This window comes from Symphalangus syndactylus, chromosome 10 (assembly GCF_028878055.3).
Source record: "Symphalangus syndactylus isolate Jambi chromosome 10, NHGRI_mSymSyn1-v2.1_pri, whole genome shotgun sequence".
NCBI classification, from domain to species: Eukaryota; Metazoa; Chordata; class Mammalia; order Primates; family Hylobatidae; genus Symphalangus; species Symphalangus syndactylus.
Genome location: NC_072432.2, coordinates 26,865,992 through 27,119,609, shown reverse-complemented (window position 1 = coordinate 27,119,609; position 253,618 = coordinate 26,865,992). Strand labels below are relative to the sequence as shown.

At 40.8% G+C, this 253,618-nt stretch overlaps 2 protein-coding genes, 2 non-coding genes and 1 pseudogene across 18 annotated transcripts; 4 read left to right on the top strand and 1 right to left on the bottom strand.

Annotated features, from left to right (window-relative positions):
- Positions 1-13,316: 13,316 nt before the first annotated feature.
- MLLT10 (MLLT10 histone lysine methyltransferase DOT1L cofactor) lies at positions 13,317-230,954 on the bottom strand. 14 transcript variants are annotated; one of them, XM_055296724.2, is made up of 25 exons: positions 230,560-230,954; positions 230,274-230,433; positions 226,171-226,250; positions 178,483-178,537; positions 169,407-169,516; positions 146,933-147,036; positions 144,150-144,243; positions 141,861-141,956; positions 107,718-107,813; positions 87,867-88,122; positions 84,664-85,233; positions 75,837-75,881; positions 74,961-74,993; positions 68,687-68,734; positions 66,297-66,350; positions 43,176-43,354; positions 30,780-30,897; positions 29,211-29,283; positions 26,113-26,267; positions 23,815-24,003; positions 23,311-23,399; positions 22,820-23,181; positions 21,698-21,794; positions 16,703-16,785; positions 13,317-14,994 (listed from the first exon to the last, which is right to left on the bottom strand). In XM_055296724.2, the coding sequence occupies exons 2-24, from the start codon at positions 230,431-230,433 to the stop codon at positions 16,705-16,707; spliced, it is 3,144 nt and encodes a 1,047-aa protein (XP_055152699.1). In that variant the 5' UTR covers positions 230,560-230,954; the 3' UTR covers positions 13,317-14,994; positions 16,703-16,704. The 14 variants fall into 14 exon arrangements, with proteins under 14 accessions (XP_055152699.1, XP_055152691.1, XP_055152692.1 ...); XM_055296716.2 differs by having other exon boundaries at positions 16,703-16,909; positions 230,560-230,947; XM_055296717.2 differs by having other exon boundaries at positions 16,703-16,909; positions 230,586-230,947.
- Positions 97,076-97,182, top strand: LOC129492361 (U6 spliceosomal RNA). The gene has a single exon (XR_008660823.1). It is a non-coding gene; the product is annotated as a U6 spliceosomal RNA (small nuclear RNA).
- LOC129491913 (heterogeneous nuclear ribonucleoprotein R-like) lies at positions 132,827-134,521 on the top strand (annotated as a pseudogene).
- On the top strand, positions 200,480-200,586 carry LOC129492363 (U6 spliceosomal RNA). The gene has a single exon (XR_008660825.1). It is a non-coding gene; the product is annotated as a U6 spliceosomal RNA (small nuclear RNA).
- A 10,305-nt stretch (positions 230,955-241,259) lies between the features above and the next one.
- Positions 241,260-250,058, top strand: SKIDA1 (SKI/DACH domain containing 1). Of its 2 annotated transcripts, XM_063610198.1 has the most exons (3): positions 241,260-241,356; positions 245,832-246,175; positions 247,067-250,058. In XM_063610198.1, exon 3 carries the CDS (start codon positions 247,180-247,182, stop codon positions 249,901-249,903), a length of 2,724 nt encoding a protein of 907 aa, XP_063466268.1. In that variant the 5' UTR covers positions 241,260-241,356; positions 245,832-246,175; positions 247,067-247,179; the 3' UTR covers positions 249,904-250,058. The 2 variants fall into 2 exon arrangements, with proteins under 2 accessions (XP_063466268.1, XP_055152707.2); XM_055296732.2 differs by lacking the exons at positions 241,260-241,356; positions 245,832-246,175 and adding an exon at positions 246,568-246,596 and having other exon boundaries at positions 247,070-250,058.
- Positions 250,059-253,618: the final 3,560 nt, after the last annotated feature.

Sequence of the window (253,618 nt, the reverse complement as noted above, 5' to 3'; positions counted from 1 at the left end):
GGCGTGAGCCACCGCGCCCGGCCTCAAAGTTTACTTTCTTAGGGAATAAACAGATAGTGCTTTCTAATGATCAGGTAAAAATATGTGGTTTTGATGGAACATGTGAACAAACTAATGTGTAAGAATTCAAATTTAATGTTTCTCTAAAACCACGACCAAAGAACACAGCAGTTCGTGTCTTTATTGGGGGTTGAGTAGCAAGATCAATTGCTTGGGGAGGAAGAAAACCAGGTTGGTATCCAGCTGGCTGGCTAAGAACAATGTGAGATTATCTTAATTAGTTAAATATATTTAGGGAAAAAAAACAGTCTAGGTGAAGGAGGACGTAAGGTAATACACTCTAAGTTTGAGCTGCTTGATAGAAATGTGTTCCCACCTGATAGAATTTCCAGAGAACATGCAGGACCGTTTTCAGGAAATTATGAAATTGGGACCGCTTTTTCATACCTAAGTTAAAAATCACTATTTTATACTATTACTTTCTGTCGAAGTCTTTCTTGCTATGTTTGAACTGTCACTGTCAGCTGAGTGCTCCTTTTAAATCTTCTGTCATTTGCTCAGGGCGTGGAAATAGTGTGATGAACGCAGCTTGCCTAAACTTGAAAATCATGAAGATAACCAGAACACAGTTAAGGGACGTGATTTGATAAAATACCTTAAAGATGTCATATTCTCTAAGGAGTAAAGTGAGGGTACAGTTTCCTGGAGGAAAGTTTGGGTGGCAGAGGTCCCCACTCTGCGGTGCAAGCTTCTTTGTATACAGAGGACGTAGAACCAGGTAAGTCCCCAGCCCTTTCCCTGACAGGAGGTGACAGAGGCTGCCTCAGGTCTCAGGCCGAGCAGACGTTGTAGGGAACTTACACCTCAGACCCAGCTCCCTCATCCCAAAAATAGCAGCGGTAAAGTGAAAAAACAGCACATTGCAGGCTGAGATCCCTCTTCCAAACTTTTTGAGACAAGTTTCAGATTTTGCATATTTTTTTTCTGATTTTGGAATATTTACATATACATAATAAGTTGGCTCAGGGATGGGACCCAAAGCTAAACACCACATTCTTTGTTGTTTGTTTGTTTTTGGAGACACAGTCTCGCGCTGTCGCCCAGGCTGGAGTGCAGTGGTACAATCTCGGTATACCGCAACCTCCACCTCCCAGGTTCATGCGATTCTCCTGCCTCGGTCTCCTGAGTAGCTGGAATTACAGGCACGTGCCACCACACCCAGCTAATTTTTGTATTTTTAGTAGAGATGGGGTTTTGTCATGTTACCCAGGCTGGTCTCGAACTCCTGATCTCAAGTGATCCTCCCGCCTTGGCCTCCCAAAGTGCTGGGATTACAGACGTCCATTATGTTTGACATACACTTTATGCACACAACCTGAAGGTAATTTTATGCAATATTTTTAATAATTTTGTGCAAGAAACAGTTTATTTGCCGAACCATCAGAAAGCAGAGGCATCAGGTGTGAAATTTTCCACTAGTGGCATCACATTGGCACTCCAAAAATTTGGATCTTGAGAGCATTTCAGATCTTGGATTTGGGGTTAGGGATGCTCAGCCTGTACCAGCCACCGTCTGCACAGTCTGGTTTGCACAGAACTGCCTGAGTCAGGGAGCAGCAGCTTCCATCAGCCTCAGCCAGCAGGGACAGGGAAGTGGTGCCTGTCTGGCCAGGTGGGGACAGGGGACAGGCACAGTCATCTGGCTCCAGTGGTGCTCACTGTCTTCCTGTAACAACCCAAAGCCAGGCTAGTCACGGGAATCTGAGTCTTCGCCAGAACTCTGTCGTCCAGCTGGGGGGCCGTGAGGTGACTGCTGTGCAGTCACAGTGGCTACATGTGAGTAACACATCTGAGAAGGAAGCCGGTTCCTGGAGAGGGACAGGGAGAGGGGAGGATCGTCCTGGCCATATGCCAGGCTGGGGGCCCCTCTGGTCTCTGAGCCCAGCCTCAGGCCTGTTACACAACCCAGGACACTCTGTGAGCGTTCTGCCATTAAATCATCCTTTTCACTTACAGCACCCTGAATTGGGTTCCTCTCACACACCCCAGAGCCCAATTATAAGTTTCCTGGGCTTTCTGTGGGAGAGGCCCATGGGGGGTGTCCAGAGGTGCTTTAGGAAATTGAGTTGCTGGAACCCCTCAACTCACCCTGTCCTCATCTTCTCCAGCTGCCTTGAGAGAGTGAGGTGGTAGTTTGGTTTTCTGCTGCCTGTCTGCCTGCCAGGAAAGGCCTCCTGCCCATGGTATCCCCTCTGGGGGCCAAGGAGTCAGTTGAAGTAGGATGGGATGGGGGGTTTTGCGTGGGAGGCCGGGGCCAGAGGCTGGGCAGGACTCGTGCGGGCTCCCAGCTCTCAGAGCACAGCCCTGTACACAGACAGATGACAGCTGCCACCCCAGGTCACAGCAGGAGAGTGAGGATCAAGAGGGAATGTGCTGAATGCGTGTGGGGACATGGCACATGCACCAGCCACACGACAGCCCCACTGTGCCCCTTCTCCTCTCCCACTCCCAGACCCGCGTCTTCCCAAGCCACCCCACCCTACCCACTGAGGAGGCCTCCCCATGCCGCGCCCAGCCGCCACAGGTAGCCTGTGCTTGCTTTTCTGTTCTTGCCGTCTTGCTCATGAGAACCAACCCAACCCCTCTCTCCCTTTCGTCTTCAGTTGACACTTTTTTTTTTTTCAAGAGACAGTCTCCCTTGGTTGCCCAGGCTGGAGAGCAGTGGCACAATCATGTCTCACTGCAGCCTCAAACTAACAGGCTCAAGCAATCCTCCTGCCTCAGCCTCCCAAGTAGCTGGGACCACAGGCATGCACCACCAACACCTGGCTAATTTTTTCTGTTTTTTTGTAGAGATGGGTCTGGCTCTGTGGCCCCAGCTGGTTTTCCCTTTTTGAGGGAAGAAAAGAAGTTGTCTCTGGGACATGAATGCTGTGTGTGCTATTTTTTCCTTGTTAAATGAGACCTGAGAAAACGTGAACCTGGAATGTCCCAGGTGGGAGGGCAAACCCCAGTAAACCCTGGGCCCAGGGCCTCGGGCTGCTCACCGGCCCGCCACGTCCTCCGTGGGCCTGGAGCCTCTCCAGGGGGATCGCCTTTAGGGCCTGCGGTGTGTCCTTGTGAACATCATCAGCTGGGCATAACTTAGTCTCCTGAGGGTGAAGCTGATCTTGGGAACAGCCCAGGGCTGCCCTGAGAGTGGTCACCGAGCAGCCCTGAGGTGCAGTGGGTCGCAGTGCTGCCTCCAGGCCTCTACTTCTGGGGACCCCACGGCTCCAGCTCCTCGGCAGCCCCCCCAGTCCTCGCCCCCATGGCCATGTCCATTTGCTCGTGTTGCGGGGAGTGAGACCTGGCTAGAGGTGGGGGCCGCTGGCTCTCCCACTGTCCGCGAAGCTGGGTGACATCAGGTGTGTTGTTTTACTACTTTGCCTCAGTTCCTCATCTGGGAAAATACAGAATAATGGCAGCTGCCGCTTAGGTTGTTAGGATGATAAAGTGAGATAATCTGTGTGAAGTCTTTCTAACGCAGTGCCTGGCTTGGCAGAAACAATGTTATTTCTGACAGCCTGGCTTCCTGTCACCATCATCTCTGCGTGGCGATGGCCACAGCAGCGCTGATGGGCCAGAGTCAAGCTCCTTCCATCTCCTGCCCGTGGGGGCGGGAATCCCAGCCTAGGGGCCTGGGTCACTCCGTGCACTCCCGGGGACCCTGCAAAGGGCTTGCAAAATCATTCTATATTGGATGTGTACTTTTCTGGGGAGAGGGTCCACATCTTTCACTGGGTGCCCCAAGGGCCTCTCACCCAAAAAGGCTCACAGCCTGTACGGTGACGTTTCTCCTAACACGGCCCCAGGAGGGCCCATGTGGTGCACAGGAGAACCTTAGACTAGGCCTCAGGCAGAAAGGGCTGAAGGTCCCAGCTCTGCTACTGATGACCTGGGGCCTGGGCAAGTGATATTAGCCCCTCTCTGGGGCTCATTTCCTGTCCACAGAATGCAGGTGCTAATATCTGAGGGGCAGCGAGCTGCTCTCGGAAAGCATTTCACACTTGGGGCCCCTCTCGGCTCTGCCCCCATCTTGTGCTCCTCCCCTTGCCACTAAGTGGGGATGTTTCTTCCCTAGGGCTGACCTCAGCCTGGTCTTCTCTTCTTCCTCAGGTGTGGTTTAAGGAAAGGGCAGAGTTTGGATCGGAAGACCCACATCTGAATCGTAGGTGAAGACCATGGGGAAGGATCAGGGACCAAGGCCATGGAGAGGGCTGTGGTTCTGAGGGCTGCAGGAGGGCACGGGAGGGGCTGGGGGAGGAGTGGAGGGAGGGAGGCTATCTGCAGCCCCTACCCCACTCAGCCCTGGAGAGCACAGAGCAGCAGGGTACTCCCAGGCATGACACCAGGCGAGGGGGTGCTGCCCTCATCCTCCTGGATACCCGAGTCTCTTATCCTTTAGTGGTTTAAATTCTCTCTCCCCACTGGGGCAGAAATCTCAGTACTACTATTTTTTTTTTTTTTTTTTTTTTTTTTTTTTTGAGATGGAGTCTCGCTCCGTCACCTAGGCTGGAGTGCAGTGGCGCGATCTCGGCTCACTGCAAGCTCCACCTCCTGGGTTCACGCCATTCTCCTGCCTCAGCCTCTCCTAGTAGCTGGGACTACAGGCGCCCGCCACCACGCCCGGCTAATTTTTTGTATTTTTAGTAGAGACGGGGTTTCACCGTGGTCTCGATCTCCTGACCTCGTGATCCGCCCGCCTCGGCCTCCCAAAGTGCTGGGATTACAAGCGTGAGCCACCGCACCTGGCTAATTTTTTGTATTTTTAGTAGAGACGGGGTTTCACCGTGGTCTCGATCTCCTGACCTCGTGATCCGCCCGCCTCGGCCTCCCAAAGTGCTGGGATTACAAGCGTGAGCCACCGCGCCCGGCCTCAGTGCTACTATTTCTTCAAACTGTTTATAGCGCCAGTTTTCGAAGCACACTCACCTGTTGTCTTATTTATCCCTAATGGGGGTTCTGCCGCCCGCCCCACAGGGGGTCAGGAATGTTTGGGATGTGCAGCCAAGCCACGTTCTTCCCCAGGTGTGCAAGAGCTCCCCGTGCACGGCCTTAGAATGCCTTATTAGGAAAAGTTGGGGTGGGAAGTGTCAGGCCTCTGAGCCCAAGCCAAGCCATCACATCCCCTTTGACTTGCACGTATACGCCCAGGTGGCCTGAAGTAACTGAAGAATCAAAAAGAAGTGAAAATACCCTGCCCCGCCTTAACTGATGACATTCCACCACAAAAGAAGTGAAAATGGCCGGTCCTTGTCTTAAGTGATGACATTATCTTGTGAAAGTCCTTTTCCTGGCTCATCCTGGCTCAAAAAGCTCCCCTACTGAGCACCTTGTGACCCCCACTCCTGCCACCCAGAGAACAAATCCCCTTTGACTGTAATTTTCCTTTACCTACCCAAATCCTATAAAACGGCCCCACCCTTATCTCCCTTCGCTGACTCTCTTTTCTGACTCAGCCCGCCTGCACCCAGGTGATTAAAAGCTTTATTGCTCACACAAAGCCTGTTTAGTGGGCTTTTCACACGGACGTGCATGAAAGTAAGGAGGTTTTTCATCAGTGGACCAGCTTACTTAGATTTTCACCAAATCATCCGATTCATCTGCAGAATTTGCTTTGGGAACTGCCTGGGAGTTTGTCTTCAATTGGTCCACACGTGCTTGGCAAACACCCTGAGTGTTGCAGACTGTGGGTTTAGTCTTCCACTGGAGTATTCTCAAATTCCCTTCGCAGTTTTAGAATAAGACCTTAATAAGCTTTCCACTGTCAATGTTTTCAGACACTTTAAAAAATGCCTCTTGCTGCAGGGCTTCTTCTTGATATATGCCAGTCACACTCCCCCAAACTTCTCTCAAAGTAGAGAATGAAAGCTCTATCAAATATTTCATCCCAACTTAATTTTCTAGGGTATTTGTTGTTGTTCATTTTGGCAGTTAGGCTTGTTCCTAAAGTTTAAATGGCACGGTTTAAATCATGTTCTGTGCATACAGGGAGGCCATGTGTTCCCTCTGGCCCAGGACACCCAGCCTGGGCGCTACATGATGCGGCCTTCCTGTCTTACGGAGCATTGCTAACAGGTGGTCAATCCCAAATGCCTGCAGATTTTCAGAGGGGCGCTGAACTCCCCAGAGAGGAAGGATAGCACAGAGATTTCCATTGTCTTGCTTTGATTTAGAAAGCCCCAGGGTAGAGATGAGTCCTGGTCTCGCCCCAGCCCTAGTGAAGACCCACCTGCCTCAGAGAATGGCTGAGCCCCAGAGACACCTGAGTCAGGGCCCAGCCTCACAGGATCTTCTGCAACTAAGTGCACCACCACCTGTGCTGCAGGCCTGCCGCCCCCAGCCACGAACCAGCACCTGGGCTCAGGCCTTTTAAGACCAGGAGTTGGCTCTGGAGGCTGCGGAGAGGCGAGACTTTGGCGTGGGGCTTGCGTGACTGCAACTGGACAAGGTTAGTCGTTTGGTAAAAACAGATGTTGGTGTTTTCTAAAACAAGTCCGACTTCCAAATATTGGGCTGAAACACGAATGGTGTTTCTCTCTGGTCTGGGGACTCCGTTTGTAACCTCACTCCGGAGTTTGAGACGTGGGGTGGGAGCCAGGCCAGGGTCGCTTACAGTTGGGGCCTCTTGCCCTCACAGCCTTGTCAGGAATGGCCCCAAACCAAGAGTGTTCTCGGGTCAGTATCTCCTGGATTATTACGTGAGTTTACTGCAATAAGCCTCATCTGTGGGTCATATGTTTAAAAAGTATACCGTTTACAAAATGAAATTGACAGATTTTGGGGGCAACATTAGGGTTGCTGTATGATTTACTGTGGCGTAAGTCATAAAGGAAAGTGAGCCATCTCGGTCATGTTTGCTTTTGTTATTACTCAAAAAGAAATATCTTGTAAAATGTAAGATAAAATGTCTCATTGCTTATACTGTCGTTTTGGTTCCAATCTTGGTTTCACAAAGTTAGATATCACTGCAGTTAAACAGTAGATGTCTTGACATATTTGACCACAACTATTTTCCCTTTTTAAGAGGCTTGGCTTAAAAAAAATCACTATTGGAAATTTGTTCTTTGGCTATGTCTTTCCTCTTCTGTTAAAAACTAGAATTTTAAAATTAGATGCGGGCCAGGTGCACTGGCTCACACCTGTAATCCCAGTAATCCCAGCGCTTTGGGAGGCCGAGGCAGGATTGTTTGAGAGCAGCCTGGGCAACATGAGACCCTGTCTCTACAAAAAAAAAAAAAAAAACTTAGCCAGACGCGGTGGCACATGCCTGTAGTCCCAGCTACTCAGGAGACTGGGGTGGGAGGATCACTTGAGCCCAGGAGTTTGAGGTTGCACAGAGCTATGATTGCACCACTGCCATCTAGCCTGGGTGACAGAATGAGACCCTGTCTTGGGGGAAGGGCGGGGAAATAATGGGTCCTGGGTAGAGAATCCCCGCATGAAGTTGCTGATGTCCAGGTGATTCTACTGGCCAGCCAGGAAGAACCACTGCATGAGGCTAAGAGCTTGCAAAGCAAATGGGACCCTGTTTTGTTCAGCAATTCAATGTACGCGGGCAACTTAGCTGCAGAGAGCACCTGACCTTGCCTGCTCTGGAGGAGCCCTGGGGAACCAGCAAGGTGGCGGTGCTACCAAGATGGAATCCCCTAATTCATCCATCTGCTTGTTACGGGAGCCAAGTGAGAAACCCCAGATGCAGTCATGAGAGTTTAAGGAAAACAAACCTGATTAGCACAAATTGAATTTCATGCTTTAATTTTAAACTTTGGAAGGTACTACCAAAATGAAGATGCTGTTGAGTTTGCTGCAAACCTTGAGGTAACTTCTTTTTTCACTGGTTGCAATGGACTGAATGTCTGTCTACCCTCAGCAAGGTCATGTGTCGAAACCCCAACCTCGAAGGAGATGGGATCAGAAGGTGGGGCCTTTGGAGGTAATTAGGTCAGGAGGGTGGAGCCCCCATTAATGGGAGGCCAGAGAGCAAAGTTGCCCCCTTCCGTGTGAGTCGGCCTTCTGCCTCTGGAACAGAGCCTCACTGACTGGGAGAAATACATTTGTTATTTGTTGTATATAAGCCACCCAGGCTACAGCATTTTTTAAAAAATTATTTCATTGAGACAGGGTCCTGGTCTTACCCAGGCTGGAGTGCAGTGGAGTGATCATAGCTGTAGCCTCAAACTCCTGACCTCCAGTGAGCCTCCTGCCTTGGACTCCCAAAGTCCTGGGATTACAGACGTGAGCCTCCACACCCAGCCAGATTATGGCACTTTGTTAAAGCAAGCTGAACTGACACTGTTTTGATACAACCTCATTTTACAATCAAGTATTTAAGGGCACACGTTGGGAGCCTTAGACACTGCCTCCTACCTTTTAGCCCCTTGTCATCTGACTTCCCGCCACCAAAGCTGCTCCTGTTTATGTCGCCAAATACCTAAGTACCATGTCCAAAAGGTGATTTCAGGCTTGACCTTACCCCTTTAATCCTGAAGGTGGTATATGACATCTTCCAGCTTTCTACAGCCTCACAGTCTGGAGTGAAATGGATGTAAATCAAACCAAGAGTTCCCCTGGCGGCTCCTCAGATTCCTCTCCAGATGTTTCATCTTTTGCTTTGTTAGTCTTGGTGTCCCCAAAGTCTGCAGTCTTCTTCCTTGTCTTCACCCTTCTCCTACCCCAGTGACTTCAACTGCCCCCCTCTGTAGGGATCTGGTGAGGGTCAACTTTCTGGTTCCAGAGCCCTTTGCTCTAAACCCCAGCAGAATCCTCCACTCTGTTCAGGGAGCTATGGTGCTTCCCTGATGTCCAAAAGAGCCAGAGCAGAGGTATGGCAACCTGCCTGTGTGGTCTCCTCTCCAGTAAGCTGGAGGGTACAAGACCCACCCAGGGAGTTGAGAAAGCAGCTCGCCTGGAGCTAGGGCCTTAGAAAAGGTGAATTCCTTTTCCCTGAAAGCCTCCAGGGGGTTGAAGCATCCCTAGCTTTTTGGGGGGTATTCCAACTTGTCTGTCTGCTCCAGTCCTCTCACATAATCTCACCTGAATTCTCCAAACCAGTTCAATTCACAAGTCCACCGAGGGGTCTCTGGTTTCTTCCCTAGTTCCTTTCCAGTCTGCACCCAGGCTAAGGCTCGCACACCCCTACACCCCTTGGAAAGACTATGAATGAATGCAGAGCCAGGGACAGCTCAAACTCCAGCCATAGCCATGTCCAGGCCTTTATGATTCTAGTTACCAGTGATGCCTGGGAAAGGCACAGGGATGTCAGGGACATGGCATGTTCAGGAACAGCATGGCTGGGTTTCGCTGGGGTGCACAGCAAGGGGTGGAATTGTGCTGGGAGCCAGTGCTGGATGGATGGGCCAAGCCCACACCCCGAGAGGCCTCAATCTTGAAGAGGCATCCTAGCCTCCACCACTCCTTAGGAACTCTTGAGTCGGGAGCGGCTCTAAGAGCATCATGGGGTGCTGCCACTTTACCTGCCTCAGATCATTCTTGTTCTTAATTGCACCAATTCACATTTTGGCAGCTATGTGACTCTGTACCTTCCTAAGCCTCAACTTCCTAATTTGCAAAATGGGGGAGACAAAACAGCCCTCAGAGTTGTGTGAAGCGGAGGTGAGGCAAGGCAGGTGAAGGGCTTGACAGGATGCCTGGCTCAGCACCCTCGGGAACACCCTCTGCCAACTGCCCACACTCGAAGGACATGGCTCTCCCATTGAAAGTAGACAAGGGTGGTGGCCACATTGGTGGCTCACCTGGAGGGTGGGGCGCTGGAGTTCTCACCAACCAAAGGCCTAGCTCTGGTCGTACCTGAAGTAAACCAGATGTACCAAGAGTTGTGAACAAAACCTGAACATTCAACCTCATGGAATTTGGGAGTTTGCAGCAAAAAGTAGGCCAGAGAAGAGGCAGTGAGCTCATCTAGAACATTTGGACCCAGATCTAGAAATAACACACTTGTCTCCTGATATCCACCTTCTCCCTTCTCCCATCTGCCTTTCCCCTGAATTTGCCCACTCTGCACCTTGCTAGCCAATCCCCCCACCCCGCCTTTTTTTTTTTTGAGATGGAGTTTCGTTCTTGTTTCCCAGGCTGGAGTGCAATGGCACAATCTCAGCTCACCACAACCTTCACTTCCCGGGTTCAAGTGATTCTCCTGCCTCAGCCTCCCGAGTAGCTGGGATTACAGGCATGCGCCACCACACCTAATTTTGTATTTTTAGTAGAGATGGGGTTTCTCCATGTTGGTCAGACCTCGAACTCCCGACCTCAGGTGATCCACCTGCCTCGGCCTCCCAAAGTGCTGGAATTACAGATGTGAGTAATCATGCCCGACCAGTTGCTAGCCCCCTTTTTTTAAGAGATGAGGTCTCACTCTGTCACCCTGGCTGGAGTGTGGTGACATGATCACTGCCGCCATGACCTCTTGGGCTTACATGATCCTCCCACCTAGGCCTCCTGAATAGCTCGGACTACAGGTGTATACCCCATGCCTGGCTAACTTTGTTTTGTAGAGAGGGCACCTCACTGCACTATCCATGCTGCTTGCTGCCTTAATGCGCATTTACAATCTTCCTTTTGTGGTCACAGAACTACAGAAACCACACTCCAGCACAGCACTAATCATCTCTTTCTTGCAAACCCACAGCCCTCTTCCAGCCTCATTTCCTGTGCCCACCTGATCCCTTGTGACTAGCATAGTCCTCGCCAACCCTGGCCTTTATGCTGCCCCTACTCCCCCAATCCCCCCGAGATCCCCTTCCCCTAAAAGACAAGGGAACAACATTGACAGAGCTCCTGCTGTGACAACGATGCCAGTGGGAAACTGCCCATCTGGCCCCAAAAATGATTAGTTTAATAAACACAAAATTTGATTTCTAAGATCTTTCCTGTCACTTTTTATTTAAGTGACAAAAGCAGGCCATAACTTTGCATATTCAACCAGGTAGGAAAAGAGAAAATATTAAAATTATAGATGTATGATTTTATAAAAAGTGAAAGGCCAGGCACGGTGGGTCACATCTGTAATCCCAGCACTTTGGGAGGCCGAGGCAGGTGGATCACCTGAGGTCAGGAGGCAAGACCAGCCTGGCAACACGGTGAAACCCCATCTCTACTAAAAATACAAAAATTACCCAGGCGTGGTGGTGTGCGCCTGTAATCCCAGCTACTCAGGCGGCTGAGGCAGGAGAATTGCTTAAACCTGGAAAGCCGAGGTTGCCGTGAGCTGAGATTGCGCCATTGCACTCTAGCCTGTGTGGCAGTGAGACTCAGTCTCCAAAAAAAAAAAAAAAAAGTGACAGGCCTTTTGTTCTGGTTTCAAATTTCTTAAAAAGTGGTCATGATAATTTTTATTACTTAAATAGGTCAATGCTAACACCTAAAAGTGTCACCAGTGCCCTGAGGTGGATATGGATCACAAACTTGGAAAATAGGCACTTTGTCTAGTTCACAACCATGTGACTGTAGACCTCCAGACCTTGATGCAGCCAGGGATCTGAGGCTGAGACACGTTGGAGACAGCTGGAAGGGACATTTGTTGCCCCTATTCGTTTACCACGCTGGGGAATCTGTCCCTTAAAGACCTGCCAAACTTGAACTCTGACCTAAGTCACAGTCAAAAGAAACTTACATTTTCACATAAATCTTTACTGAATTGCAAAAATTAGTAAGTGGTGTGAAAAAGACATTTCCTTTGTTGCAAATAACAGATTGGGGAATGGAAAAACAATTGACATGAATTTTAACAAAGTAAAAATTATTTTAAAAATGACTTCCAAATTATAAAAGTTCACCCCATTTCATTTTGAAAGGCCTAGTTTATATGAAAAGATGGTATCATTGATGTTTTATTTTCAATAAGTAAAACTAAGATGAACAGTATTTGTCTCACTGAGATTTCTACTCAGAAGGACATGACCCAGACAGCCAGGCACATTGGGTCCTGAGTGTAGTACCAGCTACTCAGGAGGCTGAGGCAGGAGGATTGCTTGAGCCCAGGAGTTGGAGGCTGCAGTGAGCCATGATCTTGCCACCGCACTCCAGCCTGGGCGACAGAGTGAGACTATCTCTTTTAAAACCTAAGTACATACTTATGAAAGCAAAATTACATTTCATTGTAAGGTGGTACCTCCCTTGCAATTCCAAGGACCTCTCCTGCCTATTAGGAGGATTATGGGATCATCTTTCCCTTCTGCTTGGTAGACAGCATAAGACAACAACTTGGCTTTTCTGTCTTGGCCCAGTGCTTGATCTTGACCCACAACATGGACTGCACATCCATAGGCCTAATGCACACAAGTGCAGACGGCAACCAGCCAGTGTAGACCTTTTTCAAGGATCAGGGCCACTAGCAGGGCAGCAGCTCTTCAGTGCCCTTCCCAGAGCACAAGGCGCACATGTGAACCAGCAGCTGCCAGGGCCCTGCAGTGCAGCAACCCAGGATGACGAGGTCGATGTCCTGGAGCCTCCAGGAAGCCAGACAGCTACAGAAGCGGACACTTAAAAACACACAGCTAAGGCAAAGGACACATGTTAAGAAATTAAACTCGCAGGAGTTGATGGATGAGTCACCTGTCATTCTAGAGGGAAGGTAATGCTTCACCTTGGGAAAAGAGACAACTTTCTAGAATCGTAATTATTTTTCATGTGCATAAAAAAAAATTTCTCCAGGAACCCAAAACTCACTCCTTAATAAAGTTTATAGCCTAGGACCAGTTTTGCTTGTTCATATGCCTCTTAATTACCAGGAGCACTTGACACAGATCAGCATGTTCTGATTCAATTAAGTGTGGGATAAAGTCTGAGCATTTATATTTTTGAAAAGCACCACAGGTGATTCTGATGCTTACCAAGACCCCCAAGACCACTAAATAGATTAGATTGGGCTTCTCTTTCATGGAATGCCTCTAGTTAAAGCTAACTTTATAAATAAGAGGAATTGAATCTCTACCAAGTGTGAGTACTGCTTTATCAACGGGCTCTAATTATCTCATCTAAAAGGACTTTGTTTTCCTTTTATCTCCACCGAGGCTATTTCCCTCTTCTCTCTCCGTCTCATCTGAGGATGATCCAAGATCTCTGAGCCCGAGGTGGGTTTGTACTACACACTGCTTTACAGAATGCTTTGCACATCGTATAGCATTTGCTCATGAGAGTTTCCATTAACTCCGGGGCAATATACCAGTATTCCAAACACAAAGCACAGGCCAAGACTCCGAGGAAGCAACATGGGTGCACCCCCTCCATCCTCTCCAAACGAGAATGGCACAGAGTTATAAACATTATTAAATTTTATTAACAAAACTTCTTTGTACATTTTAATACATGTGGAATTTTACATCTAGGTAAAATAACAACACATTCAAAATTTACCATTTATACAAACTGTTACAGAATAACAACCAGTGGGTTAAATAAGTAAAATAAACCACACTGATTTTTTAAATTATCTACAAAAGATTTGACTTTAAAATTCCCCTGAACATATAAAAATAAATTAATTTTACTTTTCAATTAAATCTACCAATTAGAAATATTACAAATCAAAATATCAATGTTATCTTATGAATTTTTCACAATACAAAACAGATTCACAAAACTATTTACAGAAATGAGGTAAGAACTGTGCAATGTTTAACCAAGAAACATATTGCAGAATTAACATGTTCTTCCAGCTAAGTACACAGTGGAGGTCTAATTACAGCTGGGTCTTTTCCACTAATAATTCACACACCGAAGAACAGTTTGATGATTACATCCCCAGTGGTGGATCACTCTGTGGTACTGTCACATCAAAAGCGTGGCTCCCCAAAGTGGAAGGGCTGTCATACAGGTTTCACCTGTTTCAGGAACCCTAGTGGTGAGCTTTTAATGGTCAGTAATGGGAAGTGGTTTAAATAAAACAAATCTCTATTCTTACCAAATCCACTCCTTTTCTTGTGACTCATTAGTGGATAAATACCCAGGTAATAGTTTTTGCCTGAGCTATCTACAGTTCTGAATAAAGGCGGAAGCATGGGAAGGCTGCGGGTGATGGGATGATTCCTGCTGCTCGGAGGACTGACTGTCCCACCCTGCTGTCTACAGCCCTTGCAGCACAATGGAGGCACTTGATCAAGGGCAAACCCCACCAGCACTTTCCACAGTGGCCCCTTTCTGAAAGAAGTATTTCACTTTGAATTGATCTGGTTCCCCCAGCAGCCTCAGAACTCACTTAACTCAAGATTTCTTTAAAATATGAGTAGGTCTTAACACTAAAGAAAGCAATTCTCAAAAGAAAATTACCTTTAGCAGATGCAGACATTACCATCCTAACTTCATTACCAAAATTGGCCAAATCCCATTAGAAAGGAAATTTTTTTTAACAAAGATGGTCAAGTCCCAGGTGATGTGCTATATATTTGTAATATTGAATCAATGGAACTGCAGGAGAAGAAATTAGTTCCTTGGAATTTGACTTAGAGCAAGCATACTGTAACCCAAACAAAAGAGCATATTTCAACTTGTACAATAAAATCAAGTAGTTTGTAAATGGAACAAGTATTTAGTTTTGCTATTTGTATCTCCAATTTATAAACAAAACTAGTTGTGTACCAACTATATTAAATTCTTGAGTTGATAAACACATTGCATGTAAATTATGTCACTTTAAAAAGTTATTAAATTTTCTTTCCATGTTCAAAAAACTGGGGTAAGGGGTAGGGGCATGGGAATTCCATTTCAGTGCAACAAAGCAACAAGAAAACTAATCAAAGCCTTACAAGAATGTCCTTGCAGCAATTAATCCTTTGTTGTGCATTGAGTTTCTTGTTGCATTTCTTCATAGCTGTAGTAAAAGGACTGCAAAGGCAGCCAGATGAAGTGCTAGAACAGCAGGACAGGCAATTTCTAGACGTTTCTCAGATGTCAACTTTTCTCTTGAGCTACAGGCCCAGTTTTATCACTAAGTCTCTGCAGTTAAAAGAGCAGATGCGTTAGCTACATCAACTTTTGATAATATCCTCCGCATTTGAAACTGTGACTGAGATAAAATGTGGTACAGAAAGTTATTCCCTCTTTTCCTGCAAGTTGGCAAGGCTACTTGCAACGTAATACATAGACATGAATTTACTAGTAAATACTTTAAAAACATTAAATTCAGTATAAAAAGACCAAAGAGGTGGGCCCATCTGAGGGACAGAACTTCCGAAGAATGAATGCAGAATTCATCTTCCAAAATCAACTTTTCCACAGAAGTAACATGGTACTGTAGAGAATGAAATTTTTATGGGCTAAGAAAGTCATGGCCTGTGATTCCACATTTGCTATTTGTCCTTGGACTTTCTTTGCATTTCCTTTTACTAATCTATAAGTAATAATAGGCTGTAACTCCATTTTTTTTTTTTTAAAGACTGAAATCACAAATGTCACTGTATCTAGCAAGGACACCTGGCACATAGCAGGGTACTCAGCAAACAGCACCTCCCAGCACTGTGTTCTCTATTATGAGCACTCTATTAGCTCATTAAATTACTGTGATTTTCCATTAAATACATTTCATATTGTATAACCTAGGAAAAGTTTGTAATTAGTGCATTTCTTAACACAAGAAAAAAACTTGTGAAACACAGGGAAAAATACTACCAAAGAACTCAATACAGAATCACTGAAAATTGCCCGTGTCAGCACAACACTGGAGAGGTGACGTGGTATGTGATGACAGGAAGTAGGGGAGACAAGAGGGCAAACAGAAAGCATTGAAGAGTTCATGAAAAACAATCCTCTATTTTGAATAATTCTCGTTACTAAGTACAAACTAAAGTTTCTGAAGACTAAAAGCACAGTGAACAAAACTTTCAAAGTAACAGGAAACAGCAAACACTGCAACTTTGAACACTCATTTGCCAAGTCTCCCACCTCAGTCCCTCCCTTCTTCCTTTTCCTGATGTCCAGTCTCCATTCTACATCCCCATAGCCTTCCTCTAACACGTTTCTGCCCTGAACTGGAATTTAGGGGAAACATTTATACTCCAGTAAAGTAGACCTCACTGAAGGGGAGAATTAATAGAAACGGCCTTAAAATGGGTTCTACTGTATGTGTAGAATACTGTTCCTGCATCCATTTTTAATTTAACTTTCACATTGAAAGGGTAAGATGCCATCATCACTTACATGAAATTAATAACTAAAAATCTGAATTCCATTACAGATGTGACTGATTTACTTTCTCTAAAGTAATCTGGTAGAATAATTGGATTGTGTGCCCTAAAATGTATAAATCTCGATAATAAATATACTTAATGTGTAAAAAGCACTTTGGAGTAAAATAAAAATATTTCCAAGTTATATAGACTGGTTCTATAAACAAAGCTTCTCAGAAAGCACCAACTACTGTCTTTTGGTTTGATTGTCCCATATGACTTGCTAACTAAAATATACTGCCATCTTGAAAATTGCTGAATTACAAAACAGCCTTCAAACCTAATGTGCAAATTCAAACTGATATAAATTAGGGGATGTATAAATTGGCTTAGATCCTTTGCCTATAATATCCATCTGCTAAAAGCAACTGGTTTTAAGAAGAAATGATCAGGGGAACAAAATGGCTGGAAAATGATCATCTCTGATTAATCAATACAGTTCTTGTTTCATTAAGATGTAGTAAGGAAAATATACTTACTGCTACTTTCTGACTTGCATTATCTCCATGGATGGTGAGAAATGGGTTGGTGGTAGCTGTGTGAAGTGGGGGTGCCTGTGTACCTGCAAGAAGGTTGTTTATGGGTATTTGTGTTGGTCCAGGGATCTGCAGCTGCTGAAGTTCAGGTTGGTGGTGCTGCTGGTGGTGATGTTGCATTAACTGATACAAAAAGGCTTGATGTTGTTCCTTAGGCAAAAACGTGAGAGAAAATGAGTTCCCAAGCACGGAATTCAGCAGTCAGATGAGCTGCCTTATGTTTTCTTTCCTTTAATATTAGATATTTGCTAAGAAAGAAAACAAGCATCTCATCTAGAAAAATATGCTGCACTAGATAATAACCATCTACTATAAAATGTCAGTATCTTCAGTGAACAGCTTATTTTTAAAACAGGACACACATAGGAGACCTCTATTAGGTTATCTGTGATGATCAATCAGGGAATGCAGCAGCTTAGAGAAATCAAGGTGGACATTTGAATGCATCATGCGTGGTCAAACCCTTTCCAAACTTAAAACAACTTTAAAGTTCCCGTTTCTGCCTGTCATTAGGGTGTTTTCTTGATACAGTTACCACTCTACAGCAAGCATATACTCCATGCAGCATATATTTATAGATTTCCTGAGTGCTTACTAGGTGCCAGGCACTGCTTTTGGTGCTTGAAACACATTGAGCAGGGAAAGGCAAATAAATGAAAACGTTAGAATGTGATTACTGCTCTGCATCAAGGGAGACAGAACTGTGTATGAGAAAGTCTGGAGGGAGTAGGGTTTAATGGTCAGGTTGTAATTTTAAGCAGATTAGCCAGGGCAGTTTTCATTGCGAAGTTAACATCTGGATGAAGATTTGGAGGAGATGAGGGAATTAGCTGGGTGGATATGGGGGCGGGTGAGGATTTCCAGGCAGTGCCAAGGGCCTCCAGAGGAGCAGGTCCAGCAGGATCCAGTAGCAGCAAGGACCCAGGAAGGGTGGAGGGAGCCAGGAGGAAGTGAGGAGAACACAGAGCTTGCAGTGGCAAGGCATGGCCACTCTGGCTTGTATTCATAGTAAAACGGGAAGGTTTTGAGAAGTGGCACAGTCTGATTTCAGGATGGAGTCAATGTGGGGTGTCAGAGTGAGGATGGAGCTGCCATCAGCTAAGGTGAGGAAAATGATGGGTGGGGCGGGGTTGTGCAGGAAGATCAGCTGTTCGGTTTTGGACATGTTATGTTTGAAATGTCTTTTAAGATATGCCAGTGGAGCTACTGAGTGAGCAGCTGGACCACAGGAGCTTGAAGCTCCAGAGGTCTGGCTGGAGATTTAAGTATCAGCACAGAAATGCTATTTACAGACAGTGACGGGAGATCACTGAATTCCACCTTGGGCACTCTGAAGAGGCTGAAGAGGAGGACCCAGGAAAGGCTGCTAGAAAGGAATGACCAGTTAGGTAATAAGACACCAAGATGATGTGGTATCCTGGAAGCTAAGGGGAGGAAATGTTTCGAGGAGGAGGAAAAGTGATCAACTCTGTCAAATGCTGTTGCCAGGTGACGTAAGATGAAGAATGAGAACGGACCACTGGATTTAGCAACATGCAGGTCATCTGGGGGAAGCAGGGTCAAGCAAGAGTGTCGGGCGGAAGCTGTGCGGAGGCTTCCAACAAATCCTCACCTACATCAAGTTTGATCCCTGTAAAGGAACAAACTTTAGCCCACAACACTGGTGGATGAAGGAAAAAGTACAGTCCTTTAGTCTTCATGGTCTCCAAGCAATAATTTGTGCTGAAAATTCCTTAACCATGTTCTGGAAATGAGACAGCTACACGTGCTATTATTAGAGTAAAATCTTGATTAATAGGAAGATACCCAAATAAATGGAGTTTTAGTGCTCTTATTAAGATGAGGCAACAGGTAAGAAAAAACAAGATCCCATCTTGGTATCAGCATTTAAGATTTTTTTTTTTTGAGACTGAGTCTCGCTCTAGTCATTCAGGCTGGAGTACAGTGGTGTGCTCTCGGCTCACTGCAACCTCCACCTCCCGGGTTCAAGTGATTCTCCTGCCTCAGCCTCCTGAGTAGCTGAGATTATAGGCACGCACCACCACACCCGGCTAATTTTTGCATTTTTAGTAGAGACAGGGTTTCACCATGTTGGTCAGGATGGTCCCGAACTCCTGACCTCGTGATCCGCCTGCCTCAGCCTCCCAAAGTGCTGGGATTACAGGCATGAGCCACTGCGCCCGGCCAGCATTTAAGAATTTATATACACTTATATGCAGTTTGCCTTTAACACCACTCTAAAAACAGACTGAAAATGATCCAGAATCAAAAGTATTTTTAATATATTTTTTACTAGAGCAAAAAAGTACATAAATATATTTAGAAAGAAATTACAAAGGCTGACATCCTGTGTTAATTAAGCAATGCATTCTCCAAGCAGCCCAACTAAATGAAGAGTGCTAGGGAAACGGGTCTGGAGGAAGCCCCACGACTGTCTACAGGGCCAGGCCTGCCCTGCACCTGCGCCACAACCCCACTTGGGTCTCGGTCCATACGTTCTCCCCTTCTACAAGTTCTCTATTTCCCATCTCCCCTCTTATCTGACCATTAACCCCCATCTCCTTCCCTCTGCTGATCACTTCTAATTAAGAAAATCAGAAGCATTGAAAGTGGGATTGCTTCAACCCTCCACATAAAACCCACCTCCAGTTGCTCTGCCTGCCTCGCTGGGGCAGTGAAATAACTGTTCTCATCTCCTCCTCTGCTAGCACCTTTCTTCTCTCCTGTCCCAGAAATGCCCCATCAACATACACACATGCTGTCACACTGAAAATGAGTCGAAACTGCCCCGTGTACCTACCACATCCGTCTCCTGCTTCCCCTTCCTCTGCTTTCCAAAGTGACATGTCTTGAGGTGCCCATATGCTATCTTTACTTCTTCTCCCTCCCATTTCCTTTTGAACCATTTAATGAGGTTTTTACTTTTATCACACCCAAACTGTAAAAAGCCTCTAGACAACCTTTAAGAAACAGTCCCTGTCATCCAGGCTGGAATGCAGTGGCATGATTATGGCTCATTGCAGCCTCAACCTCCTGGGCTCCAGTGATCCTCCCACCTCAGCCTCCCAATTAACTGTAATCACAGGCATGCACCAGCACGCCCGGTTGGTCAATTCTTTCTTACCCTACCACAGAAGCATTTTACACAGTTGACTCCCTTTCCGGAAACATTTCCTTCACCTTGCCCCTAAGATGCCACACTGTCCTTCTCTTGGCTCACTGGCCACGGTTTCTCAATAGCCTTTCTTTACTGGCTTATTCTCCTTTTCTAGGGTGTCCAGGACTCAGTCTTCATGCTCTAGGAGTCCACATCAAATCTGATGGCTCTCATCACCTGTGCAGCACTAACCCCAGATTTCTATCTCTAACTGCATCTCTGCATGGGACTCCAGACACCTACTGTGCAACTGCCTTATCTCCATTTGACTTGTACATCTAAAGGGATTTCAAGCTGAGTGTGTCCATGACACCTATTTTTCTCTCCAAAACTAGTTGGGTTCTGTTCTCCTACATCTCAGTAAAAGTCACTATCCAACCATTCAGAATTCTTCTTTCTCTCGTATGTCCAGCAAACAAGTCTTGTTGGTTCTGTCTTCAAAACATCTTGGCTGGGCACAGTGGCTCACACCTGTAATTCCAGCACTTTGGAAGGCTAAGGGCAGATCACTTGAGGTCAGGAGTTCAAGACCAGCCTGGGCAACATGGTGAAACCCTGTCTCTACAAAAAATACAAAATTAGCCAGGCATGGTGGGACGTGCCTGTAGTCCCAGCTACTCGGGAGGCTGAGGCAGGAGAATCACTTGAGCCCAGGAGATGGAGGCTGCAGGGAGCCCAGATTGTGCCACTGCACTCCAGCCTGGGGGACAGAGCAAAACTCCCTCTCAAAAATATACATATATATACATCATAATTCCAGGCAGTTTTCAATACGTAGCCCATACTATTTTAACACCTACGTCTCCTGCCTGGGTCACTCCCTGTTTCCTCTATCTTCACTCCCCCACACCCTACAACACACACACAGACTATTCTCCATATAGCAGTAAAACTAATCCTTTAAAATGTAAATCATTATTTCACTATTCTGTTCAAAACCTTCCAATTCTTAATCCTGAAAAAAATGGAGAATGAAATGAGATAAACAAAACTGAGATTATTAGCACTGGGTAAGAGAATGAGGAGTACATAGTTCTTCAGGGTGCTCTCTGCTCTACTTTTGGTACACTTGAAATTTTCCGTAATAGATTTTTTAAAAACTCGCCAGTGGCTTTCCATCATACTTCAGATAAAATCCAAATTTCTTGCCACAGCCAAGAAAGGCTGTATGCGATCATCTAAGACCACCCCCTTGGCTCTGACCTCTCCCACCCTCTGACCACACGGCTGCTGACTCCTCTTCCAAACACAAGCAGGTCCAGGCCTTTGAAGCAGCTGCCCCTTTACCTCCAACGTGCTTTCTCTCTGTGTTCCCTCAAGTCGCAAAGACACACTCCCTGAGCTCTCACATCGGTCTGTGCTCAAAAGTCACCCCTTGCAGAGGCGGGGCCATCCTATCTAAAATGGTCCTCGGTTCCCTACGCCCTTCCCCACTTATTCCACTTCTTTGTTCTTCTCAGCATTTATCACAACCAAAAAGCGTGCATTGTGTCCCTCTATCTCCCGTATCAAAATGAAGCTCCGGGAAAACACACACCACATCTCAGCACTGTGTTACCAGAGCCTATGACGGCACCATGCCATGTGCCCTGTCACTTTTAAGTTCAGGAGTGAATGTAACATTACTGCAGGTATCACACTCTGTACCACATGGCAAGAAAAACTTTTTGGATTATGCATTCAATAATGTTATTTCACAAAGGAGAAATCTGTACCCACACTGAATATTATAGCTTAGAACACATGCTCCTAATAAGATATTATCAAAAGAAAGAACTTACTGGTGTGAGCTGTTGAGAATTTAACAACTGCTGAAACTGCTGTTGATGAATAAGTATTTGTCTTTGCTGGTCAGAAAGTAATCCTAGTCCTGAGGCACTGAAAAATGATTACAATTCTTACTTTTTACTACACACCTCTAATGCATTTTTAGAAGTTTAAAAATGAAAGACAACTTTTCAATTTGATGTTTAATAACTTAAGTACAATTTTGAATCCAAACACTCTGAAAACAATTATGTACAAATTATTTCTATATATATGTTTATATATATGCATGTGTACAGCTAAGCAGGAATTCACATTGTCAAGAAATGTTTTTATTATAAAACAAATAGGCCCTAACTTATTTTATGGAATAGAAATTTACATGTGTTTCGAACAAGCATATGTAATAATTTATCTTTAATTATTCAAGGATAATATAACTCACACTAAGTAAACACATATTTGAAACAAAGAATCCAAACATACTACTGATTTGACCTATCCTTTTCTAATGGTCCCAATGGTAAAACAACACCAATGAAGAGAGTTAGAGGAAATAGCTTTCTAGTACCCACTGCAAATCCATTTAAAAGTATTTATTCCCCCAAAAGTATGTTTAATAACAACATAGCTTTAGTCCCCAAGTTTTGAACAAACATTCAAAGGCAGTTCCAGTACAATGAAACCAGTGAGTCTCACTTCCTGGGAATTCAGATAAATAAATGACCTTTATCCTATATCAAAATCTTTGATTAGAACATTAAAAATATTACATAAATTTTAAGAAACTAATATTCATGTTATCTCCACTATGGTATTATCTTTCTTCAGAATTTGATACAGTATTCAAAGAAATAAGAAAAACTAGTATTTAAAAATAGACAATCACAGATTAAGACTAATTTTCAGCACAGAACATATTTAATGCTGTTACTAAAAGTAACTTAATTTCATTTTAATCTAAATTACTTAAGTTTCAAAAATAAATGTACCCTGTGTATAGTATACTTAAAATTTTTGGCAGACTTCTCAAGGTATATCTACAAAGGAACACATTGACAGCCCCAATCTAAGGCACAGACAACAACTGGTACTCTGTTTCACTAAAAATCCCAAAACATACTTAAGTTTCTTACCTGTTAGTCAGTGTAGCTGGCATTGGATGTGTTGCATTAGGTGGTACGGTTGTGTGAGTGAGAGGGGTAGGGTTCTGGGACATGGTGACAGGAGTCTGCATAACCCCATTTAAAGCTCCTACAATGCCATTAATTGCCAGTTGGTTACCTGGCAAAGCTCCAATTATTCCACCCACTGCAGACACGGCAGGAATGGTGGAAGTTACAGGCTGCATTCCACTAGCTAGTGCCCCCACTGTCACGCCATTGACCTGCTGAACTCCACTCACTCCTGAGCCTTGTTGAGCCGGACTCTGCCCAGCAGGAGGTGGGGTAGAAAGAGCTGATGAGCTGCTGGTACTTTGTCCACTAGAGGTTAAGTCCTAGCATAAGAAAGAAAAGAAACTAAAGAACACAGCAAAACTGTTTAAAATAATTTTAAACCATTTAACATAATATACTATTATTCACAAGTAAATCAACACAGATGAAAATAACCATACAAAAATTACCTGATTTAATACAGGAAGAGAATTATCAGGTAAAAAGCTGTTTCCTATATGAGGGCTCTTACTGCTGTTCAAGGAATCAGTAGTAGGAGCTAGAATAATAAAAGACAAAAAGAAACCTATTTACCCTATTAAATTACATTATGTGTAAGATTAAAGGCTTATTTAAAAGCTTATGCTGAAGCCCATATCAAAACTACTTAAATATCTAGTCTTGCTATTCCTAAGACTGATTTAAATAAGAAAAAAATCTATATCGAATACCATCGCTTTAAATCAATAATGAGATCATTAGACATTTAAGTAAATTTTGCCATTATATTATGGACTAAGAAAGTTAGAGTAAATTCAAGTTGATCACTTAACAGGATTCTTTATGCCCTTCAAAAACGACCTATAGTTCCTTTTCTACATCTTCATATAACTGGTGACCAATTATTACTCATAATACAAATAAAACTGAAAGCCTATTTTCCTTAGATACAAAATAAATATTTTCACACTTACCAGTCTGTGCTGAAAATGTGTGTATTTGATGAGACGGACTAGGATTTGCTGTTATTGTTGGAAAAGGCACTGAAAGCTGTGCATTCAATAACTGAAGCCGTTCCTTTTTGGCAGTCAAGTTTTTAATTTGTTCCTCTAATCTTCGGTTTTCAACTTGAAGTTGGTGTAATGACTTCAGCATTCCTAAAACTAGCACACATTTGGATAGCTTTTAATAACGACAAGTACACACATAAGACTAAATATTTCACACAGTGCCGGTAACCTCAGAAATAAGTTAAAATAGAACAGTAGAAATTCTGTAAAGTGTTTCTAAATGATTGTTTTGTTCCTAAATTTGTTTGTGGATATAAATTTCCTATCTATGTTGGTATTTTTATAAGCACAAAGGCAAAGTGTTCCTGGATGTACCTTCTGGAAACTTTGTTGCCACATACCAAAAAACACACACCAGCTTCAGGTGTTTTTCCATTCTCAAAGAAAAGTGATGACATTTTATTTTCATCAAAACAAAAGCCTATTAAAAATTCAAGTGCCTGTCACTATTTTTCATTGAAGTCATATATAGAATGGTTAAGGATCGCACCAATACCCTTTATCAAAATAATGAGCACATGTTTTGTTTGTTCGGTTTAGGGCCTGGCAGGAAGCCCCTAATCCCAGCTGGTCAGCATGTTGCTCTGCAGGTCACCCAGCAGGGAGCGCTATGTGTGTGCCAAGCCACCTCTCCAGTCCTGGAGAAAGGCGCATCCCCTGTAAACAGGCTGACTTTCAGTCTGGCCCCATCACCTCAAGTACTTCAATTCCTTCCACAACTTGGACCTCCCAACTAACAACACAGAGTGTTGCTGTTAAGATTTTTGAAGTGTCCGTCACATACTAAAAAGTTGTATTTGTTTAACATGACCTCAGCGCCTTTAGAAGACACAATTCCTCTGGTACAGACACATCTGGCCATTTCCCAAGGATTTAACTTTTATCCCTCCCCTCCAAGATCCCACAAAGAAACCTTAGTGGGCCCAAATGAGATGCAATAAGACTAAGCTAAACCTATCCTCCAGCTATCGTGTTTAAAGGATTAGCCTGGCATGAATTTCCTCACAATTAATGAGCATTTTTTGTCAGGGTACCACTCATAAAATACCAATTTATGGCACTTAGCTAGCCAACAATAAGCAAAATGTTTCAATAAAATGAAGCAGCAAAAGTTCATACTCCAAAATGATGAAAACCACCTATTTTTTCCCTAAAATTAAGACAAGGCCACATCTCCAGCTGACCACCACCTATTTTAACTCTGCATTTTACACCCACGGCCCTAATACTTAAAATGGTGAAGATACTGAAATATAGATATATAGTACATGCTCTATAATCCAACAGATCATAAGCATAATATATACTAATTATAGATTTAATTCAATAATTATTATTCTTCCTCCAAATTATAAAATGAAGAAGCAAGCCGGCCATACTTGACTATTTGTATTTTTTAAAGTAAGCTTTCCAGAGGTGAGCAAGTTTTCTTCAAACAATTGGGGTAAGAGAAGACAGTGCTCATGTATTTTAGTAAACTGATAAGAACAAAGTACAGTGGAGACACAAAGTACCAATATGTATAATCATGGTAAGCAACGAGACAATGCTATCTATGAGCCAGGCAGTGGTCCTTACATTTTTCATGTCATTTAATCCTCACAATAACCCTCTGATATGGGTGCATTATTACTCCCAATTGTAAAAATAGGAGACTAAAGAACTTTAAAAAACATGCCCAAGATCATACTTTGAGATGGAGTCTTTCTCTGTCCCCTAGGCTGGAGTGCAGTGGTGCGATCTCGGCTCACTGCAGGCTCCGTCTCCCGGGTTCACGCCATTCTCCTGCCTCAGCCTCCCGAGTAGCTGGGACTACAGGTACCCGCCAACACGCCCAGCTAATTTTTTGTATTTTTAGTAGAGACGGGGTTTCACCGTGTTAGCCAGGATGGTCTTGATCTCCTGACCTCGTGATCTGCCCGCCTCGGCCTCCCAAAGTGCTGAGATTACAGGCTTGAGCCACTGCGCCCAGCCTAAGATCATACTATTAATAACAGGTAAAGACAGGATTCAAGTCCAAGCAGTAACTATAGAATCTCTTCTGTTAAACCACTTCACCTTATACTTTCTCTCACTGTATTATATAAAATGTATATCATAATCCCATTACTACTCTGGATGAAAAGTGACTTCTGCATCCATCTGCCTGTTTGTCCATCTGCCCATCTGTCTTGATTCACATATAAGAAAATGAATACTTACTGTCACTAGGAGTACCCTGTTCTAATAAAAATTGCTGTCCTTCACTCCACTGCCTCTCCAAAAGCTGTTCTATGCTGGCTGCTACTGGAGGCAGATTTTCCAAACTGCTGTTGCCTGGTTGATCATAGCGAATCTGTAAGCTGCTTACAGGGGATCTGTTGAAAACAATTCTCAAGTTAAAAAGAAGGGGAATGCTTTTAAGAGAGTACAGTTTCTTACCTTAAGCTGACCCCTTTTCTCCTGTATGAGTTTTATAACACTAGGCTGCCTATGCCAGAAGTATCAGGTTCCTGGATTTAGAAAACCATAATCTACCCTAAAATTGAGTAATTATCATTCTTCCTCCCAATATTACAGAATCAAGGAAATAGCTAGCCATCATAGATAATTAAAAACCACTAGAAAATATAAACACACCACCAACAATCTCTGAAATAGGCTGTAAAATAACTTGGTATGGCATTATAAGACAAAAGGGGGAAAGACAAAATTAGACTTAAAAAAATAATTTCCCAGAAAAGGGTTCCACCACTGTGCTTTGATATATTTGCCATCATAATAACCCTGAACAATTATAATACTGTGAAAGGTATTTGAATTTACAACCAACTAAAATCTCAAATGTCACTAAAAAGAAATTTAACAGTCTTAAAGCAGCCTTTTGTTATAAATTAAAAATTACTCATTTTCAAGTATTTTCACAATTAAGAAATAATAAGACCAAAGCAATTTTTTTTTTTCCATTTTTGGGGATAGGGTCTCACTTTGTCAGCCATGCTAGAGTGCTGTGGTGCACTACAGTCTTGACCTCCTGGGTCATGGGTTCAAGCGATCCTCCCACCTCAAGCCTCCTGAGCAGCTGGGACCACAAGAGCACACACTACCACGCACAGCTTTTTTTTTGGGCAGGGGGCGGCAGTGGGGGAGGTTGGGCAGGGGAGACGGAGTTTCACCATGTTGCCCAGCTTAGTCTCCAACTCCTTGGCTGAAGTGTTCCTCCCGCCTAGGCCTCTCAAACTGCTGGGATTATAGGCATGAGCCACTGTGCCCAGCCCCCAAAGCAATTTTAGATCCTTTTACATGAATATTTCTAAAATGTCTTAGATCTATACTTCAAATGATAACCCTTCTAAAACAAACAGTACTTGTATGAAAATGAACATGTAATGCTCTCTCCACTTTTTGGTTTAAATTAGTAAGTGTGGCCATTTCTGGTCTCCAGCTACCATTCTAATATAATACATTTAAAGAGCTTTAGAATTTCCAATGCTTTTGTATATATCTCTTATGATCTCCACAACAACCTAGTGAGAAGTCAAAACTTGGTTTATTGGCTCCATTTTCAAATGAGGAAACAGGATGGAGTTTTAGTGACTTGTCCAAAGACACACTGCTGGTGAGGTGACAAGAGCTGGGCTACACAACTCAGGTCTTCTAACAACCCACTAGTGTTCTTGACACTGCCTTAATATGCGTCTCTACAAAATTTTCACAAGATGTTAAATGGGGTTTTTATTTCATATGTAAACATTATGGGCTACATACAATTGGCCGTCCCTCTGCAAATAGTACATTATGCCAGGATAATTTAGGCTGTTACATCTCAGGCTGATTTCTAAAGAGTAATATAAAGTTGGAAATAATATGCTAAAAATAATTTAGTACCGTTTGTTAAGTCCCATTTAATGAAAAGGAAAAACTATATTAAGCAAAATAGCATTTTTTAAATAATTCTTGGTAGCTTATAATATTTTAAGTTTAAAAGGGCGACAGAGAAATGCTTCTTCCACTAAACACTGAGCAAACATTCATTAACTTTCTTCTTTGAAAAGAAAAACAACATAGAATTAATCACAGCATAAAATCACAGACTAGTCAGATCATGCTATCATGTGTTCTTCAGATTCCTGGTTTCCAAAGAATAGATATTTGATTTTCTGCAGAGTTCAATCAGGGAAAACAATACTACTTCTAGTTCACCCAGGAATTATATAGGAGAAAAGGCATCACTAGATGTACCATTAGAAAATAAAATTAGTGGTTACTGAACTAATCTTTAGGATAAAGAAGATGTTCCTTAACAGGCATTCCCCAAATATATCAGCAATACTGTTATTCATGATCTGTCATGACATGAAAAAGTTCATTTTGAAAAAAAAAAAAAAAATTGTAGACATGGAGTCTTGGCATGTTGCCCAGGCTGGTCTTGAACTCCTGGCCTCAAGCAATCCTCCAAACTTGGCCTCCCAAAGTGCTGGGATTATAGACATGAGCCACCACGCCTGACCAAAGTTTTCATTTTTAATCACATTTCTCCCATTCTTGGAAGAAAGACCCTAGAATGGGCTTTTCTCTTACTCTCCATTGTCACCCAGTCTAACACCATGCTTGAGGGAGGGTTCCTAAATTAGAGAACATGGAGAAAACAGAAGGCACAAAAGGGAAATAAAATTAATAAAGAGATAGCCATCACCAAAGTTCCATTCTCCCCTACAAACAGACACAGTATCTCATACCACATTCTCCCCATTTAGAACAGAAGGAATATGCAGTTTGATAACCCCAAGTATATTAATTATATTTTAATAAATGGTACCTGAATACTGTCATAAAATAATTTCAAAAAACTTGTAATACATTTGCTATAACTGATTCAAACAATTTAAGAACTAGCAGGAGTTTAGTGATCTACCACAGGACTTTACTGAATTAGGAACCAGAGACTAAGGGATTAAGTGCTACACCGAACAAAGCTAAAACTGGAACCCAAAGTTGAAAGTCTTGGGTCTACAACTTTAAGAGATCTTAAAACTATTTTATGATCAAAAAGAATTACTCAAATCAGTATACAGGTAATAAATATAAGAGAGTTCGAACTGACTGGAAACCAAGGGAAAGGGATTTGTTTTACTTAGAAATCTAATGGTGTTTAAATTAATATTTAAATTAATTTAGAATCATCTTTCTTGTCTAGACATGCTTCTTATCTGTAGAATGCTTTTATAGCCTCACAAATGTACACTCTACTGATATGAGATAAGAAAGTTTCCAAATCTCAGTTTCCTTTGCCTATACTTTGCAGTGTAAATAGCGCTTACCGTGGCGAGAGACTTCCTCGGGGTGAGCTTCCTCTGCCAACTAGGTTGCGGCTATTGTCTCCAAGATCTTGATCTGTAGTGTAAATATTTCAGAGCTGATAAAGTGACTCTCGCTAGATAAGAGGTTTTAAACTCTTGCCCTGATTTTTCCTAAAACGTACATTAAACCTTTACCACTATCTTTGCAGTTCCCATGAAAGTAGAAGATCTAGCATGTTGCTAGTTTAGAATTGCTGAACTGTGGCATGTAAGGCGTTGTCCCTACACGTTTTTGTGGGTGTAGAAGGCCATGGATTATGTTCTGTTCTTTCATTCCTTTCAATTTTACAGCACAGAAGCGTGGTTTGCATTTGCTGTACCCTCCCCTCAGCCACTTTTAATTTCTACGGTTAAAGTAATGAATCACAGCTGTGGACAGCTAATCTGTATGCTTATCACAGCAAATCCGTATGCTTTGTATTTTTTAACACTTTGCATCCCAAGACAAGCCATAAAACACATTTACATAGAGCTGCACACCAAGACTAAAATTATGGTGTTAGATACTAGAGCCTTACACCAAGAATAAAATTACATAAAACACTAAATTTCCAAATTGACAAAAACAAGTAGGAATATAGAATCCTGAATTTTAAAGAAAAAAATTAACTTTTCAAAATATTCCTTAGGTAATATCAAATATCTCTGCTTGGAAAGTAACTTGTAACTCCCCTGCAGTTAGTTCCTTATAAAAATCACCTTATCTGGCCTCTTTCAAGGTTGTCCTCCCCTTATTCTGAGTCAGGTAACCTCTGACCCTTAAAGGGTAAAGACAGACTGATCCATTCTTGGTGAACTGCTAAATCCATTCCCTTCCCCCAAACAGGCATGACTACTTGGACATGTCAACCAATCCTTAAGGATGGAATGAAACAAAGCAAATCCAGTGGCTCATTAAGACAGTACAAGAGACAAATGCGACAAAACGTCAACTGGTGAACATTCACAGGATTACTAAACACTGCAGAAATTCTCTAACAGGATTTTTTTAACCAAGTTTGTGTAATACAATTTCATGAATTATGCAAATAAAGGTTTAGGCTATTCACAGAAAAGCCCAGTGTTATGTTACTTTCATTGCATAGAACTGAGAACTGAACACATCAATCACAAAAGTCACAGGAGACACTGCTGCATTCCTGCTTGCTGATGGCTCTGCTGAAACATTTCCATTTCAGACAGTTAAAAAAAAAAAAAAAAAAAAAAAACACATCGCTATTTTGCAGCACAGCATACTATTTACTTCCAACTGTGATTCTTTTTTTATTGTAAATTGACAATTTGTAATTATATAAATTTGGAGTACAAACTGATGTTATGATATATGAATGTAATGTGGAATAATAAAATCAAGCTAGTTAACATATCCAGCACCTGAAATATTTAACATTTTCCAACTGTGAATACTTTTTTAAAGTACAATCCTCTATTAACCACATCCCTGCATGTTTTCAAATAAAATGAACCAAAAGGGGAAAAAAATTAAAGTGAGAGTAGGGTTTTAGAGTTTAATAATTCTTGAAAACTTACCTGTTTGATTGTTTTCAGACTGAGCTATAAGAGCTGCCATTGATGAATTTGGATTTAATCTATTGCCATACATATGAGATGGTGCCTGACTGAGAGAAGATCCAGATAGAGTATTTGCCTAAATGGAAAAAATTACAATGATAAATGAATTATATTTGAAAATAAAGTTTTCCCTTCTAATAAATCTAGTAATTATATTCTCCAACCTAAGAATATAAGCAAAATTTGGGACCTTCTGAAAAGCAAATTTCATTCTTACTTGTTTTGCCATTCCAACATGTCAATTTTTTAAAAGTTACATAACTAGGCCAGGCGGGGTGGCTCACGCCTGTAATCCCAGCACTTTGGGAGGCTGAGGCGGGTGGATCACGAGGTCAGGAGATCTAGACCATCCTGGCTAACATGGTGAAACCCCGTCTCTACTAAAAATACAAAAAATTAGCCGTGCGTGGTGGCGGGCGCCTGTAGTCCCAGCTACTCTGGAGGCTGAGGTGAACCAGGGAGGTGGAGCTTGCAGTGAGCCGAGATCGTGCCACTGCACTCCCTGGGCGACAGAGCGAGACTCTGTCTCAAAAAAAGAAAAAAAAAAAGTTCAGTAACTACAATTTTTCTTTTTTTTTTTTTTTTTGAGAAAGAGTTTCACTCTTACCCAGGCTGGAGTGCAATGGCACGTTCTCGGCTCACTGCAACCTCCGCCTCTAGGGTTCAAGCAATTCTCCTGCCTCAGACTTCCCAGTGGCTGGGATTACAAGAGGCGCCCACCAGCACGCCCAGCTAAATTTTTTGTATTTTTAGTACAGATGGGGTTTCACCATGTTGGCCAGACTAGTCGCAAACTCCTGACCTCAGGTGATCTGCCCGCCTCGGCCTCCCAAAGAGCTGGGATTACAGGCGGGAGCCACCGCGCCTGGCCATAGCTACAAATTTTTAAAAAGGAAGGACTGGCACGTTCAAAGTTAACTATTCCTGCTTTTAATTTTCAACGTATCTAGCTAATACCAAACCCCAGTGGCACTGTAGCCATGTGGACATAAGGCTAATTAATCTTATTAAGCCATCTGTAACATAAAAGCAGGAAGACAACAGGTATCTAACCAAATGCTTCAATCTCTCGTATCACAAGCTGGCTAAGGAGGTCAAAAGTCCAACTTTTACTTCTAGTATTTTAACTACACGGAGCTGTATTCCCATTGCTTAACTCTGTCATTAGTAAAACCTGCACACTATTTTGTTACTTCCTATTTTGATAGACTTGGAAGCCTGCTGCTTTTTCTGTTTTGTTTTGTTTTTATTTCAAAAGAAAGCAAACAGGCATCCCAAGTATGTTTTCTATACAATGCAGGACTCAACGAATCACAGCTTTGCCCTGACCCCATATAAGGCACTGTCTTTTTGGCAGCAAGCCAGCTCTACTAACTGAAGAGCTCGTCCAAAGTTTGTAATTCATTCATGTTGCTAACCACAATTCTGAAGGCCTCACTGGGACCTGTGCCAAACAAGCGAAAATGAACCCTTAAACAGATGAAGCTAAGGAGGCTGGCCAAAGTATTGCGTAATCCACTGTAATAAAAATGCTTTCTTTGATGTGCATGCTCTCTCCCACTTTCCAAGAATGTTATGACCTTAAAATGTGACGTTTTGGAGGCAAATCTCTTGTATACAAAATGCTGTTACTCACAGAAGACTGTCAGTGGCCTGAAATAATTTTCAGATTTAACAGAACAAATGTTAAAGTAGAATTTTGTTCTTCTTTTTCATGAATGAATCAAACTGAAGCTTTTACAAACTAAAAATCATTGCAGTTATTTCAGAACAAAACTCTTGAAAATATCAGCAAAGAACTAAAGCACTTCTATCGTAAAGAAGCTGAGTAACAAGAACAAAAGATGGGGGACATTTGGATATGTATAACTGCACGCAAGAGACTAAGACAACACAGTAGTTATAAGCAAAATAACACAGAGAAGAAGCTGTATTTCTGGACAGACTCACATCATGACATTGCATCTTGGCCTTTAGCCCACTTACAAAGCATGAAAATGTGCATTTACAGTTCACAGAAACAGTTTCTGGGATGTACCATCCTTGCTTTCTATTATCTCAAAGCGTGTATTTTATAGTTCACACTTTAATGTGTAAATTAAATCTGTCAATTTCTGGGTTTTGTTTTTCCCCTTACTAAAAATATGCAGACAAAGTAAGTTGGTACTCTTCAGTCCTGTTTAACAATCAACTGTCCCTCAGGAAAAGGTAAGTTATAACTTCAACATGATGATCGTGCTGTTCACTTACCATGTATTTAGTAGTAGAGGGCACATAAAACACACAATTCATAAATAGAGATACAGTTAAGATTGTTTTATCTCTCCAGAAGTCAATTCTTTGGGAATCTTAGCTCTTAATAGAACAATATAGAATAAGAAAAATACAAGCAATTCAACAGAAAAAACAGATATTACCAGTCCCATCTGTTGACGTCTCAGATCCTAATACTTAAAAATAGCTTTTGTAGAGCCAATTTACTCTTACTGTAGATACAATTCTAAAAAAGATCCACTATACATTTAATAGATTAGAAATGGAAAATTAATTAGGAGGAGGAAGAAGAAGTCTTATCTCGAGACAGTTTGTTGGCAGCAAGAAGTAACAGCTGACCACAGGACAGGACAGAGAAAAATATGACCAATAGAGAAAACACAGTACAGAATGCGGATGCGGTGGTCCTCAAAGAAGACACTGAGGATAGCATTCTCATTTTAGTGTATTATTAACTTTATAAAGGGTACCCCTAGATGCCTTAGCACTTCCAAAGCAAGGAAAACACTCTCAGCCTTTTGACTCTTGTTCGTGCAGTCATCTATGTTACATATCAATATATCACTTGGAATACCTTTTTGCTTTCAATTATCAGTCTCATCAGTTGCCTTAGGTAAGAATCCAAAGATCCAACTCTTACTGGAACTAGAAATATACTCTTTTTTACGAAGGGTTCCTTCTGCCAAGGGCTTTATATTAATATTTATCCTTATTAGCTTCAAATTTCAGAGGGGTGGCATTTTCTTGATCAGGTCTCTGAATTATCTTAGTTTCCCTATCAGATCTATATATATACTGAAGATCAAAATAGAAAGGAGTATGGCACAACGACTAATTTGCATAATGACGATCATCAGAAAAAAAGATAAAGTATCTTTAGCATATGCTAAAGAAGGAAAGTATTTTTAAAAGATGGCTGGCAAAAGTTAATACAATAAATGAAAGTATTATTGGAAATGACCAATTTCCCAAACGGGTTAGCTAAAATTAATCTGGTAGTTGTTTTTCTAGTAAAGACATTTATCTAAACAAGAGACTTTCAAAAGAGAAATTAAAAGTTATTAATTTTACCAGATAGAGTCATTTTGGTGTATAAAAACATCTACTACATTCCATATTAATTTCTGCTGGGAAACTGAAATCATGAACATCATCATTTTAAGGTTGGTAAGACGAGATACCAAAGACTACGCAAACAACTGTCACTGCTTAGCCTACATTTCTTAACTGATGTTTGGAACAATTAATACTGGGACCCTTGATGAGTCTTTCGGAAAGACTTGGTACCTCCAAGCCAAGAAACCCCCACCTTTTAGAGGAAAGATCCCACAGCTTATTAGCACTGAAGATGTGGAAGAGCTGGGAAGAGGAAGACGGCTTACTGAAGAGAGCACACACACAGTGTCTGGCGTTTCAGAGACTCAAAAACCTTTGCTGCCATTAATAAGCAAAAGCATTAAGATTCAGGGGAAAGGAAAGAAGTCCGTGTTAACCCAAAGAAATAAGGGTTATGAAGCATAAAGGCCATGAAAGCTTTTACATTTAAAAAAAAAAAAAACTGGAATCAGAAATAAAGGAAACATTAACATACACATACTTCTCTACAGCATACTTTGGAAATGGATTTTGAAAAGTGCATTGAAAGCAAATTACTAATATACTAGAAGACTGTTTCAGAAGATCTGGTATAAAGACTAGAAATTCTTTTTGGAAAAGAAGTACCTATTATATGACATTTCAATCCTAACCTGCCCAGGTAAGGAGAACGGCTATTGTGAATAGATATTCTCCTTGGATCTGTTGGTACTGTAAGAATATAAGTTAACACTAGGGGAGGCTGAGTGAAGGATATCCATGATATATCTAACTCTCTGTACTGTCCTTGTAACTTTTCTACATATCTAAAATTATTTCAAATTAAGAAAATTGCCATTTAAAACTTAAAGAGGAATCTTTCAAATATATGTATATATAATTATGTAAGGATAACATAAGAATATATAGGATTATATACATATATGGATGTATACATCCTTCATATAATATCTTAAAGAGGAATCCTTCCCCTTTCCCAAGACCAATAACTGATAAAAATCACTTCTGCTCAAGATGTTATCTAACATTTATTGTAACACTCTAGTAAAAACCTCATTAAGAGAAGTGTAATTATTTTACAAGATAGACTGAAAGACCAGTAGATTAAGAATAAATTGAATAATTATTGAAGTAAGCTTAAGTCACTTTTAAACAATATATGTTCAGGTGTCTGAGTTAAAGAATATGCTTAGCAAATTTAGAATAACTTAATATATTAAACATCTACAAGTCTCTACCAAGGCAGTATTCAAACTCAAAACAAATAAAAGAAACTTAGTATTTCCTAAGTAGACTGGCATACCATATTAAAGTATTAAGATAAAAATATATTTCAGCTTATAATTTCTCCTGTTATTAAGAGTTTACCTCTGATATTTTCAAATGTCTGCCTATGACCACAGAGATGTTTTAAAAGAGCTTGCTTATAAAGTATTAACTGTCAAATTCCTAGGAACTTGGCTCATTCTAAAGGAGTCGACTGCATGGGGGAAAAGGTTCAAGTTTCCTCAATTATCTGAATGTGAAACTTAAAAGTGGACACTGTTTTGGTAGATTTTTTTCCTGCCTAATGTTGATAAGGGCAGAATAATAAGAATAATTAGGTTCGAAAGACTAATACCTATGAAAATATTTCACCTTTGGAAAGCACTGTATTAATAGCAATGTATCATCTAGAGAGAGATCTGAAACTTCATACTTCAATCATACAGGAACAGGTTATATATAGCAAGCATTTTTTTTAAATGCACAATTAACCTGTCAATAAACATTAAAGTCAAGTGATTCAAAAAAGCTCTAAAGTAGCTGCTTCAAGCTTTTCAACCCTGACACATGACTTAAAAATGCAATCTTCCAAAAATATTCAGGCTCACTAAATTATTTACTTTTTAAATTCCTAATTCATATATACTTTCAGAAGGAAAAACATTTTATTATCACCATATATATCATAAGTCAAGCTATCTCACTTTGGGTAAATTATTAAACCTCTCCGTCCTCAATTTCCATCTGGAAAATGAGGATAACAACACTATCTACCTCAGAAGAACACTGTGAGAATTGAGTTAATATATGCAAAGGGCTTAAAAAATGCTTGACACATAGTAAGCGCTCACATTTTAGCTTAACTTTAAAAATTATTTTCACAAGCTATTGTGGTTTCTATTTTTCCATTAAAATCATTAGAAAATACAACTTACCAATTATATTCTGAACTGTGGCTATATTTCAAAGATTAAAACTATTTCCCTAAGAAAAATTAGATAGCATAAATGCCTCATTATGCAGTGATGTTTTAAACTATGTATTTGATAATATAGCAACGCTGCACATAGAATGTAAGGACTTGAATGTTTCTAGATCCAATTTATATTATTGTTTGAATTTGGGAACACAATATATTTGATTAGAAAAGTTTCCAGCAAAAACATGAATGAACATTAGACATGGATTAGGGAACAACTGAAAGTTTCACATATTCTCCAGCTCAATTCATACTTTATATTTACTAAGAACATATTCTGATAGCAGACCCATTTCTGTGTCAGCTACCACCAGTAAGGCTTCAATACTCAGCATGTGATGAGAGGTGAAACCAAGTGTGAACAACTTTCAGGTCCCATGAGTAGGCTGACTGTTGAAGCTGTCAGGTTCAATTGCATCATTCCACATTATTCAATGCTCCAAACTGCTCCCTAATTGTTAGGAGCTTAACGTATTCAAAACCATTGTTTAGGCTAAAGCCAAAATGCCCCACAATTGAGTTTCCATAAAGTAGCAGGAGGGAATGAAGTGTAGTTAAACCATCACTGAACACTCATGATCGGACAACAGGACTGTGTAGATTAACCAACCAGTTCTAAGTAGGTTTCTTAACTGGTTAATATCTTATCAATATAGCTCTTACCTTTCCAGGGAAAAATTACTTTAGGACAAAGGCAGCTATTGAAATAATTTCGGAACTGGAAAAGACCTTAATCCACAGCTGAATATATATACTGGCTAAAATTCATTTATCTATGTTAGCATGAATTATATGAGTTTTAACAGAAATTGTTAACACTATTTCCAATACAGGAAGTGTTCCTGTACAATTTCTTTTCTCACTGGTAATTAGGCTGAAGAGTAACAGTTGAAGTCAATAACCATGAATTCTGAAGTATTTTATGGTCTGCATTTGAACCTCATAAAGTATCTGTACAGCAGGTAGAACAGGTACTTAAAGTATTCCCATTTTACATATGGAAACATTGAGGCTCACAAAAATTAAAAGACCTGCCCAAGGTTATACGAGTGAGTAGCAAAACTCCTGGAATCCAGGACTTTTGCTGACTCAAATTTCTGCTCTTTTGCATTGCATCACACAAATGAACACAGTAAAATTACTAACAACGTTTTCCAAGGAGATACCTCTTAGCATAAGAAGTAAGTAATTGGGAAATTCATTTTAACAGTAAAAATTAGTAATAAGAGAGCAGGCTAAGGAATCAGGCTGTCTTAATTCCAGACTTACAGATATGTGACTGTGACTGAACCTTTTCATCATCTGGTAACGAGATGTTACCAAGGTTATAAAAACTGATTTTGCTCAGAAAGGTAATTTCCTTAAAATTATAAGTTATTATATTATTGAAATCAGAAGAAATTTACATTCTGACTAATTAAGTATAAACACAAATATCACCCCAGAAGTCAGTTAAATCTGCCTGAGAAACTAAACCATTTTCTCAAGCAGAATTAAAGTGTCCTTATTAGACATCATCTGAAAAGATATCGGAGACTACATCTTAGACAATTTCCCCTACATAAACACACACGTACATAATATTGGAAAACAAAATATTCGAAGCTAATTGAGATGAAAGTGTCACAGAAATCTGCAAAACTCTAGTCACTAAATTGTATCTTTAAAATAGCGAAATATGCCCAGGAAAGGTGGTTCACGCCTGCAATCCCAGCACTTTGGGAGGCCAAGGTGGGTGGATCACGAGGTCAGGAGTTCGAGACCAGCCTGGCCAACATGGTGAAACCCCGTCTCTACCAAAAACACAAAAATTAGCCAGGTGTGGTGGTGCGCGTGTATAGTCCCAGGTACTCAGGAGGCTGAGGCAGGAGAATCACTTGAACCTGGCAGGGGCAGAGTTTGCAGTGAGCCGAGATCGTGCCATTGCACTCTAGCCTCGGCAACAGAGTGAGACTCCGTCTCAAACAAACAAACAAACAAACAAACAACAACAACAAAAACACAAAATATCTGCATTTACTAAATATCACATAAATAAACCTCGGAAGTTTATTTTACTTTAAATGTTGTTTCACTCTACATCGTTTTGTTTAACAGTAACATGGGATAGACAAGAAGCCATGATTATCACATGAAGATTGTATTTCAAACACAAAACTCAGAAAGTAGGATGTAATGGAATGCAATTATGTTTCATTGCATTCAGTCTTAAGTTCTTCTACTAAAGAAATCATCCTTCAAACAAAAAAAAGCACCTGCATTCTCCCAAAGACAGAATGACTGCAGAACTAGGAAACAGCAGGATTTGAAAGGCAAAATGAAAAATTAATGACACTCCTACAGAAACTAATTTATACCTCCACCCCTGATCCAACAAGGGCAGAGCACATGATCAACTGTCACATGGACAGGAGTCCGCTCTTCCCGCAATGTTAAGAAACTACTCTATTACTGATATACTAGTATGTAGTAAAGCAGGCTTCCTATCAATTATTTGTGAAAGAACCATTACTCTAAAAACTAGTCTGTTGAAAGGGGAAAAAAAAAAAAGGGTTTAACACATAAGAATATAAAACAGAGGCCAGGTGCAGTGGCCCACACCTGTTAATCCCAGCACTTTGGGAGGCCGAGGTGGGCGGATCACCTGAAGTCAGGAGTTCAAGACCAGCCTGACCAACACGGTGAAACTCCATCTCTATCAAAAATACAAAAATTAGCCAGACGTGGTGGCGGGCGCCTGTAGTTCCAGCTATTCGGGAGGCTGAGACAGGAGAATTGCTGGAAGCCGGGAGGCAGAGGTTGCAGTGAGCCAAGATCACACCACTGCACTCCAGCCTGGGTGACAGGGCAAGACTCTGTCTCAAAAAAAAAAGAAGAAGAAGAAGAATATAAATCAAACAGTTTTTTTAAGGTTTTTTCCCCAAAATGCGTGCTGCTATCAGACTCCCCTCCTCACCCCCCACCCGCCAATTTTACAAGTATCTCCTTTTCCCAGCGCAAATCAAGTTTCAAGTTATTCTAAGTTTTTAACTTCTACTAGCCCTTCCCAATCTTATCTTCTTGACCACTTTCCGGGGAAGAATTTTTTTTTTTTTTTTTTGAGACGGAGTTTCACTCTTGTTGCCCAGGCTGGAGCGCAATGGTGTGATCTCAGCTCACCACAACCTCAGCCTCCCAGGTTCAAGCAATTCTCCTGCCTCAGCCTCCCAAGTAGCTGGGATTACAGGCACACACCACCACGCCCGGCTTATTTTGTATTTTTAGTAGAGATGGGGTTTCTCCATGTTGAGGCTGGTCTCGAACTCCTGACCTCAGGTGATCCACCCGCCTCGGCCTCCCAAAGTGCTGGGATTACAGGTGTGAGCCACTGCACCTGGCCCAGGGAACAATTCTTAAGATACCAAATAAGCCAATGTAGAGGTCTATTTACTTAAAATGTATATCACAAAAAGCAAAAATGACCTCTGGATTTTATCCTGCTGGCACCAATCCAATCAATAAAAACTACTACTTTCATTAAGGGTGTGGGGGCAAAAACTGTTATTCAAGTTTAATATTTCCATCATCTATCACTATTATTAAAGTTTTTGCTTGCAAGTGTGATGGTTTTCTTAACAGTTGTGGCAAGACTTCTCGAATAACTTTTTTTTTTTGGGGGGGGGGGGGCGGGGAGACAGAGTCTGGCTCTGTTAGCCCAAGCTGGAGTGCAGTGGCACGATCTCGGCTCACTACAGCCTCCACTTCCCACGTTCAAGCAATTCTCCTGCCTCAGCCTCCCGAGTAGCTGGAACTACAGGCGTGAACCACCATACCCGGCTAATTTTTGAATTTTTTAGTAGAGACAGGGTTTCGCCATGTTGGCCAGGCTGGTCTCGAACTCCTGACCTCAGGCGATCCACCCACCGTGGCCTCCTCAAGTGCTGGGATTACAGGCATGAGCCACCGCACCCAGCTTAGAATTACATTTTAAATATTGATAATTTTTATTCACCCATTTATCTTATTGCATTGCTCTCAAATCAACTACTTAGAGCAACCCTAAATAAAACACTAGGATGTGACTATCTAAACACAATTAATGTAAGACTTGAAAACAAACAGGGTCTATATGAGAGTGAAACAGGAATAAACTGTCATTTTGAAAAAAAATGATTCAATTGCTAAGTGCATCCCCAATTTTAAGAGTCCTATCAATTCTATTTAAATATTTCTGTATCCTTTCCTTTACACATTGCCTACAAAATTTCACATTTTTCACATTCAACACCATTACTATTGTCTCAGGCAGCTAAATTGAAGTAGTTCAGCACTCAGTTCAACTGAGAGGTCAACGTGCCTCAGTTGCCTGGAGACTGATGGTTGCTACAGCAGCACCAGATAAGCCAGGCTAAATAAGCTTCAGCTTGAAGACAGAAAGCATTTACTGCTGAACAGAAATATAGATGCAGGTATCTCAGTACACAGCATGTAAATCTAACTGGATGATCACATTTGTAAGAGACCCATCTTTCTGAAACATGGAGAGGGGATAAATAGTAAAGATTTTAATTGAACTGAATCCTGGGTTACTTACAACTATGATTTCTTTGTTCTTTAGTTGAGTCACATGTTAAGTGGAATTCTCCCTCTAGCTATAAACTTCTCTTCTCTACCACTTCCCTAATGCCAACCCCCTGGCTCACAAACATAATGAATGAGAAGAAATGAGGATTTCTGCTTAATTCAGCTGGGAATTAACCAGAGGGTAATTAAACAGACTTTTATAAAGACAGAAAAGAGAAATGCACATTGAAAATGTTCATGTGAGACTTTGTCCAAGGATATAAAACTATCAACAGCATATGGTTACACTTAATTAAAAGAGATAAAACCATTTATAGGAGCCATTCTTTCATTTATCCTTTCACCCTCTCTAACTCCAAACCCCTGTTATGGCTACCTCACTTTTAGTGACATGAACTATAGAAAACCTCTGCTAAAGTAGTCAAACTCCTCTAACTCAAGTTGGGAGGTTCACCAAATAGTTCATTTTCATCTTCAAAGACGATACTACTAATCATACTATCTGGGGTTGATTCTAATACGTAATTTTAATAGCAACTGCTTTCACAGTGCCATTCACACAAATGCATCAAAATAACCTAATGTTGTGCTTGCCGGAAAAGCGTGTATATATCCTAACAACACACGCAATGGAAATTATGCATGCATCCATAAAGCTTAAGCTGACAGGAACTTATAAACAACTATTTTAACTAGTTGTTCATTATTAGACATTTGTCCCTGTGACCATTTTCTTGACCATTAAAAGACTACTAGAGCTTTGGAGAAATGAAAATAAAATTATACATAATTCCAAATAAATAAAAAAATATACTTTGGAAATCTTAAATGATTATCTTTGGGGAAGGGGGGTGTAATGCAGGGGGATTGGGTACAGCTCTCCCCCTGCACTGTCCTCTTTATAAAACAGGATTATAATTTCTCTTATTTGACTCTTACTTTTAAAACATCTTGGCTGGGCATGGTGGCTCACGCCTGTAATCCTAACACTTTGGGAGGCCAAGGCAGGTGGATTACCTGAGGTCAGGGGTTGAAGACCAGCCTGGCCAACACGGTGAAACCTTGCCTCTACTCAAAATACAAAAATTACCTAGGCATGGTGGTGTGTGCCTGTAATCTCAGCTAGTTGGGAGGCTGAGGCAGGAGAATCGCTTGAACCCAGGAGGCGGAGGTGCAGTGAGCCGAGATCACGCCACTGCACTCCAGCCTTGGTGACAGGGTGAGACTCCGTCTCAAAAAAAAAAAAAACAAAAAAAAAAACAAAAAAAATCCTATAGACTAGGTCACCTATCAAACTACAAATCTAAAGTCAGATAAAAGGGGTTCACAAAGGGAAAAACCTAGATATTCATCATTATTTACAAACACTGTTCTCTCCTACTAGGAGGAAAAATGTGTAGTGCTTGAAGCGATCATTTAGTCTTTTAACCTACATTCTCCTACACTGGTTTTTTTTAAAACTTTAAAAAGATTTCATGTATTATTTGTATAATTTTAAAAATTATAAAAGGAATTTTAAAAATCACAAGAGTCCGAAACTGGCTCATATTTTATGGGTCCTACTTTTTTTTTAGACAATTTTTTTTTTTTTTTTTTTTTTTTTTGAGACGGAGTCTCGCTCTGTCACCCAGGCTGGAGTGCAGTGGCGCAATCTCGGCTCACTGCAAGCTCCACCTCCCGGGTTCACGCCATTCTCCTGCCTCAGCCTCTCCGAGTAGCTGGGACTACAGGCGCCCACCACCACGCCCGGCTAATTTTTTGTATTTTTAGTAGAGACGGGGTTTCACCGCGGTCTCAATCTCCTGACCTCGTGATCCGCCCGCCTCGGCCTCCCAAAGTGCTGGGATTACAAGCGTGAGCCACCGCGCCCAGCCTTATGGGTCCTACTTTTTTAAAGAAAGAATAAAAGCTCCCCTGAAAGTATATTTTATATCATTCAGACAAAATTTAAAACCCAGAAATTAAAAAGAATTAGTTGGTGCCCATACACTCATCCATCCTCTCTCATGAATACCATGTAAAAATACCTATCATTTTCACTAATACATTAATACAAATTGAGATATTTCATAAATTCCTATAGAAGGCCCTATTTCATTTGTTTATCCTCTAACGAAACTCACTTTAAAAATGAGAAACCCACCTACTACCTGTCACATGATAGTATAACAACTTACCTGAGTTGTAGCAACAGCAGGGGCTGCAGATGATACAGCTGAGGGAGAGAGTGCTCCTACTTGTTGCAAATGCCCAGAAGACTGCTGAGGTAAGTGAGAGCTGGAGACAGGAGTACTAGATCCCGAGCCAGATACTACATTTGGAAATGATACTGCTACATCATTGCTGTTATAAATACCTGCAAAAAAACAAATTTTATTTAAATATAACTTAGCAGTCAAATCTGTCACAGACACACATAATCAGTAAACTTGCATTTCCTCCTGGATCCCTCCTCCAATTATAAATCTTATTGTTGGTGTTTAAAAAATATTGTGCTAGTAACTAAACAAATAAACACTGACTTCTCACGAAGCGGTTGTCTAAAAGAACCTACACCATTTTTATTTAGCAAAAAGGCTTTTGTTAAAAGCAGGGGATAGCAGAAAGAGCTTTGTAAAAAATATGTCATGGATTTTAGGAGTTTCTAAGAGCAAGAAAACATTTCTTAAATAGAGGAATGAAGCAATTAGAGTTCCATAAAAATCACCTAATGGGCCTTCCAAAAGGCAAATGCTAAGGCCCCAGAAATCATCACTGAGAAAGTCTGAAGTAGGAAGAGACCTTGTTCTAGAAAGCCAACAAGGTAGAAATTAAAATGGAACAGGCCCAACTTGAAATTCAGAGACCAATAGAGGAGCTGATGACATTGGTGGGAGACAGGTGTGGGAATAAAGAATGTTGGTAGATTCTAGAGACATTCCAGAGATAACAAAGACAGGACTTTGTGACTGACTGTATGGGGCAGCTGCAGGGGTAGGAGAGGAGGAAGGATTAAGACATGATGAACTGGGCTATGAGGTGGCAGCTCCATTGACTCCAGAGAACACAGGAGGTGAAAATCATGGGAGACTTGATGAAAAAACACTTTGAGAGGCATCATGGGGATAAAGGCCAGAAATAAGGTGGGAAATGGAAGCTAGTCATTCTAGAAAAGAGGATGGGAGGGTGGGAAGATGAGCATAAGTTAACAGGAAACAAGTTAATTTTTTAAAAGTGCTTATTTTTTAAAAAAAGAAAATCATGCTCAGCATAGAGAAGGAGAGGCTTTCAGGATAAAGAAATGGGAATAATAATAAACCAGCTGTTCTCAACCAGGGGTGACTTTGCCCCACAAGGGACATTTCACAGTACCTGGAGACATTTTTAGTTATCAAGCCTGGAGGGTGCTACTGGCATCCAATGGGTATAGGCCAGGGATGCTACTAGACATCTTACAATGCACAGGACAGCCTCCACAAGAAGTAACTGGCCCATAGTGTTAATAGTGTGGAGGCCGAGAAAACCTGCTATAAACCAGAGCTCTTGAGAGGGCAAGAGGGGAAAAAGAGCCTGAAACCCAGGTACAGAAACAGGAGGAAAGAATGAACCTAAGTGGGCTGCAGAAAAGAAAAAAAAAAAAAAAAAAAAATTAGCAACTGTAGCCCTAGAGGGCAACAATAATCAGTAATTTGTATCAACAATACAATTTACTTTGTTCCAAAAAAACATCAACATAGCCTGGACAACAAAGGGAGATACTGTCTCTACAAAAAATAAAAATTAGCCAGGCATGGTGGCACACGCCTGTAGTCCCAGCTACCTTGGGGACTGAGGTGTGAGAATCACTTGAGCCTGGAAGTTCAAGGTTGTAGTGAGCCATGCCATGATTGCATCACTGCACTCCAGCCTTGGCAATAGGGCAAGACTCTGTCTTTAAAAATAAATAAATAAAATAAATAAATAAATAAATAAATAAATAAATAAATAAAGTTACTGACTTATATAATAAATTAAAGCACCTACAATCTTATTCAAACGGGGAAAACAAAACAACTGGGACATTTTAAAAAGCCTTACAGCTATAATTAAGGCGTCGGGATCTTTTTTATATCTACAATTTCTCCAGAAAAATGATATATTCATTTAGCCAATGCATTCATTCTGCAAACATCACTGAACTCATTATTTGCCAGGCATTATTCTAAGCCCTGGAGATAAAAAGCCATTCAAGATAGGTAGTCTTTGCCTTCAAGAAGTTGCGTAGAAAAAAAGGCATCACAAACAGTTGTGAAAAGCACTATGACAGAGACATCCTCAGGGGGCTAGGAGCACAGAAAAAGAGGTTATCTAATTTAGACCTGGAGTGAGAAAAGTGGTGAGCCAAAAAACTTACTGGAAGAGATGATGTTGCTTTTCAAGCTAATTTCTTTCCTATCTTTTGTTTGTTTGTTTTCTGAGACACAGTCTCTGTCACCTATGCTGGAGTGCAGTGGTGCAATCATAGCTCACTGCAGCCTTGACCTCCTGGGCCAAGCGACCCTCCTGCCTCAGCCTCCCAAGTAGCTGGGACCACAGGCAAATGCCACCACACTTGGCTTTTTTTTTTTTTTTTTTTGCATTGGTTGTGGGGATGGTGGGTTAAGAGATGGGGTCTCACTATGCTGACAGTCTGATTTCAAACTCCTGAGCTCAAGTGGTCCTCCCACCTCAACCTCCCAAAGTGCTGGCATTACACGCATGAGCCACCATGCCCAGCCTCAAGCTAGTTTCTTTTCTGAGGTGAAGTCTCGCTCTGTTGCCCAGGCTGGAGTGCATTGTGCAATCTCGGCTCACTGTAACCTCTACCCGCAGGTTCAAGTGATTCTCCTGCCTCCTGCCTCGGCCTCCCTAGTAGCTGCGATTACAGGCACGTGCCATCACGCTCACCTAATTTTTGTATTTTTACTAGAGATGGGGTTTCACCCTGTCAGCCAGGCTGGTCTCAAACTCCTGACCTCAGGTGATCTGCCCGTCTCGGCCTCCCAAAGTGCTGGGATTACAGGTTTGAGCCACCACACCTGGCCTCTCAAGTTAACTTCTAAAGGTGCTGCAGAACAGAGGTGAAGGACGGTTTGAGGAAGAGACATGCAGTAGAGAGCAGGATAAATTCTAAGGACTTGGTGACTAATTAGACCTGAAAATTCTATTAGACCAATAGAACCCGGTGACTAATTAGACCTGAAAAATAAAAATAAGGGTAGAGTCAGCAATGACTCTTAAGCATCAGTAAGTGCATGTAGTGATACCATTCACTGAAACAGGAACAGCAACTGAAAGCAGTGTTTGGTTACTGTATGCAAGTAACTGTGCTAGCATAAGAACTCAATGAGATAAATATTACTCCCATTTCACATATGAGCAAACAGTAGTTTAAAGAAATAAAGTAACTTTTTTGGTGAGCTAGTAGGTGGTGAAATAATGATTCTAACTCACAGGTGTCCTATAAATGAAATCACTTCCTAATATACATTAAAGGTTCAGGGTCATGGTCTTTGAGATGCCTGTGGGACACAGAACTCCTATATATAGAACACAATGGGATAAGCCTAAAACCCAGCAGAAAATTCAGATCTGAAGACATAAATCTAGGAGTGAGAAGCATGGTAAGTTACAGTAAGTAAACTTGCAAACTAAAAATACTTACTATTGGTCTGCACTATGGGTGAAATTTTAACCAGTTGCTCATAATTATTATAGAAATAAGAAATTTCCCATTAAGAACTCTAGATGTCTAATATCTCTTGAAAAACTGAAGATTTGCCAACACTGGATACTATATTATAAAAGAGCAACAATCTGACCAGAGCTCTGAACAGGGCATAGAGACTTTAATCCATCAGCATCTCCATCATCCCTTACCATGTCACTCATTTATGTTACCTATGTGGCCCCATAAGTATTTTATTTACAACTCTTGGTATCAACACAATGGTCAAGGCCAAGGAACAAAAATGGGATCACCCAGGGAAAGTTCTCAGCATGATCAAGAGAAGAGAACCAAAGACAGAACCCTAAATAACATTACCATTTAAAGGGTAAACAAACAAAAATAGATCACAAAGGGCAAACTTAGAAAACTAAGATACAGAATCTTATAAACTGCTCTAAGAATTTCAAAGGAATGGCCTGGTGCAAGTGGCTCATGCTTGTAATCCCAATACTTTGGGAGGCCAGGGTGGGCAGATCTCTTTGAGCCCAGGACCAGCCTGGGCAACATGGTGAAATCCTATCTCTACCAAAAATACAAAATTAGCTGGGTGTGGTGTCAAGCACGGTGGTGTGTGCCTGTAGTCCCAGCTACTTGGGAGGCTGAGGTGGGAGAATTGCTTGAGCCTGGGAGGTTGAGATAGAGCCGAGATTGTGCCACTGCACTCCAGCGTCAGTGACAGAACAAGACTGTCTCCAAAACAGACAAAGAAAAAGAAAGGAAAGAAAGAAAAAGAAACAAGTTTGGCAAAGAGGGACAGAAAAGAGACAGCATGTTAATGAAGTGATTATTTATAAACCTTATATTCCAAATAATACATAGCAGAGAAAAAGATATGCATTTTTAAAGGTTGCTACTCCACAGATAATTCAACAAATATTGAGTTTCTACTGAATTCAGTGTTTTCAGAGTATCTTAGAAAATAAAATACTGCAGCCAGATGCGGTGGCTCACATCTGTAATCCCAGCAACTTTGGGAGGCCGAGGCAGGTGGATCACCTGAGGTCAGGAGTTTGAGACCAGCCTGGCCAACATGGCGAAACCTATCTCTACTAAAAATACAAAACTTAGCCAGGCATGGCGATGCATGCCTGTAGTCCCAGTTACTCGAGAGGCTGAGGCAGGAGAATCACTTGAGAGGCGGAGGTTGCAATAAGCCAAGATCACACCACTGCACTCCAGCCTGGGCGACAGAGCAAGACTCCATCTCAAAAAAAGGAAAAAAAAAAAAAAAAGGAGAAGATAAAATGCTGATTATCTAGTTATTTTGGGGGTGAAAAGTGTACTACACAGGGAGTCTCCAACTTCTAAAATTAGAAAACAAAAGTTAGCTGGAGGCAGCATGCTGAAATTGAAACAGCAGAGGCTTTTGACTTAGACAAAACTGAGTTCAAATGCTGGATCTGTCACCTACATGACCCTTAAACTACTTAACCCTTCTGAACCTCCATATTATTCTTATCTATAAAACAAAGATAATGGCTACCTTAAAGACTTTTTGTGAGATTTTGAGAATATCCATATAAAAAAGCTCTAGCAACACCTACCACAGAGTAAGTTTCAATAAATGGTAGCTATAGCCATTTTGGTGTTAATGCTTTCATTAAAAATGTATCTGTAAGTCAGGAAAGTACACTGTTGTAACTACCAGGTCCTCTAATGTCTCTACTACACTTTGAAAGTTGCAATTACCATCACAACATGCAGTAAAACATCTTGGAAGAATAATACTGAGAAGCAAAATCGTGGTGATTAAGGACCTTCAATCTCAAAACTTAAATTGTTTTTATATTACACCAACGTATACTTACATAGGAAATTACGCAGCTAAATGTGCAATCCAGTAATCACACTTTGAAACAATATCTGGTACTCACTTTACTGGTTAAAAAAAAAAAAAAAGAGCAAAATGTTCCTTTCCTATCAAGGCAGGAAAGCTTAAAATTCTAAATCTTCTTTGAAAATGAAAATAATATATTCCCTTCAACTTCCTTGCTCCTCAGGTAGGACTGGTACAACGTCCACCTGAAATTCTTCTGTATCTGCTTTCTATTTAACTTCACTCTATTTTCATCTTATTTAAGTCATATGCTGTTTTTAACTAAAATCAAGGTGACATTCATTGAATTAAACAGAGCTAAATGTTACAATGCATGAGCTCTAGGAAAATACACTGAAATTCATCTGTTCAGGATAGGGAGGAGAAACAAAGCTGCAGAACGATATAGAGGGTGGCAACGACATACTGATTCCTTCCTTTCCTTTTCTTCCCTTACTTCCTTCCTTTCATCAAACAAATATTCAGTAGGTATGAGGAATGAGGCTAGGAGCTGGGATAATGTAGGGAGCAAGACAGACAAGATTTTAGCTCTCTGGGAATTTACAATTTAAGGAGCAAGGCAAACATTAAAACAAATACATGAATATAAATTCCAACACATACTATAACAGAAGAGAAAAAGGTACCACAAGAGTGAAATATTAGGAAGCAAGAAAGATCTGTCTAAAAAAATATTTAAGACAAGGCTTAAAGGTTAGGTAGGTGTTAGCTAGGCAAAGAGTAAGACAAAAAACTTGTCCAAAAGACCCAGAAATACCGAAAGAAGAAAAAGCAGGTAATACAGCTAAAGCCTTGTGGAGAGGCTGGTAAAAGACAAAGTTGAAGAGAGGGGAAGGAACAGATCATAAGGCCTTGTGAGCCTTGTAGAGGTGTTCTGAATTTTTGCTAAGATCAATAGGAAGACACCAAAGGCAAATAGTATGACTCACTTTTTAAAAAGATCATCCCTCTGACTCCTATGTAGCAAAGGGACTGACAGGCATGAGTGGAAACAAAGATTTTTTTTTAGGAGGCTATTTCACAATTTGGATTAAAAATTATGTCCCTCCAGACAAAGACGGTAGTAGTACTGAACATGCACAAGGACTTGCAGTGCATCTAGAAATTAGAATCATCTAAACTTGATGACAAATTAGATTTGGTAGCAGGGTAGAAGATGAATGAGTCATGGGTTTCTGGCTAGTGATTAAAAGTGCCCTTACTGAGATGGTAAAAACTGGAACATGAGAAATGGAAGTTTTCTTAAATGCCAGCCTAGGACCACATGTTGAGGCTCTCCAACATTTCAAGGATGGGTCCTAGAAGGAGTTCATACAGAAAATTGACACCAGTAAGATAAGAAGAAAACCATGACTGTGGTGTCACTGAAGCAAAGAAAGAGAGAGAGCCTGACGAAAGAGATGGCATTGACTTCTCAAATGCTGCATTTTCAGCCCACTAGATGTGAAAAGATGGAGACAAACAGTGATCTCAGGAGAAGAATACAGTATGAGTAGAAGCCAAAAGAACATTGTTTAGACTTAAGTTTTTATTAGTAAGCCAATGCAATTACACAAGATTGGTAAATAAGACAGAAGTATACCTGTCTAATGACAGAAATAATAATGCTCACCAACCTGAGTTCCTATTTCCCACTTTCAAACTGCCTAAGAGGTCAAATAAGTACCCATCCAGTGGCGTATTCAGGAAAAAGACTGTGAATGGAAGAGTCTTGAGAAATATTTAACCAAGTAAGTAATTAAGCCTGTAAGTTATCCCTAACCCACATCCCGAGAGACTGAATTACTTATTCTTTCCTAGAGGTTAATAATGGTGTGAAAATAGTTAAAAGTCCAAATCCTCCTCCCTCTTGCAAATAACTTAACCTCACACAACCTCATATACCTCATCTATAAAGTGAGGGTGGTACCAACAATTTCACAGGGCTGGGGCAAGGATTAGCTTACATATGCAAAGCATATACTAATACTGTCCTCAGGCCCCCTAATGGTATGTGCAGGCACCAGTCATGGTAGACAGTATACTGTCTACCACATAGTAAACATCTGACAAACAGTGCCCATTATTATTATTACGAATTCATCATTATGAATTAAATAGGACTGAGAGAGGGGTTTCAAGATGGGTGACTAGAGGCATTTTGTATTTGTCTCTTCCACTAAGAACCAAAATAGTTAGCAGGTAACTACAATTTGTACAGATTGTCCAAGAAAAAACACTGGAATTCAACAAAAAACCATCAAGCAATACCTAAAACAAGGAAGGAAAGGGAAGCAAGGCAGCCTGCCTGGCCAGGAGCCGAGAGGCTCCCTAATGCAGGGAAAGAACAGGTTAGAGACCCTCAGCTGTCAACGTTCCCACATGGACTTCTGCAATCCTAGGCATGGGAGAGCTCCTAGATCCTTGCAGGCTCTGAAATAAACATAGGGAACTGCGAGGAGATTGTGTTGACAGCACAGCCACAGGGAGGATGCTTATGCTGTATCCCATACATGTTCTAAGACCTAAGCAGCAACAGCAAAGCACCATCTTAAGAGTCTTGTCCCCAACAGACTACACACTGTCCTAGGGCCCAGCAGTGCTAGGACTGAGGCCAAGAGATACACCAGCTACTGATCCCAGGGTGGAGGCGTGAATGAGCGAAGTGTGGGCTATTGCACACAGGGCTGAGATGTGGGGAACCACTGCTACGGCTGATGCATGAGTGTTCCCCATCTGCTGGCCTACACTTGCCTCCACTAACATAGCCCTGGGCTCTCCAGTAACAGGGCAACGGTGTGACCAATGCTGCCCCGACTACCTGAACATTCTGCTGGTGACTTAGGGATCACCCTGCCCCTGCCTACCATGACTGGTGCCTGCAACCAAGCCCACCAACCCAGCTTTGCCCCACCTTCAGCCCATGCCAGAGCACACAAGTCTGGAGTACAGGGGACTGCCCAGCACAATCCAACATCATTAGCACCTGAACACTTGTCCTGAGGATCTGGGGTTAGGCCTACCCACCCTGCTGCTACTGCCACAGCTGGCACCTATCTGCATGTACCATCTGTAGGCCTGGAGACTGGCCTGCCCAGCCCACTGTAGCCACCACCAATACAAGTGCACTCTTTCTGGGATCCAGAGGGTTGTCCCACCACTGCCACCGTCCACACACACCACACTGGCTGGCCGCGGACCCGAGAACCGTCCAACCTACAGAGCCAACTGCTACCACTACTGGCATCTGAGGAAGTATGGGCCTCCACCTCGAGGCACAAGAATCAGCCTACCCAGACCCACTAACACCAGTACCAGCATATGCCACCCTGGGCCCAAGGTGAGGCATACTTGGTCCACGACTGAGGTGCAAAGGCTGGTCTACTTGGCATCCTAGTTCCCAGCAAAACTTCACCACTGCCTCCACTAATAATTGCACCCTAAACCACTGAGAAAAATCATAGACACCGCTGATACTGTTTAAGCCAAATCAATCATCCAGAGATTACATGACTGCACACATCCAGAATCAAAACTACAGTGCCTACCCAAGCAACACCATAGATATATCTTTAATAAAATGTTCAAAAAAATTGGGAGAAGCTATTATCACATCAGATGCAAAGATATCAACATACACAGGAAACATTAAAAAGCCAAACAAAGAAAAAAAAAGGCGAGAGAGAGACACCTCCAAAGGGCACACAATAATTCCGTAGCAACAGATACCATTAAAAACAGTTTTTAAAAATATTGGAAAAATAAAAATAATTCAAAATTTTAATGCTAAAGAAGCTATGTGAGATACAAAATAATTCTGAAAATACAAAGAAATCAGAATGGTTATTCAGGACATGAATAATATGAATAATAAATTATTTTTATTCTGTAATTATTCAATAATAATTATATATATATATATATATATAGAGAGAGAGAGAGAGAGAGCGCGAGAGAGAGTGAGAGAGAGAGGGAATTTAAAAAGAACAAAACAGAGGCTGGGCGCAGTGGCTCATGCCTGTAATCCCAGCACTTTGGGAGGCCAAGGCAGGCAGATCACTTGAGTACAGGACTACAACACCAGCCTAGCCAACATGGCAAAACCTCATCTCTACAAAAATACAAAAGTCAGCCAGGTGTGGTGGTACATGCCTGTAATCACAGCTACTTAGGAGGCTGAAGTAGGAGAATCGCTTGAACCTACGGGGCAGAGGCTGCAGTAAGCTGAGGTCACTTTAGCCTGGGTGACAGAGCAACACTCCATCAAAAAAAAAAAAAAAAAAAAAAAAAAAACAATCGAAATCCAAAATGTATTCAGAAGTTTCAACAATAGACTAGATCAAGCAGAAGAAATTCATAAATTGAAGCCAGTCTTTTGAAATAACCCAGTCAAAATACAGTGACCAATATTCCAGTAACATAGAAAACCAACTCAACAAAATACTATATTAAAACTTCCCAGGTCTGGGCCGGGCGCAATGGCTCACACCTGTAATCCCAGCACTTTGGGAGGCCGAGGCAGGTGGATCACGAACTCAGAAGTTCGAGACCAGCCTGATCAACATAGTGAAACCCTGTCTCTATTAAAAACACAAAAATTAGCCGGGTGGTAGTGGTGTGCACCTGTAATCCCAGCTACTCGGAAGGCTGAGGCAGAAGACTTGCTTGAGCCTGGCAGGCTGAGGTTGCAGTGAGCAGAGATGGCGCCACTGCACTCCAGCCTGGGCGACAGAGAGAGACTCTGTCTCAAAAAAAAGAACTTCCCAGGTCTAGCAAGAGATATAATAGACATCCATATATAGGAGGCTCTAAGATCCCTAAAAACAATTCAAAAAGGTCTTCTCTACAGCACATTTTACTCAGGTTGTCTAAAGACAAAGACAAAGAATTCTAAAAACAAGAGAAAGGCATCCAGTCACCTATAAAAGAACCCCCCAACAGACGAACAGATTTCTCAGCAGAAATCTTACAGTCAACATAGAAGGGGATGATATATTCAAAAGTGCTGAAAGAAAAAAAAAAAAAAACGTTCAGCCAAGGATATTATATCCAGCAAAATTATCCTTCATAAATGAAGGAAAATTTAATAAAGTCTTCTCCAGACAAGCAAATCTGAGGAAATTCATCACCATTAGACCACCCTACACGAAATGCTCAAGGGAGTTCTAAACCTGGAAGCAAAAGGATGACATTTGCCACCATGAAAACATACAAAAGTACAAAACTCACTGTAGTAAAAGCAAATGCACAAAGGAAGAAGAAAGAGAAAGGACTCATACCACCCCTACAGAAAACCACAAAACCACAATGACAAAAAGAAAGGAAAAGAAAGAATATACAAAACAACTAGAAAACAATAGGACAAAAACAAAACCTCACATATCAATAATAACCTTAAATGTAATGGATTAAATCCTCCACTTACAAGATATCAACAAGGTGAATGAATTAAAAAACAAGATCCAACTACTTACTGCCCACAAGAAACATACTTCACCTGTAAGGATGCATACAGATGGAAAGTAAAGGTATGAAAAAAAATATTTTATGCAAAGGGAAACCAAAGGAAGTAAGCAGGAGTAGCTATACTTACATCAGATAAAAGAGACTTTAGGAAAAAAAAAACTGGAAAAAAGATTAGGTCATTATATAATGACAAAGGGATAAATCCAGCAAGAGGATATAACAATTCTAAATATATATGCACCAAACTGGAAAATTCAGATTCAGAAAGCAAATAGTACTAAACCTAAAGAGAGGGATAAACTCCAATATAATAATACTGAGAGACTTCAACACCCCACTCTCAACATTAAATAGATCACTGGCACAGAAAATCAAAAAACAAACACTGGACTCCAACTAGACTTTAGACCAAATGGACCTAACAGACATTTACAAAACATTTTATCCAACAACTGCTCTCATCAGCACATGGAACATTCTCCAGGACAGACCATATGTCAGGACACAAAACAAATCTTTAAAAATCAAAATCATATCAAGTATCTTCTCAATTTACAATGGAATAAAATTAAAAATCAACACAAAGAAGAACTTAGGAAACTATACAAATACATAAAAAGTAAATAACATGGCCAGGCACAGTGGCTCACGCCTGTAATCCCAGCACTTTCGGTAGCTGAGGTGGGCAGATCACAAGGTCAAGAGATCGAGACCATCCTGGCCAACATAGTGAAACCCCGTCTCTACTAAAAATACAAAAATTAGCTGGGCACGGTGGTGGGCGCCTGTAGTCCTAGCTACTCGGGAGGCTGAGGCAGGAGAATCACTTGAACCCGGGAAGTGGAGGTTGCCGTGAGCTGAGATCACGCCACTGCACTACAACCTGGCAACAGAGTGAGAAATTGTCTCAAAAAAAAGAAAAGAGAGAAGAGACAAGACAAGACGAGACGAGACGAGAGACGAGACGAGACGAGACGAGACGAGACGAGAAGAGACATAACATGACCAGGCGTGGTGGCTCACGCCTGTAACCCCAGCACTTTGGGAGGCTCAGGCTGTGGACTGCCTGAGGTCAGGAGTTTGAGACCAGCCTGGCTAACATGGTGAAACCCATCTCTTCTAAAAATACACAAAAAATTAGCCAAGCGTGGTGGTACATGCCTATAGTCCCAGCTACTCAGGAGGCTGAGGCAGGAGAATTGCTGGAACCTAGGAGGCAGAGGTTGCAGTGAGAAGAGTTTGCATTACTGCACTCCAGTCTGCGTGACACAGCAAGACTCCATCTTCAAAAAAAAAAAAAAATATATATATATATATATATATATGTACATACACATATATATTTTTAATAACACAATCCACCACTGTGCCAATGAAGAAATTAAGATGGAAATAAAAAAATTTCTTGAAACAAGTGAAAATGGAAACACAACATGCCAAAACCTATGTGATACAGCAAAAACAGCACTAAAAAGTTTATAGCAGTAAACGTCTACATCAAAAAAGTAGAAAGACTGCAAATAAACAATCTAATGATGCACCTCAAGGATCTAGAAAAGCAAGAACAAATCAAACCCAAAATTAGCAGAAGAAAAGATATAATGAAGATTAGACAAAAACAGAGACCCCTTCTCCCTCTCAAAAAAAAAATCAATGAAATGAAAAATTGGTTCTTCAAAAAGGTAAACAAAACTGATGAACTGCTAGCTAGAACAGACAAAAAAAAGAGATAAGAACCAAATCAGCAAAACCAAGATTGAAAAAGGAGACATTACAACTGATACCACAGAAATACAAAAGACAGCAGAGAATAGTATGAATGCTAACAAATTGGAAAATCTAGAGAAAAAGGATGAATTCCAAAAAACATACAACCTACCCAGAATGAATCAGGAAGAAACAGAAACCCTGAACAGACCAACAGTGAGTAATGAGACTGAATCAGTAATAAAATGTCTCCCAACCAAAGAAAAGCCTAGGACTGGATAGATTCAATGCTGAATTCTACCAAATGTATAAAAAGGAACTAATACCAATCCTCCTCAAACTATTCCAAAAATCCAAGAAGAGAATTCTCCTTAACTCATTCTACAAGGCCCTGACCAGACAAGGATACAACAACATCAAAAAAGGAAACTACAAGCCAATATCCCTAAGAAACATCAATGCAAAAATCCCCAACAAAATCCTAGCAAATCGAATTCAACAAAACATCGAAAGGTAATACACCATGACGAAGTGGGATTTACACTTGGAATGCAAGGATGGTTTAACATAATAGGTATCACATCAATAGAATAAAGGACAAAACCCATATGATCATCTCAGCTGCAGAAAAAGCATTTGATAAAATTCAACATCGCTTCATATTAAAAACTCTCAAACTAAGCACAGAAGGACCATTCTGCAAAATAATAAAGACCATATATGACAAACTCACAGCTAACATTATACTGAACAGGAAAAAGCTAAAAACTTTTCCTCTAAGACCTAAAACAAAACAAGAACGCCCACCTTCACAACTCTTATTCAACATAATATTGACAATTCTAACCAGAGCAATCTGGCAACAGAAATAACAGGCATCCGAGTTGACTTCTATATGGAAGTAAAATTCGCTACTTTGCAGATTACATGATCTTATATGCAGAAAAACCTAAATACTCCACCAAAAGACTGTAAGAACTGATAAATTCAGTAAATTTGGAGGATACAAAATCAACAAATAAAAACCAGTATTGTTTCTATATATCAATAATGAAATAGCCAAAAAAGAAATCAAGGCAGCAGTCCTGTTTACAATAGTGTTTAAAAAAAAAAAAAAAAGAATATATTTAACCAAGTAGGTGAAAGATCTCTACAGGAAAATTACAAAACACTGATAAAAGAAATTGAAAAGGACACAAACAGATTTAAAGACATCCCATGCTCACAAATTGGAAGAATTAGTATCATTAAAATGACCACACTGCCAAAAGCAATCTACAGATGCAATGCAGTCCTTATCAAAATAATATCATTTTTCATAGAAATAGAAAAAACAATTCTAACATTTGTATGGAGCCAAGAAAGAATCAGAATAGCTGAAGTAATCCTGAGCAAAAGAACAAAGCTGGAGTCATCACACTACCTCACTTCAAAATATATTACAAAGCTACAGTAACCAAAACAGCATGGTATTGGTACAAAAACAGATACCAATGAAACAGAAGAGAGAATCCAGCAATGAATCCACTTTTTTTTTCTTTTACAGCCAACTGATTTTTGACAAAGGTACCAAGTACGTACACTGAGGAAAGGATATCCTCTTCAAAAAATGGTGCTGGGAAAACTGGATATCTGTATGCAAAAGAATAGAACTGTACCCCATTTCTAACCATACACAAAAGTCAACCCAAGATGGATTACAGACTTAAACATAAGACCTGAAAGTATAGAAACACTCAAAGAAAACATAAGGAAAACACTTCAGGACATTGGCCTAGGCAAAGATTTTATGGCTAAAACATCGAAATCACAAATAGACAAAATGGGACTACATTAAACTAAAAATCTTCTGCACAGCAAAAGACATAATCAACAGAGGAGGCAGACAAACTGTTGAATAGGAGAAAATATCTGCAAAGTATTCACCTGACAACAGACTAACATCCAGAATACACAAGGAACTCAAACAGCTCAACAACAAAAAAAAGAAAAAAAGAAAAAAAGAAAAAAGATACCATTAACAAGTGGGCAAAGGACACGAATAGATATTTCTCAAAAGATAACATACAAATGCTGGGCACGGTGGCTCACACCCGTAATCCCAGCACTTTGGGAGGCCAAGGCGGGTGGATCACTGAGGTCAGGAGTTTGAGACCTGCCTGGCCAACATGGCAAAACCCTGTATCTACTAAAAATACAAAAATTAGCCAGGCATGGTGGCATGTGCCTGTAATCCCAGCTACTAGGGGGGCTGAGACAGGAGGATTGCTTGAACCTGGGAAGCGGAGGTTGCAGTGAGCCAAGATTGTGCCACTGCACTCCAGCCTGGGCAAAAGAGCAAGACTCCATCTCAAAAAACAAACAAACAAAAAAACATACAAATGGACAATATATACATGAAAAAATGCTCAACATCACTAATCATCAGGGGAATGCAAATCAAAACCACAATGAGATATCCTATTACTCCAGTTAGAATGGCTATGATTAGAAAGACAAAAACGGCAGATGTTGCTGAGGATGTGGAGAAAAATAAACTCTTATACACTGTTGGTAGGAATGTAAAATTAGTACAACCACTATATAAAATAGTATGTACATTTATCTAAAAAACTAAAAATACAACTTCCACATCATCTAGCAATCCCAATATCAGGTATTTAAACCAAAGTAAAAGAAATGAGCATATCAAAGGGTTACCTGCACTCACATGTTTATCATAGCATTTATTCACAAAAGCAAAGATACGGAATCAACCTCAGTGTATTTCAATAGACAAAATGGATAAAGAAAGTGTAGTACATATACACAATGGAATACTATTTGGCCATAAGAAAGAATGAAATCATGTCATTTCTAACAACATGGATGGAACTGGAGATCATTATGTTAAGTGAAATAAGCCAGGCACAGAAAGACAAATACCACATGTGCCCAACTCATATGTAAGACCTGAAAAACTTGATGTCATGGAGACAGAGAATAGGATAACAGATACCAGAGGGTGGGAAGAGTGTGAGGGTAGGAGGGAGAAATGAAGAAAGGTTGTTGAATGGGTACAAACATACAGTTAGATAGAATAAATAAGTTTTAATATTCGACAGAAGGTTAGGGTGACTATTGGTAGCAACAATACATTGAATATTTCAATGAAGCTAGAAGAGAAGACTTGAAATGTTGCCAACACACAGAAATGATAAACATTCAAGGTGATGGATACCCCACATACTCTGACTTGGTCAGTATACATTCTACGCATCTAACAAACACTCAAACGTCCCCCATAAATAGGTAAATTATTATGTAGCAATAAAAGAAAATGTAAATAAGCAAATATCTTTAAAATGAACAGGATAATATATACAGTAACAGAAACACTTCTGTTGTTAATCAGTCTTCCCTTTCCCTTTGGCAACTAATGAATAAATACAACAGTCTTTATTTTTGGCTTTCCCTTTCCAGACTGTAGAATATATCTCTATAGAATTAATCCATTCATTACTCAGAAATGGTAAAATACAATTTAAGTTAGACCTTTCTTTCCTGAGACTCAGCAATCTCAGTGGAATACTGATGTTCCTAAATCTTTCTAGGCAAGTGTTAACTATTTCGTGGGTTGCTCTATTTCTGCTTTATTAAAGATGAACATTTTTACTCATTATGTATTGCTTCTTTTGACATGATCTATAAAATTGAACACAATCATTTTTAAAATTTGAAATACATGAGAAAGTAGGAAAAAATCATCAACAAACTTTTTTTGGTTTTTGTTTGTTTTCAGATGGAGTCTCGCTCTTGTTGCCCAGGCTAGAGTGCAACAGCACAATCTCGGCTCACTGCAAGCTCCACCTCCCACGTTCAAGCGATTCTCCTGCCTCAGCCTCCTGGGTAGCTGGGATTACAGGCGCCTTCCACCATGCCTGGCTAATTTTTGTATTTTTAGTAGAGACAGGTTTCGCCATTTTGGCCAGGCTGGTCTTGAACTCCTGACCTTAGGTGATCTGCCCGCCTCAGCCTCTCAAAGTCCTGGGATTATAGGCATGAGCCACCATGCCCGGCCTATTTCTCTCTTTTAATTCCCTAAATTAACTATACACACCTAATAAATTCTCCCTCTTTTTTTTTTTTTTTTTTTTTTGCTTAAATTGGACAGAATTCACTTCTGTGGATTATGTAACAATCAACTCTAACTGATGGTATAATAAGTAAAGAAATAAGATGCTCAAAGATGAAGCTAGGGAGTCAACTCGTGTAGTCTTACAGGCTATAAAGGACTTTTAAATTTCAACCTAACGGAAAGCCATTAAAGCATTTTTAACCAGAAGAGTGCCATGATTAGAATTATGTTTTTATAATCACTTTGGCTACAGTGTGGACGACGCCCTGAAAGACAACAGAGTGGAGTCAGGGAGATGACTTAAGTAGCTATTGTAATATTTTAGACAAAATATTTTAAGTACCAAATTCTGGCCAGAATTATGGAGTGAGAAAAGCAGCAGCTCAAGGAATTTCAATACTAAATTTGGATAAAGGGAAGCCACCAGAAAACTAAAAAGAAATTGTCAAAGAGTTGGACACCCATGCTAAGCGTAATGTTACAAAAGCAAAAAAATTTAAAATAACATTAAAATAGAAGATGTTTCCAACAGAAGTTCCCAGACAAAGACAAATCTGCATAAAGGTCATCTAAGATGAAGACTAAAAATACCCACTGACTTGGCAATGTGAGAGCCATTCCTGACCTGACTGGAGTAGTTGTAGAGGCCACTAAGAAGTGGTTTGAAAAATCAATCAATAGGAGAATTTCTGTTTCTAGCAATAAGGCAGACCAGACAACCTAAAGCCCTTTCTAATTAAAATTACCTAAAAATGAGGGCACATGTTCTCAGGATCTCCTGAGGGCTGTGTCATAGGGAAAAAAATATTACCTAAAAACAAATACCCGAGTCCACAAGAAAAGGAAATGTCTAGTGGTGAAGAACAAAAAGGAAACTTGAAGGCTTAAAGCTCAAAAAAACAAATAAATAATCAAAAAAATAAATAAATACTCAAAAAATAAGCAATAAAACTTAAAGGCCAAACAGGCTGCCTTGGCAGAGTCAGCCTGTCTCAATAATGTATGAACTTTGGTTTTAATGCCCAAAAGGAAAAGAGATGAGACCTCAGGCCTCTAATGGATGGATGGAAGGATGAAACTGAGATCCTGTTTATATGACTGAGACTGTCAAAAAGCTACACTTTCAGTGCAAGGGTGGACCACTTTAAAAAAAAAAAAAAACCCACACACACAAATCACCCAAAAACCACATCATAGGGAGAAAATAATAACACTTGTCCAGTTTGGTCTATGCTCTGCATAGGAGGTAAAAAGTCTGCCATATGAATTTATAGCCACATAGTCTTGTGTTCAAATAGACTTTGGTTTGATAAATCTCAACATTACATTAACATAAGAAGGGACAGGGTGGTGAAGCAAACACAAAACTTTTCTGAAGGGATATATCCTTAACCCACGATAAAACATTAAGTTCACAATCCAAAATAACGAAACATGGAAGGAACCAATCCCCATGATGACAAATTAGAAGATACAGACATTCAGACTGCCCTCCAAGACACTTCGAAAATAGAAAGGCAAATAAATATTATAAGATAAATATTTTAAATGATTAAGAACCTAAGAGGATGCATTTTTTAAATGTGAGGAAAGAACACTCTTTATAAAAAATAGGAACACAGAATATCTTGCAGTGGTAGGCAGAATTCTAAAGACAGGTTGGTGTTTGCTATCCCCTGGATATTCAATGAAACGCTAATCTAGGTACTGCTATGCAGACTGAATTAAGGCTATTGGTTAGCTGACTTGGAAACAAATTATCCTGGGTTATCTAGAAGGGTCCAATGTAATCACATGAGCCTTTGAAAGCAGAAGAGGGGCTGGGTGCAGTGGCTCACTTGAGGTCAGGAGTTCGAGACCAGCCTGGCCAACAGGGCAAAACGCCTATGATGACACATGCCTGTAATCCCAGCTACTTGGGAGGCTGAAGCACGAGAATCGCTTGAACCCGCAAGGCAGAGGTTGCAGTGAGCCGAGATCAGACCACTGCACTCCAGCCTTGGACGACAGAGGAAGACTCTGTCTCCAAACAAAAAAAAAAAAAGGAAGGTAGAAAGTCAGTGAAAGATGTGGCAGAAGAGAAAGTGAGAGATGCGGCAGAAGGGGAAGTCAGACAGATTCTAAGCGTGAGACGGATTCAACTCATCACTGCTGGCTTGAAGACACAGGGACATGTGCAAGGTCTTTATAAAAGCCTCTAAGAGCTAAGGGTTTCTTCGGAAGCCTCCTGGTAAGAGCCCAGCTGGCCAGCACCTGGATTTCAGCCTTGCAAGACACTAAGCAGAGAACCCAGCCAACCCAAACTTCTACTGGTAAAAATATGATAAATGAAAGCTAATGAACGTGTGTGGTTTTAAGCTGCTAACTTTCTGATAATTTGTTATGTCAGCAATGGAAAACTAATGTACTTACAGTGCCAGAAAGTAAGGAAGCATTCAAAGAATAACAGGGATATGTCAAATGAACAGAGAGCCAGCTCAAAGGGGCTCCCACTGGCTAACCTGAACAATTTTCAGCATCACAATAAATCATGAATAATAAATTATAGGCCATAGGAATCCTTGAACACATACTGATATAAACTGAAAATCTGACGAGGAATGGAATATTACATATAGCGTCACAATTTATTCCATGAAATAATTACTAATTGTAAAGGGGGAAAGAAAACCTTGACATTGGGAAAGCCTGATTATGTGCCATTGATAGTATGCACTGCAAAGATCATTTCTATAAAATTCCTGCCTCCCAAAACATAATCTGAATTTAGTAATGAAAAATAAAATCCAAAACAACTACCCTGTGATCTCCAAAAACATTGACAACTGTCAAAACTTGAATGGCAGTGTTAATTTTCTGTTCTTAATAGCTGTGATATTGTAGGAGAATGTCCTTGTTTGTAAGAAATACCTAAGTATTCAGTGCTGATGGGATACTGCACGCAACTTACTCTCAAATGGCTCAGAAAAACAAAGTTCTCTTAACTATACTTGCAATTTTTCCATGAGTTTGAGATTGCTTCAAAATAAAAATATTTTCAGATGTGGGAAAAGAACTACGCAGTTCTTTTTTAAAAAAGAAAGAAACAGAAAACCAAACTATGTCCATTTTAAAAGAGACTTCAAAGAATTCAAACTTGAAAACAACATGTTCACTAAAATTCTTCACTCAATAGTCTAATAAAACAATAAATTAAACAGAGCTAAAGAGATAGTTAGTGAACAAAAACAAAAATCTAAACAAATTACTCAGATTTTTATATCTTAGAGAGACTTAAAAAATGGAAATTACAAAAACTTAAAGAACATTAAGGGCAGTATTCAAATCCAAATATGCCTAACAAAACTTCCAGAAGAAAGAATGGAGAGAATGGTAAGATGCTGTATTTTGAAATATAATGGCTAAGACTGTGTAGGGAATCGGTGAAATGCATGAATTCTCTCAATCAGGAAGCACAATAAGTGCAAAGAAGACTTAAGTCATACACAGACACATCACAAAAATCAACAAATGATCTTAAACGAGGATGTGCTTGTAGAACAGTTTCAAGGGTAGGTGTACAAACAGGAATAAGTAAATGGTTTTTTTGTGTGTGTGGAGGGATTGTTTTCAAGAGGAAAGATACTAAGAGCACGACTGATGAAAACATAAGAGATGGTGAAAAAAAGACGGTGAGGAAACTAAAATAAGGGTTTTTTTTTCCCCCTGGGAAAGACATCTAATATCTTGAGTACAGGGAAAGCAAAGGAAGAGTATGAGGAGTTAAATATATATATATTAAACAGTCATAGCAAAAAGTAAGTTTCCTAGAGAAGTATATTAACATTGCAAAGCAATTTAAATGTCAGCTGCAATTGTTATGAATCAATGAATGATATGAATTTTTACATGGTGTGATCTTTTCTCTATAAACACTAAGCTCAAATAAAGTATAAAAATATGAGTCATCAGGTTAATGAAGGAGAGTACTTCAACTAAGAGATGAGACACACTCAAATGAGTACAATCATAAGCCTAAACAAGAAGCATCATGAAACATACATACTACACAGTGATTTTTTTTTTGTTTCTTTAAAAAGATTAAAGATTTAGTGGGGGAAAAAGTATCAACTAAAATGAAGAACAATCTTATCAGATATGGTGGTTATCAACATAATTTGCCATTCTTCATGAATATTTTTGTTTTAAATAAAAACATAAAAGAATGGCCACATTCATTTTTAGAAAACAGAGACAAGAAAACACAATACTCTTGAACCATTGATTTTAATATAACCATTATGGCCAGGTGTGGCGGCTCATGCCTGTAATCCCAGCACTTTGGGAGGCCGAGGCAGGAGGATCACTTGAGCTCAGTAGTTGGAGACCAGCCTGGGCAACATACTAAGATCTCATCTCTACTAAAAAAGAAAAAAAAAAAAATTACTGGGTGTAATGGTGTGTGCCTGTATTCCCAGCTACTCAAGAGGCTAAGGCAGGAGGATTGCTTGAGCCCAAGAAATTGAGACTGCAGTGAGCTATGATGGCACAACTGCACTCCAGCCTGGACTAAGCAAGATTCTGTCTCAAAAATATTGAAAGATGTGGCAGAACAATAGGCCAGGTGTGGTGGTTCGTGCCTGTAATCCCAGCAATTTGGGAGGCTGAGGCGGGAGGATTACGTGAGGCCAGGGATTTGAAACCAGTCTGGGCAACAAAGCAAGACACTGATTGATTAAATAATAATAATAATAATAATAATAATAATATAATCATTGTGATAATTTTATCAATCCCCAGTACTTGCAACTTTTTGCTATGATAAATATCTCTGTATGTCTAGTCTTTTCATATTTTGTATATTTCCTTAGAATGGAAGTCACTTCTATTATTAACTCTTTTTATTTTTTATTTTTCAAAGACAGGGTCTCATCTGTCACCCAGGCTGGAGTGCAGTAGCGTGATCTCAGGTCACTGCAGCCTCCGCCTCCCAAGTTCAAGCGACTCTCATGCCTCAGCCTCACAAGTACCTGGGATTACAGACGTGTACCACCCCACCTGGCTCTTTTTTTTTTTTTTTTTTTTTTTTTTTTTTGTAGATATGAGGTTTCACCATGATGGCCAGGATGGTCTTGAACTCCTGACCTCAAGTGATCTGCCTGCCTCAGCCTCCCAAAGTGCTGGGATTATAGGTGTGAGCCACTGTGCCCAGTCTATTAAGTCCCTGGCACAACAGTCTTGGTACTTTCCTTCTTTCTAGGAAGTTTTCTTCATCTGATTTACCCATTTATTATTCTGTTTCTTGGCTGTAACCATTGCGTTATTACCCCTTTACTGTGTTCTTTGCTTTGACTATTATAAAATATAGCTGAATATACAAAATTTCTTTCTTTTTAAATTTTGTTTCAAATTACTACTATCTTCCCTCATGTCTTATGTTTATTATGCCAATTTGTTTTCTCTCTATAGTTCCATAAAAGACCTAATCTGGGTGGAAAAATCAGATTTTCTATTATTGGCCACATGAAATAAAGTTTTCTGGTTTCCTAAGCCAAAGCTATAGCTTTCAAATACACCTTTGAAATAAAAATATTAGTTGCTCCTAATGCATCCATGATGGAAAAAAGTATGAGAAGCAAAATTCCAAATACCGGCCGGGTGTGGTGGCTTACACCTGTAATCCCAGCACTTTAGGAGGCCAGGGAAGGTGGATCACCTGAGGTCAGGAGTTCGAGACCAGCCTGACCAACATGGTGAAACCCAGTCTCTACTAAAAATACAAAAATTAGCCAGGAATGGTGGCACACACCTGTAATCCTAGCTACTTGGGAGGCTGAGGCAGGAGAATCGCCTGAATCTGTGAGGCAGACGTTGCAGTGAGCCAAGATCATGCCATTGTACTCCAGCCTGGGAAACAAGAGTGAAACTCTGTCTCAGGAAAAAAAAAAAAAAAATCCAAATACCTAGCTGTTATTACATAAATATACTATTCTGTTAGGAATGGGCACATACATATATCCAGAGATATATATCCATATATATATATATATATATATATATATATATATATATATACACACACACAAAGAGATCCTGAAATAAAATGACCCTCTGAGTGTGAAACAAGTATATCAGCCATCTATAGAAACAGCCCACCAAGAACAGGGTCTACAACTCCAGGTTTAATGAAGGTGATTGGGACATAGTTTCTGCAAATGCAGGACCAGAAGTTAATGTGAAAGGAAGCTGCAAAGTAGTCAAATATATTATACAGAGAGAAAAAAAGTATTATCAAGATGATGATAATATTTAAACATAATCGAACTGCCTTTATTCTGATGTCCGATTCACTAAGCAAGCACTTTCCAATTATAATTTGTTTTCCCAAGAAGATTACCATAAGGAAGAATAAGATAAACAACATTTGGCATTCTTGGCAGTTACTATTTTTAAATCATAGATGATTAAATGACATTCTTCCCTACCTTCATTTCTGAGATTCTGGCTTGAGTAAGCCCATTTGATGAACTCTAGGTATACTGACAAAAGTAAAAAAGAGGATATTAGAATAATCTGTGCAAGAGATGATAAGGACCTGAATCAACACGAAAGAAGAGTTTTGAAAACAATAAAGAAAAATTAAATATAAAAGTCATGTCTAGAAAGCCTCAAATTAGTAAATTAGAAAAAATGTTCAGAAGGCAGCACTTGGTGATTTATGTAATAGTAAGGAATAGGCAGAGAAAATGACAGACAGGCAGGCACAAACAGTAACTCCAGGATAGAGGTATTTCGGACAAAAAATACAAGAGGAGAGGAGAGAGATCACTTCTCAGGTGACATTGAGAATTTAAAATAAAATAACTCGCTCAGATGCATAACCATTGCATATTTAAGTATTATTTAATACTCTTATTTAATCATTAAAGCCCTATTCTGAAGTACACTAAAAAGAAAACGCTTTTGTAAACACATTCAAGTTACTATACACACCTGAAAGAATCAGTTCTTTTGGGGGGAAATCTATTTTTAAAATTTCTAATAATTTAAAAATTCATTAATTCAAATTATGAAGGTTTTAGAAAACTAATTTGGTTTGGTGGGGGGTTTTCTGACAGTGAATGTTTCCACAGTGATTCTCTGTCTTCCTTCAAACTTAATTTTTCTACATGTTCGCTTGATCTCTTCCCATCTGCTCCAGATTCTTGATCTATGAAATATCACTCCTTGAATCTTAATCCTTAATCTCCTTTCTACCTATTAAGACTTCACTATTTAAAAATAAACCTGATTCAACCTCTTTCTCTGTCTTCTCTATCCACATTTCTCAGCCTATACCAGTCTCAGAGTTTCAGTTACTACCCCCTAAGTGGCCTAGTTTCAATTCTCTTTGGTGCCCAAGCTCTATTTAATTCTGTGCTAAACATCTCTATCTAAATATTGTGTTAGTAAATGAATACCCATCCTTTCCAGCTACTGTCATTACCAGTTCTTCTTGGGTAATACACATCTCATCAGTTTGACTTCCAGCATCCTCATTCAGGCCATCAATAAATTTAGTTAGATTGTAACAAAAAACTATTGGGTTACACTGTTTCAGCATTAGCTCTTTTCCATCTTTTTACATGCTACCCACCAGTTGAAACTTCCTAAAGTACAGGTTTGATTATCTTTTTTCCAACTCAACACCAACTGCTTTCAACTCCTTGGACTAACAGCTAATGCTGTTATTTTTCATATCAAATATCAGTATCTTGGAGGTAAAACATGCCAAGAAAAAAAAACACATATATATATATATATATATAAATGTGTGTGTGTGTATATATATATATATATATATATAAAACACACACGCTGTATACATATTACTTAACACAGCCTGTGTATTCTCATTCTATGCCATTGCTCATGCTAACTGTACATACCTCAGACTAAGAATCTAGCTCTGATCCCTGTATCTCCAAATAACAAAATTTTACATATTCTTTAAGCATCAGGTCAAATGTTACATTATCTGGACAGCTTATTCCTTCAGCTGAAAGCAATTTTCCCTGGCCTTGAACTCCTACTGACCATTAAAGAAGTTATAAGTACATCGCTTGAAATTATTACATATATATATATTTCTTTTCCTTTTAGAGTGTATGTTCTCAAAGGGAGGACTCATATGTCACATTATTTATCTTTTGCAGTATACTTATTTCCCCAAAGCAACTAACCAGGACCTTACATATAGACATAAAGAAAGAACCTAATATATTCTTGTCAAATGATAAAAAGCTAAGACAGTCTCAAGAAGAAAAGTGCCATATTGAAGATATTCACAGCCTATAAAATTAGCTTTATCAGCATGTTAAAAATGAGGTTTTTAGGGGAGGGAAATGAGTGGATGCATACTTCAAGTGGTTAAGAGTAGTGGATTTCACTCTGTAGTTCAGAATACACATGCTCTTTCTGAACTGATCCAGAGTATTTGAGATATATGTTAAAGAATCAGAATTATCATGATTATAAAACATGAAATATGGTCTCATATTCTTCCTGATCTCAGTAAGAGAAGGGACACAGGTGTAGAAAGTGGTCTTTACAAAATCAGACCTAGGAGCCTAGGCCCTTATAAGTAAACAGTTTCAGGAATTCTAAGATCTACCCACCAAGTCTTAAGCAATATGACAAATCCAAATAAGTACAACAATAAGAACATATAGTTCATCCCACCTACCATCCAAGATTATAGATAATTCCTTTCAGGCATCATTTTTCTTAATGAGTACATATTGCCAATATTGGTTTGTATGGGAAGGTTTCCAAGCTACAAAAGGATTAATTTAACACTATTATGTTTAGAACCATGCTGGAGTTTGGTACATACCTATGAATTTAAGTTCTTGCTTTGTTAGTGTAGAACTGTCATCTCTGTCTAAAGAAAAGACACACTTTAATTTCAGATTTTTAATCACTACTTCCTAAAAACGACCATGATAGATAAGTTGAGAAACTGAAGATATTATGATGGGGTGCAGTGTGGGGGTGGATCATCAGGGTTAAAATCCCCATGAAACCTATGTAAATTTAAAAAATTGCAATGCTCCAAATAAAGAGAGTACTAATGGCATTACCAGTTAATTTAAAAGTAATTATTATACAACTCATTCCCATTTGTACTGCTTCCCTCACTCAGTTGGAACTTTTCAGGTTCCACCCCTCTTGCAGTTTCAATGAAACAGTGTAGATTCATTTTGCATTGTAAAAGTTAACATGGATACTGGAAACTACTTTTTCTCCCCAGTGGTGGACTCACCAGTCAAATGTGAAAATTACTTTTTCTCCCCAGTGGGGGACTCACCAGCCAAATGTGTTTATCCCTTAAGAGTCTTTGAAGCCTATCTTCAAGGAACCAGGAGCAACAAAGTAGCCTAGATACTTTGAAATGGAAAAAGTCTTATCTATAAGTACATGTCTTATACTACCTTATTGTCAAGGCTGTGTTAAATTAGTCAAATTCTTTCCTACACAGGCATAATCACAGCCCTGCCCATAAGACTCCATACAATTTCATCATGTGTTCTGTCTCCCACAAACTCATTGTGGCTCCTTACCATTTCTCTGATTCAAGACAGCAATTCTAAGGTCTAGGTTTACTACCCGTCAGGTGCCTTTCTCTAGAATTTCATTTCAATCCCCTAAACCAATGTACTTTGCAGCTCTTTACTATGCCCAAAGCCTAGTTCCCTTCCCCTTTTTTAACCTAATTATCCCTTACCAAGTGATTCACAGTTTGTGTGTATTGAAACAAACTTAGTAGCACTTGTTGTATCCTAGGATGTAACAATTTACTATATAAGCATAAAGAACACACTAACTCATAAGAAGAAAAAAGGTCTGTTGTGATTAAAAGGAAATTAGAATGAGCTAGATTCTTAATCTCCATACTGCTCACAGTGACAACTCATCCCCCATCAGTAATATCTCATTACACATAGTGAATCTCAAATGATACTGGCTTTGGAACAATTACACGCGCCTGAGTATTACTCATCCCACTTCATGGAATCCTATCCACTTAATGCTTCCCTGAAATAAAAAAGGGACATATATGAAGGACAAAAATTCAGTTTCTTATAAACTAGTCTGACAAGCCTAAGTAGAACCCTGTTCTTGAGGGAGAATGTTCACCTCTAAAATCAACTGGCATTTATAAGTATACTCATCCTACAGCACCTATATGAATAACTGGTTAACATTACTTCCTCCAACAAACCCTCTTTGTTTAGTGAGCGCAGTTGTCTCAAACCAGAAGCATCATAATTAAAGGGAATTTAAAAGTGCAGTAAGTGGGACGTGGAACTCAATTAGCAATATACTGCTGTGAAAACTGACCTAAGTTAGCTCTTCAGTAGTTATTTGTTTATTTATTTATTTATTCATTTTTGAGGCAGTCTTGTTCTGTCACCTAGGCTGGAATGCAGTGGCGCGATCTCACCTCACTGCAACCTCCGCCTCCTGAGTTCAAGCGATTCTCCCTGCCTCAGCCTCCCAAGTAGCAGGGATTACAGACATGCACCATCACGCCCGGCTAATTTTTGTATTTTGAGTAGACAAGGGGTTTCGTTATGTTGACCAGGCTGGTCTCAAACTCCTAAGCTCAAGTGATCTGCCACCTCGGCCTCCCAAAGTGCTGGGATTGCAGGCATGAGCCACCATGCATGGCCCCAAAGAAATATTATATATTTACAGTCATAGATACTGAGTTTAAAGCGTATGTCTTGATTTGTTCTTTCTCAGAGAGGATCTTAGGACTTAATGAAGGTGGTTCTTTTGGGTATGTGAAATAACTTCATAAACTTTTGAAATTGGTGTTTTCAGGTAAGGAATTAAGGATAATATTGAAACAAAGCAAAGTACTTTAGGAAAACACCTTACCAATTTCAAAAACCACTTTAGGTCCACCAGGATAAACTGCTCATGATCAGAGAAATTAAAGAAATTTAAAAATTGAAGAAATAATATTAAAATTATTGTCCCAACAAAGGAAAAAGGAAACAGAAAAGTTAGGAAAGATATATTATGTAAAGGTCTCAGGAAATTTCAGAAACTTTTAAGGCAGTTTGGAAAGGGAAAGTAGTCATTTAAATATCTTAAAGAATACTATATGGAGAATTAACTTTAAATCGATGCCCATAAAAGAAAGTGCCTTGTATTTCATGTTTGGTTTTGTGGTGGTGCCCTGGAATGAAGCAGCCTAAGAGATTTCATGATCTTAATAAATTGTAAGTTTAATTTCTCTATTTCACTTAATAGAAGTATTTTAAATGCTTGTAAAAATGATGTAACAAGTAGTATGTATTAAAAGATTATACTTTAGTTTTATAGTCCAGTTGAAAACTAGCATATCCTCCTCCTAGTTTTCATCTTCCTGTCTCAGGGATGGTTTTGCTCTAGTATTTTCTAGGTTCTTTAATAATTTATTTTAGAAGTTGGCTTTTATTAATCTTATTTTGTCAGTATTTAGCTCATCATCTAATAGGCTCGCCATAATTGTTGAATGAATGAAAACTGTTAATTGCTACATTGTCCTAGAATAAGTTCCATATATATTCTTGGGAATATGTTCATTTTCTTTGGGAATTAAACTTTGTATTAGACTGTCTTGTCTCTTTCAGGATAGTAACTTGGTTCTTTGCTAAAGTAATAGAGTGTTTCATACATTTGTTTTGCCCTTTCTCACTTTTAATATTATTTTGAAATGCTGGTTTAAAGTAGCCAAAGAGGCTGGGCACGGTGGCTCACACCTGTAATCCCAGCACTTTAGGAGGCTGAGGTGGATCACTTGCGGATCACTTGAGGCTAGGAGTTTGAGACCAGCCTGGCCAACGTGGCGAAACCCTGTCTCTATTAAAAATACAAAAATTAGCCAGGCATGGTAGTGGGTGCCTGTAATCCCAGCTACTCGGGAGGCTGAGGCAGGAGAATCGCTTGAACTCAGGAGGTGGAGGTTGCAGTGAGCCGAGATCGCACCATTGCACTCCAGCCTGTGCAACAGAGTGAGACTCCATCTCAAAAATAATAATATTTCCTTGGTCATTACACTTGTATTAATTTTCCCAGAATAAGTTTTGTGAAGTAATAAATTTTAGTTTTATAAAGTTCTATTCAAAACATTTTGAAATGAATCAGTTGCTGAAATAAATGATGAAAATAATCCAGAGTTTCAACTGTCTAATGAAAGGTTTTTTTTCACAAAGTTTCACAAATGTGAGATAAATATGACTTAGATATATTTCACAGAAACAAAAAAAAGTGTCTAGAGAAAGAGTAGAAATCAATTGGAGGAAGTACTAGAACATCACATACGAGAAACCAGAAGTATTAAAAAAGAGAGAAAGGGTTAATTCTATCAAAGAGTCTGAAAAAAAACTTTGCAGGAAGTAAATAAAACTACACTTAATTTTAATGACTACTTTTACTAGATAAAGTTGGAAGTCCACACCAAACAAGGACTACGTCAGAGATGTTGCACATAATAGTATAACATCAGGAAACTACAAGTAGCTTCTATTGATGCAACGTAAAGTTGGGGAGAAGGGATGAGACTGGAGAATCAGATTAGAACGAGATGAAGAAAAACTCCACATGCCATGTGAAGGAGTATAAATGTTATCCCATAAGTCCCAGAAAATTCTCTAAGTAAGACAGTTTGACATGGTCTGATTTGCACTTTAGACAGACCATCAATTCTAGTAGCATCTAGAAAAGGGACTGGATAATGGAATGAAGGTTAGGAGTTTGCTGAACAGTTCAGATGACAATGTAGGACATAACCAAATGGGGCAGTGGAAATACAAAAGAAAAGGAAGTTAAACTGATCAATAATAGAAAAAAGCTTTTTAAAAAAATGATGACTAGGAAAATGAGAGGGCAGAGTTGAAGTTAACTTCCTAGCCTAAGTCTGGTTGAGGTGGCTGAGTATCACACGGAAATGAAGCTTATTAGGTTTTTGGAAATATAAGTCTGCAACTCAGGAGAAAAGTCTAAATTGGAGGCATCGATTTGGGAAGCTAATAAGCACAGGTGATAGGTGATACTTGAAGCTATAGGTATGCAGATTTTCCAAGCGAGTACGTAACAGAGTCAAGGAGAAAATAGTGTGAGAAAAACAATCAAGGACTAATCAAAGAAATCATAAAAGACTGATATAATCTCAGAAAGTAATGTATTAGCCAGGCATGGTGGCACATGCCTGTAGTCCTATCTGCTCAGGAGACTGAGGTGGAAGGATCACTTGAGCCCAGGAGTTGAAGGTTGCAAAGACCTATGATCGTGCCACCGCACACCAGCCTGGGTAAGAAAGCAAGATCTTGCTTCTAAAAAAATAAAGTTAGAAAAAAAACTAAAAGTATATAGTTGTAAAGGACTATGTTCATAAAGATAAAAGATTCCAATCAATAATCCAACCATCCATCTTAAGTAACTAAAAAGAGTATGGCTGGGCATCGTGGCTCATGCCTGTAATCCCAGCACTTTGGGAGTCCACCTGGGAGAACCCAGGAGGCGGAGGTTGCAGTGAGCCAATATCATGCCATTGCACTCCAACCTGGGCAACAAGAGCGAAACTCCGTCTCAAAAAAAAAAAAAAAACAAAAAAAACAAAAAAACCCCAAACACAAAAAATTTCAAAAGAAAAAGACAAAGAAAAGCTAACTGTTGGGGGCGGGGGAGGGGGAGAGAAAATCCTGTACAAGAGACTCTCCCTCAATCACCCACAGGGTAAACATAATTCACTAGGTGTCAATCCTACACTCGTACTTGCAATGAAAAATATAAATCCATTACATTGCTCCCATGATGTCTACTTTCTTTTAATCCCAAGTTTATTTTCTAAAGATGTTCAGGATTAAAGAATTAAAGAACAATTCTAAATTTATTTATGCAAACTGAAGATGATGTTAAACATCTTCAGCTTTTACACTTCTCTACCAAAGAAGAGTAACAAGTTTATTTTATTTTCAAGGATGCTGCCAATCCCTTTTCCCTGTAGATACCTAGTGTTGAGGGACTCCTTGTTATCAAGAGTATTCATTATCTAAGCTTCTGCAGGCCCAGGTTGCGTAGGGAGACAAGAATTACGAATCAATCTACTAATTAATAAAAAGTAACTTATAAGGTAAGCCTCCCACCCCAACAACCCCCACCCTCAAGGCAACAAGAGTGTCTATGCCTGCTCATTATGCCATTAGTCTCTTGTTGGCTGTCGACACTGTAAACATCTGACAATAAAATCCAAACGCAACACAAATCGACTGCAAATTAAACTACATTAGCAAAATATGCAAGATTTCATGAAGTTAATGAAAATGTATTGAAAAACTGCTTGGAATCAAGCAGTCTTGAACAAATGAGTCTTGAACATAAACAGTCTCGAACAAATGAGATCTGTTAATAACTGAAAAAGAAAATCAACAAAGTTGACACTAGCCTCAAAATGAGAATTTTTTAACATCAAAGGATTATGGAAGGTTCTTTGGGGAAACTGAAGAAACCTTCAGTTTCTACAAACATTTTTTGAAAGAATAATCTTCATTATAATTACATTACAAATATAGTATTTGCCTTATATGCTGATTTCAGAACCCAATGCAGCAAAAGATACAACTCCACTGTAAAAAACCTGGTCCCAAACCAGATGTAATTTAAAAAGACTATCTTCCATTTATTCACTATGTGGAATACAGTGGTAAAATAATTAAAGTATTCTATATATTAATAAACCCAAACCCTAAAAAATAAAATTCATATTCCAAGCAAATTCTTCACGTAGGTACCAATAATTACCTGCACTGGCAAGAGAGATCTCAAAAGAACAGAAAAACCATTTGTAAAAATAAAAAGACATTCAGAAACTTAAAACACTATTATCATTTTGCCTTAAAAAGAAACAATAAAAGCCAAACTGATGAACCATATTGACCTATCATCCTCTTATTGGCAATCTACAAAAATTTTTCACTAAGGTGCTGAACAACTGCCTCACTGCAGCACTGGATTTCATCTAATCAATAGAACATGCTAGCTTTCAATCGAGATTCTCTACAAAAGGCAACCTTTGTGATAAACGAACCACTAGAGAAGATTCTAATAAAACTTACCATTGTGTATTGCATTCAGCAACTCTGAGAACGCTTTTAAGTAAGGAAAAAAGGACTTCAGGTTAAGATCATTCTCAAACACACAAAAGAAATACATAGCCATACACTGAATTAGTATAATAAAATTTCAGTAAGTCTATCATGTATCATTGTTTGAATCATCAAAGCTGCAAGCTTGGCTCCATTTTTACATGGTATAAATTTTTAAATATTGTATTCCACCTGCCAACATATTACCAACGAAATTGAGATATGTTAGATATATTGTCATAATGACAATAATTTCCTTAGTAATAAATATGTATTTCAAATCACTTTTTAAAAGACATTTATGTCAACGTAATGTCTTGCTAAAAGTGAGTCACTGTAGGATGCAATTCTATATAGGTAAATCTGCCTTAGGGCACACTTAACAATATTTATTATAAAGAAAAACCTCATTATATCATCTAACCCTATCAAATATTCTCATTTCCTAGACTTCAGTATAAGAAAGCCCCAACACATGTAGAAGACTAATCAAAAAAACCACCTAGTGCAAATATACAAATACTGAAAAATTATATTAAGAATAGAAAACAAAATGTTAAAAAAAAAACACTATTTCAAGAAGGAGGTGAAGTCACAATTCTGCAATAAAAGCACCATATTAAAAGACCAACAATAATTAAAATTTGTACACAACTTGACTGTAATATGGATCCATAACAAGACAAAGCAGTGTATTATCTTTGTAGGAGAAAAATATCTGTTCAATTAAGAAAAACTTGCATTTTGGAAAATTAAAATTTAGAGGTTCCAAGGTGGCATAACATACTAGAAAGAGCACTAGAGGAGACAAAAGGCCCGGGTTATCAACCCAGTTTGACAACTTACTAGTTGTTGGGCAAGCTCCATCATGCCGATACTGCATGGAAATTTCTGTTGAGAGGAAAGAAAAAGGAAATCAATGAAGAAATTGCCAGTGACTCAAGGGTAAAAAAAGAAATAGGCCAGAAAAATGGAGGGAAATTCACCTAAAAAAAAGTGTAGTTAAGTAGGCCACCTAGAACTTCAAAAACAAAAATTATAAACTAATAATTGGGACGTGAGGGGGAGAACCAAATGTGATAGAATTCTCACAAATCTTAATGGGAGTGTGTGGAATATATCTGTGTTTTTACAAAGAGTGAGGAAAAGACATAAGGGCTTACAAATGAATCTGTATAACAAGTGTCTGAGGATAAAAGGCTTCATTAATGGGAGAAAGTACGATTAGCAACATGATACACTAATATGCTTTAGATCTTTTTTTTTTTTTTTTGAGACAAAGTCTCACTCTGTCGCCCAGGATGGAGTGCAGTGGCACAATCTCGGCTCACTGGCTTCAAGTGATCCTCCCACCTCAGCCTCCCAAATAGCTGGGACCACAGGCACACGCCACCACGCCCAGCTAATTTTTGTATTTTTAGTAGAGACAGGGTTTCACCATGTTGGCCAGGTTGGTCTGGAGCTCCTGACCTCAAGTGATCTGCCTTGACCTCCCAAAGTGCTGGGATTACAGACGTGAGCCACCACTCTAGGTCTAGGTCATTCATTAGATGGGAAGAGTTTACCAAAAACATTTGAATACTATTTTCACATGGAAATCACAATTTAAGTATGACAATTTAGTTGATATTGGACCATAAACACATTATGACTTATATAGCAGCATAAAACTCATTAAGTTATACTCAGCTCACTATCTTGAACCATTCATTTTTGAGAAAGATGGCTGGGTGTGGTGGCTCACGCCTGTAATCCCAGCACTTTGAGAGGCCAAGGCGGGCACTTGAGATCATGAGTTTGAGACCAGCCTGCCCAATATGGCGAAACCCCATCTCTACTAAAAATACAAAAATTAGCCGGGCACAGTGGCGCGTGCCTGTAGTCCGAGCTACTTGCAAGGCTGAGGCACAAGAATCGCTTGAACAAACAGAGGTTTCAGTGAGCCGAGACTGCGCCACTGCACTACAGCCTGGGTGACAGAGCAAGACTTGGTCTCAAAAAAAAAAAAAAAAGAAAAGAAAAGAGAAAGATAACAAATGAATAAGACATTATTACCCTTACTCTTTTATTCCACCCAAACGAGAAGAACAAGCAGAGGGTGCAGAAAACAAGGAATAAAACAGTAATAAAAGCAAAATCTGCTCAGAATATGAGAAATTAATTTCTATATGGCTTTCTGAGGGAAAAATAATTGATAAAACTAGGACCAAGGCTGTGACTCAAAGGACCTGGGTTTGCTAATCCTGGAAACAACTGATATTCCCTTATGACTAACACTGTTGGCAAAAATTTTTTAAAGGAGGGATAACTGGGAATTCCTTGGATATTATTTAACCATAAACACAGCCCCAAAATCCAAAACTTTTTGAGTGCTCCCATGACTCTCATGCTCATTGGTGCATTTTGGATTTCAGATTTTCAGATTAGGGATGCTCACCTGGCAAGTATATATAATGCAAGTATTCCAAAATCTCCCAAAAATCTGAAATTCTAAACACTACGGTCTCAAGAATTTTTAATAAAGGTTACTCGACCTGTACTTTGAAAGGACACAGTATGCCCCAAGAAAGGAAGTGAATGCTAAACCATCAACCTCTTGCAATTTGAGTTCTTTATGCCTCGTGTTCCATTACTGGAACCTAAGCTTGTGGGAGTTATTTATATCCTACTGCTCAAGGTCATCACCAAGGTCTGATTTTTCACACAAAAAAAGCTGCAACCTCCAGCATAAATGGGTTAATGAATATCAGACTTTTCTTAGAGAAAATAACAAGATGGTTTTAGTGAAGAAAAAGATGTTCTCAACTTTCACTTTAGTAAATCATAAATTTTTGTAATGTGGTGAAGATAAATAGCAAAGAGGAAAGGACAGATTGTCAACTCTTCCAAAACTGTTTTTGATGTTTCAAAAGATCTCGTGCCTAACTGTTCAGAACCCAAAAAAATGTACGTAGAAAAGAGTTCAGTCAAAAAACGAACAAAACCTATAAGCCCCAAACTTAAAACTCTTAGAAATCACTTTTAGAAACACACTAATTTTCCATTTTGTACAAGTCACTGTAAAACAGGCCATTTATCAGGACACACTTCCACCTATAATACAAATTTTAGAATCTAAACTCTGAATTAAACATTTTATAGGTGTTTTCTAGGCTTCTACTCTAATTTGATCTACAGTTCTCAGAAAAAAATGTACTCTGCTACAATTTGAACATCTCATGAGAGAATTTTGATTACTATTAAATGTGATGCTTTTAGCCAATAATTTCAAGAGGGAATCACATTAGAACCTGACTCTACTCCTGCTTTAAATCCTAGTTGTAAAGGAGAAATAACAACATCAATAGGAGCTGTCCTATTTCACAAGGCTGTTCCAAGGATCAAACAAGAGAGTAAAGAGTTCCTAAGAAACTTAAATGTACTCAAATAAGAGATTATATTAGCATTGCTAAGCTGAATGAGACAGCATTTTTTTTCTTTTCCATTAATGAAATTCTTTAATAATGGTAACTAGCCAGAATAGTTATTTTAAGAAAAAGATCATTAGCTTATCAGTTTGATTTCTTCAGTCTGGCATTAATCTCTCAATGAACCCATCCTACCCTATAAACATTACCTTCACAGTGCCACAAACACAAGCTTCCTGTTCCTATTACGCTTTTCCCTCAAACAGACCTTTACTTTCTTTTCAGGTAATGTTGGCCTTCGTCTTCTGTCTACTTCAAAGTACAATTCAACGTCTCCATGATCCTTTCCAACTTAATAATACTTTTCATCATAAACTGGCAAAATAACTACTACATGAAAAGCTTTAAAAATAGCCGGGCCCAGTGGCTCACACCTGTAATCCCAGCATTTTGCCAGGCTGAGGCAGGTGGATCATGAGGTCAAGAGATGGAGACCATCCTGGCCAACATGGTGAAACCCTGTCTCTATTAAAAATACAAAAATTAGCTTCCTTCCTTCCTTCCTTCCTTCCTTCCTTCCTCCCTCCCTCCCTCCCTTGCTTCCTTCCTTCCTTCCGTTTTTGTTGAGATGGTCTCCCTCTGTTGCCCAGGCTGGGGTGCAGCGGCATCATCTCGGCTCACTGGAACCTCCCTGCCTCGGGCTCCCGTGATTCTCCTGCCTCGGCCTGCCGAGTGCCTGGGATTGCTGGCGCATACCACCACGCCTGGCTGGTTTTTGTATTTTTGGTGGAGACGGGGTTTCGCCGTGTTGGCCAGGCTGGTCTCCAACTCCCGACCTCGAGTGATCTGCCCGCCTCGGCCTCCCGAAGTGCTGGGATTACAGACGGAGTCTCGCTCACTCAATGCTCAATGTTGCCCAGGCTGGAGTGCAGTGGTGTGATCTCGGCTCGCTACAACCTCCACCTCCTAGCCGCCCGCTTTGGTTTCCCAAAGTGCTAAGATTACAGCCTCTGCCCGGCCGCCACCCCGTCTGGGAAGTGAGGAGCGCCTCTGCCTGGCCGCCCATCGTCTGGGATGTAAGGAGCGCCTCTGCCTGGCCGCCCCGTCTGGGAAGTGAGGAGCGCCTCTGCCCGGCCGCCCCGTCTCGGAAGTGAGGAGCGCCTCTGCCCGGCCACCCATTGTCTGGGAAGTGAGGAGCGCCTCTGCCTGGCCGCCCCGTCTGGCATGTGAGGAGGGCCTCTGCCCGGCCGCCACCCCGTCTAGGAAGTGAGGAGCGCCTCTGCCCGGCCGCCCCGTCTGGGATGTGAGGAGCGCCTCTGCCCGGCCGCCCCGTCTGGGATGTGAGGAGCACCTCTGCCCGGACACCCTGTCTGGGAAGTGAGGAGCGCCTCTGCCCGGCCGCCCCGTCTGGGAAGTGAGGAGCATCTCTGTCCGGCCACCCATTGTCTGGGATGTGAGGAGCGCCTCTGCCCGGCCGCCACCCCATCTAGGAAGTGAGGAGCACCTCTGCCTGGCTGCCCTGTCTGGGAAGTGAGGAGCACCTCTGCCCGGCCTCCCCGTCTGCGATGTGAGGAGCGCCTCTGCCCGGCTGCTGTGCAACATTCCAAGTGTGAAGTGACAGCCTTCGTGGTAGAATGAATGAAGACACTGGCACTGATTATATAACACCTTGGCAGCTATCTCAAGTCCTTGATGGTGGAGGTATTGGAATTATAGAAGAAAGCAAACACACAAATTTGACTAAAGGCGATTTTGTGACTTCTTTCTATTGGCCCTGGAAAACCAAGGTTATTCTGGATGGAAATAGCCTTGAAAAGGTGATATATATATGAACGTATCTGATTTTTTTCCCCGTATAATTCTTACTTTGTGCATTTGATATTCAGTTGTGTTTGTAATCACGGAAAAATAAAAGCATATATAAAAAGAAAAAAAAATACAAAAATTAACTGAGCGTGGTGGCGCGCACCTGTAGTCCCAGCTACTAGGGAGGCTGAGGCAGGGGAACTGCTTGAACTCAGGAGGCAGAGATGGCAGTGAGCCGAGATCGGGCCACTACACTGTAGCCTGGTCAATAGAGCAAGACCAACTCGAAAAGAAAGAGAAAGAGAAAGAGAAGGAAAAGAAAAGAGAAAAGAAAAGAAAAGAGAAAAGAAAAGCTTTACAAATAAAGTAATTTGTCTTACAGCTTAGCTATAAACACTCAGAGGGCAAGTACAAAATCATACAGGATACTTCTAACCACATGACATACACTCATGAGACAACTAATGGTATTCATTCATTTTTTAAAATGATGTTTAACATTTACTATGTCCAAAGCACTGTGCTGGAAGTGGGGATACAGTGGTGTATGTCAGAAACAGCCCCTAGCCTCAGGAGTTAGTATTATAGTGAATGTTATAGTTTAACCAACAGGTGCTTACAAAGGTCATCTTCGACATTACTAAATTATCAACCTGTCATTCAAGAAAGTCAATCTTTTAAAAACAGCATCATGAAAAACAACTTGTGATGATGTAATACATAATACAGTTGTCTTCTATGTCTGTGGGATTCCACATCTGGGGATTCAACCACCCTTGTATAGAAAATATTTGGAGGAAAAAATTGAGTCTGTACTGAATGTGTACAGACTTTTTTTCCTGTCATGATTCCCTAAGCAATATAGTATAACAACTATTTGCATAGCATTTACATGATACTAGGTATTATAAGAAATCTAGAAATGAATGATTTAAGTACACAGGAAGATGTGCATAGGTTATATGAAAATACTATGACATTTTATAACAGGAACTTGAGCATCTTGGACTTTGGTATTTATTTGCAGGAGGTCCTGGAACCAATTCCCCGTGGATGCCAAAGGATGACTGTATACACTTTCTCCTTCCTACTTATTTATTATATGGGGGGAAGCTTCTTGTTGCCACAATTACTAAATGATTTCTCAATTTCAAATTAGTCTGAAGGAAAAATTAACTTTTCATACCAATAAGAAACACTATTGCTGAAAGTTAAATTATTGGTTCAAATTTGTTCAGGGATCTCTTTGCTTAAAGTATGATTGAGATTACACTAGTGTGGTATTAGAACCTCATCAGCAAACATCTGTTGAACTGTCTAATTAAATGGCCCTGGACCCAGGGAAAATGCATTATCTCCATCTCTTAAAACCTAAGAGAATTCTGTCTCAGTTTCTTGTCCTATATAATAACACTTAATGCTTATTAACTGCTTAACACAGTGTGTGGCACATACTAAGTGTTCATCAACAGTTAGCAATTCTTAACTTATTATGACTAAAGCAGCGCATGAAGCCAAGCCTCTTCTAGATAAGGATACTCTTTTTACTATTATCAATAAATGTTCTGCACTAAGTCCTAAAATGTTTATTAACATATATAAAACTAAAGAATATATCTCAAATAGTTTTCAATAATCTTTTTTTTTTTTTTTTTTTTTTTTTTTGAGACGGAGTCTCACTGTCTCCCAGGCTGGAGTGCAGTGGCCCGATCTCAGCTCACTGCAACTTCTGCCTCCCGGGTTTAAGCGATTCTCCTGCCTCAGCCTCTCTAGTAGCTGGGACTACAGGTGCGTGCCACCACGCCCAGCTAATTTTTGTATTTTTAGTAGATACCGGGTTTCACCATGTTGGCCAGGACTGTCTCAATCTCTTGACCTCAAGTGACCCGCCCACCTCGGCCTCCCAAAGTACTGGGATTACAGGCGTGAGTCACCATGCCCAGCCCCAGAGTAATCTTTTTTTTTTTTTTTTTTTTTTTTTTTTTTTTTTGAGACGGAGTCTCACTCTGTCACCCAGGCTGGAGTGCAGTGGCGTGATCTCGGCTCACTGAGAGCTCCGCCTCTCAGGTTCACGCCATTCTCCTGCCTCAGCCTCTCCAAGTAGCTGGGACTACAGGCACCCGCCACCATGCTCGGCTACCTTTTTGTATTTTTAGTAGAGACGGGGTTTCACCGTGGTCTCCATCTCCCGACCTCGTGATCCGCCCGCCTCAGCCTCCCAAAGTGCTGGGATTACAAGCGTGAGCCACTGTGCCCGGCTGCCCCAGAGTAATTTTTAAACACAACGTTTTAAAAATTTCTTGGCAGATAAATTTCTTAGGTCATTTATTTTTGTGAACTAATATTTACAAGAATTTCCCTCTAACTTACTATGTTTACCTAATGGTAAGGTAAGCGATACGAATCCTTTTTTTCTGCCATAGGAGCACCACAAACACTGCCCTCTGAAAGCAATCATCCTATGAGAAACACTATTCCTCACACCTAACATCTCCCCAAATCTGTAACAGATAGGAAAATATTTTCAGGGATGTAAATCAGTATCTTAATTTTATTAATTTGAAGATGTGTTTCAAATAAGCATTCCAATGTAATTTCTGAAATTTAGAAATTCCCAGACTATGCTTCCTAACTACAGAAAATCAGTGAAGAGGTCTCCCCACAAAAGCAAATCTAGGCTTTATTTTCTTGGTAAGGTACTCATGTGATTGATTACTACGCCTCTTGCCAAAAATGAAGAGAAATTCAATTTTTGATTAAATTTGTCTAAACGTACTTTTTGTGACAAGGGGGCTTACTGCTAAGCCCTTCTAGTTTCAAAGGAAACATATAAATAAAAGCATACATTCAAATATGCAATATATTTAAACCTTTTCTATGAACTTCTTTCTAACTACAATTTATATACATACTTTCCCCCTCTAAAATAGTGAGCCTCAACCAGAGGTAGTTTTGGTCCCCTGGACACATTTAACACATTAAACAATGTTTGGACACATTTTTTATTCCCACTGTGGGAAGGGAGCGTGTGATGATGCTCTTGGCCTGTAGGGGGCAGGGACTGGGGATTCTGATAAATATCCTGCAATACATTAACATGAAGACTTGTCCCATCCAAATTGTCAATAACGCTAACATTGATAAATCCTGCTCTAGAATCTCTACAAGCATTAAGCTTCTAGAGATTCCACTCATTTCTGAATACAAAGAAACTCCTGGCTATGTGATCTTGGGTACCTTATTTTACCTTTCAAAGCCTCAGTGTTACCAGCTGTAAAATGAGGACATCTCATAACTGTTGTTAAATGAGAAAATAAATATTAACAGAACTGGCACATAACAAATCACAGTTATTGTTACTATTTCTCACATCTGACCTTTACATATGATATTCTCTCTCTTGGACTGGTGTTTTTTATGTTTGTTTACTGAAGTTACTGCTGTGTATTCACAACTATTAAAACAATCTGAAATTTTGTATTTATAAAATAAACATGAACAATCTTCGTTAAATTGTATCATTTTTCCATACCATTTCCTACCTACCCTTGCCACCAACTAATAGAACAAATATAATCCATAATAATTTATCTTAGCTAAATTCTTGTTATTTCAACAATCAGAAATCTAAAACTAGAAGAAAGGTTTCAACATATATTGAAAACCATTTATCTTAAATTCAAGATGCAATTTAAAAGATAAATGCTAACATTTCAGTTAACATCAACTGTTAAGGGTCTGTCTAAAAACATGCAATTTGAAGAAATTTTTAAAAATTGAAAATAACATTCATAATACAAATTGCAAGTTACAGAAACATCCCAATGGTGTGAATAACAATGTATATCAACTCACTTGTCTTATAATAAAAAGAACGGTAAAATCATGAAGTATATTTGAAAACAAAATTAAATCATTTCAGGTATCTCCTGAAATAAAATGTGACTGCTAGATTCTATAAATTAAAATCATTTATCACTGATATAAAAATGTCTCAGGATAGGGTAATTCAAGTAATATCTGTGTGAGGAGTCGTTTAGAAAATGATGACTAAAATTGAAGTTTAGAGAAAGGGAGCTCAAAACAAAACAAAAACCAAAGGGTAAAAACTCTCACACCCTAAATGTAAATTCTGCATTTTTTTTTTTAAAAAAATACTGTGCAGGTGAAACAAAAACAGGAAATAAATTCTAAGTGTTTTGTAAGTAATGACCAATAGATTGTTTAGCCTACATTTAATTAAGTAAAATCAAATTAGTGCCAAACATCTTTCCCAAAAACCAAATCATCTAAGACTTTAAGATATTTTTGTATTTTCCATTTGAAAATTTAAAAACTGAGAAATTTCACTTTGTCATTTATTAATTCCAAGCATTATCGTAACAACAGTTGAAAACGTTTTGAGACAGAAGAAGGGAGGTGGTGGGAGTGAAGGAGAAAAATAATAGGCAAATCCCTACCTGAACCAACTGGAGATGAGCCAACACTGAGGCTCTGTAAACTTCCATTCCTGAGCAATGTAGGAGATTTCTGCAGACTAGAGCTTGTTATGCTTCCTGCAGCTGATGCTACAGATGATGTTGGTGAAGCAGAAGAAACTGAGAGATGAGAAACATTCTCTTGATTTTTGTTTCCTTTGGGTCTACCAGGCCCATGCTTACTTTGTTTATTTCCTTTCCTTTTCTTTTCCTTTACAGTTTCTTCTTCTATGCCAGAAGTTTGAGCCCGCTTATATCCTGCTGTAGGAAGGCTGGAATTACCCAAATCTCCAGGTGAATTTTCAAAGCTTTTAGGCTGTGAAGTAACAGCTGAGGTTGAAGGGAGGCCAATTAAGGTACTAAAACTATTTACCCCCCCTTCCTGGCTTCCAGACTCTCCTTTATGTACATCTTTGGTTGTTGATGACTGTTGGGAGTGAGAGTAACTGTCATTACGCAGATCTGAGTCTGTAAAGCTCAGGAAATCCTGGGGAGACTGCACTGAACTTCCAGAAGATGATTTTACACTGCCTGGAGTTCCTGAAAAACTGCCTGTAGTTAAAAAAAAAAAAAAAAAAAAAGGGTTGGGGGGGGTGGGGACAGAAAAATTGGATGCTAAAGTTCCCATAAGCAGCAGACATGACATAATCATTAAAGAGTTAAAAAAATTAACTACAACACTTAGGACATCAGTATATTAAGACTTGTCAAATTTATCCCCAAAATTACCTTTAAAAATATGTGTCATTTTACAGATGGTATTAAATGTTTACTGTGGAATTGCAAGCTATTACTTAAATAATTATTAAGATATAAGATGTGCTTTATTTCACCTACCTTTTGCCACAGCAACATTCTGCAATTCTCCCCCAAACACCTCATGTATGCCTGAGGAAGGACTAAAGAACAGTAGTCTCCTTTCCACAGTCATGCAAGACCTAACAAGACTATAATCTGACTCTAAATGTCTAGGGGAGCTTCTTTTTTGAATATTGAAGGTATGATTGAAAATGTTCCCAATATACAATAAGAACTTAAGATGTTTCCTAGGTTATGACTACTAAGTTTTAACTTTAGGACATACCAGTGATTGTTATAGTTCAGCTGAATCTACCACAATAGAAAATGGATTTGACAAAATAATGATCATATGGAATCTAATCTATACCTCACATTCTCCCAATCCAATTTTCATGGAACTTCATAAAGAAATTAGCCACCACTGCTTATTCTTTCTTTAAAGAACATCAGTACCCCACCATACCATTCTAAGATATAAGAACCTTAGGCTGGGCGCAGTGGCTCATGCCTGTAATCCCAGCACTTTGGGAGGCCGAAGCGGGAGGATCATGAGAGGTCAGGAGTTCGAGACCAGCCTGACCAACATGGTGAAACCCCGACTCTACTAAAAATACAAAAACAAGCCAGGCGTGGTGGCGCATGCCTCTAATCCCAGCTACTCAGGAGGCTGAACCCGTCTCTACAAAAAACTTAAAAATGAGCTGGGCATGGTGACGCACGCTTGTGGTCCCATCTACTTGGCAGACAAAGGTGGAGGCAAAAGCTAATTGAGGGTCTGAAGCGGGAAGAATGCTTGAGCCCAGGAGGTCAACCTTGCAGTGAGCCATGATCACACGACTGCCCTCCAGCCTGGGCAACAAAGCAAGGCCCTGTCTCAAAACACACACACACACACACACACACACACACACACACACACACACTGAAAACCTAGAAAACAGGTTAGTGTGTTAAACTTCAAACTTTATAACAAATGCATTATTAATCAACAACTTATTTACTGAGACCTATCTAAATCCCCTAAAAATTTTCCAGTATTTGTTTATCTACTAAAAAATGTAAACCTTGATTGTATTTATTTATTTAGTGGGTTTTATTGTTTGCTTTTGGTTTTTTGTTTGTTTTTTGAGGCAGGGTCTTGTTCTGTTGCCTAGGCTGGAGTGCAGTGGCACAATCACAGCTCACTGTAGCTTCAACCACCCCGGGTCAAGCAATCCTCGCACTTTAGCCTCCTGAGGAGCTGGGGCCACAGGCAGACATCACCAAGCCTGGCTAATTTTGTTTGCCTGTCCAAGGAGACAGGGTCTCACTCTGTCACCCAGGCTGGAATGCAGTAGTGCAATCTCCGCTCACTGCAGCCTCAGCCTCCTCGGCTCAAGCAATCCTCCCACCTCGGCCTCTGAAGTAGCTGGGACTATAGGCATGTGCCACCATGCCTGGCTAATTTTGTATTTTTTAGAGAGACAGGGTTTTGCCATGTTGCCTAGGCTGGTCTCCAACTCCTAAGCTCAGAGGGTCCACCTGACTGAGCCTCATAAAATACTGGGATTACAGGCATGAGCCACTGTGCCCAGTTCACACCCAGGTAATTTTTAAATTTTTTGTAGAGGTGGGGTCTTACCACGTTGCCCAAGCTGGCCTCAAGAGTTCTGCCCGCCTCAGCATCACAAACTGCTAGGATTATAGATGTGAGCCACGATGCCTGGCCAACCTTCATTGTTTTTAATGTTTAGGAAATATAAATAAAAAACATTTATGGAAAAGACGCCAGGAACAGTGTCTCACACCTGTAATCCTAGCACTTTGGGAGGCCAAGGCATGAGGATCACCTGAGGTCAGCAGTTCGAGACCAGCCTGGCCAACATGGTGAAATCCCATCTCTACTAAAATACAAAAACTGGCCAGGCATGGTGGCATGCACCTGTAATCCCAGCTACTGAAGAGGCCGAGGCACAAGAATCACTTGAACCTGAGAGGCGGAGGTTGCAGTGAGCCGAGATCGCGCCACTGCACTCCAGCCCAGGCAACAGAGCGAGATTCTGTCTCAAACAAAAAGAAGGACTATTCTACAGAACTCAAAGCAAAGCTCCGACTTTTATTACTTTTCTCCCCAATTTTAAGCATTATTCCATATCTAGTTAAACATTAAAATTACAATTCAATTCTGGAAGCACAAATCATATTATAAAAGGAAAGAAAAAGTACCTATTAAAAAAATTTAATAGGAAACACTATCTTTAAAGTAATCTTACTACAGCAACTAATCATATAATAATCTAGAACATCCATTAGTTATAAGTTCAAAAAAAAACAATTCTTTTACAAAGCATAACTATTATTAACCATCTTAAAGACAAGTATTTTAACTAAAACATCACTAATACCTTGAGGAAAAGGGCTAGCTGCTGACACAGTTGTTCCTGGATTTCTTCCACCACCAGGCTTTCTTCCCCTTTGACCTGAGCTGTGAGCTGAAGATTTCTTCCCTTTGCCCTCTGACCCTCTAGTCTCTGAAACATCTTTTCCACTAGAGGTGTGTGCAGAGACTTCCTGGAAATTTGCATTTGTAAATCGTGCAGTAGTATCTTCCAAGCGCTTCAATGATCCAGATATAGAGTTGTTGCTAGTGCTTGTGTAAGTCTAACATTTTGATTCAAAAAGGGAAGGAAAAAGAGTTGATTACATTTTAGTTACAGAAAACAATGGGTGCCACATTAATAAGAAGAGCTTGCAGAATAAACACAAAGTTTCTGTTCTAAAAATAAGTCAGTTCACCTAAGAAAATCATCCAAAAACAATTTAAGTCTATTATAATTACTTTAAAAAAAAAAGAAAACAAAAGAAAAAGCATAGATAATTTAAAGATGGCTGTTTCAGGATCAAATCGCAACAACTTGTAAAAGTATGTATTAGTTATATTTATGAACTGACACACAGTAATACTGAAGATACTCATTTGTCAAGCAACATTATTTTTTTTTTTAACAATGTCTACACTTCCTAGACATGAAATTAAAATAAGCTTTAGTGTTCAACACAGGAAGGTGACAATAAGGGAACTAAGGTGCTACAAATCCATTAGAGGACCATATCCATGAGTTTATAAGGCTAGTGGAGGACAGAGCAAAACTTTTTAAGGAATTCAGGTGAGGGCCCCTTTGCAAAAAAAAGAAAGATTTGAAACAGAAATCATTTTTCCAATTGTTATGTTGAGGAAAAAGTTATATATCGCAAAGGTAAGATTTTATAACTATCCCTAAAAGTGGTTCTCAATCATTCCCTTGATCTGCATTTGTTAAGGAAAAAAGATGAAGATTTGTATAGTTTCCAGTTTTAGCAATCATTTTTAAGACAAGGTATACCCAAATAATGGCGAATAAAATAACTGCATGAAAGTGTATTATACCAGATGCACATTTATCACCATGTTTTGAAATCAAAGGTTTATAAAGTCCATAAGGGCAAAGGTTTTGATGTTGCCATTAAGTTCACTAAAGTATCTGAGGCATGCACAGCATAAAGTTCACTAAGTGCTTGCTACATAATCAGCACTAAATTTTTGTTGGATAAGTGAATACTTTTTTATTCTATCTATCTAAAATCTCTGCCATAAAAATGAAAAAAATCTGAAAATATGCAAAAGTGAATTTTCCCACATACAGCCACCACTCAACACAAACAATCAGATGAATACGAAAAACGAGAACATGACAATAAAATCAAGCTTCAAAATGGCTGGCATTTTTAGCAAAAACAATTTCAAAAAGAGGAATAAGAGAAGAAATTAAGTGTTTGGAAAACCAAATCTTGCTGCTTTTCTGTCACCCTGTTGCCATCCCCAGCCCCCATCATCTCAGTGCCAATAACAGACATTCATCATTAAATAGAAGAAATATTTCATAAAAACAAAGTACTCCACTATTCTAACAAACTATAATCCACAAACAAGAACAAACGTTTCAAAGTAAGTTTAAAAGGAAAAAAAAAAAACCCATTTTACAAACCAATTACATTTAAGCTGATAAAACTTCATGGCTTACTTTAGAAATATGAACCTTTTCCATGCTGGGCAGGTCAATTTGGAAACCACCCCACCTCATTTTTCAAATACTTTTTCCAATTACTTGAGTTGATCCTGAGGTTCTCCATTCCTCTCACATCTGATCCTTGCATGACCTAGTGAAGTTTAAAAGTCATCTAAGAAAACACAGTGGTGTTCTTCACTCGTATTTTTGCTCATGTATCAAATAAAGAATGGAGAGAAAATTGGGTAGAGTACTACAAATGGAAATACACTATTCACTTCCACATGACAATCTACATTAGAGATGGTCATTTTTCCCACTTATTTAACAGAACATCCTTGCTCAAACCCTCAAGTATAAATCTGTCCAGAAAAACCCATGAAAACATGACATTTGGAAGAAACAGTATTACAGAGCAATAAACAATCAAATTTCAGTGACAAAAAATCATATTAAAACTGTAACGGAACATTTTTTAAATGTCCAAACCTACGTTTCAGAACATAATCAGACTTAATGTGAAAAAAATGAATTTTAGCTTTAGATGTTAACAATTTTTAAATTATACATAATGACACCAACTAAGGCAATGCAGTGTTCATTCAAAGAGAAACCTCTATTTTAATTCCACGTTTAAAAGTGATTTTAAAAGTACTTGTTCCATAATGTGCTGTTGGGACAATATGGCACTAGGGAATTCCATTATAAATATACAACGATCAACTCAAAATCGAAGAAAAGACAGGTAAAAGGAGACCAGAGGGAGGTGGGAGATGGCTGAAAGACACACTATGAGTAAGCCCAAGACTAAATTCACAAAATCTTGTTTCCTCACTTTTGTATTCTAAATGTCTATCATAGTATGAACATCTCACTGCTCTGAGTGTAATTCTTGTATATAATAATACTTATTTTTAATGCAAATTGGACCACAAAATGCAAACTACTTCATTTGGTGCTCTACTGAAAAATATAAGTTCTTTTTTTGTTGTTGTTCTTTTCTATATTTGGCTGTATTGAGAGTCTCTGAAGTGCTGCATAAATACTTTGTTCTACATTGTGATTTACAGGCAACTTAATCTTTTAAAAGGCTAATTCAGAATACACGTCATTTTTATTTCATGGCTAACTATTAGTCCTAAGATAAGCTGCAACACCAATATACCTACACAATAGCATTAAGTGGGAACAAAAATTATTTACTTCAAATAAAAATGTAAAACTAGATCCAAAATTAAACAATGACTCTATAACATTGGTGACGAGAAGTGCTACGCCTTCAACCATTAGAAAACATAATGTGCTGGTTAGAATTTTAAAATAAAATTATGTACTATTCAAGTGTCCCATAAAAACCACAAACTTCGTACCAAGCCAACCTTGAGACTACAACATGTAAACTACCCAACATAAATCACCAAAAGAATGAGTACATTAAAAAAATAAAATAACAGTGAGCTGTAGAACAAACTTAAGTAGCCTAATTTACATGCTACTAGAATACTCAAAAAGAATGGGAGGATCAAAACAAACGAACAAAAAATCCCCACAAAACTGAAGAAATAATAGTAGGAAAAATTATAAAATTCATGGAAAAAACCCACAGTTTAAGAACCTCAAGTAACCCCAAGAAAAATAAATATGAAGAAAAGTAAATGAACTCAGTTCATTATCAAATTGCTTATCATTAAAAACCAATGATAAAGAGGAAATGTTACAAGAAACCAGGCTTTTCTTTTTTCTTAAGGATGTCTTACATGCCAAAAACAAAGATTAAGAATGAAAGCAAAATCTTCCCTGAAAACATTCAATCTAGAAAACAGGAGAGTACTAAAAGAAAAAATTGTCAACTTAGAATTGAACAGGCAGCTATTATAAAATATCTTTCTAAAACAAATACAAAATTAAGGCTTTTTTTGGATATAAAAGCTGAAAGAACTAATCACTAGCAGACCAACACTACAATAAAATACTAAAAGAACTATTTCAGGCAAATAATAAATGAAATGTGAATATACCAAAAAGAAAGAAGAGCATTAGAAATGTTCATTGCTAATGGTAAATATAGTACAGAGAGATGATGATGATGTGAAATTTCTCATCACACCACTCAAAATAGTGTGCAAATTATAATATATTTACTTCTGGAATTCTCCATTCAATATTTTTCAGACCTCAGTTGACTGAAGATAACTGAAACTGTGAAAAGAGATAAGGAAGGAGTAACAGACAAACAGTAAAAATGGTAAATAATAAAGACTTATTCATTATTTTACTTTTTTTTTTTTCGAGACAGAGTCTCACTCTGTCGCCAGGCTGGAGTGCAGTGGTATGATCTCAGCTCACTGCAACCTCCACCTCCCGGGTTCCAATGATTCTCCTGCCTCAGCCTTCCCAGTAGGTGGGACTATAGGCGCCTGCGACCATGCCCAGCTAATTTTTGTATTTTTAGTAGAGAGGGGTTTCACCAAGTTGAGCAGGATGGTCTTGATTTCTTGACCTCGTGATCCACCCACTTTGGCCTCCCAAAGTGCTTGGGAGTACAGGCATGAGCCACAGCGCCTGGCCTATTTTAAACTCTTTACAAGACAGATGATGTACAGCAAAAGCAGTAACAATAAACTGTGTTTTATAATATATATAAAAAAAAAGTGGTAAAAATAGCACAAAACCAAAAGGGTAGAAGTATACAGCTACAAGGTTCTTATACTATATGTAAACTAGTATACTATTGCTTGAAGGTAAACTCTGATAGGCTAACAATGCTATACTGTAGTCTCTAAATCAAACAATGCAATATAATAAAAAATTATTGCAAATCAGGAAAAACTGAATCATAAAAAAAGTTCAATCAAACATACAGCAGAGAGAGAGAGACAGAAGGGAAGAGAAATGATGGGCAAAAAGAAAAGGATTAGCAAATGTTAGATTAAAATACAACTACACAGAGGCCAGGTGCAGTGGCTCACACTGTAATCCCAGAACTTTTGTAGGCCAAGGCAGGCAGATCAACTAAGGTCAGGAGTTCGCGACCAGCCTGGCCAACATGGTAAAACCCCATCTCTACCAAAAAATATAAAACTTAGCCACATGTGGTGGTGTGCACCTGTAGTCTCAGCTAGTCAGGAGACTGAAGTGGGAGAATCGCTTGAACCCAGGAGGCGGAGGTTGCCATGAGCAGAGATCAAGCTACTGCACTCCAGCCTGGGAGACAGAGCGAGACCCTGTCTCAATAATAACAGTATTATAACAAAACACCACCACTCAGAGAATCATATTATATGTAAATTCTCTAAACACCCCAATTAAAAAGCAAAGATTGCAACAATGAATGAATAAACTCAAACCATGACTATACGCTGCCTTAAAGAAACCTATTTTGGCTGGACGCAGTGGCTCACACCTGTAATCCCAGCTGTTTGGGAGGCGGAGGAGGGCAGATCACCTGAGGTAAGGAGCTGGAGATCAGCCTGACCAACATGCAGAAACCCTGTATCTACTAAAAATACAAAATTAGCCGGGTGCGGTGGCACATACCTGTAATCCCAGCTATTCGGGAGGCTGAGGCAGGAGAATCGCTTAAAACCAGGCGGCGGAGGTTGTGGTGAGCCAAATCGTGCCATTGCACTCCAGCCTGGGCAACGAGAGTGAAACCCCCCCTTAAAAACAAACAAGCAAACAAAAAAGAAGCCTATTTTAGGTTAAATTAACTTCAGGCCAGGCACAGTGGCTCGCGCCTGTAATCCCAGCACTTTAAGAGGCCGAGACAGGCGGATCACTTGAGGCCAAGAGTTCAGGACCAGCCTGGCCAACATGGTGAAACCCCGTGTCTACTAAGAATAAAAAACTAGCCAGGCGTGGTGACGCACACCTGCAATCCCAGCTACTTGGAAGTCTGAGGCAGGAGAATCACTTGCACCCGGGAGGCAGAGGTTGCAATGAGCTGAGATCATGCTACTGCACTCCAGCCTGGGTGACAGAGAGAGATTCTATCTCAAAAAGAAAAAAGAAAAAAGAAAAGAAACCTATTTTAAATATAAAGGCACAAAGAAAGTATAAGCATGGGGAAAGAAACATCAAGCTAAAGCTAATCAATAGAAAGCTAAATTCACCATATTAATATCAGCCAGTAGATTTCACAACAAAGAATATTAACAAAATACAGTGGCTTACTCATCAAGAAGATACAAAAATCCTAATTGTTTCTGCACCTAATACCCATCACTCACAATAACTGACAGAACAAACAGGCAAAAAATGAGTAAGGATATAGACAACTTAATATAAATCAACTTGACCTAATGGACATTTACAGAAAAACTCCACACAACTGCAAACGAATACACATTCATTCTTTCAAAATACACATAGAGCCGGGCGCGGTGGCTCACGCCTGTAATCCCAGCACTTTGGGAGGCCGAGGCGGGCGGATCACAAGGTCAGGAGATCGAGACCATCCTGGCTAACACGGTGAAACCCCGTCTCTACTAAAAATACAAAAAATTAGCCGGGCGAGGTGGCAGGCGCCTGTAGTCCCAGCTACACGGGAGGCTGAGGCAGGAGAATGGCGTGAACCCCGGGGGGCGGAGCCTGCAGTGAGCCGAGATCGCGCCACTGCACTCCAGCCTGGGTGAAAGAACGAGACTCCGTCTCAAAAAAAAAAAAAAAAAAAAAAAATACACATAGAGCCGGGCGCAATGGCTCACGCCTGTAATCCCAGCACTTTGGGAGGCTGAGGGGGCAGGTCACAAGGTCAAGAGATTGAGACCATCCTGACCAACATGGTGAAACCCTGTCTCTGCTAAAAATACAAAAATTAGCCGGGTAAGTCCCAGCTACTCGGGAAGCTGAAAGAGGAGAATCGCTTGAACCTGGGAGGCGGAGGCTGCAGTGAGCTGAGATCGCGCCACTGCACTCCAGCCTGGGGACAGAGGGAGACTCTATCTCCCAAAAAAAAAAAAAAAAAAACAACAACAAACAAAAAAACCACAGACACAGAATATTTAACAAGATAATCCATGTTCTGCATACCTTAAAAGGAATGGTAATACAAAAATACTAAATTAGAAATCAGTAACAAAGTGAATATCTAAATATTTCTCAACTAAATAACACATTTTTAAGTAACTCATAGGTCAAGGAAGAAAAGGAAAACTACACAAAGCATTTTTTAAACTAAGTAAAAATGAAAACACAACATATCAAAATTCATAAAGCCCTACTTAAGAGGGAAGTTTATATCATTAAATGCCTATATACTAGGAATTCTGGTTTCTCGTTGAGCATATAAGGAGCAGAGAGATGTCTTTGCTCTGCCCTAAAATACAAAGCTCAACAAACTGAAAATCACCAACTCTTATATCAGTGAATTGAGAGGTCACAGGGCAAACTGCTAAACAAAAAATTGGGGCTCATGCCTGTGATTCCAGCACTTTGGGAGGCAGAGGCGGGCGGATCACAAGGTCAGGAGATCGAGACTATCCGGGCTAACAAGGTGAAACCCCGTCTCTACTAAAAAAGATTAAAAAATTACCCAGGCCTGGTGGCAGGCGCCTGTAGTCCCAGCTACTCAGGAGGCTGAGGCAGGAAAATGGTGTGAACCCGGAAGGTGGAGCTTGCGGTGAGCTGAGATCACACCACTGCACTCCAGCCTGGGTGACAGAGCGAGACTCCGTCTCAAAAAACAAAAACAAACAAACAAAAAAAATTAGCTGGGTGTGGTGGCACATGCCTGTAATCCCAACTACTTGGGAGGCTGAGGCAGGAGAATTACTTGAACCCGGGAAGCAGAGGTTGCAGTGAGCCTAGATCACGCCACTGCACTCCAGCCTGGGCAAAAGGAGTGAAACTCCGTCTCAAAAAAAAAAAAAAAAAAAAAGAGCACATGTATACATATGTAACAAACCTGCATGTTGTGCACATGTACCCTAGAACTTAAAGTATAATTTTAAAAAAAAAAAGGAAAGACAAATCATGCACAGAGAGACTTACAACTTACCTAAGCAAATCCAGCAGCTGAATAGTTCAGGGAAAGAAAACCTAAACTATTTTAGTTGATAAACTGCTGGAGGCACAGTGCGGACAAGCCTGAGAAAGAAAACCTCCGGGGAGACCTGGTCTTGGGGGACCCTCAGGCTTTTGTGAATTTTACCTCTAGGACCTCTAGCAGGTCCACAGAGTGAATACCGGAGAAAGAGTCCCCCAGAGATCCCTCCAATAAAGGGGGAAAAGGAACCATTTTGAAATAACCAGAGCTTTCTTTTTCCTAACAAGGCCTGCTATTTAACCAGGTTCTAACCTGTGGAGGTTTTTGTCAGAGCCTAACTAACCTAGGGAAGGGAAATGTACAAGCTTAGGCAACTCTAACCATCATCCTGTCCCACTTGAGGGAGAAAAAAATAACTATGAAGCCTCTATGCAGTTCACATTCCAGGGTAGAGGTTCACCTAAAGACTGAAACCTAATTATAGAAGTATAAGATGCCTCCTGTTCCCCACAATTCACTAGTACGTTAACTAAAGGCCTATTTATAGTGCAGTTCCCTTTACCAGGACATAATGTTCAACTTGAAACAACAACACAAAGAGCAAAAAATACAGTTTAAATAAAGTGAAAAACCATCAGAAACTAAGTCAGACAAGGCAGGAATGTTGGAATTATGAGACCAATAATTTTTAAAATCTATAATATGATAAGCAATTTAATGGAAAAGGTAGACAACATGCAAGAACATATGCATAATGAAAGCAAATCAGAAATGCCAAAGAGATCAAAAACAAACAGAAATGAAGAATGTCTTTGATGGAATCATCAGCAGGGTGGGACACAACTCAAGAAAAATATCAATAAGCTTGAGGATATGATAATAAAAACTTCCAAAATTGAAAAGGAAAGAGAAAAAAGACTGGAAAACAAAAGCAAACAAAATATCCATGAATACTGGGATATATACAAAATACATGACATAGTTAAAATGGGAATACGAGGAAGAGAAGAAAAGAGAAGCAGTCTTTGAAATCATAACATCCAAAAACTTCCCCTCGAATAAATGGCAGCAGCCAAACCAGCTATTAAAGAAACTTAGAGGACACCAAGCAAGATGATGCAAAAAAGGAGGGGGTATGGGAAGTACACCTCCATGCTCCAAGATTAAAATCCACGAAGGAAGCCAGAGGAAAACACCTTACCCACACAGGCACTAAGTGTAAGAACGATATTTGAATTTGCCCCAGAAAACATGCAATCAAGCAGACAGTGAAATAAAACAAAGTGTGATAAGAGGGTGAAAAAAAAAAAAAAGACAAGAAAATGCAATCATATAAAATATTCAATAAAAACCACAAAAGCTGTGAATGACAAAAACAGTAACAAAAATTTTAAAATGAAAAATAGTAATAAATATGGTAGATATTAACCCAATTATATCAATAATCACCTTAAATGGCAATGGTCTAAATACCCCAATTAAAAAATAAAGATTGTCACAGATCCAAAACCAAGCAGCAACTATATGTTGTCTACAGGAAACCTACTTTAAATATAAAGACATGTAGAGTTTAAAGGAAATCATGCTCGCTTTGGCAGCACACATACAAAAATTAGAATGATACAGAGAAGATTAGTAGGGCCCCTGTGCAAGGGTGACACGCAAATTCACGAAGTGTTCCATATAAAAATAAATAAATAAAAAGGAAATGAGAAAGATATACCATGCTAATGCTAATTTTTAAAAAGCAGAAATACTATATTAATTATGAACAGAACAGACTCAGAGCAAAGAAAGTTATCAGGACCAAAGAGAGTAATAAAATAAGATAAAGGTGTTAACACTTCAAAAAGACGTAACAATCCTTACTGTGTATGTGACTAACAAAAGAAGTTAAAATATATGAAGCAAAAACTGATAGAAATTGATACTGCAGCCAGAAATTAACAGATACACTAGTGAGAAAATCAGTTAAGGACACAGTTAAGCTTAACAGCACTATCAATCAACTGTATATAATTGACATCTGTAGACTACTTCGTCCAACAACAGCAGATGACACATTCTTCTATTCTCCAGCTTACATGGAACATTAACTGTGGACCACATTCTAGACCATAAAACACACCTTAACAAATTTTAAAGAATAGAAATCAAACAGTGCCTTGCTCTCTCAGACCACAATGAAATTAAACCAGAAATCAATACCAGAAAGGTGGCCATAAATCCAAAAATACATGGAGATTAAACAAGACACTTCTAAACAACATATAAGTAAAAGAAGAAATATAGAGAAATTTAAAAATATTTGGAACTAAATGAAAATAAAACTTATAAAAATTTGTCAGATGCTGGGAAAGCAGCATTTAAAGAGGAATTTATTGCACTGAATGTATATATTAGAAAAGAAGAAAGACAGAAGAACAATAATCTTTTTTTTTTTATTATTTTTTATTTTTTTTTTTTTGAGACAGAGTTTTGCTCTTGTCACCCAGGCTAGAGTGCAATGGCGCTATCTTGGCTCACTGCAACCTCCACCTCCCAGGTTCAAGTAATTCCCTGCCTCAGCCTCCTGAGTAGCTGGGATTACAGGCGTCCAGCACCACACCCAGCTAATTTTTGTATTTTTAGTAGATACGGGGCTTCACCATGTTGGCCAGGCTGGTCTTGAACTCCTGACCTCAGGGGATCCACCACACCAGGCTGTGTTTTTTTTTTTTTTTTTAGATGGAGTCTTGCTCTGTCACCCGAGCTGGAGTGCAGTGGTGAAATCTCGGGTCACTGCAACCTTCGCCTCTTGGGTTCAAGTGCTTCTCCTGCCTCAGCCTCCCGAGTAGCTGGGACTACAGGCCTGCCCCAACACGCACAGCTAATTTTTGTGTTTTTAGTAGAGAAAGAGTTTCTCCATGTTGGCCAGGCTGGTCTGGAACCCCTGACCTCAAGTGATCCATCTGCCTCAGCCTCCTAAAGTGCTGGGATACAGGCGTGAGCCACGGCGCCTGGCCTTAATCTTCAAAATAGTAGAAAAAGAAGAGCCAATTAAGCCCAATGTAAGCAAAGAAATAAAAATTAAAGTGGCCAAGCATGGTGGCTCACACCTGTAATCCCAGCACTTTGGTGGGTTAAGGGGGGGGCAAATGGCTTAAGCCCAGGAGTTCAAGACCAGCCTAGGCAACGTGCGAAACTTATCTCTACAAAAAATTACAAGAAAAAATTAGATGGGCATGGTGGTGTGTACCCCTAGTCTCAGCTGATCAGGAGGCTGAGGTGGCAGTATGCTTGAGCCTGGGAGGTCAAGGCTGCAATAAGCCACTGCACTCCAGCCCGGGCAACAGAGCAAAACTGCCTCAAAAAAATTTTAGGCAAGGTGGCAGGATACAAAATAAACATAGAAATTTCAACAGGATTTTTATACATTAGCAAGGATCAGCACTGTGGTAAGCTCCAAAGAAATGTATAAATGGTTTGTTCAAACCTATTGAGGTCTAACATCGATGGGCTGAAGAAGAAGAACAAAAAGAGCAAGACTAAGGCCAGGCATTGTGGCTCACCTGTAATCCCAGCACTTTGGGAGGCCAAGACGGGTGGATCACCTGAGCTCAGGAGTTCGAGACCAGCCTGGCCAACATGGTTAAACCTTATCTCTACTAAAAATACAAAAATTAGCCAGTCATGGTGATGGTGGCCTATAATTCCAGCTACTCGGGAGGGTGAGGCAGGAGAATCCCTTGAACCCAAGAGGCAAAGACTGCAGTGAGCCAAGATCACACCACTGCACTCCAACCCTGCCAAGGCAAGACTCTGTCTCAAAAAAAAAAGAGCAAGAGTAAGAAAAGCAAAGTAGCCCAGTGAAGGGCACCAACTTTCCTGCTTTCACCAACGAACCACTGAATTGCTATTTTTCCTTTGGTTTTTACGTTTTGCCTCAAATCTAGGTTTCTGTTTCTCTACAGTAACTTTTTTTATGGTCATTCTGGAAAGAAGGGCTGCAATGTTCACACATTAGTTGTGATAAGAAGCCAGTTTATTTTAGATTTGGCTAACCAGTCTGGGTTGCATGACTATATACTCCTGAATTAATAGTTTTAAAAGCCTGTAAAAGAAAACACAAATTCATAAACTAAATTTCATAAAGAAAGTCTGCTCTTCAAAAGATTAAAAGAATGAAAATATAAGCCACAGAGTGAGATAAATATCTGCAAATATGTATCTGATAAAGAACCTGCATCCAGAATACATACTCTCACAAAAGTCAGTAACAAGAAAACAAGCCAATAAAAAAAAGCAGGTGGTGGGGAGATCTTAATAAACACTTCACCAAAAATAACAAATAACAAATATGCACATAAAAAGATATCAGCTAAGCGCGGTGGCTCATGCCTGTAATCCCAGCACTTTGGGAGGCCGAGGAGGGCAGATCACGAGGTCCGGAGATTGAGACCATCCTGGCTAACACGGTGAAACCTCATCTCTACTAAAAAATTTTAAAAAAAATTAGCAGGGTGTGGTGGCGGGCGCCTGTAGTCCCAGCTACTCGGGAGGCTGAGGCAGGAGAATGCATTAACCCAAGAGGCAGAGGTTGCAGTGAGCCAAGATTGCACCACTGCCCTTCAGCCTGGGAGACAGAGCGAGACTCCGTCACACATACAAAAAAAGCATATACCTACCATGGTGAGTCATACCTACCATGGTGAGTCACACCTACCATGTGGCCCAACCATTCCACTCCTTGGTATTCATGCAAGAGAAATAAAAACATGTATCTTATAAGATTTATACAATATTTATAGTAGCTTTATTTGTAACAGCCCAAAACTGAAAACAACCTGAATGTCCATCAATGGTTGAATGGATAAGCAAATTATAGTATATCCATACATAGAATTGTAGTTAGCCAAAAAATGAACTATTAAAACATACAACAAGAAAAAATCTTCAAATAATTATGCTGAAAGATGCCAGACAGAAAAAGCATACATACTATATGTTTCCATTTTTTAACATTACAGAAAATTCAAACTAATTTAAAGTGACAAAAAGCAGATCAGTAGTTGCTTGGGGAGGGATGTGAAGACAGGGAGAAGGAGATTAAAAAGTCACAAGGAAACTCTTGCCTGTGATTGTGGTGGTAGTTTCACTAATGTGTACATATGTCAAAATGTTATCAATGTTTCTATTTTAAATATGTGCAATGTATCAGGCATATTAATGATATATTAGACTTTTGAATACCTTATGGTCCTAAGATTGTGTGTATGTGTGTGTATTTCATTCAAAATTAAATTTACTTTTTAAAAAAGCTTAACTTTTAAATATAATTGTGTTGTGTTGTAAAAATACAAGGAAAGAACAAAGAGATAAAGTGACTTAATAAAAAAGATTAAATCTCCACTTGGATTTCATTATAACTTCAAAGTTCTAAAGATTTCTTTAAAGGATGATCCTTAAAGAAACACTAAAATTTTTAAATTACACATAAAAATCAACTTATTTTACCAAAAATTTTCTCCTGAAAGTCTTAAAAAACCAGCACAAAATTTAACAGCTAATTGAAAAGATTTACTTAAAATTAGGTTCTCCTTTATCCTCTTTTAAAAATGTTGCAAAGAGAAAGAGACAAAAATCTGATCACGTTATCTCTGGTGCACGAAAACCTTCCTTAAAACAAACAAAAACTGTACTTTAAAAGCTAAATTACCTCAAAACTCAAACAACTAAAAATTGTGAGCTATTTATAATGACGCTGAGAAATAACTAAGTCTTCTAATAATAATGAAAGGTAATGTGTTAAAGATTGCTTTTAACAAGGTCTGAGGTTCAATTTTGTCAATTTAAAAAGAGAACTGTGGCTTATAAGCATCTAGGAATTTCTTTACCAAAATAACATTGACAGCAAGCAAATCTCTATCAGGTCAAGAACGAAGACTTTCTCCCCTTTTCTTTTTCTTTTTTTTTTTTTTTTTTTTTTTGAGACAGTCTCGCTCTGTCACCCGGTCTGGAGTGCAGTCGTACCATCTTGGCTCACTGCAACCTCAGCCTCTGCGGTTCAAGCAATTCTCCTGCCTCAGCCTCTTGAGTAGCTGGGATTATAGGCACATGCCACCATGCCCAGCTAATTTTTTGTATTTTTAGTAGAGACAGGGTTTCATCATGTTGACCAGGCTAGTCTTAAACTCCTGGCCTCAAGTGATCCACCCACCTCAGCCTCCCAAAGTGCTGGAATTATAGGCGTGAGCTACCCCACCTGGCATCTCCCTCTTTTTTCCTTGGCAATATCCTCTTCTACCATGAGAAGAACAAAACTAGTTTGAAGTGCTCAGAAAGACTATAAATTTGGGAAATCAGGGGAGTAACCACACTTTCCTAAAAACATAAGCTGTCTCTACTTGTTTTGTCGTATTAAAGGACTCCCTACATCAAGTTCCTGCAGACACAGAATCCTATGTGTTCCACCTAATCATCTTTTACCTAAGAAGCGAAATCCTCCAATCATAGAAACAAAGAGCTATGGTTTCTGGAAAAGACACTTACACTTTTACTCCCTCTGATAACAATCTTAGTGAACAATGCTTATGTATCACCAGTGGTCCACTACTATCGTTACCAAAGATTTGTGTGAAAATATTACACTAGTAAAAATATTTAAAAGGTGATAGTAATAACACATTAATAACATAATATTGAAGTAGATACTTGTTACTAATTTCTAGCTTTAAAACATTTATACACAAAAGGGTTAAAGGTTAGTCACAGAAAAAGTGCACTAAAAAATATAAGGCAGTATAATCTAAGTTAATAAAGAAAAAAATGAAATGTAATTTTTTACTAAGGAGTAAGAGATGGTAAACTAAGGTTAAAAATGTACAAACACTACATGATACAGACATTTAAAAATTACAGTAGTGAATTAAAGTTCCCTTGACTTTCAATTTAAGTGTGCTCTACCATCATCAACCACGGAGTCTACGCATTGTGTACATGTGTTAAATATTACATGTACCTCCAAAATATGTACAACTACGATATATCAATAATTTTTAAAAACCCATATAGTCTAGAAAGAACTCTAAAGTTCTGGGTAAAACAGCCTTTCTTTCCCTGACCTATCCTTATCTTTCCATCAAGAGGAGAGTGTGGTGAACCAACGTAAAATGACACCGTTCCCCAGAAAGGAACCTATGACTGAAGTCTTCCACCAGCCATCAGGATCAAGAAGGAGCCCATACTACCTCTCTACCCAACCTCTTCAAACACTCAAGGCCTCATCTTATCTGCCTGAAGTCTACCAGGGTCAATCTGATAACGACTTTCTCCCTGTTTTTATGTCAGTCATCAAAAGACTCCTGGTCCATCCTCACCTGCCTCATCCCTACACAGTTGTGAACCTCCCCTATTATGTCCACACCTGCCACCCCTCCTTCAACAGCCGAAAGCCTTCCACTGTGCTCTGAGAACAAGGTGCAATGTATCCCATCCTTTTCTCTGAATATCTCCTCTGATTCTTGTTCCAACAAAAACTTAGATCGACCCTGAAACCCACTGTTTACTCTGTAGCTATCTCAATGTTACTTTGCTCCCACAGCTCTTGTATCACTGGGTATGGAGATGAGGTAGGTTTCCTCATTCTTCAATGTTAATTCTACAACTCTCTAAAACCTTCCAGCAAAAAAATCTCAAGTCACCAGACATTAGCAACCATTCGGTCTCATCATTAGGGTAGGATACAGCAAACTACAGGCCCTCTAGTCATCCACCTGTTTTTGTATAGCTCAACAGCTAAGAATGATTTTAAGATGTTTAAATGGCTTTTTAAAAAAATCAAAAGAAGACTATTTCATAACACGTGAAAACTATATGAAATTTAAGTTCTAGTGTCCATAAAGTTTTGCTGGAACACTGCCACATCCGCTTGTTTACAAATTGTCTATGGCTACTCTGTTCTACAGCAGCAAAGGTCTGAGTATTAAAAAGAGCCAGTATGGCCTACAAAACCTAAAATACTTAGTATTCAGCCCCTGACAGAAAAAGTTTGCCAACCACTGCCTTAGGACCTACATTACTGTCAGTCTTCAACACTACTGTTATTTTACTTCTTAGAGAATTCAATATACATCTAGACAATCTTTTATAACCTCCAGTCTCTCCGTTCCTTGACAGCCTCTCTTCCAATGATCTTGTCTTCTGCCCTACATCAGCCCCTTATGCCCTCATTACATCCTAGATTCTGATATGATTAAATAATCTCAAACCCTCAATAATCTCCATTTCATATATCCTACTCTTAAATATCACTTCATATTTCTAATTCACTGTTTACTACTCCAACAATCTTTGAGGTCTTACTGAGTTGCCCAGGCTGGTCTCAAACTCCTGGGCTCAAGCAATCCTCCTGCCTCAGCCTCCCAAAGTACTGAAATTACAGGCATGAGCCACCATGTGCAGCCTTCAACAATCCTTTAATTTCACCAGAAACCATTAACCAGTATATACTATCCCTCATCTATTGTCCTCATTTCCCTACCCACTGGGTTTAAATATAATGATTCATCATTATAACCCCCCTGGCATTTACTCTCACTCATTTGCTATATTCAGATGGTAAACCCTACTCTGTGCCCAAATCCACAGAGATGGACAAGAATAGAGAAAAACAAAAAGCTGTGTAAATCTGCCTCACCTTTAGTCTTGACCATGAACCTCACGTGGAACATTGTGACTACCCAGAAATCATAGTAAACATCGTGGTAATTTTCTTTTGCATTATTATAGTTAACTATCTCATGCCTTTTTTTCTTCGCTCAAATCTCTAATATTCCTCAAATCATCACAACTAAAAGCATTGCTTCTTACTTTACCGAAAAACCTCTGGATTTATCACAAGATATTTTCCCCCAAATCCCATCCCTTCGCATATTCTAGGGGACATCACTGTAGCAATATTCCTGTATTTCTATCATTTCATTATTCCTCCTCTCTACTGAATCATTCCTATTAGTGTACCTAACATCCCATTATTTATCTTATTTTAAAAATACCCTTCATTATCTCCACTTCCCTAACCTATTCTTCTGTTCCTCTTCATAGCAAAGCTCTTGATTTGCACACACTGCTGACTTTTCTCCCCCATTCTCTCTATAAAGCATTCCAATCAGGCTTTTGCCTCAATCGGTATTTAAAACTGTTCAAGGTCGGCCGGGCGCGGTGGCTCACGCTTGTAATCCCAGCACTTTGGGAGGCCGAGGCAGGTGGATCACGAGGTCAGGAGATCGAGACCATCCTGGCTAACACGGTGAAACCCCGTCTCTACTAAAAATACAAAAAATTAGCCGGGCGTGGTGGCGGGCGCCTGTAGTCCCAGCTACTCGGGAGGCTGAGGCAGGAGAATGGCGAAAACCCAGGAGGCGGAGCTTGCAGTGAGCCGAGATCGTGCCACTGCAGTCCAGCCTGGGCGACAGAGCGAGACTCCGTCTCAAAAAAAAAAAAAAAAAAAAAAAAAAAAAAACAAACCTGTTCAAGGTCAGTAATGACCTCCAAATGACTAAAAGGGCTAGTCCTTAATATATGACACAGTTCACTTATCCCCACCTTTCTTTAACTTGGCTTCCAGCATACCACATCCTGTTAGTTTTCTTCCAAACTCTAGCCTCTTCTCAGTCTCCTTTGTTGGTTGTACCTCCTCTTCCAGACCTTTCGACACAGGAGGTCCTGGGCCTCCTAAGGCCTATTTCTCTATCTGCACTCACTTCTCCCTTAGTGGTATCATTCACAGTCTTGTGGGCTTCAAAGAACTCCATATGCATATAATTCCTACATTTAATATCCAAAGTTGAGACCTCTTTTCTGAATACCAGACTAGGTATCCAACTGGCTAGTCAGCATATCTACTTGGATGTCTAATATTAATAGATATATCTCAACCCCAACATATCTGTGGTAGGCAGGGTAGCACCCCTCAACCAAGATGTCCACATTCTAATCCCTGAAACCTGTGAATATGTTATATTACATGGCAAAAGGGGCTTTGCAGATGTAATTAAACTTAAGGATTTTAAAATAGGGACGTTATCTTGGACTTTTCAGGTAGACCCAATCTAATCACATGAGCTTAAAAAGAGAACTTTCTCCAACTAAAAGCAAAAGAGATGCAAAAAAAAAAAAAATTCCAAGTGTAAGAGGAATTCAACATGCCATTGCTACCTATGAGATGGAGGGGATCATGTGACAATGGCACAAGGAAACAAAAAGAGGCTCTAGAAGCCAAGGGCTGACCCCCACCTGACAGGCAGCAAAGAAATGGGCACCTCAGTCCTACAATCAATCACAAGGAACCAAATTTTGCCAATAACCTGACCAAGCATATAAGCAGATTCATTCTGCCAATAACCTGACCAACAGTAGAAACAGATTCTTTCAGATAAGAACCCAGACCATGGAACACCTTGATTTTGGCCTTGAGAGACCCTAATTAGAGGAAACAGCTGAGTCCACCCAGACTTCTGGCCTACAGAACGACGACTAGTAAACTTATGTTGTTTTAAATTGGCATATTGTAGTAATTTCATCTGCAATAGAAAACTAAAACCACATCCCAAACTGAATTCCTTTCTTTCACCTCAACCTGCTATGCCCACAGTCTTTCCCCTCTTTGTTAACAGTGACTCTATACCTTCTAGTGATCTGACCCAAAATCTTTGGAATCATCCATGGATCCTCTCTTTCTCATATGCCTCTAACTTATCTGTAAGAAAGTCAGGTGGGCTTTGTACGTATTCAGAATCTGATGACCTATCACTATCTCTATTGTTACCACCATCTCTCTCTGGATGACTGCATACCTTGCTAATGGCCTCCCTGCTTCCATTCTGACTTTCCACAGCCTGTCCAAAACAAAGCAGCCAGAGGAGGTCCTTTCAAAACCTACGTCAGACCACGTTACATCTCAATTCAGAAACCTCCAATAGTTCACTTTTCGATCAAACTAAACACAAAGTCCTTAAACAGGTTTATACAGCTTTGCATAATGGGCCCCTCACCCTAGACTCATCTCCTACTGCATTTCCCGACTTACTTATTCTGTCCCAGTCTCCCTCTGTTTTCATATTAACCACAAGATAATAATCCCAATAATAATATTTACTAATTCTCACTATGAACCAAATACTGTTCTAATTGCTTTACATGTATTCTGTCATTCAATTTCACTAATAATTTCCCCCACTTTAGAAATGATATAATTGAGTTAACCAAGGTTAATTAACCTAAACACTCAATCAGTAAGTGGCGAGGCTAGAATTCAAAATCTCAGGTGAATGAAGTCCACCCACAGCCAAAATTCTCTGTCTCAATGATGGTTCCCACTTGTTATCCTTACTTAACAACAGGCTTTGGAGACAAGCACAGAATAAACAGTAGAATAAGGTAAGAAATGAGAATTCAGGCCAGGAGAGGTGGCTCTCGCCTGTAATCCCAGCACTTTGGGAGGGTGAGGTGGGCGGATCACAAGGTCAGGATATCGAGACCATCCTGGCTAACACAGTGAAACCCCGTCTCTACTAAAGATACAAAAAATTGTCCAGGCGCAGTGGCATGTGCCTGTAGTCCCAGCTACTCGGGAGTCTGAGGCAGGAGAATCACTTGAACCAGGTAAGTGGAGGTTGCAGTGAGCTGAGATTGTGCCACGGCACTACAGCCTGGGTAACAGAGCAAGACTCCGTCTCAAAAAAAGAAAAAAGAAAAGAAAAGAAATGAGAATTCTAGGTGGGGCGCACACCTATAATACCAGCACTTTGGGAGTGCCGAGGCAGGCGGATCATCTGAGGTCAGGAGTTTGAGATGAGCCTGCCCAACATGGCAAAATCCCGTCTCTACTAAAAATACAAAAAATCAGCCAGGCATGGTGGCAGGCGCCTGTAATCCCAGCTACTCGGGAGACTGAGGCAGGAGAATCAGTTGAACCCGGGAGGCGGAGGTTGCAGTGAGCCGAGATCACGCCACTGCACTCCAGCCTGGGCAATAAGAGCGAAACTCCCTCTCAAAAAAAAAAAAAGAAAAGAACAAAAAAGAACAAAAGAAAAGGAAAAAAAAAGAAAGAAATGAGAATTCTAAGTGCCTGATATGTGGTTGAAAAGCTGGGAAAAGTTAGGGAATGAAAACAGTTTTTAGAGGTGAAAATCAGCATAATAACTACTTATTACATAAAACAAAATATGATACTTAAAACTTACTTTTTCTGTAGTAACAGTCAAGGATGGAACCAATGCAGGTGATGGTTCTGGCTGCTTCTTGTGTTTTTGTTTGTGTTTGTCCTTCTCTTTATATTTCTAAAAACGAATATAAGTAAAATCCAATTTAAATTTGAACTATAACCCCATATATGCAATAGAGATTTTTTTATAACTAGTAATTTAAAATATTAACAAATACTTCTGTCAAAAATCACTTCCTCTGATCATCGTGTTGTTTCATAAACAAGTAATACTAGTGTGAGTTTCTTTTTAAGTAAGTTCAGTTTTTTTATTCTTGATAAGTCTAAAGTAATACTAATAAATAACTGAAGTCTGTAATTATTTGCTACATTTACATTCAGCAAAATACACACTTTTTCTCCTTAAAAACACCAAATACGGCCGGGCATAGTGGCTCACACCTGTAATCCCAGCACTTTGGGAAGCTGAAGCGGGCGGAACACAAGGCCAAGAGTTTGAGATCAGCCTGACCAACACGGTGAAACCCCATCTCTACTAAAAATACAAAAATTAGCCGGGCATGGTGGTGCACGCCTGTAATCCCAGCTACTCAGGATGCTGAGGCAGGAGAATTGCTTGAACCCAGGAGGCGGAGGTTGTGGTGAGCCAAGATCGTGCCACTGCACCCGAGCCTGGGCAACAGTGTGAGACTCCGTCTCAACAACAACAACAAAAGAAACAAAAAACACCACCAAATACTTTTGTGAACATTTTGAAATAGTACTTTAAAGTATACATAGCACTTCACATCTGAACAGTACCAGATTTTCCTCTACCATGCATGAGAATTTCTCCAGAAACTAGAGGCACAGAAACTCCAGCAAAAAATTATTTCCTGGGTTTACTCAAAAAAATAGATGAATTAGTCATCTCTAACAAAAAAATTTAGATAAAGTTAGGGTGTGCTATAAAGTGCTAAAACTGATGAGCTAAATATAAAAAGGAATTCAATAAAATAAAAAATTAATTACATATTGGAAGTCCAACTTAATGTCAGATAATTTTAACCAAAATGTTCTGTTGTTTGAATCACTACATTACGAAACAGTATTGGGTGTGAAATTTACTATTTAAGGAGTTTGTTGAATTGGTTTATTTCTCATGAAGCTTAAATCAGACCATCGAGGGCCCTTAATCTTTTCAAGTCATGAAAGACTGGTATCACTGTCATCCTAAAAAGGTTTACATACAAGCAGAACACAATGCATACAAATTAAAGATAGATGTTTTACTCTAATACCCCCAAAATACTGCAATTTTTTTTTGCTTTTAATTCCTGATCTAAGTACGTTAAGATATTTTCAGGCTGCATTGTTAGTACTTTAGCAACAGTAAAGGTAAATTAACACAATAATACTCTTCTTTTTGAAACAGGGCCTCGCTCTGTCACTCAAGCTGGAGTGCAGTGGTACGATCACAGCTCACTACAGCCTCAACCTCCTAGGCTCAAGCAATCCTCTCACCTCAGCCTCCCAAGTAGTCAGGACTATAGGCACATGCCACCACACAAGGCTTTATTTAATATGTATTTTTTTTATTTTTGAGAGTGCAGTGGTGTGATTTCGGCTCGCTGCAGCCTCAGCCTCCCAAGTAGCTGGGACTACAGGCACATGCCACCAAGGCCTGGCTACAGGCTAATTTTTTATTTTACTTTTTGTAGAGACAGGGGTCTCACTATGTTGCCCAGAGTGTTCTCGAACTCCTGGCACAAGCTATCTTCCCACCCAATAATGCTTCTAATTCAGGCTTTTTAGGAAACATTTTTACCCTAAAGTTATTTTGATTGTGGCAGATAATGACTCCCCAAAGAATCATGCCATATTCTCTACAATGGCTTATCACTGCTCTTCTCATCCTAAGACATCCTCTTCTCCACTCCCTTGAACCTGGGTTAATCTTATGACTTGCGTTACTCAACAGGATGTGGCAGAAGTGATGGTGTATAAGCTCAGGAACCTGGAGGTTTAAAAAGTCTTCATGGCTTCCACCTCTGCCACCTCAGTTATCAGCCACCATGTAAAAAATCATTCCACACTCTCCTCATAGAGAGGACAAATGGAGAATGACATCACATGGTGAATTGAGGTACTCTAGCCTATAGCCAGCAGCGCCTGGGGCCAGACATGTGAATAAGACCAACACTGACCACCTAGCTAGCCACCAGCTTAATGAATCCTTATGAGTAAATCCAGCTGATACCACATGGAAGAAAGATAAATCAACCCTGCTGAGCCCACTAGTTAATAAGCCACTAAAAGTCGTGGAGTGGTTTAAAGCAACAGTGTAACTGAAACCAGACTAGAATACACAATTGGATCATGGGAGCTAAAGAAAGCACAAACTAAAAATAACAATACAGGCCAGGCACAGCGGCTCACACCTGTAATCCCGGCACTTTGGGAAGCCAAGACAGGAGGATCACTTAAGCCAAGGAGTTCAAGACCAGCCTGGGAAACATAGGAGACCCCGTCTCTACAAAAAAATAAAAAATTAGCCAGGTGTGGTGGCGTAAACCTGTGGTCCCAGCTACTAGGAGGGCCAAGGCGGGAGGACTGCTTGAGCCTGGAAGGTTGAGGCTGCAGTGAACTGTGATCATACCACTGCACTCCAACCTGGGTGACAGAGTGAGACCCCATTTGTTTAAAAAAACAAAAGTAACAATATTAGGATTTTTGTATGTTAATACATTGATATGGTTTGGCTGTGTCTTCACCCAAATCTCATCTTGAATTGTAGATCCCATAATCCCCAAGTGTCATGGGAGGGACCTGGTAATAATTGAATCACAGCGGTGGGTTTTTCCTGTGCTGTTCTCATGATAGTGAATAAATCTCATAAGAGCTGATGGTTTTATAAAGGGTAGTTCCCTGCACATTGTCTCCTGCCTGCCGCCACATAAGACTTGCCTTTACTCCTCCTTCGCCTTCTGCCATAATTGTGAGGCCTCCCTAGCCATGTGCAACTGTGAGACCATTAAACCTCTTTTTCTATAAAATTACCCAGTCTCGCATATTTCTTCATAGCAGTATGAAAATGGGCAACTACACACACCAAAATAACAAATTTATACATTCTAGTCTAAGAAATTCAAATGATCCTGGTCTTTAAGTGTTATATCAATGTTTTTCTCCCTATAAAGATAATTAAGACCTTTCTATCCTCCTTTACTCTATATATTCTACTTCCCATTCTGGGCTTTGTTCTTCAAGGTTATAAGAGCTGAGATAATTTAATAGTGAACGATCCTGAATAACAAAAAAGTAAACAAACAAACCCTAACAACTTGCAAAACAAATGAGAGTAAAAGGTAAAAAATACACATGTGCCTGTGCGAAAATATACAATATAGAGACGTAAAAAAATCATACAAAGCAAATCATGGAACAATAAAGAACTCTGGTCTTCTGTGATACATCAAGAAATGTATCCTGCAATGAGCATTGCAAGTGTTCATTGGAACACACTGTGCATGGCTTATATCCATATGAACAGCCCATCAAATGCGAATCAAAGAAGTCTAATGACTGTCACTAAAAAGATATGTTGATTTAAACAGATTAACAAAGGGAAAACCCAGGAAAAGAGTCAATTATACATGAAAATTTAGTGTATGATAAACAGGAGGTTCCAAACCAGAAGGCAAAGACTAAAATTACTTAATAATGGTATTAGAACTGGTTAATAATTTAGGGGAAAATATCTTAGACAAAATAAAACAAAATCCCGATGGGTTAAAGGGTTAAGTAAAAATTAAAATAACATCAAAGGCAGCTAGAAAGTATTTTTAAAGTATTTGACTTTAAGGAAGGAAAGACTTTTCTAACTCCCCCCAAAAAATAAAAAAAAAAAACAGAAAGGGAAAACATAGACTTAGCTATACAAATTAAAAAACAAAAACCAAACTAGGAAAACGGTAAAATTAAAAATTCTGTATTTTAATTCTCTTTAAATTTTTTAATAAATAAGAAAATACATATGTCATTGGACACGACTGGGCAATTCCAAAAAAAAAAAAAGCCAGTAAACAGCAACAGAAACATGCAACTCAAGTATTAAAACAACTAAAGGTAGTATTTTTCTCCTATATAGTGACCAAAGTTGTTGGGTTTTGTTTTTAATGACAAGATCTAATACTGCCTAGGGAAATGAGCACTTGCATACATTACTAGAGAAAATGTGAACATATAAAGAACACTTATTTTTGTTCTTAAAGAGACTGGGTCTTGCTATTTTCCCCAGGCTGGCCTTGAAGTCCTGGGCTCAAAGGATCCTTCTGCCTTAGCCTCCCAAATATCTGGGACTATTGGCACACACTACTGAGCCAAGCTGACAATTTTTAAAACAAGAGTTAGAAACTATAAAAATACTCATACCATGTGACCTAGTAATTTCACATCTAGCAAGGTGTACAAAGATTTAAATACAGTTTATCATACTTCTATTTCCAAAGCGGGGAAAATGAAAACAACTTGTCTAACAACAGAGGTGTGCTTGAAAAAAATGATTATGCAAGCATATAATGGCCATTAAAATAAGTCACAGATGGCCAGGTGCAGTGGCTCATGCCTGTAATCCCAGCACTTTGGGAGGCCAAGGTGGGCAGATCACGAGGTCAGGAGATCGAGACCATCCTGGCTAAAAAGGTGAAACCCCGTCTCTACTAAAAATACAAAAGATTAGCCGGGCGTGGTGGTGGGCGCCTGTCGTCCCAGCTACTCAGGAGGCTGAGGCAGGAGAATGGCATCAACTCGGGAGGCGGAGCTTGCAGTGAGCCCAGATCACGCCACTGCACTCCAGCCTGGGAGACAGAGTGAGACTCCATTTCAAAAAAAAAAAAAAAAAAAAAAGGAATAGTCAGAGATTTCGGAAAACTGTTTATAGATGAGCTTTGTCTGTAGTTCACAGATTACATATGTACTCTTCAAAACTGTGAATTCCCCTTGGCCTGAAGATATGAACTTACAAGTATTATCTTCACTGCTTGTTAGGTCAAGACAGCCAACGTCACTCTCAGTTGAATCAGTATGTATAATTAGCAATACAAAATCAGAACTGTAAAAGTTTGTATTTTATAAATACACATGATATCTCAATCCTTAAAATAGCCCTGTGAGAAAAATTCTATTTTTTTTTTACAGAAAGGTATGGCTTAAACAAGCACAAGGTAGACTCTTATCTACCCCCGCCAAAAAACATAACCAAAACCTAAAAAAAAAAGTTCTCAAAATTTAAAAAAGTAGGTAAGGTACCCACGATGAAAATCAAGAGCGAGGGGAAAAAAAGAAAGGACAGAAACAAAAGGGAGAGAAAAGTTTATAATAATAAGATTACCAAATAGTTTCACGGAAATCAATGCCGCAGCATTTGCTCTCTGTAATGAACCTAAATGTTAAACTGAGTTTAGTTCCAGAATGAACTGCTTTCCCCGTAAAGAAGCTAAAGACAGTTATACAGGAGAGGGGTTTTTTGGTTTTTGTTTTCTTTTTTGGGACAGAGTCTCACTCTGTTGCCAGGCTGTAGTGCAGTGGTGTGATCTCAACTTACTGCAACCTCCGCCTCCCAGGTTCAAGCAATTATCACGCCTACAGCCATCCACGCAGCTGGGATTACAGGTCTGTACCACCATGCCTGGCTAACTTTTGTATTTTTAGTAGAGACGGGATTTCATCATGTTGGCCAGGCTGGTCTCAAACTCCTGACCTCAAGTGATCTGCCTGCCTCGGCCTCCCAAAAGTGCTGGGATTACAGGCGTGAGCCACCACATCCAGCCTATGCAGGAGTTTTTAACTGAAGTTTAGGGCAAGACAAACAACCGAGACAGGTCCAATGTTTCAGTTTTCAAACTAGAACAGGTATAGGACTATTTAAAGGAGAAGTGAAGATATAATACTTCTAAGTTCATATCTTAAGGCCAAGAGGAATTCAGAGTTTTGAAGAGTACGTATGTAATCTGTGAACCATAGACAGAAATGTCTGGGGCAAATTAGAAAGTGAATTCTACAAAGAATGCAATACTGAGCTTGAAGTTACCTCTCAGGAAAACTCTAAACTATTAAAAAGATTTGCTAACATATAAGAATTTCATTATCACTAATCATCAAGACAAATTCATCAGAAAGCCCAATACTAGAAATTAATATTTAGCCATAACATAAGAAAAAGAACATGAGTTATTTTAATATGACTCAATTCTTTACACTGAAATAGAATAAATTTCTAGTAAGAGTGCCTATATTCAAATAACACAAAATACCATTACAAATATAAAACAAACCAATTTTAAGTAAACATGGATCTTAAAATGCTTAAGAGAAATCTGAAATCACATCACAGATTTTCCCAATGTAGAAAACAAATGAACAGAAACCAGTAAAAAACAACCAACCAAATGATCCCCAAAAGCAACCAAAATGGGAAGCAGGGGCAGATATTCATGCATTAAACAAAAACTGTCAAGGAGTAAACTAGATTTTATTATAGTAGAAATTGCCCTAGACTGAGCTATAGGATTCAGCTCTTAATCCTACCCCTTAATTCCCAAAAATTCTGAGAATATAACCGAAAGTCCCAAATCTGAAGAGAGGTGATTTTATGTGTTCCTACCTACTAAACTACTTTTTCTGCCTAAAGAGTAGTACTAGCTTCAGGGAAGAAACAGGAAAAACTGAAAGCGAGAGGAAGAAAAGTGAAGAGGTGCTAACTGGAAGTAAAGAATCAAGGCTAAGAACTAATTACATAAAATCCTAGGGGGCCCGGTGCAGTGGCTCTCCCCTGTAATTCTAGTGCTTTGGGAGGCCTAGGTGAGAGAATCACTTGAGGCCAGGAGTTGGACATCAGCCTAGGCAACATAATGAGAACCCATCTCCACAAAAAGCAAAAAAATGAGTTGGGTGTGGTGGTGCAAATTTGTAGTCTTAGCTACTGGGAGGTTGAGGCGGGCGACCCAGGAGGTGGAGGCTGCAGTGAGCCATCATCATGCCACTGCACTCCAGCTTGGGGGACAGAGTCAGACCGTGTCTTAAAAAGTTACAATTAAAATAAAAAATAAAATAGAATCCTAGGGTATTCCCCATAAGACTAAAATACACCCAAACACTTGAGATATAAAACCTGGTGCAAGACATTTAATAATGTACTGTGTTAAAAAGGAGAGCCCAGCCTGGAGTTCTACCAAAAAGTGCATACTGCCCTGAGCCAAGCTCTTATACTGCGCCCCTCCTCCCAAGCTTTTATACTGCACCCCTCCCATTCCCACAGTCTTCAGAAAAATGCAAAATACATAGCCCTTAAACCATCGTCTCAAAAACGAGAAAATCTTCAAAAAATTACGTAAATTATAATGGAATAAGTGTCAAAAGGGAGCCTCCCAAGCATAAAAAACATTTTAAAAATTATATGGCAAAGAAACTACAGGCAAAAAATAATAGAGTCTAATGTGCATCAGATAGCCAAAAATCACAACCTAGAAGCATATACAACTGAGTATGACAATATTTCTCAAAACTGTCCCCATGCCAAATAAAAAATATAACATGAGTTCAAACAGAGCTCAAGAATGAGATGATAAAATAGGAAAAGGTAAGAAGGGAGATAACCAAAGTAATAAATTTAAGGCTAACCAAAGTAATAAATTTAAGACTAAAACAGTATCATTACAGAATTAGTAAACAAAATAGAAACAGCAAGGAAAATATGCATTGCCAAAAATTGTTAAAGTGTTAAAAGAAGGGCTTGAAATAATCACAGTAATGCAAATTTTAAAAAAGATATTAAAGCAGGCAGACAACATCTGATAGGTATAAAAAACAGAGATAATCAAACATAAGATAACGTGTATCCCTGAAGCAGAGAATTCAATGAATGGGGAACAGAAGGTATATTCAAACATAAAATTCCACAAAATGAAAATGGAAAAAAAAATTCTGAACAATTCTGTTACAGACTGACTGTGTAGCACCAAGACTTACTATAGTTAAACTTAGCAGAATACAGGGAGAGGGAGGTGTCGTTAGTTATCTCCACAGCAATATTGCAGGACCATTACGTTTTTAGGAGAAATAAAGTGTGACCCAACAATATTATATACAGCCAAGATACAGTTCAAAAATTAAGGCAAAAGGAAATGTTTTCCATTATGAAAGAAATCAGAGAACACAAGTCCTAAGGACTTATTCTTTAAAAAATTTAATAATAAAATTCAGCCAATTTAAGAGGAACAATGAACTTACTGGAGAAGCTGTGGTAAAAAGACTAATAGTGAGCAGCTAACGAATTTAAATACAAAACAAATACCTACACAACTATGAGGATTATGTTTACATAAGAGAATGTCGCTACCTGAAAAAATAGAAATGTCTTCAAAAACAACCCTGGCAGGGCGCGGTGGCTCACACCTGTAACCCCAGTACTTTGCAAGGCCAAGGTGGGCAGATTACTTGAGGTCAGGAGTTCAAGACCAGCCTGGCCAACATGGTAAAATCCCGTCTCTACTAAAAATACCAAAATTAGCTGGGCATGGTGCCGTGTGCCAGTAGTCCCAGCTAAATGAGAAGCTGAGGCAGGAGAATCGCTTGAACTGGAGAGGCAGAGGTTGCAGTGAGCCGAGATCGTACCACTGCACTCCAGCCTGGGTGACAGAGTGAGATTCTGTCTCAAAAAAATAAAAAATAAATAAATAAAAATAAAAACAAACAACCTGGATAGCAGGAAAAGCAAAATGACTATAGGGATACTACCAGCCTTCACTGTAGGAGCTCAATATAAAATCTGACACATGTAATTAAAACAAAACATAGCTGGGCGCGGTGGCTCACGCTTGTAATCCCAGCACTTTGGGAGGCCGAGGCGGGCGGATCACAAGGTCAGGAGATCGAGACCACAGTGAAACCCCGTCTCTACTAAAAATACAAAAAATTAGCCGGGCGTGGTGGCGGGCGCCTGTAGTCCCAGCTACTCGGAGAGGCTGAGGCAGGAGAATGGCGTGAACCTGGGAGGCGGAGCTTGCAGTGAGCCGAGATTGCGCCACTGCACTCCAGCCTGGGTGACAGAGCAAGACTCCATCTCCAAAAAAAAAAAAAAAAAAAAAAACATAAATCTGCCAAATAGTGATTAGACATAAACATCTTTCTTGCTGACAAAGTGCTGATTTCTTAAGAAAATTCATGATCACCTTCTCATGTCCTCACAAAAGTGTATCTATTCCCCAGCCCAGAGGTGAAGATGGATGAGTCCAAGGTAATTAAGAGAAATCGACTCTCTTTAGCCACTGACTGCTTTAGGCCTGGAATAGGTTTCAATCAGGACAATAAAATAGAAGTTAAATTTTTCTTTCTTTTTTTTTTTTTTTTTTTTTTTTTGAGACAGAGTCTTGCTCTGTTGGCCAGCCTGGAGTGCAGTGGCTCAATCTTGGCTCACTGCAACCTCCATCTCCCCGGCTCAAGCAATTCTCCTGCCTCATCCTCCCAAGTAGCTGGGATTACTGGCATGTGCCACCACACCCAGCTAATTTTTGTATTTTTAGTAGAGATGGGGTTTCATCATGTTGGCCAGGCTGGTCTTAAACTCCTGACCACAGGTAATCTGCCCGCCTTGGCCTCCCGAAGTGCTGGGATTACAGGCGTGAGCCACCGCACCCAGCTACTTCTCCGTTTTTTTGTTTTTGTTTGTTTAAACGGTGTTTCGCTCTTGTTGCCCAGGCTGGAGTGCAATGGCACGATTTCGGCTCACTGCAACCCTCCGCCTCCGGGTTCAAGACATTTTCCTGCCTCAGCCTCCAGAGTAGCGGGGATTACAGGCGTCTGCCACCACGCCCGGCTAATTTTTTATATTTTTCGTAGAGACTGGGTTTCACCATGTTGGCTAGGCTGGTCTCAAACTCCTGGCCTCAAGTGATCTGCCCGCCTCAGCCTCCCAAAGTGCTGGGATTACAGGCGTGAGCCACTGCACCAGGCCAGAAGTTGAAATTTTCTAACTGTTCTCCTCATTCTTTGAGGTATTCCCTTCCTGCCTTTAGATGCTCAAGTGTTAGACCATGATCCTCAGAACAACTGCAGTGTCCTGGCAACCATGACTGCAAAAGCCAAAAAAATCACAAAAAAGTCAATGCTCTGCCACAGCTGAATTGGCTACTGTTAAATTAGCCAATCTTAGAAAAGCCTAGCATCTGAACTTACATGAAGTAATAAATTTCCAATTGCTTCAGCCACTCTGATTTGAGTATTTCATCACTTAGAGCTAAAAGCACCCCAACTAGAAAGACAGTCTTACCTCTTCAATGTCTTGTTTGCTTTTGTAATTTCTATTATTAAACTTAAAGGCATCTTTGAGGAAATAATATTTCTTGTGGTAAGGGGGGGAAAAAGTTTTTTTGGTCTCATTCTGTCACCCAGGCTGGAGTGCAGTGGTATGATCATAGCTCACTGCAGCCTCAAACTCCAGGCTCAAGGCATCCTCCAACCTCAGCCTCCAGAGTAGCTGTGACTATAGGCACGCACCACAAATTCAGCTATGTTTTCTTGCTGTTGTTTTTGTACAGACAGGGTCTTTCTTTTCCCTCTAGATAGTCAAGTAAATCTGCCTTTGCTGTTTAAAACATCAGTAGGTTTCACTCAATTTAATAATTTTTCTCTATCCTTTTTATGTATGTATCTATGTCTCTATCTATCTATGCATAGAAAAAATCTGTGATATTTACTTAGTAGTAAGTGATGGCTATTTCTCAATGGTGAGATATGGAGTGGGATTTTGTTTTTTAACTTTCATTTTTTAAATGCTCTGTCTTCTGTCATTCTCTGTAATTACATACAAATTAACAAGAATGGGCTAAAATGAGGTAGAGACAGTTTATTCGCCAAACTCATTTCTTTTTATTTGGCATGTAACTAGACATTTCCCAGCATCCTTTGCAGTTACATGTGGCCAGTGCGCTGGGTTCCAATCAGTGTAGTCTGAATGAAAATGATGTGTGTCACCTCTAGGCCTGGTCCTTAATAGCCCCAAATTTCTAGTATCCACACTAGTTCCTTTGACATGGATAACAAAAATAAGCATTAAAGCCATAGAGGCAGTATTTTAAAGAAGGCAGTCACAAGATGGAAGAAACCTAAGCCCCTGATTCACAACTTGGAAGAATTTGTCTGTCAATCAAGGACACCTCTTTTGGACTTAGCTGTGAATCAAAAACATTGTGTAAAGCCAATCATAATTTGAGAATTATTCATGCGTCAGGAAACCATGCTACACGAGTCTCTCCTATTTGTGCATGCCTTTTGAGTTAGGCAATGGCAGCCCATTATTCTGGACTATCTTTTCAAGGTTGCTTATATAGTGAATAGCCTCAGGAGAGAGAAAGCAAAGGTCAGCTATCCTTACTGTCTATTACAAAAGATTCAGGTGCCCTAAGCTCAGGGCTCCTCTCCTGTAATGCAACACACACCATGAACAGATTTTATCTGGCCTTCTTTGCAGTGCCCTATGGGAACTGTGCTTGGGAAATGGCCAAAAATTACTGATACTCTGGTTACAGCTATTGCTCTAAGTAACAAGTTGTCTATCTCTTGACCCAGAAGTTGCATCTCTTAATTAGCTACTTTACAAGTAAGGTCAAATGATAGACTTCTGTGGTATTATGAGATATATATATATATATATATATATATATATACACACACACACACACATATATATATACATATATATGTGTGTGTATATATATATATACATATATATACACACACGTGTGTGTGTGTGTGTGTGTGTGTGTGTATACATACATATATTGGTTTTGTCCACAGTCCCTGGGTCACAACTCTCATAGTCCTTGCCATTTTTTAAGTAACCAAAAAAACAGGCGTATCGTTTGTTAAAGTATTTGGCCTTTTGTCCTTGGTTCCTGATGCAGCTTCAGAACAGCGTCAGAGTAACAACGGTGAAATGACAATCCTTTGTTATAATGGGGTGCTTTAGGCCTCAGAAAACAGAATCTCTCTCTTTCGGACCTTTCCTGCCCTCCTTTTTCTCCCCAAGACAGGCCATGAAAACTAAAAATAAGCTCTAAACTTCCCCTACTTTTCTATCACGGAGCTGGACATAAAGAAATTCTCTGACCTACCTTGTCTGATTGTGGGTCATAAAACCCCCATTTCAGAAGGGGTTCTGCCCCAATACCCAGAAGAAAATAATGCTGCACAGAGAGGCCAAGAAGCGTGTGAACATACAGGCCTGCCTGGGTTTCCCTACCCAGTCTATTAGTGTTAGATCATACCTTTGTCCAATCACATTTCTACACAGGTGTCCATGCTTCAATCACGCCTATCCAGTGAACTCTGTATAACAAAGGCCCAAGAGGATGGGGAAGCTCTGCCTCCCTACCCAGTGACATACCTCACACTATTCATCTCTTCACCTGTATACTCTGTAATATCCTTCATAATAAACCAATAAACATAAGTAAGGGTTTCCCTGAGTTCTGTGAGCCACTCTAGCAAATTAATCCAACCCAAGGAGGGGGCTGTGGGAACCCCAAGTCATAGTCATTTGAACAGAAGCACCTGGGGCTTAGAATCAGCAACAAAAGTGAGGCTCAGTCCTGAGGGACTGAGTTCCCAACCTGTGTAATCTCATGCCATCTCCAGGTGGATAGTGTCCAAACGCAGATGATGTCTGCTGCAAAACTGACAGCTTGCTTGGTGGGGAGAAATCCCCATACATTTATGGGTCACAGAAACATTCTGTATTGTGAGATTACAGCAGGAGAAACTGTTTGTTTTTTCTACTCCACCTCTTTCATAGTTCTTGACAGTTTGGTGATGAGAGAATATGATGCTGTTAGGGGTATGGCTATTCAGAAGAGGAAAATTAAAGGCCTCACAGGCCAATTAATGGGATCTGAGGAAAGTCGAAAAATGAAAAATTGTATGGTCAACTAGGCAGTTAATGGGTCTTCATTTTATTGCCTGAATAATGAAGAGAAACAGAAGAGGTGGATGTAAGCTAAGCACCAGAAACTATGTTTAAACAGACCTGCCCAAGGATGCTCTGCTGGCAGCTAACCTACTCTGGTTAGGCGGAGAGGACTTCCTCACCAATCTGGCAGTCAGCTTCATTTCTACCCCACTGTAACAATTAGGTGACCTCAGTGCTTTAAGAAGAAAAATAATTAGAGATGGGGATGTGCACTCCCTATCCCCAAGAGGCCTCAATGGCCACATGCAGTCATCCAAGTATGCTAAGGAATTTGAGGAGAGGAGAAGACACAATTTATTTTTTTAAATAGAGATGGGGTCTCACGTTCCTGGGCTCAAGCAGTCCTCCCACCTCAGCCTCTAAAAATGTTGGGATTACAGGCATAAGCCACCGTGCCCAGCCAGAAAACACAAGTTTTTAAGACTCTGTTGGATACAGGCACCCAGATCACTATCCTACCTGGACCCATGAAAGGAAAAGATCCCAGGATTCAGTGGGCAGGATTCTCAGGGGGTAAGGAAGCTAACGTGACTTTGTAGGTGGGGTCTTTGGGGAATTAAACTGTACGTTCATTACTGCCTGGACATCTGAAGGTATAAGAGGAAATTATATGTTATATCAGAAGTCAGCAAATTATGACACCTAAGCTAAGAGTAATGTTGCATCTTTAAAATATTCCTTAGCGCCCCCACCCCCCCAAAAAAGAAGAATATATGATAGAAACTAAATGGGGTCCACAAAGCCCAAAAATATTTACTGTCTGGTCCTTTAAAGGAAAAGTTTGCCATCTTTATCCACCCGTAAGTGCAAAAGGTATTCTCCCAACCAAGAAGAGCAGCATGTAGAAATGCTAATGAGACATATAAATCACTCTCCAAACCATGTCTCTTTCCTGGATGGTCCAACAGAACAGCATAGAATTCCAGAAGGACAAAGGGAAGCCACAGCTTCAATAAAGGACTCAAAGGTACCAGGGGTAGGAAGAGATGCAATACCTCAACACAAAAGCCCTGCAAGGCCAGTGAAAAAAGGCTAGTAAGAGCTGGAAGCTAAGAGTGAATTAGCAACAAGTGAGTTTAGTTATTGCTCTTACAGCCCCAGCTGTTACAGAATAAATCTACTCACAGACTGATGGTACTTGGTAGGTTGTTCTGGACATTTCTAATGCCTCTTTGCCATAACACTCATACCCAAGGATCAAGATCAGTTTACATCCATGTGTCAAAGCCTCCAATATGTCTGAAGTGCTTTCCCAGAGGGGTGACCTAAACTCCCTTGCCACTTGCCACAAACAGGTATGTCAGGACTCAGTACCTCTATCCTGTGATTTCCAAAGCTCTCACTGTTGGCTGGTAAATTAGAAGCCTCAGTCTCAAAAGCTCTGTAATGTTATCTCCTCTGTCAGCACAGTTGGTGGAAAAACTCCAATAAATTTCAAAGACCTGCTCAACAGGTTTCTGCAAACTATAGGAACAGATTCACAACGCCAAATTCCTCTGGCAGTCAAGGATGGTGGGGTCTCTTCAGACTCCCACCATCGAAAAGCAGGCTGAACACCTTACTGAACTCTTCAAATAACAGGGGCTCTATGACACTCACTTCAACGTTCTGCTTATCCTTTAAATGTCAGCTATCCTGTAAATATGCATCCTATGAGAGTAGCCCAAAACCAACACACTGTATTGGAAGCTAGGTAGCAAGCTGAAGCACATTCTCTACCTTTGGAACCCCACAGGCCTCATTATGTTTTTAAGCTACATGTTTCTATGAATTATGATTTTGCCAACTGAATCCTCTGGCAAAAAAGCCTCCATCCACAGGCACTCACTGGAGATTTGGACTTGATGCCCCAATGACATGGCTATTAAGTGCACCCCTTTTTGAAAAGGAGCTATTAGCTTGCTACAGAGTTCTTATTGAAACTGAACGCCACACCCACGAAGGCCTTATGAGGAAGGAAGAAAAAAGTAACGATGGCTTTCCATGACTTCAGAAAACATCTCTAACTCCATTAGTATCTGCTGATTCCATTTCCTATTACTAATTGCCTATAAATGTATACACAACTACCATACTATAGTCAATGCAACAAGAATTAGTTAAGTACTCACAAGCTGTCAACAACACTACCTTTCTTCTATTACCTCACACCTGACACTCAGAGTTAAAAAAAAAAAAAAGCTACTAAAAATACAAAAATTAGCCAACGTGGTGGCACACGCCTGTAGTCCCAGCTACTTGGGAGGCTGAGGCAGGAGAATGGCTTAAACCCCAGAGGCAGAGGTTGCAGTGAGCTGAGATCGCACCATTGCACTCCAGCTTGGGCAACAAGAGTGAAACTCCATCTCAAAAAAAAAAAAAAAAAGAAAAGAAAAGAAATCATATTAGGCATTGTAAAAGAACATTAAAACATAAAAAAAAGATCAGTTTTGAGACATGATACAGTCTAACAATAAGACATATACATATACATATACATATACATATACATATACATATATAAAGACAATATAAAAGTGAAATGAAAATATAAGAAAATCATGGGCCGGTCGCAGTGGCTCAACCCTGTAATCACAACACTGGTAGGCCAAGGTGGGAGGAGGATAGCTTGAGGCAGAGGCTGCAGCGAGCCAACATCATGCCACTGCACTCCAGCCTGGGCAATAGAGTGAAACTCTGTCTCAAAAAAACAAACAAGCAAAGCAAATAGATAATAAAACCAAAAACTCATGGAATAACACAACAAAACCAAGTGTAAAAGCATCACCATCAACCCCAAAATACAAGGAGGTAAGGAAAAGAGTTACAAGGCCCACATGGTAACAGCATTCATGAGGAAGAAGGAACTGACAAGAAAAGCACTAAATATTTAGTCAACAGTACTTACTGGAAAGCACTGAGGGCCAATTTGAAAAAGACAGCTGAAACCAGGAAGAGTTCTGCACTGGCCAATAAAAGGTAAGCGCATGGGGTACACAGTAAGGACTGGTATGACCTCTCAAATTGCTGAAAGGTCCACTCTAGGACAGAGACACAGTCCAAGTAGATATGCTACCTCCACTAAAAGAAACTAGTGTTAGAAAATGAGCTGATTCAAGGTCTGGGGCAGAAAAGAACACAAGATAAGCCTACAGCATCTGTTTTACTAGAAATTAAGGAAATGCTTATAAACTGTTGAAAAATTTCAAAAGGGCACAGACGCCAAGTTGAAGGACTCCCATTGGCCAAATGTGAGACAATCTGAGCATTAAGATGAATAATAACAGGAATTACATAACACAGTGAACTTAAAAAAATAAACCTGAATCTACTTGATACTGGAGAGATTAGTGAATGGACAGATGTTTGGATGGACAGATGAAGATCTTCATAATCAAAGCATGCCAAGCAAGAAGTAAATATGGAAGCACTGATAGAAACAGAAAATCATCACATTATTACCACCATAGTTACAATAGATTCAGGCAAAGATCGTCAATGGATATATTAAACACACTCCATGAAAGACTACTGGGGAACAGAAATTTCAAAGCCTCGAGTAATATCTCACAGGGAAACGAAAGCTTCACAGTAGATCTGGTAAACAACACCTTAACCAAGTGATCAAACTTAGTATCACAGATGATGGGATAAACTAATATCATATGTCGCTTGATACAATGCACTGAGAACAAGACATCATCTACGTGGTATTTCCATCAAATATGCTTAACATGAATCTTTTCAGGAGGAAACAAATCAGACAAATCCTAGTTGAGCAACACTGCAAAGCAACTAGTCTGAACTCAAGAAAATGTCAATCTCATGAAAGGTAGAAAATCCTGGTAACTATTTTATTTTTCGAGACTGAGTCTCGCTGTGTCACCCAGGCTGGGTGTGATCTCGGCTCACTGAAACCTCTGCCTCCTGGGTTCAAGTGATTCTCCTGCCTGAGCCTCCCCAGTAGCTGGGATTACAGGCACGAGCCACGTCACCCGGCTAATTTTTGTATTTTTAGGAGTGATGGGGTTTCACCATATTGGCCAGGCTGGTCTTGAACTCCTGACCTCAAGTGATCCACCCACCTTGGCTTCCCAAAGTGCTGGTACTATTTTAGATTAAAGAAGACTAAAGAGACAACAACTAAATGCAACGTTTGATACTTGACTCCTGCATCAATTTCTTCTTAAACTGGCTATCAATTAGGACATTACTCGAACAACGAGATGCTGGGTTATGGATTATATGTTTGTTAATAGTATTATATTAATGTTAAATTTCCTAAGATAATTACATTGTGGCAATATAGAATCAACTTCTTAGGTGATACATTCCTAACTGTGTAGAGAGGAAGCGTCACAATGTGAAAAACTAATTCTCAAATGAATCCATAATAATTTTTTTGAGACAGGGTCTCTGACATCCAGGCTGGAGTGCAGTGGCACAATCTCAGCTTTTGCGGCCTCGACTTCCTGGGCTCAAGCAATCCTCCCACCTCAGCCTCCTAAGTCGCTGGGACTACTACAAGTGCATGCCACCATACCCAGCTAATTTTTATATTTTTTGTAGAGGTGGCTTCTCGCCATGTTGCCCAGGCTGGTCTCCAACGCTTAGACCCGCCTTGGCCTCCAAAAGAGCTGGGATTACATGCATGAGCCACTATGCCTGGCCTAAAAATCTCCTAACCAAAACTGGGAGTATACTATGTATCTTTCACTTATATTAAAAACATCTTTGCACTTCATTAGTCTTCTAAATCATGATTCTAAATCGTAAGTGTTACAATAATAATGTTGGTTAATACTAAGATGCTCCTGCGTTTTCTGTCTAAACAACCAAGTTTTCAGTTAATATGTGCCAGGACATTTTACATGTACTAACTAATTTAGTTTTAACAACTCTATGAGGTAAGCACTAAAATCAACTTGATGCAGATGAAGAAACTGAGACACAACATAATGCCCCATTTTACAGATGTGCCATAATTTATTCATCTGTTACGGACAATTTACATGATTTCTAAATGTGAGCTACTATAGTGATGAACAATCATATACACATCTTTTAACTGTATGTGCAACACCTGAAAGAGTTAAAAGGAACTCTAAGTTCTTTGACATGCCATGTTTAATAGATCCTGAGATTTATTTATTTAAATAAATCTCTAAAATCAGGTTATGTATTATAATACTGCTGTGTCATAGTTTACTTGGCATGATTTTTTTCTTAGTGGCACATAAAATGAAGGTGCATCCTTCAATCAGTAGATTACATTATATACTGCAGTTAAATGGCTTTTCAGATAAGTCAGACCTATCTACTATTAACACTCTCACTGCTTATAGCTACATTTCTGAAAAAATACAAAAGAGAAGCCACAGAAAGGAGCAGAAAAGTTTTAAAAAATAAACTGGATTCTACTGGTGTTATGCTCCCAAATACAAAACTTTAAACAAACTGTTCAATATTGATTGTGACTCTCCAGATTTTTAAATTCTGTTTCCCCAAGAATTGAGCATGGTGTCTTGAATTCAGCAGACGCTTTGTAAACATTTATCAAATCTAATTAAACCTTCATGTCCCTATTCTTCATCTATAAAAATGGAAATGAAAACTAGGTCATCTGCCCCAGGTGATAAATACATTAATAAATATTTATATTATTAATGGAAAACAATTGGCTATCATTACTTCAGCTCCATAATGCTATAATTAGATAGCTGGGATACAATTCTAAACACCTACATGAATTGGACATGAGTCTTCGCATTACATGCAATCTCAACCTTATAAGTTGCAAAAAATAACTCTACTAAATGAAGTTAATCCTCAGCCAGTTCAGTTAGCCGTAACATTCTATTTCATGGACATGCCATTTAATTCATGCACACTGTATTACTGTTTGTCTTCAACATCTGAATTCAAGCTAAATTTCAAAAAGGCTATTCACATCTACTTTCACTTTTTATCTTCTTTTAACAAGTTATTTATTTAAGCAAGCAGGTCTTCAAAATTTATTCTCCCAAATACTACTCAGTTAAATAATAACTTCCTGGAACAGAACAGAGGATTGATAAGGCATATTCTGTATTAGCATTCTTTTGAGAACATTTGAAAACTTCATTTGTACTAAAACCAAAAAAAAAAACAAAAAACAAAAAACAAAAACAAAACCCTTGAAGTTGTAATACAGATTTATCTAACTTTCAAAGGGGATATGATTATTACCTCTGATATCGTTTGGCTCTGTGTCCTCACCTAAATCTCATGTTGAACTGTAATCTGCAAGTGTTTGGGGAGGGACCTGATGGTGGGGTGACTGAATCACGGGGGCAGACTTCCCCCTTGCTGTTCTCCTGACAGAGTTCTCACCAGATCTGGTTGTTTGAAAGTATTATGTAGCACTTTCAAACTTTCCCTCTTCATTTTCTCTCTCCTGCTCCACCATGGTAAAGATGTATTTCCTCTTCGTCTTCTGACATGATTGTAAGTTTCCTGAGGCCTCCCAGCCATGCTTCCTGTACAGCCTGCAGAACTGTGGGTCAATTAAACCTCTTTTCTTCCTAAATTACTCATTCTCGTTTATAGCAGTGTGAGAATGGACTAATACAGCCTCCAAGTAAAGGCAGAAAGATGTATTCAAAAACAAAAAATCCACGGACTTTGTAGTCAGACATAGTTCATTTTAAATCCCAGCTCTATCATTTATTAATAGGTATCTCTTTATCTCTTCTTTTTGTCTGCCCATTACTTTTCTTTTTTTTTTTTTTGAGACGGAGTCTTCCTCTGTCGCCCAGGCTGGAGTGCAGTGGCCGATCTCGGCTCACTGCAAGCTCCGCCTCCCGAGTTCACACCATTCTCCTGCCTCGGCCTCCCGAGTAGCTGGGACTACAGGCGCCTGCCACCATGCCTGGCTAGTTTTTTTTTTGTATTTTTAGTAGAGATGGGGTTTCACCATGTTAGCCAGGATGGTCTTGATCTCCTGACCTTGTGATCCGCCTGCCCCGGCCTCCCAAAGTGCTGGGATTACAGGCTCGAGCCACCGCGCCCAGCCTACTTTTCTTTAGGTAACTCTTTCCTACTACATGTGATCTTGATAAGATCTTCAACCACAGAATCCCGACATCCCTGGACCACAAGAGTGGGTGTGCTAGCGAGTTAAGGCCAACTGTATGAACAACTCGCACAGTCCTCAAATATTCTCAATTTCAGTGGCTTTCATTCAGACTCTCCTTCAGTATGCCTAAAACCACATCTTCGTGTCAAAAACTACAGTCTAAGATCTTACTGTACTTGTAAAGTGACAAGTTAGTCCACCACAGTTTCATGGATGCTGGCAGAAGATGACACAAGACTCCTACATTGGACACAGAGGACTTTAATACTCATGGCAATACCAAAAGCCAGACTGTTAGCATTTGCCTAAGTTCCCCATTCTGACAGGGTGACCCGGGGCAAGATGACATTTATACACACAAGTGGACTGAATTACAGGAGAAATTTGAATGACAGTGCCTCCGTTTTCCAAGGCTGTTTGCTTGCTATATAAACAACCTTGAAAAGAACAAAGGCAGTCAGGGCTGCCACTCACAAGATGTGTATAAATGTGAGAACCATGGAGAATTGTCTTCCAACACCTGGAAGCTGCCATCACCCAACATATCCCAATGAAATATTAAACCACAATGATCTACTCTTTCTTCATAACCTTGCAGTTAATTCACACTCTTACTATACTTATTCTTGAACCTTACTGAGCCCTCTAGGCCCATGCTCCAACATCTCCTACAACTCTATGTTCCAGCCCTTCCCTAGTTCCACTACATTTATTATCCCACCTCAATCTCATGATCCATTATTTTAAACACTTTTGAAAATAACATACTTGGCCTCCTTATTTGTATACCCAATCTGCCTAGCATAATATCTCTGATAGGATTCTACCCACATCTACTTTCTTTGCTCTACTACCCAGGTGACCTAGTTATTAACCTACATGCTTCTCTTCTTTCTTCCCCACCAAAGCAGAAGAAGACATAGTATTATTTTTCCTGCCTCCACCTTTTGTCTTCAAATCCGAGATTCTTTTTTAATTTTTTGTTTTAAGAGATGAGGTGTCACTCTGTTGTCCAGGCTAGAATGCAATGGCATGATCATAGCTCACTGCAGCCTTTAACTCCTGGTCTCAAGAGATACTCCCACATCAGCACTCCAGCAGCTGGGATTATACACACAAGCCCAGCAAATCTGAGATTCTTAACAGCTAAGTACTCTCACTATCTGTACTTCCTCACACCCACTTTATCTACCAATAAATATATTGAAACTCTACATTGAAACTCCTCTTCAACGACTTCCTTGGTGCTAAATTCAAAGGACATAACATTTATCCTTCTACTACTCAACCTACTCTTTTATTTCCTCTGTAGACTCCACCCTTCCCCACAATTGAGAATGATACAATTAGAAAATTACCTTTTGTCAACTATTATTTATTTCAGGCTAGACTCATCAGTGAATGCTAAAACTTGTGGGTGAAAATTTAATAAGAAACAGGATATGCGCCTAAATCTCAGGGTGTGGTAGACGGCCTCCACGCCCCCAATGATCTTTGTACCTATGCAGTGCCTACCCATACTGAACAGGCTTACCTATGCATCCAATAGAGAGTAAAAATAACAATATGCCATCAAAGTGGTTAAAATGGCAAATGTTATGTTATATATTCTTACCTCAAAAACACCTTAAAAACAAATAAAACAAATAAAAAGACAAATAAATTAAAAAAACAAATTAAAAGACATTCAGTCAGAAAAAGAAAATGATACTGTGTGACGTCCCAGGCCAGGCCATAAAAAACACGGCAGCTTTTGCCTTGCTGTTAGATCAGTTCGTATGGGAAAAGCTAGGTGCCATGTCACGTGGCACTCAAAAGGCCCTAAGAAAAAATTCATGCGGCAAAAAAACAGGCAGCCACCAAACTGTCAACCATGTGAGTAAGTCATCTTAGAGAATGTCCTCCAGCTGGGTGTGGTAGCTCCTGTAATCCCAGCACTTTGGGAGGCCAAGGTGGGCAATCACCTGAGGTCACGAGTTCAAGACCAGCCTGGGCAACATGATGAAACCCCGTCTCCACTAAAAATACAAAACTTAGCCGGACGTGGTGGCATGCACCTGTAGTCCCAGCTAATGGGGAGGCTGAGGCAATCGCCTGAACTTGTGAACTTGGGAGCAGAGGTTACAGTGAGCCAAGATCATGTCACCGCACTCCAGCCTGGGAGACAGAGCAAGACTCTGTGTCAAAAAAAAAAAAAAAAAAAAAAGGCAGGGCACAGTGGCTCATGCCTGTAATCCCAGCACTTTGGGAGGCCAAGGCAGGCACATCGCCTGAGGTCAAGAGTTCAAAACCAGCCTGACCAACATGGCAAAACCCCATCTCCACTAAAAATACAAAAATTAGCTGGGCGTCGTGGCGAAAGCCTGTAATCCCAGCTACTCGGGAGGCTGAGGTGGGAGAACTGCTAGAACCTGGGAGGTAGAGACTGTAGTGAGTCTGAGCCAAGATTGCAACCCTGTACTCCAGCCTGGGCGACAGAGCTAGACTCCGTCTCAAAAAAAAAAAAAAGAGCATCCTTCAGCTTTAGTCTGGCCTTTAAATGACTATAATCAAAGCCAACAACAAGAAGGCAATCTGATAATAGACTCTGGGGTAGAAACACCCATTAAATCCAAATTCCTGACCCATTGAAGCTGTGAGACTATGTTTATTGCAGTTTTAAGCCAGTATATTTTAGGGTAAATTGCTATACTACAATAGTTAACTAACACAGATTTACAGATTACTCCTGGGTATCTGTTACCAGGAGAGGGATGTTTCCATACAATAAAACCTGAAAATGCAGGCGCTGCTTGGAATCAGGTAGTAGGCAGAAGCTGACAGGACTTGTTAGGAGAATATCAGCGAAAGCTTGATGAGCAATGAAGAGATTGTCACTAGAAACCTCATGGCCCTTAGCAGGCTGCTACTAACGACTTAAACCAAAGTGAGAAAAAGGTAACTGAAAATTGGAAGAAGCTGAATACTTCATAATTAGTAACTGAAAGTTTAGGCACAACATTGCCTGTGGCAACATGAAAAATAGAAAATGTATTTAATGAGTTACATAATTTAACAAGGAGATTTCTAGGTATTCTGTGGAAGATGGAGTCTAATTCTTTTTTTTTGAGACAGAGTCTCGCTCTGTCACCAAGGCTGGGATGCAGTCTAATTCTTTCTTACTGTTTATAGTAAAAAGCAGGAGTACAGAAATAAGCCAATGAAAAGACTACTGACAAGAAAAAAAAAAAAAGAGCCAAGACTTGCCGGTTTCAAAAATTTCCAGTCTCTCCAGATGGCAAACAATGCTAAAATCAAAGAATGGCTCCCAGAGAAAGATAAAATCTAGGTCACTGTTAGAAAACAGCTGTATGAAGATTAAAAAAAGAGTATGGCTATAAACCCCTTTGTTAAGACCTAAGAAAGACAGAAGGCAATACCTCAGATAACCTGAAATAGGACTTCAAGAGATGTCAAGGTCACAAAAGACAATGAATGAGGACATATTCCAAACTAGGAAATACTGAATAGACATGACAGCTAACTGCAACTTGTGATCTTGGATTGGATCCTGGACATGGAAGAGAAAAAGGTTTCCCCCTTTGGTGTAGATGACATCAGGGGCTGCAATTTGAATATGATCTGTAGATTAGATAATAATCTGTAACAATATTAATTTATTGATTTTGATCACTGTACTGTAATTGTTTAGGAAATTCCCCTTTTAATTAAAACTATACACTATAGTACTTGGGCTAAAGAGGCACTGTATTTGTAATTTACCCTGCAATGCTTCAGAAAGATTCTACAGAGTGTAGAGGAGAAAGAGAGTGAGAGAGATAGCAAAGGAGGGTAGAGGGAAGGACATGGTAACATTAATATGGTAAAATGTTAACATTTTTGGAATCAGTGAGTAGTACAGCATTATTATTTGTAGTATTTTTGCAAGTTTGAAATTATTGAAAAAAACAAAAGTTAAAAAAAAAATTAATCCTACTGGCTGCCTGGCTCAATGCCCAAAGATGAAGTCTAAAATTCTGCTTATAAATTCTTCATAAACTGGCCTCTTCTTAGCTAGTCTCATCTTACCATACTCTTCAGTCTCACCCAACATACCCTCACATTCTAAACTGATGTTCCTGAAAAGACCTTTCCTCTCTTAACTCTTCACATACAGAGATGCTGAAAGGTTCAGCTTGAATGCAAAATTCCAAAAGGAAAGTACACAAAAAGGGCAGAGGTACCAGGTAACTCTCAATGCTAGAAAACTTTTACAAAGACACAGAGAAGTCATTCCAATGATTTGACTGAGAGTTTTATTCCTTTGAGGGCCACAGAAGAAAGTAGTCTAGCTCTCTCCAAAGAGATGAGTAATCCAGGCCAGGCGCGGTGGCTCACGCTTGTAATCCCAGCACTTTGGGAGGCCGAGGCGGGCGGATCACAAGGTCAGGAGATCGAGACTACAGTGAAACCCCGTCTCTACTAAAAATACAAAAAAAATTAGCCGGGCGTGGTGGCGGGCGCCTGTAGTCCCAGTTACTCGGAGGCTGAGGCAGGAGAATGGCGTGAACCCGGGAGGCGGAGCTTACAGCGAGCCGAGATTGCGCCACTGCACTCCAGCCTGGGCGACAGAGCGAGACTCCGTCTCAAAAAAAAAAAAAAAAGAGAGAGATGAGTAATCCTATTCTATGGTTTAAGTGGGGTGTGTTCCTGCCAAAACTCATATTGAAATTTGCCAATGTGACAGTATTGAGAGCTGATGGGGCCATTAAAAGGCGTTTGGGTTACGGGACAACCCTCATAAATGTATTAATGCAGCTTTCGTGAGGCTGGGTTGATTCTTGCAGGAATAGATTAGAAGGCTGCCTCTCATGTTTGGTCTCCCGTTCTGCACACGTACCTGCTTCCCCTTCAGCTTCTTTGCCACGTAAACATTAAGAATCATAGACTTGGGGGGTGGCACGCGCATGCGATTTCTAGTCATTTTCAAAGTGCCTTTTACTGGTTCTCACGGGCCCAGCTGCCAGCCCCTGCTCTGCCCTGGATAGCTTGTATCAATCTTGATGAAAGAGCAATTGATGCTCTCAGGGAATTTAATGAAGAAGGAGCTCTGCCTGTACTACAGCAGTTCAAGGAAAGTGACTTATCACATGTTCAGAACAAAAGTGTATTTTTATGTGGAGTTATGAAGATCTACAGGCAGAGAGAGAAACAGGGGAGCTAGGTGTAAGAGTCCACAAAGGGACCTGATGAAGCGAAGATCAAGGCCTTGATTGACAGAACTGGTTATACTCTGAATGAAACCACAGGACGGAGGAAGTATGGTGGGCCTCCACCAAACGGTGTGTACTCTGGTGTGCAACCTGGAATTGGAACAGACGTGTTTGTAGGTAAAATACCAAGAGATATACATGAGGATGAGTTGGTGCCCCTTTTTGAGAAGGCTAGTCCCATTTGGGATCTATGTCTTATGATAGATCCACTGTCTGGTCAGAATAGCGGGTAGGCATTTACCACTTTCTGTGGAAAGGAAGCTGCACAGGAAGCTGTGAAACTGTGACAGCTACGAAATTCGCCCTGGTAAACAACACGGAGTGCACATTTCTGTGGCAAACAACAGACTTTTTGTTGGATCCATTCTGAAGACTAAAGAAAACATTCTGGAAGATTTCAGTAAAGTCACAGAGGGTTTGGTGGACATTATTCTCTATCATCAACCTGATGACAAAAAGAAGAAATGGGGGTTCTGCTTCCTTGAATATGAGGATCACAAGTCAGCAGCACAAGCCAGACGCTGGAAAAGTAAAAGTATGGGGAAATGTAGTTACAGCTGAATGGGCTGACCCTGTGAAGAAACAGATCCAGAAGTCATGGCTAAGGTAAAAGCATTCTTTGTGAGAAACTTGGGCACAGACGAAATATTGGAAAAGTCATTTTCTGAATTTGGAGAACTCCAAAGAGTAAGTAAGTTGAAAGATTATGCATTTGTTCATTCTGAAGACAGAAGAGCAGCTGTTAAGGCTATGGATGAAATGAATGGCAAAGAAATAGAAGGCGAAGAACTTGAAATAGTCTTAGCCAAGCCACCAGACAAGGAAAGAGCGCCAAGCTGCTAGACAGGCCTCCAGAAGCACTGCATATGAAGATTATCACTACACCCTCCTCCTCGCATGCCACTTCCGATTAGAGATTGGGGGAGAGGTGGATAGGGCTACCCTCCAGATTACTATGGCATGAAGATTACTACGGTTATGATTACCACAACTATCATGGAGGTTATGAAGATTCCCTACCATGGCTATGATGATGGCTAATGCAGTAAGAGGAAGAGGAGGAAGGGCAGGGCAGGGGGCTCCACCACCACCAAGGGGGAGGGGAGCATCACCTCCAAGAGGTAGAGCTGGCTATTCACAAAAGAGGGCACCTTTGGGACCACCAAGAGGCTGTAGGGGTGGCAGAGGGGGTCCTGCACAACAGCAGACAGGCTGTGGCCATGGTTCCCATGGATCTCAGGGCAATCAGGGGACAATGTAGGAGGCAAGAGAAGGCAGATGCTTACAACCAACCTGATTCCAAGCATCGTCAGACCAACAACCAACACAACTGGGTCTCTCAACCCATCGCTCAGCAGCCACTTCAGCAAGGTGGTGACTATTCTGGTAACTATGGTTACAATAATGACAACCAGGAATTTTATCAGGATACTTATGGGCAACAGTGTAAGCAGACACTGTAAGGGCTTGAAAATGATAATACGACTGGCTCTAGATCTACATTCTTCAAAAAAAATTTTGCTTAACTGTTTCATCTTTAAGTAGCAATTTGCTGCCATTTGTATTGGGCTGAAGAAATCACTATTGTGTATATACTCAGGCCTTTTTATTTTTCCTCTTTTCATAAATGCTCTTGGACATTATTGGGCTTACAGAGTTCCCTTATTCTGGGAGTTATAATGTTTTTATCATTTCAGGCTTCATTTTAGCTTCAAAACAAGCTGAGCACACTGTTAAGTCATGATTTGGCAAAACCTGTGGTTTTGAAGAGTTTCAATTTTTTGGATCTGGGACAGATTGCATAGGAGTATGGAGTATGCTGTAAATAAAAATACAAGCTAGTGCTATGTCTTAGTAGTTTTAAGAAATTAAAGCAAACACACTGAAGTTTTCTTGTACTGAAAATAACCCATGATTGTATGTTTTGCATTTTTAGAAGTAGGTTAACTGTGTTTTTAAATTGTTATAACTTCACACCATTTTGAAATCTGCCCTACAAAATTTGTTTGGCTTAAACGTCAAAAGCCATGACAATTTGTTCTTTGATGTGATTGTATTTCCAATTTCTTGTTCATGTAAGATTTCAATAACACTAAAAAAATCTATTCAAAAAAAAAAAGAACCACAGATTAAAAGTCAACATAACTCCATTTTCTTCTAACCACTATAAGTTACTGCAAATCATTGACCTTCGAACAAGTCATTTAAACTCTCCATGAAAACACAGCTTCACAATTCTTAGAGGGCTTTTTAAAAGTTTTCAGATTGAGTGGGGCAGAAGTGAGGTTGGTGCTTTTAAAACTTTCTAACAAGTATAAAAAGAATTAGAAAAAAATGAATAGAGTCCTTTGACAGAAATGACTTCCTTATTAAAGATTATTCCTTGTGATTTTGACTAGTCAAATCAACTGTTCATTCTATGTATCACTTGTGTTATTGAAGGAAAATAAAATTCTATTTTACAGTTGTGACATATATAATAAGTGTGTGTTTGTGTGTGTGTGTCTTTGTGTGTATATTTGATCTCTGCCCCCAGTTTCTGCCACAGAACTTCTAAAAATCCTTTGACGTTCTGAGTGATGGGGTGATAAGAGCATTTTTTGTTATAGTATTTGGTCTTATTCTCAGATTCCTGGCACAGAGCTTGTAAAACTCTTTGAATTCCCCTACTGCTTATAATAAGCCCCTTTCAACCATACTTGAGTTTACACTAATAAGGTAAATCTTGGAGGATAGATGCTGATCAGCAGAGGAACCAACCATGTGATCAGAGATTTGGAACTTTAAGTCCTACCCCGGTACCTCTGTGGAGGGGTGAAGGGCTGGAGGTTGAATTCAATCACCAATGACCAACAATTTAATAAATTGTGCCTACATAATGGGAAACCTCCACAAAAAATCTTAACAATGAAGTTCTAAGAGCTTCCTGATCAGTGAACACAACCAGATGCTGTGTGGGTGGAGCACCTGGAGAGAGCATGGAAGCTCTACCTACCTCCCCATAACTTGTCCTGTGTGTCTCTTCCATCCAGCTGTTCCTGAGCTGTATCCTTCACCATACATAAGTAATAATAAATAGTGTTCTGGAGTTATGTCAGCTATTGTAGCAAATTATCTAATCTAAGGAGAAGGTTGTGTGGAACCCCCAATTTATAATCAGTTGGTCAAAAGTCCAGGTGACAATCTGGGACTTGCAACTGGCCTCTGAAGTGGGGGCAGTCTCGTGGGACCCAGTATCTATGGGATCTGCACTAACTCTGGGTAATATCAGAACTGAATTGTAGGACACCCACTTGGTGTCCACAGAGAATTGGGTGATTAATTGGTGTAGAAAAAAACCCACACGTTTGTTGTCAAAAGTGAAATTATAGAACAACAGCATGCTTTCCTTTTACTAATCAACATTAACTAACATTAACAAGCATAACAAATATTAGAAGGCATTCTACTAAAATAATAATTCACAATTTGAACTCTTAGTGACTGAATTTAATCCTGATAGGCACGGCTTTAATTAATTTCAAATATATGCTCTGGTTCCTTTTCAAATATATATCAAATTTTCAATTTTTGCAGAACCTATCCTTTAATCAGCCTGGGTGGTGGCTAACGCCTGTAATCCCAGCACTTTGGGAGGCCAAGGCAGGATTGCTTCTACGCAGGCATTAGAGACCAGCCTAGGCAACATAGAGAGACCTCGTCTCTACAAATTAAAAAAAAAAAAAAAAAAAGAAAGGCCGGCATGGTGGCATACGCTTGTAGTCCCAGCTACTCAGGAGGTTGAGGGAGGAGGATCCCTTGAGCCCCGAAGATCAAGGCTGCAGTGAGCTATGGTGGTGCCACTGCACCTCAGCCTGCGTAACAGAGCAATACTTCATCTCAAAAAAAAAAAAAGGAAAAACAAAAGAAACAAGAAAAAACAAACTATCGCTTATTCGAAGCCATATTTCACCATTAACTTTTCTCCTTGCTCGCACTATAGTTAGTACCTAACCAGTGCTAATACAGCTTGAATCACACAGAACTTCTCTGAAAAGCAAAGGCTATATATGTTTAAATTTTTCCTATAACCATATGAAGTTGTAAGCTAAAAGTTATTTCATTTTTAAATAATTTGGATACCACAGGATTTAATATTAAATATAAAATAACAATATCACTTATTTATACTTCAATAAATAGTATTTTTAAATACACAAAGAGAAACAGATGCCAGGATCAATGCAGTGGACCAGGCCTGAGCCACGACAGAAGAGGGACCCACATTCATGGGAAATGAAACTGGTCTTCTCTTTCGCCCCACGGGCCCCTCGTCTCTCCTTTACGCTCAGGGGCACTGCATGGGAGGCAGGGGTGTGGAATTCCACTAGACCTCCCTGCCCCTGACATCTCCCTTGTGGCGCCAGTGGGATTGGGGGCGGCGAAGCGGGGGGGCCAGGGGTTGGTTAAACACAACAGGCACACCCTCGCTCACCTCCTTTTAAAAAATTAAATTCTTGGCTGGGAGCGGTGGCTCACGCCTGTAATCCCAGCACTTTGGGAGGCCGAGGAGGGCGGATCATGAGGTCAGGAGATCCAGACCATCCTGGCTAACACGGTGAAACCCCGTCTCTACTAAAAATACAAAAAAATTAGCTGGGCGTGGTGGCGGGCACCTATAATCCCAGCTACTCCGGAGGCTGAGGCACGAGAATGGCGTGAACCTGGAAGGCAGAGTTTGTAGTAAGCCTAGATCGCGCCACTGCACTCCAGCCTGGGCAACAGAGCAAGACTCCGTCTCAAAAAAAAAAAAGGGGGGGGGGTGGGGCGGATCACAAGGTCAGGAGATTGAGACCATCCTGGCTAACACGGTGAAACCCCATCTCTACTTAAAAAAAAAAAAAATACAAAACATTAGCCGGGCGTGGTGGCGGGCGCCTGTAGTCCCGGCTACTCGGAAGGCTGAGACAGGAGAATGAACCCGGAAGGCGGAGCTTGCAGTAAGCCAAGATTACGCCACTGCACTCCAGCCTAGGCAACAGAGCAAGACTCCGTCTCAGAAAAAAAAAAAAAAAAAAAAATTTTTGGCAGGGTATGGTGGCTCATGCCTGTAATCTCAGCACTTTAGGAGGCCAAGGCGGGTGGATCACCTGAGGTCAGGAGTTCGAGACCAGCCTGGCCAAACCCAGTCCCTGCTAAAAATACAGAATATTAGCCAGGCGTGGTGGCAGGTGCCTGTAATCCCAGCTACTCGGGAGGCTGAGGCAGAAGAATCGCTTGAACCTGGGAGACGGAGGTTGCAGGGAGCCAAGATCGAGCCATTGCACTCCAGCCTGGGCGACAAGAGCAAGACTCCGTCTCAGTAAACAAACGAACAAACAATTTTAAAATTGTAAATTTAAAAAAAAAAGAAAAATAGGTGCCAGAACGAAGCCAGATAAAAGAATTCAGAGAGGAAGTGGTTCAATGTGTATCTTATGAACAGTATCACCAAAATTTAGGTGATAATATACAATACAGATGCTCCTCACCTTACAATGCAGCTACTCCCAATAACCCCATCATAAGCTGAAAACATCCTGTTAAAAATGTGCTTTCAACTTACAATATTTTCAACTTACAAAAAGTTTATCCTGACATAACTACATGGTAAATCGAGAAGCACAATAAATGCATACTGTTTTCATACCAGTGTAAAGTCTAAAAACCGTAATTCAAACCATTTCAAGTTGGGAACTGCCTGTTTTAAAAATACTAATGTCTGACTTGATTATGAGTGTTCCTTTCAATGCAACACTAAAAACATGCTAGGCATATTTTCAAGACAACTCTACTGAACATAAAAATCTTAAAAGAGGGGCCAGGCACAATGGCTCACACCTGTAATCCCCACACTTTGGGAGGCTGAGGCAGGTGGATCACGAGGTCAGGAGTTCGAGACCAGCCTGACCAACATGGTGAAACCCCGTCTCTACTAAAAATACAAAAATTAGCTGGGCGTGGTGGTGTGCACCTGTAATCCCAGCTACTCGGGAGGCTGAGGCAGGAGAATCGCTTGCACCCGGGAGGCAGAGGTTGCAGTGAGACGAGACTGCACCACTGCACCACTGCACTCCAGCCTAGGCAACAGAGTGCCAGCCTAGGCGACACTCCAGCCTAAGAGACAAAAAAAAAAGAAAGAAAAAGAAAAAAACTTAGAGGTAAGGAGGGAAGGAGAAAAAGTCTGTAACACTCAATCTTTTAACTATAGTATCACTTATAATCATCCCATATTTTTAAAGTCCTTTCCCAAATATTCCCAAGCCAAGCAAGCATGTCTAATAATAAACTTATATATAGTATGTTTCCTTCATTTAGTGTGCTTACTTTGTAGATGACCAGTAAATCTCAGTTATTAAAAACAAAATGTAAAAATAGATTCAAGCTTGACAGCAAAAAAATCAAGTTATATTAAACTTATATATGCCAAAAGTAAAATCCAAATAGTATTTACATACTTCTAAATATTAAAGCTAAACAAATTTGACTAAATCAGTGTTTTTTAATCTAGCATCCACTCAACCACCACAAAAAATTCTTAAAATACAAAATTTAATTCACTCCCAGAGCAATAAAAGATTTATACGTGTAGTCATCAGCACTATATTCATTCAACACCATACCATATTTAATAACTGTCCTTCAAATAACATGATAGGGCATATCTTAAAATAAATACAATCACATAGTAAGCGCTTTTTAAACAAGATAATATGCATGAAATGGGAGAACAGAAGACCATTAATAGTGAGGCTTCCCTCTTGACAATTTATAATGAGCCCTGCCTAAGAATCCTTAGTTGATGACTTAAAAAGCTTAAATAAACTTTCATGGTGCTTATTATTAAAACTGCTAATTAAACCAACCCTGCTATTTTTTTATCAGCAATCTAATCAACAATAAACAAGACAGGCTCCTACTACCGTCACTTTATAACAAAACCACCTCAAAAAGAAATCAAGATATATATGTTTACTTGTTGCCTGAGATCTAAAAAAAGTGTGTGTGTGTGTGTGTGTATGTCAACAGGCACAGTGGCTCACGCCTGTAATCCCAGCACTTTGGGAGGCCGAATCACATGAGGCCAGGAGTTGGAGACCAGCCTGGACAACATAGTGAAACCCTGTCTCTACTAAAAATACAAATAAATTAGCCAGGCATGGTGGCATGTGCCTGTAATCCCAGCTACTAGGAAGGCTGAGGCACGACAATCACTTGAACCCGGGAGGCAGAGGTTGCAATAATGCGAGATCACGCCACTGCACTCTAGCCTAGGCGACAGAGTTACTAGGGAGGTTGAGGCACGAGAATCGTTCGAACCCAGGAGGCAGAGGTTGCAGTAACCTGAGATCACACCACTGCACTCCAGCCTGGGCAACAGAGTGGGACTCTGTCTCTAAATAAATAAATAAATGCCAAACAACAGCCCTAAAAGTTATAATTATTTCACTCATGATAGAGAATTTACTCTCAAAACTACTTAAGTTTTTAAAATGTTTACCTTGAAAAAACACACACAAACTCAAACCAAAAAAAATTTTTTTTTCTTTTGAGACAGAGTCTCGCTCCATCGCCCAGGCTGGAATGCAGTGGCACGATCTTGGCTCACTGCAATCTCTGCCTCCTGGGTTCAAGCGATTCTCCTGTCTCGACCTCCCAAGTAGCTGGGATTACAAACCACAACCACCACGCCCGAATAATTCTTTTTTTCGTATTTTTAGTAGAGACACAGTTTCACCATGTTGGCCAGGCTGGCCTCAAACTCCTCCACCTCCCTTGGCCTCCCAAAGTGCTGGGCTTACAGGCTTGAGCCACCACACCCAGCCCAAAATGTTTTTAAACAATTATTTGTTGGCATTTACCAAATCATATTTACAAATATGAAAATGATATGGGATCTAAATTTTAAATACAGTCTGCAGAAACATTTCCAAAACTAGCATATGCCAACTTTATAAGAAAAATATTCTTTTCCATTTGACAATGTCCTTTTTATCTTCACTTCCTTAAACACAATTCATAATAGATTCTTTTTTAAGAGACAGGGGTCTTACTCTGTCACCCAAGCTGGTGTGCACTGGCACAATCCCAGCACACTACAGCCTCCCACCACCATGCTCAGCTAATGGCAATATGTTCTTAAAGAACATATTAAAGAACAAATTAAGTACAAATGATTTTCCAGTATTATTTTTTAGTTTATTAAAAAGTATTTCCTATAAAGCAAGTAAAAATGTAAGCAGGAAAACAGGCAAGTCAGAAAAAGACAGATTAGTATTTAGGCAAGCTTTTAGTGTTTTAATTAAAAGACAAAATATTCTCAAACAAAAGATATGACATTTAGCCACTAGAAAAAATTAATTAACCATTAGCACCACTGAAAAAGAAAAAATAGCCAAGAATATATAGAACTTCAAAATTGTTCTATTATAAAGGAAAAAAGCTGATAATTACTTACAGGCGAAGTAATTAGTTAATAATATATAGCAACAAACTATTATTGCTGAAGTCACCTAAAGATTTCACAAGATGACCACAGTAACACATGCAAGAAATCTCTCTCATGCTTTCAGTAAAGTTGTAATCTAAATTTTCAGTTGCAACGGGTAAAACCATATTCACAAATATGGCATTAAACCTATCATTTCATTAAATACTCTTTATTAGCCAAAATGTTTCTATATTTCAATGTCTCCATTTAACTATCAAGAATGTAATTTTATCTAAAAAGGCAAAAAAAAAAATTCTATTAAGTAGATGTGCTACAAATATAGCAACAACAAATCCACTTACTTTTTTCTCTTTCTCATGATGTTTATCCTGAGAGTGAGAGGAAGAATCACTTAAACTTTGATCATATGACCTATTAGATCCCCGTTTGCTCTTTTTCTAAAAAAGAAAATATATATACATATATGTATATGTATATAAAACTTTTTAAACGAATCTTTTTGTTAGGCTTAAACCAATTCAACTATAAAGTATTTTTAATGTCTACTGAAATTTTTAAAAGTCTATTTCAATCTATATAATCCAGTTTAGACACCATTCATATATTATCCATTACATTATAAAAGAAAATCTAAACATTAATGCCATATTTTTGTAAATTAATTAAAATGTGTGAAAACAGATCATCTATTTTCAAATAAGCTACTATATATTTTCAACATCAGCTTAAAAATAAAAAGTTTCAACAAAACGAGAAAATGCCGTATTAAAAAAGGGTGCCAAGACTAGAAGAATAGAAAGGTAAATATTTGAAGTGTTACTTTATGCCACTAGGAAAAGCAGGAAGACTTTTAATCTTATACCATCAGTATTAAGGTATACAGTTTTCTAAAAATTTATCTCTGCAGTTCAATTAATAATTCCTGCACATTGTATTTGATAGAGCAAATAAAGAAAAAAATTAAAAAATTAAAGGAAATGTCAGTATTAGACTCATGCACTTTTCAAAGCATTACTAAAAAGCATCACAAATTTCTGTTTAAAACACTTGTACCATTGCATAATTAAGTATGAAGGTGAGAGTTATCTGAGGTGTTTACAAGTTGGTGGTACCACATCTAATTGGTGTAAACTAGATAAAAATGACTATAAAGAAGTTCAAATTCCATGCAAATGTAAAGATTATACAATCTTATTAAATTATTAAACAGACATTTTTCCCAACTATCAAATAGGATAACATCATGTCTATAATTAGCAATAAGCATATTCTATTTGCACAAACTTCAAAATCCATTTTTTTATTTATATCATCTCTCATTTAGAAAATTAGTATTTCAATATGCTTATTACACCTAGGAAGAAAAATTTTCAATTTTATAATCTCAAAATTTTTGTTAGTCATTAAAATAAAGCATTCAGCATCAAAGGATATACAGATACACACTCTTAAGTAATTCATATACAAGAACCAAAATATTAGAGGCCTAAACTGCTCATTTCATAAGACAGAGGCCCCTTGTAGTATTTATTTTCAAAAGAAATAGCCCCATTCACAAGGGAAATATAATAATTTAAAAATTAGAAACTAAAAGAAAAATAAAGAAGCCTTAAACCTTCAGTGTATTAATATCTACCATTAAAAAGAATGAGAAATAGATACTCGGGACATCAGACATACTGACCCTTCAAAGGAACATGCATACAAATATGTAACACCCAATCAAATGTTACTAACTCAATCACCATGATCCTGCGTGACAGCAAATAGTGACCAAATCTAAAGAATTCCCAAACTTGTATTTAAGTATATTTTTCTGAAGGTTTTTAAGCAAGTTACAAAACAGCCTTACTTCAGTTTTATTATTTCCCAGTAAATAAAAATGAAAATAAATAAATAAATGGGTAATAGTAATTAAGCAGAAAATGAGAAACAAAGTGATAATCACAAAATGTCTAATTGGCACCAAAAATCCAATTAACTAAAGATGTTATAAACAGTTTTCCTACTGATTTTTTTCACTAAACGTATACCAACATTCACTATCAATATTTATATATAATATATATATATTTATTTTATATATATATATTTTTTGAGACAGAGTCTCACTCTTGTTGCCCAGGCTGGAGTGCAATGGCAGGATCTCGGCTCACTGCAACCTCCGCCTCCCGGGTTCAAGCAATTCTCCTGCCTCAGCGTCCCAAGCAGCTGGGATTACAGGCATGCAACAGCACACCCCACTAATTTTGTATTTTTAGTAGAGACGAGGTTTCTGCATGCTGGTCAGGCTGGTCTCCAATTCCCAACTTCAGGTGATCCACCCGCCTCGGCCTCCCAAAGTGCTGGGATTACAGGTGTGAGCCACAACACCCAGCCTAATATTAATATATATTCTAAATGAGAGTACTTTAGAATATTCACTTTTATAAATACACCGAAGCAAGCAAAATCTTTTAAAATTACTATTAATAGATCTTTTTACCTCCAATAAAGAACATGCTAAACACAATCTCAAGCCAAAAACTCAAGGAAAAAGGAACTATTATATGCTTTTTTTTTAATAAAAGTGTCATTCTATTGTCAAAACTAATCATAGTCATTTCATTAAATCCAAGACAAATTCTTACCAGCTTACTAAAATGGTATTTACAGTAGCCACAGTATTGGACATTATCGGCACCATTACCTTCTTCTTCACAAAGCAGTCCGGCAAACTGAGCGCTGAAAATAAAGCCAAGTATATTTATTGATATACTAAAATCAGAGTACCTGTATATATAAGCAAATAAAATTTACTTCCAATCATTCATGCTGAGAAAATACATCTCCTAAGAAAAAAATGAGAAAATAAAAAGCTTTATTCTAGCTGTGACCAAGTATATTTTACCCCAACCTGCAACTGATCTTTTTTAAAGTTACGTTTATGGCTTAAAACAAACTCTTCATACATCTCTATCAGGATGAAGACGTATACATGTTTTATGTCTCCAAATAGACATTAAGTTCCTAAGATACATTCTCTTCCCCCTCAATCCCACCCCATCGGTTAACACTTCGTTTTACTTTTTCAATCTGTCACAGGTACAAATGGAAAGGCCATGCCTCTAAAGGGCCAAAGTGATGGTATTTAGCCCATGGATGCAGATTACATAACCTTACAAGGAAAACATGCATTCACTCAAGGCTAAATTTGCAACTCTAAGTGCTTTAAGTCACAGCACAATAAGCGAGATAAACATAAATTGTGCTTTTCAGTCAAAAGCAATGGAAGAAATGAAAATGAAACCTGGCCGGGCGCAGTGGCTCACGCCTGTAATCCCAGCACTTTGGGAGGCCAAGGTGGGCGGATCACAAGGTCAGGAGATCGAGACCATGGTGAAACCCCATCTCTACTAAAAATACAAAAAATTAGCCGGGCGCGGTGGTGGGCGCCTGTAGTCCCAGCTACTCGGAGAGGCTGAGGCAGGAGAATGGCGTGAACCCAGGAGGCGGAGCTTGCAGTGAACCGAGATTGCGCCACTGCACTCCAGCCTGGGCGACAGAGCGAGACTCCGTCTCAAAAAAAAAAAAGAAAATGAAACCTAATGTTACAATATTCTTTTTTTTTTTTTTTTGAGACAGGGTTTCGTTCTGTCACCCAGGCTGGAATGCAGTGGTACGATGAAAGCTCACTGCAGCCTTAACCTCCTGGGCTCAGGCAATCCTCCCACCTCAGCCTCCCAAATGGCTGGGACTACAGGAGTACACCATCACACCTGGCTAATTTTGTTTTTATTTTTAGTAGAGATGAGGTGTCTTGCTATGTTGCCCAGGCTGCTCTTTAACTCAAGCAATCCTCCCACCTTGGCCTCCTAAAGTGCTGGGATTACAGGCACAGCCACTGCACCCAGCTAATATTCGTTTTTTTGTTTTTTGTTTTTTTTTGAGATGGAGTCTCATTCTGTCACCCAGGCCAGAGTACAGTGGCATGATCTCAGCTCACTGCAACCTCGGCCTCCCAGGCTCAAGCAATTCTCCCATCTCAGCCTCCCGAGTAGGTGGGATTACAGGCATGCTTCACCATGCCCGGCTAATTTTTTTGTATTTTTAGTAGAGATGGGGTTTCACCATCTTGCCCAGGGTGGCTCTGAACTCCTGAGCTCAGGCAATCTGCCCACCTCTGTCTCCCAAAGTGTTGGGATTACAGGCGTAAGCCACCGTGCCTGGCATATTCATTTTTAAAAACACAAAACGCTGAAGTTTCTAATCACCATCTTTTCAATTTGACCTTTCACACTTTTAACATTCCAAAATTGTATTAATATACAGATCTCATACCCCAAAAACTACTTTCATCTTTGGGAAATTTGGTACAGTCATTACAAGAATTTATAAAAGTCAAAACCGTTTTCCATTTCACAATAGTAGTATAAAACAGATTTCATATAACCAAACACTAAAAACTCAGGAAATGAGCATGTACGCACACTGGCAGTGAGGCATAGACTGATACTTAAAATTAGTGCACAGATTATTCCCAAACTCTTTATTTGGAACTGTTACCTATTATGTAATATATAATATATATTATATAAATATAAAATATATTGTTGTAAATAATTTTTGCCCTCGAAATTTTGTGCTGAAAGAATATCTGTTTTTTTTTGGTTTTTTTTTGTTTTGTTTTGTTTTTTGAGATGGAGTCTTGGTTTGTCGCCAGGCTGGAGTGCAATGGCGCAATCTCGGTTTACTGCAAACTCCACTCCCCAGGTTCAATCAATTCTCTTGCCTCAGCTTCCCGAGTAGCTGGGATTACAGGCACGCGCCACCACACCTGGCTAATTTTTGTATTTTTGGTAGAGACACGGTTTTGCCATGTTGGCCAGGCTGGTCTGGACCTCCTGACCTCAGGTGATCCACCCGCCTCGGCCTCCCAAAGTGCTGTGATTACAGGTGTGGGCCACTGCACCTGGCATGAAAGAGTATCTTAAATAAATTTTTGAGAAGTCGCCACTGTAATATTGAAAATGACAGTGGTTACACTACTTCTCACTTGAGACACAGAAGGTAAGTACTATCATTCACTGAATCCTCGTATGCAGACACTGCACTAAGCTTACCTAGATTAGCTCATTTAATCATAATAACAAATTGAAGGATAGGTAATCAATACCAAAATTTTAAACAAGATGAAACTGAAGCTTACAGAGAATAAGACATCAGAACAAGAGTCCACTTATTGCAAAATCACTCTGGTAAATACATTCAGTTATTAGAATTATCTTTATCACAAATAAGTAAATGTGAACATAGAAACTGTACCAATAAAGTTTACCATAATTAATGTTTGAGTATCTAAGTCTTTAACTTATGATTGTTACGCAAGGTATTTGCCAAGTTCAGTTCAGTGCAACAATGGAAACATCCTTACCATGTTACATGGAAAGCCTGTCGACATCCATGTTTATTACATGTCATGCAAGCCCCAGTGGCTGCTTTGCTTTCTCTTCCTTGTTCATCACAAATGTAGCAAGTCTTGAGGTTAACGAAAAAAAAGACAAAAATCATACATGTTCTTAACATGAATCAGTATTTTACAATTATCTTCAGAAATGAAGATCAGGTATACTAACTAACCTATCTTAACTCAAAATATGAATTCATTTTGGACAATAATCTGATTTTTGCATATAATACAAACTGAAAAATATAAACAAAGACATACAAATAGTCCTACTAAAAAAATTTACAAAGGCATTATCTTCATCAGTCTCACAAACTTTGCAAGACAGGAAGACTCTTCCCAGGCACTGAGGCTGGCGGGCCAGGACACAATCTACCACACCTCTTCTTCCCAACCCCTTGTCATCAAAACTGATTGCTGTAACAAGGGCGTAAAAACAATGTTTATCTTTCCCCTCTGCAGGAAGTAATCATATCTAAGAGGGTTGGAAACAGGGTATTGGCACCTAAGAGACAAATAACAGCCCTACATGAATTAGCAAAGTTTAGGTCATTCATTTCCACTGTCTGTGAGGAATCCTATACAGGTAGGCTGTCATTCAGCCCCACCAAGCTGACACATGCGGGCTACAGAAGAAGATACTTTAGCTAAGTAGGTCAGAAATGCCCAAGAGATACAAAGCCAATGAACACCCTGAGAAACTTTGACTGACATCTTCCATTTTCCACGTGCAAGTAACTAATAGGCAATATTAACTTTTCACAGCTCAAAATCATGGCTGGTCATGTGACAGAAGACTGAATTGCAAAAACGACAATCTGTAAGTATCGGTGTATAATGAATAAAATCAGCAGACTGCAAGTTGAGGATACAAAAAGTTATGTCTAACTACATATAATCAGGTGATACATGTCGAAAAAGAAACTAATTTCTAAATAGTAATAAAGCATAAGCTAGCCCAACTTCAATACAACCACATGGTTTTATTCACTCTGCACTGTGGTGCCAAATAACACCATGCAACAATATTTACAAGGACACAGAAAAAAAAAAAAAACTAATTATCTAACGAGGTACATGATTTCAACTCCTCTATTGAAACCCTAGGATTCTCTGGGCGTGGTGGCTCACACCTGTAATCCCAGCACTTTGGGAGGCTGAGGCGGGTGGATCACCTGAGGTCAGGAGTTCAAGACCAGCCTGGCCCACATGGTGAAACCCTGTCTCTACTAAAATTACAAAAAACAAACAAACAAACAAACAAACATAGCCCAGCATGGTGGCGGATGCCTGTAATCCCAGCTACTCAGGAGGCTGAGGCAGGAGAGTCACTTGAACCAGGGAGGTGGAAGTTACAGTGAGCCGAGATCAGGCCATTGCACTCCAGCCTGGGCAACAAGAGAGAAACTCCATCTCAAAAAAAAAAAAGAAAGAAAAGAAAAAAAAGAAAGAAAAACTAGGATTCAGACTCAACTGAATTACAAACATCATTTTATACCTCTAAAAAGTAAAATCCCAAATAACAACAAAACCTATCTAGACACACTGAATAAAAGTATTCGTAAGTACCAGTTACAATGGGAGAATTTAGCATGCATTTTTGCCTACAAATGATCAAAAAAATTTAAAAATAGAGCACATTAAAACAATAACATTCTATATGGCAAAATTTGGGGAAAATATGCAAAAGAGGCCTCAAATACCTCAGTAACTTCCAAAGAGCTGACAGTGAATAGAAATCATTACTTAACCATCCCATAAAACTTAAAAATATGATAATTTCTATTTATAAAAAAAAAAAAAAAAAAGAAGGGGGGTGAAACATCCAGAATCGGAGATCTTCTCCCCAGAGAAGTAACCATTTCACAGGTGAAAAACCATCAAGTAGTCTCTGGAATTGTTCTGTCGACATACAGAAAAAAATTTACCCAAGTAAATCTACTAAATCTCAATAATGACACTAAGAGTCTATAGCATTTAAGTCACAACTTGCTCCCAGCATCCCCACCCAAACAGCTCCCTATGACAGATGGTCCACTCTGGATGGTGTGGCCAAGAAGATGAGGGCTCCCTCCAACTCAGCTTCTAGTCTAGGACTATAGTTTTACCCTATGACGGCCAGGCTGCCAGTGTCTCTGATCCAACTGAGACCTGGTAGCTCCTATTCATAGATCCCCATCCTCACAAAAAGCCAAGAATGCTAGGGCCCTATCATCCCTGCCCCAGATTTTAGTAGAGTGGAAAGTTCCATATTATGAGAAACAAACTGGAAAAACAAGAAGCTATCATACCCTTCCCTTCTCTCAATACCCTGTTATAGAGCAAGAGTGTCTCTTCAGAAGAAGGCTACTCGTCCCATCCCCAGTTCCAGAGCAGTAGGGCAGAGGGTGTACACTTAAGAGGACTGTAAGAACCAAAGAATTCAGCAGTTCTGCCTGAGGACAGACTTTGTTTTTTAACAGAATGAGAGTTCACGCTTAAGGCTGCTGTCAAAAATAATGGAGAATTCACAATTTGTGTGTGTGTGTGTGTGTGTGTGTGTGTGAGTGAGAGAGAGAAAACATCACACTGTACTCTGCAAACATATACAATTATGATTTGTCAAACAAAAACAAGTAAGAAAAAAAAGAAAACTAATAAAGAGTACCTGAATTCTATTTTCCAGTGTACTCACTACAATTTAAGTAAAGTCAGAGGGAAAAAACAAAACAATGGAGACTTGTTAGCAATTGGACAAGAATGATAGTTACAAGGAGAAACAAGTACAACAACTGAACAGCCAGAAGATTAACAGAGTGAACTAGAGAAAGACAGCAAGAAGGGCCCTCCTGCGATCACACTCATCCCTGGGGTTCTAGAATGCTGTGCACATGAACTAGGCTGCACCCAATGGGGAGAAATTGTATCAGGATTTGTGACGAACCTAAAAGCATTCCCTAAGCCAAATACAAATGCATCAATCAATAAAGCTCAGGGGGCTACAGTACAACCTCTGATCAAAAACTGGTTGAAAAATTAGTTACTCTGACCCACGGGCAATTCCTCAAAAGTCAAACTTCAAAGTAAAATCACATTCATACCTAATGGTCAAAAGACTGTGCATAAGCTCAAGTGTACACCCTCTAAGAAATGACTGGAAAATAACCTCTGATATCCTTGGAAAATAGTCTCTAAGCAACAAACACCTCCAAAAGGAAAGGGTGAAAATGTAACTGGCTAAGAGGTTAAGTACAATAAGTGGTTTATGTGGCCCCAAGGTGTGGCAATCCTAGGAGGTCAAGCTAAAAAAATGGGGAACTGGTGGACGGAAGGTGGGTCCTACATTTGTTCGAGCAGCGACATCTGAGGTTGTATACTATTGGAAAAATAGACTTCAGAAAATCAGTCTGGCAAAGTGATTAAACAAATAAAGGACCAAACAAACAACAGTAAGACACACAGGGAAAAGAAACAATCACTATCCGGAGGGGCTATATTACCTAAAATAGGTATTCAGCTAAAAAATTAAAAAATAAAGAACACACACAAGAAAAAGTAGTAGTAAGAAAAACTGCCTTTGAGAGTGCCCAGATGTTGGACTTAGGAGACAAAGATCTCAAACAAATGGAAAATCTGGAGTTTAAATTTTATTTAAAAGACTCAAAAGCTGATTTAATTGGGAGAAGAAAAAAATTAGCAAACTTAAGAAGAGATCAACAGAGATTATATAACCTAATGGACAGTTTTTTTCTTAGATTATACAACCTAAAGAACAGCCTGAAAAAAATGTGGGATACCAATAAATGCACATACGTATCAATAAGCAGAAGGAGAAGAGAAAGGGAGATAGAAACTACATTTGCAAATCTAGTGCTGAAAACTTCTAAAATTTGATTTTAAAAAAATTATACATCAAAAATCTCAATAAACCCAAAATAAGATGAAAACAAAGAGATTCACACTAAAAATGATGAAAGTGGCTAGGAGTGGTAACTCACATCTGTAATCCCAACACTTTGAGAGGCTGAGGCAGGAGGATTGCTTGAGCCCAGGAGTTCAACACCAGCCTGGGCAACATAGCAAAACCTCACCTCTACTTAAAAAAGAAAAAAAAAAAAAAATTAGCCAGGCGTGATGGTGCAAGCCTGTAGTCCCAGCTACTGAGGAAGCTGAGGTAAGAGGATGGCTTGAGCCCAGGAGATCAATAACTGCACTGAGCCTTTATTGTGCCACTGCACTCCAGCACAGGCAACTGAGCAAGACCCTGTCTAAAAAAAAAAAAAATAATAATAAGCCAAAAATAAACAGAAAACTCTTTTTTTTTTTTTTTTTTTTTTTTTTTTTTTTTTTTGAGATGGAGTCTCGCTCTGTTGCCCAGGCTGGAGTGCAGTGGCACAATCTCGGCTCACTGCAAGCTCCGCCTCCTGGGTTCACGCCATTCTCCTGCCTCAGCCTCTCCGAGTAGCTGGGACTACAGGCGCCCACCACCACACCCGGCTAATTTTTTTTTTTTTTGTATGTTTAGTAGAGACGGGGTTTCACTGTGGTCTTGATCTCCTGACCTCGTGATCTGCCCGCCTTGGCACTCTTAAAACATAATGAGAAAAATGACCTGCTACATGTAAGATAAATACAATAAAATTAACACCTGAGATCCAATCAGGAACTATGGAGGCCAGAAGGCAATGGAGTAAGATATTCAAAATACCAAAAAAAGAAGAAAAAAAAAACCTGTAAATCAAGAATCCTATAACTAGCAAAACTGTCTTTCAAAAATAAAGGCAAAATATAAACATTTTAAAATAAAAATTTAGAGATTTTCTTGCTCCAGATGTGACAAAAAAGAAATACTAAATGAAATTATTTTAGCTAAAATCAAGTGACACCAAACAGTAACTGCAATCTACATGAAAAACAAACAGCTCTGATAGAGACCATGTAGGAAGCAAGACAGTGTGATTTGGTCTTTCTTCTTCATTCTTCTCTTATCTATTTAATTTAAATAGCTGAATTATACAATGTCTACAAATTGTATTGCCAAGACTGTAACATATACAAATGTGACAATAATACAATGAAACAGGATTGGGACAAAGCTATAATGAAGAATTAACACCTAGGCAGGGGTGGCTCACGCCTATAATCCGAGCACTTTGGGAGGACAAGGTGGGCGGATCACTTGCGGTCAGGAGTTCGAGACCAGCCTGACTAACATGGAGAAACCCTGCCTCTATTAAAAATACACAATTAGCTGGGTGTGGCGACGCATGCCTGTAAGTAATCCCAGCTACTCAGGAGGCAGAAGCGTGAAAATTGCTTGAACCCAGGAGGCGGAGGTTGTGGTGAGCCGAGATCGTGCCATTCCACTCCAGCCTGGGCAACGAGAGCAAAACTCCATCTCAAAAAAAAAAAAAAAAAAAAAAAACCATAGATCACATAATAAGTTTAACAACATATTGTTGAGTTTTGAACATTTATAATGTTTATTATAACAATAGCAAAAGGGGGAAGAGGGCAATGGAGCTTTACAGGAGAAAATTGCTTTCTGCAAGTCTTTATCTTTTTGCTGGTAAGAAGTCCTGCCTCAGTGTTGATGGCTTCTGACTCACTGAGGTGGTGGTTGTGGCACTTTCACTATCTTTCAAGTAGAGACAAGGTCTTGCTATGTTGCCCTGGGTGTTCTCAAACTCCTGGCTTCAAGCAATCCTACTGTCTCGGAAAGGGCTGGGATTAAAGGTGTGAACTACCACACCCAGCCATTTTTTAAAATAACAATAAAGTTGGCTCTATCAATTGACTCCTCCTTTCATAAAACATTGCTCTGTAGCATGCGCTGCTGTTTGACAGCATTTTACCTACAGTAAAACTTCCTTCAAAATTGGGGCCTATTCTCTCAAACCTTGCTGCCACTTTATCAACTAAGTATAGGGCATATTCTACATCCTTTGTTGTCATTTCAACAATGTTTACACCATCTTCACAGGAAATAGATTCTATCTCAAGAAAGCACCTTCTTTGTTCATCTATGAGAAGATATTCATTCAAGTTTGACCATGAGATTGCAACATCTTCAGGCTCCACTTCTAATTCTAGCTCTCTTGCTACCACCACATCTGCAGCCTCCATCAAAGTCTTGAATCTCTCAGTCATCCATGAAGGACAGAATCAACTTCTTTCAAACTGTGGTTCACGTTGATATTTTGACCTCCTCCCACAAAACACAAATGTTCTTAATGGTACCTAGAATGGAGAATTCTTTCCAGAAAGTTTTCAATGTACTTTGCCCAGATCCGTCAGAGGAATCACCCTCTATATAGCAGCCATAGCCTTTCGAAATGTGTTTCTTAAATCAGACTTCTACGTCAGATTGACTCCTGGATCCACAGACTGCAGGATGGATGTTGTTAGCAGGCATGAAAAGAACATTTTCTTGTACATCTTCATCAGAGCTCTTAGGTGACTAGGTACATTGTCAAAGGGTTACTAATTGGCCTACATTCGATATTGTTGTGTCTTAGGGAAAAGGGAGGCCTGAGGAGAGTAGAGATGAGGGAACAGCCAGCTGGTACAGCAGTCAGAACACATACAACATTTATTAACTTCACCTCACAGTAACATCAAAGGTCACTGATCATACATAACCGTAACATATAATAATGAAAATGTGTGAAATATTATGAGAATTAACAAAAAGGGACAAAGAGTCACTAAGTGAGCACATGCTGTTGGAAAAATGAAACCGATAGACTTGCTTACTCCAGGGTTGCCGCAAACCTTCAATTTGGTAAAAAAGAAAAAAACCATGCAATTCCTGTGAAGTACAATAAAAAGAAGCCCAATAAAATGAGATATGCTTAAGAAAAAAAAAGATATGCTTATACATCTTACTAAAATTAAGTACAGTCTAGCAAGTTAAGATAAAGATAGCCCTACAACCACCACTAAGAAAATAACCCAAGAAAAATCGTTTTAAAAATCATAAAGGCTAGGCCAGTGAGCCAAACACCTGTAGTTCCCAGCACTTTGGGAGACTAAAGCAGGAGGATAGCTTGAACCCAGGAGTTTGACACCAGCCTGGGCAACATACCCAGTGACTATAAACAATAAAAAACTTAGGCATGATGGCATATGGCTGTAGTCCCTGCTGCTTGCGAGGCTGAGCAGGGAGGATCACTTGAACCCAGGAGGTTGATGTTGCAGTGACCGTGACAGTGCCACTGCACTCCAAACAGGGTGACAGAGCAAGACCCTATCTCAAAAAAATGCATAAAATAAAATAAAAATGAAAAATAAAAGAAATGAAAATGGTACACTAGAAAGTATCTATAGATGGTATCCAACTTAAAATCATTCTACTTACAGTTTTTCAACTTTACCACCATGATGCAAACGCGATACACATTAGTACAATATTCTCTTGTGATGCTGGGCAGCGGCAGCAAGCCACAACTTCCAGTCAGCCACGCCATCATGAGACTAAACAACCAATGCTTGCTTGTCCAGTGAACCGTGTAGACAGATGATTTTTCCCAACTATAGGCTATGTAAGTGTTCTGAGCATGTTTAAGGTAGGCTAGGCTAAGCCAAGATGTTAGATAAGTAAGGTATACTTCTTTTTTTTTTTTTATAGTGATGGGGTCTATGTTGCCTAGGCTGCAGTGAAGTGGCTGTTCACAGATGCAATAATCACACACTAAAGCCTCAAACTCCTGGGCTCAAATAATACTCCTGCCTTATCAGAATGTAAGCTCATCATAACTCAAGAAGCATCTGTACTTAAGATTAAAAAAGTAGAAATAAAAAAAAAAACAAAAAACAGGAACTAAGTAGTCATAAGAAAAAAAAAATGGGCAGGCTGCCAATCCAGGACCAAGGGGTAAGGCCATGTCAATGGGTCTACAGAACAGAATATCAAGGCACAAAGCACTATTTTCAAGTCTCAGAACTGAATGGAATTTGTCCTGCAGACTTACAAATCTGCTTTAAACCCCTTTTTTCCTTCCAGTTTATCTCTTTTGGAATGGGAATGCTTCTCCACCTGTCCAACCAATGCATCTCAGAAACAGATAACTTGTTTTCTATGTATCACAGCTTTAGAAATTGAAGTTATTATTATTATTTTTTTTTAGACAGAGTCTCACTCTTGCCACCCAGGCTAGAGTGCAATGGCACAATCTCGGCTCACTGCAACCTCTGCCTCCCAGCTTCAAGCGACTCTCCTGCCTCAGCCTCCCGAGTAGCTGGGACTACAGGTGTGTGCCACCACACCTGGCTAATTTTTGCATTTTTTGTAGAGACAGGGTTTCACTGTGTTAGCCAGGCTGGTCTTGAACTCCAGCCCGCCCAAAGTCCTGAGATTACAGGCGTGAGCCACCAGAGATGCCCAGCAGAGAGAGAAATTTTGCTTCAGGATTAACCAGTCTTAATCCATCGCCAATTCCGATGATTCAGAAGATGAGATTTGGGACTTTCTGAGTTTATTATATTCAGGTAAGATGTGAGACTTACTTACAGAGTTTACATCAAAATGGATTAACACTTTTGCGGGCTATTGGGATACAGCGCATCTATTTTGTATGTGGAAAGAACATAAATTTTGGGGGGTCCAGAAGGCAGACTGCTATGGGTTGAACTGTGGTCCCCAAGAAATGTATGTGAAGTCCTTAATCTCCAGTATCTTAGAGAGTAACCTTATTTGGAAAAAGGATCATTGCAAATGTAATTAGGAGAAGGTCACATGATGGAGTAGGGCAGGCCCCTAATCCAATATGACTGACCTCCTAATAAGAAGATAGCCATATGGAGACAGAGACAAAGGAAGAATGGAATGTGAAGATAGAAGCAGAGATTAGGGTGATTAAAAAAAAAACCAACAACAAAAACTGTCAACCATTGACAGCCATCACTAGAAGCTAGGAAGCATGAACAGATTTCCCTTAAGAGTTCTCAAAAGGATCCACCCAGCTGATATCTTGATTTCAGACTTGTAGCCTCTTTAATTGTAAGAAGAAATTTCTGCTGCTTCAAGTCACCCAGTTTGTGGTATTTTGTTACAGCAGCCCTACTACAGGGGGTGTATGAAAAATTGGCTATGAGCTGGTCATATGTTAGAATTGGGTGATGAATGTACCCAGGGTGTTTGTTACATTATTGCTTACTGTTTTACATATTTGACAATTTCAGAAATAAATTCTTAATAAAAGAATGTTATAATAAGTAGATTAAGTATTGAAGCTTTAAAAGCAGAAGCAAACAAGTTAGAAAACATTTGAATAAAATTGGAAATAAGCCCCAAAGCTGTTCTTTATATCAGGCATAAAAGAAATTGATCAAGGCTAGCCCAGTGGCTCACATCTGTAATCCCAGCACTTTCAGAGGCCAAGGTGGGCAAATCACCTGATATCAGGAATTCCAGACCAGCCTGGCCAACATGATGAAACCCCGCCTCTACTAAAAATACAAAAAAAAGTTAGCTGAGCACGGTGGTGGACACCTATAATCCCAGCTACTCGGGAGGCTGAGACAGGAGAATGGCTTGAACTCGGGAGGAGGAGGTTGCAGTGAGCCAAGATCGCACCACTGCACTCCAGCCTGGGAAAAAGAGTTAGATTCCATCTCAAAAAAAAAAAGAAAAAAATTTTTTTGGTTAAGAGTTTAGATAGGCCAGGCGCAGTGGCTGACGCCTCTAATCCCAGCACTTTGGGAGGCCGAGGCGGGTGGATCACAAGGTCAGGAGATTGAGACCATCCTGGCTAACACGGTGAAAGTCGTCTCTACTAAAAATACAAAAAAAATTAGCCGGGCGTGGTGGAGGGCACCTGTAGTCCCAGTTACCAGAGAGGCTGAGGCAGGCGAATGGCGTGAACCCCGGGAGGTGGAGCTTGCAGTGAGCCGAGATCACGCCACTGCACTCCAGCCTGGGCAACAGAGCAAGACTTCGTCTCAAAAAAAAAAAAAAAAAGAGAGTTTAGATAAAGGAAAAAACTCCATTTAAATGTTTATGTGAAGAAAACCATAATGGATTACATGGCACAACAACAGATTTGAAAAATTAAAACCAGTTTGTAAACATTAACCATCACAGTTACTTATATTCCCTTAAAAATGATCTATATGCCCCTAGTGTCACATAAGATACATTAATCTAGGAGTCTACTTCACTCAGACTTTTTGCAACTAGCATGCATTCCTTTGTTTCTTCATCACTGTGGGGAACAGGTGGTACATACAAAAGATTATTGACATAACCCTATAAAAAGATTATCACATGGTGTGTTATCTGGGAATTTAAATGGTCACGATTCCAGGATACGTCAATGCTATCAACTTTCAAAAAAAAAATAAATCTGACCTATAATGGGGGGGGCCAGCTGGGGGTAGGGGAGAAAGAGGCAAACTGTGTATCCTGGAACTTTGTAGCTGGAAAAAAAAATTACCAGCAGCAGCAGTCTGATCAAAACTGCAACTTGTTGCCCACCTGGACAACCCATCTCTCTTTTCTAGAAATTAGCATCTATGCTCAATTTCTAATGATGGAATGGTGCCTAGGTACTCATGTTTGTCTAGGTGAAAATAGCTTCTAAATCCAGGTGCTTATACCAGAATTGCTCTCCTGGAAATTTAGGACTGAGACATTGAGTCAGTTACCTGTAGGGTAACCTGTAGAATCACAGATTTCTCAAATTTGACCTGTCTTATTTTGATAAGATGTTGCCCGGCAATGTAACCTTCCCTGAAGTATCAGTTTTTGTAAAATCTCCCAATAAATTTCTTATCAGATTATATTAAATACCTATCATCTAGAGTACTCCAGAAGCCAAATAATTAAAAAAAAAAAAAAACAACGGAGATAGAGCCAGGCATAGTGGCTGACTGTAATCCCAGCATTTTGGGAGGCTGAGGTGGAAGGATAACTTGAGGCCAGGAGTTCACGACCAGCCTGGGCTATATAGCAAGACGCTGTCTCTCTACCAATTCTACCAATATTTTTTTAAAAAACTAGATGTAGTGGTGGCACCTGTACTCCTAGTTACTCAGGAGACTGAGGTGGGAGGACTGATTGCTTGAGGCCCGCTTGAGTGGACATAACTGTCCACTGCACTCCACCCTGGGGTGACGGAGTAAGACTCTGTCTCTAAATAAATAAATATTACAAAAAGAAAAGTACTGAGATAGGCAATGTTGGTGAGTGAGATTACAGATTTTAATCTCATGAACGACTTTAAGTTAGCTACTATACACTGCCATTTCCAAAAGTTTAGATTGGAATGCTTGCTGCCTTTGGTAGCCAAGAGAAAAGAAATAACAATGAGAGATACTATAGTGCCATTCTTCCACAGTCCTTATCAAATAAATAGGCCTTTGAGTCTTGGAACTGTTGAGAGTAAGAATGCAAATAATGTATCAAGTTGACAAGCACAAAAGACACGAAGAGGCCAGGCATGGTGGCTCACGTTTGTAATTCCAATACTTTGGGAGGCCAAGGCAGGGGGTTGTTTGAATCCAAAAGTTCAAGACCAGCCTAGGCAACATAGTGAGATCCCATCTCTACAGAAAATAAAACAAAGTAGCCAGAAATGATGGTGCATGCCTGTAGTCCCAGTTACTCAGGAGGCTGAGGTGGGACGATTGCTTGAGGCTGGGAAGTAGAAGCTACAGTGAGCTGTAATTGCACCACTGCACTCCAGGCTGGGCAACAGTGAGGCCATTTTGGAAAAAAAAGAAGAGGGGAGGGAGAAGGGAGGAAAGACTACAAGAAACAAATATAATGAATAATAGTTTACTATTCCTGAGAAAAAGAGAATACCAAGTGTAAGAGAATGTGTAACTAGGGTTGGGGAGAGGGGGCTGGAGAGAGAGAGAACACACAAAGACAACAGAGAGAAGTCAAATAGAAAATTTCAAAATGAGAATCAGCTGATATATCAAAAAGAGCAAAAGAATTTTTTTACAGATAGAACTGCAAGATTTTGCTTTTCAAAATGATTCAATTCTCCAGAAAAGAAAAATTAATTTAAGCACTCATCTAAGTAACTAGTATAAAGTGCCAAGCAAAAATAAACATTTATTAAATATAGACAAATGCAAATATATTCAATGCTTTCATACAAATATGACTATTAGGGGCCTTATTATAATCTCATTAATACATGCCAGTGAACAATTTGTAGACACAAGACTTGTTTTACAAACAGGGTAATATGTTCCATGAACATAAGCCAGGAAATTAAAACTTAGTGTCTATCTCTTCATTCTAAGAAATGTTTCAATTAACTCAGTGTGTGTGTGTGTGTGTGTGTGTGTGTGTGTTCTATCTCAGGTGGTGGTGATGCACCTAGCACTTATATTCTTGAAATGGAAAACCCATTCTGATATTTCTTCCTCCCTCTTCTCTGTCACATTAAACTGATCACCAGGCTGGTCAGCTGAAGCTCTTACATATTACTGAATGTCTCTGTCCCATTGTTCCTACTATTTCAGATCCTCATTAGTACCTCTGGGACACTGTCGAGTCTAAATAGATTTTAGGTCTCTTGTCTCTTCTATCTTCCATCTCCCAATCCTCCTTCCCCCGATCCATTAGAATGACAGGCCTAAGCATATCCTTTCTGAACATAAAAACCCTTCAACAGGGATAAACTTTAGGCTCCTTAACATGATGCATGAGGTGCTTGAACATCTGACCCTTGACAGTCTCTCTCAGCATTCTGCCTAGCACATTCAGGATCTTAATAACACTACCCTTCCCCCTGCCACCATCCCAAATCCCTCCCACTGCTCACCACTGTCCTTGTTATTTCCCACTTCAAAGCTTCTGCTCCTTCAATCTGTAAAATTAACAGCCACTCGTGTGCTCCTTCCTTTCTCCTCTCTTCACAGCCAGCACCTGGAGTTTTCTTACTCTTAGGAAAAACTGCCACCTTTTCTAAGATACCTCCCTCCCTCTTTCCTCAGTCCTGTTAAAGGTTAGGTGGACATTAGCTGTTCCTCGAAAATCCTTGCACATATTACTGTTCAGCAATCACTGATTTATGCACATCTATCCACCATACAGACCTGGCACATACAAGAGGACATGCCATAAATGAGGACAAGATGAATGAGCAGATAGATGAAATGTTCAACTTCCCTATTTACCTGAAACCTCATTTTTGGGAGTCCTAAAACCCATAAAGAATATTTAGTGCTTTCGAAAATATCTTTTACTTGGCCAGGCGCAGTGGCTCACACCTGTAATCCCAGCACTCTCGGAGGCTAAGGCCACTGGATCACTTGAGGTCAGGAGTTCGAGCCCAGCCCGGCCAACATGGCAAAACCCCGTCTCTACTAAAAACACGAAAATTAGCCGGGCATGGTGGTCCATGCCTATAATCCCAGCTACTCAGGAGGCTGGGGCATGACGAGAATCGCTTAAACCTGGGAGACAGAGAGGGTGCACTGGGCCAAGTTCACAACACTGCACTCCAACCTGAGTGATGGAGTGAGAATCTGCCTCAAAAAAAAAAAAAAATAGCTGGGTGTGGTAGTGTATGCCCGTAATCCCAGCTACTTGAGGGGCTATGAGAGGAGAACTGCTTGAACCTGGGAGGCAGAGGTTGCAGTAAGCCGAGATCTCAGCACTGCACTCCAGCCTGGGCGACAGAACAAGACTCCATCTCAAAAAAAAAAAAAAAGTCCTGGCCAGCGCGGTGGCTCACACCTGTAATCCCAGCACTTTGGGAGGCCGAGGTGGGCAGATCACGAGGTCAGGAGATTGAGACCATCCTGGCCTGTAGTCCCAGCTACTTGGGAGGTTGAGGCAGGAGAATGGCTTGAACTCGGGAGGTGGAGGTTGCAGTGAGCCGAGACCGTGCCACTTGCACTCCAGCCTGGGCCACAGAGCAAGACTCTGTCTCAAAAAAAAAAAAAAAAAAAAAAAATTTTACACAGACATTAAATATACTGATAAAAACTTAACTGCTATCCACTACTATTACTTTTGGAAAAAAATAAGGGGGAGACAGGTTAGCAATTTCTAAGACTTCCATTAGGTTTACTCTTACAATTAGATGACATCATGTTTTTTGATGTTTTTGTTTGTTTCTTTGGCCTATGATCATCCTTCCTATACTTATAAACACTCTTTACTTCAGGGCCATCCAATAAAGAAGGACAATTAAAAATATATATATATATACAAATATACATGATATACTCATCATCTGCTAACTACTCTCTATGGAAACTGCAGCTTTCTAAAATGAATGCTTCCTTGACTCTGAAGAATACAAGCTTCTACCCCCAAAAAGTTCACAAATCTCTTTGTTGCCACAATCTTCACATTTCTGAAAACTTATTAAAAGGTAATTTTAACAAAATATGTCAGTGAAATCATGAGTTAATGCATGTAACAGAAGAAAATATTAGCAGTCAAAATATAAAAATAGGATCCAATGGTTTAAATTTTACAAAAACTGGCCACTGGCCAGGCGTGCTAGCTTACGACTGTAATCCCAGCACTTTGAGAGGCTGAGGTAGGAGGATTCCTTGAGACCAAGAGTTAGAGACCACCCTGGGCAACATAGGGAGATCCTGTCTCTATAAAAAATCAATAGACCAGGCACACTGGCTCACACCTGTAATCTCAGAACTTTGGGAGGCAGCCAAGGTGGGCGGATCACTTGAGGCCAGGAGTTCAAGCCCAGCCTGACCAATGTGGCGAAAACCTGCCTCTACTAAAAATACAAAAAAATTAGCTGGGAGTGGTGATGCATGCCTGTAATCTCAGCTACTTGGGAGGCTGAGGCACGAGAATTGCTTAAACCCAGGAGGTAGAGGTTGCAGTGAGCCAAGAGTGAACCACTGCACTCCAGCCTGGGTGACAGAGCAAGACTCTGTCTCAAAAAATAAAACAATAAAAAAAAAATAAATAAATAAATAAAAGGAAGTTAAGCTATGAGAACACAAAGGGATCAGAATGATACACAATGAAATTTGGGGACTTGGGGGAAAGGATGGGAATGGGGTGAGAGATAGAAGACTACACATTGGGCACAGTGTAAACTGCTTGGGTGATGGGTACACCAAAATCTCAGAGATCACCACTAAAGAACTTAGTCATGTAACCAAATACCATGTGTTCCCCAAAAACCTATTAAAATAAATAAATATTTTTAAAACTGGCCATTATTGGCCGGGCGTGGTGGCTCACGCCTGTAATCCTAGCACTTTGGGAGGCCGAGGCAGGCGGATCATGAGGTCAGGAGATCGAGACCATCCTGGCTAACACAGTGAAACCCCGTCTCTACTAAAAATACAAAAAATTAGCTGGGCGAGGTGGCGGGCACCTGTAGTCCCAGCTACTCGGGAGGCTGAGGCAGGAGAATGGCGTGAACCCTGGGGGGTGGAGTTTGCAGTGAGTCAAGATCGTGCCACTGCACTCCAGCCTGGGCAACAGAGCGAGACTCTGTCTAAAAAAAAAAAAAAAAACTGGCCATTATATATTTAACAACATGTAAAAAACTTAGCAGGTCAATGCAGTGAATTCTGCTATTTAGATACACAATAAAGATATTCTAGCAAATTTTTTTCCTAGTACTCACAAAATTTCATTTTTTTTCTAAATTCCACAATGTTCTAGCCACATAGGATTATTTTTCATTCTCTGAACATGCCTACCACTTCTTCCCTTTGCACCTGCTATCCTAAGGTTACGTCGCTTTCTCTGCCTGAAATTTTTATTCGATCCTTTTCTGCACAGGTCAAATGTCTAATTATTCTGCAAAGCCCCAGAAGCTCTTTGTACGCCTTACTCAATTCCTGAGACAAGAATAATCCCTCCTTTCATTATTTACCCATAATACTCCATTCAGCCTTATTATTATGTAATACATATTTTAATTTTCATACATGTATTTACTTGTCTTCCTACTTGAGGAGGGGAACCCCCTATTTTATTTATCCTTGAATTCCTGGTATCTAACACAATGCTTGATACAAAGTAGGTCCACAGTAAATGCCCAGTAAATAAATGTTCCCAAACTTATCCTTTATGAGCTACCATCCAGTAAGGACTGATGTCTTCCAAACCATTTTCCAATCATTCCTGTCATTGCAGAATTGCATGCCCCATTATTAGGCATAAAGAATATATATGAACAAAATCTTATTATTAACTTTTATTTTTTTCAGACAGGGTCTCACTTTGTTACCTAGGCTGGAGTACAGTCACACAATCATAGTTCACTAAAGCCTTGATCTCCCAGGCTCAAGTGATCCTCCCACTTCAGCCTCTCGAGTAGTGGGGAGGGACTACAGGCAAGCACCACCATGCCCGGCTAATTGTTTTTCTTGTTTGCAGAGGTGGGGTCTCAGAATGTTACCCAGGCTGGTCTGGTACTCCTAGGCTCAAGCATTCCTCCCACTTCAACCTCCCAAAGTACTGAAATTATAAGTGTGAGCCACCACACCCGGTCCATTAACTTTTTTTCTTTTTTGTTTTTTTGCTTACTGTTCTTTTTTGAGACAGGGTCTTGCTCTGTTGCCCAGGCAGGGGTACAGGGGCACAATCACGGTTCACTGCAGCCTCGACCTCCTGGGCTCAAGGGATCCTCCCACAGCAGCCTCTTGAGTAGATGAGACTACAGACGCGTGTGCCTCCCCACACCTGGCTAAATTTTTTCTTTTTTGTAGAGATGGGGTCTCACTTGTTGTCCAGGCTGGTCTCAAACTTCTGGGCTCAAGCGATACTCCTGCCTGGGTGTCCCAAAGTGCTAGGACTACAGGCATGACTGAGCCTATTCTAACAGTAAGTAGAACAAAACAAATCATCATCAACAAAAATCCAACAAACATAAAGTGATCGCATATATGAAAAGCAATAAAAAGGAAAGAAATAGAAGAAAAAAAGTAAACTTGATAAACAGATACACCATGTTTCTGGAAGGAAAGATTCAATATTGTAAAAATATATTCATCCCTAAAACAGTATTTCACTGTAACTCTAATATAGTCTAAATTGTGCTTTTATTAGTCCTAATGTTCATCTAGAAAAATAAATACATGATAATATTTGTCTTACCATGTACTAAAATGTATATAAAGCCACAATAATTTAAAATAGTGTGTGTGGTGCCAGGATAAATAGACATACCAACGGAACACATAAAAAGTCCAGAAACATATTCAAGTATTCAAGAATTTAGTAATGATTCAAATAATATTTCAAATCACAATGGAAAACATAGATTATTCAGCAATAGTGTTGAAAAAGTTGACTAACCAGGTGGGAAGGGAAAGTTGGGCACATATCTTACCATATTCTAAAATTAATTCTAGGCTAATAAAATGTTTATATCTAAATAATTCCTTCTTTGGTAGACCTTCGCTCCTTTTCTACTTCAACATTTTAGTCTTAAAGCCATGAGATGGGGCTGGGCTCATATGGTGGCTCATGCCTGTAATCCTAGCACCTTGGGAGGCCAGAGCAGGCAGATCACTTGAGCTCAGGAGTTCAAGATCAGCCTGGGCAACATGATGAAACCTCAACTCTACAAAAAAATACAAAAAACTTGGCCAGGTGTGATAGGTGCGCCTGTAGTCCCACATACTTAGAGGGCTAAAGTGGAAGGACTGCTTGAGCCCAAGAGGTCGAGGCTGCAGTGAGCCAAAACTGCACCACTGCACTCCAGCCTGGGTGACAAAGTGAGACCCTGCCTCAAAAAAAAAAAAAAAAAAAAAAGCCATGAGGTGGGTTCAACCATAGTAATTATCCATGCTGGGGAGGAGGGGGCAGTCCAACACAAGTATAAGAGCCTGAGTAAGGCTGGCTCCCCTAAGAGGTTGGGGATAGGGGTGGGGACAATCTCAGAGCAAGGCGAAAAGATCAACCAAAGTGGAAGTAGTGAATTGAAGTTGAATATCAAATCCCAAGAGGGGTGAAAAGGACTGGCATGCAGGAAAGCAGCAGCAACCCTGAACTGGGTTAGAATAGCATCTGCGTTAGGTAGAACAGCAACAGAAGGTATGTCAAAACACTAGAGATGATCAAATAAGTAAACTATTAAAAATATTGAGTCAGGTGTCTGTCTGAGAATCATAAATACAGGGGAAAAAATTAAAATGAACCCTGTTGTGTTGGGTTAGATTTGGAGAAGTTACCATGAGCATATGGAGTTCAGTATACAGAGATGGATGCAGTAATAGAGATTTGTGTGTGTATGTATATTCACATAAAGAATCAAAAGTATTGTGACCTCACAGCTTGTTCTTTTTGTTTTTTGAAACGGAGTCTCATTCTGTCGCCCAGGTTGGAGTGCAGTGGCACAATCTCGGCTCACTGCAACCTCCGCTTCCCAGGTTCAAGCAATTCTCCTGTCTCAGCCTCCCCAGTAGCTGGGATTACAGGCGTCCACCACCATGGCCAGCTAATTTTTTCTTTTTTTTGAGACAGAGTCTCACTCTGTTGCCCAGGCTGAGGTGCAGTGGCGTGATCTCGGCTCACTGCAACCTCCGCTTCCCAAGTTCAAGCAATTCTCCTGCCTCAGCCTCCTGAGTAGTGGGATTACAGGCGCCCGCTACTACACCAGGCTAATTTTTGTATTTTTTAGTAGAGACGGGGTTTTGCCATCTTGGTCAGGCTGGTCTTGAACTCCTGACCTCGTGATCCACCTGCCTGGGTCTCTCAAAATGCTGGGATTAGAGGCATGAGTCAGCAGGCCCAGCCAATTTTTTTTTTTTTTTGAGACAGAATCTCACTCCGTTATCCAGGCTGGAGTGAAGTGGTGTGATCTTGGCTCACTGCACCCTCTCTGTCTCCAGGACTCAAGTGATTCTCGTCATGCCTCGGCCTCCCAAGCAGCTGGGATTACAGACGTGCACTACCATGCTCAGCTAATTTTTGTATTTTTAGTACAGACGGGTTTCATTGGCTAGGCTGGTTTCTAACTCCGGACCTCAAGTCATCCCGCTGGCTTCGGCCTCCCAAAGTGCTAGGATTACAGGCATGAGCCATCACGCCTGGCCCACAGTTTTCTACATAGATATAGAAACAATAGATGTGAATTTATAGAAATATGTATCTCCATAGGAATACACACACACACAAACACACATTTCCTAGCCATGCTGACTGAGAGTAGCAATAACCCACACCTAGCACCCACTTTGGCTTCTAAATATTATTCTCACCTAAAAGAAATCAAGGTTCCTCAGAGAAATGGTGATTTCAGAACCACAGCAGGAATAATATAAGATGAGCCTAGATTATACTTGTTGTGTCAGAAGTAGAGAAATGCTTCTCTGAAATGATAGGTCAAAAGGCACAGAAGCCAGCTTAAAGAGGTCCCACCAGGCAAACGTGAGGCAGTATGAACATCAAAATAAATGACATTAGTGGAATATGACCCATTAAAATAAAATAGCATAAGTCCATACTAATACAAATAATCAGGAAGTAAAGAAAGCTTCACCTTACAGTGGAATGTCAACTGATGAATGTAAAACAAAAGGGTGAAATTAGAAAACCACTACTTGCCGTCAATCCTAGTCATAAATTAGGTCAAGAAACATCAATGAATGCTAAAATTAGTGAGGAAAAGGCACAAGGAACAAGATGTTTATATATGAAGTACTTCCCCCATAAAATCTATACTGACTATAAAGAGAAAAAAGATAAACCTCACAGTGGAGAAAACTGACAGACACACCTTAACCAAGTGATCAAGGAAAAACTGAAATTATGTACCACCTGATAAGATGCAAAGAACACAGAATCACATATGTGATACTCCTGCTAAAAACATAACTGTATTTAATCATGATGAAACATCAGGCAAATCCAAATAGGCGGTCATTCTACAAAATAACTGGCCTGTAATATTCAGAAGTATCAAAGTTATGAAACTCAGGGAAAGACTGAGTTACTATTTGAGATTTAAAAAGACCAAAGAGGCCCGGGTGGGGTGGCTCACGCCTGTAATCCCAACACTTTCAGAGGCTGAGGCAGGCAGATCACTTGAGGCCAGGAGTTCGAGAGCAGTCTGGCCAACACGGCAAGGGCCTGTCTTTACTAAAAGCACAAAAAAATTAGCTGGATGTGGTGGTGCACACCTGTAATCCCAGCTACTCGGGAGGCTGAGGCACAAGAATCACTTGAACCCAGGAGGTGGAGGCTGCAGTGAGCCGAGACTGCGCTACTGCGCTCCAGCCTGGGTGACAGAGTGAGATTCTGTACAAAAATAAAAAAATAAATAAAAAGACCAAAGAGTCAAAATGCAGTTTGTGATTCTTTTGCTATAAAGAATATGCCTAGGCCAGGCGCGGTGGCTCACGCTTGTAATCCCAGCACTTTGGGAGGCCGAGGCGGGCGGTCACGAGGTCAGAAGATCGAGACCACGGTGAAATCCCGTCTCTACTAAAAATACAAAAAAATTAGCCGGGCGTGGTGGCGGGCGCCTGTAGTCCCAGCTACTCGGAGAGGCTGAGGCAGGAGAATGGTGTCAACCCGGGAGGCGGAGCTTGCAGTGAGCCAAGATTGCGCCACTGCACTCCAGCCTGGGCGACAGAGCGAGACTCTGTCTCAAAAAGAAAAAAAAAAAAAAAAAGAATATGCCTATAAAAATATGAATGGGTTCCAAAGATCAGAGAGTAATAATGTATCGCTGTTAATTTCCTTATTTTTATGGCATATTGTATATTCCCAAGAGAATATCCTTCTTTATGGGAAACTCTGAAGTATTCAGGGGTGACAGCATATTATATTGGTAAGTTACTCTCAAATGGTTTAGGGAAGGAAGAGTTCTTTTGTACTATTCCTGCAACCTGTTTGTAAGTTTTAATGCTTTTAAAATTAAAAAGAAAAACAAGGTTTTTAAAAATGAACTTCCAAAGCACTAAAAAAAAAAAAAAAGTGCATTAATACAAAGATTTTCTTTGCACCGCATCAAAGGCAGAAACAATAATGAGCATTTGAGTAAATTACCTCAAAAATGTAAACTTCTGCATTAGAAAAAATTAACCTGCTAGAATCCCAACAACAAAAGCTATGAAGACGTAAAAAAATTAAAAACCAAATGTTAAATTATGGGAAAAAACACACACAGTAAATATATAAGACAAAATAATATGATCTCTAATATAAAACACTTTGTAAAAAAAATTATAATATTAAAATAAACAGATATGGAAGGTCAATTAACATACATGAATAATCTTCAAAAAAAAAACACTTTAAAATAATTAACCTTACCAGTACTCAAAGAAACTCAAACGTTTTAATATACTTTTTTACTAGAAAGAATAGCAAAGTTTTTTTAAGGGTAACACAGTGTACCTAACATAATATAGGGTTATGAGCAATCTCACATATAGCTAATACAGTGTAACTTCCAGAGGACAATTTCACACAATGTATTTATTGAAGCTTCCAAAATGTTCACACACTTTTACACAGATGCTAGCAGTGTATACTAAATGCCAGACACAAAACTGGGCCCCCCTTCAACCACAAAGGGTTGCTTAATTCAATTTACAGTTTGTTGAATCTCATGATATTTTGTATTACAGACTAAGTATCTATTAAAAATACAGCAGAAACACAATTTATTGACTCACAAAAGATGCTGTGTAAGTTTCAAAAGCAAACAAAAAATATAAGCAAAAATGATCAACTTTTTTGTAAGCATACACTATAAGCAAAAATACACAGAAAAAAACCTGGATGAGCCTGAAGAAGATTATGAATGATTTTTGTCTTATATTTATTTACTTGTCTGTATTCTCAAGTTTTTAAAATAAATATTAATTACAAAATAAAAAGTTTTTTTACACAAAAACATTTAAAATCTTAAAGCTGGCTGCAATTTCTTCCACGGATGGAATGTGTACCTTCAATTAAATAATCAAACTATATTTAAAGGTACATTGGGTAATGGTAAAACCTAAAATGCACAGGAGAATAAAACAATAATATATATGTACTAAACGAAGAAAAATATACAGGAAAAAAGCAAACTTTTTTTTTAAGGCCAACGATAAAAACCATATCTTGGGGTACAAATAACTTTGGGAGGAGGAGACAAGTAACATTCTAATATAGGACTGTTCTTCAAAAAAGAATGTATGATACACTGTAATGAATATTATGCAAAACAATAATTCAAATTTAACAGACTCTTGATACTTGAAAGAGCAAAAGAGGTCAGTAATTCATAAAGCACCAATCTGTAAGGATTAAAATATCCTGTAAATCGTAGAATACTAAATACCTAGGTTACTATAAAAGGTAACACAGTTTTGCTTGCTTTGTACTCCTGTGACCTTAGTAATATATTAATAACATTTTAGTAACTGTAGTTTGGTGTAGTAATTTTTTTTCCAAATCTCGCTGAATCTGATGGAGACCTGGGATTTTAAAAACACAAAAACTTCCTTTCTACTTCCCAGTAGTGATATTCAAACAGTAATAAAATAATATCCACTGTACCTTATTATAACGATCATGTGGAACCGACTGTAAAACAATTGGTTCCATTGTGGAAACATTGGCAAATTGTACCTCTGGAATATACAGGGCACAAACCACATGGGCCCAACCTAAAAATAAATAAACAAATGTCATCTTTTCAGTTTTATCAAAAGCAAATTAACATCATTAACTTCCTTAACAGATCCCTTAAATGTCTATTGAAACAAATGCACAACAAAGACATTAACAAATTCTCATTGCTGTCTTACTTCCATTGCTTGAGAATACTCAAACCACTACTAAAAAAAGCATTCTTAATCATTTCCCCAGTTATGATGTACAGTAACATAAATAAAGGGAAACATTTATAAATTCAGATGTTGGCACTAACACTTCTTATACAGGCAGACTAAATACTCAGATCAACACTACTTCTGAGAACCACTATAAAAGGAGTTTTTGAAAGTTTAATACTTATGATAAAATTTAATTATCTTAATCATTTTAAATGTCAACATGAAATTCTCTTAGTGTCAATATTTTTAATATTAGTAATAACAATCATTTCACTATTTTAATTTGAAATGTGTTAAATTTCACATTAAATTTTTTTTTTTTTTGAGATGGAGTTTCGCTCTTGTTGCCCAGGCTGGAGTGCAATGGCGCGATCTCGGCTCACCGCAACCTCCGCCTCCCAGGTTCAAGCAATTCTCCTGCCTCAGCCTCCCGACTGAAGGTATTAAAGAGCTGATATGATAGTGAGGAACTTCTGGGCTAAAACTGGAAAAAAATGAAAGTCCTAGGTACAGTTTTTGGCTACTTTTGCCCAGGAAACATTTGCCTATTTCAGAGAGAGCCGTGGTGAGGATGAAGGGTCCTTTTTTTTTTTGAGACAGAGTTTCGCTCTTGTTGCCCAGGCTGGAGAGCAATGGCACGATCTCGGCTCACCGCAACCTTCGCCTCCTGGGTTCAAGCAATTCTCTTGTCTCAGCCTCCCAAGTAGCTGGGATTACAGGCATGCACCACCACACCCGGCTAATTTTGTATTTTTAGTAGGGGTGGGGTTTCTCCATGTTGGTCAGGCTGGTCTTGAACTCCCAACCTCAGGTGATCCACCCACCTCAGCCTCCCCAAGTGATGGGATTACAGGCATGAGCACTGCGCCGAGCCTGAAGGGTACTTTTGACAAACTCAGAGGCCTAACAGTACAGGGATGTACATTCACAAACAACCAACAGAAAAAGGGAACAAGTAAACCCCTCTCCTTTCAGATGCAACAGTGAAGGGCAAACCAGGGGTAACAATACACAAAAAGTACATAGACCCTCAAAGAGACTACACCAGGCCTCTGACCATCTCAAACGGAAATTTGACGAAGGTAATCCTAAATTACAACCCCCAAGGCACTAAGCAGATGCAAATATACATCTATCCTCTCTAAAAGAAAATAGTATCATCTTGGCTACAAGTAATTTCTCCCCCTTTTTTTTTTTTTTTTTTTTTTTTAAAGACAAAGCCTTTGTCTGTCGCCCAGGCTGGACTGCACTGGCATGATTTCAGCTCACTGCAACTTCCTCCTTCCAGTTCAAGCAATTCTCCTGCCTCAGCTTCCCAAGTAGCTGGGATTACAGGTGCCCAACACCACACGGGGCTAATTTTTGTATTTTTAGTAGAGACGGTGTTTCACTATGTTGACCAGGCTGGTCTTGAACTCCTGACCTCAAGTGATCCGCCAGTCTCAGCCTCCCAAAGTGGTTGGAATACAGACATGAGCCACCACACCCAGCCTAAAATTTCCTCATTACACAAAATTTCCAGCACAATAAGTACCAAACACATGACAGACAAGACAATATGAATGAAAATAAGGAGAAACAAGAAAATCAAAACAGATCAGCATTTTGGAGTTATCAGATAAAGATTTTAAAATAAGTATGCTTACTATGATCAAGTACACACAAGACAAAATTCTAAATTGATGCAAATAACTGAAAACTATAATAATAAATCAAAATTCCAGAAGTAAAGAGGATATTTAGAAATCAGCCAGGCACAGTGGCTCACACCTGTAAGCCCAACACTTTGGAAGGCTGAGGCAGATCGCTTGAGATCAGGAGTTCAAGACCACCCTAGGCAACAAAGTGAGACCCCATCTCTACAAAAAAAAAACAATGAGTCAGGTGCGGCAGCATGCACCTATAGTCCCAGCTACTCAGGAGGTTGAGGTGGGAGGATTGCTTAAGCCCAAGAGTTGGAGGTTGCTGTGAACTATAATTGTGCCACTGCAATCCAGCCTGGGTGACAGAGACCCTATCTCAAGAAAAAAAAAAAAAATCAATGGGTGGGATTAACAATGGTTTAGACATGGATGAAAAGAGAATTAGTAGGAACAAAACAGGTCAGAAGAAATCCAGAATGTTAGCACAAAAGTAAGAAATACAAAAAATGGAATAAGACACATAGGCAGGCAGGTCTAACACACATATAATCAGAGTCTCAGAGAAATATGAGAGAGAAAATGGCACGAAAGCATTATCTGAATTGATAATACCTAAAAATTTTCCACAACAGAAGACCCAAAGCCACTGACTGAAGAACCACTATAAATCAGAGTAAATAAAGATATACACCAAGGAACAATAAAACTACAGAAAACTAAGGGAAAGAAATGAAAATCTTAAAGACAAAAGGCAAGTTATCAAACAAAAAACTGGATAACTAAATAAAGCCAGAAAACATTTTTTAAAAGATTTCCATTAAAGGGAACACCAAACAATTTTCCTTGAGTAATAGGAAAATGATTCCAGAAGGAAGCTCAGAACTGAAGAAAAATATAAAGAGTGATAAACATGTAGGTACATTCAATATATAATGAACATATAAAACAATAATGCCTTCACACTCATTTACAATACAAATGACCACTTACATTAAATATTAAAACACTGGTAGGGTTTGTGAATGTATGTAGCTTTCCTATAAAACTATAACAAAGACTGGAAAATGAACAGGTAAAAGAAGTCTATACGGTTTCATTCCACATTTCGTGTTAAGTGGTACACACAGGCCAGGTGCAGTGGCTCACGCCTGTAATCCCAACACTTTGGATAGCCAAGGCAGGCAGATCACTTGAGGTCAGGAGTTTCAGACCAGCCTGGCCAAAATAGTGAAACCATGTATCTACTAAAAATACAAAAATTAGCTGAGTGTTGTGGTGTGTGCCTGTAGTCCCAGCTACTCAGGAGGCTGAGGCAAGAGGACTGCTTGAACCTGGGAGGTGGAGGTTGTAGTGAGCCGAGATAGTGGCACTGCAGTCCAGCCTGGGCAACACAGCGAGACTCCATTTCAAAAAGAAAAAAAAAAGTGGTACACTCAGTAGCATGAATTTACTGATAAGAAAATTATAATCCCTACAGCAACCACTATATAGATAAATACAAATACTTGTGTATATATATAGGAAGAGATATGGCCAAAAAGGCAATTTAAAGCAATTTAATATAATTAAATTTAAATACAATACTAACTAGTTGCATTGTTAAACTGATTAAAATACAGCACTAAAAAATAATCACAAAAAGAACAGAAGAGAAATAAGAAATAAGAGGGAAAATCAATGTTACGAACAAACAACAGAAGACTTCTACTTCTGTCCAAGATAGACTAAGATAGTCAAGAGAAAGTCACAAGGGAAACTGGAAAATGTCTTGAATGGAATGGCAACAAATACAAAATTTATCAAAACTTGAGACATAGGCTGGGGGCAGTGGTTCATGCCTGTTAATCGCTTGAACTCAGGAATTCGAGACCAGCCTGGGCAACATGGTGAAACCCTGTCTCTACAACAAATACAAAAACATTAGCCGGATAAGGTGGCGTGCACCTGTAGTCCCAGCTACTCAGGGACTAAGGTAGGAGGATCGCTTGAACCCAGGAGGTCAAGGCTTCAGTGAGCCAAGATCACACCACTGCCCTCCAGCCTGGGTGACAAACTGAGACCCTGTCTCAAAACAACAACAGCAAAAAACAAAAAACAACAGAAACAAAAAAACACAACTTGTGGGATTCAATAAAAGCAATAGAGAGGAACTTACAGCATATACATTTTCATTAGAAAAGAATATCTAAAATAAAAGATCTAAGGTTCCACCTTTATAAGTTAGAAAACAAGAGGAAAATATAACACATAGTAAGTACTAGGAAGGAAATAATAAAGAACAGAAGTTTAACAAAATAGAAAACAGGGAGATGGCATAAAAAATTAACAAAGCCCAAAACTTTCTTTAAAAAAGTCAATAAAACTGAACAATTCTATTTGGACTGGTCAAAAAAATAAAAATAAAAACAAAGAAAAAAACAGAACACAAATCACCAACATCAGGAATAACAATGGGGTAATTACTACCATTGCTAGCAAAACTAACAAAATAATAATAAAATACTATTGGCGGCCGGGTGTGGTGGCTCGCGCCTGTAATCCCAGCACTCTGGGAGGCCAAGGTGGGTGGATCACCTGAGGTCAGGAGTTCAAGACCAGACTGGCCAACATGGTGAGATCCCGTCTCTACTAAAAATACAAAAATTAGCTGGGCATGGTGGTGCCTGCCTGTAAACCCAGCTACATGGGGAGCTGAGGCAGAGAATCACTTGAACCTGGGAGGTGAAGTCTGCAGTGAGCCGAGATCATGCCAATGCATTCCAGCTTGGGTGACAGAGCAAGACTCCATCTCAAAAAAAAAAAAAAAAAAAAAAAATACTATCGGCAATGTTAGTCCAACAATTTCAGCAACTTATACAAAGTAGTTAAATTTCTTGGAAAAACAGAGCTCACCAAAATTGACTTAAGTGTATAAAAATAGGTCAGGCCCAAGGGCTCAAGCCTGTAACCCCAACACTTTGAGAGGATGAGGCAGGAGGATAGCTTGAGCCCAGATGTTCGAGACCACCCTCGGCAACAAAGCGAGATCGCCTGTCTCTACAAAAAATACAAAAAGAAAAAAATACTGGCCAGGCATGGTGTGCCTGTGGTCCCACCTATTCAGGAGGCTGAGGCAGAAGGATCACTTGAATCCAGGAATTTGAAGCTACAGTGAGCTATGACTGCATCACTGCACTGTAGCCTGGGCAACAAAGTGATACACTGTTAAAAAAGAAAGAGAGAGAGAGAGAGAGAGAGAGAGAGAGAAAGGGGAAGGGAAAGGGAAAGGGAAGGGGAAGGGAAAGGGAAAGAGGGGAAAGGAATGTCCCTATAATTTTGTCAAAAAAAGAATTATCAAAAATTTTCCCAGAAAAGTTTCAGTTTCTCACGAAGTTCTATATAGAATTCAAAGAAAAATAACACCAAATTTACACAAACTGTTTCATTTTAAGTGACTAGCACAATCCTCAACAAACACCTGACAAAATCACTATAATTATTAAAGAAACAGAGAATGAAAGTACATGACAAAAATAAAATATATGTCAGGAGATGGACAAGTGAATTTACAGTATCCTAAGAGTTTCAGAGGATTCAGAAAGAGGAAAAAAAGCACATAGTAATGTTAAGTTTTTTAAGCTAATAGAGAGGGTAGAATGGAATGAGTGAAACAAACCAGAATAGGAAATATTTAATAAGATGGAAGGTTTACACCAGGTGCAGTGGCTCATTCCTGTAATTCCAACACTCTCAAAGCTGAGGCAGGAAAATCACTTGAGCCCAGGACTACAAAGCTACAGTGAGCTAGGATCCTGCTACTTGCACTTCAGCCTGAACAACAGAATGAAAACCTGTCACTTAAAAAAAAAAAAACAAAACTTTGGAATAGTGAAGACCTTTCTAACTAATAACTCAAAATACAGATGTCATGAAAGATTAATAAATTGAACAAAATTAAAATCAAAAACTCATGCATGGTAAAAAAATTTTTTTAAAAGCACACAATATAAACAAAGACTAACCAGATGGGCAAAAATTAGTCCAACTCATATCAAGGCAGCATAATAATATATAAGGGGCTCCTTATGAAGACTCCAATAAATCAAACTAAAAAGATCAACAATTGTGGCTGGGCATGGTGGTTCACACCCGTAGTCCCACCACTTTGGGAGACCAAGGTGGGTGGATCCCATCTCTACTAAAAATAGAAAAATCAGCTGGGCATGGTGGCGTGCGCCTATAATCCCCGCTATTCGGGTGAGTGAGGCAGAAGAGTCCCTTAAACGGGGGAGGCAGAGGCTGCGGTGAGCCAAGATCAAGCCACTGCACTCCAGCCTTCATGACAGAGGCAGACCCTGTCTCAAACAAAAAAGAAAAAGATCAACAACCAAGTCAAAAAACAGACCACAGAAGAGAAAAAACAAATTGCTCTTCAAACTATAAAAAGATGTGAACTTCACTAATATTAAGAGAAATGCAAAACTACTGCTTGGATATACAAACTTTTACCTGTTAGATTACCAAAGGTATGAAGAACAGCTTTTTTATTCATATATTGGAAAAACTGGGAACATATATTGGTAAAACTACAGGGCAAATAATTTGGAAGTATTCATCAAAATTAACTGCAAAACTCCTTTGACTCAATGTTTCCACCTATGGAAATTAATAATCCTATAGATATACTTGTATACAAGCAAAATGACATATATACAAGAGTTAGTCATCAAAGCAGAAGATGAGAAAGTGCATCAAGAACTGATTGATTAGATATTAGATAACATGGTTAAAAAGAAAAAAAAGCTCTATACTGATAACAAGATAAATTGTTCATGCCAGGTGCAGTGACTCACACCTGTAATCTCAGAACTTTGGAAGGCCGAGGCAGTAGGATCATTTGAGGTCAGGAGTTCAACACCAGCCTGGCCAACATCGTGAAACCCCATCTCTACTAAAAATATAAAAATTAGCCGGGCGTGGTGGCACATACCTGTAATCCCAGCAACTTGGGAGGCTGAGGCAGGAGAATCGCTTGAGCCCAGAAGGTGGAGGTTGCAGTGAGCTGAGACTGCACCACTGCACTCCAGCCTGGGCAAATGAATGAAGCTTCAAAAAAAAGAAAATCGAAGAAAAAAGAAAAGCAGTCTCAAAAAAAAAACAGATAAATTGTTCAGTGAAATGAATTAAGATGCAGAAGACTATATAATATTAACCCATTTGTATAAAGATGGAGGGAGTAAATAAGTCTTTGTCTATTCACATTTGAATATGCAAAAGAAACCTAGAAAGATATGCAAGAAAGTAATTACTACATAGTAGCAGGAAAGCTACTGATAAACTGGGCAGATGGGGAAGAGGAATAACAGTAAGAGTTTTCAACCTATTTTTAAATTCTGTACAATCTGACTGTAAAACATAGTCTGAAGATTAAACTGTAAAATATATATAGCTAGCCAAAATCATTCTACTTTTCCCTTTTATTTACTCACACCATTACTCTAGCCTATGCCAAAACTACTTTAGAGGTGGCTACCCAAAATGGAGAAGAGTACAGTAATAGCAGCTTAACCTTTTTTTAGCTGCCTCATCATACATGCCATGGTCTAATAAACTCATGTCTACACATTTCAGAATAGTACTGAGCTGTAGAAAAATATGATTTCTCTGACAAAGATAACTGAAAGTGGAGAAGAAAATGAGTAATATACAAGGGTTCACAGGAAAGCATACCAAAATATGATACAGAAGTCAGCTTTTTTTGTTGTTGTTGTTGTTGTTAAGACAGGGTCTCACTTTCACCCATCCCAGGGACTGAAGTACAGTGGTGTGACCATGGCTCATTGCAGCCTTGACCTCCCAGACTCAAGCTATCCTCCTGCTCAGCTTCCCAAGTAGCTGGAACTGCAGGCATGTGCCACCATGTGTAACTAAGTCTTTTTATTTTTATTTTTTATATTTACTTTTGCAGAGACCAAGGTCTCCCTATGTTGCCCAGGATGGTCTCAGACTCCTATGGTCCAGTGAGCCTCCTACCTTGGCCTCTCAAAGAGCTGGGATTACAGGTGTCAGGCAGCATACCCAGCCTAAAAGTCAACATTTCTTTATATTCAAGCAACAAGATCCTCAGAGTTAAATAAAATTAACATTCACAGGCCGGGCGCAGTGACTCAACGCTTGTAATCCCAGCACTTTGGGAGGCCGAGGAGGGCGGATCAGGAGGTCAGGAGATCGAGACCATCCTGGCCAACACGGTGAAACCCCGTCTCTACTAAAAATACAAAAAATTAGCCGGGCATGGTGGCGGGCGCCTGTAGTCCCAGCTACTCGGAGAGGCTGAGGCAGGAGAATGGCGTGAACCCGGGAGGCGGAGCTTGCAGTGAGCCGAGATTGCACCACTGCACTCCAGCCTGGGCGACAGAGCGAGACTCCGTCTCAAAAAAAACAAACAAAAAAAACATTCACTAGAAACATCATCTGTCTAGAGATACACAAAACAGAAAAAAAGAATTTAAAACAACAGATTTTAGGTCTAACAACAACAACAAAAAAATGTGGCTCATTTTTCAAAAAAAATTCCTAATATAAGAAACTATATCCATTTAAAAAAATACTTTTTTTTTTTTTGGAGACAGTCTCCTTCTGTCATGCAGGCTAATGGGCAATGGTACAATCTCAGCTCACTGCAATCTCCATCCCCCAAGTTCAAGCGATTCTCCTGCCTCAGCCTCCCAAGTAGCTGGGACTACAGGCAGGCCCCACCACGCCCAGCTAATTTTTCTATTTTTAGTAGAAACCGGGTTTCACTATGTTGGCCAGGCTGGTCTCGAACTCCTGACCTCAGGTGATCCACCTCCCTTGGCCTCCCAAAGTGCTGGAATTACAGGTTGTGAGCCACCTCGCCCAGCCAAAAACATAAGAATTTAAATTATAAGTATGTATTTAATAGATCATACTGCATAAAATAGCCAATGCTTAAGTTTGTCCGCAAAGTAGAAAAATCGTGGGTCAATACAATAAGGATTCATAAATTATAGCCACTACTGTTAAAAATGAGTAGAAAACGCTGTTTAATTTGATGAAATAAAATAAACTACCAAATATTTGAAAATACTCCACTGTCCCAGTTTTCAGTAATTTTTTTTTTTTTTTTTTTTTTCAAGAAATCTCTGCACTTACCCCCATTATCTGTTCTTTTTAAAGCTCCATCCTTATGGGGACAAAGTTCACATCTCTATAAAAAAAAAAAGAAATAGGTAATGATGAAATATTTCAGATAATCAAAAATGTAGTATCTTCCCTGCAACTTCAAAACTACTGAAAATGTGAGAGCAGCATTTGTCCTAGTTGCCCCCCAAGAATATTTCAGAACATTCTTCACAAACAGTTGTTCTCGATGACATGTGATCTTCTTCAGAGGACAAGTAATTTTTTTAAAGTACATTTTAACTTCTAAACTCCTGCCATGGGCCAGGCGCGGTGGCTCATGCCTGTAATCTTAGAACTTTGGGAGGCTGAGGCGGGCGGATTACCTGAGGTCGGGAGCTCGAGAACAGCCTGACCAACATGCAGAAACCCCGTCTCTACTAAAAATAAAAAATTAGCCAGGCATGGCAGCGCATGCCTGTAATCCCAGGTACTGGGGAGGCTGAGGCAGGAGAACTGCTTGAATCCAGGAGGTGGAGGTTGCGGTGAGCCAAGATCGCGCCATTGCACTCCAGTCTGGGCAACAAGAACGAAATTCCAACTAAAAGAAACACAACAAAACAAAACAAAACTCCTGCCACAATTTTTTAAATCTTACATTAATAAAAACACAAAGATGCTGGGATTATTTACCTGGGGAGCGGGAAAAAAACCAAAAGGTCCTCTCAACACAGGAATGGGGCAAGGCTTTTAACATTTGCCCGTTACCTGTTTACTTCCTGTCTTATGGTCAGCTAGGATGACCGCCATCAAGTACTGACGTCTGGTTTCTCTTAAAGAGCCAAACTCTAGAATTTAGAATTTTAAGTGGCAAGAAATGATCTCATGCATGCTGATTTCCCTTCTGAAAGGAATTAGGCTAATCAGCTATTATTATTCCAACACAATAGTACTCAAAATTTATTGTGGATCCGTCTCCTTCCCGTGCTCAGAATTTAAAACCAAAAATAAATGTAGAGCCAGTACTACCACTTCTTATGAAACACAGTCAGTTTCAATGGCATTGTCTTACTATGAAGAACATGTTCCTGAAAGTCTCACTTGAGTATTATTTATATCCCACTTTGTTTCCAAAAGAGGTTTTGCAGCATACAATATAGTAATATAGGCCGGGCACAGTGGATCACACCTGTAATCCCAGCACTTAGGGAGGCTGAGGTAGGCAGATCGCTTAAGCCCAGGGGTTCGAGACCAGCCTGGGCAACACGGCAAAATCCCACCTCTACAAAAAACAAAAACAAAAAAAACACAAAAATTAGCTGGGTGTGATGGTGGCACACCTGTAGTACCAGCTACTCAGCAGGCTGAGGCGGGCAGATCAATTGAGCCCAGAAGGTCAAGGCTGCAGTGAGCCATGACTGCACCACTGCACTCCAGCCTGGGTTACAGAGTGGACCCTATCTCAAAAAAACAAAAATAAAAAAAAATGTGTGTGTGTGTGTGTATACATACATATGTGCGTATATATACACACACATTATATATACACACACACACAGACTCTATATATACACACACTATATATACACACCCTACATATAAATATATATATACTTACATACATACATAAATTACAACAAAAAATTGGAGAAGAATATTAAGTTGAAATAGTATTAAAAGTACAGAAAGCATAAGCCATAAAAGCCTACTGAGGCCGGGTGCAGTGCCTCACACATATAATCGCAGCACTTTCAGAGGCCAAAACAGAAGGACCACTTGAGGTCAGGAGTTCGAGACCAGCCTAAGCAAAAAGTGAGACCTCATCTCTACAAAAAATAATTTTTAAAACAATAGAGCCTATTGGCTGTGCGCGGTGGCTCACGCCTATAATCCCAGGACTGTGGGAGGCCAAGGCGGGTGGATCACGAGGTCAGCAGATCGAGACCATCCTGGCTAACATGGTGAAATCCCGTCTCTACTAAAAATACAAAAAATTAGCTGGGCGTGGTGGCAGGCACCTGTAACCCCAGCTACTTGGGAGGCTGAGGCAGGAGAATGGCATGAACCCGGGAGGTGGAGCTTGCAGTGAGCCGAGATCACACCACTGCACTCCAGCCTGGGCGACAGAATGAGACTCAGTCTCAAAAAAAAAAAAATTGAGCCTATTGATAGTTTGGATATTTGTGCCTCCAAATCTCGTGTAAAAATGTAATCCCAGTGTTGAAGGTGGAGCCTAGCAAAAGGTGTTTGGGTAATGGGGGCAGATCCCTGGTGAATGTCTTGGTGTTTTCCCTGTGGTAACGAGTGAGTTTCTTGCTGTTGTTAGTTCACATGAGATCTGATTGGTAAAAAGAGCCTGCCATCTTGCTCCCTTCTCTCACCATGTGACACTCCCGGTCCCCATTTCTACTCCCCCATGAGTAAAAGTTTCCTCAGCCCAAAGATGTTGGTGGTATGCTTGTACAGCCTACAGAACCGTGAACCAAATAAACCTCTTTTCTTTATATTAATAATCTACCCAGTTTCAGGTATTCCTTTAACCTAAAACAGACTAATACCGCTGTATTTCTTGCCTTTCAGTATTTCACTCTCCTGATTTTCCTATTACCTCTTTGGCAGCACCTTTCTGATCACCCTATCAAACCTTTAAATGGTGAAGTACCTCAGGGCTCTGGCCTAAGATGTCATCTTATTTCACGTGAAACACTAGACAATCTTATTCATTGTCCAAATTTCCATTACCAACTAAATTATAAAAATATAACAGTGACTCCCAAATTTTATCTATTTGTATCTGTCCTCAGGTTCAGGTATAAAACCCTGTATGCTACATAAACACTTTATTTTATTTTATTTTAAGATGGAGTCTCACTCTGTTGCCCAGGCTGGAGTGCAGTGGCTGGATCTCGGCTCACTGCAACCTCCAGCTCCAGAGTTCAAGCAATTCTCCTGCCTCAGCCTCCCAAGGAGCTGGGATTACAGGCGTGTGCCACCACGTCCAGCTAACTTTTTCTATTTTTAGTAGAAATATGGGGTTTCATCATGTTGCCCAGGTTGGTCTCAAACTCCTGGCCTCAAGTGATCCACTCACCTCAGCCTCCTAAAGTGCTAGGATTATAGTGAGCCACCACAACCAGCCTACATAGACACTTGAAACGCTCCACAATTTATGACAAAACCTGCTCTTCCTGCTCTTTCCATATATTAGTAATGATATTTTCAATGACACATTGCTCATGCAAGACACCTAGAATACATCATCTTTGACCACTTCATACCTCACTCCCTAATCTCACTTTTAATCCATAACTGTATTGTGCCCTTCCTCTTCCTAAATACTGGTGAGATCTGCCTCTCTCTCTCCATCTCCACTATTACCCTACTTAAAGCAACCATCACTTTTCATCAGGACCACTTCAGTCACCTCCTAAATGCAGTAGTCCCCCAGTTATCCATGGAAGAAACATTCTAAGAACCCCAGCGGATGTCTGAAATGACAAATGGTACTGAGCACTTGATTCTGTTTTTTGCTACACATACACACCTATAAAAAAGTTTAATTTATAAATTAGGCAGAGTAACAGATTAACAACAACAATAAAATAGAACAGGCCGGGTGTAGTGGCTCACACCTACAATCCCAGGATTTTGGGAGGCTGAGGCAGGCAGATCACCTGAGGTCAGGAGTTCAAGACCAGCCTGGCCAACATGGTGAAACCCCATCTCTACTAAAAACACAAAAAAATTAGCTGAATATGGTGGCACATGCCTGCAGTCCGAGCTAAGCAGGAGGCTAAGGCACAAAAATCGATTGAACCTAGGAGATTGCAGTGAGCCAAGATCGTGCCACTGCACTCCAGCCTGGGAAACAGAGACAGAGACTCCACCTCAAAAAATTTTTAAAAATTAAAAAAAAAAAAAAATTATAACAATCTACTATAAGAAAAGCTGTATGAATGTGGTCTCTCTCAAAATACAGTCTGCATAACAACAACAACATACACAAGGGTGGTCCCATGAGATTAAATGGAACTAAAAAATTCCTATTGCCTAGTGACATAATGATGTAATAGCCATAGTAACATGACAGAGCAATTTTTAAAATAAATTTAGTGTACATTAAGTGTACAATGTTTAAAAGTCTACAGTAGTTGTAGCAGTCCATTCTCTCACTGCTATAAAGAACTACCCAAGACTGGGCAATTTATAAAGAAAAGAGGCTTAATTGACTCACAGCTCCACATGGCTGAGGAAGCCTCAGGAAACTTTCAATCATCATGGGAGGGGAAGCAAGCACGTCTTACATGGCAGCAAGCAAGAGAAAGAGAATGTGTACATAGGAAAAAACTGCCACTTTCAAAACCATGAGATCACAAGAGAATTCACTCACTATCATGAGAACAGGATGGGGGAAACTGTCCCCATTATCCAGTCACCTCCCCCCTTCAACACATAGGGATTATAACTCGAGATGAAATTTGGGTGGGGATACACAGCCAAACCCTAACAGTAGTGTACAAAAATGTCCCAGGCTTTCACATTCACTCACCACTTACTCACTGACTCACCCAGAGCAACTTCTAGTCCTGTAAGCTTCATTCATGGTAAAGCCCTATACAAGTGCATTTTTTTTTTAATCTTTCATACCATTATTTTAGCTGTACTTTTTCCATGTTTAAAAACACAAATACGGCCAGGCACGGTGACTCACACCTGTAATCCCAGCACTTTGGGAGGCCAAGGCAGGCAATCACCAGGTCAGGAGATCGAGACCATCCTGGCTAACACGGTGAAACCCCGTCTCTACTAAAAGTACAAAAAAAATTAGCCAGGTGTGATAGCGGGCGCCTGTAGTCCCAGCTACTAGGGAGGCTGAGGCAGGAGGACAGTGTGAACCCGGGAAAGGGAGCTCGCAGTAAGTCGAGATTGTGCCACTGCACTCCAGCCTGAGCTACAGAACGAGACTCCGTCTCAAAAAAAAAAAAAATAATTAACTGAACATCAAAAGAAAACACACAAAATAGGCTGCACACAGTGTCTCACACCTGTAATTCTAGCACTTTGGGAAGCCAAGGCAGGCAGATCATGAGGTCAGGAGTTCGAGACCAGTCTGGCCAACATAGTGAAACTTCGTCCCTACTAAAAAAAAAAACAAAAAAAATCAGCCAGGCGTGGCAGTGTGCACTTGTAATCCCAGCTACTCAGGAGGCTGAGGCAGGAGAATTGCGTGAACCCAGGAGGGAGAGGTTTCAGTGAGCCAAGCTCGCGCCATTGCATTCCAGGCCAGGCGACAGTGCAAGACTCTGTCTCAAAAACAAGAAAAGAAAATACACAAAATAGGACGGGTGCAGTGGCTCACGCCTGTAATCCCAGCACTTTGGGAGGCCGAGGTGGGCGGATCACGAGGTCAGGAGATCGAGACCATCCTGGCTAACACGGTGAAACCCCGTCTTTACTAAAAATACAAAAAAAATTAGCCAGGCATGGTGGCGGGCGCCTATAGTCCCCACTACTCAGGAGGCTGAGGCAGGAGAATGGCGTGAACCCGGGAGACAGAGGTTGCAGTGAGCCAAGATCATGCCACAGCACTCCAGCCTGGGTGACAGAGCAAGACTCCATCTCAAAAAAAAAAAAAAATACACAAAATATATTAATAGGACTGTGATAAGGATGGTAAGATTATCAGTGATTTCTTTCCTCTATTCCGAACTATACCATTTCCGTTATATTGTAACGTTTTATGGAAAAATGTCACTAAATGCTAATTAAATCTGCCCACTGAAACCTATAATAAATAAAACAGGATGTATCAGCAACCACAACAAAAAAGAACTATAAACCGAGCATGGTAGCACCAGTCTGCAGTCCCAAATACTCAGAAGGCTAAGGCAGGAGGATCACTTGTGCCTGGGAGTTTGAGGCTGCAGTAATATAATAGCACCACTGCACTCCAGCCTGGGCAAAAGAGCAAGACTCGATCTCAAATTAAAAAAAAAAAAAAAAAAAAGAATTTTTTAAATACTAAAAATACAACATGTGAAGTAAAAATTTCACTAGGCAAGCTACACAACAACAAATCTGAGATGACAGAAGAGTCAGTGAACTTGAAGCTACATCAATAGATAGAATCTAATCTGAGGCCGGGCATGGTGGCTCACACCTGTAATCCCAGCACTTTGGGAGGCCGAGGTGGGTGGGTCACCTGAGTTCAGGAGTTCGAGACCAGCCTGACCAACATGGAGAAACCCCGTCTCTACTAAAAAATAGAAAATTAGCCAGGTGTGGTGGCGCACGCTTGTAGTCCCAGCTACTCAGGAGGCTGAGGCAGGAGAATCACTTGAACCCAGGAAGTGGAGGTTGCGTTGAGCTGAGATCACGCCATCGCACTCCAGTCTGGGCAACAAGAGCGAAACTCCATCTCAAAAAAAAAAAAAAAAAAAAAGAATCTAATCTGAAAGAGGAAATAGAGGTTAAAAAAAAAAAAAAAACAGGGCTTCAGGGACCCACAGGACGGTACCAAATGGTCTCACATGCATAACCAAAGGCCTTAAAAAGTAGAAAGAATATGAGACAGGAAAGAAAATTTTGAAGAAATGATGGCTGAAAATTTCCTCAATTTGAAAAAAGACACATTCACAGATTCAAGAATCTCAGAAAACCTCAAACAGCCAAATGCCTTGCTAAACAGCAAACACAGAGGGAAAAATCTTGAAGCACTAAAAGAAAATGTCACATTACACTGAGGGCAGAAGGAACAGTGACTGGATAAATGGCAGATTTCTCATCATAAAATACGGAAGCCAAAATAAAGTAAACTAAAATACTTAAATTGCTAAGAGATAAAGCACTGTCAACACAGAATTCTATATCCAACCACAATGCCCTTCAAAAATAAAGATGAAATAGGTACTTTCAGATAAAAGAAAGCAAACACAATTTATCACCAAAAGATATGCCCTGCAAGAAAGGCTGAAGAAATTCTTCAGAATTAAGACAAATGATGCTAGAAAATGTAAATCTTCTGGAGACAAAGACGACTACCACAAATGGTAAATATCTGGATAAACTTAGAAGACTTTTAGCTCTTAAGTTCTTAACATTACATGATTATTGAAAGCCAAAATTATATTGTTGTTTTCTGGGGCTTATAATATACGTAGTTCCAACACACATGACAATAGCATAACTGACAACAAACAGAGGTGATATAAAAGAACAACTTACAAGCTTTGTATACTTTACAACTGGTACAATATTACCCATAAGTGGTAATACTATAAAAACAGACTGAAAAGAGTAAAGAAATATACTTAAATTGCTAGAGGAATGTGCAGAAGAATTAAGTTGAAACCCTTCCTGATACTATATTTAAAAATCAATTCAAAAGTGAATCGCAGAACTAAATGTAAGAGCTAAAACTATAAAACTTCAGAAAAAAACATAGAAGGTAAGTCTTTAGGACTTGGTTGAACAACAGTTTTTAGACATAATACTAAAAGCAGAGGCAATAAAAGAAAAAATAGGCCGGGCGCAGTGGCTCACGCTTGTAATAGCACTTTAGGAGGCCGAGGCGGGCGGATCACGAGGTCAGGAGATCGAGACCACGGTGAAACCCCGTCTCTACTAAAAATACAAAAAATTAGCCGGGCGTGGTGGCGGGTGCCTGTAGTCCCAGCTACTCAGAGAGGCTGAGGCAGGAGAACGACGTGAACCCAGGAGGCGGAGCTTGCAGTGAGCCGAGATTGCGCCACTGCACTCCAGCCTGGGCGACAGAACGAGACTCCGTCTCAAAAAAAAAAAAAAAGAAAAAATAACTAGAATTTACCAAACCTACAGACTTTTTTGCTACAAACAAAACCATCAGGAAAGTAAAAGGATGGAAGAAATATTTACAAGTCACATGTCTGACAAGTAGTTTGTATCCAGGATACAGAGCTCTTCCACTCAAAAATAAAAAGCTATACAGCCCAGCTAAAAATTGAACAAAGGATCTAAATAGACACTTCTCCAAAGAAAATACATAAATGACCAATAAGCACATGAAAAGATACTTAACGTCATTAATCATTAAGGATTAAAAATCAACACCAGGCCAGGTGCGGTGGCTCACGACTGTAATCTCAACACTTTGGGAGGTCTAGGCAGGTGGATCACCTGAGGTCAGGAGTTTGAGACTAGCCTGGCCATTATGGTGAAACTCCCATCTCTTCTAAAATTACAAAAATTAGCCAAGCATGATGGCGGGCACCTGTAATCCCAGGTACTCAGGAGGCTGAGGCAGGAGAATCGCTTGAACCCGGGAGGCAGAGGTTGCCGTGAGCCAAGATATCGCACCACTGTACTCCAGCCTGAACAACAGAGTGAGACTCCGTCTAAAAAATAATATAATGAAAAAAATAAATAAAAATCAATACCACAATCAGATACTACCTCATGCCCTGTAGGATAGCTAAAATCAAAAGCCAAACAACAAAAAATGTTGGCAAAGAGATGGAGAAATTAAAACCTTCATATAGGCTGGGTGTGGTGGCTCACGCCTGTAATCCCAGCACTTTGGGAGGCTAACATGGGCGGATCACCTGAGGTCAGGAGTTCAAGACTAGCCTGGCCAGTAAGACTAGCCTGGCCAATATGGTGAAACCCCATCTCTACAAAAATACAAAAATTAGCCCAGCATGATGGCGGGTGCCTGTAATCCCAGCTACTCGGGAGGCTGAGGTGGGAGAATCACTTGAACCCAGGAGGTGAAGATTGCAGTGAGCCGAGATTGCGCCATGGCACTCCAGCCTGGGCAACAGAGGGAGACTCCATCTCAAAAAAAAAAAAAAAAAAAAAAAACCTTCATCTACTGTTGCTGGTAATTTAAAATGTTACAGCCTCTTTGTCAGTTTTTCAAAAGGTTAAACAGAGTTACAGCATGAAATAAAAATCCTACGCCCAAGAGAATTGAAAACAAATGTCTGGATTTGCAAACAAACGTTCATAATAACATTATTCATAATATTGCAAAAGTATATACCACCTAAATGTCTATCAATTAATGAATGAGTAAAGAAAATGTAGTACAGCCATGCAATAGAATATTATTTGACAACAAAAGGGAATGAAGTTCTACAAAACAAGCGCTTGTACATTATGCTAGGAGAAAGAAGCCACTCACAATACACCATATATCATATGATTCCATTTATATGAAATGTCCCAAATAGGGAGAGAGACAGAAATGAAGATTAGTGATTGCCAGGAGCTGGGGAATTAGGGTAATGGAGGGTGACTGTTAATGGGCCAAAGGGCTTCTTTTTGAGGGGATACAAGTGTTCTAAAATTGATTGTAGTGATGTAGAGACTGTTTCAAAACAAAAAAATTGGTTGGGGGCAGTGGCTCACGCCTGTAACCCTAGCACTTTAGGAGTCCGGGGCGGGCGATTCACCTGAGGTCGGGAGTTCAAAACCAGCCTAATCAACATGGAGAAACCTCATTTCTACTAAAAATACAAAAATTAGCCAGGTGTGGTGGCGCATGCCTATAATCCTAGTTACTCATGAGGCTGAGGTAGGAGAATCGCTTGAACCCGGGAAGCAAAGGTTGCGGTGAGCCGAGATTGCACCATTGCACTCCAGTCTGGGTAACAAGAGCAAAACTCCATCTCAAAAAAAAAAAAAAAAATTGTGTATTAGCACAGAAAGAAAAGTAAACACAAGGTGTCTGTAAGAAACACACTTTAAGTGAAGACACAAACAGGTCAAAAGTAAACGGATAGGCTGGGTGCATGGTGGCTCACACCTGTAATCCCAGCACTTTGGGAGGCCAAGGCGGGCACTTGATCACTTGAGGCCAGGGGTTCGAGACCAGCCTGGCCAACATGGCAAAGCCCCATCTCTACCAAAAATACAAAAATTAGCCAGGCATGGTGGCACACACCTATAGTCCCAGCTACTAGGGTGGCTGAAACAGGTGAACTGCTTGAATCTGGGAGGCAAAGGCTGCAGTGAGCCGAGATCACACCACTGCACTCCAGCCTGGGTGACAGAGTAAAACCTCATCTCAAAAAAAAACAAACAAAAAGAAAAAAAAAAGATGGTGAGTGGCTACATAGTAAAGAGAGGGAGGGGCATTTCACAGTAAGTCAGACAATGAAGAAGTCATAATAATTATAAATGTATGCACCTAAAAACAAGGCTTCAAAATACATGAAGCAAAAATTAGCATAAGGCATAGTCAGAACACTCAGTGCCCCAAACATGGTAAGATATTTTAACACTCCTCTTTGTGACTGACAAAACCAGACCAAATAAAAAATAATAATAATAATAATCTAAACAATGTTGGCCGGGCGCGGTGGCTCACGCCTGTAATCCCAGCACTTTGGGAGGCCGAGGCGGGCGGATCACGAGGTCAGGAGATCGAGACCATCCTGGCTAACACGGTGAAACCCCGTCTCTACTAAAAATACAAAAAATAAGCCGGGCGAGGTGGCGGGCGCCTGTAGTCCCAGCTACTCGGGGGCTGAGGCAGGAGAATGGCGTGAACCCCGGGGGGCGGAGCCTGCAGTGAGCCAAAATCGCGCCACTGCACTCCAGCCTGGGCGACAGCGAGACTCCGTATCCAAAAAAAAAAAAAAAACTTGGTACATACCCCATGAAAGGCCACATACTGAGCCATAAAGCAGGACATAATAAAATGAAAATAATGGAAATCATACAGATTATGTTCCCTAACCACATTAGAAAAAAAGATATAAAATTAATGACCTAGCAGTCGGGTATGGTGGCTCACGCCTGTAATCCCAACACTTTGGGAGGCCAAGGCAAGTGGATCACCTGAGGTCGCAAGTTCAAGACCAGCCTGGCCTACGTGATGAAACCCCGTCTCTGTTAAAGATACAAAAATTAGCTGGGCATGGTAGTGGGTGGCTGTAATCCAAGCTACTCAGGAGGCTGAGCTGAGGCAGGAGAATCACTTGAACCCGGGATGCAGAGGTTGCAGTAAGCCAAGATCGCACCACTGCACTATAGCCTGGATGGCAGCACAAAACTCTGTCTCAAAATAAAATAAAATAAAATAAGTAGGGTTCTACCTAAAGAACCTATACATAAAAGGGCAAAGTAAACCAAAGTAAGTAGAAAAAAGAAATAAATAGTAAAAATAAGAGCAGAAAAAATGAAACAGAAAAGTAATAGAAAATTTGAAGTCAAAGTTGGTCCTTTTTGTCAGAGACCACTGAACCAGAGTGCCTCTATCTTGAACAGGGGCTGGGGAAAATAAGACTGAGTCCTTCTGGGCTGCAGTAAGTTACGCATTCTAAGTCACAGAATGAGACAGGAGGCTGGCACAAGATATAAGACATAAAAACCTTGCTGATAAAACATGTTGTAATAAAGAAGGGGGCCAAAACCCACCAAAGCGAAGATGGTGACAAAACTGACCTCTGGTCGTCCTCACTGCTTATTATACACTAATTATAATACATTAACATGCTAAGAGACACTCCCACAAGTGCCATGACAGTTTACAAATGCCACAGCAATGCCAGGAAGTTACCCGATATAGTCTAAAAAGGGGAGGAACCACTAGTTCTGGGAATTGCCCACCCCTTTCCCAGAAAACTCATGAATAATCCGCCCCTTGTTTAGCATACAATCAAGAAATACTCAGAAAAATGGGAAACCAGTGGCCCATAGCACTGCTCTCCCTATGCAGTAGCCATTCTTTTATTCCTTTACTTTCTTAATAAACTTGCTTTCACTTTACTCTATGAATCCGCCTCAAATTTTTTCTTGCACAAGATCCAAGAACCCCTCTCTTGGGGTCTGGATTGGGACCCCCTTTCTGGTAACACTTAGGAAAAACCTAAAAAGTTGACAATCTGCAAGCTAAATTAATCTTTTTTAAATAGGAAGAATACAAATTACCAATACAAAATAAAACAAATTATTATTAATGACTTTATGCTAACCAATTCAACAGCTTAGATGAAAAGAAAAAAATTATTTGAAAACGAAACTTATCAAAACTGATAAAACAGAAAATCTGAGAAGCATTTTAAGTTGAATTCATTATCAAAATCCTTCCCAAAAAGAAAACTCTAGACTCAGATTTTTTCACTGATAAGTTCTTTCAAACACTAAAGAAATAATAGAATCAATCTCACACGAACATTTCCTGAAAACAGAGAAGACAACGCTTCCCAAATCATTTTCTAAGTTTAGCATGAAGAATACCAATGAATATACCAAAAATACCAGCACTTGACAAAAAGCAACAAGGTTACAACAAAATCTCTCACATACAAAGTTGCAAAAATATTTACTATTAGCAATTTAAATCCAACAATATATAAGAAGAATAGGCCAGCTGTGGTGGCTCACACGGATTACAAAAGTAATCCCAGCACTTTCAGAGGCCAAGGCGGGAGGATCACTTCAGGTCAGGAGACCTGCCTGGCCAACATGGTGAAACCCTGTCTCCACAAAAAAAATTAGCCAGGCATGGTGGCAGGTGCCTGTAATCTCAGCTACTCGGGAGGCTGAGGCAGAAGAATCACTTGAACCCAGGAGGTGGAGGTTATACTGAGCAGAGATTGCACCACTGTACCCATCTCCAAAAAAAAAAAAGAATAATACACCATGACACCAAATGGCATTTAGTGTTAACATTTGAAAATAAAACAATGAAATTTACATTAATATCTTTAAAAACATAGCATTATCTCAATAGATACAGAAAAAGCTTTTGAGAAAACTCAATATCCATTCACGACACAAACCCTCAGGAAGCTACTCAACTGTGTATTCTCCATGGCATGGCATGACTATTCCTCCTGGGGTCTGTGAACAAACTATCTTTTCAATGGCAGTCATGCTGGGTTCTGTTGGCCTTGCCATATCTAAATAGTAATAAAACCTATATTTGAAAGCAATCTGATAAACTTCAACAATAAAACCCCTACAGCTGACTTATAATTAATGGTGTAACACTGAATGCTCTCCTCTAAGAATGAAAACAAGATTAAGTCCATTCTGTAAGGGAAGAGAATGAAAGGAATTACAAGTGGGGAAAAAAGAGATAAAAGTGTTTTATGACAATCATCTATTAGAAACATCTAAGTAATCTACCTAAAAAACTAGTAGAATTAATATGACTTAAGTAAGGTTGTAAGAAACAGGTCAATATACAAAAATTTTATTTCCAACAAAAAATTAGAAATTTTTATAATACTTTATAATTGCTAAAAAAAGTATTTAATATTTTAAAATAGCATCAAAAAAAGACAAAATACTTAAAAATAATTTTAGGCCAGGCGTGGTGGCTCATGCCTGTAATCCCAGCACTTTGGGAGGCCGAAGCAGGCAGATCATTTGAGGTCAGGAGTTGACCAGCCTGGCCAACATGGTGAAACCCTATCTCTACTAAAAACATAAAAATTAGCTGGGCTTAGTGGTACATGCCTGTAATCCCAGCTGCTTGGGAGGCTGAGGCAGGAGAATTGTCTGAACCCAGGAGATGGAGTGAGTCAAGACTGCGCCACCGCACTCCAACGAGGCAACAGAGTGAGACTCTGTCTCAAAAAAAAGGAAAAAAAATAAGAAATTTGAAAAACAGAATACATGCAAGACCAAAGGCTAAAAGCAACAAACGACTACTCAGACAAAACAAAAAAGACCTAAATAAATGGAGAGATATACTATACTAATGATTAAGACTCAATCATTGTTAAGATGTCACTTCTCCTCAAACTGATCAACAGATTCAAGACAATTATAATCATGATCCCATCAGCCTTTTTTGGAGAAGACAGAAAAGAGATTATTAAAATTTATATGGAAATGTGAAGGACGGAGAATATACAGAACTTTGAAAAAGAAGAAAAAGGTTTTAGGACTTGCAATTCTGACTTCAAGACAATATAAAGTTACAAAATAATCAGAATACTCTAACAGGGCTAGACAAACAGATTTTTGGAGCAGAATAAAGATTTCTGAAAGAGATCCCACTTATGCAGCCATGCGATGTTCCCAAAGCAACCCAGTGAGAAAAGGAGACTCTTTTCAACAAACGGTGAAAAACAACTGGATAGCCATATGCAAAATACTCAAACCTACAAAAATAATTTCAGATGCATCACAGACCTAAATATAAATTAGCAAAAGCAAAACCTTTTAGAGGAAATAAAGGAAATTACCTTCATGACTTCGAGGTTAGGCAAAAGTGTCTTAGCTCACAGTAAGCAATAACTACAAAAGAAAACACTTATAAATTAAACTTATCAGATAAAAATATTTCTGCTCATCAAAAGGTACAGTTAAAATAAATAGGTAAACCACATAGACTTGGGGAAAGTATTTACAAAACATTTATCAGACAAAGGATCAGTATTTAGGACATATAAACACCTTCTGCAACTCAAATAGATGAAAAAAGAAAACAAAGAACAGTAAAGGCTAAATGAACAAACTCATCACAAAAGAGAACACACGAATGGTCAACACACAAGCTAAAACATGCTGAATATCACCAGTTATCATGAAAAAGTAAATTAACGCCACAATGATACCACTTCTGGTCAAGATGGAGTGACTAAAGGGGACCAGATTTAGCCTCCTTGCGTGAAATAATAAAAACCTAATAAAATGAATGAAACAACAGCACTGAAGATATTGGACAAGTAACAAAACACAGTGATCCCTGGAAGACAAAAAACAAATGGGCCGCACGTGTGCCCGGCTTACTGCCTTGAGAGAGTTTCCAGGTCGTGGAACAGGGAGGAGGAACCCAGGCAGAGCCTGTGGTCTCCCCAAGTTGAGGAAATGGAGCTGGAAGTCCAAGGAGGCCAAGGTGCCTAGAGCTCACAAGGGAGACCAGCACTGAGTAGAGAGCTGGAGAGAGAGAGAGAAATGAAGAGATCTACAAAGGCTCACCCTAGAACTTTTCCTTGAATGACAAATCAGCACTTGCAATGTAAAGGAGCTATCCAATGGCAAGGTGAGAAATCACCAAAAGAATTACAGGTAATAGCATCCAGAACTGACATAAGGATGTGAATAGTACCCATACCCAAAAGTCCAAAAGGAAATGATGTGATATAATTTATATCACATTGGACATATGACATCGGAGTACTAAGAAAGAAAAGGCTTCAGAAGGAGGAAAAAATTAACCCTAAACACAGCCCTGGTCCAATCAAAGAAAACATGAAAGACCCAACAGAAAGGAACTGTTTTCAAGCAACTTAATAATACCACAGAACAAAGTCCACAAATATTTGTAAAAGGCAAACAAAACTAGAGAAACTAGAAAACAAGGTAAAATTCACACTAGCTAAAAAGTCAATCAAAATTTATAAGACTTACATAGAAGCAGGAAATTACACCCCATAATGAAACAAAAAATAAACCAATTTTGAAATGAAACAGAAAATAGAATTAGTAGACAAGTCCTTTAAAACAATTATGATGATATTTCATATGATCAGAAGGCTAAAAGAAATATATTAAGTAAAAATATGAAATATTTTTAAAATTTGAACTTCTAAATTGAAAATTACAAAGTCTAAGATGAAAAATACACTTTGAGATTTACAACCCATGAAACCAAAATTACTAACCTAAATGAAACACAGAAAAAAAAAAAAACCACTAAAAAATGTAATACCTGATAACTGAAATAATTTCAACAGGCCAAACATACTTGTAACTGGAGCCACAAAACAGGAGATAACAGAAAAAAAAAATCTTTAGGAATCATGGTCAACAACTTTCACATATTTGATGGAAATTATAAGCATGTATAACAAGGCACTCTTTTAATGAAATATCAGTCACTAGAAACATGAAGAAAAGTGGCTGAGCACAGTGGCTCACGCCTGTAATCCCAGCACTTTGGGAGGCCGAGGTGGGAAAATCACTTCAGGCCAGGAGTTCGAGACCAGTGTGGGCAACATTGCAGGACCCCGTCTCTAAAACACAACACACACACACACACACAAATTGGCCTGGCGCGGTGGCTCACACCTGTAATCCCAGCACTTTGGGAGGCCGAGGTGGGAAAGTCACCTGAGGTCAGGAGTTCGAGACCAGCCTGACCAACATGGACAAACCCCATCTCTACTGAAAATACAAAATTAGCCGGGCATGGTGACGCATGCCTGTAATCCTAGCTACTCAGGAGACTGAAGCAGGAGAATTGCTTGAACCTAGGAGGCGGAGATTGCGATGAACTGAGATCATGCCATTGCACTCCAGCCTGGGCAACAAGAGCGACACTCTTTCTCAAAAAATAAAAACAAAAAACACAGAAAAATTAGACACAGGTAGTGGCACACACCTGTGGTCCTTCCAGCTACTCGGGAAGGCTAAGGCAGGAGGAGGTCAAGGCCATAGTGAGCCATGATTGTGCCACTACACTCCAGCCCAGGCGACAGAGCAACACAGGGAGACCCGGTCTCTACAAAAAGATTTTTAAAAATTAACTGGGTGGGCCAGGCGTGGTGGCTCACACCTGTAATCCCAGCACCTTGAGAGCCTGAGGCAGGCAGATCACCTGAGGTCAGGAATTCGAGTCCAGCCTGGCCAACATGGTGAAACCCTGTCTCTGCTAAAAATACAAAAATTAGCCGGGCGTGGTGACGCACAACAGTAATCCTAGCTACTCTGGAGGCTGAGGCAGGAGAATCGCTTGAACCCAGGAGGTGGAGTTTGCAGTGAGCCGAGATCACGCCACTGCACTACAGCCTGGACGAGAGCGAGACTCCATCTCAAAAAAAAAAAAAAAAAATTGGCTGGGTGTGGTAGCATATGCCTGTAGACCCAGCTATTGGGGAGGCTGAGGTGGGAGGATCACTTGAGCCCAGGAGGTGGAGGCTCAATGAGCTATGATTGTCCATGCCACTGCACTCCAGCCTAGGTGACAAAGCAACATCATGTTCAAAAAAAAGGAATGATGGCCGGGCGCGGTGGCTCAAGCCTGTAATCCCAGCACTTTGGGAGGCCGAGGCCGGCGGATCACAAGGTCAGGAGATCGAGACCATCCTGGCTAACACGGTGAAACCCCGTCTCTAATAAAAATACAAAAAATTAGCCGGGCGTGGCGGCAGGAGCCTGCAGTCCCAGCTACTAGGGAGGCTGAGGCAGGAGAATGGCGGGAATCCGGGAGGCGGAGCTTGCAGTGAGCGGAGATCACGCCACTGCACTCCAGCCTGGGCGACAGAGGAAGACTCAGTCTCAAAAAAAAAAAAAAGGAATGATAATAATAGTAGGACTAGCAGACAGAAAATCAGTAAGGATACAGAAGCTTGAATAACACCATTAACCAAACTGACCTAACTATAGAACACTCTACACAAACTACCAGAATACACATTCTGTTCAAGTGCATTTGGACCATTCATGAAGATATACCATATTCAGGCCAAAAAAAACAACTCTTGGTAAATTTAAAAGGTTTCCGGTGTTACCATGAATTTTTTCTTACCACTGTGATATTAATTTAGAAATCAGTGACAGAAAAAAAATCAAAGACAACCCCAATATTTGGAATCAAAACATACTTCTAAAATAACCAGTGGGGGCCGGGAGCAGTGACTCATGCCTGTAATTCCAGCACTTTGGGAGGTCGAGGCAGGTGTATCACAAGGTCAGGAGTTCAAGACCAGCCTGACCAAGACGGCGAAACCCCGTCTCTACTAAAAATACAAAATTAGCCAGGCATGGTAGCAAGCTCCTGTAACCGCAGCTATTCAGGAGGCTGAGGCAGAGAATTGCTTGAACCTGGGAGGCGGAGGTTGCAGTGAGCCAAGATCGTGCTGCTGCACTCCAGCCTGGAGACAGAGCGAGAATCTGTCTCAAAATATAAAATGAAATGAAATGAAATAAAATAAAATAACCAAGGGGTAAAAAAAAAAGACAAAAATATCAAGTATTTTTAAGACAGTTAAAGCAGTAATTGAAATCGAAATTTATACAATTACATGACTATATTAGAAAAGAAACAAATCAGTGATTTCACCTTGTTCCTTAAGAAACTAGAAGAGCAAAAGAAAGAAAGATCAGAGCAGAAGTCAATGAAATAGAAAACAGAAAAATAGGGCACATTCAATGAAATCAAAGGTTACACTTACACTTCTGGGAGGACGGAATGGACATACTTTTCCCTATTCCTCCCACTAAGTACAAATTTAAAATGTGAATCTTATAAATAAAACGAATTTTCTCTGAAAGGTGGAGAGAAGGCAAATTAGCTCAGGATCACAGGACACAAGACATGATATATCAGTAAATTCCCTGGGTATTCTTCTTTTTGCCTAATGTATCCTACTCCTGGAATGGAAGAAGTGAGTACATCAGGAACACCGATGGGCACCGACCAAATAAAAGAACCCCAAACAGGGCTAGGTGCGGTGGCTCACGCCTATAATCCCAGCACCTTGAGAGGCCGAGGCGGGTGGATCACCAGAGGTGAAGTGTTGGAGACCAGCCTGGCCAACGTGGCAAAACCCCGTCTCTACTAAAAATAAAAATTACCCGGGCGTGTTGGAAGGCGCCTATGATCCCAGCTACTCGGGAGGCTGAGGCACGAGAATTGCTTGAACTCGGGAGGCAGAGGTTGCAGTGAGCACAGATCACGCCACTGCACTCCAGCCTGGGTGACAGAGAGAGACTCTGTCTCAAAAAAAAAAAAAAGAAAAGCCTTCTCTCTCCAGACCAAATTACCAGTAAAGTGGCATGTTAACCAGAAAGAAAACTTGAAGAGTAACTGCTATAATCCAGCATAACACCACAGAAAAACTAGCCCCACCCGTACCAGCAAAGATCACATGGGGAACCTAGATATCCCACCCTCATGAGACTGTAATGAAAACAATCCAAGATTCCCACCAGGTAGTGTCAGAGCAAATTAAGCAGGGGATTGGAACTTTCATTCCAATTGGCTAGTTAATGAGCATCCACTCCCCACTGTGTCAGTGGAGAAAAGTAGGGAAGACTGGACTTCCACCATCATCTGCCAGTAATAAGGCATCCCTCCCTGTACCTACTGGAGTGGTAGCAGAGAAGACCTAGTAGAGAGTCAGAACTTCCACCTACACACAGTAACAAACAAGGCCACATCCACCACAGAGATTAGGTGGAGAGCCACAACTCCCAATTCTGCAAAGAATTAAAAGGGAGTTTGCCTCAAATGTCAACACAGACAAGTTAGATAACCTGAACTTCATCCTCTACCTGGCTTAACAAAGTGGCACCAACACTCTACCCTTGTTAGATAAGTATGAGAGAACACTAGTTAAAACAGTTGTTTAAGTAACATGCATAGTCTCATGACATTACAAAAATGCCCAGGTTTCAATCCAAAGTTATTTGCGATACCAAAAAGATACCAAGGCCAGGCACAGTGGCTCTCGCCTGGAATCCCATCACTTTGGGAGGCCGAGGTGGGTGGATCACCTCAAGTCGGGAGTTCGAGAACAGCCTGACCAACATGGACAAACTCCGTCTCTACCAAAAATACAAAATTAGCCAGGTGTGGTGGCACATGCCTGTAACCCCAGCTACTTGGGAGGCTGAGGCAGGAGAATCGCTTGAACCTGGAAGGTGGTGGTTGGGGTGAACCGAGATCATGCCATTGCACTTCAACCTGGGCAAGAAGAGTGAAACTTCGTATCAAAAAAGAAGAAAAAAAAAATTTCAGTGGAACAAATATCCAAACCGTATCAACGAACTAAAAAAACAGATATAAAACAAAGTAAAGAAAAATGGTTTGGCACAGCAAATTGGGGTAGAAAAAAAAGTAAGACAAGAAAGATGGAATTCCAAAAATGTTTAAGTAACCCAAAAGAAAGCAAGAAAAACAATCAAAAAACAAAAACTAAAATGAGGCATGGTGGCTCAAGCCTGTAATTCTAGCACGGTGGGAGGCCAAGGTAGGTGAATCACCTAAGTCTGGGAGTTCAAGACCAGCCTGGCCAACATGGTGAAACCCCACCTCTACTAAAAATATAAAAGTTAGCTGGGCTTACAGTAGATGCCTGTAATCCCATCTACTCGGGAGACTGAGGCACAAGACCTACTTGAACCCGGGAGGCAGAGGTTGCAGTGGGCCAAGATTGAGCCACTGCACTCCAGCCTGGGCAAGAGTAAGACTTTGCCTCAAAAAAAAAAGGGGGGGGGGGAGTCTGACAACATCTGTGACTATGTAAATGACCCAAATACCTAAATACAGCAAATAAAAGACAAAAACTGGCCAGGTGCAGGGGCTCACGACCGTAATCCCAGCACTTTGGGAGGCCGAGGAGAGCAATCACTTGAGGTTCGATGTTTGAGACCAGCCTGACCAACACAGTGAAAACCCGTCTCTACTAAAAATACAAAAAAAAATATAGCCAGGCGGGGTTGTGGGCGCCTGTAATAGCTACTCTGAAGGCTGAGTGAGGAGAATCATTTGAACCCACTAGGCGGAGGTTGCAGTGAGCCGAGATCACACCACCGCACTCTATCCAGAGTGACAGAACGATACTCCATCTCAAAAAAAAAAAAAAAAAAAAAAAGCCAAAGATTGACAGACTGAATTTTAAAAACATAACCTAAAGCCAAGCACGGTGGCTCATGCCTGTAATGCCAGCAGTTTGGGAGGCCATGGCAGGTGGGTCTCTTGGACCCAGGAGTTCGAGACCAGGCTGGGCAACATAACAAGACCTGGTCCCTAAAAATAATAAAAAAAAATTAGCCAGGTGTGATGGTGCACATGTGTGGTCTCAGTTACTTGGGAGGCTGAGATGGGGGAACTGTTTGAGCCCAGGAGGTCCACGCTGCAGTAAACCATGATTGTGCTACTGCAATGCAGCCTGGGTGACAGAGCAAGACCATGTCTCAAAAACAAAAAAAGGCCAGGCGCAGTGGCTCATACCTGTGATCCCAGCACTTTGGGAGGCCGAGGAAGGTAGATCACGAGGTCAAGAGTTTGAGACCAGCTTGGTCAACACAGTGAAACCCCATCTCTACTAAAAATATAAAAAATTAACCAGGCATGGTGGCGGGCGCCTGTAATCCCAGCTACTCGAGAGGCTGAGGCAGAAGAATCGCTTCAACCCGGAAGGCAGAGGTTGCAGTGAACCGAGATGACACCATTGCACTCCAGCCCAGGCTACGGTGCAAGATTCCTTCTCAAACAAAAACAAAAAAGAAAGAAAACATAACCTAACACTATTTTGTGTACAAGAAATTTACTTCAAATAAGCATGTTGAAAGCAAAAAAAAATTAAAAAGGTATATGATGCAAACATTAATTAAAGAAAAACAGGAGTGACTATATTAATATCAGAAATACTATACTTCTGAGCAAAGAAAAACTACTAGAGACTTCAATATTTCTCTGTAATAACTGTTAAAACTATACATATGTTCATAGCAAGAATATTTAATTCAATCCCATGAACTAACTGGATCGATGAACATTTACAGAATATTCCACCCACCAAGAGTGGAATACTTTTTTTTTTTTGAGATGGAGTTTCGCTCTTGTTGCCCAGGCTAGAGTGCAATGGTGCGATTGTGGCTCACTGCAACCTCCATCTCCTGGGTTCAAGCAATTCTCCTACCTCAGCCTCCAGAGTAGCTGGAATAACAGGCACGGGCCACCACGCCCAGCTAATTTTTGTATTTTTAGTAGAGATGGGGTTTTAACATGTTGGTCAGGCTGGTCTCGAACTCTTGACCTCAAGTGATCCACCCATCTTGACCTCCCAAAGTGCTGGGATTACAGCCATGAGCCAACACACCCAGCCTTTTTTTTTTTGACAGAGTCTCACTCTGTCACTCAGGCTGGAGTACAGTGGTGAGATCTCAGCTCACTGCAACCTCCGCTTCCCAGGTTCAAGCAATTCTCCTGCCTCAGCCTCCCAAGTAGTTGGGATTACAGGCATGTGCCACCATGCCTGGCTAATTTTTGTATTTTGTTTAGTAGAGATGGGGAGACTGTCTCAAAAAAAGAAAAAGAAAATAGCCAAAAGTGATGAACAGAGGATATATAAATGTACTAGTGCTTGTCTCAACAGCACATATACCAAAATTGAATCGATACAGAGAAGATTAGCATGCTCCCTGCAAAGTGATGACATGCAAATTCTTAAAGTGTTCCATATTAAAAAAAAAAAGATACCAAATAAGCACCTGAAAAGATGGTCAACATCATTAGCTACTAAGTAAATACGTATTAAAAACACAATGACGCATGTGTACTGGCCTGTAATCCCAGCACTTTAGGAGACCAGTCGGGAGCATGGCTTTAGCTCACAAGTTCAAAACCATCCTGAGCAACGTAGCAAGACCCCATCTCTTCAAAAATAAATTTTTAAAAACGTTGGCTGGGTGTAGTGATGTAGCATACACCCATAGTCCCAGCTACTCGGAGGGTTAAGGCGGCAATAAGCCATGATCATGACACTGCCCTTCAAAGCCTAGGTAACAGAGCAAGACCGTGTCTCAAAAAAAATAATAATAATAATAGGCCGGGCACAGTGGCTCACGCCTGTAATCCCAGCACTTTGGGAGGCCAAGGCGGGCGGATCACGAGGTCAGGAGATCGAGACCATCCTGGCTAAGACGGTAAAACCCCGTCTCTACTAAAAATACAAAAAATTAGCCAGGCGTGGTGGCAGGAGCCTGTAGTCCCAGCTACTCGGGAGGCTGAGGCAGGAGAATGGCGTGAACCCGGGAGGTGAAGCCTGCAGCGAGCCTAGATCGCGCCACCGCACTCCAGCCTGGGCGACAAAGCGAGACTCTGTCTCAAAAAAAAAATAATAATAATAATAATAATAATAATAGCCGAGCGTGGTGGCTCACGCTTGTAATCCCAGCACTTTGGGAGACCGAGGTGGGCGGATCACGAGGTCAGGAGATCGAGACCACGGTGAAACCCTGTCTCTACTAAAAATACAAAAAATTAGCCAGGCATAGTGGCGGGCGCCTATAGTCCTACCTACTCGGGAGGCTGAGGCAGGAGAATGGCGTGAACCCGGGAGGCGGAGCTTACAGTGAGCCGAGATTGCGCCACTGCACTCCAGCCTGGGCGACAGAGCGAGACTCTGTCTCAAAAATAAATAAATAAATAAATAAAAATAATAATAATACACAATGAGATATCACTACCCGCGCCTATCAAAATTACTAAATGAAGACTTATGTTCACACGAAAACCCGTGTAATGTTTATAACAGTTTTATTCTTAATAACCTACAAGTGGAAATAACTGAGATTATCTTTCAGCAAATAAGTAATTAAACAAAACGCAATTTAACTGTAACAAATACTAAGCAACAACATGGAGGAATCTCCAAGGAATTAAACCTAGTGTAAAAAACCCAATCCCAGAAAGTTACATGTTGTTTTGTTTCGTTTTTAGACAGAGTCTCACTCTGTCGCCCAGGGTGGAGTGCAGTGGCACAATCTCAGCTCACTGCAACCTCTGCCTCCTGGGTTCAAGCAATTCTCATGTCTCAGCCTCCCAAGCAGCTGAGATTACAGGTGCGCACCATCACACCTGGCTAATTTTTTTATTTTTAGTAGAGACAGGGTTTCACCATGTTGGCGAGGCTGGTTTCAAACTCCTGACCTCAAGTGACCCACCCACCTCAGCCTCCCAAAGTGCTGGGATTATAGGCCTGAGACACGCACCAGGCCTCCAGAAAATTACAAGTTCTATCATCCCATTTATATAACATCCTCGAGATAACAAAATTACCAAAATGAAGAATACATTAATGGTTATGACTAAGTCTGGCGGCAGGAGGAATGCAGGTGTGGCTATAAAAGCACAACAGGAAGGGAGAGGATTCTGGGAAGATGCTGCAATAGGAATCACCAGGAACCTGAGGTTGGGAGTTCAAGACTAGCCTGACCAACATGGAGAAACCCTGTCTCTACTAAAAATACAAAATTAGCCAGGCGTGGTGGTACATGCCTGTAATCCCAGCTACTCACGAGGCTGAGGCAGGAGAATTGCTTGAACCCAGGAGGCGGGAGGCTGCGGTGAGCCAAGATCGCACCATTGCACTCCAGCCTGGGCAACAAGAGTGAAAATCCATCTCAAAAAAAAACAAAAAACAAAAAACAAAAACAAAGTATATATAAGTCAGCAATGAAGAAAACGCAAGACTCGTACACAGAAAAATCACAAAACTTTACTGAAATAAACTGAAGATGGAAAGACATTTCATGTTCTTGGATTGTAATACCTTAATGTTGCTAAGATTTTACTACTCCAAAGCAATCTACACACCAGGTGTGGTGGCTCACACCTGTAATCCCAGCACTTTGGGGGGCCGAGACAGGCCAATCACCTGAGGCCAGGAGTTTGAGACCAGCCTGGCCAACATGGTGAAACCCTGTCTCTATTAAAAATACAAAATTAGCCAGGTGTGGTGGCGCATGCCTGTAATCCCAGCTACTTGGGAGACTGAGGCAAGAGAATCACTTGAACCCGGGAGGCGGACGTTGCAGTGAGCCGAGATTGCACCATTGCACTCCAGCCTGGGCAACAAGAGTGAGACGCTGTCTCAAAAAAAAAAAATAAAATAAAATAGGCCGGGCGCGGTGGCTCACGCTTGTAATCCCAGCACTTTGGGAGGCCGAGGCGGGCGGATCACGAGATCAGGAGATCGAGACCACGGTGAAACCCCGTCTCTACTAAAAATACAAAAAAAACTAGCCGGGCGTGGTGGCGGGCACCTGTAGTCCCAGCTACTCGGAGAGGCTGAGGCAGGAGAATAGCGTGAACCCGGGAGGCGGAGCTTGCAGTAAGCCGAGATTGCGCCACTGCACTCCAGCCTGGGCGACAGAGCAAGACTCCGTCTCAAAAAAAAGAAAAAATAAAAATAAAATAAAATAAATAGAATAATAAAATAATTTTAAAAAAAGCAATCTACACATCCAATAAAATCCCTATCAAAATCCCAAGAATGTTTTTGGCAGAAATAAAAAAAAAAAATACATTCTAAAACTCATGTAGAATCTCAAGGGACCTCAAATAGTCAAAACTATCTTGAAAAGGAAGAATAAATTTGAAAGACATCACACTTCCTGATTTCAGAACTTACTACAAAGCTACAGTAATCAAAACAGTGTTGCCAGGCATGGTGGCTCACGCCTGTAATCCCAGCACTTTGGAAGGCCGAGGCAGGCGGATCAACCGGGATTGGGAGTTTGAGACCAGTCTGACCAACATGTAGAAACCCCGTCTCTCTACTAAAAATACAAAAATTAGCTGGGCGTGGTGGCGCATGCCTATAATCCCAGCTACTCAGGAGGCTGAGGCAGGAGAATCGCTTGAACCCAGGAGGCAGAGGTTGCAGTGAGCCAAGATTGGGCCACTACACTCCAGTCTGGGCAACAAGAGCGAAACTCCACCTCAAAAAAAAAAAACTGTTGTATTGGCATAAAAACAGAGCACTGAAAGAGAATAGAGAGTTCAGAAATAAACTCTCGCTTACATGGTGAAATAATTTTCAACAAAAGTGCCAGCATCATTCAGTGGGAAAGAGAGTCTTTTCAACAAATAATGCTGGGAAAACTGGATTATCCACATGCAAAAGAATGTGGGTGGACACTTATCTTACACTGCACACAAAAATTGGCTCAAAATGGATCAAACACCTAAACATACGAGCTACAACTGGACCGGGCGCAGTGGTTCACGCCTGTAATCCCAGCACTTTGGGAGGCCGAGGTGGGCAGATCATGAGGTCAGGAGATTGAGACCATCCTAGCTAACATGGTAAAACTCTGTCTCTACTAAAAATACAAAAATTAGCCGGGTGTGGTGCCACGTGCCTGTAGTCCCAGCTACGCGGGAGGGTGAGGCAGAAGAATCGCTTGAACCCAGGAGGCAGAAGTTGCAGTGAGCCGAGATCGCACCACTGCACTCCAGCCTGGGCAACAGAGCAGGGCTCCGTCTCAAATAAATAAATTAATTAATTTAAAAAAGAGCAACAACTATAGAAACATTTAGAAGAAAACACAGGGGAAAATCTTCACTGCACTAAATTTGACAATCATTTCTTGGATACGATACCAAAAGCACAGGAAACAAAAACTAAAAAAAGATAAACTGGACTTCATCACAATTAAAATCTCTGTGCATAAAAGGACATGACTATCAACAGAGTGAAAAGACAACACACAGAATGGGATAAAACATTCACAAATCATGTATCTAAGAACGGTCTGGAATCTAAAATTAGATACTGGGTCTAGGATCTAGAAGTAGATAAAGAATACTGATATTTCAACAACAAAAAGTCACACAAAAAGGGCAAAGGACCTGAATAGAAAATTCTCCAAAGAATACACACAAATGGCCAAGAAGCAGATGAAAAGATGCTTGTATCACTAATCATTGGGAAAATGCAAATCAAAACGACAAGATACCACTTTACATCACTAGCATGGCTATCATCAAAAACCAGAAAATAGACCAGGTGTCACGGCTCACACTTGTAATCCTGATACTTTGGGGAGGCTGAGGCAGGAGAATTGCTTGAGTCCAGAAGTTCAAAACCAGCCTGGACAACATAGTGAAGCTACCTCTCTACAAATATCAATAAAATTAGGTGGTGGTGGTGGTGGTACGTGCCTGTGGTCCCAGCTACACAGGAGGGTAGGTGGGACAACTGCCTGATCCCAGGAGGTTGACGCTCCAGTGAGCCATGTTCAAGCCACTGCACTTCAATGCTCAGTGACAGAACAAGACCCTGTCTCAAAAACAGTAACAACAGAAAATAACAAGAGTTGAAGAAAACTGAAAGACTTGAGTGGAAAAAAACTGAATGAACCCTCATGCATTGTTGGTAGGAATACAAAATGCTGAAGTCTCTGTGAAAAATATTTTGGCAGTTCCTCAAAAGGCCAAACAGGCCAGGCACAGTGGCTCAAATCTTAGTACTTTGGGAGGCCTAGGCGGGCAGATGACCAGAGGTCGAGAGTTCGGGACCAGCCTGACCAACATGGAGAAACCCTGTCTCTGGAGAAACCCTGTCTCTACTAAAAATACAAAATTAGCCGAGTGTGGTGGCACACGCCTGTAATCCCAGCTACTTGAGGGGCTGAGGCAGGAGAATCACTTGAACCCGGAAGGCGGAGGATGCAGTGAGCCGAGATCATGCCATTGCACTCCAGCGTGGGCAACAAGAGTGAAACTCCGTCTCAGGAAAAAAAAGCCAAACGGAATTACCATGTGATCCAGCAATTTCATTCCTAATGTATATCCCCCCACCAAAAAAAAAAGAGATTCAAACAGATGCTAGAATACCAATGTTCAGCTCAGCATTACTCACAATAGCAAAAAGGTAGAAACAACCCAAGTTTCCATCAACAGATGAATACATAAACAAAATACGGTATATACATAACAATGGATTATGTAGTATTCAGCTATAAACAAGATTCAAATTCTGGTACACGCTACAACATAGATGAACCTTGAAAACACTCAAAGTGAAATAAGCTACATACAAAAGAACCAATATAAGATTCCACTTACATAAGCAGCTAAACTAGGCAACTTGAAAGAAAACAGAAGTTACCAGGGGCTATAGAGAGGGTGAAATGAGAGTTATGCTTACAGGGTACAGAATTTCTCTTTGGGATTAGTTCTGGAAATATATACTGCTGATGGTTCTAAAACACTGTGAATGTACTTAATGCCACTGAATTGTATACATAAAAATCGTTAAAATGGTATATTTTGTATTATGTGTATTTTACCACAATGAATATGGAAAATCTGAATAATCAGATTACCATGTTCATGGATTGAAAAATTCAAAACTGCCGGGCGCGGTGGCTCACGCTTGTAACCCCAGCACTTTGGGAGGCTGAGGTGGGCGAATCACGAGGTCAGGAGATCGAGACCACGGTGAAACCCCATCTCTACTAAAAAAATACAAAAAATTAGCCGGGCGTGGTGGCGGGCGCCTGTAGTCCCAGCTACTCGGAGAGGCTGAGGCAGGAGAATGGCATGAACCTGGGAGGCGGAGCTTACAGTGAGCCGAGATGGCACCACTGCACTCCAGCCTGGGTGACAGAGCGAGACTCCGTCTCCAAAAAAGAAAAATTCAAAACTATATGTAAAGATGTCCATTCTCGCCAGGCGCAGTGGCTCATGCCTGTAATCCCAGGACTTTGGGAGGCCAAGGCGGATCACAAGGTCAGGAGTTTGAGACCAGCCTGGCCAACATAGTGAAACCCCTTCTCTACTAAAAATACAAAAATTAGTCAGGCGTGGTGGTGGACGCCTGTAGTCCCAGCTTCCTGGGAGGCTGAGGCAGGAGAATCACTGGAACCCAGGAGTCGGAGGCTGCAGTGAGCCAAGACTGTGCCACTGCACTCCAGCCTGGGCGACACAGCAAGACTGTCTCAAAAAGAAAGAAGTCCATTCTCCCCAAACTGATATACATAATCAATGCAAACTCAAACAAAACACTAGCAACATTTTTGTGGAACATTATGGTTCAAAATGTTTATCAAATGCAAAGAGCTAAGAAGTGGCAAGATACTTAAAACAACAACAAAAAAGGAACACAATATAGAAGGACTAATTCTTTCTGGTATCTTGTATAAAGAGTTATTATTAATATGAAGCTACAGTAATTTTAAAACTGGTTCTCACACAAAGGCACATAAAAAGAACACAAAGTCCAGAAAGAAATCCATACAAATATTAACGGCTGATTTATGACATAATGCCACTGTGGAACTGAGAGGAATAGTGTCAAAACAAATAGATGTCTCTACTTTTTAAAAAAATAAAAATTTTTTAAAAAGAGGCTGGGCACAATGACTCATGCCTGTAATCCCAGCACCTTGTGAGGCCAAGGAGGGAGGACTCCTTGAGGCCAGCAGTGCAAGTCCAGCCTGGGCAACATAGCAAAACCCCACCTCTATTCTTTAATAAAAATTTAAAAAAAAAAAAAAAAAGAAGAAACTTGCTCAGTCATATATTTAGTTCATCTGACTCTAAAGCCCATGATCTCTTTGATTTTTTCTTTTTTCTTAGAGATAGGGTCTCCTCTGTCACCCAGGCTGGAGTACAGTGTCAGGATCATAGCTCACTGCACCCTCGAAGAGTGAATGAATAGTTTATGTTATTTTAGCATATTTAATGTACTTAAACCTAAAATTTTTAGAAAAGGATTTAAGGCAGTCTACAATAAAGCACAAGTATTACAACAATTAAAAAAAGAAAAATAAGGCCGAGCGCAGTGGCTTACGTCTGTAATCCCAGCACTTTGGGAGGCCGAGGTGGGTGGATCACCGGAGGTCAGTAGCTCAAGACCAGCCTGGCCAACATGGCAAAACCCCACCTCTACTAAAAATACAAAAAATTAGCCAGACGTGGTGGCAGACACCTGTAATCCCAGCTACTTGGGAGGCTGAGGCAGGAGAATTGCTTGAACCCGGGAGGCAGAGGTTGCAGTGAGCCCAGATTGCACCATCATACTCCAGCCTGGGCAACAGAGCGAGACTCTGTCTCCAAAAAAAAAAAAAAAAAAAAAAAGAAAAATAATAAAAGCCAGTATGATAGACATCTATTGTTTTTCTGCTTCATAAGCATCCCCCTTGTTTTGCAAACAGCACCCACCCCCCTGCATTATGGAAACTGCTCTTACCCCTGACTCCAACTATGTAGTTCTAGTGAGGGTTGCCATTCACAGTACCCTCCCCACTCCAGCCACAGAGATGATGGGCACATGATCCAAGACAGGCCAGAGTCCTTTCCAGGATTCTTCAAGAGAGCCCCTTCTTCTGGTAGAAGGGGCTGGAAACAAGAGCTGCCAGCAGTCATGGTTCCAGCCTCATGAAGTAGAGTCTGTAGTATGAGAGAATGAAATCAACACGCAGAGAAACAGAGATAAGAGGTGAAGTCCTAAACCCCATGGAAGGAGAAAGAGGGAACAAATATACTAATAATGATATTAATATAGCTGATGTAACTAAAGACCAGATTTGGTTCTAGGCTGCCTGGTAACCAGGACAAAAAGACAAACAGAATGTATTTCACAGATCTATCAAAAAGGAGGAAATATACCAGATACGCAAGGGAGATAATTTTCCTGATGCTTTATTATTAAAAGAACTTCTTGTACGTGGATCTTTTATGTTAAGAGTCACTGAAGAACAAAATGGACAGTGTCCATGATGAAACTGTTATATCAAATACAGATTTCATAAACTATTACATATAACAACTGAGTTATAACTCAATCATTAAGCACAAGGGAAAAAATAACAACACAGTAGGCATTTGAAGAAGTGAATCAACTAGTTTTATGTTTTCAGAAAGTTTGCCAGCGAAGAGGAAAAGACAAAAGGGCAAAAATGTAAATAGAAAGCAGAATTCATGAGATGATTCAAAAATGTTTGTGAGTTGAGTGGGAAAAAATCAAGTAAACAGGATAGACTGAAGACCAGTACTTGGTAAAACAAGACCCTGTCAGAAATATAAAAAGACCACATCAGAAACACAAGTAGTTAATTCCACTTAAACACTACCACCTCTCCTTCTTGAAATGCCAAATGACGACTGAGATAAATGGCATAAAACCATAAATATAAAATACAATATCCCTGGAAACTAGAAAGGACATATGACAAGTGGTAAATGACTCAGGACCAAAGAAAGCGGCTGTAGTAAGACAAGCCCAAAAGCAATGCATCAGAGCACCAGAAACTGGAGGAACGTTAGATACTAGGCATCAAGGGGTGGGGAGATGCACATGCGTAGTGATGTTCTATGTATCCAGGAGTGATGTTTTCAGATGAGGCTAACCAACAGGAATTGCATACCATCTGAAAAGCAATCAAAACAATCCCCTTATTCACTACATACTAACACGGAACTGGCTCTCACCTGCCCTAGAAAACTGCAAAGGTTAATTTCCTAGAGGGTAAATGGAAGAAATCTAGACTCAGGGACACCAGGAGCAGCTGAAGAAAAACAAGAAACATAAAACTGTAATTCTAAATCCTCAAATTCCAACATCCATCTGGCTGAAGGAATACTGGTAACCAGGTTTGTCAACCCCAAACAGGTGATCGTGATCAGATGTATTTCTCCCTTACTAAGCTGAGAACCCTGCTAGATCACTTACAAAGAAGTCTATCACTCAACAATGTCTGCTCACACAGAACTTCCAATCCACTCATTAAGAATTTGTCTTAAATTTGAGGCTGGCCACGGTGGCTCACACCTGTAATCCCGGCACTTTGGGAGGCCGAGGAGGGCAAATCACCTGAGGTCAGGAGCTTGAGACCAGCCTGGCCAACATGGCGAAACCATCTCTACTAAAAATACAAAAATTAGCCAGGTGTGTTGGCGCATGCCTGTAGTCCCAGCCACTCAGGAGGTGGAGGCAGGAGAATTGCCTGAACCCAGGAGGCGAAGGATGCAGTGAGCCAAGATCGCACTACTGCACTCCAGCCTAGGCGACAGAGCAAGACTCCATGTCCAAAAAAAAAAAAAAAGGGCCGGGCACGGTGGCTCACACCTGACCTGTAATCCTGTAATCCCAGCACTTTTGGAGACTGAGGTGGGCGGATCACCTGAGGTCAGGAGTTCGAGACCAGCCTGACCAACATGAAGAAACCCCGTTTCTATTAAAAATACAAAATTAGCTGAGCATGGTGGCGCATGCCTGTAATCCCAGCTACTCAGGAGGCTGAGGCAGGAGAACCACTTGAACCCAGGAGGCAGAGGTTGTGGCGACCCAAGATCACACCAGCCTGGGCAACAAGAGTGAAACTCCCTCTCAAAAAAAAAAAAAAAAAAAAAATTGTCTTACATTTCAATCAAGGCTGAGAATCACCAGATTTTTACATAAAGTCACTAACATGAAAGACAGGCCAAAACAGTACAAAAGAAGAGTTCAAGGAGCAGAAGAAAATTTCATAACTGAAACCAACAAAAACCTCCAATTAAAGTATCAGCCAGGCATTGTGACTCATGCCTATAATCCCAGCACTTTGGGAGGTCGAGAAGGGTGGATCACCTGGGGTCAGGAGTCTGAGACCAGCATGGCCAACATGGCAAAACCCAGTCTCTACTAAAAATACAAAAATTAGCCAGGCGTGGTGGCACACACCTGTAATCCCAGCTACTGAGGAGGCTGAGAAGGGAGAATTGCTTGAACCCAGGAAGCGGGGGCTGCAGTCAGCCAAGATCACGCCACTGCACTGCAGCCTGGGTGACAGGCAAGACTCTGTCTCAAAAAAAACAAAATTAAATTAAATTTAAATTAAAATAAATTGTATCCAAGAAACTTGAACAGAAGATTACAAAAATAAGGAGCAACTGAGAGCATAAAGAGTCCTTAGAAATTAAAAAGTATGGGGCCGGGCGCGGTGGCTCACGCTTGTAATCCCAGCACTTTGGGAGGCCGAGGCGGGCGGATCACGAGGTCAGGAGATCGAGACCACGGTGAAACCCCGTCTCTACTAAAAAATACAAAAAATTAGCCGGGCGCGGTGGCGGGCGCCTGTAGTCCCAGCTACTCGGAGGCTGAGGCAGGAGAATGGCGTGAACCCGGGAGGCGGAGCTTGCAGTGAGCCGAGATTGCGTCACTGCACTCCAGCCCGGGCGACAGAGCCAGACTCTGTCTCAAAAAAAAAAAAAAAAAAAACAAAATAGAAATTAAAAAGTATGGCCAGGCACAGTGGCTCACGCCTGTAATTCCAGCACTTTGGGAGGCCAAGGCGTGTGGATCACCTGAGGTCAGGAGTTCGAGAGCAGCCTGACCAACATGGTGAAACCCCATCTCTACTAAAAATACAAAATTAGCTGGGCATGGTGGCGTGTGCCTGTAATCCCAGGTACTCGGGAGGCTGAGGCCTGAGAATCGCTTGAACCCGGGCAGTAGGGGTTGCAGTGAGCCAAGATCGCACCAATGCACTCCAGCCTGGGAAACACGGCGAACTCTGTCTCAAAAAAGAAAGAAAGAAAAACAAAGAAAGAAAGAAATTAGTATAACCAACTTGAAAAATTAAAGTGAAGGGGCCGGGCCTGGTGGCTCAGAGCCTGTAGTCCCAGCACTTTGGGAGGCCGAGGCAGGCAGATCACGAGGTCAGGAGATCGAGACCCTCTTGGCCAACATGGTGAAACCTCGTCTCTACCAAAATACAAAAAAAAAATTAGCCGGGCATGGTGGCGCATGTCTGTAATCCCAGCTACCCGGTAGGCTGAGGCAGGGGAATCACTTGAACCCGGGAGGCGGAGGTTGCAGTGAGCTGAGATCGCATCACGGCACTCTAGCCTGGGAGCAGAGCAAGACTCCATCTCAAAACAAAAAAAAATTTAAGTGAAGGAGGGCCAGGAGTAGTGGCACGCCTATAATCCCAACACTATGGAAGGCTGACAGAATCACTTTCAAGGTTAGCCTGGGCTACAAAATCAAGATGCTGTCTCAAACAAACAAAAAAATTTTTAAGTGAAGATTTGGAAGAGAAAGTAAGGAATCACCTCAGAAAATAGAGTAAAAAGAGTTATACAACTGAAACAGAAAATACAAAAATTATAGGATCAGTCCAACATCCAAAATTTTTTTAAAATACAGAAAAGGCAAACAAAGCAGAACTGAGGAAATTATCAAAGAAATAATTCAAAAACTTCCTCCCTGACTTAAACGCACATTGCGAAACAGGAGCTAACAAATCAAAAGGACCACCGTGTACCTAGTACAATAAGTAAAAGAAAGCACACCATCATGAGTAACAGAATAACCAGGTTAAAGAGAAAAATACTAAATCCAGAGAGAACTACCACATATAAACGATTAAAAAGAAATCAGAATCGGCCAGGTGCAGCAGCTCATGCCTGTAATCCCAACATTTTTGGAGGCTAAGACAGGTAGATCACTTGTGTTCAGGAGTTCGAAACCAGCCTGGCCAACATGGTGAAACCCCGTCTCTACTAAAAATACAAAAATTAGCCAGGCATGGTGGCGCACACCTGTAATCTCAGCTACTCGGGAGGCTGAGGCAAGAGAATCACTTGACCCCGGGAGGCAGAGTTTGCAGTGAGCCAAGATCACACCACTGCACTTCAGCCTGGGCGACAGAGAGACTCTGTCTTAAAAAAAAAAAAAAAAAAAAAGGAAAGGAAAACAAAAAGAAATCAGAATTGCAGCTGAGTGTGGTGACTCACGTCTGTATCTCAACTCTTTAGGAGGCTGAGGCAGGTAGATCACCTTAGGCCAGGAGTTTGAGACCAGCCTGCCCAATATGGCAAAACCCCCATCTCTACTAAAAATACAAAACTGAGCTTGGCATAGTGGCACACGCCTGTAGTCCCAGCTACTCGGGAGGCTGAGGCAGGAAAATCTCTTGAACCCGGGACGCAGAGGTTGTAGTGAGCAGTGATCGCACCACTGCACTCCAGCCCGAGTGAGGCTCCTTCTCAAAAAAAAAAAAAAAAAAAAAAAAAATTAGAACTGCTTTGGACTTGCTAACAGTAACACTGAAAGCTAAAACGCGGTAGAGAAATATCTTCAAATTCTGATGGAAAATGATTTCCAACCAAAAATTCTATCTATTCTGTCAAACAATCAAGTAAGATAGCAATTCCATTTTATCAACCATGCAAAACCCTAATTTATTTCTCATGTGCCTTTTCCTATGAAGCTGCCAGAAGATGTGCCTTCTTAAATATAAAGAAACAGGGGAGTAGGGGGTTAGAAAAACAGGGAATCCAATATAAGCAAGAAGAAAACTCCAAGATAATGGTGAAGGGATGTTCCAGTATCCATATAGTAAGCCTAAAGAGCAAACAGTCCAGATGGGAGCAAGCAGATGGTACCCAGAAGAAGGTCCCTGGTTTAAAAAGGAAAAGAAGGAGGAAAGACAAGGGAAAGTAAAAGGGGAGAGAGGAAAGAGGGAGAAGGAGGAAGGCGCAAATCAGGCCAGGTGCAGTGGCTCATGCCTGTAATCCCAGCACTTCAGGAGGCCGAGGCAGGCGGATCATGAGGTCAGGAGTTCAAGACCAACCTGACCAATGTGGTGAAACCCCATCTCTACTAAAAACACAAAAATCAGCCAGGCATGGTGGCACGTGCCTGTAATCCCAGCTACTCAGGAGGCTAAGGCAGGAGAATCACTTGAACACTTGAACCCGGGAGGCAGAGGATGCAGTGAGCTAAGATCGTGCCACTACACTGGGTGACAGAGCAAGACTCCATTTCAAAAAAAAAAAAAAAAAAAAAAAAATCAAAGATAAAAGAAATCTGAAAACAATTTTTAATTATGTGAATAAAGGTAAATCTCCAGGTGGCAGAAATAAAAAAGAACTTTAAAGCTAAATGAGGCCAGGCACGATAGCTCATGTCTATAATGCCAGCACTTTGGTAGGCCGAGTCAGGCAAATCACTTGAAGTCTGAAGTTCGAGACCAGCCTGGGCAACATGTGAAACCCCCGTCTCTACTAAAAATACAAAAATTAGCTGGGCTTGGTAGCACCCATCTGTAGTCCCAGCTACTCAGTAGGCTAAGGCAGGTGAATCACTCCAACTCGGGACGCAGAGGTTGAAGTGAGCTGAGATCGCATCACTGCACTCTAGCCTGGGTAACAGGGCAAGACCCTGTCTCAAAAACAAACAAAAAGCTGAAGGAATCAGTTATTAATTGAAGCTGGGGCAGTTAACGAAGCTATCAGAAACAATACCTTAGAGAGTAGGACTATGACAGCAACATAGACTAAAGATATGGAGAAAAGCTCTAACTGGGTTCCCTACATAAGGACAAGAGCTGATAAGGACCCATGTCATAACAGGAAGAGACTCTAGAAAACCATGTGCTTGGACTACTAAGACTAGGGAAGCTGCACAGAAATTAGATGCTTGCTCCAGATATGAGTAGATGAGTCACTCTAGAAATCCAAGGGAATGCTGAGGGAAGGTATGAGGCCCAAAATCCATCATCTAAAGGATGTAGAAATCCAAGCCAAGAAACAAACTTAGAGACTGGCCTGGAGCAATGAACCCCATTACGCAAACTGTAACAGACTCTGCAGCTACCAATCCCAAGTCCATTTTCTCCTTCTTCCCTACTAACAGAACTTTCACTTTAACCAGTTTATCAATGGGCCCAACTTTATGACCACATTTTGCAGGCTCCATAACAATTAAGAGCCAGTAAAATTAAGCATAAGCTGTTGAGTGGAGCCTCAAGGAGAACTAGTTTAAGAGTACAACTCAGGGCCAGGCACAGTGGCTCACGCCTGTAATCCCAGCACTTTGGGAGGCCAAGGCAGGCGGATCACCTAAGGTCAGGAGTTCGAGACCAGCCTGGCCAACATGGCGAAACCCCATTTCTACTAAAAATACAAAAATTAGCCAGGCGTGGTGGCACACACCTGTAATCCCAGCTACTCAGGAAGCTAAGGCAGGAGAACCCGGGAGGCAAAGGATCGCAGCCACTGCATTCCAGCCTGGGCAACAGAGCACGACTCTCAAAAAAAAAAAAAAAAGAGTACAACTCAGAGGACCACACTTGAACCTTACCCTCTCCCCTTCTTTGCCTGGGACTTCTTTTGTAGTCACAATGACTGCAGTTTCAGATGCCATGCTTTGACTATGGGATAATCCTGAATATGAAAACTATGTGCTAAGGCTGATGCAGAAGGAAGACAGAAAAAGCATACTCCCTAGTGACTTAAGAGAGCTGTCATCAAAGCTTTAAAATGCCTTTTGCTTTTAAGTAAAAGAATAACTGGATGGGCACAGTGGCTCACGCCTGTAATCCCAGCACTTTGGGAGGCCACGGCAGGCAGATCACGAGGTCAGGAGATCGAAACGCAGTGAAACCCCATCTCTACTAAAAATACAAAAAATTCACCAGGAGTGGTGGCACGCACCTATAATCCCAGCTACTGGGGAGGCTGCGGCAGGAGAACTGCTTGAATCCGGGAGGTGGAAGTTGCAGTGAGCCAAGACTGCGCCACTGCACTCCAGCCTGGGTGACAGAGCAAGACTCAGTCTAAAAAAAAAAAAAAAAAAAAAGAATAATCTCCTCACTTGTAGAAACCATTATAATCTGGTCAGCCAAACACAATTCTTAAAAGACAGAGAGCAAAGGCAAAAACCCCACAGTGACATCTTTTTTTTTTTTTTTTTTTTTTGAGACGGAGTCTCTGTCGCCCAGGCTGGAGTGCAGTGGCGCAATCTCGGCTCACTGCAAGCTCCGCCTCCCGGGTTCACGCCATTCTCCTGCCTCAGCCTCTCCGAGTAGCTGGGACTACAGGCGCCCGCCACCACGCCCGGCTAATTTTCTTTTTTTTTTTGTATTTTTAGTAGAGACGGGGTTTCACCGTGGTCTCGATCTCCTGACCTCGTGATCCGCCCGCCTCGGCCTCCCAAAGTGCTGGGATTACAAGCGTGAGCCACCGCGCCCGGCCGCCCACAGTGACATCTTCACAACTTATGGTAGAGGAACAGGAATCCCAGGAAAGACAACTCCACCTGAAGATTAGCTTGCAGTCAAAAATTGCACAAGATATAAAGACATCTATCACTAGAGTAAACAAACAAAGAATTCCAAAATCTGAGAATCTTTACAATAGGTATGTTTTAAATGTTAAAATAAAAAAAGAATATAATTCTTCAAACAATAAAGCAAGATACCCTGAAAAAAGAGACAAATTGAAAAATAAAATCACACAAAAATTCTAGAAATAATTTATTCAGAAAAAAATTAATTCACTGAATTAAAAATAAGCATAAATCTGAAGACAGAGTTAAAGACGTTATCAATAATGCAAAGATAAGATAGAAAGGCCGGGCGCAGTGGCTCACACCTGTAATCCCAGCACTTTGGGAGGCCAAGGTGAGTGGATCACGAAGTCAGGAGATCGAGACCATCCTGGCTAACACGGAAAAACCCCGTCTCTACTAAAAACATAAAAAATTAGCCGGGCGTAGTGGCGGGCACCTGTATTCCCAGCTACTCAGGAGGCTGAGGCAGGAGAATGGCGTGAACCCAGGAGGCGGAGCTTGCAGTGAGCCGAGATTGCACCACCGCACTCTAGCCTGGGCAACAGAGGCTCCCTCTCAAAAAAAAAAAAAAAAAAAAAAAGATAAGATAAACATATGAAAGACAAATTAAAAGACATGAAAAACGGAATGAAAATCCCAAACATCTACCTAACAGTTCTAGGAAAAGAGAAGTTAATGAGAAGGTTACAGTACTTGAAGAGACAGAGTAGAAAATAAAAAATGGAAGGACACTGAGTCCTCAGAATGAAAAACCAGACCAAGCCTCAAACAGGATAAACAAACTCAAAAGATTGTTTATCAACCAACAGATACCAGAAGACAAACTAGAATAAAATCTTTATAGGAAAATAGCTATTATCAAAGGATTCAAACTAGCTTCCAAGAGAGCAAAATAATGAAATTCGTAGACACAAAAAGACTAATATAGCTTCTTACTTATTACTTACTAGCCTCAGACCCTAAGAAAAAAATACCAAAACCTTCAAACGAAAAAAAATGAACCCATAAACAAGGAAAATAAAAGGCTAGGTTGAACAAAAACATCAGTAATATTAAGCCTAATTATAAATAACTATTTTTTTAAAACACACGATTATTCAGAAGATTCAAAATAAGACGCACAGTGGCTCACGCCTGTAATACCAGCACTTTGGGAGGCCGAAGCAGGAACATTACCTGAGGTCAGGAGTTCAAGAACAGCCTGGCCAACATGGTGAAACCCCGTCTCTACTAAAAATACAAAAATTAGCCGGAAAAGGTGGCATGCGCCTGTAGTCCCAGCTACTCGAGAGGCTGAGGCATGAGAATCGCTTGAACCCATGAGAATCATTTGAACATGAAACGCGGAGATTGCAGTGAGCCGAGATCACACCACTGCACTCCAGCCTGGGCGACAGTGAGACTCCATCACCAAAAAAAAAAAAAAACAGATGGAGTAATTCCAGCTACTTAGAAGGCTAAGGTGAGAGGATCACATGAGCCCAAGAGTTCCAGATCAGCCTGGGCAACACAGTGAGACCCTATCTTAAAAAAAAAAAAAAAAAAAACCCAGCAGAATAATAAAGACAACAATAACATAGATTGTGCAAGGGAAAAAGAACCAAAGGAATCAAGGTGTCCCAAAGACCTTCGTTTTGTTCAAAGGGAGTACACATATTAAGACTCAGAAAAACATTAAGTACGCATGTTAAAACTTTAAGTGCAATCACTAACATAAAAGAAATAGAGCATATGACCTCCAAATCAGCAGAGAATTAAAAAAATAAAAGAATGAAGGGGTCAGGCGGGGTGGCTCACACCTGTAATCCCAGCACTTTGGGAAGCCAAGGCAGGAGGATTATCTGAGGTCAGGAGTTCGAGACCAGCCTGGCCAACACGGTAAAACCCCATTTCTACTAAAAATACAAAAATTAGCCAGGAGTAGGACCGGGGATGGGAGTTCACGCCTGTAATCCCAGGACTTTGGGAGGCTGAGGCATGCAGATCACCTGAGGTCAGGAGTTTGAGACCAGCCTGACCAACATGGAGAAACCCCGTCTCTACTATACAAAATCAGCCAGGCGTGGTGGTGCATGCCTGTAATCCCAGCTACTCGGGAGGCTGAGGCAGGAGAATCGCTTGAACCCGGGAAGTGGAGGTTGTGGTGAGCCGAGATTGCACCATTACACTCCAGCCTGGGCAACAAGAGCGAAACTGCATCTTAAAAAAAAAAAATTTGACAGGCACAGTGGCAGGCACCTGTAAGCCCAGCTACTCGGGAGGCTGAGGCAGGAGAATCGCTTGAACCTGGGAGGCAGAGGTTGCAGCGAGCGGAGATCACACCACTGCACTCCAGCCTGGGCCACAGAGTGAGACTCCATCTCAAAAAAAAAAAAAAAAAGCAAAGTAGAATATTTACAATCTAAAATGTCCTTCCTCTCTGGCCAGATACAGTCACTCACACCTGTAATCTCAGCAATTTGGGAGGCCAAGGCAGGAGGCACTGCTAGAGCCCAGGAGTTCGAGACCAGCCTGAGCAACATTGTGAAATCCAGTTTCTACTAAAAATACAAAAACTAGCCAAGCATCATGGCAGATGCCTGTAATCCCAGCTATTCAGGAGGCTGAAACACAAGAATCACTGGAACCCAGGAGGCAGAGGTTGCAGTGAGCCGATATCACACCACTGCACTCCAGCCTGGGCGATGGAACATGACTGTCTCAAAAAAAATTAATTAAATTTAATTTTTAAAAATTCTTCTGTGCCGGGCGCGGTGGCTCACACTTGTAATCCCAGCACTTTGGGAGGCCGAGGCGGGCGGATCACGAGGTCAGGAGATCGAGACCACGGTGAAACCCCGTCTCTACTAACAAATACAAAAAAATTAGCTGGGCGTGGTGGCAGGCGCCTGTAGTCCCAGCTACTCGGGAGGCTGAGGCAGGAGAATGGCGTGAACCCGGGAGGTGGAGCTTGCAGAGAGCCGAGATCACGCCACTGCACTCCAGCCTGGGCGACAGAGCAGGACTCCATCTCAAAAAAAAAAAAAAAAAAAAATTCTTCTGTATCTCATCAAAATTATGTAAGTAGATAAAATTTCTAATAAGTCACTTCAGCCTGCAGTAATTCAGAACAAATGCTCACTAAATAAAAAATAGGCCAGGCATGGTGGCTCACACCTGAAATCCTAACACTTTAGGAGGACAACACGGGAGTATCTCTTAAAGCCAGGTGTTCAAGACCAGCCTGGGCAACATAACAAGACCTTGTCTTTACCAAAAATTTTAAAATTAGCCGAATATAGTGGTATGCGCCTATAGTCCTAGCTACTCAGGAGACTGAAGTGAGAGGATTCCTTGAGCCCCAGAGTTCGATGTTGCAGTGACCTAAAATCGCACCACTGATTCCAGCGTGGGCAAAGAGCGAGACCCTGTCTCTAAATACATACATACAAAAATAGTCAGGAGAAAGTGTGTTTAATTTTTTTCTTTTGGGAGACAGGGTGCTTTTTCTAAATAATGAATGTCTATCTACAAAGAACGTCCCTTAAAAACCAAACTTTCCTCAACCTCATCTCCTTTAATTTTTCTCTTTCCTTATACTTTCCACACAACAATCAAATCGTCTGCTATTTTCCATGCCCTATAACCAGGGTTCTACCCAAACCAGGAAGCTGTATTAGCTGTCTCAAAAACTTTTCTTAGTCCTTCAGTGTTCCTGGCAGCACTGTTACTATCAACTTTTCTTTCCTGAACACATAGTTGTCTCTGTGGCGACTGTACTTTTTAGGTTCTTGTCCTGACAGTTCACTATCAATCCTTGGTAATCAGTTCTCTTACTCTCCCAAATGTGAACATTTCTCTTCTCTAGCAAAAAAAAAAAAAAAAAAAAGCATGTGGTTCCCAGTTTTCCCTCTATGCAGCTTCAACTCTGACTTCACTCTATAACTGTATCCTAAATTTCCAATACAAAAATCTTTTTTTTTTTTTTTTTGAGACGGAGCTTTGCTCTTGTTGCCCAGGCTGGAGTGCAATAGCGCAATCTCGGCTCACCACAATCTCCATCTCCCAGGTTCGAGCAATTCTCCTGCCTCAGCCTCCCTAGTAGCTGGGATCACAGGCATGTGTCACCCACACCCGGCTAATTTTGCATTTTTTAGTAGAGACGGAGTTTCTCCATGTTGGTCAGGCTGGTCTCGAACTCCCGATCTCAGGTGATCCGCTCGCCTTGGCCTCCCAAAGTGCTGGGATTACAGGGATAAGCCATTACGCACGGCCTCCAATACAAAAATTTTAGCAGCATCAAAACTAACATGCCCAAAACAGGTCTTTCTCTACTCTTCACTTGCTCTCCTTCCTCTACTACAACTGCTCTAATATTTATTAATGGTATCACCACTAATGAGTGAGCACCTTGATATCTAAGAATCATCTTATTCCCTTCCCTTTACCTAACATCTATTTCTGTCATTTCATACTTCAAAATGCTCCCTTCTTTTCTACTCCTTTTGTATTCCCACATCTTTATAGTAATAGCATCCTAAGTCCATCTTTAACCTTCCCTTTCAAGTTCATTCTATATAGTACCTAAATTTTCTGAAAATGCTCCTTTACTTTTCTGAATCTTTACTGTTCGGTATCTGTCAGGGTACTGCCAGGTCATAATCCCCCTTCCCTGAGAAGTGAGCTATCCCCAGTCCAGAGAGTTCTTCCTGTGTCTGAGCAACTTGACCCTATTGTCTCACCATAGCAAAACGGTCCAGTGCTAGGTATCTCATCCAAGCCAAACCAAAGTTGGGCTTTTGCTTTATTGTTTTCTCAAAGGAACATGAGACTGGGACTGAATTTACTCGCTTTTGAGACAGGAGATGGAACGTATCAGGAGCTGAGGTATCGCCATCTTTCACCATAGGAGGTAACATGGTGGTTAAGAGGTAACACAGTGGTTAAGAGCTTAATCACATCCCAGACTGTCATAAAACATCTATTTCTCTTAAAACTATACTATCCTTACCCATAAGAATAATATCCACCTCACAGATGTGATAGGATGCTTAAATGAAGTAACTGGCATAAAACATTTAGCACAGTATGTGGCATATAGTAAGCACTCAAAAAGTTAGCTACTCATTTTGGAACGAGTAGCACAGTAAATCTGCAGAAAGAAAAGAATGGAAGTAGGCATGCAGACAAAAGTAGAAAAAAGATTCATAAGACTAATTCAATTCCCTTTCTGGGTCAAATACTTTCCATGTTAGGGTTCTTGGCTCCTGTGTCCTTATAATACAATGCTCTTTCTTTGCTTATCTGTTTCTTACAAAGGACCCTGCCTTTTATAATTATACACTACAGACCAGGCATAGTGGCTCACAATGGTAATCCCAGCACTTCAGGAGGCCGAGGTGGGCAGATCACCTGAGGTCAGGAGTTCGAGATCAGCCTGATCAACATGAAAAAAACCCCATCTCTACTAAAAACACAAAACTTAGCTGGTCATGGTGGCACACACCTGTAATCCCAGCTACCCCGGAGGCTGAGGCAGGAGAATCGCTTGAACCCGAGAGGCGGAGGTTGCAGTGAGCCAAGATCACGTCACTGCACTCCAAGCCTGTGCAACAAGAATTAAACTCCGTCTCCAAAAACATATAATATATATTTTTAAATATAATTTTAAAAAGGTTATGCTTTTGCCTCTTCTTTAAAAATCCTTGGCCAGGCAACATGGCTCACGCCTGTAATCCCAGCACTTTGGGAGGCTGAGGCGGGTGGATCACTTGAGGTCAGGAGTTCGAGACCAGCCTGGCCAAAATGGAGAAGCCCTGTCTCTACTAAAAACACAAAAATTACCCAGACATGGTGACGCATGTCTGTAACCCCAGCTACTGGGGAGACTGAGGCAGGAAAATCGCTTGAATCCAGGAGGTGGAGGTTTTGGTGAGCCGAGATTGTGCCATTGCACTCTAGCCTAGGCAACAGCAGCGAAACCCCATCTCAAAAAAAAAAAAAAAAAAAAAAAACTGGCCGGGCATAGTGTCTGTAATCCCAGCTACTCTGGAGGCTGAGGCAGGAGAATCACTTGAACCCGGGAGGCGGATGTGGCAGTGAGCCGAGATCGTGCCATTGCACTCCAGCCTGGGCAACAGAGCGAAATTCCATCTCAAAAAAAAAAAAAAAAAAAAAAAAAAAACTTAATGTCACCCACATCCCACCAAATGATGTTAAAATAAAATGCCCCCCTGCAAGAACTTCTTTTTCTTAAAGAGACAGGGTTTCACTTTGTCACCTGGACTAGTGTGCAGTAGTGTGATTACAGCTCATTGCAACCTCAAACTCACGGGCTCAATGGATCCTACTGACTCAGCCTCCCACATAGTTAGGACTACAAGTACACGACCTCATGTGGCTTTTTTTTTTCTTTTTGTAGAGATAAGGTCTCACTATGTTGCCCAGGCTGATCTCCAACTTGTGGCCTGATCTCCAACTCAGGCGTGATCCTCTCACCTTGGCCCCTCAAAGCACTGGAATTATAGGCGCAAGCCACTGCACACAGCAGCATCTAATATAATTTTTTTTTTTTTTTTTCTGAGACAGAGTTTCGCTCATTGCCCAAGCTGGAGTGCAATGGCGCGATCTCAGCTCACTGCAACCCCCGCCTCCCGGGATCGGGCAAATCTCCTGCTTCAGTCTCCCAAGTAGCTGGGATTACAGGTGCACGCCAGCACGCCCAGCTAATTTTTTGTATTTTTAGTAGAAACGGGGTTTTACCATGTTAGCCAGGCTGGTCTCGAACTCCTGACCTCATGTGATCCGCCTACTTGAGCCTCCCAAAGTGCTGGGGTTACAGGCTTGAGCCACCACGCCCAGCCCTAATACACCTTTTAAGATAACTACCTTATTCACACTGACACTTTGACCATGTCCTTAGAGAGAACAAAAGAGTAGAAGCAGGTAACAAGTGGCATTTGAGGCAAATGATGCTGGCATTCTGACACTCCCTATTCATTATCTTCTCTCTCTGAATACCCACCTTATTTTCTTATCTTTTCCAGCCTTCAATCTACTGTGACACCCCCTGGAACAGCCTCATCTCATTGTCAGTGTTTACTAATAAACCATAGGTTCCACCACGTAGTGACCTATTCACCACAAACCGTAACACGATACAAAGAAAAAAAAGTCAAAGAGTAGCTCTATAAAGCTTTCACCAAGTCCCAACTTTCTATGATTGATTTCCTCCTCCATTTGCTAAATCACACTAGAATAACAGCTGTAATTCTACTAAAGTGCATTCTCACACACAACCAAAACATATCAGAACTATAAAAAAATTGCTCTGGCCAGGCACGGATGCTCACACCTGTAATCCCACCACTTTGGGAGGCTGAGGTAAGAGGACTTCTTGAGCTCAGGAATTCGAGACCAGGCTGGTCAACAAAGCAAGACCTCATTTCTAATAAAATTCAGGCCGGGCATGGCAGCTCACGCCCGTAATCCCAGCACTTTGGGAGGCCAAAGCAGGCAGATCACCCGAGGTCAGGAGTTAGAGACCAGCCTGGCCAACATGGTGAAACCCCATCTCTACTAAAAGTACAAAAATTAGCTGGGTGTGGTGGCGCATGTCTGTAGTCCCAGCTACATGGGAGGCTGAGGCAGGAGAATCGCTTGAATCCAGGAGGCAGAGGTTGCAGTGAGTGGAGATGGCGCTACTTCACTCCAGCCAGGGCGACAGAGCGAGACTGCCTCAAAAATAAAATAAAATAAAATAATTAGCTGGGTGTTAAGTGCTGCAGGCCTGTAAGTCCCAGCTACTCAGGAAGCTGAGGCAGGAGGATCTCTTGAGCTCAGGACTTCAAGGCTGCAGTGAGCCATGATTGCGCCACTCCACTCCAGCCTGGGGAACAGAGCAAGACTGTCTCAAAATAATAAAATAAAAATAGCTCTGAGACTCAACACATTTTTATAGGCTACTCAACCATTATTTCTTTCTTTTTTTGTGAGACGAGTCTCGCTGTGTCGCCCAGGCTGGAGTGCAGTGGCGCAACCTCAGCTCACTGGAACCTCTGTCTCCCAGGTCCAAGCGATTCTCCTGCCTCGGTCCCCCAAGTGGCTGGCATCACAGGCGCACACCCAGCTAATTTTTGTATTTTTAGTAGAGGTGGGGTTTCGCCATGTTGCTCAGGCTGGTCTCAAACTCCTGACCTCAGGTGATCCACCCCCTTTGGCCTCCCACAGTGCAAGGATTATAGGCATGAGCCACAGCACCCAGCCCATTATTTCTAGTGGTCAAAAATTGCCCAGGCAAACATAAAAGCTTCTGCTTTTGCTATATGCCTAGGTAAAGAAGCTGAAATGTTTGTTTTCTACCTTCAGTCTAATTCCATAATCAACACCAAGGGAAAGGAATTTGCTGTAACAAGATGTCTTGGAATAAATAATAAATCAATAAATATAATAAGATTTAGAAAAAGGAACTATCACATTTTAAATGGTAGGTTTGCATAAACTGATGAAAATAAAATCTATTTCTGATATTTTCAGAAATCCAAATGGGAAAAATGCTTGTGGACACAAAGGATAAACATACCTCCCTCACTGTGTTTTTTGTGAGATAGTCTCTCACTCTGTCACCCAGGCTGGAGTCATGGTTCACTGCAGCCTCAACCTCCCAGGTTCAAGCAATCCTCCTGTCTCAACTTCCAGAGTAGCTGGGACTACAGGTGCAAGCCACCACGCCCAACTAATTTTTTTTTTTTTTTTAAACAGTCTCACTCTGTTTGGAGTGCAGGCTGGAGTGCAGTGGCATGAGCTTGCCTCACTGCAACCTCTGGCTCCCTCGTTCAAGCGATTCTCCTGTCTTAGCCCCCACAGTAGCTAGACTACAGGCACGCTCTGCCACACCCAGTTAATTTTTTGTATTTTTGGCAGAGATGGGCTTTCACCATGTCGGCCAGGCTGGTCTCAAACTCCTGACCTCAAGTGATCTGCCCACTTCAGCCTCCCAAAGTGCTGGAATTACAGGCATGAGCCACTGTGCCCAGCCCCAACTAATTAAAAAAATTTTTCTTTTGTAGAGACTAAGTTGAGCAGGTTGGTTTCAAACTCCTGGACTCAAGCAATCCTCCTGCCTCGGCTTCCCAAAGTGTTGGGATTACAGGTGTAAGTCACTGCGCCCGGCCTACCTTTTTTTTTTTTTTCCTTTCCTGAGAGTCTTGCTCTGTCACCCAGGTTGGAGTGCAATGGCATGATCTCAGCTCACTGCAACCTCTGCCTCCCAGGTTCACGCCATTCTCCTGCCTCAGCCTCCCAAATTAGCTGGGATTATAGGCGCATGCCACCACGCCCAGCTAATGCTTGTAATTTTTTTTTTTTTTTTGAGACGGAGTTTCGCTCTTATTGCCCAAGCTAGAGTGCAATGGCGCCATCTCAGCTCACTGCAACCTCTGCCTCCCGGGTTCAAGCAATTCTCCTGCTTCAGCCTCTTGAGTAGGTGGGACTACAGGTGCGTGCCACACCCAGCTAATTTTTGTATTTGTAGTAGAGACGGGGTTTCACCATGTTGGCCAGGGTGGTCTCCATCTTTTGACCTCGAGATACTCCCACCTCCGCCTCCCAAAGTGCTGGGATTACAGGTGTGAACCACTGCACCCGGCACCTCCTTCATTCTTACAAGAGGTTTAGAAAAGTTCTGAAATAAGGTAAACACCCAAGTAAAAAAAAAAAAAAAGATTTTTATGTTGGTTTGCCAAAGGGACTGAATGCCTGAAATCAGTGAGTGTTCGAAGTTATATACACCCAAAGATGTAGTAAAAGGAATATGATAGTCACTAAATGTATTGGGTTTTTTTTCCCATTAAACAAAACCTAACAGAATTATCAGTGTAACTTCCTTATGTTTCTATTTCCATTATATTTTAACTATGATTAGCCAGTGTAACCTTCAAACTTCTTCAAGCTTTCTTGATTCTGTAACTAGTTAACAAAGCCCAAATATGACTATGTATTTTTGTTTTCAAAGTATCCAAAATATACTCACTTGATTCCATTTGTTTTTCAGTTTTACAAAATCCGTTTAATACTCGAAGTCATTATTTGGCCTAAATTATCTCTTACATTATGATATTTGAAGAAATGACTGACAACCCCACAAACCACAACAGGAGTGCAGTTCCTAATTTCCTAAGCTACTCACTAAAGTTTAATGTTTTTGATAAATAGTCCTTACCACTCTGGCTGCTCTCTCCTGAGATTCACATTTCCTGCAAAACCATGGTCCAGTGGGTACTTGAACAATGCCATAGCAAGCTGTTGAAAAATGAAATGTGTTAAAATGTTAAGATTCGAAGAACTATGGAAAAATCAAATACCCTTTCAAAGCCCTATTAATCTACCTGTCACTATTCAAGTAAACTATCTCTTTACAGAGAAGTAAAACAGTTCACATCCTATTTATCACATACACAGCTTACTTAATTAAAAAGTAAAAATTCTAAATGCAACTCTTTTGTGTTACCTCATCTAAACAAATCAAGGCTGAGTGCAATGGTTCATGCCTGTAATCCCAGCATTTTGGGAGGTCAAGATGGGAGGGCTGCTGGAGCCCAGGAGTTCCAGAACAGTCTAGGCAATACAGTGAGACTCCATCTCCACAAAGAAAAATTTTTTTTAATTAGGCCAGGCGCAGCGGCTCACACCTATAATCCCAGCACTTTGGGAGGCTGAGACAGGCGGATCACCTGAGGCTGGGAGTTCAAGACCAGCCTGACCAACATGAAGAAACCCTGTCCCTACTAAAAATACAAAATTAGCCGGGAGTGGTGGCACATGCCTGTAATCCTACTACTCAGGAGGCTGAGGCAGGAGAATCGCTTGAACCTGGGAGGCAGAGGTTGCAGTGAGGTAAGATCGCACCACTGCACTCCAGCCTGGGCAATAAGAGTGAAACTCCGTCTCTAATTTAAAAAAAAAAAAAAAAAAAATTAGCTGGGTATGGTGGCATGTGCCTACAGTCCCAGCTTACTCAGGAGGCTGACTTGAGCCTGGGAAGTCAAGGCTGCAGTGAGCCATAATCACACCACTGTGCTCCAGCCTGGGCAACAGAGGGAGACCCTATCTCGGGAAAAAAAAAAAAAAAAAAAGGTATGTTTATTTCTAAATACATAATGCTGTGAATGCTCCAAATGATTTAAGTATACATTACATATCTAATCACAGTCTTGTTTTAAAATTGGTTTTTAAAGTTAATAATTAGCTCAAAACTGAAAATTTTCTAAAACTCTAAAAACACTAATAACGAAGTAGACTTTTGCATGAGCTTGCTAGGCAGAAATATGAAAATATCTTAAATATTGGAAAGCATTTAAAGAATATAAATTCATGTCAGGCGCGGTGGCTCATGCCTGTAATCCCAGCACTTTGGGAGGCTGAGGCAGGAGGATCACCTGAGGTCAGGAGTTCCAGACCAGCCTGGCCAACATGGTGAAACCCCGTCTCTACTAAAAATAAAAAAAAACAATTAGCTGGGCATGGTGGCAGGCGCCTGTAACCCCAGCTACTTGGGAGGCTGAGGCAGGAGAATCACTTGAACTTGGGAGGCAAAGGTTTCATTGAGCCGAGATCATGCCACTGCACTCCAGCCTGGACAACAAGAGCAAAATTCCATCTCAAAAAAGAAAAAAAAAAATGAGCCAGGTGTGGTGGCAGTGCCTGTAGTCCCAGCTACTCAGGAGGCTGAGGCAGGAGAATCACTTGAACCCGGGAGGTAGAGACTGCAGTGAGCCGAGATTGCCCCACTGCATTCCAGTCTGGGCGACAGAGGGAGTCTCCGCCCCAAGAAATATATATAAAGAAACAAAGAATACAAATTCACAAAGCAGAGTACTACCTACTGTACAATCATGGCAGAATATAAATTCAGTATAACTTTTTAAAACTCCAAAAGCTAAACTTCTACTTCCAGTTAAACATTTGTAGGACCAGGCAAGGCAGCTCATGCCTGTAATCCCAGCACTTTATGAGGCTAAGGCGGGCAGATCCCTTGAGCTCAAAAGTTTGAGACCAGGCCAGGCGCAGTGACTCACACCTGTAATCCCAGCACTTTGGAAGGCCAAGGCAGGCAGATCACCCTGAGGTCGGGGGTTCAAGACCAGCCTGACCAACATGGAGAAACTCCATCTCTACTAAAAAAAAATACAAAAATTAGCTGGGCGTGGTGGTCCATGCCTACAATCCCAGTTACTCGGGGGGCTGAGGTAGGAGAATCACTCGAACCTGGGAGGCAGAGGTTGTGGTGAGCCGAGATGGCATCATTGCACTCTGGCCTGAGCAATAAGAGCAAAACTCGGTCTCAAAACAAAAAAGTCAAGACCAACCTGGGCAACCTGGTGAAACCCCATCTCTACCAAAAATACAAAATTAGCCCGACATGGTTGTCCAGGCCTGTGGTCCCAGCTACTGGGAAGGCTGAAGTGGGAAGATGGCTTGGAAGGTCAAGGCTGCAATGAGCTGTAATAGCACCCTGCATGCCAGCCTGAGCAACAAAGTGAGAACCTGTCTCAAAAAAAAAAAGAATTTGTAAAATGTGTCTGACTATAAATGGTCTATCCATCAAAAAACACGGCACAGGTATCCAAAACACAGCATCATTGCCCAAAAACTTTATTCAGGTGTACTTCTAGGAAGGAAAATTTAAAATTTAAATAAAAATTTTCTATATTGGGACATAGAAATTACTATCAAATTTTGATAGTTTATCATCCAATTCATAAGAAATAGCCTTCAAAATACCAATGAACACGGGATGACCTTACAATCAGTATCTGGTTTGACACGCATTGTATTCACTCCCTAAAAAACCAAGACATGCAACTTGGCTCTTCTTTAAAAGTCTAGGGCCAGGCGCAGTGGCTGACGCCGGTAATCCCAGCACTTTGGGAGGCCGAGGAAAGAGGATCACCTGAGGTCAGGAATTTGAGACCAGCCTGGCCAACATGGCGAAACCCTGTCTCTACTAAAAAACACAAGAAATTAGCGAGTGTGCTAGGGTGTGCTTGTTATCCCAGCTACTCGGGAAGCTGGGGCAGGAGAACCAATCGCTTGAACCCAGGAGGCAGAGGTTGCAGTAAGCTGAGATGGCACCACTGCACTACAGCCTGGGTGACAGAGCAAGACTCCGTCTCAACAAAATAAAAAGTAAAAAAATAAAAGTCTGGGAATAAACAGCATTCTCGGAGTAAGTTCACTACCTCGGAATCATCACCACTGCATCTAAGTCTCCCTTCCCAAATGTGACATTCGTTTCTCTACAAAATGCACTTTAGCACATGTTCAAAGTTTTGTCTGCCCTTTGGTGATAGTCCTTTCCAACAGACTACTAAAAACATACGCATCACTTAACGCCAGATTCAGAAATGCGAAGGGACATGGAGCCACCAAAAAAGAATGTAGACTGTTTTGTCCTGGATTCCTTACCACGTGAAATGGGGAAAAGTCGGCCACTTCAAAGGCCAGAAAAGTATCTTACTAGTGTCCTCGGCCTTCTTGTACATCCAAAAACCTCATCAATTGTTAACAACCAGGAATAAACTAAGAGGCTCCCCAAAAGTGACTTGGCACCGCCACCTCTTCTCTTCAGCCACCTAGGCTGGTGGTGGCCTGCCGCGGCCACCCCACAGGCGCCGCAGCAGCCCCGCCACTCCAGCACGGTCAGCAACGGACTCCGCCATCTCCTCCGCAGACAGCTACCGGGCGGCGGCGGCAGGGCCCGAGCCTTCTGACTCGGGGTGCAAGGGACCCCGCATCCCTCCCCACCTAAAGAGGCGAGGCAACCCCCAGAATCCCCGCCCTGGCGCCGCGTCCCCCAGCCCGTCTCCACGCCACAGGAAGTCTCCAAACACTGCGGCAGACAGGCGGCTGCAGGCCAAGGGAGAGGAGAGCGCTCCACTCTCCCAAACCCACGCCCATGGCCCCGGGAACCCCGGGAGGGGCGCGCGCCGCCACCGCCCCCGCCCCCACCCCGGCCCGGATCTCGAGGGCGCGGCCGCCGCCCTGCCCCGCCCCGCCCCGCCGAGTCAGCAGCCCCCGGCCCCGGGCGCAGGCGGCGGCCGAATGACACTTGAGAGAGTGAGAGCGGAATCACATGACAGTCCAGGCCACACGCACTTTCTCCTACATGCGCGGCCCACACCCCCCGCGCCCCGCCGCGGACCCTCCGCGTCCCTCCCGCGGCCGCTGCACGGGGCAGGGGCGCCGGCGGTTGCGGCCCAGGTGGGGGCGGCGGTGACCGTTGGGCGCAGGCCGGCGGGCCCCGGCGGTCGGTTGGGTGTTTACCTTGATGCACCGCGACGCTGCAGCCGTGCCCGTCGCAATAAACCAGCGGGTTCTCGGCCCAGCCTCTCTCGTCTGAGCAAACGCAACAGCCTCCAATCATCTCCTTCATACTATGGGAGACCTCGTCCTCCAGTGACACGGGCCGGTCGCTAGAGACCATCTAAGAGGGAGTTGGGGGGACCATTAAAAAACACATGCAAGCCGATTAGTGCTTCCCCCCCACACACAGCCCCCCGAGCCCGCCCCGGCGCCCCCCGCCCGGCCCGGCAGCCCACCGCTCGCTCACTCGGGCTTTGCCGCTCAGTCACTCACGTTCCGCACAGGAGTCAGGAGCCATGTCCTTGCTGATTCCCCCCACCTCCCCTCCACCGCCTCCTCCGCCTCCTCCTCCTCCTCAGCGTCCTCCCTCCCCACCTCCACCCGGCCGCTAACGCGGGCGCCCGGAGAGGGCACACATAATCAAGATAGGCCTCCGCACAGGCGCACTGGGGGGGGCTCCCGCTGGGCCAGGGGCAGCGAGGGAGGGGAAGGGGACTGCGCTTCCTCCTCCGAGCGTCACTCGGCGTGCGCGCCCGTCCTGCGGCCGGCGTGAGGGAGGAGGCCCGGGCGAGGCTAGCCCTGCGTGCGCGCCGCCGCGGCCGGTCGGCTGCCCCCGGCCTATCTCCGGGGCCCCGTCCCCCTCCCCCGCGCCGCTCGCCGCCGCCGAGGTGTGCTGGGGGTGGGCGCTAGGGGAGCCGGCGGCGCGCGGAGGCCGGAATGAGCTGACGCGGGGGCGCGGGGGCGCGCACGCGGGGGCGGGGACGTTAGGGCCGCCCTCTGCAGCGCTGGTGGCGCGGGCCGCGTGTGAGCGTCGGGAAGAGGCTTGGGAGGTGGCGGGGGAGGCGGACGCCCAGGGCTGGGAACGGGTTTTCTCAGAATCGCCAGAGGGGACTCCCCGGGGGCATCATCTCCGTGCCCTGGGAACCTACCTGCTGGCCTTTTCCTCCAAGACTGGCCCGTGGAAAACGAGGGTGGGGCGAGTGTGCCAGCTCCCATGAAGGGTGTAATGAAGCATGGCTTCCTGCAGTTGGCCGCGCTAACTTCACAGTCCTGCCGCAGCCTCTCCACCCATTACATTCACGTCCTGGACTCTTCCCAAAGTTCACCCGCTGGAAGTCCTACCAAATCTGCCGCCCATTTTCGCACTACGTGGGCCCCAGTGACAAACGAAAGTGCATTCCAGGCTGCAGGTCAAAAGCCTGGGTTAGGGCTGCGCTCGGAGAGGGAACGCCAAGGCGCCCCTCAGCTCGGTGTGCAGGACAAATGGTGGTTTATCAAGAATTAGCAATATAATACGATGATCTGGAAAATGCAGTTGTATTACACCAAAAGGAAGAAGGAACTCTAGCCCTCCTAGTCAGTCGCTAAAACATAATTAACGCCATCAGACAGTGGCGTCCAGTTTTGATGGAGGATTCCTCTGATCCGGGTCTTTTCTCCAAATTTATACTTGGAAATGTGAGGTCATTTAAAAGTGGCAGAAAGATGAGAGCTCCCACCTCACAAACAAATGGAAAATGGATTCGGCCTATCTGCATACATTAATTAGCTGGATACCGAGCACTTTTAAACTAAAATCTTCCACTGTCGCCCTATTCCTTATGCATCCGTAAAGCCCAATATTGATGTTTAAGCAAAAAATGTCTAATTAGAAAGGTTTCGCATGAAATCAGAATTATGTATAGATTGTTTAAATGACAATCCCAGTTAAAAGGCGAATTCATGACACATGATTAATACCTTGCAGGTACAAAATGGTTCTTTATCAGGAATTCGCATTATAAATGTGCTGATCTGGAAGATGCACTTTCGCAGTGCTAAAGCACAGAGAACCCAAGTTCTCCTAGTCGGTCGCCAAAAGATAATATAATGGTTTGGGCTTTAAAAGCCTTCTAAATGTTCTTCTGATAAAGGGGGGTTAGAAAAGGTATCATGGCTGTTTTTCTACTTCAAATTAATTGCCAGAAATATGTGTAAGAGTGATAATAGGTATACAGCGCAATGAGAGCATATATAGCAAATTCAGATGTTTTAGAAGCTGAGATATACAAAGTAATGGCAATTAAAATGTACACTAAAACAATGAGAATTCACATAGTGCATTTAGAAAAGGTGACAAGACTACATAATGTGAATTCTTTTTTGGGATGTGACAACAATACATTTCTGGATATATAATAATTATATTTTTTAACTATCTTAAAACTTTATGAAACTAAAACGGCCTTCAAACAAAACTAGACTGTTTTGTGTATCTTAACCATATATTTTATCTTCACCCTTATACAAAGGATACCAGCTCAATATCCAAGTCCTGTTCAGACTCTTACTATAGAGCAATTTTGAGTTAAAAATCAATGTGAAACTTCCCCTCCCAAACACTGCAGCCAAGCCTTAATGCATTAAATTATTTAAAAATACATTTGTTTTATTTTTAATGCATTGGAGCTTAGTTCTTGTGAAGGAATTAATTTGTAAAGAAGGATGGGTACCTTGCCCTATTCTTTAACACTTAAAACAAATGTAAGTAAACACTTGCTATTTCCTAAACAAAACAAAAAAAATTTATCATTTGTAAGAGGTTTCAGAAATTTTTAAAAAGAGAAAATGTATTATTTCATAACAGCCTGTATATAAATAGTATCTGAAACAAATTTTGTTAAAGATGCATACATGTGTTCACAAAATATAATTCAAATTATTTAAAACTGATTTTAACATGTTGAGTATGAAAATTATAAGAAAAAACATGAGTGTAAATAACTAATTTTCATTTTAACTCGTACCAGATATCAAACTTTTTCTTATATATCTGAAGTATAATATTTTGTATATTTCTATAAAATGTTAAGTGAAAAGGAAGAAAAGCAGACAGAATAAAACAGTAAAACAGTTCAAATATGCAATTAATTATTCATTCAGTAAATATTTATTTAACATTTACTGTGTACTGGGGACTGTTTTGGATATGGGGAACATAGCAGTCAGAAAGTTCTATTTGTCCTTTGTGAGACATATATATATATATATATATAGTCATATATGTAACAATTGGCTGAATATGCTAATTTTCCTACCTCAAAATGGATAAAACTTGTAATTACATTGGCAGAATTGTTAAAGTATGCTTTTTAAAATACATAGCAATATAAAAATAAATTACCATAGGAGTTATAAAATAACTTTGTGAAAAAGAACAATTTCAATTGTAAAATGTTACCCTAAAATTTTATTTTATATTCTCAAAATATCCTTCAAAAAAGTATATGTAGTACCTCTAGGATAAAATGAAACCCTGTTGTCTCTAAATATTGCTTCACGTAACAGCAGCTAACTCAGTACTAGCTCATCGGTTTCTCCAAACTAATCATCTGAGGAAACCACAAAAAACTCAAGTATTTTATGATGTAACCTCTAACCCTACTATAATGGGAAGATGTATTTTTGCTCTATGGGTAATATGTCTTCCGATAATTTTCTTTATTCTTTAAGGTAGGCACCAAATTTCTGTATTTGCTTTTCCATAATTATTTAATAAGTAGATATTATGAAAGAAATATTTAAAACCATATTCATTTCAGAGGTTAGTACTATTCATATTTATCTCCTTTGTAAATTAAAGTTTTATTTGCCTTCTGTTTGTGCATATTATATTTGGTCTATTGTACCCATTGTCAAGGTATATAAATTTCTACAATGGGGTATAGAAACTGAGGTCTATTTCTACATCCATATGAGGGATACTTCTATAATGCTGACACTAGATACACTTTCCTGAACTCAGATTCTTGACTTCCATAGTGTGTAAAATTCTATATTGGCTCTTCGACTAAGTTTTTTAAACAAAAAGCAATTAGAATTCCTGCATCTGCTAAACCTCATTGGAGTCTATCAACTTGTTTCTAAATAAATTAGTTGGAAAAGTCAAAAAGACACTTATGATCTGTGCAGACTTTCAGATATATCCTCTTTTACATAGAGGAATCTCTGTTTTTTGTTTTGCTATTTGGTACCCAAGAGTCTTTACCTTTTTCATTAAGAGTTTATTATGAGCCATGTATTTATGCTAGTATGATTAAAATACTGAAGTGTTTCTGAAACTAGCTTTGTTATTAATACGTCACCATAAATGAGTATTGTGTCTTTATAGATGCAAAACCACCAGGGCACCTATATCATGGAGTACTATTTGAAATTTCATATAAAAATATTCTCTGCAATTATGTTTTGAATTGAGATTCTGTTAATGGCTTTTTCAAAAATCTATTTAATGAAACTTGTTAATCTTACTAGGTGATTATTTTTTACTCACCATCACACCTAGCAAGTGTCTTGCACATAGTAGGTCTAGAGTAAATGTTTGTTTAAGGTCCTCAATTGGTGTTTAAAAGCTAATTACACTCTGAATTTTATTCTTCAAAGTAAAGCAAGATTTTATTTTGTATGTACAATTGAACTAAAATTTGTAAGTAATGATTAACAAAAATCTTCAGGTGAATTGATTCATCTGAAGATTTTCAATAGTTGAAATTAATATCAGTTTTTATTTACCAGGTAGTTTAGAATTGACTATTCTAAATAGCCCTCAAATGTTTACCACCTTTTCATGTAAAAGTCATCATTACAAAACAGTCTCCAACTTAGAATCAATTATAATTAATATTGTTTTTATATACACTTTAATTTTCTGAAAGTTCAGTAGATAACTCTGAAATTTAAATTGTATGTCATCTAAATAAAAATCTTTTTAAGAATCAAGGTCTAACATTTGAAAGGTTTGGTTTAGTTAATCGTGTTTGGCCTCAGAGCTATTTCTTTTGCTATAAAATTGATATCAAATGGCTGTATTTACATTTTTTTAGTAAAACACCATGTAATTATCAATATAAAAATGCTATCTAAAATATGCCTTTAGGTATTCTAGGTGTTACATAAATCTCGTTAATGATTCAGAGTTGAACTATTTTTTTCCATGATGCAGCAATACTGAAAGGTGTTATATTTTGACTTTTCAGAGTATCATCAATATAGTATGTATTGTAAGGTCCATGTTCTCATTTTTTACTGACACTGAAGATCTGCATCTCTGTTATAATTAAAGTGTGATTAAAGTGACATATTTAGGTGTCTGTTTATAGGCTACATAAGATTATCTAAGTGAAAAGATTCTGGACGTGGAAAAGAGGAAAATCAGTTTTTGAAATGGAAGAGAACCTTGAAAGAAATGCAACATATCTTAGACTAAAAAAAAAGAAGAAATTAAATTGAATTTATAAATACTATTTGGACCAAAGAAGATCACTTTTTAAGATTTAAATGTTTTCCTCTCCAAAAGGGGCCACTGCTTACCAAATCCAGAAACAAGCCCAAGAATATGTTAATTAAGTGCATTGTGTCCCAGAAAGAATGAGGTTGACAAATTCATTTTTTATTCCTTCGATTAATAAACTGTTGGTCTAGTACATCTTAGATTTTTAAAATCTATAATGTGCATATTTACCTCCTGAAACTGTACAGTAACAGTGCCAAGGACCAACATGACCCCATAGGGTGAATCTTATGAAGCTTAACATTCCTGGCGAATTAAACACACAAGCCTCAGATCACTTTTTGTCAGCCTTATTTTACTGCGGCGCTTGAGAGCCAGAAGGTAGGTAATTTTTATATGGTGGCACTTTACCCCAATTAAAAAAGCAATGATCGTTGGTGCAAGCAGAAGTGGAAAATATAATGACATAAAATTAAAGAAAGGTATCACAAAGACTGACCAGGAATGCTACTTGTCCCTGTCCATCCCCACCCCCATTCATACCCTTTTTCCATCCATTTGTTGTTTTTCTCACAAGAATACATGACTCCCAAGAATATTTTTACTTTAAATGAAACAAAAAATATCTGAAACAGTGAATGATGTCAAACGATTCACCTTCTACTATCAACTTCATAACAGATAAACACGTAAAGCTATTCTAAATATTCAAAGACATAAATAAAAAATGTAAATTGATGGGGGGAACTGTGGGAGGATGAGTGTGGAACGAAAAAATAGATTGAAAATACTTGATTTTCAACACCGATTTTTTTTTCTGTTCAAATCTTTCCATAGTTACGCCTCAAATGATTTCTTACATAAGAATTTCTCCCTATATCTCGAAATAACTGAATGATTTCCATGAGGAAATGCAAGTTTAGAAAGAAGACCCGCAAAATGAAAGTGTTAAAATGCAAGCAACTTCTACAGCATTTCAAATGCAAAAATACAACCATCACTACCTTTAACTGACTCTTAAGGGATCTTTTCAAACAGATGCTATTTATGAGCATCATCTGTTAACTCCTTTCTTGTAATTCAAAACTCTGTCAAATGATGTTTTCATGATGACGTGTAAATATAATATTCCATTAAAGATCAATTCTAATTGGTTTTTTAAAATCTACCTTGGGAAACAGTTCTTCATAACACACAGACTAGTAATGAGTATTTTAGAAGGAATTTCCGCAAAGTCTATCATAAACCTAAGTCGAAATTACTCTCTTGCCCTAGTAAGGTTTGGACCACAAGATTGAAATTATTTTTTCTTGGCCTTTCACGCACGATGACTTTGGTCTTGTCGACAAGACTCGCAAGCACTTGTTGGAAATCTTCATTTAAAAAAAAAAACAACTGTAACGTTGGCCAGAAATATTTCTTCCATATGCCTCACAAAGGAAAACAGACAGTTTATTAAGTGGATTGCAATTATTTATTTCCAAAACGTGGCTTAAAAGCAAATTAAACGTTTTTCCCTTTTTAAATTCCCTATTTTGAAAACGCACTTCACGTTAAAGGAAGCCCGTTTTTGAAAGGGCTAGCTCAGCCTTTCCTTTTAAAACTAGACTTTCTGTGTACAAAGAAGAGCTGAGTAATCAGTAATAAGGATAGCGAAACGTGCTTTTCCGAATTCCTTTGAACCATTTTTTAAATGGATTTTTGAATCCATACATTTCAAGATATTTCAAATATTATGTAATCTACTGTAACTTTCCGGATCCAGAATAATAACTGCCCACGTGTGTCTCTTATCAATTTATCACTTTATAAACATATCTATGTTGCTTTCCCTTTTTCTCATAACGTGTGCGTTGCAGGCTCGCCCGGCTTCCTTCAATTTCGCAGCACGCTGTAAAGGCTCCTTCCTCCGAGGTCTTCAGCTGGGAACCCCTCGCTGGCTCAGTCTGACCATCAAAACTTGCCCCGCCGGCCGGACCCGACCCGGCCGGAGCTCAGGAGCCCGGGGAGGCGCCGGCGGGGGTCGGGTTGGCCTGCGGGACCCCTCCCTCGGTCAGGACGTGCTCGGCTAACAGCGGCGCTAGGGCAGAACAATGGGGGCGGCCCGGCGGGCGCGAGAAGCCAGGTCCCGCTTCCTCCGGCGCGCCGGCCCCCGCCCCCCGAGGCCCTCCCCGCCTGCCCCTTCGCGCTCGCCCGTCCCGCCGCGCCTTCCTCCAGCGGCCCGGCCCGGCGCACGCCCCGCCGCCCGCACGCCTTCTTCCCCGCCCGGACCTGGCCGGTCCTGCTTCCCCCGACTCCGACCCACTGCGCTTCCTCCCAAGACTCCAGCTTCTTCCCCGCAGCCGCCGCCTTCGCGCCCTTTTCTGAATGTATTTTTACAATTTCCCCTTTCATTTCCAAAAGTGGCTGGGAAGTCTCGCTTCCATCTTAATGTTGATTTGCTATTTCCCTCCGGAAAACATTTCCTCAGGAAACCCCAAATCTAGAACGAAATACAGCAAACCCCAGAACGCTTTTAACCCTTAAGACATCTTGTATTTAAAAAAAAAAAACAAAAAAGCATGTATGTCTTAAAACCGGCCAAAGAACCATCCCCTCGCTCTTTATTTCCTCCTGTAAATGCTATTATTTTAAACTCTCCATTTTAAACTCGTCCTTCGGGCGAGAGGGCAGAGAATGTGCCTAGCAGCACGCAGCAAATCAGAGGTTTTATCTTACGCCTCCTGGGACTGGGAAAAAAAGTGGAACGTGGCCGAGGGAGCTTCCAGGGCAGAAAAGCGACACAATTCACTGGGGACACCGCTGGGCCAGGCCAGGCGGGGGAGGCGCGGCGGGGGCGTCGAGGGCTCTCGGGCTCCGGGCCTGGGCGCCGCTGCGAGGAGGGGAGGCGGTTTTAAGTCGTGGGGGCTGGGAGGGCGGCGGCGGGTCGGGCGTGACGAGACTTTCGGAGGCAGGATGGGGCGGCGGTGGAGTTGCCTGGGCTTTCTCAGCGCCTTCCCCCACCCACTACACACCCAAATAAAAAAAGGAAAGTTGGAGGGAGGCGGAGAGGAGGACAGCCATCCCCATTTCCTCCCCGCGACGCCGCGGAAGGGCTGGGGCCGCTGCGGGCAGAGAGAGGGCGCGGGATGAGGCGGGCCAATCGCAGTCAACAGGTCCAGGCCTCGGTGGGGCAGCTGAGCCGGAAGGCCGGCGCCCCCTCCCCTCGGCTCCCCGTCCCTCCCCTCCCTCGCAGGCCCCGCGCGGTAGGGGAGGCCCGGCCCGGCCCTCCCCGCCCCGCGCGGACTCGCGGCGGCCGACTCCGCCGGGGCAGTCGGGGTGGGGGTGGGGCGGGGGTTCCCCGCCGGAGAATCCTCCCCCGGAGCTGGCGGCGGGGGCGGGGAGCGAGAGCCGGGAATGGAGGATTAGGAAGGACTCCAGCTCGGCACGAGCGCGGCCCGCGCGAGGGATCCTGGGTAAAAAGTGGCCGCGCGGCACCGGGAGAGCGCGGAGAGGAGCCGGGGTCAGAGGTCAGGGCCCTGGAGCCCCGCGTGCAGAGCCCCCCACGTGAACGCAGCGAGCAGGAGGAACCTTTTTGTTTTCGACCGCGCCAGCATGCTCCCCTGTTGACCGAGCTGCTTGTCCTGGGCTGCTGGGGAGAGGAGCTCCATTGCGGATCTCCTAACCCCACCCCCCGCTTCCACCGCCAACACACTTCCCAACTCAACCCTTCCTCTCAACTCTCATCCCAGCCCCCCGTCCTGAGCTTGCAATAACGCAGTAAATTTGCTTTAACAACAAGTGGGGGTGGTTGAATTTACTCCTCCCTCTCCTCTCTCCTCCCCCTCCTCTTGCTGCGGCTCTTGACACTACTACAAACCAGGACTATAAACATAAACATGTGTCACTGTAACAGGGCAGGTAATATACGGATTTTGAGGTGAGGTGGGGTAGGGTGGAGCGGGGCTTGGTCGCCGCTTGGAGGGCAGTAAAAAATCGCGTTTCACGTGCTCGACGGCTTTGGGGACTCCCCCACACATCGATCCATTTATATAATGCCGAAGGCACTCGGTCACTTACTCAGCCACGCAGACCCACAAAGCCAGACTTGCGGATAACCAGCGTACCCCAAAGCAAATGCATTTCAATACGAATCCCTCTCCTTTCCCAGCTAGTGCTGCCATTTCTTCTATTAGCAAACAGTAACGTGATACTTGAATCCCCTTTCCTTTTTAAAAATTCTTTTCCGGATAGCCATGAGATCATTTTTCGACCTAAATAGTACATCTCTCCCATAGCCACTACCTACACATTTTGTGCGCAGAAATCCCTTCAAACAGCAAGAAAGGCTATTTAATTAAATGACTGAGTTCGAAATCTGGTGTGCAAAGGATATTCCTTGGGCTTTGCCTCCGTGCATTGAGCAACTTCTGCTGCAAGTTGCTAAGACTGGCGCGGTGGAGATCTGCCACAGCAAGCCTTTTTTATTATTATTTAGTCTATATCTGCCTCTCAACTTTTTTCTCGTTCTTAGTTCAACAAGCCAGCAACCGCTACTTAAGGTAGAGTAAAGCGAATCCCTTCCCAAGCTTTTTGGCTTGAAACGGAGGGAGATACAGAAAATGTTCAGATGGGGAAGTGGTTCCCTTTGTTCTTTCATTGTTTCTCTACGAACTGGTGGATACAAGGACAAACACTTACCTTCTCTTCTTTTTGCTCCACAAACCAGACGTTCCCATCAGCCTTAAAATACACAATCCACCTTGAAAGTAACTACGGATGTCGGGAGAGTTTGTATTCCATTCTTTTTCGCTCTCTGCCCTCTTTTAGCGTAGGATTAAGTTGCCGAGCACGTTGCTGCAAGCTGTAGCCCCCCCCCCCCCGCCTTAGTGAATCGGTCACGTTTAGGACCCTCTAAGTCCATCCTAATTCTGCCAGTAGAATTGAGGGTATTGGAGCTCTAAACTTTCAAAAGGAAAGGGGCCTGCAACTCTCCAGAAAACTTACAAATACCCCGAAATTTTTTACCATTGTGTTTTTGCACCACATCACCAAATAGTATTTGCCAAGAAATAATAGATACGTCTTTGAGAAAAAAATTTTTTTTTAATTTTATACTTAGCAATGCGCTGCTTAGACAGATGGAGTAAAAGGCAGGTTTGTATCGGCATTTAACGGAATGAGTGCGTTTTCCATAACGTTTGTTGTGCCATGTGTTTTTTTAAAACACAAACAAAACACTACCCCAACTGAGAAAGGAAGTAGAAGTTTGAATTAAAATATTGTGGAACAACTTTAAAAGAGACGTTTACTTGAAATTTATTAGTGTAAAAATTGGCCTCAGAAGTGAAAAGCTTTTCAAAGTTAAAAGACTTAATTTTCACACTATGATTCCATAATAAAAAAGCGAATTTTCTGGTTAATATGTGATACTGTCAGTGTTGAGTGTCCAGCCTTTTGGGCCTTAGTGCCCAAACCTTGCTCACATCTGATTATGATGTGATTTGCTGATGTCATGAATATGAAATGATACTTGTGTATCCATAAATTCGAACTTGTGATTTGTTTTTCTTTTTTTTTTTTTTTTTATCTCCCGCTTTTTTGTAGGTTCCCAGTAGCTGCAGCAGTGAAAGACAGTGATTGGCTCCAGTGCTCCTAGAAGGATTTGGGCTGAAGCCAGGGGAACAGAACCAGAAGAGGATTCCCTTTCCAGAGACCATCAGGCTCCTCATGTCTTGTCTCTCCTCTCTCCCCTCGTGGTGGCTCAGGATTTCAGTATGGCTGAGCAGCCCATAGGTAGGCCTCAACACTTGGTGTCACCACTTCAGTCTCTACATGTTTGGCCCTTGCGTAAAATAAACAAAAACTTGGGCAACCCTAACAAATTGTAGTTCTGGAAATTTGTGTATTATTTAATATCTGAAGGTCAAACTCTACTTTCTCTAATTTTTTTTCTTTTGCATTCAGGATCAATTGTGAAAGGCCCATGTGTCTCATAGGAAAATATTACAACAAAACAAGATAATTGGGGGGAAAGGCGGTTGCAGTAGGAAAAGTGGCTTTTCTTTGATAGCATTTAATTGGAATTAAAAGATTCTTGAGCTGTAAACATTCTTTATTTATTCAGCACACATAAGTAGGCATTGTTTTATCACCATCATAATTATGGTGTCCTTTAAACTGGCTGATAGCAGGAAAGATAAGGGAATGTGCCCACAGATTCAGATCAAGTCTTACTCCTTTCTTTCTTTTCCTCCCTGCCCCCTCCCCCCTCCCCATTCCTTCCTTGGTCACTAGGGTCCCCCACAGCCCTTGAGATGAGAAGAGCAGGAAGATTGTGGCCTAGCCGTTTCTTACATCATGAAAGTGATTTGTACCTCACTCTAATTTGATGCAATCCATAACCTCCTTGTCTCCTATGTTTATAACTGGTTTTTAGCTTGCAATATATGTTATCTGGAGGTGCCTATTGCTCACCTGTGTAAAATCTCATCCACTAGGATTTGTTGCTTTACCTTTGTCTAATTTAGAAAGCACACTCTTAGGGCTTTTTCAGAACAAAGCCTCACAAAAACCGCTTTACCTCCAAGGATTTGCAAATTTATAAAGGCTGCATTGAATTCAAGATGGGTCAGGGGGCAAAAAAAGGGTAGAAGGTCACTGCATTTTGATTATGGGTCAGTAGACAACATGGTATATACCCTGTGTCCCAAACTTCTGTTAAAGACAGAGTTTTTAAATGCCTAAGAACATAGGGATGGGCCCTTTTGGAGACTTACCCTGATTTGTTTAAATGAACCAGAAAGAAAAAAAAATTAAGGGACTATATTAAGTTATCATTTGTTTCTCAATTTAGCCATTTTCTACTCCTCCATTCCCATTTTCCCATCCCAAAAAGCAAAGATGTGATATTAGATAAATTTAGCTAAAGAACTGTTGAGATTTTATTGTCTTATATCCTCAACTAATTCAGCCATATGAGACTTTATTATTATTTTAAACTTTTATCTTGTGAATATTATAGTTACTTTTAGTTAATAGCACAAGGGGCTTTTATTCTTTTAACCAGCATACTTACATTGTTGAGGCCTTTGTGATGTTCCTTACTCTTTTCTGTCTGAATTCACTTTGAACAAAATGTGCCCAGCAATCACTAAAACAAATGTATATGGTGAAGAGTTGGGGCGGGGGCGGCTGTGATCCTCATTTAAATTATGTATGTATGGGTGAAAGCTTGGAAGGAAAAGGATTATTTTAATGCTCTTCAATACTTTAATTATATGACAGTTGTAGTGTAGAAATGCAAAAGTACTCTTAGGTTTTCCTTCAGGTTTTCAAAAGAACTTTCCCCATTAGTAAACTACTCCTGCAAATTGCTATTGCATTTCCCAGCTAACCATTTAAAAGACTGTAAATGCCGTGTGCATTACTTCGCTCCAGAGGAAAGAGGTCAGACTGAATTGCAATGGTATTTAAACATAAAATACAGTGAAAATAAATCAAAATAGAGCATCTAAAGGTAAATCTAGCACATTCATATGGGATAAGTAAAGACAAATATGTTCATATTTTCATGGCCCTTCACTTTAAAAACTGAAAGTGCTGATTTTTTACAATAAATGCAGAACTAAGTGGACATTAGGAATATATTTCAATCTGTATTTGCTAAAGAGGATTTTCCTTTTGCAAGCAGCTTTGTTTTCAAAGCTAAAGCACTTTTTACAGTAGTGTGTAGATTAGGCATTCCTCACTGAGTAAATAATCACATTTAATTAAACTCAATGCATATCATACATGTGCCTAAATTCACAATAATTTCCTGGACCCACAGAGGATATATATATAAATGTTAATTTGGACATATCTATTCACATATGTACAAGCCTTTGAGAAACATGGAAGTTGATACATCTTTTCTTAAAAAAGAATTTGAATACAGTCCATTATCTGAATTGGGTTCATCTTTGATTGTAAAGTCAGCTGACATGGTCAACAAATTTATCAAAGAAACCCCCTGGCTTTTGAAGAATAGTACTCTATACATCTGGATCTGCACATCAGGCAAAGTAAGTAAATTATTGCATAACTTTAAGCATAATTGATAACAGACACCTTTAATTTTTCATCCCCATTCTTTTGGCCAGCTTTCACATTAATAATCTAAGTCATAAATGTTGGTAGCTATTGATCGAAATCCCCGGTGTGCATGCAAATCCATCTTAAAGTCCCCTGCCTTTCATGTGTGAGCGCTCAGGGGCCTCTGCTAGATCTTTTTATCGGGATCGACCCCCAATGTGCCTGGAGAAGACCCCGGATATGCAACGTGTGCTGATGGCCCAAGAAAGCTGTCTGTCACATTCTGTGTTTGTGTGTGTGTGTGTGTGTGTGTGTGCATGCACTCATTCAAGCAAGAATGCTGGAGCCTAACACACACATACACACAAGGATGGGGAAGTTAAAGGAACAAAAGAACGTATTAGACAGGAAGAAAGATGTGTAATAGTAGTATTAAAAATGTGTAAGTGTAAAGGTGTCTGCGTGTACATATAGAGATACTTGCACAAAGTCTAAATAGACACATTTCTCAAATTCCCTAGCCTTTATTTTTCTCTATTTCACCCAACAGATTATGCCCTTGGTTAAAAAAAAAACTTTATATGCTACTAGTTTTCAAAACCACCTATATTGCCAATATTTTAAAGGTGGAAAGAGAGAAAGAGAGAGGAAAAGAAGGTAGTTTTGAAATGGCTACTAAATCATGTTGCTATGTGTAGGAGGACTAGGAGAGAGAGAGAGAGAAAATATAAACAGGAATAGAGAACAACTAAAACTACCTGGAAAAAAAAAAAAAAAGGATGCTCTAGCCAACCTTTTGTACTGTCTTCTCAAAGGCTTTTTCTGAGTTTACTATTTCTTGGCTGACTCTTTGGTCTAAATCTTAAAGCTGGGGGAGGGGAATGGGCGGGGGTGGGGGGGAGGGCAAGGGCTGGCAGTACTATATAAGTGCATCAGAAGGAATTTTAAAACGACATTATTGTTGCTGGCAATAGAAAGACTCTGGTCATTCCACTTTTAAAAACAAACACCAGCATCTGCTTTTCCTGGAAACTTCGCTTTCTGCCTAAACCTTGTGCATTTTGTCTCCTGTGAAAGTGAAAGAGAAAAACGCGGTGTAATAGATCCAGATGCAAAAGAAAGCCAACTCGGTGGATGGTATTAGCTGTGACGAGGCATTGTTCATTGCTGCCTCTCGGTTACGTTTAAAGCCTGAAATATCACGAGATCCATTCAATGATCCTTCTTTCATTCAAGGGACAAAAATGTAATTTGCTGTAGCTCTGATTTCTTGGATGGAAATGCTAGCCTTAGATTTCAAAGGCAAGAACTAGACATCGCGGTTTGTACACACATTGATTAAGTTGAGGAGCGGCGATTACATCTGTGCTGAGTGCAACAGTAGCTCAGGGGCTGACTTTTCAAATCCCAACCTCCTGAGTTACAGACTCTCTTAAATAGACTTCCTTAATTTCCGGATGCACTTCTTGAAATTCCCAATTCTTTTCAAAATTCCTGGGAAATTACAAAGGAGATGAGGGTGGGGGTGGGGAATTATGGCCGAGATTTCATCTTGTCAGGCAAACTACCTTTTTGTATGTCTGATTCCTCTGTTTTTATCTTTCTGTCTTCTTTTTTGAGCCATACCTGCTCGTGCCATCCAGACCAGAGCAGGGGAAGCTGGAACTTTTGAATGTGAAAAAAGAAATTATTGTATAATTTTTTTCTTGCAGGCTCAGAAATATCCGTTTATTCTTTTAATCACGCGGATGTGTCTATTTTTGGAGGAACAAGGAAACACAAATGCCTGGGTTGCATTTATGTTGTAGTTGCAACACCGAACAGTTAAGATTTTGCCGAATTTTGCAAAGCAGCCAAGGGGCCGCCTTGGGATCGTGGTAATGCGACTGGGAGGACCCTTGCTCTCATTTGGCAATATTTTGGATATCCTTGAAAACTACGCCAAAATATGCCTTAATTTGACTAAGAAGAGGTTAAACCACACTGATTTTCATCCAAAGTGATTTTGTTAAAGCAGATGCTTGACTTTGATGGAAAAACTGGGAGTTGTGGAAGATTTACCTAAACTACCAACCAAAAGCATCACAAACCACTGAAACAGTCTGCATCATACATCAGCACTTTCTTTTCATTGTTATTACGTAAAACCTCTGGAAGCACCTTGGGCGTTTGACATTTTCTTTTCTTTGCTGCAGGAGGAAGCAATCTGCTCCCTGGAATTCTGACCTGTGATGAACAGGACCCTGGCAAAGCCTTTGCTGGGGACTCTTGGACGATCCCGCCTCCAATCCAGTACGGTTAATTGTGGAAAAGTGTACACATTTCTGGCTTATCTATGCTTTGTTATGGGTCTGACGTGAAACTACCTCCTCCCCACCCCACCCCCCAGCAGAGAACCGAAATCCAGTTGAATTGTTACAGTGTTTCGGAGCTGGAGCCTTGAACTGCTTCCTTGGTCAAATAACTTTGTTTCTGGTTGTAAAAAGGCATTTCAGGGAAAAAAAAAAAAAAAAAAGGAAAATCGAGAGAAATTCCAAACGTAAGTCCGCACTGGGGTGGTTCACGGGGCGGGTTTAAGTTTGGAGCTCCCAGCCGGTCTCCTTCCCCACTCCTGTAAGGGAAATACCAGGCTATTCTGCACATTTTCCCTTAAGCTCCATTTTCCAAAAGGAAAAGGGGGTGGGGTATCTCTCTTTCGGCTTGATAATGTTTTTTAAATGCTTTTCTTTGAAATGATAATAGCTGTATCGGTAAAATGCAAATAAACGAAAAAATAGGCAGTATTTCTTTAAAGGCGAATATACGGTGCGGTTTTTTTTTTTTTTTTCTTCCTTAAGCGTACACACACTGCTTCTGATGAAGTCTGTGAGTCAGGCTGTTTCTGAGCTCCGATAGTTTAATGGAAAGATTTATATACCGACTGTATTATTTACTTTGGGAGGGGAGGTGGCAGTATAAGGGTATGCTAATTAGTGGGAGATTTTGGGGGGAAGGGGTGGAATATCAATTTTTATTGCATCACCTGTCAGGAGTGTCCAATCAGCGCTGGCTTTAGGGGAATTAATTGATGAAGGTGTCTCCGGACGAGCTCACTTCACTCTGTCATTTTATTTGTAGCTAAAGCAGCGGCGGGAATAGCAGCTGCATTTCTTTTCTCTTTCTCCCTTCACATTCCATTATCATAGTGCTCCAATGGAGAAGGAAGGAATAGAGGGGCCCAGGTACTGATCTGCATCGGGGACTCAGACCAACACACTGGCAGATCAGAAACCGGATGGTTTTTTCCCTCTTTTTTAAAAAAACGAAAACAACAACAACAAAAAAGCAAGAACCAAGTCAGTGTAATTTCATGGGGTTCCCCCCCCCAATAATTTCGCCTAGAGTTTGGCACCTCCTTCGCCGGGAATAACAGTCTTTGTTATTTTATTAGCAGGATGCCTTGAGACACACGCAGCATCTGGCGGAGGATTAACATACATACATGTGTATGTATGCGTCACGTATATATTTACTGCAAATGGTGGGGATCATTTAGTGCCCGAGATGGGAGACCTGAAGTCAGGTTTTGAAGAGGTGGATGGCGTGAGGCTCGGCTACCTCATCATTAAAGGAAAGCAAATGTTTGCCCTCTCCCAAGTCTTCACAGATCTGCTGAAAAACATCCCGAGGACGACCGTGCACAAGCGCATGGATCATCTGAAAGTGAAGAAGCACCACTGCGATCTGGAGGAGTTGCGGAAACTCAAGGCAATCAACAGCATCGCCTTCCACGCCGCCAAATGCACGCTCATCTCCCGGGAAGACGTGGAAGCGCTCTACACCTCCTGCAAAACCGAGCGCGTCCTCAAGACCAAGCGCAGGCGGGTCGGCCGGGCCCTGGCCACAAAGGCGCCGCCGCCAGAGCGCGCCGCTGCCGTCAGCCCCCGCCCGGGATTTTGGAAGGGCAAGCACCAACTTTGGCGGGGCCTGAGCGGAGCCGCGCGGCCCCTGCCAATCAGCGCGCAGTCCCCGCGCCCGGGCGCCGCCGCAGCGCGCCCCGCCGCCCATCTACCTCAGATTTTTAGCAAATACCCCGGCTCGCACTACCCGGAGATCGTGCGCTCGCCGTGCAAACCCCCTCTAAACTATGAAACTGCCCCGCTCCAGGGAAACTACGTCGCCTTCCCCTCGGACCCTGCTTATTTTCGGAGCCTGCTGTGCAGCAAACACCCGGCAGCCGCCGCCGCCGCCGCCGCTGCCGCCGCCGCCGCCGCCGCCGCCGCCGCCGCCTATTACCAGGCATCGGCGGCCGGGCCCCAGCCCAAGGCAGCGGCGGGCGCCGGAGGCCCGGGGAGCCTGAGCTACCGCTGCAAGCGCAAGCGCGGCGGCGCCAAGGACTGCCTGCTCGCGCCCCACGCCGGCGCGCGGCGCCTGCTGCTGCTGCCCAGGTCCTACAAAGCCAAGGCAGCGGCGGCGGCGGCGGCGGCGGCGGCAGCGGCGGCAGCCGCCGCCGGGGCCACTTGCCTGGAGAGGTTTCATCTGGTCAACGGCTTCTGCCCGCCTGCGCACCACCACCACCACCACCACCATCACCACCACCACCACCACCACCGGGCCCAGCCGCCGCAACAGAGTCACCACCCCCCTCACCACCACCGGCCGCAGCCCCATCTGGGCAGCTTTCCCGAGAGTTGCAGCAGCGACTCCGAGTCCAGCTCCTACTCGGACCACGCGGCCAACGACTCGGATTTTGGCTCCAGTTTGTCCAGCTCCAGCAATTCTGTGTCCTCAGAGGAGGAGGAGGAGGAGGGAGAGGAGGAGGAGGAGGAAGAGGAGGAGGAGGAGGGGGGCAGCGGGGCCTCGGATTCCAGTGAAGTCAGCTCGGAGGAGGAGGACTCGTCCACCGAGTCGGACTCCAGCTCCGGCTCCAGCCAAGTGTCAGTGCAGAGCATCCGATTCAGGCGCACCAGCTTCTGCAAGCCTCCCAGCGTGCAGGCGCAGGCCAACTTCTTGTACCATCTGGCCTCCGCCGCCGCTGCAACCAAACCCGCTGCTTTCGAGGATGCCGGCCGACTTCCCGACCTCAAGAGTAGTGTCAAAGCGGAGTCGCCGGAGGAGTGGAATCTGCAGAGCTGGGCCCCCAAAGCATCTCCGGTGTACTGCCCGGCCAGCCTGGGGAGTTGTTTCGCGGAGATAAGGAACGATAGGGTATCTGAGATTACATTCCCACACTCTGAAATTTCCAATGCTGTAAAGAGAACTGACCTGACAATTAACTGCCTGGCAGAAGGGGCCTCTTCACCTAGCCCAAAGACAAACAATGCATTTCCACAACAAAGAATACTCCGAGAGGCTAGGAAATGCCTACAAGCAACTCCTACTACACACTGTGCTGATAACAACACAATAGCTGCTAGGTTCCTAAATAATGATTCTTCAGGAGCAGAAGCAAATTCAGAAAAATATTCCAAAATCCTTCATTGTCCTGAATTTGCTACGGATTTGCCCTCTTCGCAGACTGATCCTGAAGTGAACGCTGCAGGAGCAGCAGCAACTAAAGCCGAGAATCCCTGCACTGACACAGGCGACAAGACATTGCCATTTCTGCACAATATTAAAATCAAAGTAGAAGACAGTAGTGCTAATGAAGAATATGAACCTCACCTTTTTACAAATAAGCTAAAGTGCGAGTGCAATGATACAAAGGGTGAGTTTTACAGTGTGACTGAGAGTAAAGAAGAGGACGCCTTGTTAACCACAGCCAAGGAAGGTTTTGCATGCCACGAAAAAGAAACTCCTTCCTTAAATCCACTGGCTCAAAGTCAGGGCCTTCAATGCACTTTAGGTACTCCAAAACCTGAGGATGGGGAATATAAATTTGGTGCCAGGGTAAGAAAAAATTACCGGACACTAGTACTGGGAAAGCGACCTGTCCTTCAGACACCTCCAGTCAAACCAAATTTGAAATCAGCTAGAAGCCCTCGTCCTACAGGTAAAACTGAGACACATGAAGGAACACTGGATGATTTTACAGTTATAAACAGACGCAAAAAGGTAGCCAGCAATGTAGCATCAGCAGTGAAAAGGCCATTTAATTTCATGGCAAATTTTCCTTGTCCACCATCACTCATTATTGGGAGAGATGGGGATTTGTGGCCGGCGTATTCCTTAAACACCACTAAGGATTCTCAAACTCCTCACAAGGCCCATCCTATATGGAAATGGCAGCTGGGCGGTTCTGCAATACCTCTTCCACCTAGTCACAAATTCAGGAAATTTAATTCATAAAAATGTTTTGGAAGATATTTTCTTGAACCATATTACCTTCCTTTTGTTGTAAACTGCACAGGATGGTTTGTACGAGTCCATTAATGTGTTACACCCCCTTTGGAGTCCTGGTTTATCGCATTTTGAAGACAGAAATCGGATTACTTTTTTTCCGTTGCGGGTTTTTTTTTTTTTTTTTTCTGGAGTAGGGTGGGGGCGGGGTGGGAGAAGGGTTGGTTTACATTCCACAGACTACTTCAGGCTAAAGACTCAAGTAAAACTCAGTTATTACGGTAGAGCTGGAACACTTTACTGTTTCAATGCTAATAATGCACCCGGTACCTCAATTCAACTGCTACAAATAAATGTCAAAAGGTTGAATAATAAATATTACAATGAGCCATTAAGTTTATGCACTAGATTTCAGAGCTGAAAGTGTAACTGTTAATTCAGTGAAAGTTTGTTAGGTTACATGGTTACACAGTGAGGTGAGGTGAGGTAGCAAGAAGTTTCTGTGAGCCCAAAATGTTATTTTCTGGAGCTCTTGTTTGTGGGGTATCTTTTTCTTTTTACTCCCCTCATTCCCTCTCCAAGAGTAGTTGCACTTAACTTTTTTTTTTTTTTTTTTTTTTTAGTGGAAAGATTGGGGTATGAGTCCTGATTAAATGCTAGTAAAAGCTGCCTCATACATACTGAGTAAAATAAATACGGAATTGTATTTTTTTTTTGGAAAGGATGTGATTTTACTTTTAAAGCCACTCCTTGCAACTGGAAAAGTCCGTTTTGTGTTCTCACCCAAAGGTTTTTAATAAGGTGACTCTTACTATTGTCCTGCTTATCTTGTGGTCTGAACATGACTCTTCAAACTCCCAAAACAATTGAAATATATATATATATATATATATATATATATATATATATTTTTTTTTTTTTTTTGGAGAGAGCCTCGCTATGTCGCCCAGGCTGGAGTACAGTGGCACAATCTTGGCTCACTGCAACCTCTACCTCCTGGGTTCAAACGATTCTGCTGCCTCAGCCTCCTGAGTAGCTGGGATTACAGGCACGCGCCACCATGTCCGGCTAATTTTTGTATTTTTAGTAGAGATGGGATTTCACCATGTTGACCAGGCTGGTCCCGAACTCCTGACCTCAGGTGATCCGCCTGTCTCGGCCTCCCAAAGTGCTGGGATTAAAGGTGTGATCCACCATACCTGGGCTGAAATATTTCTCGTAATAGCAGAATATTTCATGGTCGAACTCTTGATAGTGACAAATCAGTAAATACAACCAAGAAAAAGAAAATGAGGGATCAGAGTTGCAATACCCCAAATGAAAAATAACAGTTTTTTTCAGGGCTTTTTGGTACCAGAACTCAGGCACTTGGATTTTATTACCTTATACTTTTTCTGCATCTCTCTAAAACTTCTGTTTTCAGACCATCCTGTGTATAGAGCAGGAGAGTTTCTACTGCAAGTGACAATCAGAGGTGACTATCTATATTTGCACTTAAAATCAAAGTAGTTCAACATGCAAATGCTAGGGTCTAGCCCTGGGTAAGGGCCATGCTGGTGTACTGTGTTGTGATGATGGAAGCAGTAAATCAAAATTATGGAAATTTGCACTGTTGAAAAGCATGCTTTAGCTTTATTTTCAATTAAAAACACTGTTTAAAATTCCTGGTTCCATACATTTCTACTTATTCCAGATTGAAGAACGGTTAACAGGATTGAATGGTTTTGTTGACATTTTCACTTGTAATGTTTTTGCCTGAAAGAAATGCATTTATTGGGTGTAGTGTTTTGTTGTAATACTATGTGACGAGGCCAGTCAGGTTCTGTGCAGAACACTGGTGGATTTCTTTCCAAGTAACAACAAAACTTTACAAACTTGTTACAAATCTAGTAGGAAAAGTTTCAGGCTTAAGAAAGTGAAGCAGAGATCAGTGATTGTTTTAATGAAAGTTGAATCTAATAATTTCTGGCCCACCTCCTTTAGTCTGACAAATTATGTATCTCAGATCCTTGCTATCTTGAATCTAAGAAGTTGCATCTATAGATCATAAATCACAAAACTAAACAAAACACCAATGAAATGTTTGCTGTGTGAATTTAAGTCACTATTTCTCATGGAAATTCAGTCTATTGTTTTTGTTTTTCCTTAACCTTTTAGTTCCTATTCCCTTTGAAATTTTCCTTTTGTCTATAAATGTCTCAGATAGATCTGGATGGCCTCAGCCCCTAATTGCTGAATATGCTCTGTGGTTTTCCTCTTATTATAAAGGACCGAGGCTGAGAATACCTGCATCCAAATACATTTGGATGGAGTAAACAGATGCTTTCAACTGCCTTCCTTCCTTTCCTTCTTGAATGTTGCCATGCCAGGTGTAGGTTCACTGGATTCTTTTTTGCTGGAATGGTAGATATGGTCAAAGTAAAAATTTGGGGATGGTATCCTTGAATTCTTATTTGTATATAATTCCAAAGACCAGTCCATGTTATAGTTAAAGCCCCAGAAAGCTAAACAATTGGCTTCATAGTCTGAGTTCTTTCCTCTTTGGAAGGCAATACAGAATTTAGGTGCAGTAAGTTGTCCTGAAAAATCAATCTGTAAAAAGTGTGACACACACATTGGAAGTGTGTAATTTCTACTCTTCAATTCTAAGTTAAGAAAGTTCAAAGTACGGTGACTACTACATGCAGACTAGTACTTCTCTTGTTGGCTAAAGACTCATTGTTCCTAAATTATAAAGTGAGAATAAATTTGAAGTCTACAGATCTTGGGTGTGGAAGGACTGTAAGATGGAATAAGCACAATTTAAAACAAATATACCCTATGGAATTTCTGACATAAAATATTGGCCTCCAGCTTTGACACTTAGTCTCTAACCCTCAGAGAATCAATAGTTTCAGTTTATAGGAGCTGGAGAATGAACAGCATGGAGGCCGAGGCGTTCCAGAGTGATACCATCAAAAGGAAAGAAATTAAATAGTCAACACAAATTTCACCCCACAGTACTACTATAAGCCAGCCAACCACAGCAAAACCTGAGTTAGGGCTTCTGTAAGGAAAGTGTACCAAATAGTATGCAGTAACTTGCAAATACAAGGTATTCTTTCAATTCCTGCTAGCCCCTTGGTTGTTTCCCCATTCTGATGTGGGAATTATTCTCAGTACTGTTTATATTATTTTGGTTGTTTTATGATTAATGACAATATCTAGACTTTTCTAAGCTGCTATAAATGTCCCATTTGTTCAGAAAGTTAAGCTTATTGAGAAAAAAACAAGTTACCTCCACTGATAGATTACATTTTTACATTTAGATGTTTTCAGGGCATAGAATTAAAAACAAACAAAAAAACAAGCACTATATGACTCCAGGGTGACTGATTCCTGTGTCTAAAGTCCAACATTTAGAAACATGAGGAAAAAAAGGAGGAAAAGGCTCTTTTTCTAACTTTTTGGGTTAACAAACTTATTTTTGGTCTCCTATAAAAGTAATTTCCTAATAAGACTGTGAAATGAAAATTTAAATATTTTTTTAAGAGGTGTGTGTACTCTGTCTTCCACAGTCAGGTTATCCACCTTTATAGAAAATGCAGCTTGCTCTTTTTCAACTATTTACTTTTTAAAGTGGGTGTTCTTTTCTACTGGCTTACTTGATTACAGTGGAGTAATCTCAATAATGGTTGTTTATTTGAAAATCAACAAGGAGCCACCACTAAACAACAATAACACA

Excerpts from the sequence above, each read along its gene's own strand:
- MLLT10 (XM_055296716.2), bottom strand. The coding sequence starts at position 230,433 with ATGGTCTCTAGCGACCGGCCCGTGTCACTGGAGGACGAGGTCTCCCAT. Across the intron at positions 74,994-75,836 it reads TGGAGCTTGCCCAACAACTA|CGTTCTCAGAGTTGCTGAAT; the intron begins GTAAGTTGTCAA and ends CTTACTTAAAAG. Across the intron at positions 66,351-68,686 it reads GCAAGAACTTAAATTCATAG|TATACCTAGAGTTCATCAAA; the intron begins GTATGTACCAAA and ends TACTTTTGTCAG.
- SKIDA1 (XM_063610198.1), top strand. The coding sequence starts at position 247,180 with ATGGGAGACCTGAAGTCAGGTTTTGAAGAGGTGGATGGCGTGAGGCTC.